At 38.9% G+C, this 288358-nt stretch overlaps 3 protein-coding genes and 1 long non-coding RNA gene across 6 annotated transcripts; 2 read left to right on the top strand and 2 right to left on the bottom strand.

Moving 5' to 3' along the window:
• Positions 1 to 794: 794 nt before the first annotated feature.
• On the bottom strand, positions 795 to 2951 carry LOC127652236 (uncharacterized). The gene is made up of 6 exons (XR_007971687.1): positions 2862 to 2951; positions 2628 to 2649; positions 2366 to 2390; positions 1922 to 1984; positions 1800 to 1824; positions 795 to 1284 (listed from the first exon to the last, which is right to left on the bottom strand). It is a non-coding gene; the product is annotated as an uncharacterized LOC127652236 (long non-coding RNA).
• A 23304-nt stretch (positions 2952 to 26255) lies between these two features.
• LOC127652033 (importin-5) lies at positions 26256 to 62379 on the top strand. Its single transcript, XM_052138093.1, has 26 exons — positions 26256 to 26385; positions 31382 to 31462; positions 34930 to 35122; positions 35203 to 35305; positions 35578 to 35674; positions 35749 to 35853; positions 35979 to 36101; positions 38007 to 38127; positions 38217 to 38304; positions 38453 to 38559; positions 38663 to 38787; positions 38891 to 38980; positions 41280 to 41453; positions 42025 to 42243; positions 45727 to 45810; positions 45906 to 46038; positions 47024 to 47145; positions 47242 to 47338; positions 48370 to 48542; positions 55395 to 55506; positions 55620 to 55675; positions 55889 to 56011; positions 56418 to 56637; positions 59829 to 60057; positions 60143 to 60284; positions 61607 to 62379. Exons 1-26 carry the CDS (start codon positions 26308 to 26310, stop codon positions 61691 to 61693), a joined length of 3282 nt encoding a protein of 1093 aa, XP_051994053.1. The 5' UTR covers positions 26256 to 26307; the 3' UTR covers positions 61694 to 62379.
• Positions 62380 to 66931: 4552 nt separating this feature from the next.
• On the top strand, positions 66932 to 212367 carry LOC127651412 (FERM, ARHGEF and pleckstrin domain-containing protein 1-like). 3 transcript variants are annotated; one of them, XM_052137218.1, is made up of 27 exons: positions 66932 to 67089; positions 101967 to 102156; positions 160053 to 160157; positions 160241 to 160283; positions 160368 to 160446; positions 172134 to 172231; positions 173123 to 173237; positions 173552 to 173699; positions 174293 to 174388; positions 174533 to 174696; positions 174939 to 175007; positions 176109 to 176184; positions 176614 to 176812; positions 182687 to 182874; positions 184718 to 184807; positions 187252 to 187385; positions 190146 to 190227; positions 195310 to 195547; positions 195662 to 195792; positions 195923 to 195991; positions 196969 to 197058; positions 197383 to 197465; positions 198787 to 198899; positions 201110 to 201273; positions 204565 to 204672; positions 209827 to 209978; positions 210303 to 212367. In XM_052137218.1, the coding sequence occupies exons 2-27, from the start codon at positions 101983 to 101985 to the stop codon at positions 210376 to 210378; spliced, it is 3084 nt and encodes a 1027-aa protein (XP_051993178.1). In that variant the 5' UTR covers positions 66932 to 67089; positions 101967 to 101982; the 3' UTR covers positions 210379 to 212367. The 3 variants fall into 3 exon arrangements, with proteins under 3 accessions (XP_051993178.1, XP_051993179.1, XP_051993177.1); XM_052137219.1 differs by having other exon boundaries at positions 174530 to 174696; positions 182687 to 182862; XM_052137217.1 differs by having other exon boundaries at positions 174530 to 174696.
• A 9636-nt stretch (positions 212368 to 222003) lies between these two features.
• LOC127651413 (gamma-glutamylaminecyclotransferase B-like) lies at positions 222004 to 224906 on the bottom strand. The gene is made up of 2 exons (XM_052137220.1): positions 224753 to 224906; positions 222004 to 224019 (listed from the first exon to the last, which is right to left on the bottom strand). The coding sequence occupies exon 2, from the start codon at positions 223985 to 223987 to the stop codon at positions 223511 to 223513; it is 477 nt and encodes a 158-aa protein (XP_051993180.1). The 5' UTR covers positions 223988 to 224019; positions 224753 to 224906; the 3' UTR covers positions 222004 to 223510.
• Positions 224907 to 288358: the final 63452 nt, after the last annotated feature.

Here is a 288358-nt window from a genome sequence, read left to right as displayed (position 1 = left end):
GACACTAGTGTAAACTGCATCGCCTTTCTGTAAAATGCGGTCTAAATCGAAACCGAGAAGCTCATTACGTTCATTATGGAAAGCTAGGAACATTAAGGCATTGCAAGTACACTGATGGCCTCTGGAGTAAATGTTGTACCTAGAATCGCCTTGACAGTGGGATGCTGTAACAGACAGAACATACGGGTTTGCATCGATCATAATTGATACAGAGTTGGTACCGCTACTGGTGCCAAACGAAGCTTCTTGCTTTCTGCGCTGTTTCTGAGATTCCCTCCGTTTTCCTTTTCTTGGCATGATGTCAACACTGATAAATAAATGTAGTAAATATAATAATAATGTATTAAATTACTTATTGAATATATACTTAGAAATTAAATGGAACTCAAAGTTAATATATTTTTTCAAGTTTATGTAGTCGTCAAATTCTCCTTCAAGAATATGAAAACCGTGTAGAATTAAATGAATCTTTGTTTCTGAAGATGCAGCTAGTGAAAGAAAATGCTAGCAGTTTACGAAACACCAAATAAAAACACTTATGCAACAAATGACAGTTCTTATTCTTTGTATTATATCAGTTGGACATCAACTAAGTCAAATAAGAAACAATGTAATATAAATCTGCTGTCTGTAATGTAATTGCTAGATAATTATGTGATATAAAAGAATACAGAAACGTAACTAATGCAATGCTAAGTTTGTATGCAATAAAATTGTAACTTAGGTTAAATGTTATACATAAAATGAGATAAAGTTGTAAAATGCTAACCACCGATATCACCAAACAATATTAGACTGCTTTATAAAATGACACCCAAAAGATTGTGAAATCAACTATACAATATAGATGTTACAAGACTGAACTTACTGAACAGCAACTGCACTTTAAATAATAAGAGCTGATTCAAAGCAGTCAATTATACAAAAGCTAAATAAAGTTAAATATGTGATATACAAGACTATAGACAATGAACACTATGTAATGTAAAGCTAAACAGTTGGTTATCAAACAAATGACTGTGTGTGTGTGTGTGTTTGGATGTTGATTTTCCAACGTAGTCCTCAGATCATGAAGGCAGCAGGGCAGACTGGAGCTGGTCCCTCTTTCAGGCTTTCGGGCACTGTAAATCAAATATTTATTTTTGGGTGGTTATAGGGTTCAAAGTTTGGGTTTGGTTATTGGTTCCAAAGTTTGGGTTTGGTTATTGGTTCCAAAGTTTGGGTTTGGTTATTGGTTCCAAAGTTTTGGTTTTCTGGCTCATTTTTTTGAGGTGCGTTAGCAAGCTGCTTATGTGCATTTGGTATGTTTTGCATGGGCAGATTGCAGGGAGGTTGCGTTTGGGTGCAAGCAAGCAAGCAGCAAGCAGAGCAGCAGCGTTTTAAAATGCAAGGCCAGTTATTTTAGCAGTTTGTGAAGAGAAAGTACAGAATGGCAAAGGTTTAGGCAAATAAAAATGATAAAAGTTTGAGTGGAAATGGATATAAAGGTATTGATAGGACAGGACAGGATAGACAACACACACACAAACACAAGAAGAAGAAAAAAAACAAGTTAGTTCCATTCTTAACACAAACAAACATGGCTAGTACAAAAATAATTTAATCATTAAATGTAAATAAGAACTGAACTACATTGCCATCATATTAATCATTATCAAGTTAATTGTTGAAAACAGGACAGAGGAGGAAATTCTATATATATTTTTTTATCTTAGTAATCACCATTCCCTACTTTCCTTATAAAGATATTGCAAAAACCACCATGTATTACATCTGAAATGTTTAACAATGTAACTTACCTAGATGGACAAGATGTCCAATCTACTGTAGACGACCAAAAAAAAGACAAAATAGATTTGTTCATAGCTCGAACAAAGCCTGCATGATCATGGCCAACAAATTGCTGTATTCTAGCACTTACATGGTGAGCTTCACCAGAGAGAGCGAATTGGACCGGAACACAGCCTGGATTAACAGCTATGCACTTAAATAAAAAATAAAAAAACATTTTTTTACTGATTATATGTATTTATTTGTCAGTTAAACTGATGTAAAATGACAGAAAAAAAGATTAAACAATTTATGATCCTGTGGCCCCCCTCTGGTGGACAAAACTACTATTACAGCATTCAACTCTGCATCAGAAATCCATGAAACTAAGCATGTTTCCCAGAATGACTCTATAGATCAAACACTGCACATTTCCTATATTATCTATATGTTACACATAGTTTTGAGAAATTTGGATTTTGTATGCACAAATATGTATATACTTTCAGTGTTTAATAAACATACTGCAGATGCAAAAATTCCATTCAATAATAAAAAAAATTTAATTGTGTAATGTTTTGACAATGTTACTTACATAGATAGACGAGACATCCAATCTACTGGAAAACATAAATGAAGAAAAAAAAAAGACAAAATAACTTTAAACTCAAATCAATATTTTATGTTTTGTCAATTTTTCTATGCTGTGTAATAAGCAAATTATCATGTCATCATTTTTTGTTTGTTTTTACCACTCCACAAATATGTAATATTTATGTCTCAAAAACAGATGCTGATGGAGAGAACCGATTTCTGTATTGCATCTTTAAATCTGAATGTTTGACAGTGTTACTTACAAAGACGGAAAAGACGTCCTATCTGTTAGTGGGGGAAAAACAAGATTTACTATTAATAGATAAGTTATAGTGACAGCCCTAAACTATTCCTTTACCTTTAAACACACATTATTGGCTTCGGCCACCAAACAGGTACCAAATAACATACAAACAAAACATTTGAATGACTCTATATGACTCAAATAAAATCTAAAATGACAGCAAAAACAAAAACAAAAAAACTTATGTACACACCTGTCATGCAATGATGATGGCTCTTAAAAGAGCCTTTAGTTGCGCATATATGGCTTATGTTTTTTTTTCTTCTTCTCTGGATGTTGGCTGCTGTTCAGAGAAAAAAAAAAAGGAAGAAAAAGAAATGATCACCATAAAGATGAAATAAATCACCAAAAACATCTAAATTATATATTACACTGGTGTGTGAGAATTTGGTAAGTGTGAATCAAAAAGAATACTTACATAGCAAAGGAATCCAATGTAGGTGCAAATGAAAAGGTTGAAAATTACCTGTTTTCAGAAGTGTAAAAGAAAGAAGAAGAAAACAAAATCAATGTGCAGATGAATTATATACAATACAAAGATAAATTATTACTGACTTATGCTCATATAATGTCAGACAGTGAGTCAAATAGAATACTTACGGATGAAATTATCTGATTTCACAAGAGGAAGGTGGGGGGAGGGAAACAAAAGATAAGGCAAATATTACATAGGTCTGCATGGAAGCGTACTGATAAACTTTATACAGCTGCGCGCTATTTATGCGCCCCTAGCTACCACAACCGTAACCACCACAATGTTAACAGAAAGTAAATAAAGTTAAAGGGGTGGTTCAGGATTTTTGACATCGGACCTCATTTCCAAGTTAGTGTTATTTATCAGTGGAGATAGTTTTCAAAAAATGTCATCCAGTCGTTCCAGTTGCATAGTTCGCCTTTGCTAGGCTAGCGCGAGTCAACGGTAACTGCTAGCCTGTCATTAAAAACAGTTTTACCCACTCCACAGTACACCAAAAGCAAATAAATTATAACGCCAGACTATCGTTGTAAATGTCTGTTGAGAGAATAATGTTATAAATCAAACTACCCTTTCATCGCATTGCAATAGTTATCGTTCCCTGTATTAGCAGTCTACAGCTGCGGCGGAGCGATATTAAGTTACCTAGGCAACCGAGAGAGGTAGTGAGAGAGAGAGGTAGTACAGGTAGTCCCGACTGTAGTGCGCTTCGGTTCTGTGTTTACTTTTCGGCGCAGTACTACTAACCGGAGCAAAGTAAAATTCCGCCACTGCTGAGAAACTAGTTCCTGTAAATGTAATGCGATCATTGAGATGCAAGAGTACTTTGATTTCTAACATTATTCTCTCAACTGTTCTGGGTTTACTTTTCGGCGCAATACTATTAACCGGAGCAAAGTTGCGCGCACTGCTCGTTCTGTGTGCTGGCGCACTGAGTTTACGAGTGTGGTGTCTATCAAGTATGAACGGCCCTCCATCATTCATTAAAAATACGTAATGAGATCAGAAGAGTGTGTAACTGTTAGGTTGATTAGGTATTACATTTACATGAAATAAAGCTGCGTTTACGTTGGATTTAAGATTTAAAGCCTTTAAAATAAATACAAATTAATGTTCATACATGTAGGCCTAACGTCATCGACTTGTCGACATGTTTATCGACTTGGCTAACGTTAACGGCTCTGGGCCGGCCTTTATCATGGCTCGGCCATTAACGTTACATCTTTTCATAACCACAAATAAATAAAATTTACAACAAAATGAATGTAAATTAATTTCAGACAATACATTCATGTGCAAGTTTTAAAAGACAACAATTAATATATAATTAATAATTTACCTCAAGAGGATAAGGGTGACGCTAGTGGCTTTTTGGCCGTTACTTTAAACAGCAACGACTAATACTCGTAATCAGACTAAAATGGGTGTATTTTTAAAACAATTAATAAAATACATTAATTCACCACTATTTATTAAGAATTATTACGAATTTTAAGACGACTTTTGAGATATTTGTCAGAAATTTCAAATGCTTACCTGACGGAATCTAGCTGCTGTTGGGCATGAGAACCGGATGATTTCAGTTGAATGAATGACAGGTTATTCTTAGCGGCAAAGTTCCAGCAGTGTCATTGGTTATAATTAATCACGTGCTGAAGAGCTGATAACGGTCATCTAATTTTTTGAGTGGGTTTTAAAATTACATTACTGAGCATTTCTTTGTCCGTTAATATCCCTCCTCATTGTATAAACATTTAATGAGCTATAACATTACTAAATAATACTAACAATAATAATCAAATTAGTAAATTAATCAGTCAATTATTTAAAACAATAATTATTTTATTGGGAAAAAAAAAGTTAATTTCAATTCATCATTATAATAAATACACTTCATACCAGCATATAATGAATGCGTGTTATTTATGAATTCATATTCATTAACATAACTGGTTAATTAAAAACAAGTTCAAAACACAATAAATACAATTATTTTATTTAAATACATACAATATAATAAGTACAATTTATTATAAAAAAATTAATTCATTCGGTGCAACAAAAAAAAAAATCATTCCATTGGGCATCCAATGTAGCCTACAGTAGAAAAACAAATAGAACACCAAGACAAATTAGCTTTGTTAGCTGCATGATCACATTAATTAAGATTTACATAATGTACAATGAATTCTTCTACTCCTACCTCTTTTTCCACATGCTTTGTCTGTTTGGTACTCAAGATGCCTATACCACGTGTCCACAGACAGCTTTTTCACTATATTCATAGAAACTATAATTACCGTGATATAAAAGTCAAATGGAACTCTTATTACTTAACCTACCAAACATATGCAACAAACACCCATTTTAAGCCTTTTTAACCACTACAATGTCCTCACTAGTTGTTTGTCATAAAATTTCACTATATAAGGGACAGCATATATTTCTCTCTCTCTCCCTCTCTCTCTATCACACACACACACACACAAACAAACACACAAACAAACAAGCACTTAATTGGCCAAAAGTTATCTGCTTTGTCATCATGTGACATGGCGATATCTTTTGATTGGACTGCTGCCAAGTATAAGACACCCGACCCCCTTTATACTTCACCACTCGGCAACACGTTTCTAAGGTGAGTCACTTTTTACTTCTATATAAACTGTTTAAAAGTTGTACCTTCACAGCAAAAAAATGTATTCTTCCAAATAAAAAATGAAAATGACAAGACAGGCTGACAACAGAGGTTGTGACAGTCTATTTATTTTTTTATTTTTTTACCATTAATGAGGATTTAGTCTAAGGTGTGTTCCTGACAGGAAAGTGTTTTTTCTGAAGTATTTTTTAAACTTTTTTTTCTAATTACGAGTGTAATTTTAAATAAATTATGAAGAAATGACAGTAATAAAATATATTGTGACAGGATTTAGTCTAAGGTGTGTTCCTGACAGGAAAGTGTATTCTCTGAAGCATTTTGACAGTAGAAATGAAAAAATGACAGTAATAAAATAGCCTAGTTCACACCAGGCCCTTCTCAGTTGTAACTGAGAGTGGGGGAAGGTTCATTCACAGCCCATTGCCAAAGGGGCGTCACCAACGGATGTTGCTCAAATGCAATTGGATAGACCTAAAACCAATCAGAGCGATTGTCATCGTGTAAAACCCGCCTTAACATTTGTGATTGGTGCCCCGATTTGGAAAGAAGTTCATCTGGGTTTTCCCAGGCTAGTAATAAAATGCAGACAGGATTTAGTCTAAAGAGTGTTTCAGAAAATAAAATATAATATAATATATAATATAATATAAAATATAATTTAATATCAAATATAATATAATATAATATAATATAATATAAAATATACTATACTATAATATAATATAATGTAATATAAAATATAATATAATATAATATAATATAATATAATATAATATAATATAAAATATAATATAATATAATGTAATATAAAATATTATATAAAATAAAATAATATAATGTAATGTAAAATATAATATAATTTAATATAAAATATAATATAATATAAAATGAAATAATATAATGTAATATAAAATATAATATAAAATAAAATAATATAATGTAATATAAAATATAATATATTGTAATGTAAAATATAATATAATATAATATAATTTAATATAAAATATAATATAATATAATATAAAATGTAATGTAAAATGTAATAAATTATATCATAATGAAATATAAAATAAAATAATATAATATATAATATAATGTAATTTAAAATATAATATAAAATTTAATATAATATAATGTAATATTTTATTTAATATAATATAATATAATATTTATTTTTGCTGGGTATCATAAATACACTTTCCTGTCAGAAGTAATTTCTTTACCTTATCCCTCCTTACTCTCTGGAGTGTCAGCACAGCACATGTCTACCAATGAAGAACGTGCTAGCATCATGCTAACACATGCTAGCATCGCCTAGCGAAGTGCTAAAAAATGTTAAAAACGTGCTAGCATCATGCTAACACATGCTAGCATCGCCTAGCGAAGTGCTAAAACATGCTAAAAGCGTGCTAGCATCATGCTAACACATGCTAGCATCGCCTAGCGAGTGCTTAAAACATGCTAAAAGCGTGCTAGCATCATGCTAACACATGCTAGCATCGCTCTAGCGAGTGCTAAAACATGCTAAAAGCGTGCTAGCATCATGCTAACACATGCTAGCATCGCCTAGCCAAGTGCTAAAAATGCTAAAAGCGTTAAAACTACTTTAAACTTCAAACTACTTTAAACTATAAATTACTTTAAACTAATTTAAACTAATATAAAATTCAAACTTCTTTAAACTTCAAACTACTTTAAACTTCAAACTACTTTAAACTTCAAACTACTTTAAACTATAAACTACTTTAAACTAATTTAAACTAATATAAAATTCAAACTTCTTTAAACTTCAAACTACTTTAAACTTCAAACTACTTTAAACTTCAAACTACTTTAAATTTCAAACTACTTTAAACTATAAACTACTTTAAACTATAAACTACTTTAAACTAATTTAAACTAATTTAAACTTCAAACTACTTTAAACTATAAGCTTCTTCAAACTACTTTAAACTAATTTAAACTATAAACTACTTTAAACTATAAGCTACTTTAAACTAATTTAAACTAATATAAACTTCAAACTACTTTAAACTATAAACTACTTTAAAATCGAAACTACTTGAAACTAATTTAAACTAATTTAAACTTCTTCAAACTTTCTGGTCCAAACTTTCACAAGCCAACTTAAAGTTTGTACTCAAACTTTTTAATCTAGTTATTCTTCCGCTCCTTCTTAGCGGTGAAATTTCGGTATCTAACTCCTCCTAGAGCTTTTAAGCTACAGGCACCAAACTCGGCACAGACCTTCAGACTAATCCCGAATAGTGTGCTATATCTTTTCTAACTGATCGGACTTACGGTTTTCCTAAAAATGACGATCCATTTAAAAAAAAACTCCCATTCACTTAACATTGCGGAATGTTCAGAAATTTAAATCCCAACTGACATTTTCACACACACAGACAAAAAGGGCCTGTCAGCCCCAATAGCGTCTGGCTGCAGACTTGCACTCTCAGACTTGCACGCTCAGACACGAGCGCTTCCGCTGCAAGTGACGTCACTTGCACGCTCAGACACTAGCGCTTCCGCTTCAGCGTAAACTATTGACTTGTTAAAAGTTTAAATAATGTAAATCGCTGGTACAATTTTCTGAATTGGCTGCAAAATGACAATTATATTATTATTATTATTACTGAACAAAACGAGCTAATGCCTGTCAGTCTAACTCTGTTTACTTTAAACAAAGACTGGCTGTGTCGGATTGAGAACAGATCATTCAAAAGTCGTTTCAGTAAACATTATATATATATATATATATATATATATATATATATATATATATATATATATATATATATGCTTTTTAGTTACATGATAAGATTTTTACATTTCACCTTAATACACGCTATTTTTTATCTCTGATACAAATAAAAATAAATTAATGTTATGCCTAACAACCACTTACGGTATTAAATACATAAAGGAAACTATTTAATAGAGTGCTATTACATGGTTTGCACGTTGAACCCAGTGTAGTTCAATAGCGTTTGGACCGTCCCGTCCTGTTTTAATGTCTACATTTTTTGTAAAATACGTACTGTCAAATACATGCAATATTCAGTCATTCGACCTTGCATCTCAGTTCAGTTCAGCACAGCTCATTACATTAGCGGAAGCGCTTGTGTCTGAGCGTGCAAGTCTGAGCGTGCAAGTCTGAGAGTGCAAGTCTGCAGCCAGACCCTTCTCGTCAGCCCTGCAGCTCTCCCTCTCTCTCTCCCTCAGAGGATTTATTTTATCAAGCAGCCAAAAAGTAATGACCTAAAATCTTCATAGCCACACGCTAAAACATGCTAAAAACGTAATAGCATCATGCTAACACATGATAGCATTGACTAGTGAAGTGCTAAAACAAGCTAAAAATGTGCTAGCATCATGCTAAAATCGCCTAGCGAAGTGCTAAAAGGTGCTAGCATCATGTTAACACATGCTAGCATCGCCTAGCGAAGTGCTAAAACATGTTAAAAACGTGCTAGCATCGCCTAGCGAAGTGCCCAAAAATGTTGAAAACGTGCTAGCATCATGCTAACACATGCTAGCATCGCCTAGCGAAGTGCTAAAAATGCTAAAAACGTGGTAGCATCATGATAACACATGCTAGCATAGCCTAGCGAAGTGCTAAAAGATGCTAAAAACGTGCTAGCATCATGCTAGCATCGCCTAGCGAAGTGCTAAAAGATGCTAAAAACGTGCTAGCATCATGCTAACACATGCTAGCATCGCCTAGCGAAGTGCTAAACATGCTAAAAGCGTCATTAGCATCATGCTTAACACATGCTTAGCATCGCCTAGCGAAGTCGTTAAAACATGCTAAAAACGTGCTAGCATCATGCTAACACATGCTAGCATCGCCTAGCAAAGTGCTAAAACATGCTAAAAACGTGCTAGCATCATGCTAACACATGCTAGCGAAGTGCTAAAACATGCTAAAAACGTGCTATCATCATGTTAACACATGCTAGAATCGCCTAACGAAGTGCTAAAACATGCTAAAAACGTGCTAGTATCATGCTAACACATGCTAGCATCACATTTCACATTTTAGATTCAAAAGAACTGGCTCATTAGAGTCATTAATTTGGGAATCAGACTACACTGGTCACACTGTATGTTTCACACTGTAGATTCAAAAGAACCGGCTCATTAGAGTCATTAATGTTGTAATCAGATTACACTGGTCACACTGTATGTTTCACACTGTGGATTCAAAAGAACTGGCTCATTACAGTCATTAATGTTGTAATCCGATTACACTGGTCACACTGTATGTTTCACACTGTAGATTCAAAAGAACTGGCTCATTAGAGTCATTAATGTTGTAATCAGATTACACTGGTCATAGTGTATGTTTCACACTGTAGATTCAAAAGAACTGGCTCATTAGAGTCATTAATTTGGGAATCAGACTACACTGGTCACACTGTATGTTTCACACTGTAGATTCAAAAGAACTGGCTCATTAGAGTCATTAATGTTGTAATCAGATTACACTGGTCTCACTGTATGTTTCACACTGTAGATTCAAAAGAACCGGCTCATTAGAGTAATTTGTTTGGGAATCAGACTACACTGGTCACACTGTATGTTTCACACTGTGGATTCAAAAGAACTGGCTCATTAGAGTCATTAATTTGGGAATCAGACTACACTGGTCACACTGTATGTTTCACACTGTAGATTCAAAAGAACCGGCTCATTAGAGTCATTAATGTTGTAATCAGACTACACTGGTCACACTGTACGTTTCACACTGTAGATTCAAAAGAACTGGCTCATCAGAGTCATTCATTTGGGAATCAGACTACACTGGTCACACTGTATGTTTCACACTGTAGATTCAAAAGAACTGGCTCATTAGAGTCATTCATTTGGGAATCAGACTACACTGGTCACACTGTATGTTTCACACTGTAGATTCAAAAGAACCGGCTCATTAGAGTCATTAATGTTGTAATCAGACTACACTGGTCACACTGTATGTTTGAAGTTTAAGTGCTAAAACAAGCTAAAAATGTGCTAGCATCATGCTAAAATCGCCTAGCGAAGTGCTAAAACGTGCTAGCATCATGTTAACACATGTTAGCATCGCCTAGCGAAGTGCTAAAACATGCTAAAAACGTGCTAGCATCACCTAGCGAAGTGCAAAAAAAAAGCTGAAAACGGGCTAGCATCATGCTAACACATGCTAGCATCGCCTAGCGAAGTGCTAAAACATGCTAAAACGTGCTAGCTTCATGCTAACTCATGCTAACATCGCCTAGCGAAGTGCTAAAACGTGCTAAATACGTGCTAGCATCATGTTAACACATGCTAGAAAAATGTGCTAGCATCATAACACATGCTAGCATTGCCTAGCGAAGTGCTAAAACATGCTAAAAACGTGCTAGAATCACGCTAACACATGCTAGCATCGCCTAGCGAAGTGCTAAACCATGCTAAAAACGTGCTAGCATCACCTAGCGAAGTGCTAAAAAATGCTAAAAACGTGCTAAAATCATCCTAACACATGCTAGCATCGCCTAGCTTAGTGCTAAAACATGTTAAAAACGTGTTAGCATCATGCTAACACATGCTAGCATCACCTAGCGAAGTGCTAAAAATGCTAAAAACGTGCTAGCATCATGCTAACACATGCGAGCATCACCTAGCGAAGTGCTAAAACATGCTAAAATGTGCTAGCATCATGTTAACACATGCTAACATCGCCTAGCGAAGTGCTAAAACATGCTAAATACGTGCTAGCATCATGTTAACACACGCTAGAAAAATGTGCTAGCATCATGATAACACATGCTAGCATTGCCTAGCGAAGTGCTAAAACATGCTAAAAACGTGCTAGCATCATGCTAACACATGCTAGCATCGCCTAGCGAAGTGCTAAACCATGTTAAAAACGTGCTAGCATCACCTAGCGAAGTGCTAAAAAATGCTAAAAACGTGCTAAAATCATGCTAACACATGCTAGCATCGCCTAGCTTAGTGCTAAAACATGTTAAAATGTGTTAGCATCATGCTAACACATGCTAGCATCACCTAGCGAAGTGCTAAAAATGCTAAAAACGTGCTAGCATCATGCTAACACATGTGAGCATCGCCTAGCGAAGTGCTAAAACATGCTAAAAACGTGCTAGCATCATGCTAACACATGCTAGCATCGCCTAGCGAAGTGTTAAAACATGTTAAAAATGTGTTAGAATCATGCTAACACATGCTAGCATCACCTAGCGAAGTGCTAAAAAATGCTAAAAACATGCTAGCATCATGCTAACACATGCTAGCATCGCCTAGCAAAGTGCTAAAACGTGCTACAAATGTGCTAGCATCATGATAACACATGCTAGCATTGCCTAGCGAAGTGCTAAAACATGCTAAAAACGTGTCTATCTATCCATCTATCTATCTATCTATCTAGCAACTAAGTTAAACTTTAAACTAATTTAAACTACAAACTAATTTAAACTTTAAACTAATTTAAACTGTAAACTACTTTAATCTAATTTAAACTACTTTAAACTTTTTCAAACTTTGTGGTCCAAACTTTCACAAGCCAACTTAAAGTTTGTCTTGACAAACTTTTTTTCTAGTTGCTTAATATGGTCTTATCCAGATTGCTCTTTTTCAAGAGGGGCTTGACAACTGCAGTTTTCAGGGAGTTTGGAAAACTCCCAGAGAGACGTGAAGAGTTTATCACTTCTAGGAGATCTGCTTCTAAACAGTTGAACACACTTTTGAAAAAAGATGTGGGAAGTGCATCAAGGGCGCAGGTTGATGTTTTAAGGTGCTGTACGGTTTCTTCCAAAATTTTGCCATCAATTTCTTTGAAATCAGACATAGTAACTACTTTCTCAGGTTGTGGTTTGATTTGTCTGACCACAGCACAACTCAAGGATGTGCTGATCACCTTTCTGATATTATTCATTTTTTCAGAGAAGAAAGAAGCAAACTCATTGCACTTGCTGTCTGAGAGCATTTCACTGGGAATCTGGCTTGGGGGGGTTGTCAGTCTCTCTACAGTCGCAAAAAGAGTGTGTGTGTTGTTTAATTTGCTGTTTATAATATTCGAGAAGAAAGTCTGTCTAGCTTTGCCTAGTTCCATATTAAAAGCATGGATGCTGTTTTTGTAGATGTTATAATGGACTACAAGTTTTGTCTTCCGCCACATGCGCTCTGCTTTTCTGCATTGTCTTTTCATATTTTGCACTGCTGTTGAGTTTCTCCAAGGTGCTTTTTGTCTGCCACTCTTCTTCCTGACTTTCACAGGAGCAATATCATCAATTACACTTTTAACTTTTGAGTTAAAAGAATCAAGGAGAAAATCAACAGAGTCAGCAGATATACTTGGTGTTAAAGATATAGCCTTCATAAATAGTACACTAGTGTTCTCATTTAAGCATCTCTTCTTGACAGACACAGATCTAGCTTCAATGGCAGGAGAGATCAATATATCAAAGAAAACACAGAAATGATCAGACAGTGCTACATCCTTAATAACAATCGATGAAATGTTTAGACCCTTACTGATAAGTAAATCTAGAGCGTGTCCATGATTGTGTGTGGGTCCATGTACATGCTGAGTCAGATCAAAAGTTTTTAAAACAGTTATGATTTCTTTTGTCATATTGTTTTCTACATTATCTATGTGAATGTTAAAGTCTCCAGCAATGGCAAAACAGTCAAACTCTGAGGTAATTGTTGATAACAGTTCTGTAAAGTCCTCAGCGAAGGCTGGAGAGTATTTTGGAGGCCTGTAAATAATGATAAGTAAAATGCGTGGAGCACCTTTTAACACACTACCCAGATATTCGAAAGACGGGTAATTCCCAAATGATATTTGCTTACATTGATAGACATCTTTAAAAAGAGCAGCTAAACCCCCACCTCGTCTACCTTCTCTGCAGACACTCAAATGAGTAAAGTTAGGAGGGGATGTTTCATTAAGGACTGTTGCACTACAGCTGTCTTCTAGCCAAGTTTCATTTAGAAACATAAAATCCAGGTTGTATGTGCTTATTAAGTCATTGACTAGAAGTGATTTATTTTTAAGTGAGCGGATGTTTAAAAGTGCTAACTTAACAGTTTTTGTCCCCACAGCAATCTTAGTTTGGCGTGTAATAGGCACCAGATTAGATGGGTTTGCTGTACGGCTTTTGAAGGCCTTAGACTTTCTATGATGTAATCGAACAGCAATAGAGATTGATACAGGCACACTGGGTTCCCGCTTGTTTTGTAAACATTTGAGAAAGTTACTGTTATCATAGCGGGGACCCAACACATATCACTGAGAGCTGGTATCAGTTGTTTTTGGTTCACCTCAAGCAGATGGAGGAGGGTGTGAGCCCTGGCGTTGTGGCAGAGGTCGAAGAGCTCTCACAGGAGGAGGGGGAGGGCGAGCTGGGCCCGCAGGTGCTTGAGGGGCCTGACGTTTTTTGCTTGATATCTGGGGGCTTGCAGCAAAAGAGTGGGATAGTTTGGTTCCAGCATACACCAGTTCTTCCATTTTCTCTGAGAAACACAGATGTGGAGATGCTGGAGAGAGGGATAACGTGTCTGGTGAGAGGGGCTGTAATATGCTGTCCTGGTTTCCCTGGATGTTTTCCAGAAAGTTGTCCTTGGGTGCTGAATCTTGGAGCAGTTCTAATATGTCACAGTCTGTCTGTGGTGAACTTTGTGGGCAGGGCTCAGATGAGATTGTGTCCATGAGCAGAAATTGTTGTGGCTGAGTGGTGCAATCATTGTCCTTGTGTGATTTGTCAACTGCATGTCCATTCAGGTGCTGAAGTGAAGTCCTGTGGTCATTCATACTGTGTCCAGGTGTGTGTGTGCCATTCAGATTGAGTGGATTGGCACACACTGCAGAAGGATGATTGAGGGAGATGTAGATATTGTCCTTTAGCACTCTTGAACCAAGTTTGTTTGGGTGGTAGCCATCCTGTCGAAACAGTTGCCTCTGACTCCAGAAAAGATTGAAGTTGTCAATGAAGTTCACTCCTTTTATATTGCAGGTTTTTGCAGCCATGTATTAAGCCCAAGCAACCGTGAAAACCTGTTTGTTCCTCTTGCTGGAAGTGGTCCACTGATGAATGTTTGAAATTTCAGTCTTTTAAGTGTTTCAAAAGTTCATTGAAATCCTTTTAAGGAGTTCTGACTGCTCTTTATGAATATCATTCTTCCCCACATGAATGATGAGTCGATTTGCAGTCTTATGTTTCATCAGAATGTTCTGAAGTTCCCTGTTTACATCCGAGGTTGTTGCTTGTGGAAGGCAGCTTGTAGTTGTATCCCTGCTGCTAATGTTTCTGATTATGGAGTCACCCACTATCAGAGTCCTGGGCCCGGCTGCACTCTGAGCTGAATGCCACTGTCTGCTCGACCTTGAGCGCCAGTTCACATCAGTGTTAGCTACTGGCTGATTCAGTCTGTGTTCGATCACATTCATCACATTTGGGGATTCCTCATTCATTAATACTTCAAATCTGTTCTCAAGATGTATAGGCGGTGGTAGGAAACCAGTGTTTGCAATCCTTGTCAGAGCCGTATCTGGGGTAGAGGATGCTACTGCGGCAATATGAGATGCTCGTGACAATCTGATGTCTCGAGTGCCTTTTGGTCTCGCTCCCTGTTTTTGCCATCGATTTGTAAGTCGATCGGTTTGTTTCTCTACACTCAGTATGGCCTGTCGAGGAGCACTAGATTCATGGGACTCACCAGCTGTATGCTGAGGGCGTCCATGACAAAGCTCTGTTGTGTGTTCCGTCTGGTTTTGTGGTCCTGTAAATAACTTTGTTTCAAGAACTGCAATCCTTTGTAAAAGTCTGTGGCAGTTAGTGCAGCAAGTAGATTCCAGAAGAGGCATTTTCTCTTATCCTTTTGAATGTAGGCAGTTGTGTTTTCCCTTCCCTGGAATGAAAACTTTCAGTGGGAGGCTGGTCGTATAAAAGAATTCTGCTTTTTTTTTTTTGTAGTAGTCCAAGCTTTTGAGCACTGTGCTGATTTGTTTAAGTTAAAATTAGTTAAAATTAGTTGATAAAAGGAGATAAAATATGAAAATATAAAAGCGATAGAGCAAAAGCGCGGAGCAGTAAGCAAGAGCGTCCGAACAGAAGCTGAGCAGGAAGGAACAATTACTAGCGTCTTGGTGTACAAATCATGTTCTTGAGCGTTTTATTAAATCGTTCCTATAGGCCATCGGTCTGGGGATGGTAAACGCTAGTGCGGATTGACTTAATGCCCAAGAGCTCGTAAAGTTCGCGGAGTGTCCGTGACATAAACGCTGTGCCTTGGTCGGTGAGGATTTCCTTTGGAATCCCCACCCGGGAGATTATTTTGAAGAGTGCCCCTGCAACACTACGTGATGAGATGTTGCTCAGCGGCACTGCTTCAGGATATCGCGTCGCGTAATCCACAAGGACCAACACGAAGCGATGTCCGTGTGCTGACCGTTCTAATGGCCCGACGAGGTCCATACCAATTCTTTTGAAGGGGGCCTCGATTAAAGGTAGAGGGCGCAATGGCGCTTTTGTGGTGGCTGGAGGGTTTACCAGCTGGCATTCCTGGCACGCCGCACACCACCTGCGGACGTCGCCGCCAATGCCCGGCCAATAGAAACGGGCTATTAGACGGAGCAGTGTTTTCCGTTCCCCTAGGTGACCAGCCATGGGATTATAGTGAGCCGCCTGGAAAACCATTTCCCGGCGGCTCCGTGGAATCAATAACTGGGTCACTTCCTCTTTTGTTTGAGCGTCCTGCGTCACTCTATATAATCGATCTTTTATTATGGCAAAGTAGGGGTATGAAATGGCAATGCCCGGCCGGAGCTGTTGACCATCAATAACTCTCACTTGGTCGAGTGCGTGTTTAAGGGTTTCGTCCCATGACTGCTCTAGAGGGAAGTCCCCCTGAGAGGAGGGGCGGCAAACTCACCCCTTCCCTCGTCACTCGGAGCAGCCGAGGACGTCCCCGGCTCTGCCTCTCCAGCCAAAGCATCGCACACCGCACACATCTTTATGCAGGACACATCCGTACAAATACCCTCTAAAATATTTCTAAAACCCAGCCAATCAGTGCCCAAGATTAGCGGATGAGTGAGGCGGGAACTAACCGCTTCCTCCACACTATATTTTCTTCCCCTGAATTTAATTACCAATGCACACACCTCACCTTCACCAATTTAGCTATACCCAAAGCCCCGGGTTGAACCAAGCATTGGTGGATGGTGGTTTGATTACAGCCGGTATCCAGCAAAGCTTGGTATATACCCCCCTGATCCTTACCGGAATCCGGTATGCTCCAGCCCGATTATGGGCAGCCTGCGGGACGTCGGAGACCCGTTCCACCGTCCCCAATTCCATCAACGGACACTGATCCCGGAGGTGGCCCGGGTCCCCGCACCTCCAATAGGCCGGCCCAGGCGTTATGCCCGCACTGGTGCTGGCGGGCAGAGCGGCTGAAGGAGGAGAGCAGCTGAAGGACGGGGAAGGAACATTCTCCCAAGGCCGGGAAGCTCTCCTCCTGGCCATCGCGATGATCACTCACTGCGGCATGCTCATGTCGGTCGGCGTCCCATAAGACTGCATGTTTCCTCTCTGGGAAGTTATGTCGTGTAGTGCAGCGTGATGGGATTCTGTTCCCCATATGCATTACTACGCAATGTCAAGTGGACTGAGTCATAAGGGAATGTCTCATTTATGTACGTAACCTCGGTTCCCTGAGACGAAGGCAACGAGACATTGCGAACGCTACCCGCACTACAAAACTCAGAGTTCTTGATGCATGAATGATGCGCTCCTGGTTCACATTCAGAAATTCTGAGGAAATGTTGTCTGTGCACCTGTTTTTATAGCGGTCAGTTTCGCGCCAAAACAGGTGGGGCTCAAACACCATAGCCAATATTAGAATAGTGGTGTTATTGTAGAGAGGTTTCCTAAGCATTCATAAATGCAATGTCTCGTTCCCTTCGTCTCAGGGAACCAAGGTTACGTACGTAACCGAGACGATATCTGAAATACAGTTTTGACTAGACACAATTTCATTTTCAAATATATACATTTCCCTTACCCCAGTCAGTCTGCTGTGTTGTGGCATGCAATGACACTTCACGAAGCTCTGTCTCCTTACTTCCTGTTGCTAACCGGTAGTGTAGTGCTAACCAAGGAGCTGTGAAACTATGTAGCCCACTGTTGCTATTATTGCTAATATGGAGAGAAGCTACTAGATTAAGATGATGCTTGACAGCTTTTTAAACAATATAGATGCATTTACATGTTAACATGCATCCAGTTTACCATGTATAGCAAAGTGTTTGCTATAAGTGAATATGTTTAATAAAGACAAACAGCCACAAAGTGGTCTTTTCAATTTATTATGCAATCTATAGATGTACACAAAATGTGAAATTGGACAAATAAATGCATGATAGAGATGTTTATTGCTTCAGAATTAAGGCACCCACGATTCCTAAGCCTTTACAATCTTTAAACGGTTAAATTACAATAAATTAAAAAGATAGATGTCTCATTCATTAATTTCTGAAATCGATGATAGCAATTAAGCTGTGAATTTCTTAGATATTAAAACTCATATACTGAATTAATACATATTTTAAATACAGTAAATTAATTCATAAATTATGCAGTTCATGCTTATGTATTATTTGCCAATATGGGTTTATCCATGGCATTAAGCTTATAGTCCAGTTGATGGCAGTGTGTAACAGCAAGAGTGATGCACTGCCGTGTTATGATGATACACAGTCCAATAAAATTAATATCTAATAATTACATGCCCTCTGTAAACATGCAAGGTGCAATTTACCAAATGTAGGGGTCTCTTCTAATTTTATTGAGTTTATTTGAGAATGAGGGCTGATACAAATCATTGTTACAGGCATTGTGAACATTGTTAATTTTTATTAAATTTGTATTCATTTTAATTCTGTTTAAAAAAACATGCTTGGCTAATATTCAATGATCAATTCTTTATCAAACAAAATGGCAGACGGCAACCATTTCCAGGGTAGTATTGTTTTTTTTGAAAATGTTAAGGCGGGACATGGCAAAGAGGCAATTTGCATTCACTTTTTTGATATCTGTAAAGCAATTTGCACTAGTAAGAATGTTGATTCAAGATATTGCTATTAAAATTCTTCCTATTCAATTGCAGATATCTCTAAAGAAAGATCTTCCTGGTCAGTAATCACATTGAGATATCCATAATTACATTATAGATATATTCATTGCTCAAATTGAATCAAGTCTTATGGGGGTTAGTCTCACAATATACAATTTATACAAAATATTTATTTGATCATAATATGCATAACTATGTAATGTTGATAAATAGTTTAAAAAAAATGTTGTCCATTGTTATATAACAAAGAGAGAAAAGCTACTATTCTTTTTTAAATGGCTTACTCCAAATAAAACTGGATTTAGAGGGTGACAAAGCAGCTGTCCCTCAAGAGCAACTGGCAAATATACCAGGGGACTACATATAAGGAACTTGAGGACCCATAAAAGCATGTGACTTCAAAATAGATTGAAATGTCTCAAAAAACAATAGAAAATAATCAGATGACTTCCAGACTCACTGGATGGTATCACTGTCAGATTCAGCAGTGGCACAGCAATAATTATTTCATAATGTTTGGAAAACAGCGATAAAGGAGCAGTCAGTAACTTCAAAAGGACCTGTTTAAGGACCTTTTTTTATTACTTAAACAGTAGCAAAAGGATGACAAATACGATCAGGCTGTAATGATACTATTGAGGAGATTAGGTAACCCAGCTTTATTCAAAGTGTGTAGGACAACTGGTCAAACAGGATACGGTCTTTAGAATAGTTCAAATAGGCATGTCCACAGGAGATTCTCAAAAGTCAACTCTGCACTCATCCATGACAGCTGTCAAGGTGATTTCAGCAACTAGTGGGTGAAGACATAAACCAAAACTCATGACAGGCAAGTATCACTGGTAAGCATCAAATTTCTTCAGAAGCAGGGATAACGAATATCTCAAATGAGGAATGAAACTCAAACAGAAATGCATACTCCGGCTAGGTATAAATTCAGTTTCTTTGCCCACAACTGAAATGGAGAACTGAACATAAATTGTTTCTCAATGCAGGCAGGAATTAACGTAGTAGTTCCAAAATATAACTTTGAAGTAGCTAAGTGAATATTCTAGGAAAATCGAGAAATAACTGTCAGGATTCAAACAAGGAAAGTGTCTTTCTCAATATAAACAGCACACGTAGAAAACACTTATCTGAATTCCAATCTGAGACACAAATAATATCTAGGAAAACGAATCCTTCCATGAGTGCACAAAGATTAAGTTTTACAACATTCGAGGCCAGACAAATACTGATTGTCACTGTAGTGTTTCTAAAGCAAACCAAACGCTCCACTAACGAGCATCTGGTGTAGTCCTTTAATGCTTTGGATAGCGCGAGCAGGCAAACGAGTTATGGTGCGTTCATATACAACACGAAGCGAGCGTTTCGCGAGGCGTGATTACATACAAAGTCAATGCAAAGAAGCGAATAGATGCAAATTTGTGCCGGGCGGCGTGAATAAAGCGAATGACGCAAATGATGCGATTCGAACAAGCTAAATCGCTTCATTTGCGTTGTTGCGAAAGCCTATCGGCATTGAGATTGTCCGGATTTCACTGACATACTGACGTAGTAGCAGAAGAAATATGGAAAATTTAATGCAAAAATTGTTGTAGTGGTGTGTGGGCACCTGGAATTGTATGACACAACATCATACATGTACAGAGACCGGACAAAAAAAAACATCGCTTGGAGGAAAGTGAGGGAGGAAATTAGACTACCTGGTAAGTTCTGAAAGCTGTTCCAGCTATTTGTTGCACTTTACTATGAACCAAGTCATAGAAGCCCCTCCTCCTGTTCTTTTCCAGAAGAGAAGGGGGAATACTCGCGGGTTCACATTACTCGTGCGAATGTGAGTTTAAACACAAATTTATAATTCAGAGGTCAAACTTGCACGAGCTATGCGAGGCGAATATTTTCTTTGCGTTGTATATGAACGCACCATTAGATGATGTTTCCAATTTATGCAAGGAATACAAAAGCCCCGACATGGAGTGGATAGATATAGTAGAAAGATATATAGAGAGAGAAAATTGCCCCTCAAAAAAGTCAGTAAGAAGCTTTCTCTTCCCAACTGTGAGTGGAGGTTTATTATTCTCCATTTTTAGCTAAAGTTAGCTTCACCGGAGCAGTGCAAAGCAAGCAGTATTGTCAACGATGTCATGGGCTTAGCGGTCTTTAGATGTGGGGCGGGGCATTTACATTTTAAAGAGACATGACAACTGGCCTATTAACAAACTTCATTTAAATTATTGTAAATAATTAATTCACGAAATTTACTGTATCAACTACATGAATTTAATCAGATTTGTCATTATTATTTTTACTAAAATATAAGTATCTTGGGTACCCTCCTAAGTATATTTTTTACTTCTTATGAGGGGTTCCGGATCCCTCCAGCCGACCCCAAATCGAGCACTGGATTTCTTTAAATGAGATTTGACTAGTAATAATTAAAATTAAAGATATCTCTTATTAAATATTGACTAGTCATAAATCCAATTCAAGATATCCACAATGGTATTTTGACTAATACTATCTTTTGGATATCTTTAATGAGAAGGAATGAAAGATATCTGATTTTTTTATTTTGATTAGTCAAAAACAAATTTGAGATTTTTAGAATTAGAAGTTTTCCTAGTGAGAATTCAATTAGATATATCTCTAATTATAAGGCCCCTAGGAATAATACAATTAGAGATATATTGAATTAGAAATCTACCTAGTATAAAATCAATTGTAGAAATCACTATCACAAATACCAATTTCCACTAGTAATAAATCAGAAAGGATTTTTCAATGTAAACCAATGGAAATATTTGACTAGTCAAAATAGCATTGTAGATATCTTCAATGTGTATTATGACTAGTCACAATTGCAATCCAGATATTTTGAATATCAAGTTTGACTTGTCAAATCTGAATTACGACATGCATGGGGCATTTCATGATAAATCGGCTTGCCATAATTTGAGAGATTAGAAACTGTCTGCCAGAGCTATATAATAAATTTGGTGCTGGCTGAGGGTTGATTCCATCTCTCTTCCTTGGTTGAGATCATCTGGGAAGTAGGAACCCAATTCAATAAATTTATATTGAAAGCTTTAATGCATCAGAAATCTTAATTTTACCATCACTACACCACTTTTCCTTGAAGGTATTCTAAAATGCATTTAACAAAGTTTATATGAATAAAAAAATCCATCAACTCCCACATATCTGAATAATAATTGATAATTTCCAGAGTTTTTTCTTTGTCTTTCATTCTTTCTTTCTTTTTTTATTTGCAATACAAAACGTCTAGGTTACGTATGTAACCTCCATTCCCCGATGGAGGGAACGAGACGTTGTGTCAGAGAAGCGACACTAGGGGTCTCTCTTGAGCGCCGATATCCACCTCTGATCTATGAAAAAAGGCCAATGAGAAGTTGGCAGCCAGTATTTGCATATCCCGCCCCCGGACATACGGGTATTTAAGCGGGGCAAATACGGGAGTTCATTCAGGATTTTTCTGAGGAGCCGGAAATGGTCCGGCCACAACAGTGGCTCGGCTCAGTGACGTGGCGGGGAAGACACAACGTCTCGTTCCCTCCATCGGGGAATGGAGGTTACATACGTAACCTAGACGTTCCCCTTCTGTCGCTCTCTCCACGTTGTGTCAGAGAAGCGACACTAGGGGTCCACTTATAAACGTGCCATGCGCTGAGCCGTGTACGTGAACTGCTGATACAGGAGCGAGCAGGTATTCTTACGTGCAAATACGACCAACTGTATCAGACTGCATGTACCCTTCCCCAATGCCCCATTCAAGCCATCAGAGTCCTTCTCGTTACCCTGGAAGAGGGAACAAGGTGATGGCCGCCAACCTGGGAACGGGCCAGCCTGGCTGGGCCTCTTTTCTCTCTATGTTTCTCACATAGAGCAAGATAGAATTTGTTTCTGGGTGAGCATTTTGAACAGGAGTTTGGACAAGGTCCGATTGAAAACTCGCAGGTCCAAGATCGGTCGTAAGCTGCCGCCTTTCTTGGGTACAACGAAGTAAGGGCTGTAGAAACCCTTCTTCGTTTTGGTTGGAGGGACAGGCTCTATCGCGTCCTTGGCTAAAAGGGAGGCAATTTCTTCGCGCAGGGTCTGGGCATGTTCGTCATGCACTGCGGAAAAATGAACGCCAACGAAGGGGGGCGGAGGCCTTGCAAACTGAATTGCGTAACCGAATCGAATGGTCCGGTGCAGCCAGCGTGACGGGCTGGGCAGTGAAGCCACGCCTCTAAACTCCTCGGAACGCTACGTTGCCTCTAACACGGCGTCAGGAGGCAACGTAGCGTCCCCGGGAGGCAACGTAGCGTCCCCTGAAGCCATGCCTCTAAACTCCTCGGGACGCTACGTTGCCTCTAACGCGCCGTTGGAAGGCAACGTAGCGTCCCGAGGCTCTGGTGCTGAGAATACACTCAAAGCACTTACCTTGCTCCGCGCACCCGGCAGGGGGCGGGTTCGTGACCGAGGAGGAGGTCTGGCGTCCTCTGGACTCGTCTGAACCGGCCGGCCGGGGAACAGTCGTGGGGCTGAGGGCGGGGACACCGTGTTCGGGAAGCCGGGACTGTTGAGGCCTGAAAGCAGAGTGCCGTGAGAACGGCATTTGCGGCCACATGACCCAGAGACAAAGGAAATAGCTCTTTTATTGAGAATTTGGGTACCGCAGCCCCTGTTGGGGGGTGCGGCAGATGAAAAAACACAGGATTCTCCTCCCGGCCCTACACCGGGGGGATGTGTGGAGAGGGGTGCTCTCCACGAAGACATCAGCTCATCATGCACCTCCGGGAAAAACGGGACCGGGGGGGGCGAGGCTGTGAGTGGCGCCCAGACCCCAGGAACCAGTCGTCCAGCCGTGATGGCTGTGGGGAGGATGGAGGGTTCCAATCCAAGCCCACGCTGTTGGCTGCCCGGGAAAGCATGTGGGTCATCTGTGCGTCGGCCTCAGCCTGGGCATGCAGGCCCGAAAGCAGCAGCCCAGGGGAGTCCTCAGCATCAGATACCACGGCCTCCGATGCCGCGGCGAGCTCATCTGCTTCGATCGCAGGAGGGTAGGCGGACTGGCTGTAAGGCGAGTCGCCGTTGCCTCGAGCACGGACGGGAGTCAACGAGGAATGACAGGAACTGGTGTGTAACTCGCAGCAATTGCAGACACGACCATCGGCTCGAAGAAATTTTCTGAATGAACTCCCGTATTTGCCCTGCTTAAATACCCCTATGTCCGGGGGCGGGATATGAAAATTCTGGCTGCCAACTTCTCATTGGCCTTTTTTCAAAGATCAGAGGTGGATATCGGCGCTCAAGAGAGACCCCTAGTGTCGCTTCTCTGACACAACGTGGAGAGAGCGACAGAAGGGGAACCTAAAATGTACAAACAAATAGCAATAAACAAACTTTTTGCTGTGAGTTTTACAGAAAACAAACAAACAAAAAGACAAAATGAAGCACCTTATATTATCCTATAAGTAGTAAACCATTAAAGAGTATAAATAGCTAAAACTTTTTCAGAGTTCTTTAAATAGTTTTTTTCTCCCACTTTTCTCCCCAATTTTTGGAATGCCCAATTCCCAATGCACTCTAGGTCCTCATGGTAGCATAGTGACTCGACTCAATCTGGGTGACAGAGTCCTTCAATCAGCACATCTTATCACGTGGCTTGTTGAGACATAGTGCGTGTGGAGACTTCACGCTATTCTCTGCGGCATCCATGCAAAACTCACCACGTGCCCCACCGAGAGTGAACCACATTATAGCGATCACGAGGAGGTTACCTCATGTGATTCTACCCTCCCTAGCAACCGGGCCAATTTGGTTGCTTAGGAGACCTGGCTGGAGTCACTCAACACGCGTTCTTTAAAGATAATTTTAAAGATTCAGGAAAAACTAAATAAAAATAATATATATATATATATATATATATATATATATATATATATATATATATATATATTATTTTGTGGTACAGTATCTATACATATTGAATACACACACACACAAATTTTTGTCTAAAACAGAAGTTTGTGGATATATTACATTTGACAAAATTTGAAAAGTCAGTCCAAAACACTGCAGTAAACACAATTCCAAAACAAGAGGTCAACTGTGTCTTCAAAGTTGGGATAGCATAAGGGACCTTTAAGACAAGACGTAGGTAGGCCTACTAATTTGACACAATCAGGAATTGCATCCAAAATTAGAAAAGAACATAAAGCATAAAGCGTTTTTAAGAAAACAAGACAACCCTATACTTCAAAAGCTAGCTTACTAAAAGTAGCAAAAAAATTGACTTGCTTTTATATCGTATATTCTTATTGTTTCAGATTAAATATATAATTTCCCGTGTTTACGGATGCACTTATTTTGCGATGACATCATTGCACTGAGCTTTGACCACTTGGAGTTTACCCACGTCCCTTTGTTTCAGAAAGAAATGGTCTCTATTCCAAATGTTATTTTTTATTGGAACCGATTTGTAAATGACATTGATTGGAAAAAAGTTTGGAAGATTCCTCACAGATATGTGATAATAAACAAGGTGAAGGAAGTGCCGTTCAGAATGATTCACAGATAATCATTACATGGTTAAATTTAATAGAGACATCAATACAAACTGTTCTTTTTGTGAAATCCACCCAGAAACTGTTTTGCACCTTTTTTTGGTATTGCTCACACACCAGGACATTTTGGCAAAACTTCAGCAGATTCATCATTGACCATATTTATAAAAACTTTGCCTTATTGTGGGAGAATGTTTCACTTTTATAGAAGGCAAATTAAAGAAAATATGTACTTCATTATAAATGTATTAATTCTGTTGGCAAAATTTCACATTCATAAATGTAAATTCAGCACTAAAAAACCTAATTTTGTACTTTTCTCCATGAAGTTGTACATTATATTAATTTGATTTCTAGCTCCAACAACAAAAAGGCAGTTAAAACTGTCAACATATGGTCCTCCTTTTCGTTATAATGACCCCTGGCACAACTCTAGTGTATTTTGTTTACATATTATGTTTGTATATTGTTATGTATATTTTGATAAGTCACTTGTGATTTGTATCCTTTTTTTTGGCAATAAAGATGACTTCAAAAAAAAAAAAAAAAAGATTTTATTCACGTCCCACGCGATGGGATGCGTATCACCCAATACGATGATCAGAAATGAAATAATTAACGCGTCACAATGATTGACATGTCCAAGTACCAAACATACTAATCATTTAATCTCATTCAGAGCCGCCAGCCAATCAGCGACAGTGAGGTACCACAATACGAGCCAATCGCATCTCTGAGTCCATGCACTACACCGGCTTTCATTCGCTCGGATCAGCGCTGCTGTTCTCTCTTTCTGAATCCAACAGCGATGGCGGAGCAACAGCAGTTCTACCTCTTACTGAGCAACCTGATGAGCCCTGACAACAACGTCAGGAAGCAATCGGAGGTATGAAATTAGGCTCGCTGTCATATTTGTGTAGATGTATTGCGGGGAATGAAACGAATCTATTTTTGTTTTAGTGCGGGGCGGTCAGCTGAGCTTCGGCCCTGCACATGTGTGAAGCGCGCGCTACTGCTTCTATGCGGATCCGATTCAAGCTAGCCAGGGAATCGTTTTGTTCGGACAGTTCATTCCAAAGGACTGGTTTACAACACTAAAACACTTGATTGCAGTTTTGCGGTGGTGTTAGAGTGTGTTCATTGGTTCAACAATATTGTTAATTATAACTATTTTTGTACAACTTTGTTCCCTCCAGCAATTTTCTATGTAGAGAATTACAAATATTTAGCCAATCGGTAAACAAGATTCGGCTCATAAAAGAGTCGTTAGCGCGCTCTGTGTATTAACGTGGCCTAACAAGCGAGCGCTGTGAACGCTATAAACATGACATATCTAGTGTGTTTTAGTTATGTGTCGGTTATTTTACGGCTTATTTGTTATTTCTTTCAATCATTTAATAATTCAACAGCAGTGTTACTGGTCTTATTTCCGTATTCGAGACAAGGTTGCCGTTGCGCTGCTGACCGGGTGCAGGTGTTGCTCAGCTTGGCTTGACTTTCAGACTGGTCTGTTAATAACCGTTTCTGTAACATGTTGAACAATTGTGTGGATTTAGAACTAAATGGGTCGTATTAGTGTCATATATTTCGTTAACGCTAGGTAACAACATAATCAAATCATAGTTTTGTTTTTTCACCTGAAAAGATTTGCTATATGTGAGGTGGCATTTCTGAAACAGACAAGAAACTGGACAAAACTACATTTCTTGGAATAATAATGAATATTTAATGCTCTTTATTGCCCGTTTTGTGCCATGTCTTGTATTTCATCATTAAACAGTAACTTTACACCCATCTTCACGATAAGAGATTCCCGTTTTTAATGTAATGCCATGGAAACACTTTGGATTTGTGCCAGGGATGTTTATTTACATCAAGGTGAGCACCATGCGACTTTCTCATTAAATTGTTAAAACCCCATTGTGCATCCCGGATTAAAAAAAAATTCCCTGGATATTTCGCGGGAAATTATAAAGTTCCCCCTAAGCTTGACTGCTCAGTGTCGCGTGTTATACAAGTCTTTTGTCTGCTCTAAAGCCGCGCAGGGTGTCCCGATTGGAGTCCATGTGGATCAGGATGGCTCATTGGGTCTTATCACGCTCATCTCTGACATCGGTCAGCACTTTCCTTTATTACAGACAATGCATGAACAGCACACTGCTAATGCTCAGCGGAATCTGACTCGCTCTAACAGCATGACCAGGGCCAACTGGACACTTTTTTTTTTTTCCAATTGTAAGAACCATCTTTAGAGTTCCTCTCTTTGATTACAGCTGTGTGCACTTCATGCCACTAGGCATTCCATACATGCTATACTACGAATTACCAAGTACCTTTTGTCACTTGCAAACTGACTCTTTGAATGACTCATGCAAATCTTAAGAGCATCACTATTTCCTCCTGGCAGATAAAACAGATGGAACTTATTTATTGGGTGTTGCTTTTAAATCTGCGCTCTCTCTGACAAATGTCTTTGCCCTAATAAAATGCAACTTGTTCTGGAAGAGGAAATACCATTCTTTTTTCCCCCATTGTTTAATTGACTTTTACTGAACATACCATGTACCAGGAGCTCTTGAGTTTGTTAATCAATGCTTCTGTTGACGTCATCAGTCCACATTATTTCCACATATTGTTGAAAAATCGTGATTAATACCGCAGTTCCTGGTGAACGACTACGTTTCTTTCTCAAACTACTTAATATATCGTAATTTTTCAGCGTAAAAGTAAACTATTGTTTTTATACTTGTATTCAGCAACCTTAAATGTATAGTTTTTTTATATTTCCATTGATAGATATACACTCACCTAAAGGATTATTAGGAACACCTGTTCAGTTTCTCATTAATGCAATTATCTAATCAACCAATCACATGGCAGTTGCTTCAATGCATTTAGGGGTGTGGTCCTGGTCAAGACAATCTCCTGAACTCCAAACTGAATGTCAGAATGGGAAAGAAAGGTGATTTAAGCAATTTTGAGTGTGGCATGGTTGTTGGTGCCAGACGGGCCGGTCTGAGTATTTCACAATCTGCTCAGTTACTGGGATTTTCACGCACAACCATTTCTAGGGTTTACAAAGAATGGTGTGAAAAGGGAAAAACATCCAGTATGCGGCAGTCCTGTGGCCGAAAATGCCTTGTTGATGCTAGAGGTCAGAGGCAGAATGGGCCGACTCAGGGCCGGCCCAAGCCTTTATGGTGCCCTAAGCAGAATTTGATTTGGGGGCCCCCTCGGTCCCGCCAATATGATAGAATATTGTCAATGCTTGATTATTTGCACACTATAAATCTAACACACCCCTTATCAATTTTATTAGTTGTAGCTGTGTTGCTTACAACATACCAATGTCTGCCTGGCATGATTTTACCCTTCTACGGTTTTAAATGTAACAGTAGCAAACCTATATTTACCCAATCCTGTTGATCCTCTGTTACCAGTTTTGTGTACTTCCTAGAGAACAATTTGCAGCAGAAGCTGTAGACAGTATCATTTCTTTTTGAATAAGTGAGTGGCTCCACTTACATTTTTTTCCCATTAATGAACTTTCTGTAGGTGGAGTGGAAGCTTCGGCCATCAGGTTTTTCAGGGAATGTAAAGTTTTCCTTTATAGGCAGTGGCCCTCTGCTTACCAGATCAGTCCTTTCTGAGACAGACAGGATAGATGACAACATCAGTGGATGCACGTGCTGGGAAGTGCTCCTCACATGCAGAGGATGGACCTGATGAAAGATGAAAATAATAATAAAAGCTAGCCATGTTAGATGTCATATTAGAAGGTAATGCAACTGTTTGTCAAAAACAAAGGCATATATTTGTCCATTATAAATATAATGATCTGGGATTGTTGAAAAATCATCAGCTGTAGCACTGGAACTTGGGGCAGGTGGCGTTGGTTGTGCCCCACATCCAAAATATTTCAACAGTGCTCCTAGGAAAGTTTCGTAAGAGTACATATTTGACAGAATATTTGACAAAATATGTTATTTTCTCAACACAAATTATTATACACAGCAGCAAGCCATCTGTACTCCTAAAACAACAACTCTTAATCTATAACTAGCTAATTGAGGCATAATGATATTTGAATATAATAGCAAAGACCCCAAAATGGTAGACTAATGTAAATAATGTTAAGTTGTCAGTTATCAGTACAACGTTTATGGAACAGAAGCTTGTTTTTATTACAAAAATATATACCCAGGAAAGATATTTTTACACAGAAGACAAACAATTTAATCTAAAACTTGCTAAGTAATATGTTGTACTAATAATATATTAAGATGTCAAGGCTATTTACGGATGATTAATCAAACTTTCCTAAAAAAGAAGATATGCTACATAGGCTATGTTAACTAACTAGCCAGCTAATGTTAGCTCATAACTTAGCCTAGCTACTTAACATACTTTTATCGTGCTGTTTATTCTCTTCCTCTTCTTCTTTTTCCTTTTCTTTGCACCAGAGGATATGTCCTCTTTTGTGACATTGCTGTTTTGCTGTCTGAATGTGCTTGTGTCCTGTAGCCCGTTAACATATTGCATTTAATATTGTGTTTTTGTATAATTAACATTGTCCATTGACAGTATAATCACAAAAAAAAAACCATTAATGTGCTCTTGGGGGCCACCGGGGCCCTAAGCAGCCGCTTGGTTCGCTTATGCCTTGGGCCGGCTCTGGGCCGACTGATTCAAGCTGATAGAAAAGCAACTTTGCCTGAAATAACCACTCGTTACAACCGAGGTACGCATCAAAAGCATTTGTGAAGCCACAACACGCACAATCTTAAGGCGGATGGGCTACAACAGCAGAAGACCCCACCGGGTACCACTCATCTCCACTACAAATAGGAAAAAGAGGCTACAATTTGCAAGAGCTCACCAAAATTGGACAGTTGAAGACTGGAAAAATGTTGCCTGGTCTGAGTCTCGATTTCTGTTGAGACATTCAGATGGTAGAGTCAGAATTTGGCGTAAACAGAATGAGAACATGGATCCATCATGCCTTGTTACCACTGTGCAGGCTGGTGGTGGTGTAATGGTGTGGGGGATGTTTTCTTGGCACACTTTAGGCCCCTTAGTGCCAATTGGGCATTGTTTAAATGCCACGGCCTACCTGAGCATTGTTTCTGACCATGTCCATCCCTTTATGGCCACCATGTACCCATCCTCTGATGGCTACTTCCAGCAGGATAATGCACCATGTCACAAAGCTCGAATCATTTCAAATTGGTTTCTTGAACATGACAATGAGTTCACTGTACTAAAATGGCCCCCCACAGTCACCAGATCTCAACCCAATAGAGCATCTTTGGGATGTGTTGGAACGGGAGCTTCGTGCCCTGGATGTGCATCCCACAAATCTCCATCAACTGCAAGATGCTATCCTAACAATATGGGCCAACATTTCTAAAGAATGCTTTCAGCACCTTGTTGAATCAATGCCACGTAGAATTAAGGCAGTTCTGAAGGCGAAAGGGGGTCAAACACAGTATTAGTATGGTGTTCCTAATAATCCTTTAGGTGAGTGTATATTTCAATTAAGCTATTCACAATGCTTCATGGTTGTGTAGTTCGTGCCCTTGTGAAAGTACACAGTCTTGTACCTTTTTGTCTGTTTTCAAATACTACTGTGCTTCAAAACAAAGTTTGTAATGATGTCAATCATTCACCATGGAGCTGGTTGGTTTGGTTTGGTTTGGTTTATTGCTTGGAACTCATTCATGAAGGATTTTATGACAAGCCTATGATAGAAATGAATGAGAAATACTTCTGGAACCCATGCTGCTAAAATGTGTACAGGTACTGTTGAGCTCTATTGCAAAGAATGGGTTTATTCTAAAATAAAACTAACATCTTGTGAATGTATGTCTCTGATTGTTTAGGAAACATATGACACCATTCCCGGCCAGACGAAAGTCACATTTTTACTGCAGGCCATCCGCGATGTTTCTGCTGCAGAGGAGGTACGTAAAAGTCTGTCTACCGCCATCTGTGCTCTAATTGTTGTTTTAGACATCCATGCTATTCTGATAACTTTAAAATAAACTGTTTGTCAAATTAAGTTGTTTTGTTATATAGTTCAGTATGTTTCCATACCATCGACCTTGAGGGTCAGATGCTGTGTGCTCTTGGCTTGTATTGTTTAAGATGCCGTAAGTAGTTAAGTAACTTTGTTTTCCTGACTACAATGAGATTGGAATGATGTTGTTTATGCTTGAATAGAATTTTATTCCTGGAACAACTGATTGCCCAAGTAAAACTCTATCTTGAGCTAGTGTTTTTCAGTAGTCTGTACCAATACCAGTGAAATTTCACGGTTCTCGTAACCAATTTCGGTACCACAGCATAACTAGGCTAATATGACAATTTGCTATTAAACAGCTGTTCAGCCTATTTAAAATGTTACTTTTCACTTTAAATAATAAATTAAAAGAAATCAATGTTTCCTTTATTTTTCTCAATCAAGGATGCATTGAGTACAGTTTAAGTAGCGCCCTGTTTTATTATTTGCCAAATCATGTTTACTTTTGTTGTTAATTATAATTTTGTTTTCCAGAACTAGTTTAATTTAATTTCATCATCAAAATAGTGTCTAACCAACATCAACCTGCTAGTTTTAAAGTTAGCAACAGTATAATTTGTTCACGTGACTTTTCAGTTGTAAAAAGAAATGGCTGTGCGCAAAACCATGCCGTGGTCAATAAACGAGGTACAGGCATTCCTCTCGTTTCACGTCGTTTTGTTCGTCGCTAATGAAAGTCTTTAAGGAAGTGTCTCAGCTGTTGGCCGCACATGGCTACCAACGGACCTACCAACAGTGTAGGGAAAAGTGTATATATATATATATAAAAAAAAAAAAAAGCAACTACAGAACCATCAAGGAGAAGTGGTTCGACCAAATGGATGCTGTCTAGGCCACCAAGCAATGGGAGGGAGAGTGCCCTGGCCACGGCTGGAGTCCACGATGGAGGATAGTATGTTAACTCTATACTATGCTTGAAAGCTTCACTTTTAGTTGACCAGCTACTGGAAAGTTGCTTCTAAAACAACCAGGCCAATTTAACCTAGTATAAAGATATTTTGAGTTTACTTGCATGCAGACATAAAAGCTAAATTATTAAAACTGAACCTATAGTGCACTACAATTTATGTCGTTTCTTAATTACTTTAGAGTCGCTGAGATCAGCGTGAGCCACATTGCAAAAATATGCTCTTCCGAAACTATCTACTTACTGCTGCTTCTGGGATGCATCTCCTTGCAACTCATGCTTGCTGTGAGAACTGTGTAATCTGTTAATATGGTCACCAAAAAGAAAACTCGCCGCTCACGCTTCACATATGGAGGATAATACAGTGATGTTCTTCAGTGAAAATAATAATTACAAAAAAATTGTTTTGGATTGAAGCTCTTCTAATAAAAAAAATATATATAATGGTATGATGTAATGTAATGGTTTTGTCATTTGATTACAATTCCATGAGTTAATTTTATTTTATTATAAAGTGTACTTAAATTTGAACCTGGAATTCAGAGAAAATAAAACTAAAATTGGAGAAAAATGTTTTGATTTCATAGGGCCCTACTTGTGGCTATACTTTTAAAACGGACGGTATTTCATCATTTATGTATTGGCCCCATTCATGTAAGTGCCTCGCTGGAACCCAGATATTTGCAATATAATGCCACAAATGCTGTCAATTGTGCTTAACTTGTATTGAACATGGAATATTCCTTTTAACTATTTTTCTGTCCTCCAATGTATTTTATTCCTTTTGCCTACTGTCTCTTAGGTGTCCTGTTTGGAGATATTTATAGAGCTGTGAAACTACAGTGGGACAGTATACCTAGAAAAGTGTTCCAAATGTTTTTTGTCCAAGTAGGCAACTATATTAAACTATATGTGATGCTATATGGGTCAAAGAAACCATCAGACCTGAATGTAAAGATAGCGGACAGTCCTTGTCTGTGTGCATCGTTGGAACATTTGCCTGTGGTTGACTGTTCTAAGAGTTTCACAAAGCAGTCATACTACCCATGTGCTTGTGATCCGGTGATTTTGGTATGCAGAAATCAAAGTTCCTAGTAAACCTGGGCCTCCAAGAAACTGGAAAGATGCCCCTGGTTGGATGGCCATGCCCCGCTTCGCTAGTCAGATGGTGAAATAAGAGAATCTATTGCCCACACTAAAGGTCAAATGCCACCCAAAAACAAGGATGCTAATTGGGCAAGCCAGGTTCATAGATAGATAGATCACTGAACAGCACCCAACAATTAACCTTAGGTAACATGTCAATGATGGCTTTCTAGTGGAAGGATGTAATTTCATGAGTTTTTATAAAATGTAAAAAAATAAATAAATAAATTGCAATCATTAATATTTTTAATAAAGGTTTAATCAATAGGTCGCTCCAGGCTATGCTGTATTGGGAATATGACCATCAAAGTAGCACTTTGTAAAGTTAAGTGGCTCAACTTAAAAACAAAAAAAAAAAAAGCTCAGAAAACATGGCTTTTGGTTCCGTTTGATTGTGTCTGGTCAATTTTAGGCTACAAGATGTTGTTTTTGAAAACATATTTTGTTTAACTGTAGATTGCTGCAGTGTTGATGGCTTTTCCTGCTGTGTGTGTTGTCTACATCTCCACCTGAATAGGAAGCTCAGGGTTTTTTCTTGGTCAAAAATGGTCTTTCGTGGTGGCTGACGTAAATGTTCATAACGTATTGTTTTTTTTAATACTTGCAGTTTATATTTAAGTTGTTGCATTTCGTGTTTTGTAATATTTATTTTCGATCATCTAAGCATCTAGAAACTTCTGAACTTGAGTTTTTTTTTTTTTTTTGTACTACATGGTGCTGTGGGAAAGCAAACTAACTTAATGCTTATAGGGCTTGTTAGAATATTCATGAGTTATGACTGTAGTGAGAGTACTGATATGGGACTGTGCTTCTACAGTAAATATGTATGTTTCCTACCTTATAATATATATTGGGTTCCTTTTTATCAGACTCTAATGATTTTGAATCGTGTTTCTAGGAATATCTGAAACAATGCCAGACCAGTTTGATTTACTTAATTCCTAATTTATATTTTACTCTGTAGCCTACTTGCACTTGTTTTTACCATAATTGCTCCTCAGTTGTTAGGTAGTCTTAAAAAAAATAAACAGTTAATTTGTTATGGGAAAAAATAAAAAAATAATTGCCTAAACGCATTTTAAATGAGTTGCAAATTGGTTCCATGAGGTTTATGTGCCATGATATCGAGGGAAGCCCAGTTTATATTTTTAACTAAAAACAAACCCAAAATACACACTGTACTCTCTTAAAGTGGAGACTTGTGAACCTTTTCTTGGAAATCACACCTCTAAATGTATTCCCTGTAAAACTATAAGGAATTGGTGTCCTGTGCTCAATGTATGCTCTTCACGCAGGTTAAGCAGATGGCAGCCGTGCTGTTGCGTCGATTACTGTCTTCGTCTTTCGAGGAGGTTTACCCCAGCATGACCATTGACATGCAGACGGCCGTGAAAACGGAGCTGCTTTCTGGAATCCAGTCGGAAGCTTCCATCAACATCCGCAAGAAGATCTGCGACATCGCTGCCGAGCTTGCACGCAATCTCATCGGTAAGCTAATGTTTCAATGTTGTGATATTACTTTGTTGCACACTGGAGTAGAAGTGAACAAATGTCTTGTGTTTCTCAAGATGATGATGGGAACAATCAGTGGCCAGAAATCCTTAAGTTCCTGTTTGATTCAGTTAACTCCCAGGATGTCAGCCTCAGAGAAGCAGCACTGCACGTTTTCTGGTACACAAGTTTGGAATGTCTAAGTTTTAATATTCTGCTTAAACCGGAATAATTATGCATTTAAAAACATAAAATTCTGGTTAACTCATATTGATATTCACAATATATTTGCAGTGTTGGTGGAATAAAATCAATGGATGGCCAAATTAAATAATTAAAAGCATTATAAAATGGTTAAGCTAAAATCCTTGAATTAACACTGAATTTTCATTTCAGTACTAGTTTGTCCATTTTCATTTTGTTTCTCTAATTGAGTGGTTTGTTGCATTCAGGAATTTCCCTGGTATCTTTGGCAATCAGCAGCAGCATTACCTGGAGGTGATCAAGCGCATGTTGGTGCAGTGCATGCAAGATCAGGACAACCCACAGGTCTGTCACTTGCACCGGTTTATAAACTTTATTAAAAAAAATTTTTAGTTTCCATTAATTCTCGTTTCTTTTAGATTCAAACCCTGGCTGCGCGTGCAGCTGCATCCTTCGTCCTGTCCAATGAGGGAAACACAGCGCTGTTGAAACACTTTTCAGACCTTCTTCCAGGCATCCTGCAGGTGAAAAGCTCTTCTAACTTCACCTGCGAAGAGTATCTAAACTCTTATACTTAAACACTGATTTAACAGTTGTCTACTCTTGATTGCTGCGTTCTAAAATAGCAGTTTGGAAATGTTCTCATCAGGCAGTGAATGAATCCTGTTACGGTGGTGATGACTCTGTGCTGAAGTCATTGGTGGAGATTGCAGACACTGCCCCTAAATATTTGAGGCCCAACCTGGAGGCCACACTCCAGCTCAGCCTAAAGGTAATATCTACTAGTTTACCTTTAGCTAATAAGATATTGTGTGTTTAGTTCTCTAAACCAGTGGTTCCCAAAAAGTTTTTAAACTGTGGCACCACTTTATAGCATTTTTTCCCTCACGGCACCTCAACCACTGAAAAATTTATATAAATATTAACAAATTAAATTAATGTAGCCATCAAGTTTTTTTTTCCTAAACATTGTTTAAAGTTTTTAAATTATTCTAGAGCTAGTAAGAAAATAATCAATTTTAGTAATGATAGAGAAACGAGTCAACACTTCTTTTTTTTTTCAAGTTTTATTTTTGGAACAGTAGCAATTAATAACAATAAATGTATATAAAAAAAATTAACTCTTTCATTGGAAAAGAGCATCTTAAATTTACTGTGATTTATTAGATATACTTTAATAAAAATTCAATACAGTCGGAGTTTGACTGAAAAGCAGACCTGTTATTGAAATTGATTAGGATTGAAGTTTCTGAAGTTAACCAGTTAAGAATGGTGAGTGCTTTTCTCTTTTTCTTGTCAATATTGTTGTTTGATTAATAATTATAATGATGGGCTATAACATCTGCAGCACTTTTATTTTATTATTACAAATCAGTTATTTTGATTAAGATTTGTGTCCTGTCTACATGTAATACATTGATGGTTTCCATTTAATATTTTGTTAAGACTGCTGATTTTTGTCCTGTCTATTTACACCTCCATATTATAGTAATGTCTGTTTACGTTCTTAGAGTGCCAATGAGTGCATTTTACATATTCACAAGCACTGCTGTATTCACCATGTCAAATGCACTCTATAGAGAGCATACGAGCGCTTAAACTTCCGGCTGTAGACAATCAATGCTTGGGTACGGAATAGATTCAGTACTGCTGGTACTTTTAATTGGTGGCTATTAGGGATCTCCATAACTGAGGCCAATGCGATGCGCATCTCGATGTATAGCCAATGAAACAATACATTAAAGATGCATATGAAGCAGCTACCGATACGATTCACCCCTATTATGCAGTGTGATCCAATTTCGATCCATCACAGTGCGATTCAATGCAATACGATGCAATGCGAAAAAATACTATGCTATGCAATTCAATATGGTAGGCTATAGATAGTTAGCTTTTATTTCTTTGGTTCAGACAGACAGCAAATCAAAAAGTAACTTGGTGCCTTCTGACTTAACGCATGGACCTTTCACAAAAAGTCCTTTTTGTAGTGCAAAAAAAAAAAAAAGATTATAACCTGATGTTCTTTTCCTGTTCTGTCTTGTTACACTTAACAGTTCACACATTTAACAGTGTAACAATTTAAGAATGCTCAAAGATGAACAACGAAGAAATATTCCGTAACTTGCCAGCAGACGAATGTGTTTTAGCGTCGGCACTTCAAGTGTGTTAAATTAGTCGTACTGCCTGTATATTTTATAGCGGCATGACATTTTACAAACTGCATGGTTTTATCAATCTCCATCTCTCTTATAAAACCCAAAGTGTTTCCAAACATTGGATTTGTAATTATTTGGTGGAAGATGCAGCTCTGCCATGTTAATCTATATTCTATGTCAGGGGTGCACACACGTTTTGTTTTTGGCGTGATCTACTTTTAAATTACCAACTCAATAAGATCTACCCAACTAAAAAAACAAAAGACTGTTTCATTTAAAAAAAAAAAAAAATGCTTGTTGGAACTACTGCATGTATCCCTACATGGAATTAATCTTTTAATTAAAACCACATAATCTTAAACGTTGATATCATTCAGTTTTAACACTAAACACAAAACATCTACAGCACAATAGATTACAATAGCCAGGGCATTTACCTTATTCTGATGACTTGCACTGAATGGAATCAGACAGTTGATTCGTAATGGTCGATTGAGTTTCTATACTGTTGACTGCAGTTGTGTGCCGACACAAACCTGACAAACATGCAGCGACAGCTGGCACTGGAGGTGATAGTCACACTGTCTGAAACAGCTGCTGCCATGCTCCGAAAACACACCAACATCGTTGCTCAGAGTGGTGAGAGAACAATTGAAACATCAGAACTACAAGCATTGCTAGTGAATCATTCGTTTGTTTGAACATGTTTTTTGTGAACGTTTGTTCAGTGCCGCAGATGTTGAGTATGATGGTTGACCTAGAGGAGGATGAGGACTGGGCCATGGCTGATGAACTTGAAGATGATGACTTTGACAGGTCTGTTCAACTATGGTTTTGGCTGTTTAAAGGAACGGTTTACCTAAGAATAAAATTCTATAAGGTTTGACATGGCGCCAAGGTCAATTTAACTCTGTAAAGGTGCATGCGAAAATCAACTTTTTTGTATGTTTTTTGTAATGCTCAGCAATTCAGTGGCAGGGGAGAGTGCGCTAGACAGAATTGCCTGTGGTCTCGGAGGAAAGATCGTCCTCCCAATGATCAAACAACATATCATGCAAATGTTACAGAACCGTAAGTACATGCATTCTTAATCTTTCTTGTATAACAAACAAGAACCCTTAAAGGTTTCTTTTTAAGAGAACTGTAAGCTGGAATTTGCCACATTTCCTTGCAGCTGATTGGAAGTACAGGCACGCTGGTCTCATGGCTCTGTCTGCTATCGGTGAGGGTTGCCATCAACAGATGGAGGCCATTCTAAATGAGATCGTCAGCTTTGTTTTGCTCTTCTGTCAAGATCAGGTGAGATGACCCAGTTTTGATGGCCCATAATTCACTTAAAATTTTCAATTGTGCTTTCATCATGCTAAACTTTGCATTTTTTTTTTTTTTTTTTACTTTTCAGCACCCCAGAGTTCGCTATGCTGCATGCAATGCAATTGGACAGATGGCCACAGATTTTGCACCGACTTTCCAGAAGAAGTTCCACGATAAGGTATTGCCTCAATTTACTGTGCAAGAATGGCATAGGAATAAAGCAAGCTTTAATAAAAAAATGTTTACCCTAATTTATGAAATTTGCCTTTCTAAATGTTGTCGATCATTAATGCATGGATGCTGAATAATAAAGATAATTTTTGGTTTTGTTTGAGAAAAGCCGTTGAAGATATTGTGTCAGATGAGTAAAGTATTGAATAAGCAAAGTATTATTTGTATTGTAAACCATATTACAAAAAGTCAACATTTTAAAACATGAACTTTTGTCAGGCATACTCTAAATGCATTCCAGTATCATTGCTTTTCATTGTTATGGTATTGACAATTGTTAAAAAAAGGGGTAGAAAACAAACCCCACCCTTTTCAAAATGTTGTTAAATTTAGATTCGGAAGGCAGTTTCTTAAATGTAATAGAACTGTGATTGATTTATTGTACTAATATTATTTTTATTATGGTGAATATTACATATCTATACAGTATGTATGTGTGTATATATATATATATATATATATATATATATATATATATATATATATATATATATATATATATATATATATATATATATATATATATATACACCCGTGCACTATATACACTAGGGCTGCAACGGTACACAATTCACGGTTCGGTATGGTTTTTGTACAGCAATGAAAGCAAATCTTGAAAACACTGTCTGATGGAGGACAATTCTAATTGTGAAGGCTCATTTGTACATGACTGCACTATCTTCAACGAAATTGCAATACAAAACTGAGCCTCTTATATGCACATTGTATACAAACATGAATAATAAAAGGAAAAAACATGAAATTATAATAATTGTAGCAAAGTTAAGACTTGAGCAGTGCAGATTAGTGTCTTGCCTTTTTTAGCTTATCACTCAATTTTAAGTTATTTTTCTTGAAAATCGGAATATCCACATTATCAGACGAGTCAATTACAGCACGTGCTTGTTTATATAGTGGGCATTACAGAATTGCTGTAGGAAGGAAACACCGAACATTTAATATATGCTACCGATTTAAAAAAAACTTGGCAGACTAACTGGCTTTCTTTCAATACATTATTAAATAAGCACAATTCATTATCAGTTGTCTTCTATTTGTTTTTATTTGTATTATGGTACTTAAAACCAATTTTTATGTGATAAGACATTCTCCACATATAAGTATTCTAAACATATATAGCCTACTCTGTTTTACTTATAAGTAATGTTAAGGCCATGTCGAATGTATGCCCCTGCCTGTTTTTAGAGTCTGTGATACAGGATTGATTTTGTTTGGGGCTACGGTATTACATTTTATTCAGGTTTTGAATATTGGTTTCACGCATGCGAAGATATGTAATCATTTGTGTGACTGCAAGTTCCATACCAAAGGCAGTCCTAATAAATGTATATATATTTTTTCCCATTTAAATGAACCTTTTACTTTGGAAGAAGAATTTATTTTGGAGTAAAGCCTTTTTCTGTTTCTGTTTTTTGCTGTAGTTTCTCACTTTAGGATAGCAGTTTGCTTCATGGCCTAGAGTGATTAAACTGCAAAAGTCTGCAATATAAATAAATCAGTGTGCTGTGTTCATTTAGAAGTGTGCAGCACATGCAGATTTTTTTTCATTAAATTGCAGCTTTTTGCAGTGCAGAACTTTATCTGATCTTCGTTTTGTGACCGTTTTTTGTTTATGTATTTTACTATTTTAAAGCGTTGACTGCCAAGAGATACTGGACTATATTTATCTTCAGACCTATAAAGATGTCTTTACATTCCTTCAGACTTGTGTTCTACAAACGCAGATATCTCTTGACCTCCTCAGACACGTGCTCTTGATGTGCACCTAGTGTTTCCACTTTTTTTACCGGCAGTCTTCTAGCACTTTGACCAACTTCTTAATTGTGAGTGTTGCCACCTTGTGGACCACCTGTGTGTTCTACACGTTCAGAGTATGTGCAATTAGAGAACTTGCTGCACTCTGCTGATGACAGTTTGCTCCACATGTCGTGTACCTACATGCCTATTGTTAGCGTCACAATTTTAATTTGATAAATTGTCCATTCAAACATTAATTTTATCCCAAATATATGGAATTCAGTGTTTTGTAGTTGATTAGATTTTTATGACTGGATTTCATCATTCCGTCTGTTGTGCATTCCAGAAATCATAAGACCGTAGTTTTCATTTGGGCAGTCTATCAATTCTAAGCTAATTGAAAATAATTAAGAAATTACTATATTTTACCATCTGTATTCCAAATGCATTCCAGTACCAGTCACATTTCTTATTGTGCTTTCATGTAGGTGATCTCTGCACTCCTTCAGACGATGGAAGATCAGTCGAATCCTCGTGTTCAGGCGCACGCAGCAGCTGCTCTTATTAACTTTACTGAGGACTGTCCCAAAACCCTCCTCATCCCCTACCTAGACAGCCTAGTCCAACATCTGCACATCATCATGGTCACCAAACTCCAAGAGGTAATGCAGTGCCAAAACCAAGGGTGACCAACCCTGCTCCTGGAGAGCTACCTTCCTGCAGAGTTTAGGTCCAACACACCTGCCTGTCATTTTCAAGTAATCCTAAAGACCTTGATAAGCTGGTTCAGGTGTGCAGGAAGGTAGATCTCCAGAAGCAGGGTTGGTCACCCCTGGCCTAAACCAATCCAATACATTTGGTTAAGTGGTTAAGGCAGTTTGTATTAGAAACAACTGCATTTACTCAGTTTTTTCTCCCTTCTGTTAGTTGAACAAAGTAAATGTGGTGAGATTGTTTTTTTATTTTTCTGGATTGGGGTCCATTTAACTTCAATTTTGAAATGAATTCACTTTCATTCTCTAAATTTAGCCAAGAATTGAAATTCAATTGCCCCTCAATTCAGTTATTTTTTTTTTTTTTTACTTTTTTTTTTGTCGGTTTCATTCTTAAAGTAGTTTCTAAAATAGTATCCTCGGTGTGACTACTTCACATGCATGCAGTGTTCAATATTGCTGGTGTCTATAGTGTGATAATGGATTGTGGTGACTGACTTTGATATTTGATTTCTTTTAGTTAATCCAGAAAGGAACCAAACTGGTGCTGGAACAGGTTGTGACCTCCATCGCCTCAGTGGCTGATACTGCAGAAGAGAAGTTTGTACCATACTACGACCTCTTCATGCCGTCCCTCAAACACATTGTAGAAAATGGTGTTCAAAAAGAGCTCCGCCTGCTTAGAGGAAAGACCATCGAATGCATAAGTCTGATTGGCTTGGCTGTGGGCAAAGAGAAGGTGGGTTTAAATGGGGAAAAACAGTACTTCCCAGTGTACCCAGACAAATTGCAACCCACAAACTGAAACGTACGATCTTCTACGTTTAACATCTGAAATTATGCAGTATTCTACAGCTTGGTGGTGGTGTTGCTCATTTCATATGCGCAAGAGGTTTACAAATCATAATGGGTTATTAACACAACCCTCATGTGATGTTGTCACACAGAGGACTCCAATATTGATGTTTTAAACTATTATGGAACGATAAAATTACATTACATAAATTTGTTAGGATTTGTAAACCTTTTTGCATGTTACTCATTTCATAAGAGATTTACAAAATGTAACTGGTCTTTTACATAAAGCTGGCTTTCTGCGACTCTATCAAGACTATTGTAAAATTCATAGGGGCTGGAAAATGTATTAATAAATTGACCCAAGCATCTATTGAGATTTTTTTTTTTTTTTCAACCCCAATTCTGAAAAAGTTGGTACAGTATGAAAAATGCAAATTAAAACAAAGGAGTGATTTGTAATTATGTTCACCTTTTGCTATATTGTAAGCACCACAACTACACAATGTTTTACTTTGTGAATTTCATTGTTTTTTGAAAATGTACAGAAATTTCAAATAAGATGATTGCAACATGCTCCAAAAAAGTTGGGACAGTCGAGTGTTTGCCACTATAAAACCATTTCTTCTAATAACACTTAAGCATTTGGGCTCTGAAGACACATGTTTGTTAACTTTAGAAAGTTGACTTTTCACCATTCATCCATTTATGAAGGTCTTTACCTTTACCTGGGGTCTTCGTTGCTGTTTGGTGTGCCACTATACAAGAACTGGATTGGCACAGTACAGTCCTTCATATCAAAATTAGGGTTACAACACCTGGAATTGTAAATGGGGGGGGGGAATATAGATATTAAAATGGAAATGTTTTTTTTAATGCGAGACACATTCTGAATTGGAGACAGGTCAGGACTGCAGGGAGGCCAATCTAGCAACCATACACTCCGTTAAAACAGCCATGCAATTGTAATCTGGGCAGTATGTGGTTTGAAGTTGTCCTGCTGGGAAATACAGGGACGTCCCTGGAAAAGAATGTTGGATGGCAGTATATGTTGCTCAAATTTGTACATCTGTCTGCTTTCATGGTGTTCTCACAGATGTTTGTTACTCGTGTCATGGGCACTGACCCACCCCTGGCCCATACATACACTGGACTTTGGGCCTGACACCAATAACCGCTTGGATGGCCCTTTTCCTCTTTGGCCCGGACCGCTTTGTTTTTCAAAAACTTTTTGGACCCTTCAGACCAAAAAACACAAGTTCCACTGTTCTACCTTCCATCTAGGATGAGACCGAGCCCAGAGAAGTTGGCGGCACTTCTGGACAGTGTTTATGTAGGGCTTCTGCTTTGCATAGTAAAGTCTTAACTTGCATCTGTGGGTGCAACGGCGAGTGATGTTGACTAACAAAGGTTTACTAAAGTTATACCAAGCCCATGTTCATGATATCCATTACAGATGAATGACGTTTTTTAGATAGTGATGTCTGAGGGACCTCTCATGCATTCAGAAGTGGGTTTTGTTCCACTGAACAAAAGAGATTTGACCAGATTGCTTGAATCTTTTTAATCTCTTTAAACTATATTGTGCACTGTAGAGCCTTCCAATTTGTCTTTTGGGGAACATTTGTTTTCAAAGTGCTGGATTATTTGCTGAAGCATCTGTTGGCAAATTGACGAGTCTTGAACGATCCTTGCTCTTGAAGGACTAGATTGTTTTGAGGCTCCTTATACAGTACGATGACATTATTGCCTCACCTTTTTAGCATTTCCTGTTTCACATTGCCTTGGTTCAACTCGTCAAATTGTTATTAATCTTAAACTGCCCCCATCTCAAATTTTTTGGAGCATGTTGCAGTCATCGGAGTGGTTATGAGTTACTGTAGACTTGGTCAGTTCGAACTACATAAGTCATTCTCTGTTGACCTCTTTCATCAACAAGGCATTTGCATCCGCAGAACTGCCGCTCACTGGATTTTTTTTGGCACATCCAAAATGTGGATGTTGTGTGAAATCTCATCAGGAGATCAGCAGTTACAGAAATACTCTCACCAGACCATCTGGCACTAATAATCATGCCACATTCCAAATCACATTTTATCACCATTCTGATGGTTGATATGAACATTAACTGAAGCTCCTTACCCATATCTGCGTGATTTTATGCACCGCACTTCTGCCACACGATTGGCTGATTAGATAATCGCATGGATAATTGGTGCTAGATGTGCTGGTTTGAGTATATCTAACTGCTGATCTCCTGGGAATTTCACACACAACAGTCTCTACAATTCTGAATGGTGCTAAAAACATGCATTGAGGGGCACTTCTGTGTTTGGAAATGCCTTGATGAGAGAGGACATCAGAGAATGGCCAGAGTGGTTCGAACTGACAAAGTCTACAGTAACTCCTCACCACAATTGTACAGTGGTTATCGAAGAATAAATTCTCAATGCTTTTCTGAGATGCGGGTTGGCGCTATTTTGGTGGCACGAGGGGGACCTACACAATACTAGGCAGGTGGTTTTAATATTTTGGCTGATCTGTGTAGATGGATATTTATTTATAATATACTGAACTAAGGGTCTACTGTGGCAAATATTTATATTAACAATTATGCATTTATATAAACATTTGATATATTTATAGCTTGTGAATTTAAAAATGTTTTTGGTGGCGTTTTAGGTTTCAAAATTTTAAATCAAAATAAGAATTTATTACAAGCTGTAAGGGGAAGATTGATTGTATAAAATTGAGGACCATTAACATTTTATTAGATAGGCCAATACAATGAAATGCATTTGTAATGTAGTATATTTAATATACCATGAACACCATAAAACAAAGAGTGGTTTTTTTTTTTTTTTTTTTTAAATTACAACACACTGTTGATAAACTTATTCCCATTTAAAAATGAATTTACTGAATAAGCTCTATTGTGTGAATATAGGAAAAAGTGACCTATTTGCAATTTTGCTATACTTGGAAAATTGTCTCCTAAATGAAAGTAAATATTTTGGCAGATGCAGCTGTTCGATAAGCAAATTGAGGGGGTGAAAAAAACTATTGCAGGTTAAATACTTGGAAAATTGCCAACTTCATTCCAAATGTGTTGCTATTGTCTACCTGCTTTGACTTTTAATATGCTAATTTCTTCAGACAAAATTTATGAAAAAGTACAGTGTCGAGTGCTGTCATGTATTTTATACATTAAATGTAACTGCTTTGTTCAAACATTGCATTTCTGTTATGTTGGTTCTCTAAGGGTTTAATTAAAAGGTCAAAGCTTGAAGTGTGGAATACATCCCATTCAAATCTCACTTGTATGTATGCCAACTTGTCACTGTTATGTTGACGAACATGTTTTGGTTCATATAAACTCGTTTGTTGTCTACATGACCCCTTAAGGTTTTTTTTTTTTCTTCTGTAGTTCATGCCAGATGCTTCGGCCGTGATGCAGCTGCTTTTGAAAACCCAAACGGATTTCAACGACCTGGAAGATGATGATCCACAGGTCAGCAAAACACAATGATTTAGGAGTCAGATTTGAAAACTAGCATCTTTTGTGGCATTTTGTTTTTTTTTTTTTTTTTTCTCTCATTCCTTCAGATCTCCTACATGATCTCGGCGTGGGCTCGCATGTGTAAGATTCTGGGCAAAGAGTTTCAGCAGTATCTTCCTGTGGTGATGGGTCCACTCATGAAGACGGCCTCCATCAAACCTGAAGTGGCTCTGCTTGACAGTAAGACACTTGCATCTCTAGCACTGCTTGATTTTTATGAGCCATATATAGGGTTTGTCCCAAAACCTAGTGAGTGTCATCTGAAGGCAATGTTAAGACATCATAGGCGCGCACTCCAGATGCAAAGGCTGTTCCAAAAACTAGTTTTGGCCAAATTCAAAGGTAACGTCATGTGTCCTTCCCTGGGTTTGCAATCCCAAAATGCAACTTTGTGCTTGGTGGAAAAATAAATCCAAGATGCCTGATGAAGTGCGAGACATTTAGATTATAAATATTAGAGCTGAAGCGATTGGTCTACGTTATCGACAACTTCGACAATAAAATAAATTGTTGTCATAGTCATTTGACCTCAATTAACATAACATCAGATCTCAAACTCTAACAATGATGCGTGAGAAGAGCACTGCAACTCAGTCCAGACGCACTCAACTTTCCAAAATGCTTATGGTGATATAGATTGCAAAGTATGAGGAAATTATACAAAAGTAAATGCAGAAGCACTCTAGTTGTTAAAGCAGAGCTGGAAAATTGGATATCAGAGCGTTTTAAAATGAAACACTCTGGCATGATCTCTTTAATGAATCCTTTATTAAAGTTAAAATAATAAGGAAGCAGTTCATGTAAATGAGTACAAACTCCGAAACTGGCTTGTATCTGTGCGATCAACACCGCTACTATGAGGCACATGAAGAAACACGATCTAAGGGGGAGGGATTGAAATTGCACGCTGCTGATGTGCGCCCTGGTGCAGGATCGCGTTGTTTCTCTAGCGCCATCTGTATCGAATCTGTTGCAAGTCGATTCTCGTGCACTCCATGATAGGTGGAGCTACCACCTTTCTACAGTGTTCCAAATCGCTCTTGAGTCATTATTTCAGTAAGGATGCTGTCATTTGAAGACAGCTGCATATGTAGACAGGAGACAGCTCACTAAGTTTTGGAACAGACCATTGTCTTGTTTGTTCTAATGATTTTGGTGTCTTCAGCTCAGGACATGGAGAACATGTCTGAAGATGATGGTTGGGAGTTTGTGAATCTCGGAGATCAGCAGAGTTTTGGCATCAAGACTGCAGGGCTGGAGGAGAAAGCCACAGCCTGCCAGATGCTGGTGAGAATTCCCAACAAACAGACTTTTCAATTAGTGGAACTGCAAATTCAATGATTTACTCAATTGAAATGCGTGTCTCTGGCTGTTTTTCCTCAGGTGTGTTATGCTAAAGAACTCAAGGAGGGTTTTGTTGATTACACAGAACAAGTTGTGAAGCTGATGGTTCCTCTGCTGAAATTCTATTTTCATGATGATATCCTTCAGAAACATTTAAAATAAAATTGTCTGCTGTGAATCCTTGTAGTCTTTTGGTTGATCAATATACATTTTTCAGATTCCAATACTGGCATTTATTTTGCACACAACTTACCATGTACATTTAAGGTTAATGTACTTTATCCATTGATAAGGCAGTTAAATTTGAGATCTCATCTCAAAATAAAAATAACTACATTGTTGTCATTGTGTTGGTTTGACGAAGCCAACATACTTTTATTTTTAAAATCCAAATTTATCAGTTGTAACTTCTAGAGCTTTCAATTGACATTCAAGCTTTGCACAGACCTTCAGACTGTTCCGACTCTAGTTGCTACATCTTTTCTAACTGATCGGGACTTTGTTTTTTTTTTTTTGCACACCAGACGATCAAATCTGCCAAAAAAACGATTGCATTGACGGAGTGGTCAAACTAGCCAAGATTATTCAAACTCTAAAATGTAAAAAAGTACACTAGTCTTATTTCAAATTAGAGCTCTCATTCAAGAATGTGACTGTATAGCTGTCCAAATACCACAGTTTAAATGATTATCAAAAATTCTGTGGTAAATGATTTCTGTAAAACATCAAAGACAAATGTCTCTTGCTCTGATCATTAGTTCTGTATGCCCCAAATAGCCACAAACACTATCAGCTCTTACCTTTTTTTTTTATTTTTATAAATGAGCAATTATTTACTTAAGCTTGGTTAATACAATTATATCTCAGATGTTCAGAAAACATTTAAAAATTCCAGCAGAAAAAGCATAAAACATTGGGAAAATTGTCAACTGTGGATGTTATATATCATCAAAAAGCTGAGGATCTCAGCTTTCCAACAACACCTAGATTGAACTTCTAGTCTATCTGACATTCTTTCTTCCTGTCTTTGTTCATTGGACCTGCAAACTTTTAGATTTTCAGGCAAGGTTCTGTTTAGCCAACAAATTGTCTTGACAAACTTTACCTGATTTTATAATTATGTAAATTATTAATATAATTATGGTTCCTTAACTTGATCTTCTCCACGTGTGCGAGTAGCAGCAGCTGAGTCCATGCCTCTGCTGTTGGAGTGTGCTCGTGTCCGAGGACCAGAATACCTCACTCAGATGTGGCACTTCATGTGTGACGCACTCATCAAAGCCATCGGAACTGAACCTGACTCAGATGTGCTGTCGGAAATCATGCACTCATTCGCCAAGGTAAAAGTGGGTTAAAATAGGGGTGTTTATATGGGGATTAATGCAAGTAAACTGATACATTTTGTAATAGATGTTAACCAATAACTAAGGTGGTGGTGGGAAAGGCTGATAACTGATTAATTAGCCGATATTTTTTTAAAGTGTGTATATAATGTATAACCATACTCTAAATAGACACCTTTTTTTTTTTACTTTCTTTCTTCAATCTATTTTAACCAAAATCCCAATAATAACTTATATCGCTAGGTTTCAGAGGAAAATACAGTTTAAAAAAATTAAGCTGAACAAGTCCTATGCCTTCTAAACCATGTATGCAGGCCAAGACGTTTTGAAGTGTTTGCAAAAAGTAGGGATGCTCCGATACCTGCATTAATATCGGCTCCGATACTGAAGCTTTTAGATGGAGTGGGTATCGGGCCGAGCCCGATACAAATCCGATACTGTGTGTTAGTCATGTTAGTTACTGTAGAGCTCAAAAAATGACATAAAAGAACCATAAGAACACAAAGTAGTTCATATGACTTGCATTTTTTTCAAAGCCACTTGAAGTGGGATAGCTCTGTGAATCACAAAAGTCTGTGATTTAATAAGTAACTCTATAAAATGCACGCACAGCTCTAGCACGTTAGTGAATGGCGCTGCTCTGTTTGCACACTCAGCTATTTTTAGCCTTCACAGCGATGTTCAATATTTTGAGCGCCTCTCACGAACAGCATCTCAGATGTAGATGCTCAGTAGTTCGGTTCACTTATAATATGCATTTAGAACTGCAACGGTTGTGCATTTTACCATTTCTTTTGAATAAGAATTTAATTGAACTACAGTGAACTTGCTTACAAACATACATATTCTGGACTCCGGGAGAGTTTAGAATGTCAAAATAAAAGTGTGAGGGTTTAAAAGTTAAAGGTGGATGATTTGAGATGTATTACTAATATTATCATTTGTTTACAAATTATAATATTTAAGTTGAATGGGTTCCAAAAAATAACTGTGAATGAAAAGTGAGCTGATAACTACATTGGAACAAAGAGATCTGAAGCCTTTGAAGTCCATATACAAGTTGAAAACATTTTGCCAAAAAAAAATGCCTTTTCTAGTCCAGTGGAGTCAAGTTCTACTCAAGACTTATACTGGAATTACTGTTAATTTTGCTGCAACATTATCCAGTATACTGGTTAATAATAGTGTTTCTTAATAAGCTAAACATTTATATAGAAATAATGTGTAGTTAGAGGTTTGTTTCTTTACATATTAAAGAGTACTCCCAATTAGTTCCACACAATAATGTAAAGATATTCTAAACTGATTTAGCAAAAAAAACACTTGGATTTCTGATATCGAATCAGAAGAGAAAGTGGTATCTGTGCATCCCTAGCAAAAAGGACGAGAATATATTTATTTTATATTGAATGTAATATAATTAATGAAATGACAATAATATTTTCGCCAAAAGTGCATCCCTAGGAAGGTTTGCCACACATTCTTACAGGCTATTTAACACATTGATCTTAAACGCTATAATAAAAAAAATTTGGTTGACTTTATTTGCCGCTTAAAATGTGAAATGAATAAAACTTTCATTCAACTTATAAAGCTATTGTACATTTTTGTTTAATCTAAAATAACTTGCACAGATATTTTAGCCTATTTTTATGATTTTCATTAGGAGTACTTGATTAGAGAAGAAAATAAAGAAAACGTATCAAATAACTGTTCCACGGTTGCCATATGTTGAATTGATTTACCGTTTTTCCATTTTCGCATATCCCAGCTAATCTGGGGTCAGAGCATAGGGTCAGCCAATATATTGTGCCCCTGGAGCAGATGGGGTCAAGGGCCTTGACCAACAGTGGCATCTTGGCAGTTTGAACCCCTGACCTTATGCTCAGTAACCTAGAGCCTTAACCGCTTAGCCACCACTGCCAAAGTGGTTATTACAATAAAATGTTGTTTTTATGACAATTATCTTGTTATGAGAAAAGTTGTAATTTTTATTAAATAATGGAGTAAAAAAAAATTGTGTGGCAGCTTTGCGCCTCGAAGTGTTACATTCAGAAAGTTTTCAGATCCCATAATTTTCACATTTTATGTTGTAGCCTTATTCTAAAATGCTTTAATTTTTCACATCAATCTATACACCATACTAGGATGTGCATCTCCATAACTGAGGCCGATGCGATACGCATCTCGATGCATTGCCAAAGATACGATACATTAAAGAAACATGAAACAGCTTATGATACGATTCAGTGCAGTGGGAAAAAAATATGATGCTATGCAATTCAATAAGGTAGGATACAGAGTTCACTTATTTCTTTGGTTCAGTTAGAGTAAATCATAAATTAACTTAATTGCCATCTGACTTCTAAGAAATAAAACTAGACGTTTAATTGTCAAGTGCAAGTCAGACAGGATTTATTTGTATTAATATTTAGCAAATGCGTTTAAATTTTGTGCGATCTAACAGCATTGCCTTTGTGGTTGACTTATTGGACACCGTGAATCTCAGGACACACCTCGGTCTCCATAGTGTTGTGATGCGTCATGTTCACGTAGCAGCAGTGGTGTTGAGAGAACGCACTGGAGAAACAGTTTAGAAAGGAGAAATCAATCTACATATATGGTCACAAATTATTGGTCTCTTAACAAATAATAAGTATAGCGCATCTACTAATTATTATATATAAATATTTTTTTACAGATGCAAATGTTAGAAATGATGCATCGTGATACAACTGCCCACTTTTATCCGATGCACACTTTTTTAAAATCGATGCAGCGTTAACTTTTATGCCGATGCAAATCGGTGAATCTTACTATGGAAGACACCCAGTGATGACAATGCAAAAAACTGATTTTTGATAACTTCATTTGATAATGTATTAAAGAAAAAAAACTGATGGCACATTGACATAAGTATTCAGTACTTTAACTCAGTGCTTAGTTGAAGCACCTTTTGGCAGCGATTACAGCCTCAAGTCTTTTTGGGTATTATGCAACAAGTTTTGCACACCTGGATTTGGGGATTTTCTGTCATTCTTTGCAGATCCCCTTATGCTCTCGGGTTGTATGAGGTCTGTCGGTGGACAGCCATTTTCAGGTATCTCCACAGTTGTGTGATTTGGGATGAAGTCCAGGCTCTGGCTGGGCCACTCAAGGACATTCACAGAGTTGTCCCTAAGCCACTCTTGCATTGTATTGGCTGTGTGTTGGAGTCATTGTCCTGTTGGAAGGCTAACCTTCTGCCCAGTCTGAGGTCCTGAGTACTATGGACCAGGTATTTATTATGGATATCTCTATATTTTGCTGCGTTCAGCTTTCCTGCAACCTCTCTATTTTGCTGCGTTCAGCTTTCCTGCAACCTAGACCAGTCCCTGCCGCTGAAAATACCACCACAGCATCGGGGGTGCTACCACCAACATGCTTCACCGTAGGGACGGTATTTTGCAGGTGATGAGCGGTTCCTGGATTCCTCCACATAATGCTTGGAATTGAGGCAGTTTAATCTTCATTTCATCAGACCAGAGAATCTTGTTTATCAGAGTCAGAATCCTTTAGGTGTTTTTTGCAAAATCCAAGCAGGCTTTCATGTGATTTGCACTGAGAGGCTTCCGTCTGGCCACTCTGCTATAAAGCCCAGATCTGTGGAGTGTAATAGAACGTTGTCCTGCAAGTTTCTCCCATCTCCACACATGATCTCTGGAGCTCAACCAGAGTGACAATCGGGTTCTTAGTCACCTCTCTTGCCAAGGCCCTTCTCCCCCGATTGCTCAGTTTTGCTGGTGGCCAGCTCTAGGAAGAGTCCTGGTTGTTCAAAACATTCATTTTAAGAATTATGGAGGGCACTTGCAGACAAAATTCTTTGTAGCCTTCCCCAGATTTTTGCCTTATCTGAGCTTCTGCAGGCAGTTACTTTGAACGCATGGTTTGGTTTTTGCTCTGAATTTTCAGATGTGAGATTGGTGTGTGCCTTTCCAAATCGTATCCAATCGATTTGAATTTGCCACAGGTGGACACCAATCAAAGTGTAGAAACATCTAAATGGTGATCCAGAGAAATTGATACGTTTTTAGTAGGCATCGAGGGTCTGAGTACTTATGTCAATGATATTTACATTTTTATTTTTAAGATATAGAAATCTGTTTTTGCTTTGTCATTATATGGAGTATGTAGTGTAGGCTTTACATTTATGCATTTGGCAGACTCTTTTATCCAAAGCGACATACAGAGCCCTTATTACAGGGACAATCCCCCCGGAGCAACCTGGAGTTCAGTGCCTTGCTCAAGGACACAATGGTGGTGGCTGTGGGGATCGAACCTGCGACCTTCTGTTTACCAGTTATGTGCTTTAGACCACTACACCACCACCACTCCTACTAAACTAACCACTCCCACTAAAACTTTTTTTTAAATTTCTTTAGCATAAAGCTGCAACATAAAATGTGAAATGAAGGGGTCTGAATACCGTGCGCGTGTTGCATATAATTGTTTTTTTTATATACATTATAAATGTGTACACCCCTATCAAATTCAGCTCTTTACGAATAACACATTTGGTGTTCATGTGTGATGTTCAAGGAACTCTAGTTTATCAGATACTAATGAAACATGTCAATAATAAACTAGAAAAAACGACTATCAAAACGATAAAAGGCCATGTTGCAAAAACTACTATACCCTCCTAAAAGTTACAATCTAAAACTTAAAATGTTTTCTGGTGCTAGTTGAGGGACATTGATCAGCAGATTTTTCTTTTGAACCATCACACTCATAGGCTTAGTTAAAGTGTATAAGTTTTACTTATCCCATTTAATCACGCTCAGACTCCATGCTGACAACAAATGGACCATGTGGGAGAGTATTGTCAATTTAAATGAAGAAAATGAATTGCACAAAAGGGGACAATGGTACAGGATTATTAGCTAGTCACATTATTGGGTCAAAACACAGTAGAAGTGATACAGAAATTCAAAACGGATAGACTTGTGACAAGCTTCCTGAAATGTTCAGACAATGCTGTAAGCTTTAACTTCATGAGCTGTAACTTCACGATGAACAATTTTTGCTACGAATCGCCAAGCACGTGCTTCAGAGTTGGCAAAATCTGTTGGAAGCCAAACTAGTGACTTTCATCTCACACAGTATGACACACTCTGCAAAGAAGTGTAATGTGTATGGTGTCATACTCAGGAAGGCATTGCCAAAGCATAGAAAAAGCTTGTTTAGCCTTTGCCAAGGCCCATGCTGATAAAGGTGCAAACATTTGAGAATCTATAAGCTGGTCTCATGAGCCCAGTCTTTTTTTTTTTTTTTCTGATAGAATCCGAAATGCTTGGTGACACGGGAGTACAGTGGGAAATGCATGGTACCAACAGTGGTTAAGTTCTTATATGGGGATTTATGTGTGCTGAAGGTGTGGGGGTATTGCACTTCATCAATGACATCACACACATTCAGGAAAATCTTTTTCATCCCCTTTTCTCCCTATTTGGAATGCCCAATTCCCACTGTTTAGTAGGTCCTTGTGGTGGCACGGTTACTCTCAATCCGGGTGGTGGAGAACAAGTCTCAGTTGCCTCCACTTCTGCGACCGTCAATCCACGCATCTAATCACTTGCCTCGTTGTGCATGACACCGCAGAGACTCAGCATGTGGAGGCTCATACTACTCTCTGCCTGGCTGGCTGGAGTCACTCGGCACACCCTGTATTCGAACTTGTGACTCAAGGGGTGGTAGTCAGCGTTAATGCTCACTGAGCTACCCAGGCCCCCTATGTTCAGCAAAATCTTAAAAGAGAAGATTGGATCTGGGCTGGTGGGTACTTTTTAACTTTGACATTGATCCTAAAAATTATTCCAAATCCACTGCTACATTCCTGTGGATGGACAAGATGGTATGCCTCCCAACCTCAACCCTTTTTGAGCACCTGTTGGGTGTAAGTCGAGCATCTCTCCCCATTAAACATCAAAGTACTCTTGGAGGTCATCCTCAAGAGTACAGGTGCTGGTCATATAATTAGAATATCATCAAAAAGTTGATTTATTTCGTTGATTCCCTTGATGTCAAGAAGGGTTGGAGCACTTGTTAAAAATTGAGGACTTTCGAAGTACTAAATTATTGTGCACTATTTGAATTTATTTCAATTTTGTCATCTTTGCATGAACCGTAATGTAATCATTTAGAAATAGAAATATAGCTTTGTTCAGAGGGGCTGTACTCATTTAGTGTGTGTGCGCGTGGTGTGAGATCTGCATATTTAGGTTTCATGAGGAATAAAGTGTATTCACAAAATATGAAGTTGGAGACACTATGCATGTGCTGACGGGGGACATTTCCTTTTTAATCAAATATTTTCTTTGCGTGCTCTCACTTCAATTTAGAACACTTACCTTATTCAAATAACAATATGCATAAAACTGAGGATACAGATGTCAACGCATTGTCAATAATGAAAAATTTAGAGGCCGCAAATACTCACATGATTGTTTATTTCACCTCTAGAGGCTGCTGTTATTTTAGGGGAACATGGAAAAATGAATAGTAAAAATTAACTGGTAGTTCCAAAAAGTGTCTAATCGGTAACCGATGTATTGTCTACCTCTGTTTTGAAAATGTTTCATCAGTGCTAATAGTAGGACAAATACAGGTAAATATGAAGGGGTTTTTTGTTTGTGAAATGAATCTACATGTTAACATGGATGTTCTATTTTCTGTTTGCAACCATGGTATATGAATATATAATGTAAAGTGTTGTGATTTATAATTGAAATGTCCATATATTTTATTTATTTTTTGAAAAGAGCGGAGATTGTAATTGTGTGTATTTTAATGAAATGTCATCACTGATAGTGTGTTGAACTGATGGGGGATGGCTGCCTGAATAACGAGCACTTTGAAGAGCTGTGTGGCATTCTGAAGAGCAAACTAGAGGAGCACTTCAAAAACCAGGAAGTCAGACAAGGTGAGTCACATAGACATCTGGGCAACACTTTTTTCTTTTTTTTTTTTTTTTCCCTCTTAATCCTTTTTTCATGAATCAAACAGTTTTGTAACATTACAATCTCTTTCCTGCAGCCAAACGACAAGATGAAGACTATGACGAGCAGGTTGAGGAAACATTACAAGATGAGGTGAGTAAATCAACTAACGCAAATTAGATGTTTTTTATAAGGCATTAACTGGTTTATTCACCCTATAATTAAAAGATACGAAATGCAAGAATCAATGCCTGTTGATGTCATTGACTTCAAACCTGTTTTTTCAGTGAACAGCAGCTTAAATTTTTTTCTGATTGAATAATGACAAATGAGTAATTGATCTAGTGTTTCTTGCCCATGTTTCAGGATGAGAATGACGTCTACATTCTGACCAAGGTGTCAGACATCTTGCACTCAATCTTCAGCAGTTACAGAGAGAAGGCTCTTCCATGGTTTGAACAGCTACTGCAGCTCATTGTTAACCTTGTTGTAAGTTTAAATGCTGCAACATCTTGCCTTAAAGTGGACATGACGTCAAAGTTGAGCCCATTTGCTTCATTGTGCACAACTCTGTTGTACATTTATTCCAGAGGAAAAAAATATTTTGTAATCTCATCAAAACTTGCTCCGAGCTGAAATGGAAATTTCATTTCAGAAGCAAAGCACTTTTTGATAATTTTTTTTATTTTTTTATAAATGGTCATATAGAGGTCATTTTTCACTAACCAATCAAATCCTGATGAAGTTTGGGAGACTTGATGTTTGTTTTTGCAAACTTCAGCCGGGCTTGGACCCCATAATATATACATAACAGTACATAGAATATTTTACATAGACTTAACATGAAACCGTATTAAACTAATAAATGGATTCTCTTTATTGTGTCTTCTGACAGTGCCCGCACAGACCCTGGGCAGACAGACAGTGGGGTTTGTGCATTTTTGATGACATTGTTGAACACTGCAGCCCGTCTTCCTTTAAATACGCAGAGTACTTCCTGCGGCCCATGATGCAGTCACTCTGTGACACCAGCCCAGAGGTCAGGCAAGCGGCCGCCTATGGTGTGGGAGTCATGGCACAGTTTGGAGGAGAGAACTACAGGCCTGCCTTCACAGGTATATAATTGTATTTGATGTGACTTGTGTGAATGCGCCCCTAGCACTTTTGGAGTTCGTTTGACATCGGCGTTCTTAATTTTATTTAAAGGGGTCTTAAATTTGGGGGAGGAAAGACCAGAATCGTGATATGACTCAAATTTTGAAAGAATACGATTTAATTAAATGCATGCGCTGCATCCTTCAAAGTGAAAACGTGGCACTTTTGTATGAGTGTGACGCTGTTTTCAGCTGTTGCAGAGCAGTTCACAATCATTAAGCCATATTGGAAATGTATGACAAGCTATCGATGATGATTAATTAGTTGAAATATGACCATGTTTACCTTTTTTAATTGTTTTATATATTGTAGGTAGGGCTGGGTGTGTTTTTTTTTTTTTTTTCCTCTTATTTTTCGAATTAATTTTGATTTTGTGTTTGACAATTGTTTTTTTAAATTGAGATTTTGCAAAAACAATATTGCAAATGCTATAGTTAAGTTGTAAATCCACCAAAGACTGAATAAGAGAAATAATTTGTAGTGCTTGTCTTAGTGCTGCTCCCGATCAGCTGCATGTGTGTGTTGTGCTCTAAATGAACGTGACATGTTAACAACAAGGAGACCGATATAAAACACAGTGGAAATATTCCCAATACGATTGTACACAGTGTCATTGTAGCTCAGCTTTGTCCATCGTGCAATTATACACCGGTTTAAGCCACTAATCTAGAATAATTTTGTTTCACTTCTGGTTAAGGTGTGGATTTGGCTTTGGAAAACTGACCAGCAGTTATGAGCCACTTTATGCCAAAGCAGAAATTGAAATCTGGTCGATAAAGTTAGAATTCCGCTATGAAATTGTCTATGCGAGAGCGGAAATCTTTAATCAAATGCTCAATTGTACAATAGAGGCATAAAAGCAGAATGCTGCACCTGCAAATTAGGACTCACTGATCTGCAAGATCATAAATGTTTATTGGTTTTGTGTGTGTGTGTGTGTGTGTGTGTGTGTGTGTGTAAGCTGGGATTCAAGGCAAAATGCTTTGCCAATATACAGTATTAAGCTTACATATTCAACTGCGTGTGATCTAACGTTCGCAACCCAGCAAAACCGTGCCTGTATCTAGCTGGCAGCTGTAACTAACATGATGGCAAAACAAGATACATTACTTGTCTATTAATTTATTATCAAATAGTAGTGTAGCTTACTAGCTTACCTTTATGCTGATCTACCATGTTCGTGTAGCACATCCTCGTGCTCTGGCAATGTGATGCATACAATTCCAAAAGGAATGTTTGCTAATTCTCACGATCTCCACACTCCCATTTTGAGTTCTTCGTTTTTAGCTTTAATACTCAGCATTTGAGCTTAGAGGTTTGTCACATCACAAACTATGTTAGAGCTCCATAACCTCAGGCCTATTGCTTATTTAGCAGATTCCTAAACCAGCATATCACGGAGCGCATTCTGGGTTGAGCGAGCGGCACTGAGCGGCCTGAGAGAGCGGAATCTTCAAAAAGGCGCGCTCTGCTCACATGCTCTTATTTCTGAACATCTGGTTTTGTTTAATTTATTTTACATTTACACTTTATTGACAACTTCACCCTGTGGTGCATTTTGTAAATTTTTCTTGCACACCTTTGTTTCCTATAATGAAAAGAACATTTAATTACAAAAATACTATTTTACATATCGCCCAGCCCTAGTTGTAGATTTTTGTATAAGTGCATATTTTATATCCATTTTTTTTGTTTAAATGAGCAGTTGGAAGCAGAGAAGCTCAAGCATTTCAAAATAATAGTCCCCGGTGTATTTCAAAGTTAGTGCATTTTAAAGTTTAAAAGTTCCATGCTATGAATCAAATCACTGACTTCCATTAAATAAAACCATTACATCGTACTGGGGGACTCTTAAGTGGTGGTATGTAAAACTGCCAGTATTCTGTTGACTAAATTAGAGAAGTGCAGGTACTGCGTACCTGTGTGTACCTGCCCACTTAAAGCACTGCGCACAATCCAATATCAGTCAACCTCTAATTTGTATGAATTTATATAATGGCACATAAACCAATTTTAATGTTATATACACTCACCTAAAGGATTATTAGGAACACCTGTTCAATTTCTCATTAATGCAATTATCTAATCAACCAATCACATGGCAGTTGCTTCAATGCATTTAGGGGTGTGGTCCTGGTCAAGACAATCTCCTGAACTCCAAACTGAATGTCAGAATGGAAAAGAAAGGTGATTTAAGCAATTTTGAGCGTGGCATGGTTGTTGGTGCCAGACGGGCCGGTCTGAGTATTTCACAATCTGCTCAGTTACTGGGATTTTCACGCACAACCATTTCTAGGGTTTACAAAGAATGGTGTGAAAAGGGGAAAAACATCCAGTATGTGGCAGTCCTGTGGGCGAAAATGCCTTGTTGATGCTAGAGGTCAGAGGAGAATGATTCAAGCTGATAGAAGAGCAACTTTGCCTGAAATAACCACTCGTTACAACCGAGCATTGTTTCTGACCATGTCCATCCATTTGTGGCCACCATGTACCCATCCTCTGATGGCTACTTCCAGCAGGATAATGCACCATGTCACAAAGCTCGAATCATTTCAAATTGGTTTCTTGAGCATGACAATGAGTTCACTGTACTAAAATGGCCCCCACAGTCACCAGATCTCAACCCAATAGAGCATCTTTGGGATGTGGTGGAACGGGAGCTTCGTGCCCTGGATGTGCATCCCACAAATCTATATCAACTGCAAGATGCTATCCGATCAATATGGGCCAACATTTCTAAAGAATGCTTTCAGCACCTTGTTGAATCAATGCCACGTAGAATTAAGGCAGTTCTGAAGGCGAAAGGGGGTCAAACACAGTATTAGTATGGTGTTCCTAATAATCCTTTAGGTGAGTGTATATGTATGGAAAACATGTCTTCTAGTATTTTAAACTTGCATATAGCCTACCCTGTTTACTGACCAGAAATGTTAAGGCCATGTTGTTTGAGCCTGTGTTGCATGATTTATTTTGAGATTATGTTGGTTTATTTTTGGTATGGGGATACAGTATTAATTTGATTTGTTCAGGTCTTGAAAAAGGTCTTTAAAAGTCTCTTAAATTGATTAAATTTGAACACTGCAGCAACCCTGTTTTCTGAATTTGAGGTTTGCTACAGTGAAGATTTACTGTTTAGTGTTATTTGTTTCAGAGGCTGTCCCTCTTCTTGTGGGCGTGATTCAGGCTGCAGACTCAAGAGCAAAAGAAAATGTCAACGCCACTGAGAACTGCATCTCTGCTGTTGGCAAAGTCATGAAGTACCGCCCAGAGTGTGTCAACAGCAATGAAGTCCTCCCTCATTGGCTATCCTGGCTTCCACTCAACGAGGACAAAGAGGAAGCTGTACACACATTTAATTACCTTTGTGACCTTATTGAAAGGTGAGCGTCCGTTGCCTTCTATGAACTTGTACTGTAGCCATTTTTGTATGTTAAACTATAAAATAAAGTTTGTTACCTTCAACAGCAACAATCCAATTGTTCTCGGACCCGACAATGCAAACCTTCCCAAGATTTTCATCATAATAGCTGATGGTGTCGCGAATGAATCGTTCAAAGGTGAAGACGGCTGCAGCACACGATTGGCCAACGTTATTCGTCAAGTGCAAGTAAGTTTGTTACTAATATGAATTAACTGGATTCTCACAATATGTTTGTGCTATCATAGTTTTATATCGCGATAAGCTTTGGTGTGCTTTTTCACCCAGTTATGTTTACTGTTAAATTGTGCCAGCAGGTTATTTTTACACCGTTTTTAGCACAGTTTGTTTACCTCTTAATGAGAGAACTTTTGTAATTTTAAGATAAACAACTATTATTGCAATTGTTTGAATTTTTTTGCAATTTGTGTATGTTTCCAAAAGTTTCTGTTGAAGATCTGGATGATTATATTGAATAACAATATTATGGCAAGGAGTTTATTTTTTTGTGAGTTAAAGATGGATTGAAGTGAACAAATGTTGAGAGTAGCCTTCGCCCCATTATACACTGCAACAATATACATTTATTACTTGTTTGGCTTGCTTTCCAATAAAAATATCAAACTCATTTAAAATGATTTACATTTACTTTAGGAAATATACTGCAGAAGAGAGAATTTTTTATCTGAGAATGTTGAATGTAATATTTAAAATCCAAATATTTAAAGATCCTTAAAAGTATGCATTCACCTGAGAAACAGCATATAAGATATTTATACTTTTAGAGAATAGAGCTTGAATATACGTATATTTTGTTTTTACTGCACTCACAGAAATATAACATGTTATATTTCTAAGAAAAATACACACGTATATACAAAAAACACTTCTATTTAAGATATATTTTCTTGAAGCAAGTCTAAATATTGTGTATGTTGCTTCTCAATTAAATGTATCTTTTTTTAAGAATTTAGACCATTTTAAATGGAAAACCAAAAAAACATTTGCAGTGAATTTCTTTACTGAATTAAACAAAGTATTTTTTCCCTTTTTAATTCAGTGAATGTCATTTAGAGGTATTTAAGGATGATTTTGTCCCCTATATTGTTAGTAAACACGTTTAATACAACCTTTTAAGTCGGGGCAGAAGCTGAATAATCTGTTAAGAGCTTATGATTAAACGTTGCAATAGTCAAATAATTGTTCTAATAACTGTTAGATTAATCTATAAAAATAATCATTAGATGCAGCCCTAATTTATATACAGAATTTATTTTCCTTCGATCCTAAATCGGACAGTCTTGCATTCAACTAATTTAGTAGAGCTCCACTCGGTTTAAATAATTTTGATTTATCTTATTTTTATTTATTTTTTTTCTTCTCCCTACATTAAGTAAATGTAAAGTATGTGGATTTCTGTTTGTGCCTACCTACAGTGAAAAATGGCCATTTGTATACATACAATTTTGATAAATAAAATAAAATGACTGACTCTGATGCATTGTCTTCAGGTTTCTGGTGGACTTTGGACACAGTGTGTATCAGCACTCAACGAGACGCAGCAGAAGGCCATCCAAGACCTTCTGAACACAGCCTGAGTGAAGCTTTAACCCTCTTAAATAGCCTATCTGCTGAGGACATCTCTGCACCTAGAATCACACATCTAGATTTTGGCCCTTCTCCTGTTTTTGAGCGAAGAACTGTCATGTGGCCTCTTAGTCTTAAAGTTTTCTCCAACCATCAGGCAGATTTCACCTCAAAGGGCCAATGACTTAAACCATCATCTTGAACAAACGTTGGGTGGGCTGGGGTGGGGCATAGGGATTTAAAACGAGACCAAGTCATCCTTCGTAGATCTTTAAGAATATCTGGTGTAGAAATTGTGCTTTTTCTCCCTTACCAGATCTCTTATCTCATAGTCGTTCTGTCACAACTTGTGTGTCTTTCGATCCTAGCGGTAACTGATTTAAGGGGTCGGTCCAACTCAAAGGTTGTTTCCTTTGATCCTGAGATGGATTGGACTGAAATGGATTTCAATTGAACTTGAATGCATTGGCAAGCATTGTCACATCTTCAACACCTTTTCTTTCATTTTGTTTGTTCAGTACCAGTCCCATGGGCTGGTTAAGATATTTTGGAGGAATAGTTGGGAATGGCATCTGTTTGCTCCACTTTGCCAATGATGTGTGATTGCTAACAGTCTGTTTCTCATTGGTTCACTCAATCCATGCAATGAAATAAACAGGAAAACTGTGACTATGAAGGAAATGTGTCCTTAACATTTGTATATGCATCCTGGTTAATTATTTTACAACACTTTCAGCATTAAAGCTGCAAGACATCATAAACTTGTTTCAGAATAACTTTTAATGTTGATGCAGATGAAGTGTGTAGCTGTGCTATCCAATTTCTGTATTTGCCTTCAAAGGGTACACCTATCATGATTTTTAAACTACAGTGGTTCCTCGACACACTTGAGCACATGCGCGCACACACATATAAGAAGCACTGCTTCTACATTAAACACCAATAAAAGCTGGCTTCTCCAGCAGAAGTCATCTGTGATAAAGCGTTTTCTCTTAACAGTCCCTTAAATGGCTGCATTTTTATTTACGTGATGTTTCAGAATGCCACTTTTTGCCCCGGAAGGCGTTTTCTTAAATGCATATACATTTTACAATGAAAGATACAGAAGCTTCAGTGAAGTCAAATGAAGTCCACACAGCAAACAAGGAGCTCTTCTAACCACAGGTAAAGAGCTATAGTTCAAACCACACAACTGTGTGATTTCAGTTTGTGAATGTTCATTTTAACTACGGTTTTGGGGAAACAACAAATTGTTGAACTATGTTTGTGGAACGCATGTGTTTGAGGCAGGACTATCTGTCTGTCTGACCAATGGCAGAGGAAGTGTTCTTCCTCAGTATTTTTTTCTTTTCCATTTAGTGACTCGAGTGGTGTAGAAAGTACACATGGCAACTTTAAAATCTGCTCTTTAGAACCCAACTGCAAATGATTAGCTGTACAGAGTCGTCATGATGTGTTGTGACAGCAGTACATATTCAGCCTCTGCACACTGTTCTCCAGCATTTCACATCACTTTCTCAGAGTCTGAATGTAGATTTGTAAGGAAACATTAGTAATTCATAAGAATCCAGCAGTTACATCCATATCTTCAGAAGTGAGAAACGGATCAAAATGGAAGTCCTTTTTTAATCTAAATCTACACTTTTTCATCTGAAAGTCACGTGGTGCATGTTTAGTTTCCCTTTCCAATCTGGAAGAGAAAGGAGAATTAAAGACTTAAATTTTGACATGTTTCTCACCCCACACCTATCACATTGCTGTGGATAAGTATTTGATCCCATTCAGATTTCTTCTGTTTTCCATGATAAATTGTTTTAGATCTTCCAACCAGATACAACGTAAAACAAAAGGAACCGGAGTAAACACAAAATACAGTTTTCATATACATCACTCATACTCGACAAAAAAGAAACATCCCTTTTTTCAGGACACTTTTAAAGATTATTTTGAAAAAAATCTAAATAACTTCACAGATCTTTATTTTAAAGGGTTTAAACAACGTTTTCCATGCCTGTTCAATGAACCATAATTAATGAACATGCACCTGTGGGACGGTCATTAAGACACTAACAGCTTACAGACGGTAGCAATTAAGGTCATAATTATAAAAACTTGTAAGGCAGGTCCTTACAAGACATCACCATAGGCAACAACATCGCCTATGGGCACAAACCCACCTTCGATGGACCAGACAGGACTGGCAAAAAGAAGAGCGAAGAGCCTGGATCTCAATCCCATTGAGCATGTTTGGGACCTGTTGGATCAGAGGGCTAGGGCCATTCCCCCCAGGAATGTCCGTGAACTTGCAAGTGTCTTGGTGGAAGAGTGGGGTAACATCTCACAGCAAGAACTGGCAAATCTGGTGCAGTCCATGAGGAGATGCACTGCAGTACTTAATGCAGCTGGTGGCCATACCAGACAGACAAGATGCCAGATAAACCCCACCCCAATCGGGTTCAAGTCGGAACTTTGACTAGACCATTCCAAAACCTTAATTTGGCTTCTTTTGAGCCATTCAGAGGCAGACTTACTCCTGTGCTTTGGATCATTGTCTTGCTGCATAATCCAGTTGTGCTAGAACTTCAATTTACGGAAAGATGATCAGACATTCTCCTTTAGGAATTTCTGGTAGAGAGTAGAATTTGTTGTCCATAATTATTGCAAGTAGCCCTGGTCCTGAAGCAGCAAAGCATCCCCGCATCCCCACACCATCACACTACCGCCGCCATGCTTGAAAAGGTATGATGATCTTTTAGTGGAATTTTTTGTTGGATGTACACCAGATGTAACTGGACCAGTGTCTTCCAAACCATTCCACTTTTGACTCATCAGTCCTCAGAACATTCTCCCCAAATTTTTAAGATAGTTTTTCACACAGGCCCAGCTAGTATTGATTAATTTTTTTTTGCTTCAATAAATACCATTACCATTTAAAAAAAAAAAAAGATTTTTGTGTGTTCAGATTGTCTTTATTTTAGGTTAGATTCTTATTGTCAAAACTGAAGGAAGCAAATTTTCTTCCTGGATAATCTTGTACGTGGCTTGATTTGTGCGTACTTCACAAAGACAAATCTGCCCGATTCAATCATGATCGATCCTCAACCTGGTCATCAAATGGTTAGCCAGAGTCCTTGAGTGGCCTTTTAAGTCCCTGTGTCTCACCCAGTAATTAAATTTGGTGGAGGATCAGTGATAATCTGGGGGGTGCTTCAGCAAGGCTGGAATCAGTTAGATTCGTCTTTGTGATGGATGCATGAATCAAGCCACGTGCAAAGTTATCCTGGAAGAAAACTTGCTTGCTTCTGCTCTGACAATGTTCTGCAACTCAGTCCTACTGGTAAAAAAAAAATCATCAATCAAGGTGTGGATGGAGGGCCACCGGATCAAGACCATTTCATGGCCAGCCCAATCTCCAGACCTGACAAAGTTTAATCTAATCTATATCGGTTCGTTCATACGCTTCATGTGAATGTATCGGTTAAAATTATCTATTCAGTTCAAAACTCTCGCAGACGTCACAGCAATTCCGTTATACACTCACCTAAAGGATTATTAGGAACACCATACTAATACTGTGTTTGACCCCCTTTCGCCTTCAGAAGTGCCTTAATTCTACGTGGCATTGATTCAACAAGGTGCTGAAAGCATTCTTTAGAAATGTTGGCCCATATTGATAGGATAGCATCTTGCAGTTGATGTAGATTTGTGGGATGCACATCCAGGGCACGAAGCTCCCGTTCCACCACATCCCAAAGATGCTCTATTGGGTTGAGATCTGGTGACTGTGGGGGCCATTTTAGTACAGTGAACTCATTGTCATGTTCAAGAATCCAATTTGAAATGATTCGAGCTTTGTGACATGGTGCATTATCCTGCTGGAAGTAGCCATCAGAGGATAGGTACATGGTGGCCATAAAGGGATGGACATGGTCAGAAACAATGCTCAGGTAGGCCGTGGCATTTAAACCATGCCCAATTGGCACTAAGGGGCCTAAAGTGTGCCAAGAAAACATCCCCCACACAGTGGTAACAAGGCATGATGGATCCATGTTCTCATTCTGTTTACGCCAAATTCTGACTCTACCATCTGAATGTCTCAACAGAAATCGAGACTCATCAGACCAGGCAACATTTTTCCAGTCTTCAACTGTCCAATTTTGGTGAGCTCTTGCAAATTGTAGCTTCTTTTTCCTATTTGTAGTGGAGATGAGTGGTACCCGGTGAGGTCTTCTGCTGTTGTAGCCCATCCGCCTCAAGGTTGTGCGTGTTGTGGCTTCACAAATGCTTTGCTGCATACCTCGGTTGTAACGAGTGGTTATTTCAGGCAAAGTTGCTCTTCTATCAGCTTGAATCAGTCGTCCCATTCTCTTCTGACCTCTAGCATCAACAAGGCATTTTCGCCCACAGGACTGCCGCATACTGGATGTTTTTCCCTTTTCACACCATTCTTTGTAAACCCTAGAAATGGTTGTGCGTGAAAATCCCAGTAACTGAGCAGATTGTGAAATACTCAGACCGGCCCGTCTGGCACCAACAACCATGCCACACTCAAAATTGCTTATCACCTTTCTTTCCCATTCTGACATTCAGTTTGGAGTTCAGGAGATTGTCTTGACCAGGACCACACCCCTAAATGCGTTGAAGCAACTGCCATGTGATTGGTTGATTAGATAATTGCATTAATGAGAGATTGAACAAGTGTTCCTAATAATCCTTTAGGTGAGTGTATAAATATGGTGTTTTTCTAGTTTTATTAGTTGTATTTATTAGGTATATGCCTACATTTGTCAGTTGTATTTATGTTCAGAGATATCATCCTAATTTAGATCTGAATTGTTTTTATGCCAGATGAATACTGCTATGATTTTAGAATTAAACAAATATTATCTAATTTTACTCTAATTTAAATCAAATAATTGTATTATTAATATCAAAATATATATATAAATATGTTATATTTAAAAAAATCAAATCTTTGTTAGGCTGCGTTGAAAAATACAAGAGAAAAGAATACCACGGAATCTTAAAAGAAAATTCCCGTTTCAGGATTGTTTCGAAATCCCAGTATGAATGCTTTAGGGTTATTTGACCAAACGAGGGGCAATATTAAATCTACGGCTAGGTGGCGCTATTTCTCATCAGTACTTCATAAGACTGTAATGCGTGCGCTGGAGTCTGGAGGCGGTGTTTCATTGAGGTCTATGAGCCTGCGGCTTCATACTCTGGGATCAATCGCTCAGTTATGGCGACCGGGAAGGCGGCTAGTTGCAGTGCTTCCCGCGAATAGACAGCGAAATATCGATTAACCGCGAGTTCAGCGCATGCATAGTGACTCATTCTTACAGAAAACGAGTTTTTAAACATACTTACGGACATATACACGTGGAATATTTATTCAGGATAAAAGGTAAGGACTTTATGGTTTATATGTTCAAACCGAAATAGACCGGTTGGTTTTACTAACTTACAGCGCGAATAAGAGTTACTATTAATTCTACGATCGCTCGATACGCTTTTACATAGTCGCAATCTCCATGTTTACACGTATACCGTATACCGCTTCCGTTGCCACGCGTCATATTGTATGTTAATGTACAGTATCTCCACTGCTCACCTTTGAAGACCACAGCTTTACTACAGTAATATTTCATCTGTTCTTTACTGTAGTTTTACTCAAGCTTAAAACAAAAAAACAATGACCGTGCTTTAGTGACATATTTTCATGGCAATACCATATTTATTTTCTGAACATAAACAATGATCTTAGTTGAAGTACTCTGGATTACATCTGATACCACTGTTTACTATATCACTGCTCCATAGTAAATATCTGCTAGGGTTACATTGCTTTTACATCAACATATATTTCACAAATGCAACCTCATAATTATTTGTGTATTTATGGAATTTCTTTTAGATCCCATTGCTATAGCCCATTGTATAGCCTAAAGTAACCCAATAAAGGAAGATAATTTATGTTATTGCATGTGTTTTCTACACTGATTTGCAATAGGGGTTCAATCTTCAGCTGGCTGGCAGGAGCCGCCACTGGCTGGCAGCTGCCAGTCTGAGCCTGGCATGTCACGTGACCGCTCTGGCAGGTCACGTGACCTGTCAGTGGCTGGCTGGCAGCTGCCAGTCTGAGCCTGGCATGTCACGTGACCTGTCAGTGGCTGGCTGGCAGCTGCCAGTCTGAGCCTGGCATGTCACGTGACCTGTCAGTGGCTGGCTAGTTGTCTGGCAGTCTGCCTTTGGCAAGTTTCAGAAACCATTGATTTTTGACAGTTTTTGTGTTTTGTGTTCCTCCCTTTCTAGCTCATTTATTATGCATCTGTTGATATGATTATGTTCTTTAGTATGATTGATGTTTTGGGGACTGTTATCCCAATATAACCAGTCAAATGGCCGTGATCAGACTGGCAGCTTACAGACGCTTGCTGGACGCTCATCCAGTCAGTCGCGGCTGATCAGCTTAGTATAACGCGTTGCCTGACACTCTCACTGCAAGGAAATAAATTGTTTTCTTATTATGAATATAATGTCATGCATCTTTTCTTGTGTATAATTGATGTTTTGGGGACTGTAATACCAATATAACCAGTCAAATGGCCGTGATCAGACTGGCAGCTTACAGACGCTTGCTGGACGCTGTATCCATCTATTCACAGAGTAGGCCTAACAGTGCGTGAATCTTTCTCTATTGTTCCCTAATGGTTAAACACTTTCACTAATTATATAATTATATTCAATAACTATATTGTGAACTACATACATATATATATTTTAATAATGAATTTAACTAAATATTTAGATAAACTTGTTTGTAACGCCACGTGTGTGCCGGGATCTGACTGTTTGAATCGCCTACCCACCCGACCCCACTAAACGGTGGTATCTTATGACTGAAAGAAAGAATTGTGAGGTGTATGGCATGTTGCCACTTCAGTAAATGGGATTAAAATAATTTAGCCTATAATTGACGTATGCTACGTAAACAATTGTAAACTATATCAGAATTTGACAGTTTCGAATAAACTACCCAGGGCAATAAAAATGGGATCTTACTGAAGTGGGAGGTAGGCTAAGTTTCGTCTTAATTGTAGCCTTGTATGTTGCCACTTCAAAAATAATGTATCGCAGACTTCCAGAACTTTACCGGAAACCTTAATTATAAATGATAACAATTATGATGACTTAAGATTATGTATTCATATTAATGATGTCAGCTTGTTTCAGATTGTTATAAGTATATGGAATGTATTTTTGTATCCTTATTTACTTTTGTTCAGTAGGTCTCTGAATTTACACATGATAATCCACAATCATGGCAGGCAAGTAAAGTACTTTTACATTTACATATTTTTTCTCCTGACTGCAACCCCTTTTGCCCTATGACCTAACCTCTGCGTTTCAGGGGTCGGGTTAGGTGCTTTAAAACATCTGCACAATGTAATGTTTACATATTAACCTTAAGACAAAACATTACATTATAATGTAACTAAATTATGGTGGCAGTTAAAAATGTATTATTTGTTGTGACCTTAACATTCTCATTCTCGTTTCGATCCAGCAAATTAGGTTTATATCCTTAGAATGAGAGGCAGGCAACAGTAACAGTAAGCAACCAGTCATGATCAGGGCCATTTGATTGGTTTAATTGGGATAAAATTCTCTAAAACATCAATCATACAAATAAATAAATGCATATTATGTTCATAATAAGAAAACAATTTATTTCCTTGCAGCGAGAGTGTCAGGCAACGCGTTATACTCGCTGATCAGCCGCGACTGACTGGATGACGCCAGCAGCGTCTGTAAACTGCCAGTCTGATCACGGCCATTTGACTGGTTATATTGGGATAACAGTCCCCAAAACATCAATCATACTAAAGAATAGATGCATGACATTATATTCATAATAAGAAAACAATTTATTTCCTTGCAGTGAGAGTGTCAGGCAACGCGTTATACTCGCTGATCAGCCGCGACTGACTGGATGAGCGTCCAGCAAGCGTCTGTAAGCTGCCAGTCTGATCACGGCCATTTGACTGGTTATATTGGGATAACAGTCCCCAAAACATCAATCATACTAAAGAACATAATCATATCAACAGATGCATAATAAATGAGCTAGAAAGGGAGGAACACAAAACACAAACACTGTCAAAAATCAATGGTTTCTGAAACTTGCCAAAGGCAGACTGCCAGACAACTAGCCAGCCACTGACAGGTCACGTGACATGCCAGGCTCAGACTGGCAGCTACCAGCCATCCACTGACAGGTCACGTGACCTGCCAGTGGCGGCTCCTGCCAGCCAGCTGAAGATTGAACCCCCACTCCTGATTTGCGAATGATTGTAATGATATTGTAATTAAAGTGGATGCGGGATGCAAGCAGGGCTGTAGCTAGTGGGGTGAAAGGTGGTGAGGATTCTTGGGATCCAAAGATCCAGGGGAACCCATGACAAATTCAGAACAGTATTATTTTAAGAGGGGTCATGACATGAGAAACCAAATTTGCCTTGATCTTTTGGTATATAAGAGGTCTTTGTATCATTAAAACGTCCTGCAAGTTTAATATTTTAAGACGTCCTCCCCATTCTAAACGAATCATTTATTTAATCAAGCTCAAAATACAGCTCGTTCTGGATTCGTGGTTAGAAGTGACGTACCAGCGTTTGCATATGACCGCCTCCAGCACAAGATAACTACGCTTTAAGCGCAAGACAACTACGCTCATTTCGTATCGCCGTGCGCCTAATAAGTGTTCAGTCGATGGACAGCGAGCTCTGACAGAGACTACTTGTGCACAGGAAAATTACGATGCCACACAGATCTGCTGTTCCTGGCTGTGGTCAAACAAAACCTCTGAATAAGCTGCCGAAAGATCCAGACGTCAGGGAAAAATGGATGCAGTTTATTTTTGCGGACGTCCCAGTCACGGCAGTGTTAACTTAAGCGTTTGTTCTGTACATTTTAAGGATGACTGTTTTGAGAACAAATCTCAATATGATGCTGGCTTTGCCAGAAAACTGTTGCTCAAAGATAAGTCCGTGCCGACTATTCTGGGAACAACGACGACGCAAACTGTAAGTAATCTATTTTAAACTTTAAACTACTTTTTAAAGCGCAATTTCATTCATTATGAATAATCACAGTGTTTTAACTTAGTTTACTTGCATATTGTTCTGGCTGGGAGCGTCAATAATTGATACATAGGCACTGACGTTAGCCAATCATAACAGTGGGCGTTAACACTGAAGTCTTAAATGGAAAACGCCCCCAAAACAGACTGTTTGAATCAGAGGATGAGAAACAGGGTGGGAAAAGGTCATAAATCACTAGATTTTAAAAGTTTTTCTTAAAAAAAAATATATTAATACTATAATTGCACCTAAGGGAACATAATAATACAATAAAAAAACCCATGTCATGACCCCTTTAATAGGTAAGGGGCCAGGACTTATTTGCTATGGCCCTGGGTGTAAGGGTGCTGCTGTTCATTTGCACCTTATGGACTCTCCCTGTCGCATGAATTCTTGATTCTAGTAACACACAGACAGTCACTGCAGCTTAACCTAGTAACATCTGAACCATAGGGATTACTCGACTAACCTACATCTGCTGTGCCACTGTAACAACATGGCTAAGAGTGGAATACTGCCAATCCTTTACCAGATTTAAAATGGTAATCATAGTTTGCCAATACACCACAAAAACTATGGCTTTGCTATATTTTTTTTTCCATCTTCAGATTTAAAAGCAGCATATTTTGTGCCATAACTATACCGTTAACAATCATGCCTTTTAAAGACATTTACCATTGTAATCATAGTTTTGCAGGCAAAATACCATAGTTACAATTTATTGATACTGCTGTTAAATCATAATATTGGATCTCTCTTTCAAACTTATTTTAGTACAGCTGTGGATAATACCAGATAATAACAATAAGTGTAGTAAATGTATTAATTTGGTGTCACTTTCAACAATATTTATCGTGTTAAATTTAAAAGCATAAAGACTAAAAAACTCATAGACGTTTGTAATAACGTAAATCAGGCAATTTAACTAGAATTCTAATTTAAATGTTTAAATGATTTTTGCCCATGCAAAATGTAATTAACATCGTGATGAAGGGATGTTCTTGATGGATGTGAGAGCATATCTAGGTGTTTGCTAGGATGTTTTGTGTGGTATCTAGGGCATTTCTAGGTGGTTGCTATGATGTTCTGGATTGTTATGAGAGCGTTGCTAGGATGTTCTGGATGGTTGCTAGGGCATTTCTAGGTAGTTGTGGGTGGTTGCCAGTGGGGCTGGGCGATATGTCTTGAACAGTTATATCTTGATATTTTTCAGCCTATTGACGATATATCTCGATTATTATGTATTTGCTCTAAAATAGCTCGTGTTTTTTTTTTTTTTAATCAGTTACCATCACCTCATCTAAACAGCTATTGTAGCCAAGTAGATGAAATATTTTAAAGACCACAACTCTGCAGCCTACGTCTGTGATTAAAACATAAAATAATATAAAAATGTGTTCACATCAAACCATGATTTATATTTCAGTGATTATTATCATCATTAAAATTATTATTTTTACATGTTTTTATGTCTTCATTTGTATAAGTAATTTTCCTCCTGCATGTTTAGACGGATACTCTTCTGACAGTAAGTGGAAAGGTTGTTGCATATATGTAAAAAGTTTTTAGCACTTTTTAAATGCTTTTTTGTTTCGTTTGGAGTACAGTTTGAATAGCTACACTATGTAACTTTTGGCCCTCTAACGATAATAAATAAAACTGCATGCGTCTTGCGGAAGGACATTGTTTTTGGTTGTGCTTCGGCTCTGCACCTCTAAGTGTATGAATGTGGTTCAAAGCACCGGTGTACACATAGATGTACGAATGGACAAAGCAAGAAACTTAAAGACAGATATCCGAAAACATGTCATCTGAGCAGGTACGTGCCATATCTTATGCCTTTGTTTTGAGTTATTTGAAACACTGATATTTTAAAATATATGACATTACAGAGTCACATGATGCCATGCGAGGAGCAGATGTGTGAACGGAAAGCTCTGCGCACTTTGCTAGTTTTATTATTATTTGTGTCATAAACCAGTGAGATTCAATGCACCCTGATTCTTAACTGTTCTATGAAGACAATATGCCAAAGAAATTCAAAATTCTTGGGCTCTGGAGATATTAAAAGACACTTGCGTGCTTAAGCTGATTCTCCTGAGAAACAGGGTGAAAGCCCCGGACTCAAATCGGATAATGAACTGAAAGAAATCCGGCATGAATTGATGAATGTGTTGGCAATGCTGATGAAGGTTGTTGCAGACTTGGAGGATCTTGCTGTAATACATTGTTCGATCACTTCCATGAGGCAATTCTCGGAGTTGGTTACACAAATGTTGGATGTTGTGAAATGGATCGATTATCTGGACTCATCGGAGAGGGAATTAGCTGTTAATCCACTAGCGACCAAGATAGATTTGGATTACATTTGGGAAAAACTGGAGAATTTGGAGAATCCTGATCGACGAATCGACATCCGAATTGTTGGAATTCCTGAGCATGAGGAAGGCAGAGATATGGTGAATTTTTTTATAAGGCTGGAGTCTTATAGTTTTATAGATTATCTTCTGTTGTGTAATTCTGTTTACAAATTTTTGTGTAGACACATTGGGTTTTAGCAATCCGACGGCAAAGTTGTCACGGGGGCTCTCGTAGGCATGGGGTTAATGTGCGTGTTTTTCTTTTTACCATTTTTTTTTTTAGATCTGGAGAAAGTTTGGGGGTTGGGTGTTCTTTATAAAAAAAAAAATTGACACAATTTATTTTTCCTTGTCAAAATGTAATTTTAATATCAATGGATTGTCTCTCTCCTCGTGGAATGTGAATGGGCTGGGGCACCCCCAAAAAAGAAGGAAGGTTATTACTTTGCATAAACATAAGAAATATGAAATTGTGTTTCTTCAAGAAACGCATCTTTCCCTGCAGAAAGCTAAAAATCTGGGAAGATATGGGGTGGACATGTTTTCTTTAGTGCTGGCTTAAGTAAGAGCGGGAGAGTCATTACTTTGATAAGTAAACATCTACAATTCAAATGTCTCAAACAGATTAAAGATAAATTAGGAAGGGTCATAATTGTTTTAGCAGAAATTTCGGGGCAAATGTTGATTTTGGCTAATATTTACGCACCAAACACTGATGATCAGGGCTGAGAGGAGACTTTAATATTTTGATGGACTCAGTCCTTGATCATAGTGAAGCAAAAGTGTGCAAGCCCCCTAGTGTAACCTTGATGCTTCACAGGATGTGTAAAAATCTTGGTCTTTCAGATATTTGGAGACTTTTGAACCCATCTGGTAGGGACTATAAATTGTTTTTGTCAGTCCATAAGATTTATTCTGAAATTGTTTATTTTTTTTTAATCTAAGTCCCTCATTTCATCTGTTGTTGATTGCTCACATACAGAGAAAAATATATCATATAGTTGGTGCTTTAATGTATCAACAAATGTTAAAGGCTGAAATCAATGTTTCTATGGAGACCAACTGGTCCTCAGTATCCTCTGTGGGCATGGCTTGGGAGGCACTTAAATTGGTTCTTAGGGGCCGGATCATACAGTATGCCTCATTCATCCAAAAATCCAAATCACAAAAACTTGTGGAGTTGACCCTCTAGATTGTATAGGCTCGGTCTTAAAGACACACACACCTGCTGGTGATGCCAATCAGAGGATGGCAACACGGCTAGAGGTCGACCGATTAGTTGGCCGATTTTTTTTACATAATCGGCATCGGCCAATATCCAAGTATATCAAGCCGATTATTAGGCAGGCGCATCTGTGGGCAGCCTAGTGTTGTTGTGGAACACGTGTTTGACGCACGCTGCCCCTAGAGTCATTTTCCAGCAGAGTGAGCAGACCTCATCCAGTGCCTAAGGAAGGAGCTAAGTTCCTTGGAGAAAACAGTAAGGATTACATTTGTATAACTTCTTTATATTTAATTAAATTGATATGTTACTGCCAACTTCAAGAAAAAACGCGACGTTCGGCTACTTTGGATATTGATAGCGTAGTTGAAGTTGCATTATCACAGCAGAAGGGTTGCTATCATGTCACAATAAGTAAGCAAGAATTTTGCAATTACAGACAGAGAATCTGAGACTTTTATTTGTTCTGTTTGTGTGTCTTATATTTGAGAGGGTTTTCACTCAATGCAGAGAAATAAGTAATAAAAAAGATACCACCGCACTATAGGCTATTGAAGGACTGGCTTTGGTAAGCTCGGACATTATCTGTTCTGCTGTCGGTACTGGAGAAATTATGAAAATACATTTATTATTGCTATAAAGAGAAAGTTATTTTATCTCGCCAGCCATTTCTATGTATAATAATATGAAACCATTCGTCTGTGATGCAATTTAGCTATTCGCAGTCAGAGAGAGAGAGAGAGAGAGAGAGAGAGAGATATCTCACGCGGTGCTACAGCGAGCACAACACGAGCCCTGCTAAATGAGTGACAGAATGAAACATTCAAACGTAGCCTGGTTTAGATCTGTGATTATTAGTCTGATTTTATTTTAGATTTCGCCTTCCAAAGATTATAAAAAGAATATTTATATATAAGCCGCATTCTGTCTAGCACAACTTCCTTCCCTTCACAGCGGTGCACTGACATTTCTCCCTAAAACTCAAACTTAACGTCAGAATCAACACGATCGGTGATTGTTGTAAAATGCAGTCTAGCTACTGTTGCTAAATTGCGGGACGTGTTTAATAATAAAAAGAGTGCAAGAGATACCGTTCCCAATGCGGCGCGCGCTCCGATACAGACTGCAACGAGACAAGCAAAGTATAGGCTACTTTGGGTTTCATGTGCGTCTAAACGATCAAATTTACACAAAAATGTCAAAACGACCGGCTTGGAGAGTCACTTAAACAGTTATGTCTTAAATGGATGTAGTTATGGAAATAGTTGGGAGAAAATATGGCGCATCAGGAGCCTATTATATCTGAACTCGGTCTTAAAGGGGAAGCTGTCTAATAAACATGCTGACGATTGAGCCATTACTGCAAACAACAAAAGAGAAAATCACTTACAGCTCTTGAATGTATAACTTCTGCATTAATAAGCATTAATCTATCTATGATAAACTATGCAGTGTTATTTTACAATTGATTACTTTATTGGATTTATTTTTAGACCACACCTGAACAGTAATGTTAGTAGACCTTCCTGAAATTAAATCACTGTGCCTACATAACGTTTATCTTTGTGTAATATATATATATATATAAAACAAAAAGAACCGTTAAGAATACCGTTAACGTACCGGATCGATAAGCAGTATCGGTAAGAGTAGTAATACCATTAAAACCTTAACGATACCCATCCCTAGTTATGCCTGTGCTTCTTTTGGATGCTCTGAATATTGGATTACGTGTCTGGATTGCCCCTTAATTAAAGCTGCATTTGGATCTCAACTTTCGTGTCTCAGAGCAGTTCGTAGCACCTGCTTTGTTTATTTAATATATTTGTTATACATTATTTATACAATATGTTTTTACATTATACATTTTTAATTTAAGTCTACAAGTGCAGATTGGTCAAGTGTTCAATAAATTTATTTGTTGAGAAATTTTTTCTATCTTAAGTAGGCTAATTATTTGTGTTACATTTTATCTTTCAAATAAAAGGTTCAAATAAGAGGTTAAAAACAAGCACATATTGGCCAAATATTGGCCAAAATAAATCGGCAGCATTAATCGGCCATCGGCCGACCCGGATTTCAAAAGATCGGCATCGGGCTGAAAAAAACAATATCGGTCGACCTCTAAACACGGCCCATGTTTTTTGGTGGTGTGTTGAGATCCAGGAGTTTTGGATGAAGGTACAGAGTATTGTGTGTGACATGTTGGGCACTCGGATTTCGTTTTTGCCCCAGACTCTGTGTTTTGGGTGATGGGGAGGTCAATGATGTGGGGAATAAACACATAAAGATCTGGGTCCTGACCAGTGTGATGGTTGCCAGACAGATTGTTTTGAGGGGATGGATGTTGGCTGTTGTGTGCCATTTTAAGAGTGAAGCACAGAGATGTGGAGGGTGGAGGCTTATGAGGAAATTATATTTAGTAGACTGGGTAAATTAGATTAGATTGGGAAGTGGGCAAGTGGTTGGCGTTCTTGGAGGGCTCTCGGGGAGAGGTAGTGGAGAGAGCGGTTTAGATGTAGATGTTTTTTGTGTGAATATGCTCATGTGACCACTGGAATGTTTGTTGGGGGTTGGAGATGGGGAGGGGTAGTGGTGGGGATTAAATGTTTAATGTTAATTCCATGCATATACCCTGCTGTTCAAAAGTTTGGGGTCACTTGACTGAAATGTTTCATGTAATATTAAAAACCTTTTGATGTGATGGCATGCTTAAATGTTTGAAATTATATTTGTAAACAAAAATACATTTGTGCCATCATATTAATTTAATGACAAAACTAAAATTTTATAAAAAATATATTTTTTTTTAATTGGATGACTTGGACCGAATAATAAAGAAAAGCAGCCAATAACTGCCCAGCATAGATGGGAACTCCTTTAATACAGTTTTAAAAGCATTCCAGTGTGATAGCTCAAGAAGTTGGTTGAGAAAATGCCAAGTGTACATGTCTGCAAATTCTAAGCAAAGGGTGGCTATTTTGAAGATGATAAAATTATTTATTTTTAGTCACAACATAATTCCCATAATTCAATTTCTGATATTCCAAAGTTTTGATGACTTCACTATTATTCTAAAATGTGAAGAAAAATAATAATAAAGAATAAGTAAGTGACCCTGAATATCAGCTTATGTTTTGTGTCTTCTGTGGGAATCAATAAAAATGTAAATCACAAAAGAAATTACATTACAGAAGTTAAACGACGTTCATTAACATTAGACGACTGATAGTCTGATAAGGTCATATTATGGAATATGCAGGATATTCTGGCCAAATAGACCACGGTAGTAACTCATTTATAGATTGTCATTGTTACCAACCAGTGGTCAAATAATTTCAAGACTCACATGTCCTTGGCAAGCCTAGGACTAAAGGATTTATTTCTATAAATGATTGCCGTTATAAAAAAAATACATGTGCTAGCAAGTGAAAAGTTCAGCACCGATTACAGTATAATTATTGTATTTTACAACACAAGTCTGTGTAGTAAATTACAATAATTATACTGTAAGCTGTACAGAAGTTTTCACCTGCTAGCATGTGTATTTTCTTTACAGAAAAACATTTTTTTTTTTTTTTTTTTGTGTATGTGTCTGATTACTCAATTATACATGAACCATATCAATAAAATATCTTACCTGTTGAGTACAAAAAAAGCCTGCGAAATCCGTCCTGACAGCTTTTAAATATGAATAATATATCATTATTATAGGTTTATCATAGTGTAATTGGGTAAAGTAAATACATGGTTTGGAAGATGGATTTTTGTTGCACTCTCATACATAGTGTAGCTTTGGTTTTTTAAATATAATTTTCAATGCAAAATCACTATAGCAAGAATATTCACTGATCCCTCATCCCATGGGTTGCAGATGTAATTGGATATTGCTATTTATATATACACTCACCTAAAGGATTATTAGGAACACCATACTAATACTGTGTTTGACCCCCTTTCGCCTTCAGAAGTGCCTTAATTCTACGTGGCATTGATTCAACAAGGTGCTGAAAGCATTCTTTAGAAATGTTGGCCCATATTGATAGGATAGCATCTTGCAGTTGATGTAGATTTGTGGGATGCACATCCAGGGCACGAAGCTCCCGTTCCACCACATCCCAAAGATGCTCTATTGGGTTGAGATCTGGTGACTGTGGGGGCCATTTTAGTACAGTGAACTCATTGTCATGTTCAGGAAACCAATTTGAAATGATTCGAGCTTTGTGACATGGTGCATTATCCTGCTGGAAGTAGCCATCAGAGGATGGGGACATGGTGGCCATAAAGGGATGGACATGGTCAGAAACAATGCTCAGGTAGGCCGTGGCATTTAAACGATGCCCAATTGGCACTAAGGGGCCTAAAGTGTGCCAAGAAAACATCCCCCACACCATTACACCACCACCAACAGCCTGCACAGTGGTAACAAGGCATGATGGATCCATGTTCTCATTCTGTTTACGCCAAATTCTGACTCTACCATCTGAATGTCTCAACAGAAATCGAGACTCATCAGACCAGGCAACATTTTTCCAGTCTTCAACTGTCCAATTTTTATGAACTCTTGCAAATTGTAGCCTCTTTTTCCTATTTGTAGTGGAGATGAGTGGTACCCGGTGGGGTCTTCTGCTGTTGTAGCCCATCCGCCTCAAGGTTGTGCGTGTTGTGGCTTCACAAATGCTTTGCTGCATACCTCGGTTGTAACGAGTGGTTATTTCAGGCAAAGTTGCTCTTCTATCAGCTTGAATCATTCGGCCCATTCTCCTCTGACCTCTAGCATCAACAAGGCATTTTCGCCCACAGGACTGCCGCATACTGGATGTTTTTCCCTTTTCACACCATTCTTTGTAAACCCTAGACATGGTTGTGCGTGAAAATCCCAGTAACTGAGCAGATTGTGAAATACTCAGACCGGCCCGTCTGGCACCAACAACCATGCCACGCTCAAAATTGCTTAAATCACCTTTCTTTCCCATTCTGACATTCAGTTTGGAGTTCAGGAGATTGTCTTGACCAGGACCACACCCCTAAATCCATTGAAGCAACTGCCATGTGATTGGTTGATTAGATAATTGCATTAATGAGAAATTGAACAGGTGTTCCTAATAATCCTTTAGGTGAGTGTATATATATAATATATATATACACATATACACACACATATATATATATATATATATATATATATATATATATATATATATATATATATATATAGATAGTTGACGTAGCTTTTTCACCGTCACAGAAGAAAAAAATAAATGATTTCACATTTTCATCATTTAGAATACTGTAAATGGTTAAACATTTTCTTGTTTTACATGAATTTGTTGTTTTAATATCAGAGTTATTTTTAATTTTTTATAACTTTGAGCCAAATCTCAAAATCGTCCTATGGTGTGACGGTAGACAAAATTATTTCATAAATATTAACTTTTATAAATAAAGAAAATAATGTTTAAAAATCTTAATGGACACTCCTGGCATAATTGTGCAAGTGTCTATTTCACTAAGTGGTCATCACTTTTCCTATACATACATTTTTTAAAGTGTAGGAATTTCATAAAGTTTGTCACAGAAAAAATGTCCTTTGGTGTTATGCAATAACCTGATATTAAGTTGGGCAATATCATGGACAACTACATTTATTTGAAAGAAACCATTCAAGGTCATGTGACTGAATACCCCTATGAAGCCCATGAGCAGTGCACATGGTAAGTATTTCTCTCAGAATTGTTCAAATATTTTACTATGTTTTCAGACCACTGAAGTTGTTAAGTTTTGTTGTCCTTTGGTGTGACACCCCTAAATTATTTTTTTTAATTAAAATGTGTATTTTTAAAAGCAGGACTATATAATATTATGCAAATGTATCATGCCAATTGCTAATGACAGTTCAGCTAGCATTAGCATGGTTTTTAACATGCCACAAAAGCTCAAATGTCCTTTGGTGTGACAGGAAATGTCCTTTGGTGTGACACTTTGGCCTGTCACACCATAGGACACAGATGTCACACAATAGGACAAGACCTCATTAAGAAGCTATTAAAACAAATAGATAAAGTTTGTTAACATACTTTTAATTCTTTTTTGACCAGTTTTGATGATTTTAAATTCAATAATGACTTACATTTGAATGTTTATTGCCATTTTTTGGAGACTACATAAAATTTTCTGAAGTGTTACTAAAACAACTATAATGTGTAATGTAACAACTATAAACAAATATAAAGTACATAAATACAGTGCTACTACTTATAATGCTACTTAACTTTTTTAGAACAGAAAGAACTGAGGGAGAGATGGGTGCAAAAGAGAGGACCAGACAGTATAGGGAGCGAATTAAAAAGGATCCACAGAGAAAGGATGCGATCCTAAGAGAACAATGGAGAAAGTAAATCAAACTGAAATGTTGCCATATACATCTTAAAATAATTCAGGGATCTTGCTGAGTGACTGAATGACTGCTTATTATTCAGTATCAGAATAGACCTGTGTGAGGTTCAGGTTCAACAATATTACATAATAAGCTTGTTATTACAGAATAATAAACTATATTGTGTTTTATAAGAAATTAATAAGTGGTTACATTTGTAGGGAAAACACAGTAGGTCATGAGTTCATAATTAAGTATACATTACATTAATTTCTCTGTTGATCCATTAATCAATATTCTATCATTATTTCAAACAGATAACATGCACTCACCTAAAGGATTATTAGGAACACCTGTTCAATCTCTCATTAATGCAATTATCTAATCAACCAATCACATGGCAGTTGCTTCAATGGATTTAGGGGTGTGGTCCTGGTCAAGACAATCTCCTGAACTCCAAACTGAATGTCAGAATGGGCAAGAAAGGTGATTTAAGCAATTTTGAGCGTGGCATGGTTGTTGGTGCCAGACGGGCCTGTCTGAGTATTTCACAATCTGCTCAGTTACTGGGATTTTCACGCACAACCATTTCTAGGGTTTACAAAGAATGGTGTGAAAAGGGAAAAACATCCAGTATGCGGCAGTCCTGTGGGCGAAAATGCCTTGTTGATGCTTGAGGTCAGAGGAGAATGGGCCGACTGATTCAAGCTGATAGAAGAGCAACTTTGCCTGAAATAACCACTCGTTACAACCGAGGTATGCAGCAAAGCATTTGTGAAGCCACAACACGCACAACCTTGAGGCGGATGGGCTACAACAGCAGAAGACCCCACCGGGTACCCTTCCAGCAGGATAATGCACCATGTCACAAAGCTCGAATCATTTCAAATTGGTTTCTTGAACATGACAATGAGTTCACTGTACTAAAATGGCCCCCACAGTCACCAGATCTCAACCCAATAGAGCATCTTTGGGATGTGGTGGAACGGGAGCTTCGTGCTCTGGATGTGCATCCCACAAATCTCCATCAACTGCAAGATGCTATCCTATCAATATGGGCCAACATTTCTAAAGAATGCTTTCAGCACCTTGTTGAATCAATGCCACGTAGAATTAAGGCAGTTCTGAAGGCGAAAGGGGGTCAAACACAGTATTAGTATGTGTTCCTAATAATCCTTTAGGTGAGTGTATGTTAAATCACTACTCAAAACAGCCGAACACACTCGTGCACGGAGACTGAGAGGAGAAATAAATTAGATATATGTTAAATCACTACCTATTATAAGCATCAATGCTTTCTTATTGATGGATCTATAAGTATCAAAGTTACTTTTGGTGTGATATGTTTTGCACAGTTTATATTGCTGAAAAATAAAAACAAATGTCTTCCTTTATAATTGTTACAATAAACGCTATATATGCTGACTCATTATGCAATGACTATCTTTGTCCTTTGGTGTGACGTTTTGTCCTATGGTGTGACAAACATAAAACAACAGAAAAATATACTTATTTTAAAATATCTTTTAAAAAAAGAGTCAAGTTTGGCATTAGGGGAGTTACAATAATATCTCCTCTTAGATGGGTACAATTTCAAACAGTTTTGTAAGGTTGGCGAAAAAGTTTTATTGACATTTGTAGGGAAAAGTTTATCAAGTTCATCTATTCATGGTGAAAATTATTCTAATTAGTACTTTCATGTAAAATAAATAGCACTTTAATAAAAAAATGTTTGAATAATGTGAACAATTCTCTCAAGTATTTTTTTTTATGTTATTGAATATAATTTCTTAGTTGTTTTTAAATGTCACACCATAGGACACATTTACAGTACTGTTGAGTGAAAACGTGAAAAAAATATGTGAAGTCATTGACAAAATGAGTGACCACTACTATTTTCTGAAACTACAGTTTTCATACTCCATAAATATATGTATTTTTTCTTAAAAAGTTATGTTTTCCAAAAAAAGTACTTTTTCTTGGCCATTTGTCAACTACCCATATATGTGTATATGTGTAGGCCTATATCTGTATATATATGTGTATATGTATATGTATATGTGTATATATAGGCCTATATATCTTGCGAAGGAGGGTACAAAACAAATGTATTTGCACATGATGTATTTTCCCCAGACAATGAAATACCCGACCGGTAGAGAATGTTCAGATGTAGTAGGTTCTTTACAACACACATTTTAATTGCACTTAATTTTGTCCAGTTTCATTTGAACTTTTAGTTAAAATAAATAAAATTAAGTTTGAAATCAAGTTATCTTGCTTTGTGTAGGCTTAACCATAACACTGCTTAACAAAAATTACCCCATAGTACCACCTAACATCCAACCAGCGGAAATACACTTGACAGTGTTCGTCTGTTTCCTGTGTTTGTTTGTTTTTCTGTGACCAACCGACCAATCAAAACCAAGACTGTTCTCACTGACTAATGTTGGGTCGACTATTAGGTAATTTAAATGACTTGAAATGCTATAATCTCCTCCTCTTCTGTTATTCTGTGCCGCTTTTGTAGATTTGTTTAATAACTTGTAACTGTTACTAATGTTTGGAATTGCATGAATGCTTGAACCTGCATTACTTTGATTTCACAATGCATGTGAACTGATCTGAGAGCGCTACCATGAGCATGTACACATATCAGTGCGTCACTGGTTTGTTCTGAATTACACACAGACGATGTTTATCTGTCTTTAAATCACAGCCTTTTGTGGATTAATAATTACATATGTCCAACTCGCCATGTTGATTTTATTTTGATTAATTGTGCAGCCCTGAAGGATCATGAAATTGGTCTACTGATGTGCTCTCTATGAAACTTAATTGCCAAATGAAAGCACATTAAAATCATCGTGATATTCATGGTATTGGTCAATTTTACATCGTCAGCAAAATTATCTTGATTATATCGTTAATATTCGATATGTCATCCAGCCCTAGTTGCCAGGGCATTACTAGGTGGTTGCTAGGATGTTCTGGATGGTTGCTATGGCATTTCTAAGTGGTTGCTAGGATGTTCTGGATGGTTGCTAGGGCATTTCTAAGTGGTTGCTAGGATGTTCTGGATGGTTGCTAGGCCACTGCTAGGTGGTTGCTAGGAAGTTCTGGTGGTTACTAGAGGTAAACCGATAGTGGATTTTGCCAATAACTATAATGTGGTAGGAAAGGCAGACAATCGATTAATTAGCTGATAGAAATACACTGGGGACTTAAATGATGAAACTATAAGACTCCAATGATATCGCCATATATTTTTTGTGATAACGATTAATGGTCGAATGATATATCGCAGAGGCTGATACATTTTCCCTTTTGGCCAATTGACTTCATAAGGCCACGAGTGCGCAGTGAATTGTCTGCTTGCATAAAAATAGTGTCTGAGACATGTAAACAACCAATCACAGTTTGTTTTGTTGTTACGTGCCATTGTGCTACTACAATAAAAGACTGGTGTGCAGCATAGTCTCATTTAAATGGTCCGCATATAAGAACCACATTGCGTAAAAGTGCTTGCCTGTTTCATTCTCCATCTCTCTCCTCAACTGTTCCCTGTATCTCTTAACTGTCTTGTCTAATGATTAAAATGCCACAAATCCATCCATTGTTGCTGGACTACTGTGTGTACTGTTATTCCCTTCTTTCTAATATATTAACAATTTCTTCATGCAGAAATAAATGACTACAATTTCATGACTAAACAGAAATCAGAAAAAAACTGCTATCTACCATTTAAAATAATCAAATCACTTTATTGTCACTCAACCATATACGCAAGTGCAACAGTGGGTGAAAGTCTTGGGTGCAGTTCCAAGCAGCATAGTCATGACAGTGATGAGACCTATACCAATTTATAATAAACATCAGATTTACACAAGACAATTCTAATATACAAATAATTACACACAACACAATATACAAATAATACACGCATTATAGAATACACATTCACACAAAATAGAATACACAGTATACACATAGTTAACATAAAACATAAACATAGTTTATATAAAATATAGAGTAGATTGTGTTCTGCTGTATTGATATTCAGGCGGTCGTTTGATAGTCAGTTGCCAGTGTGTTGTTAAGAGAGAATATAATTTATGACAGTCCAGGGTGAGATTAAAGATTAATAAAGTACAGTGCTCAGATCGTGAGCGATCAAGAGTTCCAAAGTCTGATTGCTTGGGGGAAGAAGCTGTCATGAAGTAGGCCGGTGCGGGTCCTGATGCTGCGATACCTCCTGCCTGATGGTAGCAGTGAGAGCAGCCCATGGCTTGGGTGGTTGAGTCTCTGATGATCCTCCAAACTTTTTTCACACACCAACTGTTATAGATGTCGTGGAGGGAGGGAAATCACCTCCAATGATGTGTCTGGCAGTTCGCACCACACTTTGCAGGGCTTTGCGGTTTAGGGCTGTGCTGTTGCCATACCAGGCGGTGATGCAGCCAGTCAGGATGCTCTCTACAATGCTGGTGTAGAACCGTGTGAGGATGTGGTGGTTCATTCAAAACTTCCTCAGCCGTCTCAGGAAGAAGAGGCACTGGTGAGCCTTCACAACGGCCTCCGTGTGGACAGACCATGCAAGTTCCTCTTTGATGTGGACACCGAGGAACTTGAAGCTAATGACTCCCCACCAGTGCTCCGTTGATGGTGATAGGGTGGTACTCTCTGTCCACCACAAGCTCCTTGGTCTTACTGATGTTGCGGGAGATGTTGTGCTCCTGACACCAGCGTGTCAGAGTGTGCACCTCCTCTCTGTAGGCTGTACAGAGAATACAGGAGTGGGCTGAGAACACAGCCAGTGTTGAGGGTCAGTGATGAGATGTTGCTTCCCATTCTAACCACCTGGTGTCTGCTTGAAAGGAAGTCCTGGATCCAGCTGCAAAGCGAGCTGTTTAAGCCCAGAGCCTGGAGTTTCACATCAATCTCGGAGGGCACTATGGTGTTGAATGCTGAGCTGTAGTCTACAAACAGCATTCTCACATATGTGTACCTTTTTTCCAGGTGGGAGAGAGCAGTGTGTAGTGTAGATGCAATGACATCATCAGTGGATTATGTATGCAAACTGCAGTGAGTCCAGTGAGGCAGGCAGCACAGAGCAGATGTAATCTCTGATTAGTCTCTCAAAGCATTTGCTGATGATTGGGGTAAGAGCAACAGGATGCCAGTCATTTAAGCAAGTGATTTTGGATTGCTTTGGTTCAGGCACAATGGTGGACATTTTAAAGCATGTGGGGAACACAGACAAGGAGAGGGAAAGGTTGAAAATGTCAGTAAAAAAAAAACAGCCAGTTGGTTCGCGCACGCTCTGATGACGTAGCCCGAAATGCCACCTGGACCCACGGCTTTACGGATATTCACCAGTCGGAAGGAATGGGTTACGTCTGCTACAGAGATGGAGAGTGAACTAACCTCTGTAGCTTCAGCCATGGGAGCTCTCTCTGCGGTCGCGGTGTTATTTCCCTTGAAACGAGCATAAAAATTTGTAAGCTCATCTGGGAGAGAAACAGTTCACGGTGTAGTTTTTATTACCCTTGAAGTCTGTGATGATATTAATTCCCTGCCACATGCTTCTAGAGTCGGTGGTGTTGATCTGTTCTTTAATCTTGTCCCTGTACTGGCTTTTGGCTGCTCTGATAGTTTTGTGGAGGGCATAACTGGCTTGTTTATGCTCCGCATTCCCGGAATTAAAAGCTGAGGTCCGTGCATTAAGTGCCACACGAACATAGCTATTAATCCACGGTTTTTGGTTAGGGTAGATCTGTATAGTTTTGATCGGTACTACATCTATGCACTTCCTGATGAAATCCGATACGGTATCAGCGCAGACCTCGATGTCGTCATCAGAGGCAGACCGGAATGTCTCCCAGTCCGCATGATCAAAACAGTCTTGTAGCATAGAATCTGATTGGTCCGACCAGCACTGGATCACTCTTGTGGCGACATGTACACAGCTGTGATAATGACCGCTGTGAATTCCCTCGGTAGCCAGAGTGGTCGACACAGAAACATGAGAAATTCCAGATCAGGAGAGCAGAAAGACTTGATAGAATGTACGTTCCTCTGATCACACCAGGATTTGTTGATCATAAATCATACACCACCACCTCTGATTTTACCTGAGAGGTCTTTCGCTCTGTGCGCGCAGAATCCCACAGTTCTCTCGTTGGAAAGATATCCGCGCTCTCAGCTCGCAGAGCTTGTTGTCCAGAGACTGAACATTTGCCAGTAGCATACTGGGTAGTGGGGGTCCATTTGCGTGACTTCTTAGTCTGATGAGAAAGGCGGCTCTCCTTCCCCTTTTCCAGCTGCATTTCTGCGGCCAGGCTGCCCAGACAAAGGGCTCTGCTGGGGTGTTTGAAAAGAGCGGGTCCGCATTGAGGTATTTAAAGTCCGGTTTTTGGTGTGCTATTACAGAACCAATGTCCAAAGGTGTTTGTCTATCGTAGACAATAAGGCAGACAGCATCCAATAGAAAAAACATAAGAATTGTAGACAAAACAAACAAAATACTACAATATTGGGATGGAGCTTGTAATGCAGCAGCCATACTCGGCGCCATCTTCAACTTGAATACAATCTTATTTAAAAAAACTTATAATATTTTGTTTTGTGTGAAATTGAGTAAATAATAGTGCTAGATATGATTTATGAATTAAGCAGTTTTTATGTTTGTTATTTATTATATTAAATTGTGTGATGTATCGACCTATCGGCCTCCCTGCTCTCTAGATATCTGCATCGGCCATTAAAACACACATATCGGCCGACCACTAATAATGCTAATAGTTCCACAAATTTCCAAAGAGGAACTTGCACTGATTAATCCATAAAACCGAGATATCGGTCTACCTCTAGTGGTGACTTAGGAATTTCTAGGTGGTTGCTAGGGCATTGCAAGGTGGTTCCTATGGTGTTGATGTGGGTTGCTCGGATGTTTTGGGTGTTTGTTAGGGCATTGCTAGGTGATTTCTAGGATGTTCTGGGTTGTTGCTGGGGCATTGCTAGGTGGTTGCTAGGGTGATGATGGGGTTTACTAGGATGTTCTGTGTGGTTGCTAGGGCATTGCTAGTTGGTTGCTAGGATGTTCTGATTGGTTGCTTACTGGTCAGTCAGATGTCTTTCTGTGCCACTACAGACTGCTCGCTGGCCCCTGCCAGGCCACCCCTGTGAAAAACTCCTGGCTCTGCCACGGCTCGTGGGTGATCTTGTTGAGCTATGATGGTTATTAAATTCCACCATACAAAAACATGTCCCATCCCGTGTGTGCACACACACGCTCAGATTCCGATCACACTTTTTTCCGACAAAGTTTATAAATTGGGTGACTATCAATGTTGATGATGTTTTGTGAGTCTTTTAAATAACCATTATATTTCCACACCGCGAACTTCAGCTGCTTAGCGGAGGGAAATAAATATTCAGGCTTTGACATTTCAGTGCGCTGCACTTATTCTGCAGTGCAGTTCACTCATGTGGCTTTTAAAATTAAGTGACAGTTCAGTGAAACGGAAGACGTACATCACAATTTAGAGATTTACTGTATAAAGTTACTATGACGCTGTGTAAATTTAGCTGATTATCTCTTAAATTAACTGATATTTACAATGTAAACTTTCATTCCATTACTTAGATTTAAGAAAAAAATGGTTGAGGATTTTTGAACAAACTTTTTACATTATTTTAGTTCTTGCATTAAACATTTTTAATCTACTGGCTACAATGGCTGTTTGATTGAAATGATGGTTCCACTCATTGTAAAAATTAACCTTGTTACATTTCAGAGCAACTACATACTGTAAATACGGAGATATAGCCTATATGTATATTGAATGCTATTAAAATGCTGAAAAATATCAAGATATCCATACATTCAAATGGCCCAGCTGTACTTTCTTTTATAATTTCTGCTCATTGCTGAGGAGCTGTTAAAAATGAGTGAACTAAAGATAGCACTGAAGTTATTAAATATATTGTCATAATATTTCTGTAAGTGGGTTTTAATGACTTGTTTCAGTGGATATCTAGTTTGGAAATCTCTATATAAGTACATCAGTTTATTCAGGCCTGCCATTTGTATTCCCATTGTTAGAATGGCACGCATTTGTGTAATTAAAGGGACGTTCTGGTAATGGATCATGACATCATCCAAAGGGAGCAACGCAAGGCATTGTGGGATTTTAGGACATGGAAGCTACGTTAGAGACCGAGTAGTAGTTGAAGTAGACACTGCGGTTGGGTGTATATTATCCAACTTAAAAAAACACAGTGGAATGGTGAACTCTTGCTGTATTATCAACTGCCATAACCGTTCTCATGACCGGTGTGGAAAACGTATTTGCAAATGTAGTTTGATTTTACAGCTTTCCAACTTGGAAGCAAAACAGTGGAACTCAGGTTGCTGAGTTAACAAAGAGGCATCGTGTGGCATGGGTAGCAGCTGTAAGACGAACAAAGATCACCTTCAACAACATTTCCCGACACTTGTTTGTGTGTTCACTGCTTTTTCACACAGGTAAGTTATAATCAAAACAAATTTTACAATGCAAACATTGCGTAGGGTTGTCGCTACACAGCTAGCTTTGCACAACTAGTTGGCTGCATATCTACATAATTGATCATATCTACTTAACTAATCTTTTTTTTCTTTTTTTCAGGCAAACCAGCATATGAAAGGCTAGAGTGTCATACTGACTGGGTACCGTCAGTACAACTCGGGCACACAGAAGACAAAGGAACACACTCTGGGCAGTTTAACGAGACGAAAAAGAGACCGCAATCTCTCACAGGGAATAACACTGCACCTGCGACACCACTGGATCTAGCTGGCCAGAGATCAGAGATGGATGAATCTGCACCACCAGATGTAGCTGCACAGAGGTCACAGATGGATGGAGCTGCACCAAAAGGACAACACTGGAGAACAGCAGGAATGCAGTTTTTGTGGCCACAGGCATGCTGAAATTAACTGCTTGTTGGAGGAGAACAGGATACTGAAGGAAGAGCTCTCCCAAAATAAGATGGATTAGCATTTCTTGAAAGATGATGACGTGAAGGTCAAGTACTACACTGGGTTTCCATGTTTTGCTGTTGTGACGGTGTGCTGATGCAGCTTCTTCCCTTCTTACCGCAGACATGCCGAAAACATTCATCTTTTCAGATGCTCCTCTTAACTCTGCATATTGCACTCCTCTTCTGCATAGAGCGAAAGACTGTGTCGACCATGTTCAGAAACACCATAAGTGCAATGTTTACACACCTCAGCCCTTTGGTGCACTGGCCAGAGAGACATGTGAGAGAGATGCCAGAGAGATGTGTTCGCACTAATACACCAAACTTAGTGAGCCCATACCAGTGACCATGGTGCTCCCATGTGAAGGCGAGGACATGATATTCCTTGACAAGATTGTGACTGTGAGCTGTGCCTTGACCAATATTTGCCCCAGTGTTATGAAACCATAAACCTTGACATAAACCATGTGAACTGAATATGAACTGCATATGCTGCATTAACAGCGGTATTCATAAGTTGCATACCACTTGTTACCAAAATAAATGATGGAAAAGTAGTTAAATTCTGAATCTCTTTATTTGTGTAACATAATATGCTGAAGTAAATATGTGTACAGTTCACAGTAACATTGTAGTGCAAAGTAAAGTGGCAGTGTAATCTTCAAGTACTAACAATTGAGATAAAAAGGCAGTAAACAAGTAAAATACAAAAGGTAAAATGAAAACCTTACACTGAAAGTTACATTTACATTTACATTTACATTTATGCATTTGGCAGACGCTTTTATCCAAAGCGACTTACAGTGCACTTATTACAGGGACAATCCCCCTGGAGCAACCTGGAGTTAAGTGCCTTACTCAAGGACACAATGGTGGTGGCTGTGGGGTTAGAACCTGTGACCTTCTGATTAACAGCCCTGCGCTTTAGCCACTACGCCACCACCACTCCGTTCACAGTATCAAGTGTGAAGTGACAGTGTAACCTTCAAGTACTGACATGTCAATTAAATTAAAAAAGGCAAATATAAAAAAATATTTATATTTCTTCTCTCGGTAAGGAATCTTGAACTTCATCTTCGCTTGGTCCATTCGTGTTTTATCTCAGTTGATTTGTGGTTGTTGTTGCTGTGTGCTTCTACAGTCTATATGGGTGTATCCTAAAATATGGCAACCACTAACTAGAATGCAATGCACCATGATGTAGATGCCCATTCTCTATAGTGAAGGTTGGTAACAGAGAAGAAGACATTAAGTAGTTATAAAGTAAATTAAAGCACTCCTTTTCTACAGAAGGCACTGTCCTGAAAAGGTCTGTTTTCTGCAGGCAATGAAACTGCCAGCTGGGGGGATTAAAGGTCCCTGAGGAGCCACTTCTCAATTACTCATTCAGTTTAAATATGTGTAACCAGTAACTTCAGCTAAGGAAAGGAAACAATGGGCTCCTTTTTTGCACTGTTTGTGTTAGTGGAAAGGCCCCTGAAGACCGCCTGTTGGCCTCTAGAACTAGCAACCTTATTCTCCTGTTTTCCATGTTCTTTCTGATTTCTATTTCTTTTTTAAAGTCTATTTTGTATTTCTTTATTATTTTCTATAGTTATTGACCAATGTATTGGTCATGCCAGTTTATTGTCCGACTTATCTTTGATTAATTGAAATTATTAGCATTTTCCGATAATTGTACCCACTTTACAGATTAACTGAAGTCTTAGTGATTGAATTTTGGCCAGGCTAATAAATTGGCCACTGTTGGGCTATTTTGAGATTATTGGCTGATAACTATACCATTCATGTCAGAAAAACAGAATTAATATTATTACATTTTCCCCCAAAAAGTCTCTTTATTTTGCTTTTTTCTGTCTTTATGTAAAGTTATAGACCGATTAATTGGCTGTCCTATATTTGGCCATATTAAAATTAAAGACTGAAGACAGTGTATACTTAAGTGTCATTTATAGACCGATATATCGGCCAGGCTGATTAATTGGCCGATATTTGGTCATTTTGAAGTTATCAAACTCTGCCAACAGTTTTAGGGATTGACCAATCATTTTGGCCAGGCTGATAAATTGGTTAAATCAGCGTTTTGAGATTATCTGCATCCATTGTCGGCTGATAACTGTACCCTTCATGGCCGAAAAATAGATGTTTATTTCAATATTTTTTTTTTTTCAATGGATAATGAAGTTTGTCTGCCTTCAAATATGTTTTAGTAAATTAAATTGAGTGTTCATTTAATTGAATAACTATAATTAAATTGTATTTTGTGTACATACACTGTTGAAAAATTGGCCCATTTTGGTCAGGCATACCTCTGAGTAAAATGCAGCATTGTTTTTGGCTTGTTTTTTTAACAGTTTCTCTCTCACCTTCTCCTTCATTGCACAAAATGTCAAACAGCACAAGAAAATCAATATCAAAATGACATTTTCATCATCATCCATCCATCACAAGAAAGCACAAGTCACCGTGTTATTTCAGTACTGTGTTCTGATGTCTTGTGTGTAGCAACACAACAACGTTCCCTTGATGATCAAAGCGTTACTGATTGCTGATAAGCCTTCTTATAAGATTCAGTGGACATACTGTCAGGACTCGCATAACGCCACAGAAAAGTCTCACAAGAGTACTTGGGTTATTCTTTACACCATTACACTAACATGGCTCTCTTTGGGCATCTTTAAGAATAGTTCACCCAAAATGCAAATTCTGTCATCATTTACTCATCCTCATGTGTCACAAACTTTTTTTTTCTTCTGTAGAACATAGAAGGTGAATTTTTTTGAGGAATATCCTGGCCCGCTAATTTCCATTTAATGAAAGTGAATAAGAACAGAGGCAGTCAAGCTATACAATTTTAAAAAATACCATAAAGCATCAAAAAGCAGTCCAAGTGACTTGTTTGCTATACTCTCAAGCTATACAACAGTTTTGTGTAAGGAACATATAGATTTTTTTTTTTTTACTGAAATGTTGTTTATTGAAAATGTTTCCCCTCCAGTGACCTGTTAACCACTGCAACCGAATCTATCAATCTGATTCCTGAATGAGTCCATCAGATTTGTTTTTTTGAAGCTTGAAACCCCAATCTGCCAAGATATTCTTCAAAAATTCACCTTTTGTATAATGCACACTGCAAAATTTTGTAGTATTTTTGTCTTATTTTCTGGTAAAAACATCTATTTAAACAAGAAAAAAAAACAAGTAGAATGACAAAAGACACATAGATCTAACAAAATTGGTGGGGTTTATGCTTAAAACAAGAAAAAACTATTTTCCAACTGGGTAAGAAAAATATACCTGTTTTCCATTTGAATCCAGTTTTAATTACTTACCTCATTGGAAAGTATATATTTTTTCTTCTTAGAAGCATACATGTAACAAAATGTGAGTTTGGAACAACCAAAAGGGTGAGTAAATAATGACAATTATAATTTTTGGATAAACTATTCCTTTAAATTTAGCAAATTCACTCATCTATTATGTATGATAATCCTATTTATTGTCTCTGGTATTGAGTTTGTTGTAAAATTAGTGAAGGCTGGCTGGATTTCTGTGTTGTTTTGAGGGTTTATCTGAGTGCAGAGATGCAGAAACCCCCTCATGCATGTGTTAACCTGTTGTGACTTGGATTTCTAGCATGTCTGAGAGCCTGTGATGAATGAAATCCTTTCAGAATGCTCATATGACCGTTCACACTCGGTGTGATATTCAATCAGTGTGGAGTAACGTGCGTCGTGTGGTATTGTTTCATTAGTGCTCTTTGCCAAGTCAAGCATCACTATTACTATTGCTCATACTTAAGCGATTTAAAAAAATCCCCTAATCCTAAGTATTAAACTTAATGCACAATTCCACAGATGTGAATGATACCTCAAGCCTCATGATTTGAGATATCATTCACGTTTTTGAGGTAATTGGACTTCACCAAGTGAAGGGGGTGGTTGCTCTTTTAATATTAATATTAAGTCTTGAATTTGCAAATATATATATATATATATATATATATATATATATATATATATATATATATATATATATATAGCTAAAACAGTACTGTCTCTTTATGAATAGCGGCAGCTAAGTGAGCATCTCACAGAAGTGTTTTGGTTTCTTAACGAGAGTGGAGTCGCACAGCTTCTTTACGGCATCCGTGCTGTGTGTTGTTAGCAGGGCACCAGACTGCAACCAAAGATAAATGACAGTAATTTAAAATCTAGTTGCCATTGGCACGACTGTTGGGTTGTGTGCGTTTATATGCGCTTTTGTCAGATATCATCTTTATAGTGCACACCAGTGTGTCTCGCACCACTTTCACCCTGTCTGTTCAGATGCAACAAACACGGCACAAACAATGATGTCAGATTTGAACAAATGACTCTTTTGAACAGGGTCTTTTTAATTAATCTCCTGAAAAGAACTCAGGGTGTGCTTTGCATTTCTGAACTTTTGCATCCTTGTCATCCAGATCAGGTTCTGAGGAGTAAGGGGAGAGTTTTCAAAAGGGAGATGTGGAGTGTTGGATGAATGTGATATTGAGGTGGAAGTTGGAGTAGGTATGTGACTGGGTTTATTGGTCTTGTGATAGTGAAGGGACCAATGTAACAGGGACGTAGCTTTTTGTATGGGAGGTGCAACCTGATGTCCCTCGTGGAGAGCCACACCTGCCTGGGCTGGTAAACTGTAGTTGAAGATCTCCGGGCATCAGTGTGGTTCTGGCGGCGCACTGCCTGTTTCGGATGGTGCTGAGCTAAGTCCTGGACCCTCTCGCTCTCTCTAAACCAATGGTTGACTGATGGGACATCGAACTGCTCTCCAGACCATGGAAAGAGAGGAGGTTGGTAGTTGTATACACACCAAAATTGAGTGAGATTTATGGAAGCCTGACGCAGGGAGTTCTGTGTGTACGCTGCCCAGGACAGGAAGCGAACAGTTCTGGCAGCGATGCCAGAAGGTTCTGAGGAATCGGCCTATCTCCTGGATTTTTCTTTCCATTTGCCCTTTACTTGAGGATGTATCCAGAGGAGAGGCTGATGGTCACACCCATGATAGAAAATAATGGATTCCAGATTCTCGAAATGAACTGGGGAACTCTGTCGGAGACTATGTCTTCGGGAATTCCATAATTACTGAATGCATGGTTAAATAGTGTTAAGCTGGTAGGAAGACCTTTGAGGGTAACCAGCTTACAGGCCTTGGAGAATTGATCCACTGTCACTAGTATGCAGGTGAATTCTTCAGAGGACTGTAAGTCAGTAATAAAGTCTACTCCAGGTGTGACCAAGGGTGACGTAGTACGGGTAGTGGAAGGAATTTGCCTGCTGGTAGTTGTCGTGGGGTCCTTGACATGGCACAATCCGGATATCCCTGGACAAACCTTCTGACATCTCTGTCCATATGCGGCCATCAGAACCGGTCCTGGATGAGCGAGTGTCCTATTGGTCCCGGGGTGGTTTAAAAGTGCAGGTGATTATTGTTAAGGAGTGAGGGAAGGTTGTGTGTGTGTGGTGAGAGAGTCTGGTGAATCTGTGACATCAACATGATCTTTGGCCTGTCCGCTAATGTCTCCGACACTCTACACGACTTTCAAAGATGTCGGATCGTGGTACCATTCATATTACACAACTGTCTGTCTTGTCGTGTAAGTCGTAGCATTTTCAAATTACACAAGGAATTGGCGATAGGAGTGAACACATTACAAAACATTTCACTATTGACGAATCCCCGACAAATCTGCCTGGACTCCAAATTAAGTTTCACAACGTACACATGAGAAGTGATACGAGATACGAAAACAAATGCATGATCATATGTTATGCATTTTAGAATATGATGTGTATGCTTTTAATCGCCCAAGGCATTCAATATTTTATTGGTTATAATATGAAAAAGTACCTTTTACTGAAAAATCTACCTGTTTGCTTACTTGACTGTCCAAGAGAATTGGCAATTTCTCTCCAACTCTTCTCTTTCTCCACCCAGTTGTGGTACAGTTCAGATGAAACATCAGGCACTGGTGCTCCTGCCAATGTTCCACTAATTATTCCTCCATTTCTTCAGTCCAATGAGACTTTCTTAATATCGCAGCCATGCTAGTTGATGTTCTATTGCAGGTATCGTCGATCGTCACTCACGGGGCTCATTTTTACTTCGGCGAGCGAAAATCGGGCTCAAAATCATGTAGTGTAAACTTGACATAACTTTCTTTGCCTTGAAATCTGGATAAACTCTTCCCAGATTCACTAAATTTAACTAATTTACTAAGTGCTCTTACATAAAAGTACCATGGGTTTACCATTGAGAAAAATATACCATGTTTTTGGGACACTACCATACCGGTAATACCATGGTATTCTTTGAAGTTACTTACAGTACTATTAAAGCACTATGGAATAACAAAACAGTATCCTGTACATAACAGTATTGGCATATTGGAAAGGCAAATGTTCATATATGGTGGCTTTGTGTTTCAGTTTTACCTCTATATACTTAACAAACCACTAATTACACTGTAGCCGGACCAATGTTTGTACATTATGGCTTGAGAGTAATTCACATTTGCATTTGAAACAAGATCCTTTGTAGCCTGTTTTGTTTCTATATCTAATTCCTTTTAGCTGTGTATGTTTTGAGTATACAGATTGAAACACAACTGTATGTTTTCTTTTTATGTACTGTACTGTACTTTTGAGGTCTCCATTGAAGAATTGAAAATGTTATCTCCATGGCAACCACTTGATGTTTTTAAAGGAGCTGTCTGTAGCGGATAATTGGTCTGAAAATCTGAAAGTGTTCTCTTTCATCTCTCTTTGAAATGCAGAGTTTTGAATAGGAATGTTTGATTACGCTGTGTGCTTTTTTGCCAGATTGGGAGGAGAAGAGTTTAGGTCTGTCATCAGCTTCAGTATCTCTGAACACTGTGTTTTTTTCCCATTTTTCTGTCTTGGTCCCCAAGCAAGAAGTGATAATCTAAGGATAGCCGAATATCACAAATTTTTAATATTCTGAATCCTGTATTGAGGAAACAAGACTAGACAACATGGAGCGCAATAGTGCCCGCCCACTTTTTCAACAGCATGGATTCTTTAAGTATTTTGCCCATTAATTAGTTCCATTGACTTTTCAAAAAATCCTCCATTTAAAGAATTGTAATCCATGAATAGGGTTCAAACGATTAGTCGACGTTATCGACAACATCGACGATAAAAAATTCTCATTGTCGAATAGTTGTTTGATGTCATTTAGCGTAACATGAGATCACATTAATCTGTAATGACGCATGAGAGCATAACTACAGCTCATGCTTGACTGAGGAGCGGAAGAATTTACAGCTCACAGTCCAGATGCACTCTAAACTTTACAAACAGCTTCAGGTGATGTAGCAAAGTATGAGGGAAAAATATAAAAATACAAAATAATAAAATTACAGAAGAACTCTCGTTGTGTAATAACCGGAGCCGGAGCTGCTGCTCCGTTTAAACAAAACTTGCATATCAGAGCATCTTTAAATGAAACACCAAAGCGTTACATCTTTAATGGTGTTATATTTAATGCTTTATTAAAGTTTAAATAATAAAGAAGTAGGTCATGTAAATAACTACAAACTCCAAAACTGGCATATATCTGTGCGGTCAGCGTCTCTTCTATGAGTGGCATGAAGTGTCCCGATCTAAGTGGGAGAGAGATTGAAACGGCACCCGGCTGATGCGCACATGTGCGTGCACGCTTGCTGTAGCTAAATTATAATGTGATGGCTTGCGACTTATTGGATCATAATACATGTGTCGCTGTGCATTTCTTATCGGGAAAATTTTTTTTGTGAGTTAAAGATGGATTGAAGTGAACAGAAAGGTGAGAAACAGTCTTCGCCCCATTATACACTGCAACAAAATATGGTTTTAATCTTTAAGTCTCCTTAAAGCCTTTTAAGAACCATTAAAATGTTTACAATTTGACATAATTTTCTTGACAATTAAGGACATTTTACCCAAATTCTTAGCATTGTATTGGAACAAAAAAATATGATTTGAGAAGTCAATATTGTGGTACTGTTTGTCACATCTTTCATGTGTATAGTATAATATTTAAAAAAGATTGTATAAAAATATATTGTATATATAAAAATAAACTCAACATCCGGACAAATTACAGTAATGAGAATTTTGGGGGTGGGGGGGTGCTTAAAGGAATATATATAAGACAAATCAATCCACAGCATTTGTTTTTGCTTTTGCTTTTTTTCCAAAAATAATGTCTAAATACATTTAAAACAACGTACATTTACTTTATCAGCTATACTGCAGAATAAAAATTTTTTTATCTGAGAATTTTTTATCTGAGATACATTCTCTTAAAGCAAGACAATTTTAGACAATTTAAATGAAAAAGAAGACAAAAGCACTTGATGACTATCACATTTTTTATAGTGATTTTTTTTTAAACTGAATTAAACATAATAAAAAGTTTTTTTCCAAGTAATTCAGTGAGTGTCATTTAGAGTTATTTTTAAAAGATGAAGCATAACCTTTTAAGATGTGCCCCAACCTTTTAAGTCGGGGCACAAACTGAATATTAGGTTAAGAGCTAATGATTAATCGTTGCAATAATCACAGAATAATCGTTCTACTAATCATTAGATTAGTCAATTATCAAAATAATTGTTTGTTGCAGCCCTATCCATGAACAAAAACAACCAGCTCCAAGGTGAATCGCAACATTACAGACTTTGTTTTAAGGTTAAAGAGTATTTGAAAATCTGACAATATTGCAAGTCTGTCTTTCATGAGGGTATGGACTACAATCCCATGAAGCATTGCGAATGATGATGATGTCATAGAATATAAGACTATAAAAATATATAAAACTAGTGATTTTAGGTAATTGATTTTGAGTATAGAAACAATTTAGTTTGTTTATTGAACATTCTGATAAACATATATAAGAAGTTTGAGAGTGAAGGGAGATCGACTTTCTGTCATTCACAGTGCATCATGGGAGTGGGCGGTTGTTTCCGGTCTTATTTTTTTTACCACGGTTGATGGATTGATGGATCTTTCTCTGCTGTATCATGGGCAATGTAGTTGTTTATCTTGAATTCTGCTATCAAACACAATTTTTAAACGATGAAGTTGAAATAACGCAGACGGATTGTTTCAATGGAAGCATGTATTATCGATGAACAACCTTGTAGCTCACGGTAGGTCTGTCTTTAAAGGATTGTTATCGTTGAAAATCAATTTGTCTGTGGGATAAATGAATGGGACTTTTACTTCCAGAACCAGACTTTTGCAATTTATTGTCAATATCAAAAGCTTTGCTTCTTTAATGTTTTTTATTATTCTAGAGTTCTGTATAATTTAGATATTTCAAATGCCATATATAGCGGTTTTGGCCATAATGCATGTGTTCTTGACTAACATATGAAATATAATAATATTATAAACAAATAAAAATGTATTGATGTACATTTTTACACTCATTTGTGTCATAATGTTGATTACCACAAACATAACACGTCCCTCGTTTATATAAAAAAAGACCAAAATCTGGATTAATTTGTTGCACTTATAATGGAAGGGAATGGGGCCAAATCGTAAATGTAAAAATAGTCACCGTTTCAAAATTATAGACACAAGACATAAACAATATGTGTGTTAACATGATTTTTGTGAAATCATGTTAATTATTTAGGCACTAACCTTTACTGTGTAAAGTTATATCCAATTTGACAACTTTGACATGACGTAATGGTGGTAAACCGTGTAAGTGATTTGTATCATGCTAAAATCATTTTAACATACGATGTTTATGTTTTGGGGCTATACTTTTGAAAAAGTGATCATTTTATGTTATGTTCATGGACTGGCCCTATTCACTTCTCAAGTGCCTTAATGTAAGTGCATTTTTTTTTTTTTTTTTTTTTTATAAACAGCATGTTAAAATGATGTTCTTTAGTAATCAACAATATGATATTAATGCTGTCGATTGAGCTTAACTTTATTTAAGCTTTAAAACTTTCTTGAATATTGAACATGGAATGCACATTTAAGTGTTAAGGGAATTGTCCTAAAAGTCTTAAAATATGCTCCATTTTCTTCATGCAAAATATAATTTCCTTTTTTCTTCAGCTATTTGTTTCCTCTGTGGACTTGGTTAAAGTGGTCATATATACAAGCTTGATAATCCATCTATTAATCATATTAATTGTCAAGTTGTACATCTGATGGATTTAGGGTTACATTATCCCTGCATTTAATGCTTTATAAACCCGTATGTAATGAGTTCCTAAATCCATAAACCCTGTATTTTTCTGATGCTGCAAAACTGTGAGTGATTTTAGGCCTATTGTTTGTTTTAAAGCCCTCATAACAGGATTATGGGCATTGTGGAGTTCAGGAGATTTGATGCGGTTTAAAGCAGCATTTCATAATGAATGAATATGTTTCCTGTATAGGAGACACTGCTCTGACTCATTGCAACACTTGAGCGCCACCCCATCTGTACAAATCTTCGCTAAAGGAATCGGTGTCCTTTTTATTCACTTGTTCAAAACAGAATATTTAATCTGTGGTCGCATGCATCAACAAGAAATCTTCATAATTGTGTTAATATAAGGAGCTGTGTACCACTTTTAGTAGTGTTTGCTTAAAGCATTACTGTTATTATTATTAGACGGCTCTCTGGATTCTGATCGATCAGTCACTGCATTCAGTGGCCAAGTATTTTTGGTCGAATTCCCGCTAAACTGTATAATTGACCATTGTCCAAGGCAACCGATTTTCCTGCATAGCTGTGCTATTTTCGTATCTCATATCACTTGCCGGTTTCATTCTTCTCACATAATAAAATAATTTAAACTCAGATTATAACTAAAATGTTCAAATTTCATGTTTCAATAAATTCCATTTATTCCTTTTATTTGATAATTAGTTTTGAGATGAGCATTGAAAAAGCATTGTTTATGGAAACAGATTAGAAGAAGAATATGTTTGTCACGCCCCCATTGGACTCCCAAACCACCACTATCTTCCACAACTCACCCGCATTCTAATCCCTTCATAAGATTCACCTGCCACTAATCTCACTGCAATCAAGGACTCTATTTTAATCTCCCATGTTCTCTCAGTCATTGTCTAGTCTCGTTGCTTGTCGTATAGACCTCTACCATCGTTGTTATTTAATTAAGTACTTTGCATTGTTATCTTTCATCCTTTGTTTGCTCCACTTCTATTTACTGAGCTTGGTTTTGTTATATTGCGAATATAAATTCTGCCTTTTGAGTGTAAACCACCTCCGTGTTTGTCTTCCTCATGAATAAATTATATTAGGCTAATATATTGGAATACTATAATAACATTTAGAGTCTGATCATTCCAAATTGTAATTATTCTAAACAAAGTTAATTTAAAACAGGCTAATCATTTTCAGTTTTCGGCCCAATGCGACTGTTTCGGCCAAAAAAAACATATTTTGATGCATCAATTGTGTTTTTTTTTATGTGATTTATTTCTAGTTATTTTGCTATTCTCATCTAGTTTCATTCGCTTTAGGCTATAGCTTTTAATATATGTTTTTCTTTTTGGTTTTATCCAGCTATAACGGTTTGTAATTAACAGGTTTTTTTTTTGTCTCAGTTTCATTTATTTGTCTCACGCATTTACTAGTAAAATCTTGTGTTTGTTTAGAGCTTGCCATTGCTAACAGCTGTGTTTGTTTGGATAGTTTGCAGTTAGACAGAAAGAGAGTTAACATGCAGGGCTGGCATGTGAGAGATTGTCATAGGAGCACAATTTGTTTAGTGCAAAATACATTTCAAGAATCCTAAATATTGCTCAAAGGCATTTTCCAGGGCAGTGCGGGTTTGGAATTCCAGTTACAAACAAGGCAAAGAATGTCACAGACCAATGTGTTCACCTGACCTTGCAAGAATGTACTTTAGTGGTACAGCTACAGTTGTATCAGATGGAAATACCATGGCACTTGATGTATATTATAGTACTTAATGCTTGCCACATTCCTATATCATGGTGGTTAAAGGTGCGTAATGTATACCATGGTGCTATCATGACAGTGTCCAAAACTATGGTGTAACCATGGTAAATTTTTGTATGTGCTAAACATTATTAACTCAGATTAAATTTTGAAATCTGTTCTCAGGTGGGTTTGCAGAAGTATGGTGGAGCCAGAGGAGCGGCCCTCGGTGGCAGGCCAGCGACTCGGGGCCCCTGAGAGCATGGGCATCAGCACACTGGAGCCCGGCCAGCGGCCCCCCAGCATGCCCCCTGGCAGGCAGATCTCAATTCACGTCCAAATGCTTGATGACACTCAGGAAGTCTTTGAAGTCTCGGTAAGTCATGATGTTGCACTGTTGCCTTTTAGACTTTTTTAGGTTTTTTTTTGTTTGGTTTGTTTTTTGGGTTGTGTTTTTTATTTTTGTTTTGTTTGAGATGTTTTTAGAAATCAGGAGTTTGTTCACTTGAAACGTGAATTTTATTTGTTTGTTGTTGTGTTGTTTTTTTTTTTTTTTTTAAGAAATCAGGGATTTGTTTTTTTTTTTGTTTGTTTTGGGTTTCTTTTTTTGTAAAATTTTTATTGTTAATATTAATTATATATATTTATTTTTATAAATTATGGGTTTTTGTTTGAAATGGCATACCCATACTTCTAAATCTATTTTGGCGGTATGCAGTATGTATATTATGCATTGTATGCAAGTGTCCTGTATTTAAAGAATACCTGGATCACCTACTATATTTGCAAAAATGTGCAGTATTAAGCTGAGCGCACTGTGCAGAATATTGTATCCCACAATTAATTGTGCTTGACATTGACTTCCATTTAATGAATGAAAGGAACAATCTATGATTTTTAATGTCTCTTTCTTGACTCATTATTAGAGATTACTTATTTATATTTGTTCCCAAAAAAAAACTAAATGCAATTTTTTATCTATGAAACGTTAACTTGCTAAATTAAACAAACAACATAGTGAGGTCATCTGACAATAATATAGTATACTACTGTTTGGAACATTTATTGTTGCATTATGCATACTGTTTCACATACTATTTAAAATAGTAGGGACTGTAGTTTATACTGTGCAGTAAGCAGTATCCTAGTATTACATTTTGAACACATCCCATGTTCAATTGCATGGAAAAACCCATTGCCTAGCAAACAAGTACATACTAAAACCTGCTGCTTTCCCCTCAGGTTTAGACTCACCCTCTCTTTTAATCACCTCAGTTCCTTAGGGAATAACAATGATGTTGAAAAGCTTCAGCCTTGTTCACTAATGAGAAAATGCCCTCATTGATTGCCACCAAAGGAGACATAAGCTCCTCAGGCATGTTGAGTAACTGAAAAACCCTCAGAATCCATGCTGTTTTGTAAGAGCTCATCTAAATTACCTACCAGCCACTCGAAAAGCTATGATACAAGCTGAAGTCCTCGTTTTTGAAAACCAGGCGACATATTGATGGTGTGAGGGAACTGCTCTTTCATGTTATCTCAGTCTTTGTATCTGTTTTTAAAATGTATACAGGCCATCAGAGGCACACCCTGTGCTCTGGCGATGCCCAAGGGTGGGTTGTTAAGTCAGTCACCACCCACCGAAATTGTAGCTGTTTTTAATGAAAAAATAAGGCTTATAAAAGCATTGTTCTGTGTTCTGTGGCAGTCCATGTTATAAAATACCAGCAAGTGTCCCAGAAAACACTGTCAGTTTTGCTTAAATTGACTCTTGGTTTCCTGAGGGGATCAATAATCATTCTCCATCCAGGCGTGACATCGGAGTTGTGGAAAATGGATCACCTACAATTTTGTTTTAGTTGTTTTGATGGTGGCACATGGTGGTTGGCAGTTCTTTGTTTCGTTTGGCTTACATGCTTACCTGTTAAAATCAATCAATGACTTAGAGATAGTTCACTTAAAACTAAATATTCTGTCATCATTCAATCATCCATTTAGTTCCAAACCTGTATGACTTTTGTTCAAAAAAGAACACAAAAGCATGTTTAGCAGAATATCTTTATATTTATAAATATATATTTTTTTTTTTTAATAATGAGGAGTGGAGCTGCCAAGGTCCAAAAGTGACAAAAGATTAAACATTTTTAAAAAAAATCACAAAATAAAACCTGACAGGGTGATTAGGGGTTTACTTTTCGATAAAGACCAGCTGACTGTACAGTATTCTATTAATTATATACATGAAATCAGAGGGTGTCTTTAGAAATAGCTGAATTCAACATCTGGTATGCTTTGAAATTCTGTTTGTATGTCTATTTTCCGAAAATGACATTGTGACTGATCAGTGTGACAGGATAGCATTATCCTGCCTATTACACAGCTACTTGCCAAATAAATAAATAAACATGAAACTTGTAAAAAAAATGTATTATTATGTGAGAAGAAAAAATTAGCTGTGTCTCCAGAAACAGCTGAATTCAACTTTTAGCAAAAGTTCTTCTGGTGTTTAAATTGCAAGAATGACCATCTGAATGCTCATCGTGCTTTTTAAAAGACTATTTGCTATGCTAAATAAATGAACATGATAAATTGATTAACTGTGAAATATTTTGTTATTATATTGGAAGAAAGATACCACTGAGTCTCTAGAAACAGTCACCTCAGTTTTTTGTCAAAGTTCTGTAATGTGTTTATATTGCAAAAACGACTATCTGACTGCTCATTATCCAGCTTATTACATGATTGCTTACCAAATAAATATATAAATGGACATGAAACATTGATTTGAGTTACCCTTGTGGGTAACACTTTATTTTACGTAGTCCTTGATACAGAGTAATTACTTAGTTAATTACTTAGTAATAAACGTTGTAATTACATGTACCAAAATGTAATTAACATGTAACTAAGTTATGGTACAGCCTGTACTTACAGATTGTAATTACACACATGTAATAGGCAGCTACTGTTACACATATGTAACAAGCCGAGTCTGTTACATACGTGTTACAAACTTGGTACACTGTAATTATGTAAGAAAGTACTTAGTACCACACAATGTAACAAGAAGTACTTAAATATATTAGGCTACTAAGGTCTGCAGTTACACATGGCAAATGTGTACGTTTTGTAGCATTACATGTATGTAACATAAAATAAAGTGTATCAAGATTGTACTTGAGTGCAATTCATGTGTATCTACATACCTTATCCATCTTAAATAACCCACTAGTTCACTGCTAAAATACATGCATTAGCTTCTTTATTACATTAAAATTACAGAAAATTACACAGGTATAAGCTACGTAAATAAAGTGTATCAAGACTGTACTTAAGTGGACTTCATGTGTATCTACATACCTTGTCCATATGTACCTTAGTTTGAATTAACTCACTAGTTTACAGCTTAAATACATGCATTAGCTTTAGGGCTGTGACAACGCGATGACGTCGACGCAAAAAATACGTCGACGCAAAATATGCGCGTCGATTCGTCAGACTCAAAACAAAGATGGCGGCGCCGGAGCGTAGTAGCTACACTGACTATCAGAAGTGCAAGGCGGCACGCACTCGCTCCTCAAAAGTATGGGAATTCTTTCATTTAAAAGTAAACAATTCCGTGATATGTCGTCTTTGCAAAATGGAGATGGCCTTCCATTCTAGCACCACCAGCACCTGAAGAGGCGCCACCCGGCGCACGCACGCACGCACGCACACACACACACTATTCTTAAGGTGAAAGGAAAGTGTAAGTTGTTATTTGCATGTGATGCTTTTTTTCAGTAAGCTAGGCCCATAAATGTTGAATTCTGAATGTTTATTTTCATTATTTATTTTTTGTTGGAAAAGCACTTTCTGTATTAGCTTAAAGCCCTCAAGTTTACATTGGTTACTGTATTCTTTCAGTTGCTCTAAACAAGTATTTTGGGTGACCTTTATTTTTTTATTGAATGCTAGACATTAAGTTGTTATTTTAATCTGAAAGAAGAATTACAAGATGCACTTTTTCAGTAAGCTAGGCCTATGTGTTTTCAAGGCTTCAAGGTTTTATTGAATGCTAACTCTGACTAAGAATGCATTACTTTGCACTTGTATAGTCTTTTATTTTGGCATTTTAAGAGCAATAAACATATATTGCAATGTTAAGGAATTAATGTTTTTTTCATTCAGATATGTAAATCAACATGTATAAATTGCTATTAGTCAATTCATGGGTAGATAATCGAATCGAAATCGAATCGGACTGGAAAAATGAATCGTTAGATTAATCGATGCATCGGAAAAATAATCGCTAGATTAATCGTTTAAAAAATAATCGTTTATCCCAGCCCTAATTAGCTTCTTTATTACATTAAAATTACAGAAAATTACACAGGTATAAGCTACGTAAAATAAAGTGTATCAAGACTGTACTTAAGTGGACTTCATGTGTATCTACATACCTTGTCCATATGTACCTTAGTTTGAATTAACTCACTAGTTCACAGCTTAAATACATGCATTAGCTTCTTTATTACATTACAATTACAGAAAATTACACAGGTATAAGCTACAGTAAAATAAAGTGTATCAAGACTGTACTTAAGTGGACTTCATGTGTATCTACATACCTTGTCCATATGTACCTTAGTTTGAATTAACTCTGTAGTTCACAGCTTAAATACATGCATTAGCTTCCTAATTACATTGCTAATTATATGTTGTATTTGAAGGGGAAAAATAAATTTACAATTTGACTTGTCATTTTGATAATGTCACCTTTTGTGTGCAGGCAGGTGGATGGAAAGGGTAACCACATCAATTCAACTCTACACTATTGAGTTAAAATACAGTATTCTGTAATTGTAATGTAGTTGGGAAGCTACTGCTTGTATTTATGCTGTGAACTAGTGAGTTTACCCAAACTAAGGTACATATGGACAAGGTATGTAGATACACATGAAGTCCACTTAAGTACAGTCTTGATACACTTTATTTTACGTAGCTTATACCTGTGTAATATTCTGTAGTTGCAATGTAATTAGGAAGCTAATGCATGTATTTAAGTTGTGAACTAGAGAGTTAATTCAAACTAAGGTACATATGGACAAGGTATGTAGATACACATGAAGTCCACTTAAGTACAGTCTTGATACACTTTATTTTACGTAGCTTATACCTGTGTAATATTCTGTAGTTGCAATGTAATTAAGAAGCTAATGCATGTATTTATGCTGTGAACTAGTGAGTTTACCCAAACTAAGGCACATATGAATAAGGTAAGATAGAAATGAAGTCCACTTAAGTACAGTCTTGATACACTTTATTTTACGTAGCTTATACCTGTGTAATATTCTGTAGTTGCAGTGTAATTAGGAAGCTAATGCATGTATTTAAGCTGTGAACTAGAGAGTTAATTCAAACTAAGGTACATATGGACAAGGTATGTAGATACACATGAAGTCCACTTAAGTACAGTCTTGATACACTTTATTTTACGTAGCTTATACCTGTGTAATATTCTGTAGTTGCAATGTAATTAGGAAGCTATTGCATGTATTTAAGCTGTAAACTAGTGAGTTAATTCAAACTAAGGTACATATGGACAAGGTATGTAGATACACATGAAGTCCACTTAAGTACAGTCTTGATACACTTTATTTACGTAGCTTATACCTGTGTAATTTTCTGTAATTTTAATGTAATAAAGAAGCTAATGCATGTATTTTAGCGGTGAACTAGTGGGTTATTTAAGATGGATAAGGTATGTAGATACACATGAAGTCCACTTAAGTACAATCTTGATTCACTTTATTTTATGTTACATACATGTAATGCTACAAAGCGTACACATTTGCCATATGTAACTGCAGACCTTAGTAGCCTAATATATTTAAGTACTTCTTGTTACATTGTGTGGTACTAAGTACTTTCTTACATAATTACAGTGTACCAAGTTTGTAACACGTTATGTAACAGACTCGGCTTGTTACATATTTGTAACAGGTATGTAACAGACTCGGCTTGTTACATATGTGTAACAGTAGCTGCCTATTACATGTGTGTAATTACAATCTGTAAGTACAGGCTGTACCATAACTTAGTTACATGTTAATTACATTTTGGTACATGTAATTACAACGTTTATTACTAAGTAATTAACTAAGTAATTACTCTGTATCAAGGACTACGTAAAATAAAGTGTTACCCTTGTGGTATTAGCTTAATTGTAGAGAACGCACAGAGATACTAGAAGTAGGAAAGAGGACACTCAGTACCCAGATGACCTGTGAAATATCCAATCAGAATAGAGTATTGCAGAAAGCTGTGTAATAATCAGTAACATTAGCAATTTTGTTACTATGCTCTGCTATAAACCACTGCCAACCACTAAACTGAATCTCTTGAATTGGAAATGTGTATTCACATAAAAGGTGATTATAACTCTTTTCTTCCTGTTCCCAGAACAAAAAAAACACTGCTTTCCAGGTAAGCTTTAGAATATCACACCAATCCATCCAGATATCTCTAATCACAATCTGACAGTCATAGTAACCCTCAGTCATCTGCAATACTGCGGTTGCACTTTTGACAAGAAGTTTGTGGAATTGGGCTCTGTGTGAAAGTGGGGTTAGTATTTCACACCAATTGAGGTCCATGAAATCCATATTTTAAAGATGGTATTGAATGGATGGTGAGTTGGGTCAGGGGGTGGGGAAAGACTCTGGACAGACCTGGGAAGCCCAAGCGAGTAGTGCGGGTGAACTGGGAACGTTTGGAGGAGATCCCTGTCCGCGAGATCTTCAACTCACACCTCCGGCGGAGCTTTTCAGACATCCCTGCGGAGGTTGGGGACATTGAACCGGAGTGGGCAATGTTCAAAGCTTCCATTGCCGAAGCCGTGGTGGAAAGCTGCGGCCTCAAGGTTTTAGGTGCCGCAAAGGGTGGTAATCCTCGAACACCGTGGTGGACACTGGTGGTCAGGGAAGCCGTCCGACTGAAGAAAAAGGCCTTCCGGGATTTGTTGTCCCGGAGGTCTCCGGAGGCAGTTGCAAGGTACCGACAGGCCCGAAGGGCTGCGGCCTCGGCCGTGAGGGAGGCAAAGCAGTGGGTGTGGGAAAAGTTCGGAGAAGCCATGGAGAAGGACTTTCGGTCCGCACCAAAGTGCTTCTGGAAAACCGTCCGCCACCTTAGGAGGGGAAACGGGGAACCATTCAAGCTGTATACAGCAAAGATGGGACGCTGTTGACCTCAACTGAGGAGGTTATTGGGCGGAGGAAGGAACACTTTGAAGAACTCCTAAATCCCAACACGCCCTCTATGGTAGAGGCAGAGCCGGAGGATGATGGGGGATCAGATTCTATTTCCCTGGGGAGGTCACTGAGGTAGTCAAACAACTCCGCAGTGGCAAAGCCCCGGGATTGATGAGATCCGACCAGAAATGCTGAAAGCTTTGGATGTGGAGGGGGTGTCATGGATGACACGCCTCTTCAACATTGCGTGGAAATCTGGGACAGTGCCTAAGGAGTGGCAGAACAGGGTGGTGGTTCCCCTTTTCAAAAAGTGGGATCAGAGAGTGTGTGCCAACTACAGGGGTATCACACTTCTCAGCCTCCCTGGTAAAGTTTACTCCAAGGTGCTGGAGAGGAGGGTTCGGCCGATTGTCGAACCTCGGATTGAAGAGGAACAATGCGGTTTTCGGTCCTGGCCGTGGAACGCACGGACCAGATCTTTACTCTTGCAAGGATCCTGGAGGGGCCTGGGAGTATGCCCATCCGGTCTACATGTGTTTTGTGGATCTGGAGAAGGCGTATGACCGGGTCCCCGGGAGATACTGTGGGAGGTGCTGCGGGAGTACGGGGTGGGGGATCCTTCTTAGTGCGATCCAATCCCTGTACGTCCAAAGCGAGAGCTGTGTCCGGGTCCTCGCACGAAGTCGAGTTCATTCCATGTGGGGTTGGTCTCCGCCAAGGCTGCGCTTTGTCACCAATCCTGTTTGTGATATTCATGGACAGGATATCGAGGCGTAGTCGGGGTGGGGAAGGTGTGCGGTTCGGTGGGCTGGGGATCTCATCGCTGCTTTTTGCAGATGATGTTGTCTTCATGTCATCATCGGTCCTTGACCTTCAGCTCTCACTGGATCAGCTTGGCAGTCGAGTGTGAAGCAGCTGGGATGAGGATTAGCACCTCTAAATCTGAGGCCATGGTTCTCAGCAGGAAACCGATGGAGTGCGTACTCCAGGTAGGGAATGAGGTTTTGCCCCAAGTGAAGGAGATCAAGTACCTCAGGGTCTTGTTCACGAGTGAGGGACAATGGAGCGGGAGGTTGGCCGGAGAATCGGGGCAGCGGGGCGGTATTGCACTCGCTCTATCGCACCGTTATCACGAAAAGAGAGCTGAGCCTAAAGGCAAAGCTCTCGATCTACCGGTCAATTTTTGTTCCTACCCTCACCTATGGTCATGAAGGTTGGGTCATGACCGAAAGAACTAGGTCGCGAGTACAAGCGGCCGAAATGGGCTTCCTCAGAAGGGTGGCGGGCTTCTCCCTTAGAGATAGGGTGAGGAGCTCAGTCATCCGTGAGGAGCTCGGAGTAGAGCCGCTGCTCCTTTGCATTGAAAGGAGTCAGTTGAGGTGGTTTGGGCATCTGGTAAGGATGCCCCTGGCCGCGTCCCTAGGGAGGTGTTTCAGGCACGTCCAGCTGGGAGGAGGCCTCGGGGAAGACCCAGGACTAGGTGGAGAGATTACATCTCCACACTGGCCTGGGAACGCCTCGGGGTCCCCCAGTCAGAGTTGGTTAATGTGGCTCGGGATAGGGAAGTTTGGGGCCCCCTGCTGGAGCAGCTGCCCCCGCGACCCGACTTCGGATAAGCGGTTGAAGATGGATGGATGGATGGATGGTATTGAATGGATTGATTTGCACAGTTTTTGTATTTCCTATTGAAACAGGAAGTTGGGGTGCATGGTGATATAAAGTCTACTTTTCACCATCAAATAGATTCCTGATGGATTATAAAAATATATATTTTTCACTCTTAAATATGCCATATTTATGTTGACTTAGTTTAAAGAAAACAGCATAAATGTGCCAGTACTTCTGGTATTTCTTTTCATCTGAAAACACTGTTTACAACCGTGTATGTTTGGAGAACGTAGGTTTCAAGATTGAATTAGACAGCTGCTCTGGAGAACAAGTGAAAGACTGTATCTTATCTTCTCATGTCAGCGTACTGGCATTCAACATGCATAGATCAGCAGTTGGAGTAAAAGCAAAGACAGCTTAAAGAATCATTTTGATTAAGAGGGTTTGATGTTTCTGATGTTTGATGTGTGTTTTGAAGACGTTGTTGGCTGAACTTCTGTAGTCACTCTGACAGGCACATACTGGGATGGGAAAGGGCTCATATCCTGTGGGACTAGAGTGTTCCCAGTGGACAGAAATCTCCAGAAGACATGGGTTGTGAAAATTAGATGTGACTGAAGACCTTAAGGCTGTACATCCCATTAAATATATTGCATCAGGTACAGCTCAGTTTAAATACCAAAAATGAGGTGTAAAATTAAATGTGCTGTCTGCCCTATGAATATAGATTTGCTAAATCAATAATTATTAATGAAGATTGAAACAGCAACAAAAATGGTAGCCAAATTACCATGGTACATGAATAGTATCAAGTACCATGGTATTACAATTTGACGGCATCTCTTTAACATTTTAGTATTACCACAGAACTTTTTTAGAAAGAATTGAAATAAAGTTAGAAAGAGAAAATTCTAAAGAGGTTGAAAGACATTTTGAAAGAAAGTTCAAAAGAAATAAAAATAAAAATTTTGAATAAGTTTAAAAGTGTAAACTTTTCTAAACGTTTAGAAAAAACAGTTCAAGAGAAAGGAAAAAAGAAAAAAGTTTCAAAGATCATTTGAAAGAAAGAAAAAAGTTTGTAAAAAAAGTTCAAAAGATGGTTTGAAAAACTTCTAATGAAAGAAAGAAATTTGAAAAAAGAAACGTTTAAAAAAGACGGTTCGAGAGAAAGTTTAAAAGAAGAAAGTTTGCAAGATTGTTCGAAAGAAAGGAAAGTTCAAATGATAATTTGAAAGAAAGAAAAAAGTTTGAAAGATAATTTGAAAGAGGAAAACATTTCAAAAGAAAAAAGTTCAAAATATGGTTCGAAAGACAGTTTGAAAGTTTTAAAATAATTTGTTTAAAAAAGACTGGTGGAGAGAAAGCTCAAAAGAAAATAGTAAGTTCATAAGGAAGAAAAAAGTTTTAAAGATGATTTGAAAGTAAAGCAAAGTTCGAAAGAAAAAAGTTTTGTAAAAAATTTGAAATATGGTTCGAAAGAAAGTTTAAAGGATGAAAGTTCAAAAGGAAGAAAATTAAAATGGAAAGGAGTTCAAAACAGAAAATTCAAAATAGTATAAAAAGAAAAGTTTGAAAGACAGTTTGAAAGAAAGAAAAAAAAAGAAAGAAAAAAGTTAAAAAAGTTTGTACGTCAGAAAGCACAAAACGTGTTCGAAAGGTCAAAAAAGTTCAAAAGAAAGTTTGAATAATAAAAAAAACCAACGGACAATTGTTACAAGCTCTGACTGCAAATAAACCCAGAGTAGAATAAGCACCTCATTTCCAAATGTATCTAAACCAACAGATTTACTCCCATATAGACTTTTTAGCCATAGACATTTTTGCAGGAGAGAGAGCCAAGCACAATTTCTGGTTATAAATACATTCTTCTAAAAGTCCCTCAGAGTGACTGTATTGGGGATTTCATTGAAATGGATACGTAGATCTGCCCTTGAACAGCACTTAATTTAATTGCTTTCTCAAAAGACAGACAGAAAAAATTAAGTGACCAAAAACTGCCCTACGTTTTAATAGTTTGGCTAATATGTAAGTATATTACTCAAACTTTGTGTGTAAATTATGGTATGTTTTTATTTTAATGGCTAGCCTATTGCTACTTTTGCTCTGGTCAGGGTCATTGTTGTTTTGAGGGGAATGTTGTCTTCATTGTGGCTGATCCTGCATTCGGGCTATCCTATATGAGATCTCAGTGAGGAAATCCTGATAGACCTGCTATTTAAATTTGGGCAATGTATCATGATGATACCTGATTTGTTTGGACATATTCCATTGAGTAATCGTTCTAAATGATTTTTGGAGATGGAACTTTATTCATGGACCATGATGGTCATTCAGTATCATGGCATTTCAAAGTACCTTTGTATTACCATCTTATACCACAACTGTACCATGATACTGCCTTAGTACTTTTTTTGTAAGCATTCCCTTGAGTCTCAAACTACAAAATCGACAATGATTAAAGTAGAAGTATTTATGTCTTGCATAGAATTACTTGGATTTACCAAGTTATTTTCATTGGAGTAATTACTCAGCCTTTTATACCGCTGTTATGGAATTGCTCTCATTTAATTGTCTATTTTTGTGCTTTCTGGCAGTTACAAGCCCACCACACAGCAACTGCTTATTTCTAAATTGGTTTAATGAGGGTGTACAACAAAACTGTAGTCTTGCAGCAAACATTTGATGATTCAAAGACCTAAACATTTCGTCTGTGTGCTTCTAATTTAGCATTCAAGTTGTGTAAGTATATGATTTTAAACCTGACCATGTCTGACTTTGTCTTCACTACTGGAGTTCAGTATTGCAGATATTTTCTTAGTTGCACATTGAATTTGTGTTGTTGTATACTGCTTTCTGGTGAAACTTGCTTAATTGGGATGCAAATAATGTCAGACTGCCAAAAGTAAATATTTATAATCCTAAAAAAGCTTACATATTTTTTATTCAAAGGATAATACAATATAATTGTATTAAATTTGTTATTTATTCTTGCTGATTTAGGGGTTCAATATGATGGACATTTCTTGTTGAAATTCACCCATGTTGTGTGAAAAATCTAGAATCAGCCAAGGAATAGTCAGACAAAGTAAAGGTGAATTTTTGCTTGGTGCACAAAAATAAGCTGCATGTTTTCTCTAATATTCCTGGTGAAGACCGGCCCTGCCTCTCTTCAGACTGTCTCTTGTCTCTTCTGTCCAACAGGAAGAGACATGGCCCACAGAGAAAACACAGCCCATAGACAACACTGCCAAGGGCTTTTGCTCACGTTGTTCGTCCCAAATTAGTTCTTGGCTATTTGCATTTCCCGATTGTCATGCTATCTGAACATGTTGTTGTGCCACCATTATCTATGTGCACTGAGTGAAGCATATGTTTTACTTCACTGATTTCAATTTGAGTTTTTGGATCAAGCATCTATTCAAGAGCTCTGAAGCTTCACTCTGGTTTTGGTCTTTTGTCAATATTTATTTCTTATTAAGAGGATTCACCTTTTATTTAAAGAATAACCTAACAGTTGGGTCTGCAATACAACTGAAAGAATTTCATGGCCGGCCAATGGTGTGGCATTTTTCTATTAGCTGTGTGCTTTTGGACTTTTATAATTGGCCTTGGACATTTTTGCTTTATATTTTCTCTTTAAGCTTTTATTTTCAGTAATATAACTCTAGAGGTCTAATTACCATGCTGTTAGATGATCAATGCCATTATGTAGTAAGCAGTATCATCAATGGCCGTTACAATGGCGATATATGCACAAAAATATACACAAAATTGCAAAATATTCACCAAAATGTTTATTTAATTTGTGTTTCCATCTGCAAGATTATTTTTGAATGTTTGCTGTCTTGGTGAATGTTAAAATAACTCTATGAACATCGTTAAGATTAAAAATAAATTTGCTCAATGTTAAATAAGGCTATGTCTGCATTAATCCAGATACATTTGAAAATACATTTTCGAAACGCTCTGTCCACACTGCCGTTTTCAAGCATTTTCCAAAAGCTGCTTGTGCGCACGGAAACGTATGAAAATGCTTAAATCCCCTTGCTGCGCATGCGGACAAAATGCTGTTGTATGTATGGTCTGAAACACAATTGTCCTTGTGTCTCCAGACACCAATTCAGAGTAATCTTCCTGTCGCCTTTTGAAGGAATGCAATGTGAGTGGTTGTACAAAGTAACATTTATCTTTAACAACGCCATCAGGCACAACAGTGCCACTGTAACACAGGGCGCCATCTTGATTGTTTGAGTCGAGTGGATCACATGACAACATGCATCCTTTTCAGATATATCCATTTTCCCAGTCCACACAACAACGCAATGGCATTTTGAAATTGATCCACTTGGGAGAACTTTTTCAAAGAGCTCAGTTTTGCTGACACAAACGGCGTCTCAGTTTGGACGGAAGATCAAAACTTAGAGAAAAGATGTGTTTTCGTGCGGACCATCTCAGAAAATATCACTTTCACGGGATTACACAATTATTATTAATATCAGTTACAATGACCCTTAAAGGAGTGCAAACAGAAGTGGTTTTTTTGTTGTTTAACAAACACTTTATTATAATTGAAACTTGAAACCATTTTTTAAGGGAAATATATGTAAAAAAAAAAAAAGCAAGCTAACAGAATTATAATAATAAACCGAATTATAAACATGATAAAAAATAGCATGTAACTATAACATGTTATATAACTAAAGCATGTTAGTTTACATGTTAGCATAGCATGTTAAATTACTAAATGAAAAATAACATCAGTTGTGTGTTCTATGAATGTTAACAGTTAAAATATACTGTAGGTGCGTGCCAGCTCAGCCAGACTGCTCCTGTCTGTACCATTAACTCAACTGGTTTTGCTTCAGGACTCAGATTTTACATTAGAAATAAGTGGCAGCCCCCCCCCCCCCCCATAGTAAATCCTGGGTCACATTTCCTTTTATGTTGCATAGTTTTGTTCATGGTTTTCAAGTATAAGGACATGCATCAAGTGATATTATTTTTGTTGTTGTCATCAACACTGATGAGACCCATTTCAATTCTAGTGAGACTTTTCTAGTTTAAAGCGTTACAGAGGAAGTCAAGACGAACCTCTCAAACAGTAGGCAGCTCTGACATGCCAAACAGCAGACCTCAAAACTGATGAGGCATGTTGTTTGGCATGTAAGGGTTGCCTACTGTTTGAGAGGTTCGTCTTGACTTCCTCCGTAACGCTTTAAACTAGAAAAGTCTCACTAGAATTGAAATGGGTCTCATCAGTTTTGAGGTCTGCGCTCCGCAGTATCGAGGGAAGCCCGGTTGTTGCACGTGTGTGCCAGAGAGAAGAGCAGATTATGATCGCAAGCTGTTTCCGTTACACTTGTGCGAAAGTGCAGATGAGAACCCTTTAGCTGATTGCGAGATTATCATTAAATCTGCCTCGGCAGTCCTAAATAGGCTATCACTTGAACAGCCGCTGAAATATCTTCAGTGGGAGAACCATGGCATTGTTCTTTCCCTGCTGTCCGCGACCCAGTCCGAATAGACCTGCGACCCACTTTTGGGTCGCGACCCACCAGTTCACCAGAAACACTGGTTTAATACACACACGCACACACACTCAATTATGTCAGAACCCCTCGCCTCGCTTCTCTCTGAAATTTTCTCAGCTGTATGTGTGTGTGTGTGGGGCGCATGTTGACGAGTCTGACAGGTAGTCGAGGAGGAAAGGAGATGCGCATGTGAGAATCTCCATCCGTTTGCATTTTTTTTGTCAATACCGTAGATAAGCAAATGTATATGAACCATCAATTTTCATACCGTGGTATACCGTGAAACAAGTATACTGCTGCAACCCTAGTTTGGACATGGCTTAAATTATCGTTGTTTTTCAAACGTTTGTATACGATCACCAATTGGGTATCGCTAATTACCTCTCAATATGATATACATTGTCAAATATGTCACAATTCAAAACCTTTGCAATGTATCCTGAGACAATAATTGGATTGTGACCATGCGAAGTGCTCAAAATCTTCAGGGTATTTTTCAATTTCGGAAGTTTTGCTTTACTTTTGTCCAGTATGGCACCTTTATTGAAGCGGCTCTAAACGCACTTAGAAGTAACTTTTTTTTTATTTTTTTATTTTTTTTTTAGAGTTTTTATTTTTTTTTTTAGCTTACCTGCTGCTTCATTTATTATTTTGTAAAAAATGCACATAGAAATGCAGACACAAGGATCTAAACTATCGATACTATATTATGAGAAAAAGAATTATGAAGTGTAGATTGCATTAACACATCCCTAATACACAAATATCTAAAATAGAATGAAATACTTACCAGAAAATGCACTATTTCATAGACGTTTGGGAATATATGTGCATGCCTACCCATATATTGTTCACCTTTTTCAACTTTCTCAACAGTGCAAAATCGATTCTCTCTGATTGTATCTGTCCAGGGCTGCTACCTGATCATCTGTGTGTGTTAGTGGTTATGTAGACAGCAGTTCCTCTGAGAGAGAGAGAGAGAGAGAGAGAGAAACACTAGTGTACTGGCAGCATCATACACTCTAAATAATTAAAATGGACAAAGGTGCATCTGATGTTATGCGGTCACAGTGATGGGTCACATCCTGTTGGACAAGGAAATTACACTAAATAACTGAGGCTTTGAGTGTTACTCAAACATAACATGTGTAAAAAAAATACGACAAAATCTATAAAGTACTACTCTATAATGTATAAGCTCAGATATTTTTCTAACCTAAAGCCCCGTTCACACTGCCGGTGGCATTGTACTTCAAAGTGACACAATCCCATTCATTTTCAATGAGAGCAGAGTGAGTTCTGGTGACATGAGCTTGAGTGACATTTGGAGATAGAGAACACCTGCCGAGCGATGAGAAAAAGTTGAGAAAATGTAAACATTTTGCACATGACAAGCGGCATTTGTGAGGAACTACCAATGAGAGTGAAGACAGAGCTCACGTCATCCGTCTCCAGGCAGAGTGAGATACTATATACGAGTGCAGGCAAGTACAGGCAAGATGGAGAAGTTAAATGTTTCTGTGACCGATTTCACTGTTCTATATCCTAGTTCTATATCCCCAGACATGCAGTCCACCAATAACATTAAAGCTACAGCAGTAGGAACACCAACCAGTTACACGCATCGCAGAGTCAAGCACCAACAAGCGACAATGTCATTTGCGGTGTGAAGGGAGTTAACAAGGAAAGTTGGTTTCTTAAAATTCTTTAAATAAATGAATTTCATAGCTTTTCAAGTAAAAGGTTTTTACCTCATTCTTTTAAATTTTTGTAATCCAAATGTACCATTGCAGTACCACCTTAACATAATAACGGTGCGGTTACTTTAACATTTGCATGGCGAAATTCCAAGGGCAAAGAAGGTGTGGTCGTATGAGAAGCGCATGTAAAACCAGCTAAACTAATTTTCACTCTGGGAGCGTGAAGTAAAAAAGAAATTCACGGCTAAAATTATATTCTTGTCCATTGTGAATGTTCAGTGTAACTGTGCACAAAGCTCCACCCACACAGAGGTCACTGCCAAACCAAGCAACTTCCTGTTGGTGGTCAATGCATTGAATTCACATGTCACACCAAACTTGAACTCCACAATATATCTTTGAGGGGAAATTATTCGCCATGGAAATTGCAATCATGCGGATTTCCATTGAAATGACTATTTCACCGTGCAAAAGTAAATGTGACCAAACCTTAACTGGCTTTCCTTTTTACAATCAAAAACCTGATGGATAAAATCTACTTTTTTAATTTAATATTGTGTTTTCTTGTAAATACATCAAATGATGAATTAAAATGGATTGCAGTTTTTGTTGACTTTAGAAGATTAAAAACAAATTATGCATGAATAAATTAGATACTTGTGCATATAGAAAAGTATAAATTGTATACTTGGCATTTTATTCTCTTTTTGTGTTATTGACTGGTTGCAAGGTTTTTCACCCCTAACACTTCTTTCCAAAACCATGACCGACCCTGTTGATCTTGAGATGGATAAGAATCTCGTCATGCTCCCACTTGCCCCCTCTCAATGCGTTTCAGCTTTGGTATTGGGATTCTCCATCTGGTTGCATTTTTTTCTCAATACCGTAGATAAGCAAATGTATATGAACCATCAATTTTCGTACCGTGGTATACCGTGAAACCAGTATACTGCTGCAGTATATATCCAATAGCACCAATTGGGTATTGCTAACTACCTCTCAATATGATATGCATTGTCAAATATGTCACGATTCAAAACCTTTGCAATGTATCCCGTATCTGAACGGGGGCTGCTAACCCTGAATTAGTTATCTTAGACCCCAGCTGTGACCCACCCCTTATCTAAAGAAATAGATAAGGAACATGACCAAATGGTATGTGTGACATCTCCACCACCTCATTCTAAATCCTCTCGAAAAGATATCTGAAAATAGCTCCTGCCTGTTGAGTCGCAAGCGCGAGTTATGGCCTTGTGAGCTTTGAATTGCGTTAAAAATGACTCTGGATAGATGGGTTGCCACCAGGGCTGTTACTAGGGCATTTTGATCTTTAGTGTGGGCAAGTGCTTGTCTCTTTGTCGGACCGGGGAAGGGTGCCCCCTTGTTCCATAGTTTCACCATCCAACCGAAGGTGTATTGAAAATCTTGGAGGGCATTGGCCCCACCCCCTTAGACCAAGGCATGGTTATCGCTTGGTCATCATTTATTCCCAACCTTAGCTGATATTTTGAGGAATCATCTAGCCGAATGGGTGTTAGATACTTTTGTGTTTTAATCATCAAAAGTTAGAACCTCATCAGTAATCTAATTTAGATCAAAAGGATATTTCACCAAGATATGAAAATTCATTGCATCTTTTTTTTTTTTTTTTTTCAATACAATGAAAGTGAATTGAATTAATGCTAAGTCTGATTGCTTAGAAAAGTATATTGCTATTCAACAAGTGATGTCCAGTTGTCAAATTGATTGATGCATATGTGCTGACCGCTAAGCTAAATCTCCAATGCTCTTTGTATTTGCATGAAAATATGAAATGTTTTTGTTTAAATAGTTTTAGCCTCTCATGGATCATTGTAATAGCTAGGTAGCACTGACATGGCTTATGTTTCCAGCTCATCCACGATCATCTTCCCTTTCCCACTGGCAAAATTTTACCAATGCCCAACCTGCTTCCTCATTATGCCAAAGCTTGCATAATACATGCTGCTTAACGATTGCTAATGATGGAAAAGCCTGTTTTAGGTAAATCTTTGATGCATAATGCAGCTGCACTGTGTTTTGAATCCACTAATCATCTCGGAAAGGGAAGGGAAGCCTGAAGCCTTGGCCACCACATGCTAATCCCACAATCCCATCTGCTTCCTCCCTTTATATGGCGCCTCTGTGCATTGAATACATGGAATATGTTTTTTGCACCTCTGCATGAAAAAATATTTAGATTGATTTGAGATGAATATTATGGTAAACGCTAAAATGTTTCCATTTGATTATTAGAGCAACTTTCAGCAAATGTTTTCTCAACGTTCGTGATTTAGAATTAGGCCTTGGTAAAGATTTAGCTTTTTAGGGGGCCTGGGTAGCTTAGCAAGTAAAGACGCTGACTACCATACGTGGAGTCGCAAGTTCGAATCCAGGGCATGCTGAGTTACTCCTAAGAAACCAATTGGCGGGAAAGAGGAAGCTGGGACCGACTTGACAAACACATAGAAATTTAATGACACTTCAGTGTACAAAGAAACAAAAAATGCACTATTCATTGTACAAAGGAACAAAAACACACACTGCTTTTCAACCAGCTGAGTCAAATCATAAAAACACTCAGACCCGCTTCGTACAGCTCTCTTCCTTCTGCGGCTGTCTCTTCTCCATAAATATTCCCGCCTCTTCTCATTGGAACTCAAGGCTGGTGTGGCACACAGGTGGAAGTCTTTCACGATTTATCTACCCGGCCCCCTGCTCACCACATATATTTAACAGCTGATAAATATATTGAACTGCATAGTTTAGGCCCTATTGTAAAAATGTAATAAATATTTTTGTTATGTACCAAGTTATAAGGCATTAGCTGAGAGATTTTATTTTATGTGTAAGCCAAATTTACATTATAACTGAAATATACCCTAACCAATCTGAATCAAATCAAATAGTATCAAAATCGAATCAATGCTGGTGAATCATGTCAAATTGTGAAATCAGTATCAGTACATCTACCATTTATGTAAACATGCTCTCTTTTTAATTTTTATTAGACGATTCTACACATATGATCCTTAAAATACAATTCCTTACAAATTATGCATTTTGTTTCATGCAAATTTGTCTGTGTTTACTGGTTATGTATCCTCTAAAGTAGTCATCTTTGGATATTTCATTAGCATTATCTTGTATTTTGATCTTTTCACAATCGTGATAGGGCTGGATAAATCGTTTGAGTTTATTTTATTATATTTAAAAAAGTAAATTATCTGTTGTGGGATTTTAAGTATGGATATTAGAATTGTTCAAATGCAGATTCATTGGAAAATCAATATTTTTTACTCAGCCCTATACGGACAAGAAGGAGCGGGGAGCAGTTCAGGTACTATAGCTTTTTAATGAAAGTTCAGCTTCACAAACAAAATTCAGGCTTTCCAGCTACATTAATCAATCTCAGGCTTTTCAGCCAGATAAGAGGTTCACTGGGACACGGCAATCACTGCTTTCTTGTGTCGTTCTCTCCTTTTTCTCACTGGTGTTCTCGGCTGCTTTTCAAGCCTGTCTCTGCCATCACTGTAACGAGATACAGGTGTTATGTATCATTATATCACCAGGTGATGACCCTTACGGCTTCCTCTCTCCCCATCATCAGACACATGACCATGTCCCGCTCCACATAATACAATTACTAAACAATTCTGAAAGCTTTATACACTGTGAAGGAGATCCCAGGTTATTATGATTTTACAAAAGTAAAACAAACTGTACCCTTATTGCACACAAACATCACCCAGACGTCTGATTGCTTCTGCAGTAGGCCTATAAGACATTTGTCAATAAGTCTGTTTCGGATGTCAATAAGACATTCAGCAGATGTCTTTGAGGTTGATTTAGATTGTTTGTTTGTAAATCAGATATTTTGAAGATGTTTAGCAGATGTTAATTATAATAGATGTTTTCCAGATGAAAATTTCAGAGATGTACGTGTGCCATCTGGGTTGTAATTATGGTAAAAAAAAATAAAAAACAATGTCCACTGGTTTTTTGTATTTTTTTTGGAATTGTGTGCCGCTTTCATTTTGGAATGTGAAATAAAGATTGAAAGCACAGATGAACACAATTAATTAGCACAACCAAGGATATGTTTTGATGTCCAAGAGAACAATAAAGGGGTTTGTAGCCAATGTTTATGTAACCCTTATTAACAATTTTCTTTTGGTTATATATCAGCGCCTGCCTAGCAGAGTCACTCCACATTCCTGTAGATGTAGATCATGATATGTACACTTTAAAAGCGGTTTAAGCATTGGTGTCTGTGAGCAGTGCTGATCATAGCATGCTTTTGAACATGAAGTGGTAGTAATGGGTGTTTTCCTGTGGTAATCATGCAACATCGTGCCTACTCTTAATTTTTTCATCTTTGATTAAACTCCACATGAACATGCTACAGTGTTTTGGGTTGTTCCTTACTGGTAAGAAGAGCCATAGAGTCTGTATGCTATTCTGGTTCGAGATCGACCGATATTGAATTTTGCTGATAAGGAGAAGTAGAATGTTGGATAATAGCTGACAACAGATTAATACCCAGATAGCACACATTTACAAAATGTCTGTTTAAGATTGTTTCATCTTGAAAGCAATGTATTTTAATTAACATCTGCTAAACATCTTAAAAATATACGATTTACAAACATTCTAATTCATAAATGTCTCAAAGACATCTGCTTAATGTCTTATTGACATCCAAGAGGAAACATCTTAAAGACGTATTGCAGATGAACAAACAACCTAAAAAAATTCTTATTCCAGATGTAAATACACACAACAAATAGACGTCTTTGTGATGTCCAGCCATGGCCAAAAGTATTGGCAGTGACATACATTTTGTGTTTTGCAAAGGTTTCTGCTTCAGTTGTTGTGGTGTTGATTTACATTGTTTATAGATTATTGTGCAGGGTGATCAGATGCATTTTAAATAATTGCAAAAAGCTTCATTGGCCAAAAAAAAAAAAAAAAAAGAACTTTATTACAAAAACCTAAATTTCACTATTTTTTGGCCCTGGCACAAAATGACCACCTAACATCATATTCACTAATCATATCAGCAGCACCTCGGAAAGTGTTGAATGAGTACTAGTCAGGTGAAATCACTCTATCATTCTGATTGGACTATAAGAGCAGACTGATTGCTATAAAAGGAGGGAAGAAGTGCTTCCAATCATTGTGTTCTTGTTAGCAATGTTTACCTCTAAAGAAAGACATGCAGACATCAACGCTTTGCAACAAAATGGCACCCGAAAGAACCATTTACCGGATCATCAAGAACTTCAAGGAGAGAAGTTCAACTGCAGTGAAGAAAGGCTTCAGGATGTCCCAGAGTGTCCAGCAAGCACCAGGACCACCTCCTCCTGAAGAGTCAGCTACGGAATCATGTCACCACCAGTGCAGAGCTTGCTCAATATTAGCTGCAGGTTGGTGTGAGTGCATCTGCATGCACAGTGAGGCGAAGACTTTTGTACAATGGCCTGGTGTCAAGAAGGGCAGCAAAGAAGCCACTTCTCTCCAAGAAAAACATCAAGGACAGACTGAAATTCTGCAAGAGCAACTTCTCCCAACAATCCAGGAGCAATTTGGTGATCCGTGCATTTTCCAGCATGATGGAGCACCATGTCACATGGCAAGAGTAATAATGAAGTGGCTCGGAGATCATTACATTGAAATTTTGGATCCGTGGCCAGGCAAATCCCCGGATCTTAATCCCATAGAGAACCTGTGGTCAAAGGTGAGTGGACAAGCAGAAGCCCACAAATTGTAATCAACTCTGTGCACTTATAAGGCAAAAATGGATTGTCATCAGTCAGGATTTGGCCCAGAAGCTGATATCCAGCATGCCAGAGCAAATTGCAGAGGTTATGAAGAACAAGGGTCAACACTGTAAATATTGACTCTGCATATATTGAATGTTTTTGCCAATAAAAGCCTTTAAAACTTATGAAATGCTTATCATTGTTTAACAGTATACCATAGAAACGTGTACTGAAGCAGCAAGCTTTGCAAAACACAAAATTTATGTCACTGCCAATACTTTTGGCATCAGCTGTATGTGTGCTATCAGGGTAACTGGCTGAAAGTTTTAGTATCGATGTATTGATATTCTATTTTAACGTATGTGTTGAAATGTTCGTACTCCGCTAGCACATGTCCATCACCAAGACATCTAATTGATGTGTGTTTACATCTGGACAATGGATTTTTTTAAAGTTATATTCTTCGATGGCTTTGAGATGTTTATTATTTAGAATGTTTTATGATGGTTATCAAAAGTTAATTATATTGTGATGCTTTCCTGATGAAAAGATCTAAAACAGACTTCTCAGAGATGTAGGTGTGCCATTATCTGGGTAGTCTTTCGTACTCTAGCAAGCTATCTGCATGGATTTTTGTTGATTAATGGTAGTGTCAGAAGCAACTATTAGCAACTTGCTCCACCTCTGAAATGACTTTCCTTTTTGAATGACATCACCAAGCCCTCCCCACCCTTATACTGTATAGAGACAAGTACATTTTTAGGAGTACACTACTAGCAATTGACCTCAAAGCCAACTGACTTGGAATAAAACCACAAAACATTTCAAGTACTTTAATGAACTTTTATATTCCCCAGTATGCCATATTGAAAATGAGGTTTATTTTCCCCTAGATTTATTTTGACACTTTTATATATGCTTTCTCTAAAGTGATTTTCTCAGACTTTACTTGATTATATGAGTCCATTTTTTCCCGTAGTGAACCACATGTCATGTTCCTTTCCATTTTGCAAATAGTATCTCTTGCTTTTGTCACATATTATTGGTTTAAATGTTGAGTTTCTATGTTTTGCACCATTAGATTAATTGCAGCTCATTTCTTGACTATGTAAAGATGCCATACACCCTTAAACATGACCTGTGGGATACGGGACGGCCATAAAACTCCATTTACAGAATGTTGTATGGAGTCATCAGGGCCAAATGAATTTCTATAAAGATGCATTGGCCTTTTGTGAATGCCAAATTATTAAAGTCTTTGAAAAGCACCAGTATAGAGATCACAATCAAACCTTGTGCAAAATCTGTCCATTTAGTTCAAATTCAGGTCTGTCTGCATTTGCTATTATTGTTAATATTACATTAATGCTAACCAACGTTAACTACTGGCAATATTTCAGAAAAGCTGCATTATCAATACCAACGGGGCTGCACGAATATTACAGAAATCGTAGTTATTGATTATTTCCCTTGATATTGTAATTGGGATTAATTTAGATTTATACAATGTATATTAAAATACTTTGTGTTGATCAACTGCATGCCATATCTTTTTGTGTAGGCTACGCATCCAAAATAATTTAAACTGTTTCTTAACTACTTTAAAGCTGTTTATCCGTAAATGAACACTAATCTATCAAATTCACATTAGCTCTCATGGTAGCATAAAAAAAAAGAAATATATATATATATACAGTATACAAAAGAAAGCAACTTGTTACAATGCTCAAACACTGCAAAAGCAATTTTCAAATAAAAAATAAACCCAAAAATCATGACTCAACATGGCAACCTATATGGACTCCTGTAATTGACGTTTTTCATGATGAGTTCATTGATGCTGCTGTAATTGTAATCTCGATTATTTGTTTGATTAATTGTGCAGCCCTATTTACCAATAATTCAAAAATAACTATTGGCAAGGACTAAGTGATGTCAAACGAAAAGGAATAGCAATTTATTACATTTATTATTATTTTTGGAATAACATGCATAGGTGAACCGTGCCTAATAAGAACAGTAAATTGTATTAATAAAGTAAATTTTAATTTCCTGTTGACTTTAAATTGGGAGTTAACTGATCTACAATGTGTTGCATATTAATTTGTACTATATTAAAACAAATGCAACTCATTTGTCAAACCCAATGCCCTCACTCAGCTGCTCAGACACTCAACCTAGCTGTTCCTATGGAAACTGAAGCGATTTCTCCTGTTGTCTGATGAGAGAGTAGCTCAGACTTGTTGCTATTGGAGAAAGTGCAAATTTATGCATTGTGCTAGACTACCTGTGTGCATGCGACCCAGCAGAAAGGTTATAATATTCATATTTAGGGCACATGTCTGGAGGAGAAGTCTGGGTGTTTCCAAGATAGTTTTTCCCTCGAGGGGTCTCGTCTTTTTCAAGTGGACCTGTTTCTGGCTTTGAAATCAGGTACACTAATGAGCAAATCAAATTGTTTCCATGTATTAGACTGTTCGTTTTAGTGGTGTGTTTCCGAAATGCAATAAAACCATGTTTACGTGAGGTTTGAAATCATCAGGTTATTCTCTGCATTTGAAGTCAAAACTTAAACAGTCAAGCGCACAGCACATGAGCAAATGTGATAAGCTGTTAAGAATGCCGGTAAATGTTTTTACATGCAACCGGAATTCAGAGTATTGTGCAAAAATCAGCATGCTCTGATTGGTTTATGCTTAACTCCGTAAATGGTTTTCTTTAGGTTTACATGACCACACACATTGTCAGCTTACCAAGCATAAATAATATGGTTCAACAGTGCTTCCCACAGGGATTTTTCTTTCTCATTTTCTTATATTTGTTTGATTATTATAATGACACACTAGACAGCAGCAGGTCAATTAGCTTACATGTATACTTAAAAGTCCGACATTTGAATACAAATCCGTTTCGTTCACTTTAGACATCACTCTTTGTTTACATGAATACCTCACCAAGACGGGCATTTTGGTGGAATTTTGAAGTGTTTTTGAGGTGAGGATTAGCACAAACATTTTTGGAACACATGTGCATGTTCAGCACACACACCGCCTGTCATTGAAACAGGGCTCAGCTGTTACTAGATCGCTAGTGAATGATAAAATTCGTGCTCTGGATATGAACTTTCTAATAAGTGACACAGGCCTGAAGGCTATCACAAATATAGCTGGTTGTTTTTTCGCTATTGACATTTTAATCAGTCTGATTGTCCAGTTGGGCAAGTAAAATTCTCTCTCACTTGCCCCTTCAAAAAATCCACTTGTTGCAGACAAGCATTAATTTCAAGCCCTGTGAGCCATCAAATAAATTAAGCAAAAGTGTTTACCTGTGTTGAACTTGCTCCTCAGATGCTGAAAATAGTTACGTTGTCAGAGCATCTGGTAATAACATTAACATTAGATAATTAGCTAACGTTAGCTAGCTAGATATAAAGTTACATACGTTATACGTTTTTTTTCACTACAAGCAGCCAGATACGAGACTGACAGCTAACGTTGCCTATCTTAGCTAACGTTAGATTAACATTAATTATCAATGATTACTTTTGCAGTAATGGTATCTGTTTGCTGTTGTACATTGACAATGATACAATTTTGTTTGGAATAGTGGATAACTGCAGTGGAACATCAAATGATGTTGTGTCCAAGTGCATGTGTGTGTGAGCATGCGCATGTGTGGGCTGACTGACTGGGAGTGAGAGATGCTTTGCCGAAGCAAAACGCAATGTTAGAGATCTTGTTATTATGAGAATTGTAAAAATATTTTTGGTTCATTATGAAACTGGCAGAACAAATAGGTAATTAATTCAGATCTGGTTCATCAAAAAGGAAAGCTGGTTCATCAAATAGATCCAACTCAAAAAAACAATTCTTTGAATTAGACATTGCTACATCTCTCCCCAGGGCAGGTGACAAAGTTTGTAGTAAATAATGACTTCAGTTTGGGTATATTTCTCAAACAAAACATTTATATTCTGAGCTAGCAAAGTTTTAGAAGACTTGAAATGTAGTGGTGGCGTAGTGACTCTCCTCAATCCAGGTGGCGGAGGATGAATCTCAGTTGCCTCTGAGGCTGTCAATCCACAATCCACAAGTGCGTTACCGCAGAGACGTAGCATTTGTGGAGGCTTCACGCTATTCTCAGGAGCATTCATGCACAACTCGCCACACACCCTACCAAGAGCGAGAACCACACGTTATAGCAACCATGAGGAGGTTAACCCAACGTGACTCAACCCTCCCTAGCAATGGGGCCTTTTTGGTTGCTTAGGATACCAGGCTGGAGTCACTCAGCACGCCCTGGATTCGAACTTGCGACTCCAGGGGTGGTAGTCAGCATCAATACTCGCTGAGCTGCCCAGGCCCCATGGACCACTTTTTTATGTTATTAGCTTCCTTTTACATCTATTTTGAAGCTTGACAGATTCAGTCCCTATTCATTCAGGGTATAGTGTGTCTGCGGATACTTAAAATGTATCCAAAAGTTTTAAATTAATCAAACTTTAAGGCAGTAAAAAGTCTTAAATATCATAACATAGAACATGTCTTAAATGTTTTTTAATTCGTCCAATCCTAATCAACTTTAAGTTTAACTTACCATATTGACATCACTATTTAATGACTGAAAATTTTGTTTTGTTCTATAAATTATTTTAAAATTGGAATTAAAAAGCTTTGAAATATCTTACATTTCATACCTCTGTAGATACCCCGTCAGTGTAATTGCATGGACTAGAATATTTTCAAAATTCATTTTGTGTTCCACTGAAGAAAGAAAGTCGTGTTTGGAATGACATGAGAGGGTGAGTAAACAATTTTATTATCACACTGAAAAAAAATAATTCTCTGAAGTATTTTTGCCTTCTTTTCCTTTTATAAATATCTAAACTTGATCTAAATCGAAACAAAATGTAATAAGGTTTCTGCTTAAAACAAGAAAACACTTGGAGTAAGAAAACAAAAAGCTTGATTCAAAGCAAAAGCTAATTAATTTTTCTTACCCATTGGCAAATCGTTTTTCTTGTTTTAAGCATAAACCCACTACATTTTGTTCTAAAACAAGACTTTAATATCTTATGCCATTCTGCTTCCTTGTTTTAAGGGTGTTCAGATATTTTCACTGGTAAATAAGACAAAATTACTCAGACAATTATAGATTCAGACAATTATTTATTTATTTTTTGCAGTGAAATGGTTTCTTTCAGATCTTAAGGGTAGATTAAGGTTAGGTCAGTTGTTGTCTATGCAGGACAAACAAAAGATGTTGATGCAGAAACATGTCTTGACAAAATCACAATGAATGCGTTACAGTTGTTCTAAAAACAGGTCTTCAGTGTTCCCTGTTGGACCAACAGGGAACCTCTGTCAGCTGCAACATTGAACATACTGCATTTAATATTCTTCACATAATTAATTCCCCATGAATTCTGAATGAATGCCACTCTGAGGTCATTCATGAATCGGAAATGAGCTTAGTAAATCAATAATGACTTTATGTAGTTTATACACCTTCTTGTCGTTCCAAACCCATATGACTTTCCATTAAAGACCTATTCACACAAACGTCTTTTGATAAACAACAGGCATTGCTTAGTTTTGGCCTGGAGTAAATACGGCTGGTGTTTCTTAAAGGAATGTGTTCAGGCTTTAGATGCCAGTCGAGCCATCTGTTAAGCGTCCGTGCGAAGGGTCTTGCCCATTACCATCAGGCCAAATACTTCCTAAACTAAACATTCTAGCGTGAAAGCTGAGCTGATGGCTGCACAAATGGTCTTTTCATAAACAGAAGGATTTGGTGGCCAACCTCTCACACATTCAACACCTCAATGTGTTTGCTTATGCAGGCTGCCATTTGCTTCCATTGTTTGTATTGTTGATGATGCATGAATTATTAACATCTTTTATGAACTCAATATCTGAAAATTTTATGTTGATGTTTATTTTTATATTTATTAATGCAAAGGGTTATGTTAAAAATGTCATATACTATACTACTCTTTTTCATACTACTTTTACAGCATGTATACCGTGTTCATTATGAACATTTTCTGTGTAATTGGAATGACCCACTATATTAACCAATCAGGCAATGTTCAATAGGCTTTATTAGACATGATTTAAAAATGAATTTAAAATAACACAGATTGATGGCTTAAACAGAAGCATACCATCGATTAATGACCTTGGAGCTCACTATTTTAAAATATAATTAGCAATCAATACACCTTTGGAGAAAATGAAAGGGATTATCAACTTCTTATAAAGGTCTTTCAAAATGTGAACATCTAGTGGTTGCAAACTGTGTTGCAAACATACTATTTTTAAAGATATTAGGCATTTTGCTGTAAACTCTACTCTAGAATTGCATTTTGAATAGGAAATTATAGTATTACATAATACTATAAAGGGGAATGACACAGATAAATCTAATTTGGCTCTTGCTCTAGTGGGTCTGCCAAATCAGTGTGTTTTTCCTCAATGAATCACCCTGTGATGGATCATTTGTGTTTGGGGTGAAGGGAACAGGCCTTCCTGTCCCTTACATAGACAGCATCTGTGTGCCTCAGGCCTGCAGGGCTCCAGACGATCTGGAAAATGTTGTAGTTACGTAACCTCTTCATTAACGTTTGCTATGTTCCCCCAAAGGGGAATTTCAGCCTTATATTAGTTCTTGTTTTTGGAAGTAAATGAGAAACTGGTCTGTTAAAATGTTAAACTAATAATCCTAATGAAATTCAGGCAGCTAGTAACTAGTAATGTTACTTGACCATTAACCCCTCGAAGACATAAGAACTCCAAATATTTGGTTGATATAAAAACAGTCTAAGATTTTAGGTGCACTTTTTGCTACTCTTTCAATTTGGGTTATTTAAAAAGTACTGAGGTGGTACATTGGTAAAATTATGGTATTATATGGTAATACCATGGCACTTTGAGATATAACATGGTCCGGAATGATGCAAAATGGCATTACATTTGATTTCATCTCCATGAAAAATTATTTTTATTTGTTTTGTTTTCACTTCTTGCATTAAACATTTTGAATCTAACCAATAATGAGCTGTAACAGTATTTCTGCTATTGTTTGATAGGATGCTGATTTCTCTGATGTCTGATATCATAAATTGCCTACAGTACATACAGTTCCTCATGTGCCTGACTAGGCCTTTGTTTTTGTCAATCATGTTAGTTCGGGCTTTAAACAGATAATGCGTCTTTCAGTTTGATCTTCTATTATGGTTTCCAGCTCAAGTCTTAGTCTCCACCCAAATGCAAATGGCCACAAGTATTTCAATCCAAATTCACTGTAAACTTTAAAATGTACATGAATGACTGGGCCAAACTGGGATATGAGAAGCCCTGATTCTTCCGTGTAGTTTGGCAGTGATTCAGAGCTTCACATCTAGCAGGGCCTTTGCTTATCACATGACCCAAACAAAGTGAATGACTGCTCTCTACTGAGCTCCTGGCTTTATATGGGTCAAATCAATGAGAATGAAAACAATTAAAGAATATTTTGGAGAGTGAATGTTTTGGAAGGTTTTCAGGGCATTTTGAAGTTAAATTTTTATTAATTTTTATTAATCTTTTTTATTAATATTAACACTATACTATTGACAAATTACAAAAATATTGCCTTTGTATTGCCATGATTTTTGGGATGTGGTACGATGGTATTGAATAATGTACAGATTTTGATCTTGTGGAAAGAAATTGGTACTTTTATTCACCAAATTTGCATTCAACTGATCACAATGTAGAGTCAGGACATTAATAATATGAAAAACTACTATTACAATTTGAAAAAACTTCTTAAACTACTTCAAAGAGATCTCATCAAAAAAATCCTCTATGTGCAGCAATAATAGCTTTGCAGATCCTTGGCATTCTAACTGTCAGTTTGTCCAGATACTCGGGTGACGTTTCACCCCACATTTACTGTAGCACTTGCCATAGATGTGGCTGTCTTGTCGGGCACTTCTCAGGCACCTTACAGTCTAGCTGATCCCACAAAAGCTCAATGGGGTTAAGATCCATAACACACATTTCCAATTATCTGTTGTCCAATGTCTGTTTCTTTGCCCACTCTAACCTTTTCTTTTTGATTTCTGCTTCAAAAGTGGCTTTTTCTTTGCCATTCTTCCCATAAGACCTGCACCCCTGAGTCTTCTCTTTACTGTTGTACATGAAACTGGTGTTGAGCGGGTAGAAATCAATGAAGCTGTCCGCTGAGGACATGTGAGGAATCTACATATTTCTCAAACTAGAGACTCTGATGTATGTATCCTCTTGTTTAGTTGTACATCTGGCCTTCCACATCTCTTTCTGTCCTTGTTAGAGCCAGTTGTCCTTTGTCTTTGAAGACCGTAGTGTACACTTTTGTATAAAATCTTCAGAGTTTTGGCTATTTCTAGCATTGTATTGCCAACAATGATTGAGTGAAGAGTTTCTAGAGAAAGCTGTTTCTTTATTGCCATTTTTGACCTAATATTGACATGCCAGTTGGCATACTGTGCCAACTCAAAAACAAACACATAGACAATGTTAAACTTCATTTAACGACCCATATAGCTTTCAACTTTGTTTGATATAATTGCAAATTATTTTCTAGTACCAAATTAGCAATTTAGCATGATTATTCAAGGATAAGGTGTTCGAGTGATGTTCTAGATTTGATGAAAAATTACTTTTTTCAAATAGTAATGGTGCTGTTTTCTTCTTCAGTAATGTCCTCACTATACTTTGTGATCAGTTGAATGCCACTTTGGTGAATTAAAGTACCAATTTCCTTCCGAAACATCAAAATCTGTACATTATTCCAAACGTTGGAATTTTTTCTTAAATGAGCTTAGAAATTATTATTTTTTGCCATTAATTTTTACAAATGTAACCTTAAATCTTGATGTTGATTTAAGTACAAGGACATGTTATGCATCAACTACCCAAATACCTTTTATTTTTAAGACCAAAATTTACCAATTTTTCATCTATAAATTAGACCATGTTAATGTAAAATATCATATGACATCAATATGGTAGCTCACTATTATGTCTGTATTAGGATTCAGAATCATTCTGTTAGGTTGTTCAGTTTATTCCAGCAATTTATAATATTCCTGATGTCAAAGAAATGGGATTGGATTGAATGAAAAACTACTAGTAGATATTTTTCAGTAGTTTGTAAATGCTCTGCTCTCTTAAGTATAGTGATATATCCTTCCGCAGCTAAGCAGATTAAGTTGTAGGTCAGGTGCGAGGTTGCGTTTCCTCCTCCGTTTGATTTCTAAACAGGGATTGAGGGAACTAGAAAGAGCAGGTGTGCTTAACTTTAATCTCTTGCTTTTACCAGTGTAATGACCTCGAGGACAGCAGGTGCTGTGAGATCATAGCATGTCACGACCTCCCATGCCCTCGGATTAAAAGATTCTTGAGAGCATACATGAGAATTCACTTGGCAGAAAATCACAAACATTGAATTGATTAACTTTGATGTAATAATTGATTTCAGTCATTTAAAGTATTTATCTGCTGGATTCTGTAGATATTTTTTTTGCTTAAATGTATCTGTAAATATAGTATTTGGTGAATCACATGAAAACTTTCAAGAAATGTCTGGGTCATGTTTAACAAAACAAAATCCTAAATTAAAAGTTACAAATTTTCTTTGGCATATAAGCATATAAATGTTTTTTTTGTGTCAGGACAATTCTATATTGTGTAACCTACTATAATACAAAAGTCTCATTCATTATCAATGTAATAAGGACATAGCTATGATATGATATGATTTTAATAGTTTTTGAGTACATTTGTATAATACAATTTTAACCAAGTATTTGTTATACTGAAAATAATTTGTTGATTTTAATGAAATAAAAGTAAAGCCTCAGTGACTGCTTTACAGAAACAAGATTTTGTTCTACATTATTGATGATCTGGGGTTTAGCTGTCATAAATAAACATTTCATAATAAAAAACCATAATGGTCCTAAAATAGGCTTCATGCTCTTATAATTATAATATAATTTCTTATTTTTCCTTTTGGTTTTGGGTTATCATTTATGTGATATTCTACACAAAATCAGTCTGCGACACTGATTTAATAATTGATTTCAGTCATTTAAAACCTTTAACTATTTTGTTGGGTCTATGTAGAAAGAATTCCAGTGAATCACATAAAAGTCATTTTTGACCCCAAATTCAAAAGAAAAAAAATAGTAATTGTATTTTGCATAAATGAAAAGAATCCTATTTTTGGACCATTAAGTGGTTTTGCTTTGAAAATCTCCTTTTCAACCCTGTAGTATGAAAATAACTGATATAGCCTAATATTGAAGTAGTTGTAAATTACATTTTTAAAATACAGTTGTAACTATCCATCATGTTCACATTTGTTTTACTAAATTTAATTTGTGCTGATTTTCATAAATAAAAAGCTTTGTCTCTGTACAAAACATCTTTCTCATTACAGTCATGAGAATCTGATTTAAATGTTTAGTTGTCAGGCTTCATTTTCTTTTGCAAAACTTAATTTTCGCTTTTGATTTTGGGGTGAAATATGACCCAGACATGACTCCATGAGATTTAGCCATTCAGAATACTATGCATTTTTGCAAATGATCAGTGACTGAGGGTTGAAATATTATTTAATGTTAATCTTTACTTTTTAATCCATCTTTATAGATTTATTTAATCTCAGTTACTGGGATGACTGATCGTAAAATTATCTTTAATTTCCCTTTCCTCAGATATCGTCCACTGTAGAAAATCAAATTATTCTAGGAATCTGCTTTTGCATTCCTTAACATCTTCCTGTTTACCTCCTCCGACTCTTATTTTATACTCTGCACAGTTGCACTAACATAGCTCTTTGTCTTGCTGGCTGTCAGTTTGATTTCAGTCACCCAGCACCAAAATTAATGTCCCATCTGTGTCTTGATAGCTGAGAATAATCTGTGTTCCTTGAGGGTCCATAGAGGCATATGTTCCCTGCAAAAATTGATTGGACCGTAACTGGATTTGTTGTGCAGTGGGTTAAGATGTTTAACTTGATCCTTATAGGGGTAAATTGACAGCTCTCTAGAGAGAGGTGATTTTTTTTTTTTTCAAATTTCTCCAGGCTTTTGAAAGTGAACCGAGTCTGGGATAGATTAGAGGGCATAACTCTCTCCACCCTGATTTCGTAGCGTGATGTGTGGTCAGTTGTAAGTGATCTCAGATGTCATCAACATACAAAAACTGACCTTTGATTAGTTTGTTATCTGTAAAATGTTTGTTTAGAAAATTACTGGACATCAGGACTCTTAAATTGGTACTTGGGCCAGCAATGACCTGCATCTCACCCCAAAGGCTTGGCCAAGAGAACAGCTGTGTCAATATGAGCAACCATTAATGTGCAAGGAAGGAAAAATGCAACGTTTCAACTTTGCTGCAACACAATCCATCCAGTGCTTTCGGAAAATCCAATATACTGTATTCCCTATGCTGTATTTCAATCTGACACAGCTCTTTCAACACCTTCAAGACGCATCATTTCTTAAGGATAGGGGTATCCACTAACTCCACTTTAGAAGTGTGACGTGCATCATTTCTCTGTTGCTCTGCTCTGTTTTTCATTAGCATAGCCTCTGAGGTGTGATGTAACGGCTGCATTTTGATGATCTGAACGTGGCTTTTAATAACGTCTGGGCTTAAAATCTAATCAAACTCCGCTCACCCGTATGTACACCCACCCCTATGGTTGAGTGCATAAACGGTTTGTCAGATCTTATTAGGGGGTTCCACATCACCTAGGTAGTGAGACTTTATTTAACTAGTACTGCATTGTGCAAGCTGCTGTGCAGTCTTAGGAAGTTACTAAACTGAGTCACATCACAAACTTGTCAGCATTTATTGCACAGTTGTAGTTCAGCTGTTTTAAAAATTGTGTAGATTTTCTAGTTCTTAGCTACTTTTTAGAGTGAGTAGCGTTGTGGCATAACATCACCATTTCTAATTTGGCTTTGTATTGTTCTATTCGAAGGGTTGATTTGAGTTTGTTCAGATGCTCCTTGTAATTTAAATCAGAACTAGGTAAAAATTTCCTGATGCATTGCAATCTTCATTTGAATAGTGTCCTTATTGATTCTTAAATCCCCATATTGATCTTTTACTATATGTGCAACTCGTGCTCATCATCCTTGTACTGCGTGTTGAGAGTAAAATTTTTATTTTACTCATTCTATGTAATGTTTGTCCAAAGATGGGATTGAGAGGTAGAGAAGCCGTTCGAATCCTCTCTCGTTAATATGCTCTCTCAATTACAGATACTCTTACAGAAATGCTGGTTTTCTTAAATAGACAGTACTGATGTTTAACACGTGTTCTGATTATATGATAAATTAATTCATCTAAATAGTAATGTGTTTAAAAATGTATTGCCCTGTAAAATAGCTTCAGTGTTTTTGGCTAAGTTTGGTAAAATCTTGTCGTGTAGATAACTAAATCGTTTTAAATATTAGCTTGACTTTTTGTTTTTTTTTTACAATTTTTTATAATAGCTTTACAAACTACAGAGTAGCTTCAAAACATTGTGTTGCTTGTCCATCTGGATCTTATCTGAACTGATGTGAAGGTTGTTGACAGAGCGTCGCTGAGAGGTTTGCGGTCTAAGAGCTTCCATTTCACTGAGGGTGTTTCCTCTCAAATTGTGGTCAAATCAGTAATCTTATTGCTGGTTAAATACTATATGGGACATTTGATCTATTGTGATTTTAGCCAATATTAAGTCAACCTTAATATGACCCAATTTACTGTACTTTCTTGATGTACATTTCTGATCTTATAGTGAACGATTCATTGGTGCATGTTATTCCAAAGAACAAAAGTTTGTCTTTGTAATCTTTCAACAATATATTATTTGTTCCACCTCTTAAAATGGTCATTTAAATGGTCATTTATGTCAAATGTATGTCTTCTTTTGTGTTCCATTTGAAGAGTACTCATTTGTGTTTATTTATTAGATGTATTTGGCTTTATTTGCCATTCTTGCATGTTAAAATTCATGCTTGCTTTTTAATTAAGATGCAATAGTCTTTTTAGCTCAAAATAAACACCCTCTTTCAGTAAAGTCTCCTACATTTTTGCAATACTTTTCACAAGATAGAGTGCTCTTGTCCTTGTGAGGGAGCAGCAGCAGTTTTCAGATCCTGTGCATCCTGTCAGATATGAAAAATTATCTAATAAAACGCGTCCCGCAGGAGAAAAGCTCTTTCAGCGTGCTGTATGAATGGCGCATTGTGAAGCTGTCTGTACCGAGCACAGTCTTTGCAGCTTTGGAAGGTTTGGCAGCAGATGGCAAAGGCTGCACTGTTTCCAAGGGATGGTAATCAGATCTTTATAAAGGGCGTTTAGTGTGGGCGAGTTTATCCTCTCTCTACAGGATATACTTTGGCTGGTGGGCCACTTGAAGAGGTGGCAGATATTTATGTGATAACTGAAAGCCGATGAATGCAGCTCTGTGAGCACTGTCATTATTTGCCATCATCAGCCAATCAGAGATAATCTCATGAGAATAGACATTGCAATCACACATTGCCAACTCCCTCTTTGAACTGTTGCCCTCTGGCCGGAGCTGCAGAGCACTGAGCGCCAGGACATCCAGGCACAAGAACAGTTTCGACACTACGCCATTTTCCACATGAACAATTAAACTGCCTCAGGACTCCCCCATAGTGCAATGATGTAAATAAATATTGCATGTACATATGTAAATTCACTCAGATTGAATTCAATAACTACATACCCCTACCTTGCACATACATTACCACATACATAGCACATGTACATACGCCATTCTTTTATATGTCCTATTATTTGTTCCTATATGTTATGTGTTATTCCTATTTATCCGTGTCTCACTGTAATGTTCTGTGTGCACTTGTTTCCCCTATCAAAAAAATTATAATTCCTTGTGTACGTGAGAACACTTGGCAATAAAGCTCATTCTGATTCTGATTCAAACTACTTTTTACTTTCAACATAGCATATCTGTTCTTTCCAAGGGATAGAGGTAGTTTGAATGTAGTTTGAATACTTTTACAGTTTAAAGAGAGATTTCTGAGTGGTTGGTAGGCAGTTGCTAGGGTATTCTGGTTACTTGCTAGGGTGTTGCTACGTGGCTGCTAGAATGCTGAACAGAAATGTTAGGAGACAGATTAACAGTTATTTGGTTGTGGTCAGTTATTTGGTTGTGGTCATAAGTTAATTGATGAGTCAGTTAATCAGTCAGTTAGTTAAGTTAGTCAGTAATATATTTGGTGAGTCAGTCAGTTGGACAGTCAGTTAGTCTATTAGTCAGTTTTTCAGTTTAGTTAGTCTTTTAGTTGATCAGTCAGTCAGATAGATAGTCAGTCAGTTAGTTGGTCAGTTAGTCTGTTTGTTAGTTAATCGGTCAGTCAGTAAGTCAACAGTCAGTTGAGTCAGTCAGTGTAGTTAGTTAAGTTAGTCGGTTTGTTAGTTGGTCAGTCATTCTGTTAGTTTAGTTAGTCAGTAAGCTGGTGAGTCAGTCGGTCAGTCAGTTTATAAGTCAGTCTGGTTAGTTAGTCATTCAGCTGGTCAGTTTAGTATTTCTGGAAGGAAGTTGTCCGTCAGTTAGTCAGTAAGTCGTCAGTCAGTTAGTTGGTCAGTCTTTCAGTTAGTTTAGTTAGTCTTAGGTCAGTTGGTTTGACGGTCAGTCAGTTGGTCACTAGTCAGTTAGCTTATTTAGTTTAGTCAGTCAGTGAGTCAAACAGTTATTCAGTCACTTAGTTAGTCAGTCCGTCAGTCATTCGTTTTAATTAAGGCCTGAGTATACTTTGGTTGTCCGTGCTGCTGATCGCTCCACACACAGTACACATGATGCGAATTTCATCATTATTAAAATGTGGCCTTTACTTCCTTTGTCAAGGAAACACAGTTGTTGTTGAGGCGTACCTACGTACATCCATTCATTCATTTGTTCTCTCTCTCTCTCTCTCTCTCTCTCTCTCTCTCTGAGCGTGTTGCAAACCAACGTGTTTAAGTGCATACCGCCACCTAGTGTGCAACTTTAAGGCTTTATGTACTTCAGTTTACCAAAAAACGAAACACTATATCTTATGTTCTAATCCTGTATCTTTAAGAAACATAAAGAGAGCCTTACAACATTCCCTAATTTTCTCACCCATCCCTAAAATCCCTTGTAAATTCTCGTTCCAGCTCATACATCTTGTCACGTAAAATGTGTCTCTCTGAATTAAATTTATTACACCTCATTATGACATGCTCAACATTTTCAGGAACATTACAAACATCACATTTATCTGATATACACTTTGCCATTTAAATGAAGGGTTTGTCCGTGCATGTCCGAGTGTTAAACTGGAAAAAACGTTTTTATTCTCTTCTAATAATAGTGTCTCCCTTTGCTATCTGTGTCCCACTTCTGCCACGATTCCCTCACTGCCGTTCTTATTAACGATTTGGCCTCACCTTTTCAAAAGTGAACATTCATTATTTCATCTTCCTTTTAATTTCAGCACTCTCTTTGCAATCCCATCTACTACCTCATTGCTCTCCACACCAACATTAGCAGGAACTCAACAAAATTAGACATTAATTCCAACTCTTTGTATTCTCAGCATTATCATAAATATTTCCATCAATAAATCATCTATTAATGTTTCATTTGAATTCAGACTATTAAGGGCTGCAATAGTCCGAACAAATGGCATATTCTCTCAGGCCTTAATTCTATCCATTGCAACCCTAATATTATAGCTACTATTTCTGCTGTAAATACAGTTAATCTCTCATTAATTATTTTGTAGCATATGCCTACATCAAACTCGGGTATGTACACTCCTACTCCTACATATTCTCTCTCTGGATCTTTAGAGCCATCAGTAAATATTGGCATATAGTTATAATAATTCCTCTTTACATAATCTTGAACCAAATATCCAGTGTTATCTGCATTCCATTCAATCCATTCTCTCCTCTGCTCTACGAGTTGCAAGTCCTCATTGGGTACTGTAAATATCCATGGATGAATGTTACACCACACTCAGACTTCACCAGAGTCCATACTCTAACCTATTTAAACCATATTCTTCCTCTACTCTATTAATACTCCAACCAAATCCTTTACCTTTTCGTTTTTGTGAGTACTTCCAACAATCACACAGCACCTTTGTTGTAGGTTGTTCCTCTCTGGATCCATTTAACTTAACCCAATATGTCATCTTAAGGATAATGGTAATTCATCAGCTTCCACCAGCAACGCATTAGTAGGCATTTTTTTAATAGCACTAATACTAAGTTTAATGGGGCTTTTCCACAGCACGGTACAACTCGACTCTGCTCGCTTTTTTGGGGTTTTCCACTGTGGATAGTACCTGGTACCTGATACTTTTTTAGTACCACCGTGGTCAAGGTTCCAAGCGAGCCAAGCCGATACTAAATGTGACGTCAAAATCCCGCAGATCACAGAGACTCATCACTACCAGCGTCACTGGATTTCCGAAACGCGACATCAACCCACTAGTTTTAAAGTTAGTAACAGCGATAGCAGTATAATTTGTTCTCGCGTCTTTCAAATTGTGAAATAGAAATGGCTGTGCACAAAACAAAGCCGTGGTTAATAAACGAGGTTCAGACGGTCCACTCGTTAGCGATGAGTGAAACAATAAAGTCTCTCAGGAAGTGTATCAGCTGTTGGCAGCACACTGCTACCACCGGACCTACCAACAGTGTAGGGAAAAGTAAAAAAAAAACTTAAAAGTGACTACTGAACTATCAAGGAAGAGTGGAAGTGGTTCGACCAAATGGACGCTATCTAAACAGGCGAGCATGGGAGGGAAAGTGACCTGGACTGGTGTTGATCCACAATGGTGGATGGTATGTTTTGTTATGTTAACTCTACACTCTGCTTGAAAGCTTCACTTTATTTAGTTGACCAGCTACTGGAAGCTCGCTTCTAAAACAACCAGACAATTTAAACTGTTACACTTGTGTAAAATCACCATGCAACAACTTTATGCAGCACTATGAGCTAGTAGCTAACAGCTAGCGGTTGTGTTGTTGTTTTGGTCAGTTTGTGTTGTGTTTAAGATGATGTCACGGCAGTAGAGGCAGCGCAACTATGACTATCAGCCTATAATCCCACCCACGTTAAGGTGGCACTAAACTGCAATAGAAATGCAAGCTCAGAAAAGTAATGTTAGTAGAGTTAAGGCGAGTCGAACCGTAACGTGCAGTGGAAAAGTGCCATAAGAGCTCTGAACTGTATTCTGTCTAATTTTTCCAGAACACTCGGCTGCTGCTCCATATACCATACACCCATAGTCAATATGTGATTGTATTAAGGCCCTATAGATGTCCAGTAGTGACTGTTTATCTTCTCCCCATTCATAACTAGAAAGTGATCTCAAGAGGTTCAGTACTTTTTTAACATTTTGTTTCAATGTGTTTAACATGATTACTCCATATACATTTCTCATCAAACCATAACCCTAAATATTTTAACTCCGTTACCCTTTCCATACTTTGACCATACAATTTAAGCTGCATATTATCTAACCTTCTCTTTCTGTTAAAGAACATGTAATATAACTTTACAACTGACATCTTAAACCCCCAGTCATATGACCATCTTTCAACCTTCATTATAGCACTCTGAATACTATTAGTCACATGTCTAATATTTTTCCCTTTTCCATCATCTGCATAAAGTGATGACCCAATATCACTACCAACATTCATAAAAATATAATTTATCATAATGTTAAACAGAATTGGGCTAATAGCACTACCTTGCGGTATACCATTTACAATATCAAAATGTTGGAATTTTGAGGAGAGGGTGTCTGATTTTGCGATGACATGCATCAGTCACTATGTCACTGTGTTACTGAGCAATAATAAACTGCAAAACAGTCATAAAACCAGCACGCTGTTTCTCCTAGATGCAGATTTAATCTAAACACAAATGCAACATTTCAAGCAAAATTATCTGTTGTTTTAGTGGAGTACCTGTGTTAGATTAGCTTCAAATGTGTGTGCTTGTCATATTGTCACCCTATTATGTTGATATCAGACAGACACTGAGAAAGAGCCTTGAAGTTCTCTTGCTTGGGTATGTAATAATATTTTCATGTTGTTCGATCAAACTGTTATTTCCTTTCAAATCCATACGTAAATGTAAACTTTTTGTTTGGTTGGTGATTGACAAGTGAGAGGTGGTTCTTCGCTGCGGTCTGGGACACATCAGGACTGCGATTAAACCTCAAATGTTATGTGGCACCATGCTATTTGACTACCTCTGTATGTGTTTTGTGATCCAATCTCAAAAATGTTACACACCGTTTACGAATGTATTGGCACTGACCATTTGCGATCAGATCATTCTGAAACGTGGCTTAACACCAGCTGTTTGTGTGCAATAAAACATACATGCAATGCCAACTACTTTGATCGTGAAACATCAGTATTTGGTGTGTAATTTGTTGCTCTTTAGTACTGACCTGTGAAAGTGTCATAGTCTAGGTATCTGAGGATAATTTAAGGGACATTTAAATCAAAGAACTTCCATGCTCCTGTGTTATCAGAATGAGCTTAATTGGCAAGTATGCTTACACATCCAAGGAATTGTTTTTGAGACAGAAGCTTCTAGTGCACAAACAATACAATAGAGATAATAAAAAAATAGAATAAATATAAAAAGTGAACAGAAAGTATAAGTATATATAGAAATACACATTAAGACAAAAGTATATATATATATATATATATATACACATACACAGTGGGTACGGAAAGTATTCAGACCCCCTTACATTTTTCACTCTTTGTTATATTGCAGCCATTTGCTAAAATCATTTAAGTTCATTTTTTTCCTCATTATTGTACACACAGCACCCCATATTGACAGAAAAACACAGAATTGTTGACATTTTTGCACATTTATTAAAAAAGAAAAACTGAAATATCACATGGTGATTCAGACCCTTTGCTGTGACATATTTAACTCAGGTGCTGTCCATTTCTTCTGATCATCCTTGAGATGGTTCTACACCTTCAATTGAGTCCAGCTGTGTTTGATTATACTGATTGGACTTGATTAGGAAAGCCACACACCTGTCTATATAAGACCTTACAGCTCACAGTGCATGTCAGAGCAAATGAGAATCATGAGGTCAAAGGAACTGCCTGAAGAGCTCAGAGACAGAATTGTGGCAAGGCACAGATATGGCCAAGGTTACAAAAAAATTTCTGCTGCCCTTAAGGTTCATAAGAGCACAGTGGCCGCCATAATCCTTAAATGGAAGACGTTTGGGACGACCAGAACCCTTCCTAGAGCTGGCCGTCTGGCCAAACTGAGCTATCGGGGGAGAAGAGCCTTGGTGAGAGAGGTAAAGAAGAACCCAAAGAGCACTGTGGCTGAGCTCCAGAGATGCAGTCGGGAGATGGGAGAAAGTTGTAGTAAGTCAACCATCACTGCAGCCATCCACCAGTCGGGGCTTTATGGCAGAGTGGCCCGACGGAAGCCTCTCCTCAGTGCAAGACACATGAAAGCCTGCATGGAGTTCGTTAAAAAACACCTGAAGGACTCCAAGATGGTGATAAATAAGATTCTCTGGTCTGATGAGACCAACATAGAACTTTTTGGCTTAATTCTAAGCGGTATGTGTGGAGAAAACCAGGCACTGCTCATCACCTGTCCAATACAGTCTCAACAGTGAAGCATGGTGGTGGCAGCATCATGCTGTGGGGGTGTTTTTCAGCTGCAGGGACAGGACGACTGGTTGCAATCGAGGGAAAGATGAATGCGGCCAAGTACAGGGATATCCTGGACGAAAACCTTCTCCAGAGTGCTCTAGACCTCAGAGTGGGCCGAAGGTTCACCTTCCAACAAGACAATGACCATAAGCACACCGCTAAAATAACGAAGGAGTGGCTTCACAACAACTCCGTGACTGTTCTTGAATGGCCCAGCCAGAGCCCTGACTTAAACCCAATTGAGCATCTCTGGAGAGACCTGAAAATGGCTGTCCACCAATGTTTACCATCCAACCTGACAGAACTGGAGAGGATCTGCAAGGAGGAATGGCAGAGGATACCCAAATCCAGATGTGAAAAACTTGTTGCATCTTTCCCAAAAAGACTCATGGCTGTATTAGATCAAAAGGGTGCTTCTACTAAATACTGAACAAAGGGTCTGAATACTTAGGACCATGTGATATTTCAGTTTTTCTTTTTTAATAAATGTGCAAAAATGTCAATCCTTTTCTGTCAATATGGGGTGCTGTGTGTACAATAATGAGGAAAAAAAATGAACCTAAATGATTTTAGCAAATGGCTGCAATATAACAAAGAGTGAAAAATTTAAGGGGGTCTGAATACTTTCCGTACCCACTGTATATATATATAAATATATATATGCACAAGTACAAATATGTTATATACAGATGGACAGAAGAGGTAGGATATGTTAGATAAATATTTATAGACTAAGCTGCGTATTGCACATAATTATTGCTCATTGGTACAGTTTTTAACAGTTCATGAGATGGATAGCCACTGTTCGTGTGCCTGACGGTTCTGGTGCTCAGTTATCTGTAGTGCCAGCCAGAAGGCTACAGTTCACAGAGATAGTGGGCTGGGTGAGTGTGGTCCAGAGGGATTTTTACAGCAATTTTCCTCACTCTGGAACTGTACAGTTCTTGAAGTCCAGCAGTCCAAACTGTCCTTTGTAGTCTTCTGATGTCTGATTTTGAAGTCAGTTATTGAAGTGCAGAGGAAAGACTCAATGACTGCTAAGTAGAACTGTATCAGCAGTGCCTGTGGCAGGTTGAACTTCCTGCTGAAGATGGCAGGTTGAACTTCAACTGCTGAAGGAAATTCATCCTCTGCTGGGCCTTTTTCAGTCAATGTGGGTCTCCCACTTCAGGTTCTGTGATATGGCAGAGCTCAGGAACCTGAATGACTGCACTGCTGCCACAGTGCTGTTCAGAATGGTGAGTGGAGAATATGTAGCTGCCTTTTAAAGGGAAACGATTTGACAAAATTCTGAACTGAATGTTATAAATTCTGCTCACATTATATATGAATACGTTCATTGTCGAAACTTGCTATGCAAAGCTTTGAAGAATTGTGTGTCCTTTCACTGATTTCTCCTGGTGAATATGGGAGCATTGTGAGTCTGTTGCTGTAGTTTGATCTTCTTGTTCAAGCTGAGCTGAATTTCAATGAGATCTCATAGGACTCCTGCTGACTGGAATTCTGCTCTGCCAAGATTAATCGTTGGATTGCGATTTACATTCATGTAGAGCTTTATTTGTATTTTTTTGTAAAGAAAGACATTGTTTACATTTTGTGTTCATTTTTGTTGCTAGATGGTGTGTGGGTAAATATCTTTGAGGCCTTTTTTTTTGTGCCATTTTTATTTGCAGCAATGAGATCTGGAAGTGTTGCGAGCAGGGGCGTAGATTCAAGAGGGGACGGGAGGGAGGTAACCCCCTAAATAAACAAGCAAATAAACCTCCCCTCCCCTCCATTATTTATACCATGATGGAAACATGGGTAAATGTTTCATGCTGCAACCCCCACCCCCCATGTTCAAGCCAAATGTACGCCCTTGGTTGTGAGCCAGATTGTGACCATGACACAAGGATTTGCATTGAAAAGACAGAAAAGAGCAAAAGTTTGTTTGATAATATAGTGGGTATACTGTATAGTAATATAGTAAAATATTACTATAAATATAGATGTTAAGGTGAGGTTTAGTTAAGGATCAGTGTAGGAGCCATTTGTGACATTTATGTTGAAGTTAATTTAATGACCCCTGCTGGTGAATCATGATCTTGCGGCCTTGGAAGGCCTTGGAACAGGAGGAGTTAAATTTGCACACCTGTGCCAATTAGTGGCATAAAGGTAGACAAAGGAGGAATCCATGTGTTGAACAGTTTTTTGGAATTGAACGTTGGAAATGCATGGACGCCAGCAGGCATATGGTTTTCAATTTATTTACTTGTCGGTTTATTTATCGAGATAATCAAATGCTATACTGGAATAAAACCAACAATCTATTGAAACCCCTGAGGCGTCCGAAGTGACTTACTGGAAGACACTACATAGTTGAAAACCGCTGCATTGGAACATTTGGAAGTCACCTGCGTTTGGAAAGTTTGATTTACGGATTTCCCATAGGACACTTGGAAGAATGGGAGCTGCATTCTCTAAAGTATGTGGATCATACATGTTTCCCGCTGGAAATATGTGAGGATTTAACCTTTATCTCCTTGGACGTTCGTGAGTAAAACGCTGAATTGGAGCGAGCCGCTGCGCTCATACAATGACTTTGAACATGAGCCACCGTGCTTACACCACAAACTGATTTCATTTTTCGTTTCGTTTCATTTTGTGTGTTGAACTTTTGAGTTAATCTTTGAAAAATGGCAGACGAAGAGCCTGAAGAGCAGGAGGAAAAAGAACTGTTTAAGTTAATTGCAACACGTAGGGGGAAGCTTGGTGTTTTAACACGCAAACGAAATGAAATCAATAGTCTTATTGAAGCTGGACAGGACAAAGAAACTGTTAGGAAACAAGTTAACTCGTTTGACTGATTTTTTGCCGAGTTTATTAGTTTACAAGCCACCGTACAAAAATTGACGAAAGATGCATACGAAAAGGAGGCCGATAACTTAGACTGGTACCAACCCAAGTACCAACTTTTCAAACGCTTCTTAGGTGTCATGAACTGGCTCGAGGTTGATCAAGATGGTGAAAAAGAAGAGGAGGAGCAGGACGATATTGGTTCGGTTCAGCCCCAAGATAGCGCATCTCAAGTAGCGCACAGTGTCACGCATAGCTGCAAAGCAACAAGCGCTCTCAGTTGCGCATCACGAGAATCTTTCACTCATTTAAAGGCCGAAGCAGAATGCGCGGCTATTAGAGCAAAGGCACAGGCTTTGAATGAAAAAATTTATCTTGATATCGAAGAAGCAAATATCATTGCAAAATTAAAAGCAAAAAAAGAAAAATTGGTCATAAATTCTGAACTTGCTGCTGCAGAGGCAAAGGTTAGAGTATTCAGAGAAGCTGAAAAACAACGTTCAGTGTCGGGCATATACAAATACGGGACATCAAGGAAGTACGATGCCCCTGCAACAGTACAAAGACCAGTGAGAACCCAGAGAGAAGAATCAGCTCCTCGAACTGACCCTAGGTAAACTGTAGGTGCACAACAAAGTGCAAATCAAAGCGTCTCAGTGCCAATAGGAAGGGCGATTCACCCAAATGGCAACGATACAAGCGTCACTGACGTATTAAAAAGACAAACTGAAATCACTGAAATGTTAGTGAAACAGCAAACACTCTCTCTTCTGCCAGATAGAGAAATCCCCATATTTAATGGTGATGCTCTTCAATATAGGACGTTCATCAAAGCATTTGAGCAATGTATTGAGAATAAAACTACTAATATGGATGACCGGCTGTACTACTTACAACAGTATACAAGAGACCAACCCAGAAACCTCATCAGTAGCTTAATGCATATGGATTCCTCCACTGCGTATAAAGAAGCTAAAGGGCAACTAGAATACAACTTTGGAAACAGCTATAAAATAGCATCTGCTTACATGAACAAAGCCTTGAACTGGCCAGCCATCAAGCCAGAGGATGGCATTGGGTTGTGATCATATGCTCTCTTTTTACATACCTGCTACAATACAATGCAAGACATTTATGGCCTAAAAGAGCTTGAAAGTTCCACCAACTTAAGACTCATCATGTCTAAACTTCCATTCAGGCTGCGAGATAGATGGCGAGCAAATTTGTGTAGCATGCAAGATAACAAACACAAAGCAACATTCAAGGACTCGATAGACTTTATTGAAAGACAGTCCAGAGCAATGCTTGATCCAATTTTCGGTGACATACACAACTCAACAGAGAGCAATTTAACGAAAAGACCTAAACCACAAAAAACATTCACCAAACTTAGTGGGAGGACCAGCTTTGCCACTACAGTTGCTCAGGCACCTGAAATAAAAAAGAAAGAGTCACAATATGTACACAAACCGAATATAAATAAGTGTGCGCTTGGAAGGCCTTGCTTATTTTGTGAAAGAAATCACACATTCGAAAATTGTGAAAAGTTTAAGTCTAAACCAAATAGTGAGAAAATAGAATTTCTGAAACTAAACGGGATGTGTTTTGGATGTTTAACAAAGGGACATGTTAGCAAAACCTGCAAAAACAGAATGAAATGTGAAAAATGTTCTCTGTCTCATCCAACCATCCTTCACATTCTCACTGGCAAAGAAAAAGATGGAATTAAAGATGACTGCATCATAACTGGAAACAAACCATTGAGTAGTGCTATGGTTTCTGTAGAAGATGATGACCTAATGGGATTCAGTCAACCAAAACAGTGCACTCTTGCTATTGTGCCAGTCAAAGTAAAAATCTCAAATTCAGATAAAGTCATAAGTACCCATGCATTTTTGGATCCAGGTAGCTCAGCTACATTTTGCACGGACTCATTGAAAAGAAAGTTAAACATCACTGGTAAAAACACCACAACACACTTGTGCACAATGGGACAGGAGAAAAAGGTCCGCAGCAGTATAGTCTCTGGTCTTGAAGTCAGCAGTATGGAAGGCCTGCTGTATCATAAACTCCCAGAAGTCTATACTCAAACAAAATTACCAGTTTCAAAACGACACATACCAATACAAGTATCAATAGACAAATGGAAATACTTACGTGAGGTGAAAATTCCACAATTGGATGCTGACATTGAGTTGTTAATAGGCACAAATGCTGCAAAGCTTATGGAGCCTTGGAAGGTAATAAACAGTAGAGGTAATGGGCCATATGCTGTTAGAATACCCTTGGGATGGGTTGTCAACGGGCTCATGCAAGAAACAACATGTCAAATGCAAGGAAGTCACTCATGTACTGTAGTTAATCGCATATCTGTAGCAGATTTGAATGACTTGTTGATTAAACAGTATCATCAAGATTTTCCAGAACTGGCAGCTGAGGAGAAATCAGAGATGTCAGTCGAAGACAAACAGTTCATGTCTATGATGGAAAGTTCAAAGGAACTAAGAAATGGTCATTATTACTTACCGTTACCTTTTAAAGAAAATGATGTAATGATGCCAAACAATTACCAACAGGCACAACAACGTGTTATGTCTCAAAGAAAATTCGAAAGGAATGAACAATATCATAGAGAATATACTGAATTTCTAGAAGGAATGCTTGAAAAGGGCCACGCAGAATCTGTGCCATCTGATGAACTTGAAACACGAAGCGGAAAGGTGTGGTACATTCCACACCATGGAGTGCACCATCCAAAGAAGGGCTCCCTGAGAGTTGTATTCGATTGCTCCGCATCCTTTCGGGGGTTGTCCTTGAATAGCAAATTGATGCAAGGTCCAAATCTCACCAATAACTTGGTAGGCGTCCTGTTGCGCTTCCGCCAGGAGCCAATCGCCCTTATGGCAGACGTGGAAAGCATGTTTCACCAGGTGAGAATTATGGAGAAGCATGTAGATTTTTTGCGCTTTCTATGGTGGCCAAATGGTGACACAGGTCAACCACTGAAAGAACACAGAATGACAGTGCACTTATTTGGAGCAACGTCTTCACCAAGTTGTGCTAGTTTCGCCCTCAGACAAACTGCCCAAGACTTCAAAGATCTCCTTTTGCCGGAAACAGTGGAAACAATTAAGCAAAATTTCTATGTAGATGATTGCTTAAAATCGGTGGCCACTGAAGCTGATGCCGTGACGTTGTGCACAGAGCTTGAAAGAGCTTGCTCAGTGGGAGGCTTTCGTTTGCACAAATGGATAAGTAACAGCAGAACAGTCCTAATGTCCATCCCACAAGCAGCCAGAGCAAAGGAGGTCAAAGACCTTAACTTGGAATACAGTGATCTTCCTACAGAAAGAACTCTTGGCATACAATGGCACATAGAAAGAGACAAACTCAGCTTTGCAGTAAGTCTGAAACATCAGCCATGTACTCGAAGGGGAATACTGTCCATCATATCCTCAGTATACGATCCTCTTGGTTTCATCTCTCCATTCGTCCTTACTGTTAAGAACATTCTGCGAGATCTTTGCAAGCTGAATTATGCCTGGGACAAAGCCTTACCAGACCCCTACATACAGCTGTGGCATGAATGGACGGCAGGTCTAAGTTGCATTAGAGAGCTCAGTGTCAACAGATGTCTCAAGCCAAAGGGATTTGATCTGATAACATCGGCAGAACTACACCACTTTAGTGATGCGTCCGAAAGTGGTTATGGCTGTGTCACGTACCTTCATCTCACAAATTTAGAACATGAAGTGCACACCTCATTTATAATGGGGAAATCACGAGTTGCACCACTGAAACAAACTACAATGCCAAGAATGGAACTCACTGCAGCAGTACTCGCAGTACGAATGGATAGACTGATCAAAGCAGAGTTACAACTTGCTCTCGAGAACTCCATTTTCTGGACTGATAGTACATCAACGTTGAAGTACATTCAGAATGAGAACAAAAGATTTAAAACATTCGTGGCTAATAGGGTGAACACCATCAGAGAAATGAGCAAAGTAAAACAATGGAGATACATAAACACTAAACAAAATCCAGCAGATTAGCGATCTCGTGGTCTCAAAGCCAGAGCTCTTCTGAATTCAAAGGTTTGGCTGAATGGTCCAGAATTTCTCAAATGTCAGGAATCCGAATGGACAAATTCTGACATTGCCATACAAACACATGAAGAAGAAGATGATGATGATAATGTGGAAGTGAAGAAGGATGTTCTCATCACGAACTTAATTGTAAAGGAAGAACAAAATCCTACTCACACATTCATACACTATCACTCAAATTGGAATAATCTAACCAGAGCGGTAGCATGGCTACTTAAGCTAAAAGACGTTCTCTTGCAATTAAGTCTGAAAAGAAAGGAAATACTTACCAACATGAGTATTAAGAACTCCAATGCAGAGAAACAACGTCTGATGGAAAGAAAAATGCAAGCGGTCAAAAAATGCATGAACGTACAACAGATTACTTTAGAAGATGTGAAAAAGGCAGAAAATGCAATTGTACGCTTCACTCAAATGGAGGCATTTCCAGAAGAAATCGAAACCTTGCAAATAGAAAACGCTCATGTCAGTCATCAGAGCCACCTTTGTAGGCTTGATCCTATTCTGCAAAATGGATTACTTGGTATAGGAGGGAGATTAAGCAGAATGGCTATGCCAGAGGATCGAAAACATCCTATGATTCTTCCAAAACACCATCATGTGTCCAAACTGGTGTTGAAACACATTCATGAACAACTAGGTCACTGTGGAAGGAACCATATGTTGGCCAAACTACGACAGCAATACTGGATTCCAGCAGCAATTTCCCTTGCTAGAAAAATACGGCCTGAGTGTGTGTTCTGTAGACGCCTACATTCAAATTTAGGAGAACAAAAAATGGCAGACTTGCCAAAGGAAAGAATAACACCAGATTTACCACCATTTACCTTTGTTGGTGTAGACTTCTTCGGTCCAATTATAGTAAAAAGAGGACGCAGTGAAGCGAAAAGATATGGTGTCATTTTTACATGTTTCACAACTCGAGCTATACATTTGGAAATAGCCAATTCACTTGACACTGATTCCTGTATCAACGCTATCCGCAGATTTATAAGCAGACGAGGGCAAGTACGGCAAATAAGATCCGACAATGGAACTAACCTGATTTCAGCTGATCGTGAACTAAAGAATGCCTTAAAGGAATGGAACCAAAGCAACAAACTCCAAGTTGCTCTGCAACAAAAGGGCATAGAATGGACTTACAACCCACCTGCCGCTTCACACTTTGGAGGAGTATGGGAGAGGTTAATAAAACAGATCAAACTAATACTTCTATCACTAACAAAAGATCAAATAGTAGACGACGAATCCCTTCACACTTTTATCTGTGAGGTAGAAGCCATAATGAATAGTCGTCCACTTACCTCAAACCCAGATAGTCCAAATGACCTCGAACCTTTAACACCCAACCACCTTTTACTTTTCAAAGGACAACCCACATTACCGCCCGGCTTATTTCAGAAATCAGATGTGTATAGTAGACGCAGATGGAAGCAAGTACAATACTTAGCTGATACGTTTTGGAAAAGATGGGTTAGAGAGAATCTTCCAAACCTACAAGAAAGACAAAAATGGCTTAAAGAGAAAAGAAACTATGCAAATGGTGACATTGTGTTAATTGCAGACCCTACTGCCCCTAGGGGATCTTGGATGTTGGGTAGAGTTGTTGACACAAAGAAAGATTCAAAGGGGATCGTTCGTAGCTTGACCTTAAAAACAAAGACAAGTGTTGTAGACAGACCGATTACAAAGGTTTGCTTATTGTTGGAAAATGACATGTGGATGTGAATGTCCAATGTATATGTAATGTTTACTTTACCTTGTAGGAACTGACATGTATACCGATCTTTACACGCGCACAATGGACTATGGACTATTCGAGCAAGGAATTTCTTGCAACGCGCACACATGCGTACATGCACATAAATACTCACATACACACTGAAATGAACCTTTTGAACACATAATGCCTCTTGTGGCATAATGAACCGTTTACGTTATACACTGGACAAGAAGGACTAGACTCTAACAAAGGAGCATTGATTGCATTGCTATTGCATTGAGGGACTTTTAACGTGAATCGAAATTAATACTGTCACGAATGAACTGAAAGAAACTTGACATGCTTCAAATGAAATATTCACATTTGTATGTGTGAACAATTCTGATTATTGATGATTTGACAGACTTATATCTTTACTGTATATTGTGATATGGCTCCATATTTTTGTTTTTGTTAGTTTATTATTGTACCTATTTAGCCGGTACCAATAAGAGGGCCGGTGTGTAGGAGCCATTTGTGACATTTATGTTGAAGTTAATTTAATGACCCCTGCTGGTGAATCATGATCTTGCGGCCTTGGAAGGCCTTGGAACAGAAGGAGTTAAATTTGCACACCTGTGCCAATTAGTGGCATAAAGGTAGACAAAGGAGGAATCCATGTGTTGAACAGTTTTTTGGAATTGAACGTTGGAAATGCATGGACGCCAGCAGGCATATGGTTTTCAATTTATTTACTTGTCGGTTTATTTATCGAGATAATCAAATGCTATACTGGAATAAAACGAACAATCTATTGAAACCCCTGAGGCGTCCGAAGTGACTTACTGGAAGACACTACATGGTCTACTCGAGAGCATGCTAGATGGTGTGTGGGTAAATATCTTTGAGGCCTTTTTTTGTGCCATTTTTATTTGCAGCAGTGAGATCTGGAAGTGTTGCGAGCAGGGGCGTAGATTCAAGAGGGGACGGGAGGGAGGTAACCCCCTAAATAAACAAGCAAATAAACCTCCCCTCCCCTCCATTATTTATACCATGATGGAAACATGGGTAAATGTTTCATGCTGCAACCCCCACCCCCCATGTTCAAGCCAAATGTACGCCCTTGGTTGTGAGCCAGATTGTGACCATGACACAAGGATTTGCATTGAAAAGACAGAAAAGAGCAAAAGTTTGTTTGATAATATAGTGGGTATACTGTATAGTAATATAGTAAAATATTACTATAAATATAGATGTTAAGGTGAGGTTTAGTTAAGGATCAGTTGTATTTTAAGTGAACATTCATGTAAATGTCTACCCCTCACCCACCCTAAACGCATTTTCCTTTTGTGTTGTCTGTTAAGGACGTATTCCAAACAATAGTAGTGTAGCTTAAAATATCTTCTATTGTTTTGTGATATAAATACTGAATTCAAAAGAGCCACATTAAACAAAGGAATCAGTTTTGGATGAAGCTCACAGCTGCTAAAATAAGCGGACATTCCTTTGTTGAACAATGCGGACGTTGGATTCTAAGACCACACTGTTTGAGTAAATTACAGTACTGGTGCATTCGATTGTGCAAAAAGAATATAAAGTGTTTGGCTGCTGGATTGAAACATGTGGATCTAATAACCAGAACATGTGGAAGTGCAGAAGGAGAGGGCCGCAGCTACTGCAGTGCATCTACCGCTGTGGAACAGAGCTGTGCGAAAGATGTTAAATTCACTTTAATGCCAGGAGTTTTTTTCTTAGTTCCTATTATGCCTTGCAATGAACTCTTGTTATACTGACATTGACTGACTATTTCTCAGACTTCAGGCTAGGATATAATTTTTGTATATTAAAAAAATGCATGATGTTCTTTTTTGCACATGGTAGAGCATTGAGACTTTCAATGGAGACTCTTTTGACCACGAGCCTGCACGGATTCAATCGCCACATGCACACTACAACTGTTTTGTGACACTCTTTTTGTACAGTCAAATTCAGCTGCATGCACGGGAAGACGCGGACTGTCCACATGTCTAGAAAACTAGACAGTCCTCATGAACTGTGCTGATGACAAAATTAGCATTGTTCTGGAACATGGAAACGCAATGTTTACTCTGTCCTGTAGGGTCAATGAGCAATGTTGGTGGAAGGTAAATGCAGTATATGGTAATTAATAATTTTGTCCAATTATTTTTAATTTAAACTTAGTCAACAAATGTAGAGCTTTACATCACTTTTTGCTGTTCGCTTTATGAAAAATTATTAATTTGTTAGATGTAATGCATCAATACTGTAAATCTTATACAGTATGTAGTTGAAGTGATGCAGGTGTATTTAGTAAAAGAGCATTTGCCATCATTCATTCTTAATTTTTGTTTTGGTTGCTTCAGTAGTTTGTTTCTGACTTAAATGCAAGGCAAATTGTAATAATGAATGCACATCTTGGACATATATAGGAGGTTCCCAGGTAAATTTGAAGTTAGAGTTTAAAAACTATTCACTGCACCAAATGTCTCCTCAGCTTAAATGAATTATGCCTTGGAATATTCCAAGTCAATTGTTTTCCACTTTATTGTTTGCTCTCAGTTTTTGAACCATACACGACAACAACCCTATGTCCCTTATCTGAGCTTGTGTTTCAAAGCAAACATGTCATTCTGTGAAGTGATTTCTTCACTCATACGAGTCCAACTGTTTACAGTAGGGGTCAGATTCTCAGTGACCCTTTAGTGACCTGGTCAGTTCTCTTTCCCACATCATATCACCAGCGGTTTGGTCATTGGTTTTGCCTGCCGCTTCAGCACTTCCTAACAAACATGGAACGCCTTGGCCAGTTGCCAGTGCCAGCGGTTGTTTTTGGCAACAGACAGAGGGTGCGAGATTTGGCAGCTCTCCCAGCTCCCCTGTGGCTGCAGGGCTCTTCTAGCCTTCTGCTTGTAGCACATGGAAACAGCTGGTACCCGGTGGGTTTGGAGACTGCGGTGGGCCACTGCTGCTATGGGAACTGGGGAAAAAGATGCTTTTGGGATAATCTGGAAAAATAGCCTCAATCTATACCTCAAAATTGTACTTTTGGTGACTGGTTTTATCGAGACTGGGTTTGTAGATTAGCGATTCTATTTCTACCTTTTTATAGCATGTCACATTTTGGCCAAAACTCCAAAAATAAGCAATTATATTTTGCATAAAGATAATCCATTGATTTTCATTGTGAAAATATTGTCATGACAATTAAGCATGCCCCCTAAATACATTTTTTGAATTTCTTTTGGCATCTCTCTTGTAAACGGCATATTTTTTGTTGTTGTGTTTATCTTTATCGCTGTACTTCATCGACAATACACAAAATCCATAGAAAATACACTGCACAGTCAACATTCACAATTAAAATGTAGCATTGATCAATCCTATTTAGATTTCACCACAATTCTGTAATTATCACACACCTCCAACTCTGAAAGTTGAGGGTTAAAGAAAATCCCACTTATTGTGTTGGTGATTATGTGCACTGATCTCGTAAATAAGTAATAAATACTTCATTTTGCATCATTTCAGTAGTCATGCATCTTTTGCATTTTTCTTTTTTCCACAAAGCACCATTCTCATTTAAATCAATGGAGTTGCAGCGTTCTATGATCCAACTTAAGCTTTAGTGTGTAGCCGCTGTTACCGCTTAATCATTTTATGAAGCGTTTTAGCACTACTGCAACAAATGGAGATCAAATTGCGTACATTATGTGGTCTAATTCATGTTGTTTGTTTCATGTGCTGATATTTAATAGTGCCCGACCGATTTATCTGTCATCTGATATTATCGGCTGATATTAGCATTTCACTGATATATCGGTATCGGCGTATATGTTTACTGATATGTGCAGATATGAAAACTTTTTTCCAGAACATATAATGCAGAAGAAAATGCTTGAATTGGTGTCATAACATAGCTTTCCCAGCAGAGTACGCTCCGACTCCATTGTTTACAGAGCTGAGCTCACGGTGGTTCTGCAGACAGGGCGGAGTTAAGTGGTGCGGACTTAAGCGGTGTCTTCTCGGTAAGTTGCTAATAGTGATGGGAAGATCAGATCATTTTAATGACTTGAAACTTTGAGTCTCGTTCAGCGAAATTAATGAATCTTTATTCAAGTAAGTTCATTCATTTGAGCAGAATTAAATTAAAATATTACATTTTCAATAGCCTACAACCAACCCCAACCCCATCACGTCTGCTTACGCAAACTTTGATTACAGTCACAATAAGGAAAAATGTATAATGCAGCCAAGGACAAATTATGAGAAACAGAAATTTTTAGTTCACCTCTAGAATCTGTGTATATGGCTGTCAGGTGACAAAAAAAAATTAACGACTCAGACCAAAAGACTTGAGAGGTGAACTTATAATTTCTGTTTCCTGTGTGAGCAATGCATAGTGTATACGGTTGTCACGTGACAAAAAAAAAGAATGTATCTGACTAAAAAAGTTGAAAGGCGAACTGATAATTTCTGTTACTTGTGGTTTTCACGTAACAAACGAATGGAGGTTGCGCAATGCACATGCGCGGCCAACACAAAATAAACGAATCACACTCTGAGACTACTCGTTCTTCTGAGTCATATAAAAGATTCGTTCATAATGAACAAATCATTCAAAATGAACAAATCGCTCATGAACGACCTATCACCAGTTGCTAAATAGTTTGTAAAATACATTCTGGTAAGTTAGTAAACATTGACCCCATAATTTTCCCTTTTCAATATAACTAATATAATGTTAACCCTGTCCCTGACAACCATGTCACTCATGTTTATCACATCTGTTTGCTGTTAGCCAGCTATAGTTTGTCATTTCAGTCAGTAATGTAGCAGATAGGTAAACATCAGAGCATCTTTTTGCAGCTCAGCAGACACCAGTGTAGTGGTGGATTGTGTCTGTTGAGTGTTGATTTCACGCTATGTTGTTACCTAGTTGGTGAGACACAATGTTGGAAAGTAAATAAAGTCCATCTTTTACTCTGTGACAACAAGCTTATAGCTAACTAGCTAATCACGTAGCTACTTTCATTTCTTGTCAGCTGATTGGAAGCTAATGTGTAAACATGTATTCACCAAACTGTTTTCAACTGTCAGGATTCACAGTTTGGTACCCCTTCAACCGAACCATTCCAGTCATTGCATTTATAAAATGTAATATTTAAAATTCTGGTTTTCCACCATTGAAAGTTTCCCCTGAACTTGTAATGCAGAATACGGTGTTACACCGCTTTACCTGGCGGGTGTAAATGCTTCTTGTTTTACAGCCTGCCCCAATTGACTGGCAGCATTAAAATAGTCAGCAATTGACTGATACTAAACAGTAATATTGATGATTATTTAGCTATTTATTTTTATTGAATATTTTAATGGTCAACATTTGACTGATACTAAACAGTAATACTGATGATTTTTTAGCTATTTATTTGTATTGAATATTTTAATGGTCAACAATTGACTGATACTTTTCTCAGTGTTCATTTCTATAATATGTTGAAAATGTAAAATAATAATGTCAAATATTCTTTGATAAAAATAGTTGTTTAAGAAAGCAGCCTTTCGAGTACCTTTGCATAGTCATATTGGTGCACAATCCATATAGAAAAGGTCTGTTTTCATTCCAGCTCAAAAATTAGTGTAAAAAAAAATAACTTGGTGGTCGTCTTTTGCGTTTTTCCTTTTTCCATGATGCACCATCTTCATTGAAATATTGAGATTTCAGTCTGATACTGATAATGATGGGAAATGTAGTTTTGTAATTTTGCTCAATCTTGTAAAAAATTTTAAGGTATATTTTCTGGAGAAGTTTATCACCATTCTTTATCATCAATATGAAAAATGGCTACAAACAGAATGTTATGATTCTTTAGTTGTCACGCACCCACACATTAGTAGTTCATGTGCGCTAATCTCATAAATACTACTTTAATGCTGCAAACCTTAGTTTTACTTTTTTTTTTTTTGCATTCCTTTCTTAGCTCTATGACCAACAGTAGTGCACAAGCGAATTGTGCAGGAACATTTACTAAAATGACCCTTTCATATAGTCCTGAGAGACTATTATGCACTGGGAGTGGCTAGCCTAGCATACTATAAACATGCACACAACTCTGTTATGCTTGAAGAGCCAAGGAACATAGATATATCGGCTCATTTATCTTAGAGGAGTACGTCTGTGGGAGATGTATAGTAACGGAAGTTCTCCATATGTTAAATGAATATCTGCTTCCCAAAATCCGCTCAAATACTGCTAGCTTTTACCTCAGGTCGCCCTCCATGTGCCAGATTGTACATTTATTTTTCTGGATGTGAGTTGACAGACGGTGGAAATTTTTGTTGGCAGCTAGGTTGTGATGAAGTCCAGATTAATATTAAAGTGCTGTGGAGAAGGCAACTGTTTGTTTTCTCAGGTTGGCTAAGGTTAACCTCTTCCTGTATTTTTCTTATTGTAAAAGAAGCAGACCACATCCATTTCCTGAATTTTGGAATTTTATTTATCCCACTATATCAAGGAAAATCTGTCTACATTGTGCTTATGACCTTAAATTAGTCTTCGAAAGGTTTTATGCTTTTATTTTGCATTCATTTTGCACATTGTTATTGTAGGTGGTGTACTGTCCCTTTAACACGTTACTCATTGTATTGTAAACTCATTGTCCTTTACCACGTTTCATCTACTACGCTGACGGACCTGTGAAGTTAGCTGTGCTGCATATGTTAACATCTTTTTTCCTATTGTGTTTGTGTTGGCTGCTTTTACAGTGAAGTCATAGATTGCCTGTGCTGAATGTCTCGCTAAAACTGGTGTGAAATTGATGGAAAATTAGGAGTATGTTTATTTGCAGATTAAATTTCTTGAATGACATGAATGTCTTGTTGCTTTTGCCTTTAGTGTTGCCAACGTCGTTTTTGGTAATTATATATTTCAATGAAGTCTTTCAACCCTACCGCAGTGTAAATAGGAACCAAGTAGCCTGGTGTTCAAGCATAAATCCACCACATGCAAAATACTGCTTTTGTTTTTGTGCAATTACTGCAATTAATTGAGGATATATGCTTTAGAAGCCACAAGTCATTGTGATTTCAAAGCTTAATGGCCGAATTTCCAGTGCAGACCTACATTACCCATTATCCTAAAGAGAGATCCACCAATCGTACCTGTTGCAGTTAACATGGAAACAAAATTCAGTGTCTGTATGTTACAAATGTCATATTGTATTGAAGTTTTTTAAATGATTACATCATTCACAATCAGTCATGGGATAAACGATTTTTACCTGATATAGTTAAAGTAAACAGTCTTTTTGTCTTTATCTGATTTATAAATAATCTTTTGCTTTAAATCAAAGTTTGTAACGTTGTGATTCATCTTGGATCTGTTTGCGTTGGTTTATGGCTTAGAACTCTTTGTTTATTTATTTATTTTATCCCCTTTTCTCCCAAATTTTGGAATGCCCAATTCCCACTACTTACTAGGTCCTTGTGGTGGTGCGGTTACTCACCTCAATCCTTGTGGCAGAGGACAAGTACCAGTTGCCTTTGTTTCTGACACAGTCAATCTGTGCATGACATCACAGAGGCTCAAAGCACGTGGAGATCCATGCTACTCTCCGCGAATCACGCACAACTTACCATGTGCCCATTGAGAGCGAGAACCATTAATGTGACCACGAGGACGTTACCCCATGTGAGACTACCCTCCCTAGCAACCGGGGCAATTTGGTTGCTTAGGAGACCTGGCTGGAGTCACTCAGCATGCCCTGGATTCGAACCCATGACTCCAGGGGTGGTAGTCAGCGTCAATATTCACTGAGCTTCCCAGGCCCCGCTTAGAACTCTGTATTGAAGAATTTATAGAACTCTATATGGAGTAAATAAATGAGAAAAATATTTCAAATACCAACATCACTGAAAGTAAAGAAAAATGTTGTTTCATGTCAAGTGGTCCTATTGAGCATTTTCTTCTTTTTCCACAGCAACGTGCTCCTGGTAAGGCTCTGTATGACCTTGTATGCGCTCACCTGAATCTCATCGAGGGTGATTACTTCGGCTTAGAGTTCCAAGACAACCACAAAATGACTGTAAGCAAAACTTCACTTTTAATGTTGATGTATCAGGCTTAACATTTAATTTTGTTTTTTGTTTCTTTTAATTCTCTTCTCAGGTCTGGTTGGATCTGCTGAAGCCCATTATAAAGCAAATCAGACGTATGTATTTGATTAGCATTTATATTAATTCATAAACTGCATATGACGATCTAACAGGATGTCAACATATTTTTATCTCGGCAGGGCCCAAGAATACAATCTTACGATTTGTGGTGAAGTTTTTCCTTCCTGATCACAGTCAGCTTTTAGAGGAGCTGACCAGGTATGTTTTTGTTATTGTAGTAAAGAGATATAATAGCTTCTTTGTAATATATTCATTATATCTTCTCTAACAGCAACATTTTGATTCCTGCCATGCCTTTCCATATTAATTCATCTGGACATTTTTGATGCATTTACTTGGTTTGGTTGTACTATAGTAATTTCTCACTCATTTTGATATAAATATAAAATGTCTCTTGTAGAAAATTTAATTAAATGACCTTTAAATCATTAAAATGCCTTCATTCACTTAAGTCAGGCTATAATGGTCCCCAATAGATTACATACAGTATTTATGACCAAAATCCTGTGGCTGTTCACATTAATTAGCATAATGCATTTCACCAAACCTTTATGCTGTCTTTCCTTTTAGATAGAAGGGGTTGGGTAGGGCTGGGCCATAAATGGAATATTTGTGATATATTTGTGACGGTTTTGCTGGTGATGGAAAAATTCCTTTTTTTTTAGTCTTGCTAAATTAATTTTGTGTGCTTTTTATTTGGACACTAAGTTTCCAGATCGTTGTCATTAGACAAATTTTTTCATGGTTTTCTTGTCAGTCTCATGGTTTCATGGTTCTTATCAGTTTCAACTTGCGAGTATGAGACTGATAAGAATATTTTAAAATCGTCTAATCGGTTAGTAACTGTTAGAATTGTTAAGTTCAATTCATTTCCGTGAATCAGTGTAAACTGTCAGTTTCACTGAATTGATTCAAAAATTATTAGTTTGCATCAAAATGTTCACAAAATCTGAACATTTCATTTGTTCAAATAAATGCATTTAAAAATGGCTGTTTTTTATGTGTTGTTATATTTGTGTGCATTCATTTAGTGAAAAACACTGAGGAAACAAGCCAAACAAAACATATATCTCTGATTCCATTTCCGTCTAAAAACATTGTGGCATTTAAAATTTTCAGAAAAACATAATATTTCACATTCATTGACATCCTCTATAGATCCTCTTGATAAAAAAAATATTGAATTAATTTTCATTAGTCAAAGCACTTCAAAGTTACAAACTTTTCGACTACTTCAATTTATTTAAAAATAAATAAATATATTTATATATTTTTTTTTAACTCAGGCTGTTTGTCTAATTTGCACAACATTTGGTATGTATCATTGTTATGAATACCCTGTCTTGTTTCACTGTTGCCCTTTTGTTTACCATTGTTGTCACTTTTGCACTTCTTAGTTTTCACTTTAGTCCCTTATGTAACTCCATAGTCCTTGTTTGCGTTCGTGTTCACTGTTCATTGTTTACACCTGCCCTTGTTAATTTGCCTTTGGTTTCTTTTAATCACCTTGTTATCTTGTTTGAGTTCTGTTCTTTCATTGGCCACCTATCCCATGTTTATGTATTTATACCCCGTGTCTTTGTTCAGTCTTTGTCGATCGTCGTTTGATGTTAACCTGGTGTGTGCGCTTCTCTCCCCAGTTCCCTGTTTGTGTCTACCGTGGTTTCCTTAACTAGTTTATGTTTCTTTTCCCCATCGTGGGTTGTTACTTTGTGTTTCTTGACTAAATAAAGTTCAAACTGCGTTTGGATCCGCATCTCTTCGTCAGCCTCGTTACTCAAGCATAACAGAACGATCGACCGCCCATGGATCCAGCAGTCCAAAGAGCGAATTATGAACTGCTCTGCCTGAAGCAAGGGGACCGACCGATAGAAGACCACATCCACGACTTTCTTGTCCTGGCAAACGTTTCAGACTTCCCTAATTCCTCCCTTGTGGTCTTCTTCCGAGGCAACCTGAGTGACGGGCTGAAGGAGCGGTTGCCACCGCCAACGCGCGACTGGACGCTCCACGCGTTCGTAGAGGAGACCCTACAGGCCTGCGGTTCTCCTCTAACAGTGGACATCATCGAGGAGAACCCCGTAGCGCCTCCCACAGTATTGACCCTCCATTCGCCCGTGGTTCGTCCTTTCACGCCTGTAAACGAGCCAGCGCGGCCCTCTTCGTCTGCCCGGAGGAGGAGGAGAAGACAGGCTTCCGCCTCCCGGCCCTCGCCTGCCCCGGTCTGCTAGCCAGAGCCCACGCCTGCCCCGGTGAGCGAGCCAGCTGCCACGCATGTCACAGTGAGCGAGCCAATGGCCACGCATGTCACAGTGAGCGAACCAGCGCCTACGGCCTCTACCGTCAGCAAGCCTGAGCCCTCGTCAACCGCGGTCAGCGAGCCTGAGCCCTTGCCAGCCACGGTCAGCGAACCTGAAGCCACGCTGACCAGGAACAACATCCCAGCTTCGCCAGTCGCATCAGCCGGAGGAAGAGGAGAAAGGAGAGGTCTCTGCACTCCAGCCACCGCCTGCCACAGCCCCATGCTCTGAACCCCCTTGGCTCTGCCCTCAGCCCAGCGAACCCAAGCCGGCGCTTACCACGGCAACCCAGCCAGAGCCCGTAGCCTCAGGCGTCCAGTGAGCCAGTGCCAATAGCCTCAAGCGTCAGTGAGCCAGTGCTTGTAGCCTCGGACGTCAGTGAGCCAGCGCCTGTAGCCTCAAGCGTCAGTGAGCCAGCGCCTGTAGCCTCAAGCGTCAGTGAGCCAGTGCTTGTAGCCTCGGACGTCAGTGAGCCAGCCTGTAGCCTCAAGCGTCAGTGAGCCAGCGCCTGCGCCTCGACCGTCCCTGAGCCAGCGCCTGCGGCCTCGACCGTCCCTGAGCCAGCGCCGCGGCCTCGACCGTCCCTGAGCCAGCGCCGCTGCTCGGCCGTCCTGAGCCAGCGCCGCGTCGACCGTCCCTGAGCCAGCGCCCGCGCTCGGCCGTCCCTGAGCCAGCGCCCGCGCTCGGCCGTCCCTGAGCCAGCGCCCGCGGCCTCGACCGTCCCTGAGCCAGCGCCCGCGGCCTCGACCGTCCCTGAGCCAGCGCCCGCGGCCTCGACCGTCCCTGAGCCAGCGCCCGCGGCCTCGACCGTCCCTGAGCCAGCGCCAGTAGCCTCGACCGTCCCTGAGCCAGTGCCAGTAGCCTCCGATCGTCCAAGAGCCAGTGCCAGTAGCCATGACCGTCAAAGAGCCAGCGCCAGTGGTCGTGCCCATCCTAGAGTCAGCACCTCCCGAGCCTTCCAGGGCTCCCCCTCTCGAGCCTACCAGGGCTCCTCCTCCCGAGCTTTCCAGAGCTCCGCCATCCGAGTTTCCCGAGCTTTCCAGAGCTCCGCCATCCGAGCTTTCCAGAGCTCCGCCCTCCGAGCTTCCCAGAGCTCCACCTCTCAAGCCTCTCGAGACTTCTAGGGCTCCGCCTCCCAAGTTCCCCGAGCTTTCCAGAGCTCCTGCCATCCGAGTTTCCCGAGCTTTCCAGAGCTCCGCCCTCCGAGCTTCCCAGAGCTCCACCTCTCAAGCCCCTCGAGCCTTCCAGGGCTCCGCCTCTCAAGCCCCTCGAGCCTTCCAGGGCTCCGTCTCTCAAGTCTCTCGAGTCTTCCAGGGCACCGTCTCTCAAGCCTCCCAAGCTTTCCAGAGCTCCGCCCTCTGAGCTTCCCAGAGCTCCGCCTCTCAAGCCTCTCGAGTCTGCCAGGGCTCCGCCTCTCGAGCCTGCCAGGGCTCCGCCCCTCAAGCCTCTCGAGCCTACCAGGGCTCCGCCCCTCAAGCCTCTCGAGCTTTCCAGGGCTCCGTCTCTCAAGCCTCCCGAGCTTTCCAGAGCTCCTCCTCCCGAGCCTCCTGGGGCTCCGCCACTCAAGCCTCCCGAGCCTCCCGGGTCTCCGCCTCTCCAACCTCTCGAGCCTTCCAGGGCTCCGCCTTCCAGGCCTCTCGAGCCACCCAGGGCTCCGCCTCTCGAGCCTCCCAGGGCTCCGTCCCCCGAGCCTCCTACGGCTCTGCCCCCAGAGCCTCTTGAGCCTCCTACGGCTCCGCCCCCAGAGCCTCTCAAGCCTCCTGCGGCTCCGCCCCCGGGGCCTCCTACGGTTCCGCATCCAGAGCCTCCTATGGCTCCGCCTCTCGAGCCACTCAAGCCTTCGACGGCACCGCCCTCAGAGCCTCCCGAGCCTCCTACGGCTCCGCCTCTCGAGCCACTCAAGCCATCAACGGCTCCGCCCTCAGAGCCTCCCGAGCCTCCTACGGCTCCGCCTCCCGAGCCTCCTACGGCTCCGCCTCCCGAGCCTCCTACGGCTCCGCCTCTCGAGCCACTCAAGCCTTCGACGGCTCCACCCTCAGAGCCTCCTACGTCTCTGCCCCCAGAGACTCCAGAGCCTTCCTGGTCTACATTCCTAAAGCCTCCCACGGCGCCGCCTACCTCGGCTCCGCCTCCTGAGCCTCCTTCAGCTCCGCCTCCAGAGCCTCCCTCAGCTCCGCCTCCTGAGCCTCTTTCAGCTGCACCTCCTGAGCCTCCCTCAGCCCCGCCTTCAGAGCCTTCATCGCCCTCACCTCCTTCGGCTCCGCCTCCTGAACCTCCTTCAATTCCGCCTCTGAAGCCTCCATTGGCTCCATCTTCAGAGCCATCTTCGCCCTCGCCACCTTCAGCTCCACCTCCAGTGGCTCCGCCTTCTGAGCCTTCTACACCATCGCCTCCCTTGGCTCCGCCCAACACTGTTCCGCCTCCTGACCTGCCCAAGGCCTTACCGCTTGAGTCTGCCACGGCCCTGCCTAAGCCACCTTTGGCGCCGCCTCCCAAGTCTTCTACGGCTCCGCCTCCGAAGTCCTCCTTGGCTCCGCCTCACACGGCTCTGCCAGCCTCTGTCCTGTGGCCTCTTCCCAGACCTCCTGACCCAGTCCCAGTCCCGTGGCCTCTTCCCAGGCCCCCTGACCCAGTCCCTGTCCGGTGGCCTCCACCCAGGCCTCCTGACCCTGTTCCCGTCCTGAGGCCTCCCCCCAGGCCTCCCGACCCAGTCCCTGTCCAGTGGCCTGCTCCCAGGTCCCCCAAACCTGTCCTTGCCCTGTGGCCAGCTCCCAGGCCTCCTGCACCTACCCTTCCCCGGTGGCCAGCTCCCAGACCATCGAAACCTGTCCCTGCCCGGTCGATACCACCCCGGTCTCCTAAACCTCTCCCTTTGTGCCCCCATGGACTGCTTAATTGTCCCTTGTGCCCCCGTGGACTGTCCCATCTCCCTTTGTGCCCCCCGTGGACTGTCTCATCTCCCTTTGTGCCCCCGTGGACTGTCTCATTTCCCCTCGTGGCCCCCCCGGACTTCCTGCCTGCCCTCTGTGCCCCTTGGACTGCCTCCTTGTTCTTGTGCCCCCCTGGTCTGCCTGTCTGCCCCCGCTGCCATCATTTTGTTCTCTGTGGGTTTTTTGTCTTTTGTCTTTTAGGATCATCTGGAAGCCGATCCTTTGAGGGGGGGCTCTGTTATGAATACCCTGTCTTGTTTCACTGTTGCCCTTTTGTTTACCATTGTTGTCACTTGCACTTCTTAGTTTTCACTTTAGTCCCTTATGTAACTCCATAGTCCTTGTTAGCGTTCGTGTTCACTGTTCATTGTTTACACCTGCCCTTGTTAATTTGCCTTTGGTTTCTGTTAATCACCTTGTTATCTTGTTTGAGTTCTGTTCTTTCATTGGCCACCTATCCCATGTTTGTGTATTTATACACCGTGTCTTTGTTCAGTTTTTGTCGATCGTCGTTTGATGTTAACCTGGTGTGTGCTTCTCTCCCCAGTTCCCTGTTTGTGTCTACCGTGGTTTCCTTAACTAGTTTATGTTTCTTTTCCCCATCGTGGGTTGTTACTTTGTGTTTCTTGACTAAATAAAGTTCAAACTGCGTTTGGATCCGCATCTCTTCGTCAGCCTCGTTACTCAAGCATAACAATCATCTAGGTGACCTTTTTTTAGATGAGGCCCATGTCAAATTGGCATGCTTCTTTGAGTGCAATATTCAAACTTACAACAGAACATTCAGAATTTACATGACACATCTCATCAGTTTCCAATGATAGGCAGAACTGTAGCTGTACAACTTTGATAAATAGAGTTAAAATTTTGTTTTTTTCAGGTTGACTGAAAGTGGATTTTGCAGATATGATAACTAAGGTGTTGAAAAATGCAGATAACTGATTAATAGGCTTAGTTTTTAAAATTGAGTTGAATAATAATAATAATTATAATAATAATAAAAGAGTTTTTAGTCTATACTTACATTAAAGGGCACAGACATTGAGGCAACAAGAGTCCAAAATTAATAAAATCTCAAAAGCAGTTTATTGTGCAAAAAAATCCCCCAAAATAACCAGAAAAATGATGATTTTGTGCATAATGTATGACTTTTAACCATAAACATGGCTAAATTACACTGGAACTCTTATTTTGAAATGACAGAATTTGGCTCTTTTACAATGCACTGTATGCAAGTATTTACCAAATTATGTTTTTTAAGCCTATATATTCACCAGATGAAGTGTTCCACAAAGCCACTATCGGCATGATTAATCAGTAAAACTGAATTATTGGTTGACCTCTTGTTGAAATATTACTCTAAAACAACTGTCCGGTGCATCCACAGAATCTATTATTTCAGATTGGGCTATATTTGGTCATCTTCTCTTCACATGAGACATAGATAATTGCTCTTTACTTTATATTTGTACTTTTCTTTTTTATTTTATGCATTAAACATTTAGCATCTGCTTTGTAACAATGGCTGATTGGTTAAAAATATGGTTCCTCTTTTCTTTTTTCTTTTTTTTATCTCACACCCATAAACCATTTCAGAGTAAATACATAAATATTGTCAAATATATTGAATATCGTCAAATGACTGAAAAATAGCTATATCTCCCAGCCCTAGTTGTAATGTACCTTTTGCTCACACAATTTAATATAACGAGTGCCTCCCCAGTTGAAAATAATCGTCTTAGACCTTTAAATCATGAAACTGCCATTCATTCTAGATGCGCTGCAACGGCCCCCTAACAGATCCCATATTTATAACCAAACTGCATTTTAATATTCTTGCCTGACACAAACATAATGAATATTACAACACACACGCATTCCTGAAAGAATGGATTGTGTGGCAAACCACATTTTCCTGACTGTTTAATCAAGTCCGGAATTATTCTAGAGAACTAAAAACAAAGAAAGAAGTCGGACACCTTCCTTTGTTTAGGGCTGCAGGTCTCTTGGAAGACTTGTGAATTCTCTCCATCAGGGCGACACAGTATTCTGGTGCAACTTTCAGTAGCTGTTGGCAAGAGCGAAATAATTTTTTATTTTGCCTCAGATGGCCATGTATTATATTACTGCCAAACCAAAAATGCTTTGTCCAGAAAATTCTTTATGTTTCTACAAATCTCTTTGACAGAATATGTAAATACAGCTGTTATCATGCTCAGTGCAACATTTTGAAAATCAGCTCATACAGTGTGTTTTGACATACTTGGCTAGTAGTAGAACCAGGGCTTTTGACTGTTTTTTTGTTTTTGTAAAGAAAGAAGAAAACCCTTGAATAAACCCACTGCGTGAAGTGAATGATGATTATTCTGGTTGAGTAAATGTGTCTGCCAGTAGAACAGATAACAGATGGACATTGAGAGCAATGCTGCCAAACTCCATTAGAACATCCTTGTATCACCTCCGTGAAGTTGGTACCCCATCAAATCATTATCAAATCTATACAGTTTGTTTGTTCTGTGTTTATGCTGATTTGTGCTGCAAAAATGAACGTTTGTGTTGGTTTGGTGTTTGAGATATTAGACATAATCCTTTTGGCTTTGTGACTTTCCACGCAGGTGGTCCAAATCACTCCAAACCAATGATATTTGTTTGTGCTCGATTTGTGCCATTAAAGAAAACACAAATTATTTCCCTTCCTTAGATATAGAAATAAACATTTTGGGAGCTGTGTCGTCACTCCGAACCGGTGTCGATCGTTTGTGCTAGATTTGTGCTGTTAAAAGAAACATCATAATGTATTCCTTTCTTTGTATTTAACAAGATAGCTTTTGGGAGCCATGAAATCGCATTACACCCCATGTAAATCACTCTCACCTGTCTTCATGGTTTGTGCTCGCTTCAGGTTTGTGTCATGTTTGGTATCATTAAAGCATTAATTTGACAAAGATTTAATCTTTCACCCCATCAAACTCAAGCACATCTCTCTTTGATGTGTGTCAGATTTGGTCTGATATTCAAACCAGGGATGAAAACTTCTCACCTTTCAGCTGAAGTCACCTTTTCTGAAGCTAATTTGCCCAAATTGTTTGGTAAAATTACTAAATTGTCCTTAATAAAAAAAAACTTGAAATGGTTACATTAAGCTTAAAAACTTAAACTAAAACCTTGAAATACAAAACCTGTACACAACCAGTCCAAATGACACTGACTAAGTTTGTGTCTTATAAGCTTAAAACCTTTTGATCTAAAGGTTTTGATCAAACGACTGTACTCAAAAAATAAACTGAGCCTAATTATAGATATCTATACAAACCTTTTATTTATTTATTTTTAAAGGAAAGCAGCCAACAAGTGTCCAGCATATTAAATAATTCAATACTGTTTAAAAAGTATCCCATGATGCACCTTATGAAATGGCTTGAGAAAATGGAGAGTTTGGAGAGTGGACAAAAGGCTTCAAATATAAAATGTCATGATTTGGATGACAGTTTTGATGACTTTATACTCAGTAATGTGCAGTAACAAATAATGAAGTATTGGCAATTGTGATCAAACTTTTCTAAAGAGTTCTTGTCTTACACTATGGGGGGCCGTTCACATTAAGTATGTTTTTGTTTCCGTCCACGCTGTTTTTTAATTGATTTCAATGTAAACGTGCACTAGATGGACGTCTTTTGACGGCTTGGTTGCATTTTTAGATGCCATCAAGTTATAAAGAACCTAAACTATTAAACGTGCATCTCGAGTCGAGACACATATATTTTGCTCTTTTGTGGCGCTGCATGTAATTTTAGTGCAAAAACGACACATTCCAGCATGTGAACAGCACCTAACATTTTCAAATATTGCGCTGAAATTGCAAACAAATATTTTGAATATTAGCTACCATGTAGGCCTCTGCAATTACACAAACACCATCAATGCATGAACGCCAGCTTCTAGCAAAATTAAAACTAATAAAAGCTACTTCTAATATTGTGGCTGTATACTTGCGAAAATAAATCAGAATAATTAGCCTATATAAACATCATGTACAGCTTTGCTCAGCAATGTCACATATAGCCTATAAACAAATTACAATTTGCAGCACAAACACAGACAATTTTTGTATTTGCATTGGAGTTTGATGGGGTGAAAGATTAAATCTTTGCTAAAAGTGCTTTTTTAACAGCACAAATCGAACACAAGCGAACATCACCGGTTTGGAGCGATTTGGACAACATGAGGTGGAAAGTGACGTCACAAAGGCAAAAAATATCTCAAACACCGAACCATGAACCATTCATTTTTGCATCACAAATAAGCACAAACGCAGTTCAAACGAATGGAATAGATTTGGTCATGACTTAATTATATGAGGTGCCAACTTCACAGAGGCCATCTCTTGATAGTTCAATGATGCTGTTAGCATCAGGAGAAGATAAAAACACAACTCAAGTTTGTTACAGGCTAGTTTTGGTCTGCACAACCTCTGTGGAAATATCGTCTGTCCACAGAATGGTCACAGAAAATTATTTTGTGCAAAGTAATTACTAACTTAATTTTCTGTGCTAATAACATTTTAAGCATAATAAATACACACTTTAGATCAGTGTTTGGTAACGTTAATTTTAAAAGTAACTTGATAGAATGTTCTGTTACTCCTTTAAAAAGTAATTTAATTAAAAAGTATTTTTTATAGAAAATTAAGCATTACATTACTTTTGCATTATTTTCACGTTACTTTTTTCTCACAGCCACTTTCTCATTCTGCTATACTATGCATTCCATACAAATAAGCCATGAATTGCATACAAGAGTTATTCCAGATCATGCTAGCTACTATATAACACTCATATCTAAACAACATAGTAAACAAACAGGTATTTAGAAAGTAAGACTTCACGTCATATTTATTATAAAGAATTAATAACATGAATATGTATGATTTGTTTTTCCATCAACATGGCAGCCAATATGAATAATGAAGAATAACCACTGTCTCACCTAAAGCAGCAAAGTCAACACTTGAACCAGCATCATATCTGTCATCATGTGCTGTGCGCATCGATAATGTCAGAGTCAACTTAAGATGTTCTTTAAAATTCAGGCTAAAATTCAGTGGGGAATGCCAGCTAACATGTTCAAGGAGTGTGTCTGATAATAAAATTATATTTTTCACTTAAGTCATCTCAGTGCACACTTGTTTTGAGTTGATCCAAGGTGCGTACAGATGCCACTGGTTGATCACATACAACTTTAAACGTGCATGTTGATACAACTTTAATGGAATAGTTTTTAATGCTACCAAAATGTCATAAAAACGGTTTGTTTCATGAATCAAACTTCTTGTTTATTATATATAAAAAAGGAGAATCTTTTTAGAAACTAAAACATTTTCTCTGTGTACACATGATGTGCTCGGAACCACTGATCCAGAGTCAGCTTTTCTCATCCCATTCTCCCAGTTACGGGGAGCTGTAATGCTGCATAAGTCAGTGAATTTTACATTGTGCATCATGTCTTCTAATCCTGCCTAAATGTGTTAACTGATTTTTTTTGTGCACTGTGTAACACATGAATCAATTGCATTTCACTCAACCACATGTTGACCTCATATTACACTAAAACACACAATTTTCCCGTCTTGTAAAGCTAATGCGCAGGTGCGTTAGCGAGTTGATTGACAGGCGATGTCTGTATCTAAAAGGTGATTGCATCTTTTGCATGCAAGGCAGGACATTGTTTCTACATCCATTGACTGTTGGGTGCTAGAGCTTATTGGTTGGGCAGTCCAGTTTCTCTCATTCATTTAAATAGGAGTGACTCATCTCTTCCAAATTGTCTCTGGCCTCACACTCTGTTGAACTGCTGTGTACAAAAGCAACGTGTTACTTCAAAAAAATGTAAATTACAAAAATGTAATATTGTTAAATATTTATTATTAAATCGAATTTGGGTAATTATTAAATACAATTTATAATTCAATATTTATTATTAAATTATACATTTATTATTTATCACACTTTTTGAATAATTTGGTAAAATTACAGCTTGTCTGGAAATGACGAACATAAACCATTTCAGTATTTATTGTGTGAATGATAATCTTAAAGAGTGAAATAAATATAAATGATGATTACTTCACTCTTTGTTTACATTATTATACTTTTAAACATGTAATAATTTATATTTTTACAAGACATATTCATTGTTAAAATATTAAAAGTCTGGGTCTGGCACAAGGCTAAAACAGTAAAATCTATACATAATAGGCAATTAAAAGTACCAAAAATAAACGATGAAGGCCTGGTAAAAAGTTTCCAAGTGAGTTTTAATGTGACCTTCATATTACAAAGAAAAAAGATTAAATTATGTATATTTTATTTATTTATTTTGTAATGTATATCAAGTATCTGCCCTAACAATCACTATCAAATTATTTAACAATATTTATTTATCATAAACAACTTGAAAAGTCATGGAGCTTCATTGGCCAAAAGGTATAGGAACTCTGGTGTTTAATGAAGGGAAAAAGTCTTATTGTTTCTGTGCTCTAATGTTCTGTGGTTAATAGACTTTGTGCTAGTAATTCAGTCAATTAGAGTCTGCCGCTTTACAATGATTTACTGTCTCTTCTTAATTGCACTAATGATGTCCCACTCTCTGTCGACAGGTACCTGTTTGCCTTGCAGATAAAACAGGACCTCGCTTGTGGGCGCTTGACTTGCAATGACAGTAGCGCTGCTCTGCTAGTGTCACATATAGTGCAGTGTAAGAGCAAATGGATTTACATCACACAAACACAAACCATCCAGCAAATATTTGCTCTGACAAAAGTTTAGTTCAATTCTTGGCTAAATGTTGTGATTTAATTGTGAAATTTTAAATTCGATCACGATTTGAATATTTAGGAACAATTCATAATTATTTTCAAAAATATGCTGTGAATCAAATGTGTTCACGTCGATAGTTCATTGGTGATTTTGGTGGATTTTTTGTGATTTGAAGAGATTCAACTAATTAAAGACATGCTATCACTAAATAATTTGTTTGCTTTGATTTAAAAAAATCCCTTTCACAAATGCAATATGTTTTGGTTCAGTATGCTAATCTTGCGATGGACGTCTCATTGTCAAGATGATTCTAATACAATTCCTAAAGACTAATTTAAAAGACATGCATGTTAAACAGCATATTGAGTGGACTGAGCGGATTATCAGTGTCCTCACTTATATGAAACATGCTCAGATAATGTCAAACAAGCTTTTATTCCATGTCACTAAATCACCGGCTGGTTAGTTGCCATGGAAACCACTCGTGCTGAGGAAGATGCGGACTAGTGTAGAATCAGTAATAGAATCAAGAAACTCAAACCAAAGGGAGATGGCAACTAATTACAAGAACATAAACTTTCTGTTAAGCTGTTATAAGAGACATCCATATAATACACATGTGTTCAATATTATGTATTGTAAAAAGGATAGTTACGATTTAATGAGCCATGATTAAAGCCAACATAAAACAGCTGAATTGCTTCAAGAAAATGTATTGTGATTATTATTAGTAGTAATTCACTGTAAGACATTGCCTCTATTGGCTTATTGCTGTATTCAATATTATGTACATGTGCATACATAATTGTGTGTGTTTCTGTGGTTACAGCTGAGATTGGAGATTTTGAAGAGGTGCAGTGCAAACAACATCTACTCAACAACAAATACATTCCTGATCAGGACACACTGATGGACAAGATCATGGAATATCATCGCAAACATGGGTGAGATTAAAGGTCTAGTCTCAGTCATTAGATTTAAAGTAAGCTTTGAATACAGATTTCTATTTAAAGATGAGCTAAAAGCAAATATAATATCTTGTTTTCTCAGCTTCTTAAGCGCACTGTGCCTACTAGTATGCATATTTTGTATTTATATTTTACTTTATTTTTTCAATGAAGTTTAATTTTCTTTTTTGAAAATAATAATTTCTGACTATTAGTTGTAGTTTAGTTTATAAATTTTTCTCGTATGAATTTAGTGTCATGTTAAACATCCAAAAAGGCTTTTGGCATAATTTTACCAAAATTTTCCACAGGGGTCAAACACCCGCTGAATCGGACTACCAGCTCTTGGAGATAGCCCGACGATTGGAAATGTATGGAGTGCGTCTTCACCCCGCTAAAGATCGAGAGGGAACTAAACTCAGCCTTGCTGTGGCCCATTCTGGTGTGCTGGTCTTTCAGGTGTGGTGGTCTTTCTGCCCAGCTTTAAAGCTCTTTAAGCATCAATTAAAAATAGAGTAGTCTACCGGTCAAAAGTTTTATAATTATAATAAATTCTTATACATTTTTTTCTTCACATTTTAGAATAATAGTAAAGTCATCAAAACTATGGAATAACATAAATGGAACTATGGTAATTATGTTGTGACTAAACAAAATCCAAAATAAATCAAAACAAAAACCAAAGTTATATTTTAGCATCTTCAAAGTAGTCACTCTTTGCCTAGAATTTGCAGACATGTACTCTTGACATTTTCTCAACCAGCTTCTTGAGGTATCACCCTAGGATTCTTTATAAACAGTATTGAAGGAGTTCCCATCTATGTTGGGCACTTATTGGCTGCTTTTCTTTATTATTTGGTCCAAGTCATCAATTTCAAAACAATTAATTTTTGTTTTATAATGAAATAAATTAAAATGGTGGCACATTTAAGCATATGCCTTAAGATCAGGAGAAACATTTCAGTCAAGTGTTTCAAAACTTTTGACCGGTAGTGTATATTGAATGCTCTTATAAATTGCCCTTAAATGCATTTTTATGTCTACCTTTAAAGGGACACACCAGAATAAATGCTTTTAATTGGTCTAAAGTCCGCAAGCTGAGTTTCAAGAGGAAACGCTTTCTCATAAAACTACGACCTGACTTAAACGTAAGTAATTTATTTTTTATGGTTCGAGTATTTGATAATGATAAACCCATTGGTTATTGGAGTCATAATTTTTGTTTAGATACCTAGCTATGTGTTCCATTTGTATATTGGAATATATCTTAAGAAAAAAACTGTTTCTAGCAGAGTAACTGTCAGGACACTCTCGAGTTCATGATGGGCAGCAGGAACTGCTGTAAGGTCTTCTGGAAGATCTGCGTGGAGTATCATGCCTTTTTCCGCCTCTTCGAAGAACCCAAACCCAAACCTAAACAGGTGCTCTTAACCAGGGGTTCTTCCTTCAGATTTAGGTAAGAAATTGGGCATGTGGTGCACTTTGTAGATTAGAACCCTTATGCTGACTTTTGCAAGGGCCCAAACATCTTGATCACTAGTGAAAATACTCTGTTTTACATTGTTTTCTAATTTACATTCAAAATTATATTCTCAGCATAACAATTTGTGTAAAAAGTTGAAAACAACATGTATTGCGGTATTTCTTCTGTTCCTCTTTGTTTCTAAACCTGTCATGTGTGATCTTGTGTCTCATTAGTGGCCGCACACAAAGACAGGTTATTGATTATGTAAAGGACTCTGAATTCAAAAAGGTTCCATTTGAAAGGTGAGATTCTTCAGTTGACCTTTATGTAAATGTCATTACCTTTCTGCACCAATTCGTTTCAATACACAGAAGTGACATTACACACAAACAAGTATTAAATTAGGTTATCTTTCCTAAGAACCCTTGTAGAGATAAATCACATTATCCTTTTTTAAACACTGCACCCCATTTACACTTTACCTCTTCATGATTCTCATATCTGAATGATAACCAGATACGATTTATGAACATTCCATTCATACCTGGCCACGTAAATATCGCTGCATCCTGTACTCCTTGCATTGCATGCAAATTTAGGGCATTACAGTTTTCCAATGTCACAGTCTTTTGGAAATGACAAATTAACGTGTATAAGGGTGCTTTCACACTTGGTTCGATTGCTTGGTTTGTACTAGAGTTGGATTCCTCCCCCTTCCCTCTGCCCCCGCTGGTCTCCGGACACATCATATTATTTGGGTCCAAACTGATAAACAATTTCGTCTTCAATGTGAGCACCATTGTGAGTACAAGCAGCAGCTGTTTACACTGTAACTAAGTAACGACTCAAAAGAAGATGCCAGTTATTGAATTATGTGCTGCTTTGGATTTACCACCAAAACTACACATGCACAGGACACCACTTGAGGATTTATCTGATGCTGCAACAGATGTGAAGAATGCAGGCATTTTTTTGCATTATACCATGCATGCAAATGCATTATACTATAATAATTGTGACAGAGCTTGCAAAGACTCAAATTATATGTCATCAATAGAAGTTCACTTCTGTGATTAAGAACGATTGTGTTCAAATCAGCAGTGAACCATACCAGAGTTCACATGAACCATTCCCGAGACCACTTTTTCAAGGTGCACAAATGGGTTCAGAAAACAGTTTTCACACCAACTAAACGAACCAGACTTCAAACAAGAAGTGCTAGTGTAAAAGCACCCATATTATTTTGTCATTGTTATGTTTTTTCTTTTTTCATTATTGGACAGCAATATGACCAGCCAAAATGCATGAAGTGGCTAAGTGGAAATAGTGCTACAGATTTTTACCTCATGAGAGTATCCCCGTAATTCCTTTGTACCCAATCTTTTCGCATCTTCCATCCTCAGAAAACACAGTAAAATCCAGTCCATCAGCGGTCTTTCTCCATTCCCAAACAAGCATTGTGCTGAGGGTCAAGGAGAGGTGAGTATAATCCAGCTATATATACTACAGAAATTCAAAGATACTCGTGGCATCATTTGGGGTCCCTCAGCTACCTCCAGACACCCTTTCAGTTCTCTGAGCAGGGGTGCATTAACGCATGGGCTTACACAGGCTGAAGCCCTTGGTCCATTCTCTAATGGGGCCTAGCTCGCAGTGTCTGCCACCCCTTTTTACATTATAATTTTTTGCAAGAATAACTTGTCTAAACGCTTTCAGCTGGAGATGCATTTATTGACACAGAGACTGTGTACAACCATTAAAGCCATCCATGTAGTGCATGTTCAAAGCAAAACAGACCCAACACAAGCTAATTTTCCAACATACACATGGTTTAAGACTGTGTCAGCATTGATAAAATAATCTTTCTCTTCCTTTTCCATTCTTCTTTGTGTGTTCTACATGTTGCAGAGGAATACCATTGCTTCAGGACACCAGATGGACTCGCCTCTTGGGCGCACCCAAGTGACTGTTGAAAACTCATCTCACCAGCGTTATACTGGGAGCCTAACCTCACACACCAACAGATGCCGAAACGGGACCCAGGATGAGGGTGATGCTCGAACAAAGTCATCGCCATCCAAGCAGCAGGCCGAGCATCTGAGCACAGGTCTAGCATCGCGTGCTACCAAGGGTAGCAGCTCCTCGATACCTTATATCGACTGCAGTGACATAGATAGCGAATATGATTTGGTCAAAGGCTGCATCACCAGGTCGCACTCGCACACTCATGACAGTGATGAGGTTGAGCCAGTTGGTCGTAAAATGGGCACTAGCAATGGTTATGGAAAAGGCCAACAAAATGGGCAAGGGGCAAGCAAGTCTAGATTTAGGGAGTCTCCTTTGAACATGCATCGGTTGGGTCAGAATTTCGGTACCTTCAGTGGTAGTCAGATGTCTGATGGGTCTTTTTGTGGTAACGGCTCACCACGTGCTCTTCCCTTAAGCAGTACCTTGGTGGATGAATTGTTTCAGGGTATGGACAGACGTGGCCCTGTGTCACAACCTAGTCATGTTGTGGGTTCCAGAAGTGCAAACTGTAGCCCAGTGTTGAGCAGCTTTCACAAAACAAGCTCCCTGAACAATGCAGAGCAGGTGGGCTATAGTTGGCGTCACAGGTGGGATGAAGGCAGTCATCACCGCACAAATGGCCGAACTGGGAGTGAGCCACAACATTATGGAAGCTACACCCCAATTGTCAGTCGGTCCCCACATTTGCAGAAACTCCAAAACGGCATGCGTAACCGCTCCGACACTGATCCGATGATTCTGAGCCAACTAAGTCCAACCCCTGCTTATGAATCACGACCGGTGGTTTCAAGGGCTGAACGTATGGCGGCCCTTGAGGGCCGCGTGGCTGCTAATGGGCTTGCAGTCCGAACCAACACAGTCCAGCGAATTTATGGAAGCAGACTAAGTGTTAATGACCACAGTAGCCCAATTCATTTGATTGATGGTTCCACTAATAGTGGAACCGAGTCTAGTGACAGTGAATCGGATGCGGGTAGCAACTCGTACAGTCAGCCCCTAGTCTACGGCAACCCTGGGGCAGATAATTCCTCACCTATGACACTGAGCAAGTTCTCGTTTGGCAGCCTCCAACTCGATGATGAGGGCCAAGGGGGAGAAGATGGCTATGGATATCCCATCAAAGATGAGGAAGGGCCGCATTTGTTTAACTGCTAGAGAGGATGATGTGTGCCTCTTGTTGGGTGGCTATATGCCGATTTTTGCCATTTGGATGGCCCAGTCAGGATGCTAAAAGGTCTGTGTAATTTCTGTGCAACTAGTGACACCAAACTGAATTGTTACCAGTTTATTACAGTGGATTGTCATAGCAACATTGGCTCAATCAATTGAGTGAGTCTCTTGGTGGGACTTCCTGTTTGAACCATGGCAAATGGGGGGAATGTTCGGAAAACCTGTTTGGAAACAATTTTTGTACAGTGAGTTGTTCAAAAATCAAACCATGCAACTTTAAACGCTAAAGATAACATTATGCAATTTTTTGTCAAATCTCAAGCGTTTAAGTAAACTATTAAGGGGCATTCATACTGGCAGCGTTGAAATAGCTGCAAATCGCTAAGTCACTGTACTGTTGTTTTCTAGTAGTCGTTCCCATATGACTAAGTGCATCATTATCAGACACTAGATCATGTGAGGTCCACTGTCCTGCTTCCATTGGCTGTCACTGAACTGGCTCGCATCATCTCTCATTGAAATGAATGACTTGGCTTTGTAGCTGAAAATCATTGTCGATATGAACACCCATTTAGAATGAGATTAACTATGATCTCCAAATTGATGAGGAATTGAAAGTCCTACTGCTATTTTTTGTTAATGTGATTGCTGGTAGGGAGTGAAAGCTTATTAGTATTGCTAAAATTTAAGATGACCTTTATTACTGCTGACCAGATGACTAGTCATTAAGTTTTGCCAAAAGTGTGATACTGTGCAATATACATTTTCTGTCATTCTTGTAGCAACAAAATATAGTGAAGATGCTATGTTTTTCTGTATGTAAATATCATAAGCATACATTTCTGTTTGCCATAGCATTGGCTAATGTTATGATTTTTGTAAAAGAAGTATTGATAAAATAGTGGTCATATGATCACTGAAATTCAAGATTTGACTGGTACTGTAGTGTTGCATTGCTTACACACATAGTTGCCCATGCTAAAGTGTAGTTTTTGAGGGTTTGGATAGGGGCTTACATGCTGTGACAACTAGGGTAGCTAGTTTACATTTGCAACTTGTTTTTGGTGATAAGTGGTTCTTCTAATGGCCAACTGTTGTCTAAACCTGAACTAAGTTTGTGTTGTAAAGTTTAATACTGAATGGCTGTGTGGTATAATGGGTAAATTAAGGTCTTCTCTTGCTTCATCATGAGAAGTTGTGGGAAAACGTTCGATAAAATTTACCTTAATGGGTTTTGTATTATTTCTTCTAGAGCTCCAAGTGTTAGCTTGGTGAATCCAATTTGACAAACAAGCTTAATGAGCTTAATTATTTTGGTGACCTGTCATGTGTCAAAGATTGTTTTTCAACCATGATGCATTCATGCAAGCTTTGTTGATATTTGATTGTTTTTTTTCACTTGTTGAAGTTCCTGCTTTTTTATCTTTGATGGTTTCACTTGGGTGCAGATTGAGTGGTATTGACATGTTTGCTTGTCCATTTCCCAGCATGCATCCCTCCTTCAAAAACATTACAGATGTTATTTTGTTTTGCTTCACTGCTCAATTTCCTTCTTCTAAATCTCTGGCACTCCTCATCAGTGTCATTTGTTGACAGTGCATTTGCAGTGCTTAATGTACACATGATAAAAAAAATACATTAGCCTGTGCTCAGGTTCCATTGCTTATAAGACCTTTTCTGCCCAATGTCAACACTGTTTTACCAGCATGCATTTCTGGAATGCCTCACCTTCTCTTTTTCTTCTCTCCTGGAAGCATGTCAACCTGTCCTTGTCTAGGCATTTTGCAGCCCTGTCTTTTTAAAATATGTTGAAGACTTTTGCATTGAGAAGGGACCCTTGAAATGCAGTGGTCTTGTAAGGTGGACATAGATGTTGATGCTTAGGACAGAATGTGAGAAGGAAACATGTTTGGAGTCTCCGCATGTGAAGTTTAGAAAAGATTAGAAATGTTTTCAAGAGCGGTCCTCAAAATGTCCTAGTGTTCGATTTGACATTTTATAACAATCTGAAATCTTTGCTCTCAAAATGATAGCCATAGCATCACCATAGCATTACGTTGTGTTTAATTTATGCCAGAAACTCTATGCCAGGAACCAAACTTTGACACAAATGCTTGGCTAACACACTGCAAGCATGTGGTCAAGATGAACTTACTTTAAATGCATGTTCTTGTGTAACTATAGCGGTCAAAAAGCTCTACTCAAGGGGGAAATAGAGTTACCTTCAAATTTCTGTGCCATTTAACCAAATGTGTTTTTATTCAGATAGCTAGCTATGAACATATCCTGGGTTTAACTAAGATGATGCTCATCAAGATTCTCTTCAAACTGTCTGCTATGAGTGCTTTACCTGTAAGATAAAATTAACCATAGAATACTTTTGCAACATGCTTCCATTGAGTTATGAAATGCATTATTTTGGAACATAATAACATGTAATATCAAGCTTTCATAGCTAGGAACATTTGCGTTCACATAATTGTCGAGTACCTTTTGGCCCTAAGTTTTGCAATATCAGTTTAAAAATCATATAGTGGTTTAATTAGTATTAATTATATAAAAAAACAAATTCAAGAAGTTCTCAGTTTTTGTTCTTTTTGTTGTTTTTATTATTCTGTTGAGAAATATTCAGTGAAAAGTTTTGGAAAGTGTTCGTAAAGCCATTCGCAAGACCACTGCAGATTTTTTTGGGTGCGTTACATAAGAAAGCCTTTATGAAATTAATTGGAAAGTGTTCACTTACGCCACTGTTTATATGAATGTATATAATTCTCACCAACCTTACATTCCCAATGATCTGTAATTTATGATTGTCAGTGACGAAGTAGAATTCTTACATTTTATATAATAGTGTTTTGTAATTTACACTAACATGTGATTAACATTTTTAACTCTAGATTTTATTATGAAAATAGTTGCCGTATTTAGTGATTCACTTTCAACCTGTTATCTAATTTTTTTTTCAGTATGTTGTATGTTTCTGAGGTATATGAAATGTTTCAGATATATTTGTGTAATATATTGTAACTGTACTTTTTTTTAAATACTCATAATTAGCAGTGTAATCACTGTGGCACATATGCAAAACAACTATCTTTAAGTGGATGTGTTTACAAACCATCTGAGTTAGTATTCTAGACTAAATAACCAGGTAAGCAATCAAAAGGTCACAACTGTTTTTTGAACAAACAACGGGAGCCTTAGTGTACATTTTAACTGTTCCTCCATGTTGAGTACTATTGCACTTATACACAGAGAAAATCTATCTAAAAATTGTTAATTCTTTGGACACCTATTTGCACCTTGTGTATAATGATTTTCTGTTGTTGTTTTTAATATTCAAAGCCCTATTCCTCAGTACTCCTCTCACATTTTTGGATACATTTTTAACATTGTAAATGACTGTGTATGAGTAGCAATAAAAATTGGTACTTATAAAGCAGGCCTCCAGATGTTTACTTAGATGGCTGACGTTGTCTTATGGTCACCCGTAGATGTTAGAGCCCCACTCCTGTCTTGTTTTGTGCTAGAGTAGCTGTAGTTGTTGTAGTTGTGTTGCATGTTTGATGAACGTTTGAAGATGTTCTTGCATGTTTTAATGAGTGCACCACCATGAGGCCTTTGCCACAAGCTTTGCGGCTCTTCCATCTTCCTCTATAATTGATGGACTGTGGACCTTCGGTACATTTGAAATGTTCCGGTTCATGTCACATCCAATTCGTGCCATGGCATGGGACTCGAAACTTTTTTGGGCAAGTATAAGACTGTACTTGTGAAGTGAATGTGACATAGATGTAGTCCTCTTTTGAACTAAAGATAAAACATGTTCATGACCTCATCAACCAGGGAATGTGCTAAATACATCTCGGCAGTGTCCTTGGGCTGAATTCCCAGACTGCGATGCAGTGACTAATTTATGTCTGGATTCTGATATTGTGCTGGCAGCCGTAGACCTTATCTGAGCATCATGTGTGTGACGTGCAGCTTTAGTCTTTGGCAATGTTCTTGATTAATTCAGAATCTCTCCAACTAGTATTAAAATTCAAGAACAATTTCAATACTACTTTGCTGAAAAGACCACCATACTGGTTAGTGATGGTTTGGTGCTGGTGGACCCTCATAGCCTTGGTTTCCGTCAGCAAAACTTAGCTTGTGAAGCTGGTTGAACAAGGAAATCTTCTAGTTAAGCTACATATGTAGTCTGGTGGGCACACAAGCATCCCATTGTGGGGATGCAAAATACAAAGTAGTCTTTGCAGTAGCTGGGGTAGTCTTACAATATTTACATTTTGTGCCTTAGCCTCCTGCTGGAAAAAAAGGTCTTAAACCAGACTAATGTGGTTTGCTCGTCTAAGCTAGTTTCAGGGCCATCATCAGAACATTGGCCCAGGTCCATTTGACCCAGCGGAAGTAGTGGCCCACCCATACAAATTTTAGTGATGACCTGGGCTGGTTTAAGCTGGTCTCTCAGTCTGGCCAAGTTCAGCTGGTTTAGCTGGTTGGCCAGCTGGTCCTCCAGTCTGACCAGCTGACAAGTGCCAAAACCCTTCTAAAATCATCAAACCAAACCATCTTGACAAGTGGATACCAGCTTGATGGACATCTAAGACCAGCAAACCACCTTAGGCTGGTTTGGGATGTTTTTCCATCTGGATATGGAAAAATATTTGCTGTTGAAGGTTGTATACTTGATTGCATTTAGAAAAGACAAGAAAATTCATTGTCATCCAATAAACTAACCCATATTACGGCTATTTAGCATAACGTGCCTTTTCTCCTTTAGGTCCAGATACCAGCAGCCCTCAACATGGTGAGTCTCCGCCTGTTGCCACTGTGATGGTAAATGGGCAGAAGCAGACTCTCAGCCTCAGCCAAAGTCCAGATGGTCGACAACCGTCTCCACTCACAAGCCCCTTACTGACCGACACCAGCTTCGTCCGCACAGACGACGAGGATGAGGTTCGGAGAAAGGTTTGTCTTTTGGGGTGGGAGGGAGGGACACTGATCTGCTTGCCAAAAGATGACTTTTGAATAGTCTTCTTAACTAGACCTTTGAGTGATTATTTTCATCATCAAAAGTGCTCATTGTTCAGTACATGTTCAATACGACTTTGTTTCCGGCGGTCTGATAAAAAAGACTTTGTGCCCTCACTTTCGGAAGTTGTGTCCAACCAACCAATCAGATCAGATCTTACAAGGGTGATTTTCTCTAAATTTGACAAGAACATATCCTTTATATTCTATTATATATATTTTACTCCAATATCAAAATAAACAAGTATTAATATTTAATTTAAATAAAGAGTTAAAGGGCCAGCACGATTTTTTTATATTGTGACATAATTTCCATGACAATTGTGCTAATTTTATCCCCCAAATCTCAGAATCTCCATTGAAATCAATGTGAATGGTAAAATAACCGGACGATGGTAATGAGAATTGGGGTAAAATGTGTCCTGATAATAATGTCAAAATGCAAGCCTTAATGGTCATAAATGAAGGCTTTATTTTCTTAACACAAAAAAATATTTAATTGTTTTAATGCAAAATACATTAGATGGTTAGTGAACGGACTGTGGCCAGTTCTTGGGCCAGCATTTGAAGAATGCTAATTGACCTACTGACAATGTCATGGAAATATTGGTTTGCTTGATTGGAAGTAGGAACGCAGGAACCAATTGAAATGTTGAGTTAAACACAACAAAGTTATTGATTACTTGCTAAAATGTTGAGAGGAAATTCTGAATGCAGTTAGAATGATTGCTTCGTCTATGGTAAGAAGTGTCGATTGTGCTGCCCATCAATTCAACTTCCTATTTTGAAGATTTCAAGAGCTCTCTACTAATTTATCTTTTGAACATATGCTGTACTTGTATTGAAGCCACACTAGGCAAAATAAGGCTACAATGAGGAGTGGAAAGGCTGCTTTTTACATGCAGATTTAATATCAGAAGTACCACTACAATTTGGATCAAGTGTCTCTGTGTACTTCTCAGAATAGGATTTTTTGTGCGTGTATGTGGGTGACTATCAACTTAAGTGATATCTAGAAGTTGAGTACTGGCCTTAAACATTAAGATTACAATTCCTACTTGTTTGACATTGCACAGCGTGGAATGTTGTAAATAAGCAAGAAGGTAATTTTGGGGTCAATTTGCCCTTTGTGCCTGAGAATTTCAGGAATTTTTATTTTTGTACAAGTAACCAATGCATGACATTTCTGTGCCAACTGTTACATTCAAAGAGGGCCTGAGTGAGATTTATGTCCAATTCAGAATTTTAAGTTTGCTTACAGCTATTAATCAATATATTTAATGTATAAATATATGATGTATAAAAATATGGAGTGTCACTGCTTGTCACACAATAGTCACCTCAAAGCAATATATATTTAAACATATGATAGTTTTTTTTTTAACCATCAGTGGCTTCCTAAAACAATTCAAGGAGTAAAAAATAAAATATATAATCAATCTCTATGCTTGAGTCTCTGAAAGTATAAAATGAAATATTGATAAAGACTATATATATATACAGTATATAGATATAAAATAAAATTGTTATACTTCAAAATTAAGTTCAGTATTATGTTAATGATATCAGTAGTCAGTCTTGGGAACACAAATGGGGTACAAAATTTCAATTTCCTGATAATGACCCACAAGTTTGAACACTAAACCTGCTAAACATCTCAAAGATTTTCTGATTTAAACTTGTTTAACAAATTATAAATCTCTTATTCTTTCATACATTTTATTGTTCCAATTTCTCTCTAATTCCTTCACTTCCGCCTCCCCTTTTTTTCTGGTTTCAGCGGTTCCCGACTGACAAAGCTTACTTCATCGCCAAAGAGCTCTTGACTACAGAGAGGACGTATTTGAAAGATCTGGAGGTCATCACTGTGGTAAGACTCGGAATGTGTAAATACTCACTCATGTAGTCAGTATGTCAGATCTGAGTATTTGCGGTCTTTAGCTGTCTCAGTTTTAGATTTACAGTAAATACTGTCTGGGACATTACAGCTATGAATTATGCTGTTATTTACTTTAGTTTTAAATTTAAATAGTAATAATAATAATCCATCATAAAATAAAAAAATTATATTGTAAATGTAAATATAAAAGGTAAATTGCACAATTTTATGTTAAAATAATTTTGTTTGAAAACGTATTTGAGAAGTTCTGCTCGGTGCCGCAAATGCTGCAGAAATTACCTTCACCTTTTATAACTATTAAATAGCATGTTGAAAATTTATTTTTGAGTTGTTAATTTATTGCTGAATGATTGAATACTCGCTTTAAATGTATTCGTAAGATGCATATTTTTCGCTTGATGTTAAAAAAATAAAATGTTTTCAGTCTTGGGTAAGTTACTCCAAAAAAGTAGTCTACTTTAAATTACATTTGACCTCTCTAAAAATTATAATCAGATAACTTCACCAATTACTTAATTGAAAATTAATCGCATTACTATTTAAGTTACTTTCTAAAAAAAAAAGACTTTCCACCGAAATTTTTTTGTTTTACACTAGATGGATAGTCATAGGGTGCATGGAAATGCAAACAGATATACATATTTATTTACATTTATAAGTATAGTATTATTATAGTAATGTACTTAAAAGTAATTTATTAATTAATTGTTAATTGACCATAAATTAACTACAATCTCTGATTACAAAACTGTTTAATGCAATTTTTAATTGAAAAGTAAGTAGATTACAGTAATTAATTAATTCATAATCAGATTACACCAAACACTGAAAGATATCATTAATTCATCAGAACATTTTGAATTACTTATTTTTTTTAAGTTTAACTAAAGCATATCTTTCACTCTTTCTGTTCTCTGTTTCTTGTTTTCTCCTGTCTACCTGTCGGCGGTGTAATTCATGTCTTTGATGTTTTACAGGGAAGTGTACAAAAGCTGCAGGTTATTGCCTTTGCACGTCTCATAAATATATTTTTTTTACTTCTGGATGTGAGGTTGATGTTTGAGATCAGACCATCACACCCATCAGCTTGCATTAGTACAGCTGCATCTGTTCAACAGCTCCTGAAACTACAAGAACTCAATATTTGAACAAAACATCACTCCCATTATAACCAGTGAAGTTGCCTACACTGCAAGCACATGACTTTAAGTGTATACTGCAAAAAAAAAAAAAGAAAATTCAAACAAGTTAAATTAACTAAGAATCTACATTCCCATTTTTTTATATATATATATATATATATATATATATATATATATATATATATATATATATATATATATATATTTATTAGGGCTGTCGATTTAACGCGTTAATAACGTGCGATTCATTTTAATAATAATGTCATTTAATAATTTCATGATTTACATGTAATGTTTACTGTGAAATGAGAAAATAGATGATGTTGTTGTGGAATTTTATTGAAGTGTGTGTAAAGAGCTCAAGGGGCTGCATCTGTAACTGTTGGCAGGCTTCTGGGGTTGGAGAGGGGCGTGTGTCGCGGTTCAGGAACCATGATACAGGATCGTAGATGTTTGTATCGCTATTTCGGTTGTGGTTCACATATTGTTATAGCCATATATACAATGCTTGAATCTGCCAAAAAACTGACATGTCCTCAGCTGACAGCTTCATTGAATTCTACCTGCTCAACACCAGTTTCATGTACAGAAGGGGTGCAGGCCTTATGGGAAGAATTGCAATGAAAAAGCAACTTTTTAAACAGAAATTCAAAAAGAAAATGTTAGAGTGGGCAAAGAAAAACAAACATTGGACAACAGATAATTGGAAAGTATTGTTATGGATCTTAACCCCACTGAGATTTTGTGGGATCAGCTAGACTGTAAGGTGCCTGAGAAGTGCCCGACAAGACAGATACATCAATGGCAAGTGCTACAGGAAGCATGAGGTGAAATGTCACCTGAGTATCTGGGCAAACTGGCTGCTAGAATACCAAGGATCTGCAAAGCTGCCATTTCTGCACGTGAAGGAAATAACTCTTAATAGTAGTTTAAAAAGTTTCTTCAAATTGTAATAGTAATTTTTCACGTTATTAATGTCCTGACTATACATTGTGTATACTTAAGTTGAATGCCACTTTGGCCACCTGTGTGTGTAATATATATATATATATATTATTATGTTACACAGGGCCTCTGTAAAGAAAATATACACGCCTTCTAATTCTTTATTATTACTGTTATACACATTCAAAAAAATAACCAAGTCATCGAAAGTATTAAATGGCACAAATGGGAAGTGTTTGAAATGCGTATGCAGTAGATTTATTTAAGTAAAATTATGGTAAAATATCAGTATTATAAAGCTTCTCTTTTCTGTCTTTTTAATTTCAGTGCTTTCAGAAGTATGTGGGGAAAGATGAAGTCATGCCAGATTCATTGAGCAATCTCATATTTGCCAATTTTGAACCAGTGTACAAATTCCATGAGAGTTTTCTGAAGGATGTGGAGCAGCGATTGGCTCAATGGTGCGTACTTCACGTGTGTGTGTGTATGCTGAAGGCAAGATTTAATTGTGTTAAGAGTGTATGCAGTAACTGTCCCAACCAGAACAGACATGCTTAAATTATTGATTTATCTTTTTAATACACTGATGATGAAATAACACCCTTTCATCTTCTAGTCAAAACGCCAGTTATGCTGCATCAAATTTACTTCTTCATAACTTGTTTACCATCACATGACTGAAAAATCATTACATCAAAATGCTCAACTTGTTGAATCTCTCAACTTTGTAAGAAGTAAATAAAGCATATTTAAAATCAAATATTTTTTTTCACATCAATCTACATTCCATACCCCATAATGTCAAAGCAAAAACCAGATATTTTTTAACTTTTCAAATTTATTAAAAAGAAAAAAACTGAAATATCACATTGACATAAGTATTCAGACACATTGCCATGACACTTGAGGTCTCAAATATTTCGAGACACAGATCTGGGGAAGGCTACAAAGAAATGTCGGCTGCATTGAAGGTTTCCAAGAGCACAGTGGCTTCCATAATTCTTTAAATGGAAGAAGTTTGGAACAACCAGGACTCTTCCTAGCGCTGGCTGCCAGAAAATCTGAGCAATCGGGGGAGAAGGGTCTTGGCAAGAGAGGTGAGCAAGAACCTGATGGTCACTCTGGTTGAGCTCCAGAGATCATGTGTGGAAATGGGAGAAACAACTTTCACTATTACACTCCACTGATCTGGGCTTTATGGCAGAGTGGTCAGACAGAAGCCTATCAGTTCAAGACACATTAAATCCCACTTGGAATTTGCAAATAACTCCTAAAGGACTCTCAGACGGTGAGGAAACGAAGATTCTCTGGTCTGATGAAACGAAGATTAAACTGCCTCAATTCCAAGCATCATGTCTGGAGGACACCAGGTACCTCTCATCACCTGCGCAATACTATCCCAACGGTGAAGCATGGTGGTGGTAGCATCATACTGTGAGGATGTTTTTCAGCAGCAGGGACTTGGGGCTGGTCAGGGTTGAAAGAAAGCCTTATCCTTAATGAAAACCTGGTCCAGGACCTCAGACTGGGCTGAAGGTTCACCTTCCAACAGGACAATGACCCTAAACACACAGCCAAGACAACACAAGAGTAGCTTATGGACAACTCTGTTAATGTCCTTGAGTGGCCCAGCCAGAGCCCGGACTTGAACCCAATAAAAGATCTCTGGAGAGATCTGAAAATGGCTGTCCACCGACAGTCCCCATCCAGAGGACGGTCCCCATCTAGAGGATCTGTATAGAAGAATGGCAGGAAAATCCCCAAATCCTGGTGTGCAAAGCTTGTCGCATCATACCCAAAAATACTTGAGGCTGTAATCGCTGCCAAAGGTGCTTCAACTAAGTACTGAGTTAAGGGTGTGAGTACTTATGTCAATGTGATATTTAAGTTTTTTCTTTTTAGTAACTTTGTAAAGTCAAAAAAAATCTGTTCTTTTCTTTGTCGTTATGGGGTGTGGTGTAGATTGATGTGAAAAAAAAATAAAATAATTTAAAGCATTTTAGCATGAGGCTGCAACATATAAAGGCATCTATTTAGGTGTCTAAATTATTTTTGAACACACTGCAATTAAAAAAAAAAATGTCAGTGGAAATATTGCTAGGACAAGTCTCATGATTTTAAATGTAAGATATAAAAAAATGAACTAATTGTTATTTCTTTTTCAGAAAATAAGACCAAAATAGTAGTTAAAAAGAAATTTATTATTTTATAATTAATTTTTCATGATTCTAAGCCTGCACAGAAACAACACATTAAAAAAAAAAAAAATACAATTATTGTTGAGCCTTGACTACAGTATCAGACCTGTGATCACACCTTTTTAATGGGAGAAATTCTGAATGACTACAGTACCAGACCTGTGATCACACCTTTTTAATGGGAGAAATTCTGAATGATAACCTCTTCTGAATGTTCAGAACTCGTGTCTCGTGTGTTCTGTCACAAAGCCTGTCTTCTATTTCCAGCATGACTAGTATTTAAACTCAGTGTGGCCTGTGAGGAGCCGGTTTGGACCTGTGTCAGGAAGATTAATCAAGCTTTTTGTGTTCAGTGGATGGTGTGACAGCTTTATGTGTTGAGGGAACAGGGAACGCTCAACTGTGTAATAGATGATGTTGAGTTCATTATTGTTGAGGTGTTCAGTAAGGTGTAGAGATTCAACTGCGACATCTACTGGATAACATGAGAACTTCAGTCAAGGACTTGAAGGAAGATTTCAACTGAATATAAAAATTCTGTTATCATTTAATCACCATCATGGTCTTCTAAACCTGTATGACTTTCTTTCCTTCGTGGAACATAAAATATTTTTTGAAGAATATTTTTATTCCATACTGTAATAGTGAATGTGGAAGGTGGCTGTCGAGCTACATAAAGCATATGAAAAACATACTATAAAATATTTCTTATGACTTCTGCACTTTATTCCAAGTCTTCTTATGACATATGATAGGTTACTATATGTCAGCAATTGACTGATTTGTATCTATTCTTATTTCTCCTAAAGAATTTTAGAAGAAACACCTGAAACAGTGTTGACGCTTATAGTAAATAAAACAATCATAACATAAACAAAACATAATCTCCATAAAATGTTCTTCTGGGTGAGCCTAACAGAAATTCCCACTAACATTAACAGAATTATTCATTCAATCACATTATAAAAACATGGGCATATAAAACATTTCATTAATAAAGTGAATTCTGTTTTTTGTTCTCAGGGAAGGCCGATCAAATGCTCACATCAAAGGAGACTATCAGCGTGTTGGAGACATCATGCTGAAGAACATCCAGGGTTTGAAGGTCAGAACATCTACTGTACATATTTTTCTGTGTCGAGATCCTCTGTGATATCTCTAATGATGCTGTGAGATATTAATTTTGGATGTCCTGGATCTAATCCCGTCTTTTATTTGTGAAGCTCTGTGAGTGCCTTGGATAAAGAAGATACTGTGCTATCCTTATGTTGTCGACACTATGTAAAATGTCTTCACTTTGTTCTCTTTACTTTTCTCATGAATAAGGAAGCTGTTTTGTTTTGGTTAATGAAATTGACTCTTCACAAAGTCCCACTTTAAATGTCACTCTTGTGAAATGTGTCATGTATTGGGGGCAGATTGCTGCCATATGGTGATAAATAGGTATGTGCACGGATACCGTTTTTAACATTCGGTTAACCGTGAGGTTTAATAAAGAATGTTTATTACAATGGAATTTCCTTCAACACTACTCTAAATATTAGCAAATAAAGTGCACAGTGAGCTATGAGCCTAAATAGTACACTACATAGATCTTCAAATGATAAAATCACATTAAACTCAATCAAAAAATAATCAAATTGCCACTGCCTGTATATGCGTTCTGCCCGGACAGGTTCACATTTCTGTGAGGCTGTGAATACAAGTATTGTCATTTACCATGGAGTTACATTGCTGCAGTCAAACAGCCTCTTCTGGGTGCTTCAGATGTTAAGTGGTTTAAAATCAAATGGCATTGAAATTATACATAAATACATTTATTGTACATAAATATGCACACCAGAGCAAAAGGGAAAAAACCTACCATTTATAAAGCACCAAAACTTTCCTTGGTGAAAAACAACCAGGAATCATGTTTAGCCACATGAAGTCCTCTTTGCAACCTAAATCGCAGCTCAGTTGATAAAACCCAACACTGGTGTGTCGTGACACGGTTGTAAAATGAAAGTTGTTTTTAACTTTACTCTTGCACGAGATGCTGAATTAAAAAAACTGTGAGATTCAGTGCATCAGTCAAAGATGCCCATCCAGCATGTCTTAATAATATATAAAAAAAAATTGCAGAAGCACACAAAAGCATGTTTAAACAGCCCCTCATTCCTGTTCTTGAAAAACTGACCCAAACCCGAAGGTTTGTCAGAACGGGTCGGGTTGAAGACCTCTATTGCACAAGCAGAATAACTGAATAGTGATTTTGGTATTCGAATGGTGGCGTGTTGAACGGATAACTGAATGTCGACTATTGTACACATTCCTACTGAAATAAAAGAGAAATAAAATGACTTGCAAATCATGTTAAGACAATAATGGCCTGTAGATGGCTGCAGTGTTCTGTGCAGCATTTACTGTGTAGTAATTCTAAATTTTATCAAAAGTGTGTCACTTTTTTTCTCATGACCACTTAGACTTATCGAATCAAGTCCAGTTTTTTTTATTTGTTCAGATGGCAAGTGGTGGAAAGGTTACTAAGTTTTTTTTATGGCTCAGATAAATGAAACCATTTTTATTACATTGGAATCATTGATTTTGCTCAAAAATGACCAAACAGAGTAGAAAGATTAGGGGCGGCTGTGGCTCAGGTGGTAGAGCGGGTCGGCTGCTAATCGCAGGGTTGGTGGTTTGAATCCCGGCCCACACGACTCCACATGCCGAAGTGTCCTTGGGCAAGACACTGAACCCCATGTTGCTCCCAATGGTAGGTTAGCGCCTTGCATGGCAGCTCTGCCGCCATTGGTGTATGAATATGTGTATGAATGTGTGTGTGAATGGGTGATTGGGACACAGTGTTTTGGTAACCTCTGAGGTTAGAAAAAAGCGCTATATAAGTGCAGACCATTTACCATTAAAGGAACATTCTGGGTGTAATGCAAGTTAAGCTCGATCGACAGATTTGTGGCATAATGTTAATTACCAAACAATATATAATAAAAAAGTAATGGTTTCACTGAGGCACTTACAATTGAAGTGAATGGGGATAATATTTGGATGGTTTGATGTGCAGAAATGTGATGATTGCAATTTTAAAAAAGTACACATTAATTCTTCTGTTAAAACATGTGTATTTTTTTTACTTTAAAGTTGTTTAAATCATAATTTTAGGGTTTATGGTGTAATATTGTAATGGCAATGAAGTGACTTTAATAACAAAATTTGATATATCTTTACGCAGAAAAGGTTAGTAAGTGATTTTATCACACTAAAATCATGTTTAAAGACATACTGTTTAAGTCTTTTGGTTATACTTTTGAAACAGAGTATTTTAATGTTTATAGATTGACCCCATGCACTTTTATTGATAGTGCCTATATATATATATATATATATATATATATATATATATATATATATATATATTACACTCACCTAAAGGATTATTAGGAACACCATACTAATACTGTGTTTGACCCCCTTTCGCCTTCAGAACTGCCTTAATTCTACGTGGCATTGATTCAACAAGGTACTGAAAGCATTCTTTAGAAATGTTGGCCCATATTGATAGATAGCATCTTGCAGTTGATGGAGATTTGTGGGATGCACATCCAGGGCACGAAGCTCCCGTTCCACCACATCCCAAAGATGCTCTATTTTTTTTACTTTAAAGTTGTTTAAATCATAATTTTAGGGTTTATGGTGTAATATTGTAATGGCAATGAAGTGACTTTAATAACAAAATTTGATATATCTTTACGCAGAAAAGGTTAGTAAGTGATTTTATCACACTAAAATCATGTTTAAAGACATACTGTTTAAGTCTTTTGGTTATACTTTTGAAACAGAGTATTTTAATGTTTATAGATTGACCCCATGCACTTTTATTGATAGTGCCTATATATATATATATATATATATATATATATATATATATATATATATATATATATATATATATATATATATATATATATTACACTCACCTAAAGGATTATTAGGAACACCATACTAATACTGTGTTTGACCCCTTTCGCCTTCAGAACTGCCTTAATTCTACGTGGCATTGATTCAACAAGGTACTGAAAGCATTCTTTAGAAATGTTGGCCCATATTGATAGATAGCATCTTGCAGTTGATGGAGATTTGTGGGATGCACATCCAGGGCACTAAGCTCCGTTCCACCACATCCCAAAGATGCTCTATTTTTTTACTTTAAAGTTGTTTAAATCATAATTTTAGGGTTTATGGTGTAATATTGTAATGGCAATGAAGTGACTTTAATAACAAAATTTGATATATCTTTACATAGAAAAGGTTAGTAAGTGATTTTATCACACTAAAATCATGTTTAAAGACATACTGTTTAAGTCTTTTGGTTATACTTTTGAAACAGAGTATTTTAATGTTTATAGATTGACCCCATGCACTTTTATTGATAGTGCCTATATATATATATATATATATATATATATATATATATATATATATATATATATATATATATATATATATATATATATATTACACTCACCTAAAGGATTATTAGGAACACCATACTAATACTGTGTTTGACCCCTTTCAGCCTTCAGAACTGCCTTAATTCTACGTGGCATTGATTCAACAAGGTACTGAAAGCATTCTTTAGAAATGTTGGCCCATATTGATAGATAGCATCTTGCAGTTGATGGAGATTTGTGGGATGCACATCCAGGGCACGAAGCTCCCGTTCCACCACATCCCAAAGATGCTCTATTGGGTTGAGATCTGGTGACTGTGGGGGCCATTTTAGTACAGTGAACTCATTGTCATGTTCAAGAAACCAATTTGAAATGATTCGAGCTTTGTGACATGGTGCATTATCCTGCTGGAAGTAGCCATCAGAGGATGGGTACATGGTGGCCATAAAGGAATGGACATGGTCAGAAACAATGCTCAGGTAGGCCGTGGCATTTAAACGATGCCCAATTGGCACTAAGGGACCTAAAGTGTGCCAAGAAAACATCCCCCACACCATTACACCACCACCACCAGCCTGCACAGTGGTAACAAGGCATGATGGATCCATGTTCTCATTCTGTTTAAGCCAAATTCTGAGTCTACCATCTGAATGTCTCAACAGAAATCGAGACTCATCAGACCAGGCAACATTTTTCCAGTCTTCAACTGTCCAATTTTGGTGAGCTCTTGCAAATTGTAGCCTCTTTTTCCTATTTGTAGTGGAGATGAGTGGTACCCGGTGGGGTCTTCTGCTGTTGTAGCCCATCCGCCTCAAGGTTGTGCATGTTGTGGCTTCACAAATGCTTTGCTGCATACCTTGGTTGTAACTAGTGGTTATGTCAGGCAAAGTTGCTCTTCTATCAGCTTGAATCAGTCGGCCCATTCTCCTCTGACCTCTAGCATCAACAAGGCATTTTCGGCCACAGGACTGCCGCATACTGGATGTTTTTCCCTTTTCACACCATTCTTTGTAAACCCTAGAAATGGTTGTGCGTGAAAATCCCAGTAACTGAGCAGATTGTGAAATACTCAGACTGGCCCGTCTGGCACCAACAACCATGCCATGCTCAAAATTGCTTAAATCACCTTTCATTCCCATTATGACATTCAGTTTAGAGTTCAGGAGATTGTCTTGACCAGGGCCACACCCCTAAATGCATTGAAGCAACTGCCATGTGATTGGTTGATTAGATAATTGCATTAATTAGAAATTGAACAGGTGTTCCTAATAATCCTTTATGTGAGTGTATATATATATATATATATATATATATATATATATATATATAGATATATAAAATTATTTTTAAATATTTAAAGATAACATGTATAATTATTTAATCTTTATATATTGAATTATTGTTATATGAGGGGCTTTCTCAGCAAATATTTGTATATGCGATTAAACGCAATTAATTAATTGGGACACCATGTAATTAATTTGATTTAAAAATGTTAATCGATTGACAGCCCTTATATATATATATATATATATATATATATATATATATATATATATATATATATATATATATATAGGCACTTACAATGGAAGTGAATCACACTGTTTACGTAAATCTCTTAAACGTAAATTCATTCATATAAAATAATCTGTGAACCCTGATCTATCAACAGTAACCGAGATAGGCAGAGCATAGTAAAGGCTCAATTAATAAACAAATCAACTCTTTCCCCTCAGTTGCTAACTGCACATCTTCAGAAGCATTCTGAGGCGTTGCTGGAGCTCGAGAAAACATGTCGCTCTTCCAGGAAGCTTGAAGGACTCTGTCGGGACTTTGAGCTGCAGAAGGTCTGTTATCTGCCACTCAACATCTTTTTCCTGCGGCCGCTACATCGGCTTCTGCACTACAAACAGATCCTGGAGCGACTGTGCAAACATTACTCACCGACACATGATGACTTCAGAGATTCGCGAGGTACACGAATGGACCGTTTGTTCACCCAAACTTGAATTTGATTTTCTCTTGATTTTTCTGTCTTCAACTAGATTTCCTTCTAATTCATTTACGTATGTCTTTTGTCTATTCCAGCGGCACTTGCTGATATTTCTGAAATGGTCGTGCAGCTACAAGGCACCCTCATTAAGATGGAGAACTTCCAGAAACTTCTTGAACTTAAGAAAGATCTAATTGGCATTGACAATCTTGCTGTTCCAGGAAGGGTTAGTTTCATGGACTTTAACAACGCAATAGAAGATCCGTTGTAGTAGGCCCTAACTATTAGAAATGCTCGAGTATATACTGAAGACTTGTGTATCACCCTCATTGACCCAGTTTGGTTTGTTTTGGCAGGAGTTTATTAGGCTCGGTTGTCTCAGTAAGCTGTCTGGAAAAGGTCTACAGCAGAGAATGTTTTTTCTGGTAAGAGCCGCTTACTCTCACACAAGATTCAGCAGTGTTGGGTGTAACACATTACAAGTTTTTGGATTACATAATCAGATTACATTTTAGTAGTAAAGTAAAGCAACTTTTTGAATTTACATCATATTGTTCCGTTTACATCCAAGGCGTTTTTCGCTAGACAGACTTTTAAAACTATTGCACCTTGTCATGTCTTTCAAGCGTCTCTGCTTTATTTAAAAATAATAATTATCTTTTCTCTTTTTCATTTTTCCTTAAATGTTTTTCAGCTTCAGCTATCTTCTTTTTTGTTTTTCATTTTCTTTCAGCAACTCATCTTTTCGATTTTTCAGAATTTTTTTCAGTGTCTCTTATTGATCTTCAATTTTTTCCAGCATCATCTTTGTTTCTTTTTTTTTACTATTTTCAAATTTTTTAGCATCTTTTTTTTTTAATTTTCTTAGTTTTTTCCAGCATCATCTTTGTTTCTTTTTTTTTTTTTACTATTTTCAAATTTTTTAGCATCTTTTTTTCAAAATTTTCAGCATCTCATCTTTTCTTTTATCTTCTTTTTTGTTTTCATTTTTTCAACATCTCATCTTTTCTTTTTTCTTTCTATTTAATTTGTTTTTTTCATCATCTTGTCTTTTTTGTTTTTTTTTATCCTTTTCATTTTTTAAATTTTCCAGCATTTTTTCACATTTTTTTCCTTCTCTTTTCTTTTTTCCCTCTTATCTTAATTTTGTTTTTTCCCATTTTTTATTTTACAACAAAAAATTTGTATCTTGTCTTTTTTTTTTTTTTTTGCATCTCGTTTTTTACTTTTTTCTTTCTTTTTTCTATTTTTTATTTTTTTTCGGGGAATGTTCAGGAAATCTGTTTAAAAACAGTAATTATTTTTACAATTTTGTTTGGTGCCACTAGTAGTGCAGAAATTACATATGTCGTTATAGGAATTAAAGCAATCTAATGATTTTCTTTTCTTGATATGGTTGTAGTTTAATGACGTGTTGATGTACACAAGTCGAGGTATGATGCCATCCAATCAGTTCAAAGTGCACGGCCAACTTTCTCTCTATGGAATGACGGTGGGTCATTTTACCTAGGACTGAAACTGTAAACTTTCTTTCAAGTCCATACATTGTTACATAAACAGACATCGTTTGCATTTCATTGACAATAACTTTCCATATACAAATGTAATCAATGTCTCAGTGAATGTATGGACTTTGTTTTGGGCATGTGCCTGCTTGAGATCTCTAGTTACTAATTACAAATTAACACATACAAGTGCTCCATTGTTCTGTATAAATATAACCTAGATATGTTCTTAAAGAGATTAACTTTGTATAACTTTGGTCAGTAATTGTCTTGCTAACCGGTGGGTTAATCCATCATCTGTGTTTCTGTAGATTCATGAGAGTGAAGATGAGTGGGGCGTCCCTCATTCATTCACTCTGATTGGACTGCGCCAGTCTGTTGTCGTGGCCGCCAGGTAAACGGACCATTAAAACCAGAAAAACTGGATGTTTTTAGTTTTTGGCACCATTCTCAGTAAATTATAGAGACTGTTGTGCATGAAAATCTTAGGAGATCAACGGTTACAGAAGTACTCAAACCATCCCATCTGGCACCAACAATCATGCCACAGTCCAAATCATTGAGATCGCATTTTTTCCCCATACTGATGGTTGATGTGAACATTAACTGAAGCTCCTGACCCATATCTTCATGATTTTATGCACTGCACTGCTGCCACACGATTGGCTGCCAGATGGGCTGGTTTGAGTATTTCTGTAACTGCTGATCTCCTGGGAATTTAACACACAACAGTCTCTAGGTACTTATGGTACCAAAAACAAAAAACATCCAGTGAGAGGCAGTTCTACGGACTGAAATGCCATGTTGATGAGAGAGGTCAACAGAGAATGGCCAGACTAGTTCGAACTGACAAAGTCTACAGTAAATCACATAACCACTCTGTACAATTGTGGTGAGAAGAATATCATCTTGCAATGCTATTCTGAGATGCGGGTTGGAAAATTTTAGGTACTTTTGAAAAATGTTGCATAGTGAGGATCTCTTCAAAAATAATGCCATAAATAGTTTTCATATATCAGTTAACATCATACAAAGTCCAGTAAACATAAGAAAGCTAAATCAGTATTTGGTGTGACCACCTTTGTCTTTAAAACTGCCCCAATTCTCCTAGGTACACCTTACAAATTTTTTCTTGGTTGTTGGCAGATAGGACGTTCCAAGCTTCTGGGAGAAATTCACCACAGTATCTATTTCGACTGTCTCAGTTACTTCTGTCTCTTTATGCGGGGGTCTCTGTGGGGGCCATGACATCTGTTTGCAGGGCTCCCAATTTTTCTATTCTAATTTTTCTATTTGTAAAATAAATGTTTGGGAGTCTAAAATGTATATTTCCTATTGACACACTAAAGCTGAAGATATAAAATACCATCTTAAGACAAATATTTTTGTGAAACATCTTAAGTGCCTAAAACTTTTGCACAGTACTGTGTATATGTGTGTGTGTGTATGTATATATATATATATATATATATATATATATATATATATATATATATATATATATATATATATTTAAACTTATAGTCCTGGCTCTCAATTCTAAGCCAAGTTGAAAGCAGTAATATAGCCGATATACAGTATACACACCCCTTTGACTATTGTATTGTAATACTCTATGACAGGTGGTTGTAGATAAGAGGTATAAAAATGTCAAACTGTTCACATCTCCAAGTTTTAAGAAAGGAAATGGGGTAAATTTCTCATTTCCTCCACAGTTCAGCATCTGAGATGGAGAAATGGTTGGAGGATATCAAGATGGCGATTGAACTGGCAGACAAGTGCAACGATCCCTCATCTGAAATCCTGTCCAGTAGTTTCACTGACAGCAGTAAGTTTAACTGTTTTCTCATTTAAGAAAAATGCGCAAGATAGTACTGAATTAAGTTAAGCTTTTGAGTAAGCTTTGAGTAATCAAAAACAGGCCACTTTTTAAAAATACAAGTGAACTTTGTTTTGTTGCGGAGAAGTAGGGCTGGGTATTGATACAGATATTTAGCTTACAAATGAATGAAATTCTCTCCCCGATAAGGCTGTAAATTATACTTGTGACCTTCTAACTAAGTACAATCAAAAATACTAATTTTACAAATGTTGTTTTATTAGTTTTCTTTATCATTTTTGTCACATTAGCTTTTAAAAAATGAAAATAAATGTATGTATTCCATCAATAAAAACTATATATTGCACATATTATATATTTTTTCCATATTTATTGTTTACATGCATAATTTATAAACATTTACATGGACTTGAACACGTGCTAAAAACCAGTACTGTCCCTTTAAGTCAACCAGCAGTTTTGTAAAGAGCATCTTTAAATGAGTGCATATTAACGAGAGAGGACTTGAATGGCTTTACCTCATCCATGTTATGTTGGTATAAATAAATGTTTGATCATCAACTGATTGTAAAGAACTGAAAGGATATTAAAAGAGACATGGCCCAAAAATTACTTGGACAATTACAGTACGTCACACTTAAAAAAAAACATTATTTATGTAAAATAACATGTCTATACAATTTTTATAAAATGTCTTGCTTAAAATGTATGCTTGTGCTATTCTTTCAAATAAATGCCATTCGGTTTGCTGTTTTTTTTTTTTTTTTTATCTAATCAATGGCATTTATTCCTTTATAATTCTGACTTTAAAGTGTATAAATTTTGGGGGGGTTTACAGCTATGAACTTACATTATGGTTGATCAAACATATCTATATTCTCAGTTTGTATTGGGTCTCAGCATCACATTTCACAGGTTTCCAGTGTAACTGTATCTTTCAAATCATTTAACAGGTCTACTTTGCAGGTGTAGATGACAGTGAGATCTGCATGTATTCTTTTACTTAAATTACACTTCAATTAGATCTTAACCTCTTTTCTTTTACTATATTGTTTCTGTAGTCTAGATGTAATATAAGTAATTTTGATTAATTATTTACACACTGTTCACATATTGTGAGCCATTTGATGCATCTCATTTCAATTAGTTTTTAGTTTAGATTTGAATGTAATCTGGCAGTACCATGGTACATTAATGGTATCAGATGGTCATACCATGGTCCCTTGATATGTACCATGGCACTGAATGATTACCATATTTGTGTACCGTGGTCCATTGCGTACACATACTACTTCTAGACACTTCAAAAAATACCATGAATGTGATGTTACGTGTCCAAAAAATAGCATTTCTAAAAACCATGGTTTAGCATGGCATCATGTACAGAAGAAATTGTATTTCCATGGCAAATGTCCAAATTCCATAGTATTATCATGTCCAAAAGCCTTGCTATTTACATGAAACATGTCCAATAGCCATTACAATTGCCAAATTGTAATGGCCAAAAACCTTTGTAGTTCCATGATACGTTTGAAAAAAATCCACAGTTCTAAAGGGTACCATGTCCAGAAAACATTATATTTTCATGGCAAATGTTCAAAAACCATAGTATTATCATGGTAAATGTCCAATAAAACAGAGTATTATGTTGTTACATGTCCAAAACCCAAATTATTACAATGATACATGCATGAAAACATCTTAAGTGCCTAAAACTTTTGCACAGTACTGTACATTCCGAAAAAACATGGTATTTCCATGATACGTGTCAAAAATCCAAGTTTTAAAATGGTACCATGTCCAGAAAACATTATATTTTCATAGCAAACGTCCAAAACCCATACTATTATCATGGTAAATGACTAACAAAAAACAGTATTATCATGGTGCATGTTCGAAAGCCTTGGTTTTGCCATTGAACATGTCCAAATCCCAATGTATAACAATGGTACATGCCCAATAACCATAATATTGCCATGGTATACATCTAACAACCATAGTAATATCATGGTACAATGTCCAAAAGCCATGGCATTACCATGTTACAGTACATCTCCTAAAAACAATGTTACAACCATAGTATGTCAAAATGTATGTTAATACCAGGGTAGATGTCCAAACAAAATACACCATCCATGGAATTTTTTCCACCCCTTATTGTTTTCTTGTTAAATGGCTGTTCTTCCCAAATTTCCCAGAATGCCCTGATGAGTCTAGCGCAGACCAGGAATCAGAAGATGATTTGAGCGCCTCACAGACCTCGCTCGAGCGACAGGCACCTCACCGTGGAAATACCACTGTTCATGTGTGCTGGCATCGCAACACCAGCGTATCAATGGTGGATTTTAGCGTAGCTTTAGAGGTACCAGAGTGAAGTTATCGTTTTAGCACTCAGAGTGTTTTTTTGTATCTTACCTTAGTTTCTCCTCTGTGTTTGTATTTAACACCCTCTCTCATCCTCTGGTAACTTAAACTGTGTTTTCAAGACAAAAGTAGTCCTGCATGGAATCTATGCATATTTTTCTCCATATTTTCTGTGCTTATTTTGAGGAGAAATGTACAAAATTGATTTTAAATTGAGAGTACTACACTCTTATTTGGAAAAAGCTGCTGAAAAAAAACAAAACAAGTTAAACCTACCTGAACTAATTTGCTTGTCTTTGCTGGTCTTCTAGGCTGGTCTGGTTTTAGAGGGGTTTTGGGAGATTATATAGCTGACAAGCTAATCCAACTGAACACCAGCTTGGCAAGGCTAGGATACTTTTAAACCAGCTAAGACTACTGTTTTGTGCATTTCTGTGCAGATTCTGTGCAGGCCTACTCTTCGTTTAAACACTTCAACGCTTGTGTTTTCTTGGTTTTCAGAAGCTTGTTGACTTCCTGTTCCGTGCTGTCGCCTGGTTTCCTTTCACTGTTCTCCCTCCCTTCTTCAGATTGTTGAATCATGACTTCATCCTAATTCAAAATCTGTCTTTACTCCTTTTCAAACCCAGTTTCTTCTGTCTCGTTCATGTCTCCTGTGACTCTCTCTGTGTTTGTGTTCTTTTCTCTGTCTCTGTTTTAACTCCCTGCTGTGGTAGAGGTCTCAAGTCCAGTCAGAATCTCAGAGGTTCCTATTGCAGCCCCACTCAGGGCTCAGGGGCCTGTGGCCCTCTCTGTGGTGTGTTGGTATCGTGCCCAGAGCCTCTCCTTTAGCGAAACCCCCAGGAGTAGAGAGGTAAAACAGCAGTAAACTTGCACATACTGGCTTGTGATGATTAGTTTTAGGGAGTAGCATTATTTTACCCACAACTTTTGAGTTATTACTAAGTCTTCCACAATGTTAGTATCCAAAATTTCAGCCGATAAGATCTATTCATGAATACATCTCTAGGCAAATCCTTCAATGGACAACCTGTCTGCGAGGGCTTCATTAAAGGTGCTGCAAGTGATTTTAGGATTCTGAAGCTTTCATATGAAGAGCCGTTGATTCCTCATTTCAAAACTGCAACATGGTACAATAGCGCTGTCATCTGACAAACATTATGAATCACAAACTCAGTGGTCCCATTCAAATATAATACTATGAGAATGAGCAAAATGATTGACAGGTGAAAAGCCTCAATGTCTGTGGTTCGCAGACACATTTTTGTTTGCCGTTTACAAAGTCTACAGCTGTCACAGAGACAGGTGAGATATCTCAGGACACTTATTTCATTAATATCTTTAAGGTAGTAGGAAAATATTTTGCATACATTTCCATGAAAGAATTGCTTACAGCACCTTTAATGTTTTCTACTTTAGAAATAGACCATGCTGCATGATATTTACACTTATAAAATGGATAGTTTCCAAATGTAAAATCAGATTAGATACACCACTTTCTAAGCCATTGTAAACCAGCTGATTTGCTAAATGTTGCAGGAAATTGTTAAACATGCATCTTCATTGCAATGTCCAACCAGCAAATTACCGGTAATGTTGTGGTGGTGCTCTTGAGTTTGTTCCTCTTGTTCTTCTATTTTATGGAGGTTGGGAAAATAAGCTTAATGCGATTGTTCACTCAAAAATGAAAATTCGATCTTCATTTACTCACCCTCATACCATCCCAGATGTGCAAGACTTTTTCTTCGGCAGAACACAAACAAAGATTTTAAGAAGAAAATCTCAGCTCTGTAGTTCTCACAATGCAAGTGAATCAGACCTTTGTAGCTTCAAAATTGACAAAGGAAACATAGAAGTTTTCCATAAGACTCCAGTGGTTAAATCCATTCCTTCAGAAGCAATGTAATAGGTTTGGGTGAGAAACCGATCCAAATTTAAGTCCTTTTTTACTCTAAATCTCCACTTTTACATCTGAAAGTCACATGTGGTGCCTGTTTAGTTTTAATTTCAGATGTGAAAGTGGAGATTTAGAGAAGAAAATACTTATTTTATATTATTCTGTTTCTCAACCATACCTATTATATTGCTTCAGAAGGGATGGATTTGAGCCTTATGTATTACTTTTATGTTTCCTTCATGTGGATTTTGGAGCTACAAAGGTTTGATCATCATTTACATTGTATGAACTTACAGAGCTGAGATATTTTTTTTAAACGTTTTGTTTGTGTTCAGCTGAAGAAAGAAAGTCATACACATCTGGGATGGCATGAGGGTGATTAAATGGTGAATTTTAATTTTTGGGTGAACTATCCCTTAAATTAAATTATATAGTAATATTCCATGCTTTTATTTTGCTTGACAACCATCAACAGTGTACAGTTTGACTAATTAACTATATTATTTGGTGAATAATTGTTTATTCAGATTATTGTGAATGTAATTATTAAACATTGATCTTTTATCATATTGCTTCTGTTGCTGTTTTTATAAATGCAATAAGCCCCAAACTAATGTTAACATTCAGCACTGTAAATTGTTACATACTACATGCTACAGCTAAAGTACAGTAGCATAATTTATCCAGAGTTGGACTTTCTACATCTCTGCCCATTTATAACTGATCCAGTTGTAGTATTGGACAATCGTCATGCTATTCAACTGACAAACATTTCATCATACCCTCTGAATACTGACTGTACTTTGGGCTGTGGTGGTATCTGTTCATTTCAATGTATTTCCCTCTTTGTCGTTGAATGTTTTTTATTCTTAAGGTATGTATGTACTAACAGCACAAAGGACATCTGACATTGTCAAATGTTCCAACCTCTGAAAGCTAGTATAAGAGGACTTGGATGTTCTGTTCATAGTCTTGAAATTGACATGGTAGAACTTTGTGCTGTTAGTCATATCTTTGTTGAACCCTAGGGTTCAAATTTGACACTCACAAAGTGACATACAGTATGAGAGAAAAAATAGTTGTGTTGGGTAAATAAGAAATACGTTTTATGAATTGGTAAAAATAAAGAAAAAACTATTTTATGGAACATGATGCCAGATTAAATCGCAACGTAAGAACAATAGTTAGACTCTCACTGACTAATCAGTTTAAAGTTGTTTAGACATACAGTATGACTAAAGACAACTCAACAGAAGTGGCTAACCAGATGTTTAGCTAGATTTATTGTCATAATTCGAGGAGTTAATTTTGGACCTTGGTTGTATGTGTAGAATTCTCTCCGCTTTTATCTGTTGCAGTTTTTTGCCTATTGAATTCATCTTTATTTTTCAGAATCAGTTGTCTGGGAATCTGCTAAGAAAGTTTAAAAACAGCAATGGCTGGCAGAAGTTATGGGTTGTCTTCACCAACTTCAGTTTGTTCTTCTACAAAACACATCAGGTGAGACATTTCTTTCAAATTTTTTAGACAATAATTTTTTTAGGTTTGTCAGTTTAACACATTAATTTAGTGTGATTCATTTTATAGAAAAATTAAGCAATTAAAGAAAAACTACACTAAATGAATCATGCTCCCTAAACTGTGCATAAATTACACGTAACGTGTACAGACGACATAACGTGTGTACGTGTAATTATATTCAGGCGTCTGTATTTTAGCCAATGACGAGCCAGAAAACTTACGAATTTGCATAAAATTTATTAAACATATAACGGTGACCTAAACACCTACAAAATATGTAATTCATCAATAATACATGTAAAATCGACATGTTATCCAACGGATCCATACATCACGGATGAGTGAGGTCATGTGATGAAGACGCTGTATTACGACCAGGAAGATTTTCAAATACAGGCAGCAATGTGAACAACATGGCAATTTGGCCTTTTTTTATGCTGCTGCAAAACACAAGTATCCTCTCATGTGCAAGACAGAACAGAGTTCAGTCAATAACTTATACAGTGGTGTGAAAAATGATTTGCCCCTTTCCAGATTTCTTACATTTTTGTGTACTTTTCACACTAAATTGTTTTAGATCTTCAAACCAGATATAACATAAAACAACCTGAAGCAAAAAAGTTATCCGAACACTTCCGATAACTGGAGATCAGTCTTTCACAACACTGTGGTGGAATTTTGGCCCACTCTTCTTTGCAGAACTGCTTTAGTTCAGTCACATTGGATGGTTTTTGCACATGAACTGCCTGTTTAAGGTCCTGCCACAACATCTCAATTGGGTTCAGGTCAGGACATTTTCTAGGCCACATTAAAACTTTAATTCAGATGTGAACTTACTCCTATGCTTTAGATAATTGTCTTGCTTCATAATCCAGTTGCGTTTGAGCTTCAACTCCCGGACTGATGACCGGTCATTCGCCTTTAGGATTTTCTGGTAGAGAGCAGAATTCATGTGTAGAATTTAATATAACATACAAGTTCATCTTACCATTCAGAATAAACAAAAGTTGTGATGCAATATATTCTTATATTTGTGTTTTTTTACTTATATTTATTGCCCAAATGGGCCCAGAACAACACACCCCCAATATAGAATATAGGGGAGCACAAGGCTAATTGTAACACCTGTTCCCCTTCTGTCACTCACTCGATGTTGTGTCGAATGAAGTGACACAAGGGGTCTTCCTGGGACGCCAAACGTACCTCTGACCCTGAGAAAAGGCCAATGTCAAGTTGGCAGACAGAATATGCATGCCCCGCCCCGGACATACAGGTATAAAGGGAAGCGGGCCAGCGAGTGCCAGTCGGAATTTTTCTTTGGAGCCGAACGTTTGTGCAACAGCAAACAGAGTTCACCACTGTTTCACTCACCTATACTGGGGATAAGCACTGCTGTTGGATCTACAGCACATTTCCAGCTGGCATTCTCTCTATCTGCATGCTGTGCAGTTTACGCCCCTGGGCACTTCAACAGCGCTTTCATTGCCTGAAAGAGTGTTTCTCCTCCTAAAAAGAGTTTATTTCCTCTAAAAGAGTTTGAGTTCCCACTCATAAAAGAGCAATACACAGCAGGCTTTGAACATCCTTTTCAGGACACGTCTTTTTATAGATGTCTTTCCGCTTCTGTGTAGTTCCTGGATGCGGTTGATTTCTCTCCACTTCTGACGGTCATAAAAGCTGCCTCGCGTGCCTGGGCTGCGATCACACACAGGCAGCTTTTATGAATGGTTCATGTTCTCCGTGCGAGAACATAGCCATGGCAACATTGCGGTCAAGGCTTTCTTTTCTCATGAGAGAAAGCCACTTCAGCCGCCCCCACATCGTTTCTTTTTCCCACGGGATGGAGGATGACCCGGCTGGCGATGAAGGCGATTTGGGGATGACGACGGGCTCTGTTTCGCCGGGTAAATCCCCACGAACCACCCCCCCCCCGGCATGCTTGCTTGCTTCCGTCCGAGCTCGGGATGAGTGCGGCTCACCTCATCTGGATCACCTCATTCTCCCTTGAGCCCCCAGAATTGGATGACAATATCACCGCTGCGGAGAGTGTCACATCGGCGTCTGATGCTGATGACTCGTCTGGGCTGCCACCTTCGGGTCTGCTCGCCCAGACTGAGGCTGACACGTAGATGTCCGCTATGCTTTCCCGGGCCGCTGTGAGCACGAGGCTGGACTGGAAACCTCCGCCTCAATGACAGCGTGTCTCACCAACGAGTGTGCTTGGTCAGTGCTCAGGTGCCTCGCTCTCTTCAAGCCCGGCACAGCGGTCCCTCTAAAACAATTCCAGAGGCTCCTGGGTCATATGGCATCCTCAGTCGCGGCTGCACCGCTCTGTGCATACGAGACCGCTTCAGCACTGGCTACAGTCTTGTGTCCTGAGATGGGCATGGCACCACGGCACATACCATGTGACAATCACCTCTTCTTGCCGTCAGACCCACTTTACACCCTTGGACAGACCTCTGCTTTCTGCGGACCGGAGTCCCCTTGCAGCAGGTGTCCAGACGTGTCGTGGTGACCACAGACACCCCTTGACAGGGTTGGGGTGCTGTGTGCAATGGGCACACTGCCGCTGCCTCTGGACACGACCCCGGCAGCATTGGCACTTCTACTGCCTTAAGTTGTTAGCTGTATCTCTTGCCCTACGGAGGTTTCTCACACTAATCCAAGAGCAAGCATGTGTTGATCCGTTCAGACAGCACCACGACGGTAACGTACATAAATCGCCAAGGCGCCGTGGGCTCTCGTCATATGTCACAACTCACCCGCCACGACTCAGGTCGCTGCGCGCCACTCACATCCCTGGCAACCGTAACATGACGGCGGATGACAGGTTTTGCCCAGTGGAGAGTGGAGGCTCCACCCCAGATGGTCCAGCTGATATGGACCAATTTGGCATGGCACAGATAGATCTCTTTGCCTCCCAAGACAACTCCCACTGCCCGCTCTGGTACTCCCTTACAGGAGCTCCTCTTGGGATAGACGCGCTGGCAGACAGCTTGCCCCGGGGGCTGCGCAAGTACGCATTTCACCCAGTGAGCCTTCTTGCACCGGTGCTGTGCAAGATCAGGGAGGATGAGAAACAGGTCATCCTGGTGGCCCCTTACTGGTCCACCCGGGCCTGGTTCTTGGATCTTACGCTCCTCGTGACAGCACCTCTCAGGCACCTTCTCAGGGACGGGGATCCCTCTGGCACCCGCACCCAGACCTCTGGAACCTCCACGTCTGGCCCCTGAAGGGGATGCGAAAGATCTAGTGGATCTACCACCTGCAGTCATAGACACGATCAACCAAGCCAGAGCTCCCTCCACCAAGCAACTTTATGCCCTAAAGTGGCGCTTGTTCGGTAATTGGTGTTCTTCTCGAGCCGAAGACCTGCAGAGGTGTGCAGTTCGGTCAGTGCTTTCATTCCTGAAGGAGAGGCTGGGGGGGAGAGGCTGTCCCCCTCCACCTTGGAGGTGTATGTAGCTGCTATTGCAGCCCACCACGACGCAGTAGATGGCAAGTCCCTAGCTAAGCATGACTTGATTATCAGGTTCCTGAAAAGCGGCCAGAGACTGAACCCTCCCCGGCCTAGCCTGTTCCCCTCCTGGGATCTCTCTGTGGTCCTCTCGGGCCATCAGAGACCCCCCTTCGAGCTGCTTGATTCAGTTGAGCTCAAGGCCCTCTCCCTGAAGTTGGCCCTCCTGATCATGTTAGCCTCCATCAAGATGGTTGGGGACCTGCATGCGTTCTCCCACGTACAGCTTCACAACCCTCGTGGTTTACCACATTTTACCTCCCCCTAGACTGGGCAGGATGTGGCCTCCACAGGGTCTTTTCCCCCTGAAAGAATAGGACCGGGAAAGACCGTTTATCGGCAGTTCACATAACACGGTCAGTGCATGGCGTTTTTATATGGGACACCTTGTTTCACTTCATTCGACACAACGTTGAGTGAGTGACAGAAGGGGAACATCATGGTTACTGTTGTAACCTCCGTTCCCCAAGGGAAGGAACGAGACGTTGTGTCCTGCCACAGCACTAGACCTACCACTGTAAAGGGCCGTACCTTATTTTCGGCTCCTCATGGGAAAATCCTTACTGGCACTCGCTGCCCCGCTTCCCTTTATACCCGTATGTCTGGGGCGGGGCATGCAAATTCTGTCTGCCAACTTGACATTGGCCTTTTCTCAGGTTCAGAGGTACGTTTGGCATCCCAGGAAGACCCCTTGTGTCACTTCATTCGACACAACGTCTCGTTCCTTCCCTCGGGGAACGGAGGATACAAAGGTAACCGTGACGTTTTATGTTACTATTTAGATAATGTGACAACATGCCCCGTTCTCACCAACAAATTATTTGATTACACATTTACTGATAATTTACACCAATAAATACTCTATTAAATTAATAATATACATACACCCTTAAAGCAACTAAGTATAAACGTTTTAAGAGTTTTAGAGTTTTGTTAGATTTCCATGCTTGTGGTTGTGACTTATTTTGACAGTCAAATTCCCAGTAAATACGCATCAACACCACTGATCTTTATAACTCAGTGGTCTACACACAATTATGTGTCGACTTGACCTCGCCTGTACACGTAATTGTGTGTTTGCCCTTAATAACACGTACAGAAGTTTTGTTGTCTTTACACGTTATACCTTAAGACATTTTTAATCTTTTGGCCTTCCATACTGACAAAACGCAAGAACGCAGGCTGTGAGAAAAGGGCAGATTGACCAACGATTGTTGGGGACTGTAGGATTATGATCATTGACATGACAAAAAAATAAACAATGGTATAATGACTTCTAAAGCCACATTTTGTATAGTCTAATCAAAGCTTAGTCTGCCATAAGAATGCAGTATATTTCTATCTGAATTTTTGTATTATTTTAATAGGTATTTGAATTATGGGGTGGTGGGGGCTTTATAAGCAAATATTGATATGTGAATAATTTGATTAACCATTCTGCATGTCATGCAATTAATTTGATTTAAAAAAAAAAAATTATTATCATTTGACAATGACAGCCCTATAGTGTTTATTCATTAAGAAAAATTATAGGAGTTCTGGGCTTTGGTTTTACATTTTAAACTTTTAAGTCTTAATTTGAAAAGATTCATGGTTATATTATCTCTTTGAAGGATGAATATCCTCTTGCCAGTCTTCCGTTGTTGGGCTACTCCATTACTATTCCTTCAGAGTCGGAGAACATTCATAAAGACTATGTCTTCAAGCTCCATTTCAAGTCCCATGTGTACTATTTCAGATCCGAGAGCGAATACACGTTTGAGAGGTACGTGAGGGGTATCTCCATTTGTGCTCATCTGCTATGCTTCACTCATAAGTTTTTCTCTGAGCATGTTCATATACTGCCCGCCTTGTTTTTTTTAGGTAACAGAGGAAAATGCTTTGATCATGTCTTCAGAAAAGACTATGTTCGGCATGGAATACTAGAATAGCTCTCACTACATACTGCACAGTATATGCTGTTTATACTACCTAGTAAATTTTCAAAATAGTATGTCAAGCAGTATTCAACCATAAATGTTTCAAACCACAGTATACGCTACATTGTTGACACAATTCCCAGTTTCCACTAATATAATTTCTGTCATAGGTGGATGGAGGTGATTCGCAGTGCGACCTGTTCTTCTAGTCACATCCGCTCTTTTAGCCGAAAAGATGTCTACTGACCAAAGAGAGACCTTTCAATACCTGCCTTCACCAACAAGCACTGCCCCAAACACCCACATATTGGGCATTTACACCAGGTTCTAAATCAGGTTCTAAGGAGTATCTTATTGCAGCGTTTTATTTTTTGAGCGGGAAATGTCTTGAGTGCTATATCGTTTGTTCACTTTATTGAAATAAGCAAGTCAGAATACTTTGGGTTTGTTTGTAAAGTATTGTAATTAGAAGACAATGTCAAAGTCAGCGTTGAAACAAGAGTCCAGAATTTACGAACTTAAGTAGATGTATTATTGTAACTGTCGAAAGATGGACGCATAAATGCTAATCAGGACAAAGTGAAAAACTTCCAGTTTTCGCACTTGTTTAAAATGTACAGAAGACATGATATACATAAAGCTAGCTTTTACGCAATGGGCCTCGTTCATAAAACATGAGTAGAATGAAATTCTGTGTAAATCATTGTGTAAACAGTGCAATTTTCGTAAAGATGGCTTTATGAATGGTTATTGAATTGACTGTGACCATTGATTTTAAAATGGTTTTACTAATGGAGTTTGTGAATTGAATGTGAACATTTATGCAAGAACGTTTTTGTTGAATTGTGTGCAATAATTTAGGTAAGAATTGTTTCATGAAGGGTTTTATTGAATTGAAAGTGACAACTTATTTAAGAATGATTTTACAAAAATTTTAAAGATTTTAATGTGACGATTTACGCAAGAATGGACGTACGAATTGAATTATTGAATTGAATGCGACAATTTATGTAAGAATGTTACTGAATGTGTCATTTTATGGTATAAATAATGTTTTTACATTTTACACATCATTTTTTTCTGCTCGTTTCATGAATGAGGCCAATTGATTTTAAAAACTGGATTGACTGAATTTTGTTTTTGAAATTTCCAGAAGATTTTTAAATGTAGTAACACCACAGTTTTTTTTACTCCAGGTTTAATGTTAAAAAGAGTTGATGCCTTCTGTCTGTATATGGATGAATCTCTTGAAAACTGTCAAGAACATGTCCGGGTCATATTTCACCCTGAAATCGGAAGAAAAACAAAAATAGTTTCCTTTTAAGACCATTCATATATTTTACATTGTGAAAATAGATAATTGATAATAATGCAAGTAATAACATTCTCATAACTAAAAAATAAATAAATTGTAAAATACGTTTGTAAAGTTCAATTGTAATATACTTCATGATAGTAGTTGATGTTGTGCATTTATTTTATGCTTTAAAAAATATATCATCTGGACATTATTATTTCTATATATTTTTTGCAACACAGGCAAATCTTTTTCAGTAAAATATACTTCATTTTCTTTGATTCTAGGGTGAAATATGACCCAGACATCAATACATTTAGATCACACCAATAGATCAATGTCTATGCACAACCTGGGTTTGTAATATTTTAGTATAAACCATCTCTGCTGGCCTGAGACTTTGACAGAGGCTGCCTTCCTGTCATTTGTACCACACTCTGAATCGCTTTCTTTTGTAGGATGCCATTTTTATAACATTTTTGATACTAACTATGAACCACTCCACACAAGTTTTGTGCACTATGGGGGAATTGTACAGAAGTCCTCGAGCATTCATTCTGTCATTGCAACTCCAGAAAAAACAAACATTTTGCTGCCTTTTATCTAACTGCTTGAGTGCCAAACTCTTTCATAATTCTGTAATTCTCTTTAATCTTCTTTATATAATTGTTTATGTTGTTGATGTTTTGGACTCTGTTGATCTTTTCATCATATGATCAAGCATATGAAAAAAACATGGATATGTTGGCAGAAATGTATGTTAGATGGTGAGTGACTATGTTCAGAAAAAATAAATCCATATGTATGAGATGCAGTGCACTTACTGAAATCTAAAGCCATGAAACAAACTGAGTTTGTATTATTCTATTGTAAAATTCAATACTTGTGTTCAACACTGACTCGCATATATTCAGTACAGATATCCAAATATGGAGTGTTTCCTAAGCAGTTCAAATATTTTTTCAAGGTCTTGTCATTATTCAAGTATTTTAAATGAAAGCTATTGTTACCAATTTACTTGCTATAGTTCAATCACTTTTTTTTTTAATCTCCCAATTTTTGGAATGCCCAATTTCCACTACTTACTAGGTCCTCGTGGTGGCGCGATTACTCACCTCAATCCGGGTGGCGGAGGATAAGTCTCAGTTGCCTCCACTTCTGAGACCATCAATCCGCACATCTTATCACATGGCTTGCTGTGCATGACACCGCAGAGACTCACAACATGTGGAGGCTCATGCTGCTCTCCGTGGAGTCACTCCGCTCACCTTGGAATCGAACTCGTGGCTCCTGGGGTGGTAGTCAGCGTCAATACTCGCTAAGCTACCCAGGCCCCACTTGCAACTCTTTTAATGTACAGTGGTGGCCAAAAATATTGGCATCCTTGGTAAATATGAGAAAAGAAGGCTGTGAAAAATACGTATATCCTTATTGTTTATCCTGTTGGTCTTTCACTCAAAATCTATCCTCAAATAGATATCAAACAATTCCAAACACAACACAAGTTTTATTAAAAAACGAATGTTTTTGTCGAATGTATGTGTGGCACAATTATTGTCACCCTTTAATTCAATACTCCCTTTGCCAAGTTAACAGCTCCGAGTCTTCTCCTTTAAAGCATACTGAGTTTGGATAACACATGCAAGGGATCTGAGACCATTCCTCCATACAGAATCGCTACATATCCTTCAAATTCCGAGGTCCACACTGGTGGACTCTCCTCTTCAGTTCACCCCACAGGTTTTCTTTTGGGTTAAGGTCAGGGGACAGGGATGGACATGGCAGGACCTTGATTTTGTGGTCCGTGAACCCTTTTTGTGTTGATTTTGATGTGTGTTTTGGATCATTGTCCTGCTGGAAGATCCAACCACAGCCCATTTTAAGCTTTCTGGCAGAGGCAATTAGGTTTTGATTTTTTTTTATCAGTTTGTATTTGATAGAGTCCATGATGCCATGTATCCAAACAAGATGTCCAGGACCTTTGGCATAAATACAGCCCAACAACGTTAAAGATCCACCACTATATTTAACCATGGCCATGATGTACTTTTCCATATGGCTCCCTCTTTGTGTGTGCCAAACCCATCTCTGGTGTTTGCTGCCAAAAAGCAAAAATTTTTTTAATCTGACCATAGAATCCAGTCGCATTTGAAGTTCCAGTAGTGTCTGGCAAACTGAAGACACTTGAATTCGTTGTTGGATGAGAGCAGAGATTTTTTTCTTGAAACCCTCCTAAAAAACTGCCAAAAACTAAAAAAGATATGAGCGCGAAGCGACTCCGCAACTGCTTTCGGGTCCTTGAATAACGTGTGAGTAAGGGCAGCTGGTGGACTTTCTGGTGCCCTCATAGGATAAGATGTGACCCCCTAGGGAGTTGGTGCCCAATTCACTGGTACTGGTAGTTTTGGAGACTTTCTGATCCCAAGACCCAACACATTTTTTTAATTCTCCAGCTGTGATCCTTGGAGAATTTTTGGCCACTTGAACCATCCTCCTCACCGTGTTTGGAGACAATATATACATCTTACAGGTTTTTTTTGGTTTGTTTGTTTGTTTGTTTAACTGCTAACACAAAGCTACACTGTAACCATAAAGTTTAACCCAAACCCTAAACATAAATCATGATTTTAATTGGAAAATGACTATAGTGTATACTAAAGAAGAAAGGAAACATTGGGGTTTGTAACAAGACGAGGGAAGCCTATTACAGTTTATTGAAATACATCAGTAATTTATTGCATAAATAACTAGATAGGTAAAGTTTGTCAAAATAAAATTTGATGTTTGCAAGTTTGATGATTATAGAAATTATCAACCTGATCTCATGAAATTTACATGACAATTGCAACATTTTTGCAAACCAAAATTACATGCTGAATTTATAAATTTGGCAACAGTTTCCCAGTGGCGGGGGCAAAAACAAGTGAAATGTTGTAAGCCGACAAGGTTTGTAAGGTGAATTTTAGATGGAGGTTTTAATGTGTAAAACATACTTCCCTAACCTAAAACTTTAGCCTAAACCTAACCAATAGTGTCCTAAAAGATAAATGAGAGGTGAATAAAACAGACATCCTTATCCTTAAACAACACCTAAACCTAACCTATAGTTTTTTAAAAGCAAATTCACTTCACAATTCATCTTGGTTGGGCTTGAACCACAATTTTCCTAGTTCAGTGTCCAACACTCAATCAGGTGAGCTACTGCAGAAGTTAATCACAACGGAATAAGTGTGTAAATGTTGGTGGGTCTATAATACAAGTGTTAAAATGTATTGTTTATCAAATAATGCTTTAAAATGTTTTTAAACCATAACATATAAGTGTGTGAGTAATAGAGCTAACCATTGTCTTAACCATTGTACCCGTGATTTGTGTGACAGCGAATAAAACGCAGTTGTTGTAGCACTTGTTAATTTCACCAGGAAAATGCAACAAAACGTAGAACATGGCACGTAAAAGTCAGTTTGCTTTTGTTAACGCAACGTTCATTCTCTGAGACTAGGTTGGAAATTCCAGTAAAACATACAGCTAGCTAGCAAGATAGGCAGATAGACCTAAGGCAGATCAAATGTTTGTTTTTGATTTTTTTTGACAGATGGAATTTGAATTATCAAACATTCCATCGGCCAATTTCAACATTCCGTCAATGTAAAACAATAGGATTTTTCTGATAACTGATCATCCACTGTGACAACCGCAAGTGAAAAATATGTTAGAACAAACATAGTACACTATTCCATAACAGTCTGAAGGTCTGTGCCAAATCTTGTGGTTCCTTTTCGAGAGGTCTCTCCTATTGCGTAAGTAGCTTACGCTATGGGAAAACTCAGTTTCTTGAGAAATATTGAAGTCTTTATGTAAAACGCATTGCAGCTGCACAGCAGACAGCAATGAGCGAGGCAGCTCGGTCATTAGCTGTGCTGCGGCAACTTGCTCGAACCAATGACGGGGCGACTCTGAACGCGCGACCGATGAGTGCGCTTCGCGCCCGCGCGCTCAGAGCCCGCCAAGATGGGCGTGGCTAAGGCTATATATTAGGCGCCCCGTCATGAGAGTTCTTTAGATTTAATCTCCTTCAGCAAAGACCTTCTCTTTGCTGGATCCTCCGGATTATTGGAGTCTTTTCACCCGCCGTCGACAAGCCTACAGCAGGACTGAAACGAGGACGCCAGCGCCTTCAGCCGCCTTTTAAAGCCTTCTGCTACGCCATCAGGCATGCATCACCTTGATATCCTTTTACTAAAAGCAATAACTTTGCAAGTGTTCGCCTCGGCGACGCTTTTTGTCCTTTAGTAAAAGAGCAAATTAGAGGCGTTGTTTCAAATGCCTTCGACCTGCGCCTCGTGCAGAGGCTCTCTTCCTGACGGGGACCGTCACATTCTCTGCGCTCGCTGCCTGGGACCTGACCACGCAGAAGCTGCTCTCACTCGAGGCTGATGCCGCCTTCGCCGCGAACGAGCCTGCTACCACCGTGCTGCCATCCCCTCTGTTCGAGCCGCGCAAGAAAAAGCAGCGCTCATGGAGGCCGCCAGAGCACGCGGGGACTGGCCCGGCGTGACGTCACTGAAGTCCGCGTGCTCTGGCGGCCTCTGTGAGCGGCGCTTTTTCTTGCGCGGCTCGAACAGAGGGGATGGCAGCACGGTGGTAGCAGGCTTCACCACCACCTGAGGACTCCCTGCCGCCAGTTCAATTCACGCAGGCAGACCAGCACCCCTCCAGAGCGGTGGGTCTCGTCTCGTTCGGCGCGTCAGGGGACGACGGTGAAAAGGATGACAGCCTTTCCATTGACGCTGCATCCGACGACTGGCCGGGCTCGGCCTTCGACCCCGCGCCGTCGACATTAGCGGACACGAGCAGGGGCACCAGCATGGACTCAGAGATCGTCCGCATCCTGTCTAAAGCCGTGGAAGACTTCGGGCTCGACTGGTCTTCTCCGGAAGAACCCGCCCGCAGCCGGCTGGACGAGTGGTTCCTGCAAGGCGCCGGCAGGCCCTCGACAGAGACCCTCCCCTTTCTTCCCGAAGTTCACGACCGAACTCACAAAGTCGTGGAAAGCCCCGCACTCTGCTCGCCTGAAGCCTTCTTTCTCTTCCTCGCTCTCCTCGGTGGACGGCGCGAGAGAAAGAGGCTACGAGGGAACCCCGCCCCTCGAGGAGGCTATGGCCAACCATCTGTGCCCACCCTCCACCGCTGGATGGAAAGCCAAAGCTTCTCATCCCTCGAAGCCCTGCTGATCTACCTCAGCTCTCGCCTGTCGCACATATGCCACCGCCGGCCAAGCTGCGTCAGCGCTTCATTCCATGGCTGTTCTGCAGGTCTATCAGGCCAAACTTCTCCGCACCATGGACGAGTCTGGACCTGAACCTGAGGCTTGCAAGGACCTGCGCAGCGCCACTGATGTAGCCCTGCAAGCCACAAAAGCCACCGCCCAATCCATCGGCCGGGCCATGGCTAACCTGACTGTCCTTGAGTGCCATCTGTGGCTGACACTAACAGAAATGAAGGACGCGGATAAGGCGCCATTCCTCCGCGCCTATCGCCCCAAGCGGCCTGTTCGGACCGGCAGTAAGAGAGTTCGCTGAACGCTTCACTGAAGCCCAGAAGAATTTGCAGGCTATGCGTCACTTCCTGCCCAAGCGCTCCAGCTCGTCACAGAGCTGCCAGAGACCGCCTCAGCTGCAGCAGCGAGCCAGGGCGGCGCCTCCCGTCTCCCAGCCCAGACCTGAAACGGACGCTCGACGCCGCTCGCGTTCCGCTAACCGAAAGCAGCCGCCTGAGCGACGGGGACCTCGGCCCAAGATCGTGCTGAACCCGGAGCCTCGTAAGTCTTCCTAGCCATAGGAAGAAAGAGAGAGAGTGCGTGTCTCGCAAAAGCCGGACCACTCTCTCCAAAACGTGTAAAACATTACCCAGTCCCCTTACAAGCGGCTGGAAATGTCTGTACAGCAGTCAATGGGCCAGTCACAGAACTCGCTCACCTGCAATCAAACGCCGTTTTAACGGCAACACACAGAAATCACAAAAGAGTCATTTTCTGCCTGTGTCACTAAGGGGTCACGTGTCCACACTAAAGTACGCATTCCCACATATCAATACTGTCCAAACAGTGCCGAATACTTCCCCAGCTCAAGCTGGACGCCCCATAAATGTGGATCGTGTGCCTATTGTCATGTATGCACCACTACACACAAGCACTGTTCCCACAGTTATAAACACTTCCCCAGTAAAAGCGGGAAATACTATAAAGGTAGCGCGCGTGCCTGCAGTCATGCATGCACCCCTACACACAAACACTGTATGCATGCCCAAAACCCCCGCCGTAGCGGAGGCTTTATGAAAATGGCGCGCGTGCCTACTACGGTATATGCACCCCCACCCATAAGCGCTGCCCATACAGTTTCAAACAGTTCTCTGGCTCATGCCGCGAAACTCCCCGCTAAGAACGGGAACCTTTATGAAAGTGCCGCGCGTGCCTATTACAATGTATGCACCCCCACCCGTAAACACTGTCTATACAGTTTCAAACATTTCTCCAGCTCATGCTGCGAGCATTACGGAGATAGCGCGCGTGCCTGTAATCTCACACGCACCCCTGCACTCGGCACTCAACAAAGCTGCTCAGCGCGCTCCCGCGCCTCTGAGAGCTGTAAGCTCAGTGTTAGCACAAGGAAATTCGCCGGCAGGGCCCATACATCACTGCGACACGCCCCCAGCCAGCATTCAGCCCATATCTGTGCGAGAAAAATCCCCGACATGCCGAAATGTGTTTTGAACATAATAAAACACGGTTACTCGCTTCAATTCACTCGCAGACCACCCCGCTTTTCAGCGGTGATCGAGAGGAAAGATGTTTCACATGTTCTACGCACCGAGGTGCTCAAACTGATAGAGAAGAGCACTATAGAAACTGTTCCTCCCTCTATGAGCGAGGCAGGTTTTTACAGCCGCTACTTTCTCGTCCCGAAAAAGGACGGTGGCCTCTGCCCCATCCTAGATCCCAGACATCTGAACAAAGCTTTAATGATTCGCTCGTTCAGAATGTTAACGACCAAACATATCCTCGCGCAAGTTCGCCCCGGGGATTGGTTTCTATCAGTGGATTTGAAAGACGCTTACATTCACATTCCGATAGCGCCTCATCACATTCCATTTCTGAGATTCGCTTTCGAGGGACAGTCATACCAGTACGCAGGCCTATCATTGGCCCCCTGTACATTCACGAAATGTATGGATGCAGCACTTTCCCCCCTGAGACAGCGGGGAGTGCGAATACTGAATTACCTCGACGATTGGCTAATCCTAGCACAATCAGAGTCAGTTAACGACGCACAGATCTTGGATTATCAGCCATCTAGAATGTCTGGGTCTGAGAATCAATTTTGCAAAGAGCGTGCTATCCCCCAGCCAGAATATCTCTTTTCTGGGAATAGTGCTAGACTCAGTGCAGATGACGGCGCCTCTCATCAGAGCCTGCCGCTATTCGGCGCCTTGCAACATCATTCAGAGCGGGCGCACGCGCCCCCGTCAAACGATTTCAAAGGATGCTCGGTCTCATGGCCTCGGCATCAGCTGTACTCCAGCTAGGATTGTTGCACATGCGTCCTCTCCAATGCTGGCTCAAGAGCCGTGTCCCCACTCACGCGTGGCGCTCAGGCCACTTTTTAATCAGAGCGAATCATGGCTGTATAAAAGCCCTGACGCCCTGGAAGGCCGTCGACTGGTATCAAACCGGCGTGAGTCTGGGCGTGAACACACGGAGAAAAATGATCACGACAGATGCCTCCAAAATAGGATGGGGGGCCCTTTACGAGGGCAGGCCTGTCTCCGGTTTTTGGTCAAACCTGGAAAAGCGCCTACATATAAACTGTCTGGAAATGAAAGCGGTCGCCTTGGCTCTCAGAGCCCTGCTTCCGTACCTGAAAAACGAACACGTCCTGGTCCGAACGGACAACATGACGGTAGTATCATATATAAATCACCAGGGTGGACTCAGGTCGAGCTCCCTGCACTCTATGGCCAGGGAGCTCATCTTATGGTCACAGCACAACCTGCGCTCGCTGAGAGCAGCGCATGTGCCAGGCATCCTGAACCAGGGAGCGGACATGCTGTCCAGAGACAAAGTTCTCCCAGGAGAATGCTCTCTCCACCCCCTGACGGTTCAGTGGTTATGGCAAACCTTGGGCGAAGCAGAGGTCGACCTCTTCGCCTCCAGGGAAAATGCGCACTGCCCTCTTTTCTTCTCAAAGAGCACGGATGCGCTCGCCCAAGTCTTGCCGAGCCGCCCCTTGTATGCTTTTCCCCCGATCGCGATGCTAGCTCAGGTCATCAGTCAGATCAGGGAGGTGAAATGTGCAGTGCTCCTGGTAACCCCACTCTGGAAGAACCAGACGTGGTTTCCAGAACTGATGCAGATGATGCAATCTGCCCCATGGCCGATTCCGTTGAGGCTGGACCTCCTCAGGCAGGCCAACGGGATGATTCTTCATCCCCGCCCCGATCTGTGGGCCCTTCATGCATGGCCCCTCAACGGGTTCCAGAGAACCTCCCCAGCGGAGTGTTGAGAACCATCACTGAGGCGCGAGCGCCCTCTACGAGTCACTTATATGCCCAAAAGTGGAAAGTGTTCAGTGACTGGTGTGATACCAAGAGCTTGAACCCCAAATCGTGCGAGATACCAAGTGTACTCACCTTTTTGCAAGAGCTGCTGGAGGCGGGCCGCACACCCTCCACGCTCAAAGTCTATGTGGCTGCCATAGCGGCGTCACACAATCCTGATAAAGGACGCTCATTAGGGAAAAACAACCTAATCATTCGTTTCCTAAGAGGCGCTAGGAGGATGAACCCTCCTCGCCCCCCCTTGGTACCGATCTGGGACCTGGCCACGGTCCTGAACGCACTCAAGAGTGCCCCGTTCGAACCTCTCCGAACCGTGCACCTTAAACAGCTCTCGCTCAAAACTGCGCTCTTGCTGGCACTCGCCTCAGTCAAGAGAGTGGGCGACCTGCACGCGCTGTCATCAAGCGCTGCTTGCCTGTAATTTGGACCGAACGACTGCAGAGTTGTCCTTAGGCCAAAGCACGGGTATATTCCTAAAGTGCTCTCCACACCCTTCAGAGTACAGGTGATATCTCTGGCAGCGCTATCGTCTTCAGCAGACGAAAGCGACGCTAATTTACTCTACCCGGTCAGGGTGCTCAGAGTATACTTGGAACGTTCTGCCTCGTTCAGACAGACGGAACAATTATTTGTATGCTTTGGCGGCCGCACTAAAGGTCTCGCAGTTTCAAAGCAAAGAATATCGCGCTGGATAGTAGATGCTATAGCGCTGGCTTATGAAGCCAAGGGCCTTCAATGCCCCTTAGGCATCAGAGCTCACTCTACGAGGAGCATGGCCTCCTCGTGGGCGTGGTCGAGTGGGATACCCATTGAGGATATTTGTGCGGCGGCAGGCTGGGCCTCGCCTTCGACATTTATCAGGTTTTATAACCTACAGGTCCCCTCATTGCATTCCAACATTCTATCAGCCTGACTGTAGTATGGACTGGAGTACGTATATGCTGAGCATTATCTCCTCCCTTATAAGGTCCGTCTCTGACTGACTTAGAGAGTTTTTTATGCATATCAGTAAATAGAAAAATCAGTACATAAGATATGAGCGTGTGTTTTTACAATGAGCGCCCCAACATGGGCCAACTTGGGGCAAAGGCGCTCTGTATTATCCCATTATATAGCTCGCCGTTGGCCGGCTCGTTGAATAATCACTGTGCTTTAAGGCTCTGGCATCTGCCTCTGGCTTTATAGAGCGAAGTCAGCACGCACGGCGTTTTGCATGGTGTTCCCATAGCGTAAGCTACTTACGCAATAGGAGACACCTCTCGAAAGGGAACGGCTCGGTTACTAACGTAACCTCGGTTCCCTGAGAGGAGGGAACGAGTATTGCGTAAGCTGCCGTGCTTGTGCTTGTTCAGTCGCTTCAGTCGATTGAACCTAAAGAACTCTCATGACGGGGCGCCTAATATATAGCCTTAGCCACGCCCATCTTGGCGGGCTCTGAGCGCGCGGGCGCGAAGCACGCTCATTGGTCGCGCGTTCAGTCGCCCCGTCATTGGTTCGAGCAAGTTGCCGCAGCACAGCCAATGACCGAGCTGCCTCGCTCATTGCTGTCTGCTGTGCAGCTGCAATGCGTTTTACATAAAGACTTCAATATTTCTCGAGAAACGGAGTTTTCCCATAGCGTAAGCTACTTACGCAATACTCATTCCCTCCTCTCACGGAACCAAGGTTACGTTAGCAACCGAGTCGATATGGCTTAAAAGCTCTTGTAGCAGTTAGCGTTAGAAATTCGGTTATTCTCTGTTTAGGGATTTTTTAAAAAGTTTAATAGAATAACATGTTGGCTTCATCAGGTAACATAAATATAGAATAAGTAAGTACATTTGTTCACAGAAATTACAGTGTTTCCCACAGGATTTTGTGAGACTGTGGTGGGTGGACCTCGGGCCCTCAAGATTGGTTGTATAGATATGAATGATGATGACACAGCAAAATAGTCACACCACCAAAGCATAAACGAGACAGAGTTTAATGTAGTTTACAAATGGTCAAAAAATTTTATCGACAAGAGCATACATTTGAGCCAGGGCTCGACATTATGCATTGTCATGTGCTTGTCCTTCGTACAAGTAAATTGGTCATACACTTGTCTGAGTAAAAGTTACTTGTCAGGAGAGAAAAAAGGACATTTAAATTGCATGCTCAAGTAACATGTCAAAACCATGTTGAATATTTTTCTAAAACTATGACTGATGACTCAAGTGTAGCTTCAAAACCACAACAAATAATAACACTAACTAATATATTAATTATGGAAGAATGGTTTCAATTTCTGAAGTAATTATTCAAGACTAGTAAACAGTCAGTAATAAAAAAACAATAAAAAACTGATTCGAAATAATAGAACAAAAAATACAAATTCAGAAAATTCAGTGCTTTTTAACAGCTTTAAAAGTGTTTAACAGCAGTAGGCTATCAAGCATTCATGTACAAATTCTAAATGAAATACAGCATAAAACTACTACTTTAAAACTACTGTCTTTACTGTATGATTATACATTAATACTTTTTAGAGCTACCCAGTCAAAAGTAGTGACTGCTTTCTCATTTTCTTATGTTTGTTTGATTATTATAATGACACATTAGACAGCAGCAGGTCTATTAACTTACATTTACACTTACAAGTCCGATATTTGAATACAAATCTGCTTTTTTCTCAGCTGTTTACGTTCACTTTTGACATCACTCTCTTGTATACTTCACCAAGACTGTAATTTTGGCAGATTTTTTTATAAGTATTTAACCGTCCATGTGCGCATTAGCGCAAGCATTTTCGAAACATGCATGTTCAGCACACACATACACCACCTGTCAATCAAAAAGGGTGCAGCTGTTACTAGATCGCTAGCTAATTATAAAATTAAGTGCTCTGGATTACTTTCAACAGCAGAATAAGAATATGAACTTTCTAATAAGTGACACAGGCCTGTAGGCTATCACAAATATAGCTGGTTATTTTTTTGTTATTGATGTTTTAATCAGTCTGCTTGTCCGGTCAGGCAAGTAAAAATTCCCCATCAAAAATCCACTTGCCCCAGACAAGAATTAAGCCACTGGTGATAACGTTAATGTTAGATATTTGGTTCCAGTAATGTTACAGAGCATGCGCGAGCAGGGGGTCAGTCAGTCAGTGCTGACTGACTGGGAGTGAGAGATGCTTTGCTGAAGCAACGCCGCAAAACACAACTTTAGAGATCTTTTATGTTATTATGAGAAGTGTAAAAAAATATTTTTGTTTAATTATAAAACTGTGGCAGGACAAATTAGATTGTGGTGGGTAATTAATGGGAAACACTGCATTACTTAAAGTGTTGGATATTAGGCCAACTAAAATGTGATGCCTGTAGCTATTGTATTGATTAGAAATTCTGTTTATTGATTGATCATTCTCTATGGGAATAAAAGTTGTACCCTTTTGTATGAGAAAAGGCCATCTCATAAGAATTATCAAGAGTTTACATGGATTGCTTAATCTAATTCGGGGCATCTATCTTCTTGATATGCATATTCCAGTCCGTGGTCACCATAAGAATCGTAGTTCTCATATGTTGGGTTCTGGAGCCACTCTGGCTTGTAAGTAGTTGTGCTGTACACAAACGTCTCGACGATGCTTCCAGACTTTGGGTTGTTTTCACCTTCACCGACCCATTCCTCCACCTCCAGTTTGACCAGTGTCCGCTGGTACATGTGTGGACAACCTTCAAACCAGTCCAAAAACTTCAGCATCTTCTCATCTACACTATAAATCTCCCCTCGGACATGGTGACCTTTCCCAGGGACGTTTAGCAAAAAGGGGATGTTGTATTGAGTGGCGATCACTAATGGGTATGAGTCCACTGTGCGAGCTTGTGCGAGGAATTCCACTTTACCATTGGCAGCATCGAGCATCCTGTGGTAGTTGGGTTGGCCACTCTTCAGTGTGCCGTACACAAAGACTTGAGTCATCTTAATCGTTATAACAGAACACCAACAATGGCCTGTTGATAAAATATATGACAATCTCCAATATACAGTATATAACTGTCAGGTTGAAGTCTTAAATTGACCCTGTCCCAACTTCTTTGGAGCATGTTGCAATCATTTGATTTGAAATGTGGGTGTATAAATAAATACATTTGCAAGGTTAAAAACCAATATACGTTGTGCTAAAGTGCTTTCAATATAGCACAGGGTGAATTTAATATACAAGTCACTACTTTTTGTTTTGATTAGCGAGGTAAAGTTGGTTGTAAGTTCGATATTCGTTTGATTTTCGCCTATGGTGTTTAAGGGACCGTCTGAAAACTCAATACTGTGCTAAAACGTCACAGGCGCCTGATCATTCATTCAATTGCCTTGCATGCTCTAGCATGCACTGTCTGACTGACTTAAACTACAGGTGAAATGATTACAGTATTATCATACGAGTACAGTTTTCAATTATTTTTATAAATAAAATCATAAAAATACAACAAAATTATATTTTCACATTCCAACTATTCAAGACCATTCAAGACTATTTTCATAATATCGTTTAATTTTGATCAAAGGAATGAGTAGTTTCTATATACGTATATAGTGTAGCTATATAGAGTGCCCACATTAATAATAATAACCAAATGATGATCGAAAATAACGAGCACGTGTACCAAAACTAACCTGCTCTTCCAAATATTAAATTACAGAAATGAAAATATAAACAGAATGTAAATAGAGCAGTAATTCTCTTACCGATCTTATGAGAAGTTTCTTAATCGACAGTACAACACGAAGGACTTTTGACCTTCGGACTGCGAGTTTGATGGTTTGACGTTTCAGAGACGCGGGTTTGACATTTGGACTTTTGGTCGAACATTCATCTTCATCACAGTCAGAAATAATAATATATAACTGGACTGCATACAGTACTTCCGTGTTCCAAATAAGGAACGCAAGGAAATTACGTCTCTGTAATGACCATGTCATAGGGCACATGAGGCTGTAGGGGTAGTGTGGTTTCAGATCGAGAGACAAATATCTATTTATTTTGTATTTCATTTTATTTTATCATATTGCATCATACATATATCATAAAACAAAATACAAGTAAAAAAAAAAAAGACAAGGAATTAATTGCCAAAGAACACTTTTAATTACAGAATTAATTATTGTTTCATTAATTTGTTAGTAATACATCATTTAATTATTTAATAATACATTCAATATTATTTTATTAATTAATAACATTGACAATAATAATTACTATTAATAATTTTCAGTACGTTTAATTAATAGTAATATACTGTATATATAAACAACTAATAATATGAATATTGTCAAAATTGAATTTTAGGGTAACAATACAAAGTTTAGCTAAACAAAATGTTTAACTTTAAACAAGAAAATATAAATTAATACGTATCCCCATAGTAATTTCAGACCTATCAAACTACTGTGTTAAAAGGCATAACTTTCAAGGTCTGATTGTGATTGACTTTTTAGGCTGGATGAATCTAACCGCTCAAACAAAAGTGAAATGGCGCCATCTAGTGAGAGATAGGTCAATTTTTTTTAGACATTTACTGTTACAAGCCAGCTAAGAAGATGTGTTTAATTTAATGTTAATACACGTGACAGCAGTAAATCATCATTCTACTTTAATTTTACAGTAATAACTAATGATTTGTTTTAAATCATGACCTCACAATAGTTCTGTGGGGTTATCGTAGGTCAAAACACAAAAGACCAGGTTGAAGATTCAACTAACTTACTTTGTATTGAAGATTAGTAATGTGATGCACAAAGCTTTTTGAAACCTCTACAAACATGAACTACTTCAAAAGCTGTCTTATTTTTAAATATAAACAATCTATTGGGTTTCAATGCAGGCACTGCTATGGACAAAACAACAACAACAACAACAACAATCTAGTCAATAGCGCATACTGCTTGATCAGTTCAGACAGATACTTTGGTGCAAGACCATTAAGAGATTTGAAAACAAACATCAAAATCTTAAAATTAATCCTAAAATGGACAGGCAACCAGTGAAGAGAGGAGAGAATAGGGGTAATGTGTTCCCGCTTTAGTGTACCCGTCAACAGGCTGAGCTGCTGCATTCTGGACCCTCTGCAGTCTGGAGAGAGAGCCTGACTAATACCTACATAGAGGCCATTACAATAGTCCAGACGCGAAAAGATAAAAATATGAAGCAGTCTTTGAAAGTCTATAAAAGACAGGAAAGATTTAACCTTGGTGAGCTGTCTCAATTGGAAAAAACTAGACTTAACTACTAAGTTAATCTGTTTATCCAATTTAAATTCACAGTCCATAATCACACCCAAATTCTTAACATATGGTTTCACTAGTGGATTCAATTCCCCAAGAACCACCTGTAAGGATTCATAAGTGCCACCCGGCGTGAACAGCATGACTTCTGTTTTTCTTTCATTAAAATTTAGGAAATTCAGTGCCATCCAGGCCTTAATTTCCTCAAGACACTGTAATAGAGGCTTAACGTATGAGTGTCTCTCCTTTTCAAAGGCAGATAAATTTATGTATCATCTGCATAAAAATGAAAAGAGATGCCAGACTTCCTGAAAATGTGTCCCAGGGGAGCAAATACAAGGCAAACAAAATAGGCCCCAAAATGGAGCCCTGGGGGACCCCACACGTAAAAGAAGCCGTTGAGGATGCAAATTCTCCTAGGCGAACTAAGATAGTTCTTTCAGTCAAATATGATTTAAACCATGCCAACGCAGTACCCTCAATACCAGCACATTTTTCTAAGCGTGTAACCAAGATCTTATGGTCTATGGTATCAAATGCAGCGGACAGATCCAGTAAAATTAGAATTGCACAGTTCCCCGAGTCAGTAGTAAGTGACAAATCGTTAGAAACCTTCAACAGTGAAGTTTCCGTACTATGCTGGGACTTAAAACCAGACTGAAACACTTCATGGATACCATGTAGATCTAGGAAAGCATTCAATTGTCCAAATACAACCTTCTCCAGTAATTTCGACAGAAATGAAAGTTTCAAGATAGGTCTAAAATTAGCAAAGACTGTGGGATCCAGGTTAGATTTCTTGATTACTGGTTCCACTGATGCATGTTTAAAAGACTTAGGTACGACTCCCGAGGCCAGGCTGCTATTAATAATCACAAGTACAATAGGACCAATAGCATCCAGTGAGTCTTTTAGAAGACATGGAGGAACAATATCCAAACAACATGAGGATAATTTCATTTCAACAAAAAACTCCCTCAGAGAGACAAGAGACACCGGCACAAACTGATCAAAAACAGCAGTGCACTCAGAGGAAACGGATAAAAAAGTCAAAGGGGGGGATATATTAGATCTAATAGCCTCAATCTTATCAATAAAAAAGTGTAAAAAATGTTCACACAACTCGGCAGAAGGCTGTAAACAAATAGCTTGGGGAGTGTTCAGAATAGCATTAATAGTACTGAACAGCACAGCTGGCTTATGGGAATTGTTACAGATAACATTAGAGAGATACTTTGATTTCTCTAATCTAACAGTTTTTTGATATTTAGACAAATTGTACTGTAAAATATCAAATGAGATCTGTAATTTATCCTTCTTCCAGCGGCGTTCCGCCCTTCTGCATTCCAGCCTTATGGCTCGAGTAGCAGCATTCAGCCACGGTTGAACTCTAATTTTTTCACGAATCGTCTTGAAAGGGGCAACTGTATCCAAAATATTTTGACAAGTTAAAAAGAACGATGTAGTTAGTTCTTCGGTATTAAGCCCACATGCGGGCATTGAATAATCAACTTCATTTGCATTAAAAGCTTCAGAAAATAATTGAGCAGTTGAAGGGTTAATTGCCCGACAGCGACGTTGTGGAACAGTCACTTTGGAATCACGAGAAATACATATTTCAAATAAAACAGGCAAATGATCAGAAAAAGTGGCATCACAGACTTCGATGTTACTAATAGGCAAGCCATATGTCAAAACCAAATCTAGTGTGTGACCACATGTATGTGTGGGACTAACAACAAACTGAGTTAAGTTAAAAAACTCAACAAGATTTAAAAAAGCTGTGGCCAAAGGCCTGGCGGGACAGCACACATGGATATTAAAGTCCCCCACAATTAAAACCCGGTCATATTTGGTCATGATTCCAGCTTAAAAATCCGAAAAATCATCAATAAAGTCCTTGTTATATTTGGGTGGACGATAAACAACAGTGCATAACACAGGATAACTCAGACTTAATTCAAAAACACTCAGTTCAAAACTGGAGTAGGAGGATTTAATTTAAATGTTCTTTAAAAATAGTTGCTACTCCGCCTCCTCGTCCCGTGAGCCGTGGAGAGTTAAAATAGGTACAGTTCAGAGGTAAAACTTCAGAAAAAACACTTGACTCACCAACACCGATCCAGGTCTCAGTCACACACAACATGTCCAAGTCCTTGGATGTAAAAAAGTTATTCAAAATGAAGGATTTGTTAGCTAGTGATCTAAAATTCACCAAGGCTAACCTCACTGGAGTTGAGTCTTTCAATGACTGCAATTCATGGGCCAAAGACCGATGGAGAGTTGCGTCCACACCTCTTTTAAAGCGGGATGCCCGATAAATTCTGACCGGAGGCTCTTTATCCACATCCACATCAGTCGCAGGAACCAACCACCTGGTTGAGAAGCAGATCAATATTTAAAGTATTAGTTCACCCAAACATTTTAATTCTCTCATAATTTACTTATCCTCATACCATACCAGATGTGTATGACTGCCTTTCTTCTTCAGAACACAAATGAAGATTTTTAGAAGATTATTTCAGCTCTGTAGGTCCATTCCATTCAAGTGAATGGGTGACAACTTTTTCAAGCTCCAAAAAGCACATATAGCAATCATTAATTAATTAATAATTAATGCCTTCTGAAGCTAAATGCTAGGTGTGTTTAAGAAATAGATCAACATTTCAAACATTTTTACAAACAATTCATGATGGTCAAGGTCAAGCGCGTTGGCAAGTTCACACGAGAACTGGCACGTGGAATACAAAAAAAAACAAAAAACAAAAATGGATGCGCAGTGTTGTTTACAAAAATGGAGCATAGATAATCATACATAGATGTCTCAGTTGGCTGGTTTGGATACATCATCTGCAGCACCATCTTAGAACAGTGAAAAAGGAGAGCTATTTGAATCGGTTGGAATACAAGTGAATGGAGGAGATGCCTCAGACCAAGCTCCTTACATAGACCGCTGCATTAGCTGCTTTTGTGTGTAAACAGTATCGTGGTCCATAGAAACAGCTGCTAATAAGGTATCTAAGATTAATGTCTATGCAGAGGAAGCTTCCGCGCTTACAGGCAGTTCGAACTTCACCATCGTTAACGTACAAACCTCAAGCTGGCCAGAAGCAAACATTTTACTAAAAAAAGTTTTATATTTTGATCTATTTCTTACACACACACACACACACACACACACACACACACACACACACACACACACACACACACACACACACACACACACACACACACACACAGCGTTTTGCTTCAGAAGACATTAATTATACCACTGGAATATTGATTAGTTTTATAATAGCTACTTTTGGAGCTTCAAAAAGTTGGCAAGATTCACTTGCATTGTATGGACCTACAGAGTTTAAATATTCTTCTAATAATCTTAATTTGTGTTCTGCTGAGTAAAGACAGTCTTGCACATCTGGGATGCCATGAGGGTGAGTAAATTTTGAGAGAATTACAATTTTTGGGTAAACTGTTTCTTTAAGTCCTTTTTTCTTCACGTTTTTGATTATTCATATTCCTCATACATATCTACACCTACTGGGCAGGGAGGAAAATGTATGATAAAAAATTACTTAAATTGTGATCTGTTTCTCACCAACACCTATTATACTTTGTCTAAACACATGGATTTAACCACTCGAGTCTTGTGGATTACTTTCATGCACACTTTATGTGGATTTTGGAATTGTGAAGACCTACAGTGCTGAAATACTCATCTAAAAAAAATCTTAATTTGTGTTCTGTAGAAGAAAGAAAGTCATACACATCTGGGATGCCAGGAGGCTGAGTAAATGATGGAAGAATTTTCATTTTTGGGTGAACTATCCCTTTAACGTCAGATGCAGCTTTGCAGTTTCAGATGAAACATTTTTTAAATATAGCCACAGATTTAGCACTGCAGTGTGTATTCTTATCTTGGTTATGGGCGGGTGGTGTAGAGAATTGGTTTGAGTTGCAGTTTGTTGGACATGACCAGCAACAACACAATATGTGCTAATGTGACATTTTTATGATGAGCAAGGGGCATGTTGAAGAAGCAATAAGAGCAGATGTGGAATTTAGTGTTTTATCCAAACAGACAGATGCATTATTGTCCTAGGCGTTCCAAGAGCAAACAAAATATCTGGGTATTCCAGAGACACAGGTGCTTCAATATTCCAACAGCCAGCAACTTTGGCGTGCAAGAGCCTATTGACCCATTTAGCAAGACATTTTAATAATCTATGGCAATTGACGTCTGTGTAGTAATAAATGTCCATTGAGTAACATTACAAACCAATACGCGACTACAATGCAACTGCACCATGAAATCTCTGAATGCGATCCAGAAAAGACAACAGAATTTTTGAGAAGGGCCTGGCTGCAGCCCTCCATGCTTAGGTTCACCTGCACTTTCAGCTTTGTGTGGCATCTATGGCAAGCACGTGTATTAACTGTAAATACATAGATGAAAAAACATGTTTTATCATTTTTGAAAGGGAAATGGTACTTTATATTGAGTCAGGCTTGCCCTAAAAAAATAACAAAGAGCTATTCAAATCGTGAAGGCATGCAATCTCTTTAAAGTATTCATGTAATAAGTTTTATTTCCCCCTAGCACTTCTGGGAACTCTGCGTGGTTGACGAAGACATTGCTGAGGCCGTGGACAATTTAGTCAGTGCAGAGTATGTGTGGCAGCTGAACTGATCCAAGAAGAACATCTGAGTTTTCTACACTTCCAGTCTTAAGGTCCACTATAACACATTCTTGTTAAATACCACAAGACAAATGAGGACAATAAAGTTATAAAATTATTATTAGCATAAAATAATAATGGGAATTTATCATGCATTGTTTAAAGCAGGACAATGGCAACAACATATTCTTTTGTCTGTAGAAAATAAAGCATATTGGGCATGCCAGAAAAAAAAAATTATAATCCATTAATTATACAAAAGCCAGATGATGACATTAGGTCATTCTCAAGCTATTGAATTCTAAGGATCTTTTAATGCTCCTTACAAGGTCAACAAACCACCCCATGATACAGTGGGATAAGGTAATGATTGAACCTACCTTTAAAAATGATTGCCTTTTTCAAATGGACTTCCCAGTGTTGCTGTATTTTTCTGTGTGTGTGGTTGGCTTCAGGGCAGGGGATAAAGGACAATGGAAAAGCCTGCATCATGATGTGCACTGTGGTAGCACAGGGTTTTTATCCGTTGATAAAATTGAATGGTGCATCTGTAAAAATGGATAGATGAGACGAGTGAAAACTGTTAAATGTACAAAATCTCACCATTGTCTGGACTAATATATGAATAACGTCTTATGACTTTTCATGTGTGGTAGTTAAGACTTGTTCTCAGAGTTACATGGTAAATGGTCTGCACTTAAATATAACTTTAAAAGCACTTTAGTCTCATTCTAAAGTCTCATTCACCCATTCACACACACCAATGACTGTAGAGCTGCCATGCAAGGCACTAGCCTGCCATTGGGAGCAACTTGGGGTTCAGTGTCTTGCCCAAGGACACTTCAGCATGTGGAGTCATGTGGGCCGGGAATCGAACCACCAACCCACTCTTCCACCTGAGCCACAGCCACCCCATATTTTACTGTAATATGGGGCGACTTAATGTATTTTACGTACATTAAGTTTCATATAAAAAAAACACATCAAATGTTTAAGATTTTTAAAATGCTTTATTCCAAAAATAACAGTAGGTATTTTAATGTTAATGATATCATGTTGACACTGTAAGCAAGCAGCACTGCATTGATTTCATTATAATATCAGTAAACTGATTAATAATTCAACAAGCTTGCAGTGAATACACAGTTGGCAAGTTACAACTCAATGCTTTCACTGTATTAACAATATAATTAAAATACGACAGTACATTTCACTCGTAGTTTAACAATTTTGTTTGATGTGGTCCAGCCAGTTAGCAACAAAGCGATACAACACCATACCTACATTAACAGACGCTCTACAAGAAATACAAAGAAAGAGCAAACATTAAAAGATTAATAGACCATACAATTATCCTTTCTCTCCTTGTATATCAAAGATTAAACCTTCTAAACCTTGTACAATTGAGTATCAACAAATTCATACATACAGCCATGCTTGCAATTGCAAATAAAGGTCAAATTTCTTATGCGTGCTTGCCATTGACTTCACAGAAAGTTGAGAGGGCAGGTGAGCCTGAGAGCGGAGGGCTGCAGTTTGAGAGTGCTGCTGCCTGGGTGTGGAGGTCTGCAGCCAGACCCTATTGGAATTTTTGTTTTGGTTGAACTATCCCTTTAAAATGCTATTGAAGTAGGCGGATCAATAGGTTTTAGAACTGAAGAGAAGTTTATCTCTACTAAAGCATGAAGTAAAAAACAACTACGTTTGTGTTATCATCATGTACACTTGATGATTATTGGTGTTCATAATCTCCAACATTAACTCAAATCTTTATGCCGAAAAGGGTATAAGACATATTCATACTAGAAGGAAAATCGCAAATAGAGCAAAATCAAAAAAGCTCATATTCTGCCATCTGGTGATATTGTCATTTGGGTGTATCGAGTGTGAGATGGTCTTTGTGTCATGATGTAAAACTCATTATTACAGACACACAGCCAGATGTTTGGGAGTCAAACCCACAAGGACTCAGTGGTAGAATCAGGGACATTGACCGCCACATAATCACTCTCATTTATTCATTTTGTCCCCTCTGTGATAAGATAATTTCCCTGCAATGAAACACATCAAACTAGATTTTATCATATTCTGAAGAAAATGTGTATGGTGCCACAATGCAAGGGTGTTTGTTTGCTAGGGTGTCCTGCATAGTTGCCACTATGGTGTTGCATACTGTATGTGGTTGCTAAGGTGTTCTATGTGTTTTTTCTTTAGCACCTTGCTATGTGGTTACTGGGGTTTTTTAGTTTCCAGGGTGTTGCTATGCAGTTGATCAGGTGTTTTGAGTGGTTGTTAATGTGTTGAAATGTAGCTGCAATTGTATTGAGTGGTACCCATTAATAAACACTCAGAACATGTTAGCAACCCCATAGTAATTGCATAGTAACTCCCTGGCAACCTTGTAAAACACCATAGCTTAGTGGCATCGAGTTTTACAGATGTTACGTTCCATGTGTGTTTTGGTGTTTTTGTTTTTGTTTCTCCCATTCTATTTCTCTTCACTCTGCTATCTCGCTCTCAGGCATCTGCTTATTGGATACATCACCTGCCAATCATCATCAGGGCATTGTGACCTCACCCAATCCACTGCTGCCCTGCCCGTTTAAAAAGCCATCTGGCATTGTTTGAAATGTGCAGTGTGTACGTGTTCTTTTTGGTTTGAGATATTTTATCTTGTTTAATTATTGGTTTCTTTGAAACCTACTTGTTGTTACGTGTTACTTTGATAAGTGTGCCTTTTGACGCTGTTCAATGGAACTTGATGTTCTTTTGTTTTGGGGAAAAGAGAATAGGTATGCAGGTTGTGCGATATACATGGTACACGTAGTGATTTGATTGTTAGACACATTAGGTAAGGAGTGTGCGTCACCCCTTGTTTTTCTGTGTGTTTTCTTTAGAGTAGGTCATTTAGAGTTCAGAAGTAGATGCAGAAGTAGATGCATATTTTAGTATGTTTGAGCGTATCGCTTCTGCTCTTAATTGGTCCAGGAATGTATGGCCTCTGTTACTGCAGTGTAAATTAACTGGTAAGTCTCAGGAGGTTTGCGCTACTTTATCCTTAGAGGATAGTTTTAATTATGATGTGGTGAAAACTACAATTTTGCGCACTTAGGAGTTGGTACCAGAAGCTTATAGACAGAGTTTTAGGGCTCACAAAAAAGGCTCCAGCCAAACTTCTGTTGAATTTAATAGAGAGAAGAGCATACTATTTGACAAGTTGTGCATGTCGAATAAGGTAACAGATTTTCAGACATTACGAAAACTAATTTTGTTGGAGGAATTTATGAACTGCATACCTGACCGTGCTGTTGTTTATTTAAATTAACAGAAAGTGAAGTCATTGTCTCAAGCTTCTGTTTTTGCTGATGAATTTGCACTGATGCACAAGATTGTATTTACTTCTCTCCTTTCCAAATTCTAAAATCAAAAGAGGACAGAGAATTTTTCTATTGTCATAGGTCTGGACATTTAATTGCTGATTGTTTTGCGCTGAAATGTAAACAGCAGGGTTCTGAAACTAAAAGTGTTGGGTTTGTGAAAACTGTTAATGCTGTTAACCTTGAGTATGGTGGCAAGCCAGATTCTAGTTATACACCTTTTCTGATGGAGGGATTAATCTCTGTTACTGGTAACTCCACTGAGCAGGTAAGGGTTAAAATGCTCTGTGATACTGGTGCAACACAATCTTTTATTGTGGCTGATGTAGCCTACTGCCACTCTCGGAGCAGACTTTCTGTGGTAGTAATGTGTCTGTGCAGGGAATAGAGATGGGCATTGTCAAAGTTCTGCTACACCAAATACATTTGGAGTCAGAATTGTGTACAGGATTTGTGAAAGTAGGAATTTGTGAGCGTTTGCCTGTGAATGGGATACAATTTATTCTAGGGAATGAGTTGGCCAGGGGGAAAGTTTTGGCCTTGTTGGAAGTTCTTGACAAACCAGTTTTGTTGGATCATCCCACTGAATTGTCAGAGCTTTATCCTGAAATTTTCCTGTCTGTGCTGATACGCGGGCTCAGGCTCGTAATATAGATGATGCTGATGACTTGTCCACATCCTTTATGGCACCTACATTAGATAATTAAGTTTTGTTATCGGATGATAATAAGGCAGTTGAGAACCTGTCTGTGTTAAATTCGAATTAATTAAAGCTTTGCATGACACTTGAAAAAATAATTTCTGCTCAGAAAGAAGATTCAACTCTGCGGATGTATTTATCTGTTGCTTCCTCAGATGTAGTACAAAATTATAAATCTGCCCATTTTGTTGAAAAGGGTTTACTGATGCTTAAGTGGTGGCCTGATGTTGCAGATGATTCTGAATAGAGTGTGGTGTACCAGATTGTTATTCCTTCATGTTACCGACAACACATGGTCAAACCTATAACAACAGCATAGCAACACATTAATAACCACTCAGAACAAGCAACATCATAGTAACTGCAAAATACCACACTTAAAACCTCTCTGAAAACTATAGCAAACCCATAGCAACCACACAGAAACCCACTAATAACCATTTAGAACATGTTAGCAACCACCACACTTATAACCTCTCAGAACACTAAATCAACCGAATAACAACACACTAATAACCACTTATTCCAATACCTTAGCAATCACATAGCAACCACAAAGCACCACATCAATTACCTCTCAGAACACTATAGCAACCCCATAGCAACTGCACAACAACACACTAATAAACACTCAGGCCAATACAGTAGCAAAAACATAGTAATACCCTGGCAACATCCTAAAACACCCCAGCTTAGTGGCGTCAAAATTTTACCAGTCAAACACCACATTTATTCAGAAAAGGCAAAGTCTATTTACTTTTATTCAATTATATCTGCAGGTCCTTTTAAACACAGTATTGTGTGCTTATGTGGCTTATTTACAAGAGCAAGAACTCAAATGACTAGTTATGAAAATGTATTTTCTTGTTGCTCTTTAATGAATGCTGAATACAATCTTTTTGTCTCATTTTATAAGATCACAAGTTAATTTGATTTTGTTTACTAGAAGAGCGAAGGCTTCGTTGTTATCTGCTCCACCTCCAAACAATCGAACACATGCTTCAATCAGGCCCTGAAGATCTTTAATGCATGTTAGATTGCACATTATTTCAGTTAATCAGTTCTCCACGGAACATCAGAATAATAGATTCAGACAGAGCTGAATTAAGTTTTCTTACCCCGCTTAAAATGAGGCAAAATTAGGACAAATTTTTCTCTATAAAAGCAATTAGTCTTTCTTTGCTAATACAGTATTCTGATCACAAGGGAACATGTGTATGAAGAGCTCAACATGGCTCATGTAATTTGTATAAAATCATATAAAATCCATGTTGGTTCCATACATTTTTGAAAAACATTAATAGCATTTCCTACAAAAAAAACAAAAACAATATATAACAAGATATTACATTTCTGTCATCATTTCGTGCAAACTCTACCTTTAAGACTAACTTTAAATATATATATATATATATATATATATATATATATATATATATATATATATATATATATATATATATATATATCTTGTATTGTTCCATGACAAAAAATTATGCTAGATTTATTAAGTGCACAATATGTTCTTTCTCAATAATGCAAATATAATCAAAATAAATATTTAATTTAATTATTTAGATATACATTTTATTTAAATATAAATAAAGTGAAAATATAATAATCACTCTTAAAAGGTATATTCCATGTTCAGTACATGTTAAGTTCAACTGACAGCATTTATGGCATAATGTTGATTACCACAAAAAATTATTTCAACTCATCCCTACTTTTCTTTTAAAAATGCATAAATCGAGGTTACAGTGACGCTCTTACAATTGAACTTAATGGGGCCAAAGGTTTGAGGGTTTAAAAGGTAGAAATGTGAAACTTAGAATTTTATAAAAGCACTTGCATGAATTCTTCTGTTAAAATGCATAGATTATTTCAGATGTAAAGTTGTTTAAATCGTAATTTTTACAGTCATTTTAGGGATTGTTGAAAATGTTGTAAAACTGGCTATAACTTTACACAGAAAAAGTTAGTAAGTTATTACACTAAAATTATGTTAACATGCATATTGTTTATGTCTTGTGGCTACACTTTTGTAAAAGGGAGTATTTTACCATAAAAACTAATTGGCCCCCATTCACTTCCATTGTAAGTGCCTCACTGTAACCTTGATTTTTGCTGTTTTTAAAGGAAAGGAGGGACGAGTCAAAATACATTTTTGTGGTAATCAACATTATGCCTAAAATGCTGTCGATTGAGCTTAACTTGTAATGAACCTAGAATATTCCATTAAATGTAGACAAACTTTTGTCTACGTTTATTACACAGCAAATAACATTGTTCATATCACAACTATTAATCTACACTATAACAAACCTATCAAGAGTATATAATACTGTACACTGGTTGAGCAAGCAAATATATTCAAAGCACACTGTCTAAATCTGTTCATGTCTAGAAACAACAAGAAATTAATTGCACCCTGAATCAAAGTGGCAAGACATTTCAAACTACATAACACACATTATTTTGCATTATGTGCCGCCATCTGAGAAAGAAGCGGAAAGCACACATCACAGACACTGTAAATGTAATTTGTTTGCTTATGCTTTCTGGAGTTGTTGCTCCGCCTTGTTTTGAATTTCTATGAATATCTAAACAGCACACCAGCAAAAACACTGCATACATTAATTCCAGGATGGCTAAATGAAGCACTAGATGGAGCTAAACATCTTTGCGTTAGTAAATGATGGAGTGCAAGAGAAGGGTTTCTCTCTCACAAATCTGACCAAATTATTAATTAAAGTGAATGCCTTCCCCTGGGCATTCAACAAACAAATAAGTCTAACAATCTGGTGGAGCATTTGTGAGGGGCGTTTGGGGCTTGTGGAGCCATGCAGATAACATCTTTATCAACAGCTGTCATAACAACAATAGATATTTGTACAGTCTGACACAGCATACATTTAATTTAGATTGGCGTAAGGGCCACATGATTTGTGCAGCATGAAATTAATAGAAGTTTTGAATAGGGCCAGACTACAGAGAGGTCATGATTAATATATTAAAGGCTGCTGAAATCAATAGCAATTTAGCAAAATGTGTTTAATATGAAATGCTAGTTTTAAATGCTCATGTTTTTATTTAAAACCATTATTCATTGCACAGGAACTGCTGACATAAACACTAAATAATTGTATGATAGATTAAAAGCTATATAAAGTGGTCAGAACCATTGTATAATAACTGAGTTTTGCAAACCTGTGAATCAGTTATCAAATTTGATCAAAACTAGGTCAAAACTTGGCAGCCGTTAAAAGCACAGAGTTAGGCTAATGAACAATATCAGTTGTGGAATAATTGTTTATTATTGATAATAGCTATTTTTTAAATGCAATATAATTGCATTTTAAAAAATAGCTATTATCAATAATGGCTTGACAAAGCAACATACTGTTATTCAAAAATGTTTTTGGTTTTTTATCCCTAAACCGAGACCAACATTTCTAACACTAACTCCTCCTAGAGCTTTCAAGCTACATCCACCAAATAGTGTCTGATTGATGGTTTTCACACAGAACAAGATCAAATATTGGAAAAGTCCCATAGACTTACATTGACTGAATTTTCAAATGGGGAAATGTAATGTTTGTAATACAAAATCCCTCTTTCAAAAAGTAGTTTTTAAATCTTTAAATCTAGTTCTTATAAATGTTTAGGCTTTGTCAAGCCAACATTAAAGTTTGTCTTGTTAAACTTTCCCTACCTAGTTAAATATTGGTGTCTTTATTAATTTCTTTATTAATTTATCTTATTGTTGTTGGAGCTGTTGACAGCTTTTCTTCAAGTTGTAGCTTATTGGTTTCATACATCGTATTGGTTTGAACAGGAGGGTGAGTAAATTAAGTTTAATTTTAGGCTTTATTTGTAGTACAATGGTAGAAACCAAACAATTTTCTGTATGAGCTCATCACTGTTTTAAAATTATTTTATTGAGGAAAAAAATAGAGAAAAGTACAAAACCACACCCTAGATTAATTTTCTCCATTCATCAACACTATTCAACAAGCCAAGTTCTCCTTGGTCAAGAATTTCAGGGATGTGTATGAACACCTATATTTGTAATGATCTACGGAATATAATTTTGCAAAAATGTCACCGCAGTCACACAATTTTCATGATCGTTCACCCTATTTTATATGTAGTGGTTGAATAGGCTTCTATTAGTTCGCCTAAAAATGATGATGAAATGTGCAGAAAAAAATTCTGAACTGTCATTTGTAGTCTTCTGATATCTGATTTCATAGCTGCACCAAATCAGACAGTTATTGTAGTGCAGAGGACAGACTCAATGACTGCTGAGTTGCTGTATCATCAGCGCCTGTGGCTAGTTGAACTTCCTCAACTGGCGAAGGAAGTACAACCTCTGCTGGGCCTTTTCACAATGGAGTCAATATGGGTCTCCCACTACAGGTCCTGTGAGATGGCAGTGCCCAGGAGCCTGAATGACTCCACTGCTGCCACAGTGCTGTTCAGATTGGTGAGAGGGTTCAGTGTTGGGGTGTTCCTCCTAAAATCCACAATCATCTCCACCGTTTTGAGTATGTACAGATCCATGTTGATTTGACTACACCAGTGAACCAGCTGTTCAACCTCCCTTCTGTATGCAGACTCATCATCATATTGGATGAGGCTGATGACAGTAGTGTCATCTGCAAACTTCAGGAGCTTGACAGAGGGGTCCTTGGGGTGCAGTCATTTTTATACAGGAAGAAGAGTAGTGGGGCGATAACACATACCTGTGGGGCACCAGTGCTGATTGTACATGTTGATTTCCAACTTTCTCCATTTCCCATTGAAGTGAATTTCCCCTGTCTCACTAGCTGCTGCCTGTCCATCAGAAAGCTGCTGATCCACTGACAGATAGACGTGGGAACAGAGAGTTGGTGTAATTTAATCTGGAGAATAGCTGGGATGATGATGTCGAAAGCCGAACTGAAATCCACAAAAAGGATCCTTCCAAATGTCGCTGGTCTGTCCAGATGTTGCAGGATATGATGCAATCCCATGTTGACTGCATCATCCACAGACCAGTTTGCTCGATAAGCAAATTGAAGGGGATTTAGAAAGGGTTCAGCGATGTCCTTCAGGTGGGCCAACACCAGTCTCTCAAATTATTTTATGACCACAGACATCAGAAAGACAGGTCTGTAGTCATTAAGTCCTGTGAATTTATAAAAAAAAATGTGGGGACAGGAATGATGATTGAGCATTTGAAGCAGCATAGATCTTCACACTGCTCCAGTGATGTATTGAAGATCAGTGTGAAGATGGGGGCCAGCTGGTTAGCACAGGATTTTAGACAAGTGGGTGAAATACAGTCTAGGCCAGTCTAGGTTTGTGTGATGTGAAGGTCAGAGCGGGTGTGAGATGTGAGATTGGGCCTTTCAAATCTAAAGTAGAACACATTCATGTTGTCAGCCAGTTGTTGGTCCAGTACAGTGTTGGGGTAGGATTCTTGTAGTTAGTAAGTTGTATCAGGCCACTCCACACTGATTCAGGGTCTACATTAGCTGAAAACTCTTTATTAGCTGAAAACTTGTTTTTCAGCTTATGAGAATAGTTTATTTTAGCCACTCTAATTTAATTATTCAGTGTGTTTCTGGTATGATTGTACAAGATTTAATCCCCACCTCTGTGAGCATCCTCTTTTGCCTGATGAAGCTGCCTGAGCTCTGCTGTAAACCATGGATTGTTGTTGTTGTATGTTAAATAAGTCCTAGTAGGAATGCACATATCCTGACAGAAACTGATATATGATGTCACAGTATATATGAGCTCATCCAGATTGATGTCTGCAGCGTCAAAAACACTCCAATCAGTGCAGTCAAAGCAGGCTTGTAGTACCAGCTCTGATGCATTGGTCCACTCTTTACAGCTTTATACAGGTTTAGCTAATTTTAGTGTCTGCCTGTAGGTTGGAAGAAGATGAACCAGATAGTGATCAGAGAGTCCCAAAGCTACCCTAGGAATAGAGCGATATGCATCTTTTATTGTTGTATAGCAATGATCCAGTACATTTCTGTCTCTGGTTGGGCATGTAATGTGCTGTTTGTATTTGGACAGTTCAAGTGTGAGGTTTGCTTTGTTAAAATCATCCAAAAATAATAATAACTGAGTCTGGGTATTGTTGTTCTGTGTCTGTGATTTGATTAGCCAGCTGTTACAGTGCTGCGTACACACACGTGTGTGGAGGGATATAAACACTCACCAGAAGAAACTCCTGTGGTGAGTAGAAAGGCTTACAGTTAATAAAGAGCACTGACCAGCACTGCGGCTCGTTTCCCTCGCCAGCTTCTCTTAAACAACACAGCTGCACCTCCAACTAAAATGTCCAGCAAGATGTCAGAATAGACAAAAACTGGGAAAAGATTGTTTGCTATGTGCTGCCAAATGTTCAGCAGTTTGTCCCTGATAGAACTGATTGGAAAAAGACTACTAAACACAGGACAAACAAACAAAAACAACGCGCAGCCATCTTGATCAAACAAGGACAAACAAGTCTCAACAGTAGGGCTGAAACAATTAGTTGACATTATCAAAAACTTTGACAATAAAAATTTGTTGACAACATTTTTTATTGTCGAATTGTCATTTGATCTCATTTAACCTAACATGAGATCACATTAAACTCCAATGATGACGCGTGAGAGGAGCACTTGAGCTTGTGCCTGATTGAAGATATCTTATCATAAAGAAAATCGGCAATACGCAGCTATATTAAGAAGAGATTTTTTTGTGTGTGTGAGTTAAAAATGTATAATGGTGAACAAAATGGTGAGAGAGGGTAGTCTTCGCCCATTTTACACAGCAACAACATTTGTTTTTATTTTGGCTTGTTTTCCAATATAAATATCTAAACCTCCTTTAAAACAATGTACATTTACTTTGGGAGCTTTACTGCAGAAGAAAAATATGGGAATGTTGAATATAATATAAAAAAATCGAATATTTTTAAATATCTAAAAATTCTTATAAGATATTTAGACTTGCTTTAAAATAATATATCTTGAATATATGTTGCTTCTAAAGTAAATGTATCATGTTATAAGAATTTGTAGATATTTTTAAATGTAAAATATGACAAAACACTTGATAACAAACAATATTAGTTTTTTTCTGTGAATTTTTACTGATTTAAACTTGATGAAAAATATTTATTTCCCTTTAATTCATTAAATGTCATTTAGAGGTGTTTTTAAAATATTATTTGTCCTCTTTATTGTTAGTAAGTACGTTTAATACAACTTTTTAACTTGGGGCACAAACTGAATAATCGGTTAAAAGCTAATGATTAGATGTGTCAATAATTGCCCGAATAGTCAAATAATCATTCTAATAATCGTTAGTTTCAGCCCTACTCGACAGCACTGATTCTTGAAATAAATTCACATGATTTGATACTTACTCTGCCTTGAGGCAGGAAGCATTTGCTGCGGTACAGCTTTACAGACAGGGCATGCCACCAGAGCTTCTACTATCCCTCGGGACAACCAGAGGAGGGATACGTGTACTAACACAAAAGGTATCGCTAATTGATGTAAACAAAGTAATGCTGAGTCAGCTGTTTTTAGCATAAGGGTCTCATGATGCTGTGCATGTAATGAGGTGTTTGAGTTTGTGTGTGTTTTGTTCTTGAATCCCATGGGCAGGTTTCTTGAATTAATGTCAGCTCTTTCCTCAACCTCTATTTTTACATTTGCTAATGAGACATAAGACTGGAGAAATGTAATTGGAATATTCAGATCAATTACACGACGTTACTTCTATCACATCAAAGCCCTATACAGATTTTAATTATTTTATAACATATGTAGTGCATGAATGCCACCCCTCCTTCCTTTTATATTTCTAAATCACATTTTCCTTAATGAGTGTAGCACATAAAATGTTACGACCACTCATATTATCTTTACAGCAGCTTTAATATTCTTCAATGTGTTGTGAAGTGAGTTTAGTTTGAGGCACTTGGGAGCAGTTAAAGGGATAGTTCACCCAAAAATGAAAATTCTCTCATCATTTACTCACCCTCATGCCATCCCAGATGTGTATGACTTTCTTCTGCTGAATACAAAGATTTTTAGAGTAAAAAAGGACTTAAATAGGACTTGTTCTGTTTCTCACCTACACCTATTATATCACTTTTGAAGACATGGATTTAAACACTGGTGTCATATGGATTACCTTTATGTTCCCTCTATGTGATTTTTGGAAATACAAAGGTCCCAAATCACCATTTACTGGCATTGTATGGACCTACAGAGCAGAGGTATTCTTCTAAAAATCTTAATTTGTGTTCTGCTGAAGAAAGTCATACACATCTGGGGTGGCCTGAGAGGGTGAGTAAATGATGAGATAATTTCCATTTTTGGATGAATGAGATATCAATGAGCAGAACTTTTAACATTGTAACAATTTAAAAAATATGACTTGGCTTGTACGAAAAGGTACTACTTTAATTTGCATATAGACTGACCAATCAACAAGGAGAATTTCAAATTGAAACAATACAGGTGTCATGTTTATTCTGTTGGTTCCTGTTTTCCATGTCTTTTATTTTGAAAAGTCAAGTTCCTGTTTCCTAGTCATGTGATGTCCTGTTTTACCTCCATGTTCATGTGTCTTTTTTCATTGGTTTATTGTTTAATTATCTTGTTTAGAGTTCTGTTTGTTCATTGGTTTATGTTTCCCCATGTCATGTATTTAAGCCCTCATATTTGCTATTGTCCTTGGTCGAGTATTGTTGGTGTAATGTTGTTTCATGGATGTTTCAAGTCATAGTCAAGTCTAGTTTATGTTTTTAATTAGGGTTTTTGGTTATTCACCATTGTAAATAAACTGCACTTGGGTTCTCCTGTGTCATTGCCGGCCAGCAACATTACAGAATACTCTACCAAGAACAATGGCAAACATGAGGGCTTAAATACATGACATGGGGGAACATAAACCAATGAACAAACAGAACTCTAAACAAGATATTTAAACAATTAACCAATGAAAACAAGACACATGAACATGGAGGGAAAACAGGACATCACATGACTAGGAAACAGGAAAATAAAAGACATGGAAAATAGGAACCAACAGAATAAACATGATATATTGACATGGAAAACAGGAACCAACAGAATAAACATGACAACAGGCATCAGATTTCCGCTAGCCTTCTATCCAGCACTTTATTTTAAGGAAGGAAATGTCTGTGAACAAATGTGGTTTCTCATTATTTATTTTTTTTGTGCAATACAAATGACTGATGTATGTCAATATCTTGTAATACACTTGAACGCTTCCCTCATCTTGTCCAAATCCTGATGTTTTTTATTTTATTTCTGTAATACACAGAAAATATTTTCCTATTAAATTCATAGTTAGGCTTAGGTTACGGGCTAGGTTAGGTTAATAATAGTGTGTGTGTGTGTATATATATATATATATATATATATATATATATATATATATATATAATGCACGTCCTGAATTTGCCAAGTGGTTGTTGTCCTGAGACCAACATTTTAATATGCACACACATATCTCTTTTGTCGTGCTTTGTTTGCCGTGATTCTCTGATTGGTAAAATGTTTCCCTTCAGGATCATGGGTAGTGTAGTTTAAACTAGAAATTCTGCAATTAAATAACGTGGACTGATGACTTCAACAGAAGCATATGCCACCCATTAACATCCTCAGAGCTCACGGTATGTCTGTCTTTAAAGGTTTATAAGTTATCATTAATTTTTAATTTGCATATGGAGAAAAGGTATGTGATTATTATTTTCACAACCAGACTTTTGCGCTCTAATGGCATGTTAAAACAACATGAATAGGTTGTGATTGGCTGCCGTTCTTTCCTATGTTGGTGGTTCCTGGCCAAAATAAGCTGCAAACTGGAGCAGACTTTCTGGCGATAGACAAAGTCTGGCTAAAGTCAAGAAAACGTTAAAGTCGAGAAAACTTTAAAACTATCCAAACACTGCTCCTGCTAACAACTAGGACTCACTTCTTTCTGTAGTATAAATTTGGTACACATGCACCTCACTTACACATGCATTGGAGATCAATGCTGTTATATTCTCAAATCTAAAGGGAGGGACTTTGGATAATTGGTCTGGGAATAACAGGGAAACAGCCTCCACACCTTCTCCTTGACTGTGACAGGGCTGTCAATGAGTGCTGGTAGGATTCACTGCCTGTTTGACAGCAAACATGAAAGGTTTTATTCTAAGAGCTGGTGTCATTGGCAAATACTGCAAGGCTTGGACTACAGCGAACTACATTAAACAGCTTGTCGAAAGGCTTATGCTTATACCAACAAGTGTTCAGCTTACATACAAATCCCTTCAATACTGTTTAGAAAGCATCTCATGATGCACCTCTTGGAGATGCTTGAGCTCTGATGTACCTTTATAAGTGTGCATGTGCATGCTTATACAAACTAGTGTTAAGGTCTTTGCAAGCTTTGCTGACACAACCGAAGAGTTACTGATGACCTTGCACAGAGTATGGTGATACATTACCTCTATTTGTGCTAAGATATCTCAAGAAGACTTCAAGTGATTCTTCCATCTCGACAGTTGTGCTTCCTGCAGTGTTGGTTCTGCATGACTGCCAAGATAACACATATTAGCAGAGAGAACTGCTTGGATTGATTTTCCAGATGAAATTTATCATCAAACTCCATTTGTTCAGATTCAGCACTGTACAGATAAAATAAATGCTGCCAGGTCAGCATATTTTAGCACACTCATAGAAAATAACCACAACAATCCTAGGTATTTATTCAGTACTGTGGCTAAATTGGTTATGAATAAAGCATCGACTGAACTGGATATTCCATTGCAGCACAATAGTAAGGATTTCATGAATTTCTTTACTGATAAAATTGAAATAATCAGAAATAAAATTGGAACTATGCAATCAACTGTCACAGCACCTCAGAAAACAGTGTCTCATAATTTTGCTCACAAGCAAAAATCAAAAGCCACAACATGTATGTTAGATCCAATACCAACTAAGCTCTTAAAAGAGGTATTCCCAGTAATCTCAGAACTTTAAAATATTATTAACTCCTCGATATCCTTAAGACATGTCCCAAGAAACTTTAAAATTACTGTTATCAAACTGCTTATTAAGAAGCCACAGCTTGATCCTAGAGAGTTGCCTAATTACAGACTGATTTCAAATCTACCATTTATGTGGAAAATACTGGAAATCTAGTGTCCTCCCAACTATGTTAATTTATACTGAGAAATGGAATATATGAACAATTTTTGTCAGGATTTAGGCCCCATCACAGTCCAGAGGCTGCACTTATCAGAGTTACAAATACTTATGATCTGATCAGCTGCATTTATCTTCTAGTGCTTTTAGATCTTAGTGCTGCCTTTGACACTATAAATGACATTCTCTTGAATAGGCTGGAGAATTATGTTGGTATTAGTGTACTTGCATTAGCATGGTTTAGGTCCTATTTATCAGACCACTACCACTTTGTATGTGTAAATGAGGAATTGTCAAATCAAACAAAATTTAAGTATGGAGTGCCACAGGGATCACTTTTAGGACCTCTGCTTTTCTCCTTATACATGCTTCTCCTGGGAGATATTATCAAGTTTCCACTGTTTATTTCTTCTAAACCTAACAGAATTTACAATTCTCAGAGTGTATCAATGAAATCCAAAATTGGATGTCCAGAAATGTCCTTTTACTCAATTCCGAAAAAACAGAGGTACTAATGATTGGACCAAAAACCTAAAAATAAGCCGGTAAAATATAATTTGACTCTCGATGGATGTACTGTTATGTTGACTTCTTCTGCAAACAACTTAGGTGTTATATTTGATACCAATATGCCCACCTGCTAAATTACGACACATGCTCTCTCTTGCTGATGCCGAAAAATGTATTAATGTGTTCATGACCTCAAGACTAGATTAATGCATTACTGGGAGCAGTGGCGGCTGGTGATAATTATTTGGGGGGCTTTTTTGAGGGCGAAAATAAATACAAAGCAGTACCAAAAAGCATGTTGACTACTTGAACAAATTTTGCTCTCATTTCTTTCTGGCCAGCAAATTTCTCAATGACTCTCTGATTAAAGTCAGTCATCTCAGTAACAAGTCTCTTTTCCATGGAGAGCAATGCCAGTGCATTCAGCCTCTCCTGGGTCATGGTATTTCAGAGAAAAGTTTTTATTCTTTTCAAGGTTGAGAAGCACCTCTCAGCTTCAGCCATGGTCATGGGTGTGGTAATGAGAACTTTTAGGAGAGTCACAGTTTCGAAAAAGACTTCTTCGAGATTATTCTCCATAAACAGCTGGAATAGGTCCACAGCACCACGGCAGGCTTTGAATTCTTCCTTGCTGTAGATGAGACTGAGCTCTGTCTTCAGCTTGCTTCCACTGAGCATCGGGTACACTTTCATGGTGCTGCTCAATGCATCTTAAGGAAAGGTATCCTTGTACTCATCAAACCTGTTCCCCTGCAACAAGGTGGCACAGACAAGGTGGTCTGTGAAGGAGAAACGCTCCCTAGTGTGTCCCAGGATCACATACCTATAGAGATAATTAATATATATATATATATATATATATATATATATATATATATATATATATATATATATATGTAAATGTAAGGTAGTAACCTGGAGTAGGCCACTAGTTGTCACAGTTGCAATGACATTCAAAATAAAAATAGAGCCATTTGAGTTTTTGTCCCATACAAGACAGTAGTTTTTGGTGGCTTCATATTTCATTTGATCATTTATTTTTATGTTGCCAATATATTATTTTTGGGATGCTGTTGTATAATATAAAAATTATGATTTTTGTAAGGATTTATACCAAACAAAAAATGTTTTCTTGAGTCTGTAGAATATGATATGTGGGCAGGACATCTCTGTAGCACAACGGTATTTTGACTCATTTCTATAACAAACTCACCTCTGCTGCAATCCTTTCACGCTTTTCTGGTCTGAGCACCCGGCGCGTCTTTATTGGCCGAGAAAAACTGCTTTGCTCACCAATGGAATAGAGAGAGTTTTTTTTTTTTTTTTTTCAGCGAACACCTTGTGAAAGGGTTTTTTTGTAAATCAATGACAGAGTTTGGTTTAACTGCTGCCATTATCTCTGCGAAAGTGATCAGCCTAGCAAAGTTTTGGCGGAGTCGCATGCGCACTTGCAGTAGCGGCCAAGAGCGTAAAGTTGAATGACAGATGACGAGAACAATCAGATTGGATAAAATAACATGTATCCAATTCTGATTCGCCAGGGACGCAGCGACCTGCGCCCAGAGGAGAATCTTTAAGAAACCAATTAGAGACCAGCTTCAGATCACATGCTGCTCGAAAATTTAAGGACTCAGATAGACATCCATTTGTCCGGCGTCCCTCGCCCATTAAACCACATGAAACATATTGAAAAACATAGAAAATAGTTAACCGATTAAAGACAGTTTTTATTAAATGCTGAGGCTCTTACTACCAGCCTGCACATCGTATGAGTAAACTATTTAATTTTTTTAATTTTTATTTCATTTTTATATAATTTTTGTATTCATGTATATTTCTGTAATTTTGATGGGGGCGGCGCCCCAGCGCCCTCTATTGACAAGCCGCCACTGACTGGGAGGATGTCCAGCAATTTCAATAAATGAACCACAATTATTTCAAAATGCAGCTGCCGGAGTGCTGACTAGAACCAAGAAATTTGATCATATTAGCCCAATTTTATTGTCATTACATTGGCTAAATGTTAAACTTTGTTTAAATTAAAATTCTGTTAACTTGATACAAAGCTTTGAATGGTCTAGCTCCACAGTACTTAAGTGACCTTCTGACATGCTAAATTCTATCACGATCATTACGATCACAAAATTCTGGCTTGTTAATAATTCCAAGAATATCATAATCCACAAAAGGAAATAGATCATTTTCATTTCTGGCTCCTAAACTATGGAATAGTCTCCCTTACATTGTTTGGAATTTAAGTCTACACTAAAGACTCATCTATTTATCCAGGCATACACCTAATTTATCCATCAACTCACAATTAGGCTGCTTTAGTTAGGTCTGCCGGAACCAGAAACATCCATCATGACTCTGCATAAAATTAATGGCATCTACACTAATTATATTCTATTTGTTTCCATGTTAATTCATATCCTGAGGTTACTAGAGCCTGCCAGATCCAGTTCTGTTCCTGCTTGGTGTCTGACTTCACTGCTACGTGTCACTGAGATGACGACAAACTACAGCCGGTGCTAGCCAGACATCACTTCCATTTTTTGATTTCAGAGGATGAACTGATGCCAACTCCAATTGTAATACATCAGATACTTCATATGCCACTGCATGAACCTTGGATTTAGGATGGACCCCACCGATCCTCACCAAAATGCCCTGCAGGTTGAACTGCGATGCACCTCATCATTTATATCTGCCTGAATAACCTTTGTCTATTGATAGACTACACTCTTGAAATGGAATACATAGATTATAATTTCATTGCCAACAAAAGCCTTCATCAGACAACTAACAAAGGAAAATGCATCTATGTGAATTTCTACAGTTAATCCAGGATGGATTTCAAAGACATTAGTCATTAATCATAAAGTTCATACAAATATATATATTTTATTTTATTTCTAAAACACTGAACATCAACTCAACTTAATTTACAAATTTAAAACCAGTACTTGCACTGCACACAAATAACTAATATTGCATTATATTCATGTTGTTTAGCCAGAGGGGAACTGGCCCCCACAGTGAGCCTGGTTTCTTCCAATGTTATTTTTCTCCATTAACCAACATCTTATGGAGGTTTTTTGTTCCTTGCCACAGTCGCCTTCAGATTGCTCACATGGGTTCTAAATACAATTATTATTTAATTTCTATACACATTTTACAATCATATTTAATCGAACTACACAATGTTCACTGTAAGACATTATAGATATTACAATTTTATTTTTTGTTAATGCATGGTTTTCTGTAAAGCTGCTTTGAAAATGACTTGACTTACAGATAATATTAAGAGTGCAATCGCTTCTACAATTTCTCAAACGGACCCTCGGAAGGCCAGTTTCCCAAATGCCTAGTTTTGTCATTTTGAATAGTAAAATAATTTATTTGCTCATATATATATGGACAAGTACTGTATATAATTTTAGCTGTGACTTTTTAACTCAACTCTTTTTAACTTAATCTCAGTGAGTATAAAGTGCAATTTGACAATTTTATTTTTGCTGGTTTCAAGCACACTCAACGTTTGTTCACACCAGCTTTGCCAACGGAATTTCATCATAATGTATGTGTGGCTGTGCCTTTAACATGAATTTGCAATGGACAGTACTTTTACAACATTTATTAAACTTTATTGTAAAGTGTTACTATTATTTTTGTTAACATTATTTACCATTATTTTGTGCTAGCTCAAGTTAGTTCCTAATGCATTAACGTCATGGTTACTGTTGTAACCTCCATTCCCCGAGGGAAGGAACGAAACGTTGTGTCAAATGATGTGACACAAGGGGTCTTCCTGGGATGCCAAACGTACCTCTGAACCTGAGAAAAGGCCAATGTCAAGTTGGCAGACAGAATTTGCATGCCCCGCCCTGGACATACGAGTATAAAGGGAAGCGGGGCAGAAAGTGCCAGTCAGGATTTTGCACTGAGGAGCCGAAAATAGGGTACGGCCTTTTACAGTGGTAGGTCTAGTGCTGTAGCAAGAGGGACACAATGTCTCGTTCCTTCCCTCGGGGAACGGAGGTTACAACAGTAACCATGACGTTCCCTTTCTGTCACTCACTCGACGTTGTGTCAAATGAAGTGACACAAGGGGTCCCATATAAAAACGCCACGCACCGTGTTACGTGAACTGTCGAGACAGGTGCAAGCAGGCTACTGCGTGATAGAGGCACCTGTGTCGGCTGCACGTAGCCCTCCCCAATGCCCCCAAAGAGATGTCACATACAGACCTTAGGTTCCCCGCACCCCCGAGGGGGGGAACAGGTGCTACATGACTAGCATGGGAGCAAGCCCAGCAGCCGCAGCCTTCTCTCTCACTATGTCTCTCACACAGGACGTGAAGCGGCTGGGGATGCTTACGTCAGTAACCGAGACGTTCCCTATCTGTCACTTACTCGAAGTTGTGTTGGTGAGTTGACACTAGGGGTCCCAATGGAAAACGCCACAAGAGCTGAACCGAGTTACGCAGACTGGTGGTGCGAGACACGCAGACCCCTGTGTGCCTCGTAGCCAGCTCAGCAAGCCATCGCATAACTTCCCCTACACACTGGCAGACATGAAGTGATCCCCTGCACCTAGTGGAACGGTTAACTGCTCAGAAGTATAAGGACTGGCGGCCCAGCCGGGGCCTTCTCTCTATTGTTCTCCCCAAAAACCGAACAAAACCGTTCGGCTTGGAGGCCAAATTTATAGTCCAAGCTGGGGGGTGTCCCTCCAAAGAGGAGGACACTGGGGAGACCACACCCGGTCCCGGGGGGGGGGGTTAGGTGGAATACAACACACAGTCTTACCAGTTAGGAGCGGAAGCACATTGTGTGGAGCAGCGTCGTGGTAGATCCTACACATGGGGGAGGAGTTACTGCAAACATGGCAACCAAGGACAGAGGCCCTCTGTCCAAGGAAGACGCGGTTTACCAGCAGGGAAACCATTTTGCGGAATATACATCACATGGGGTTGCCTAGGGGGACAACCATCACATGTGGAGCACTTCAGTACGTTGGCTGTTGACACCTGTACTGGGGCGGCAGTGAGTCTCTTCGAAGACTCGACGGCCGCTAGGCTAGGGAGGAAGAATGTCCAGGGTTCACACTTCTTGCGATCGCAACTGGGGAAAGAGTGCACGTCTTTGCTTCAAAGGAGGGGAAATGCGCTATGCACAAGCGATACACCCGGCAAGCTGACCCGAACTTACCTGTTTGTGTCACCAGATAACACACGGGACAAAACTGGTTCAACCCTGAGGTTATAGAACCTTGCAAAGGTGTTAGGTGTTGCCCTGCCCGGCTCTACATATGTCTTCTAGAGAGGTGCCGTGGGACAAGGCCCAAGAGGCCACAACACCCTTGGTAGAGTGGCTTCGCAGGCCATCAGGGGGCGGTACGTGCTGGGCGTGGTATGCCATAGTGATATATATATATATATATATGTATATTTATATAGGGATATATATATATATATATATATATATAAACAAAGTTATTCACTCCGTGGATTTTTCGCTGCGTCTGAAGCGCCCAGGGGTGTGTGCTCAGCACAACGTATTGTGCGAGGGGGAGAACAGCTGGAAAGCGCCGTAGATCCAACAGCTTGAAAGAAGAGATGAATAGAGGCGGTAGAGGAATTCAGCTCTGTGACTTTCTCTCTCTTGGCTCCGAAGAATATATCTGATGTGTGTTTGCAGCGTCACTCCTTTTATACCCATTAGTCCGGGAGAGTGGCTTGCAAATTCCACAAGCCAATTTTCATTGGCCTTTTCTCAAGATCAGAGATGTCTGGGCTCCGCAGGAGTGACCCCTAGTGTCAACTCACCGACACAACGTTGAGTGAGTGACAGATAGGAAACTGTTTACATTATTTAGTAGTATATGTTGAAATTAACATTAACCACGATTATGCTAGACTATGTTGTGTTATTATATTAGATGAATAAGTGCTGTAAAAGTATTGCCCATTATTAGTTCTTGTTAAAATTTTACCATGAATTGAATAGCAAATCTACAGATTATATCAAAACTATGACCAGTGTTGGTTAATATACTCAAAAAACTATTCCACAACATTTTATTCCAAAAAAACTACTTCACTACAATTATTTACCAAAAATTGCATTCAGAACTCTTTATTTGTTACTTAATTGGAAAAGTAATCAGATTTCTAATTACTTTACCTTTACCAAAGTTACTTTCTAAAACACTTTTTACAGAAAGTTTTTACATGCTAAACTAATTTAAAATAATATCACAGAAACTCAAACAGAGGTACATTTAAGAATATTAATTCATATTATAAATGTATTGCAATTATTTTAGAGATACTGTAAAAGTTATTACCTTAAATGAAAGCCAGTAACTGCAATCTGATTACAATAATATACAATGTAATTTGTGACTACTTTTAACTTAAAAGTAATTCAATTACACTTTTTATACTTTGTAATCAGGTTACACCCAACACTAACTATGACAGTGTTGATAATGATTTTAATAGTTGGACTGACTGGAGAAGTCAAGACTTCTGAGGTGGGACATGCCAAAACCCCCATGTAAAAGATCTCCTCCAAGGGATGACACTTGAAGCAGTGGCTCTGAGGTGAAGTTCTTTATTTTCTCAATCTGGACGTGCACACAGCACTTTTACAAAGATAACTCTTATTCTCTCTCTCACACACACACACACACACACACACACACACAGTAATTCTCCAGTCAGTCTCTGTCTCCCCATGGAGGCCCTCTGGCTGCCTTTTATGCCACTCTCCCCGTGCTCACTGAAATTAGAGACAGGTGTTAGACATAATTTAGCTCAGGTGTAAGTGCCCTTACCGCTTTTCTCTCCCGGCCGGGCGCTTGACTACGCCCCCGCTGCCACATACCCCCACCGCCCGACTCAGGCCGGGAAGTCATCTGGCCTGTCTACCACCCCCCCCCCCATTTCTGGAGAGGAAGTCGCCGACAGCCATCTGCACCCCCGGTCTGTGGACCACCTTGAATTTAAAGGGCTGGAAGGCCAGATACCAACGGGTGATCCGGGCGTTAGTATCTTTCATGCGGTGGAGCCACTGCAGTGGGGCGTGATCCAAGCAGAGGGTGAAGGCCCACCCCAGCAGGTAGTAACGGAGGGTGAGGACCGCCCACTTGATGGCCAAACACTTCTTCTCCACGGTGCTGTACTTAGTCTCCCTTAAGGAGAGTTTACGTCTAATGTACAGCACCGGGCGCTCCTCCCCCTCCACCACCTGCGAGAGTACGGCCCCCAGCCCTCTGTCTGAAGCGTCCGTCTGCAATACAAAAGGGAGAGAGAAGTCAGGTGCATGAAGAAGCGGCCCCCAACAAAGTGCGGCTTTAATCTGCATAAACGCCTTTTGGCACTGCTCCGACCATTGGAATGGATCTGGAGCCCCCTTTTTAGTGAGGTCAGTCAGCGGGCTGGTGACATCCGAATAATTAAGCACAAACCTCCTTTAATAGCCAGCCAGCCCCAGGAACTGCCTCACCCCCTTTTTGGTCTTGGGTCTAGGGCAAGTCCCAATCGCCGCGGTTTTGTCAATTTGGGGACGCACCTGGCCATGACCCAAGTGGAATCCCAGATACCGTACCTCCACACGCCCAATCGTGCACTTCTTAGGATTTGCTGTGAGCCCCGCCCGCCGCAGCGATCTCAGGACGGCCCTCAGATGTTGCATGTGCCGATGCCAGTCATTGCTATAAATGATGATATCATCTAAATAGGCAGCGGCGTAAGCGGTGTGAGGTCTGAGGATCCAATCCATACGACGCTGAAACGTGGCTGGTGCCCCAAACAAACCGAAAGGAAGTGTCACAAATTGGTGTAATCCAAACGGCGTAGTGAAGGCTGTTTTCTCATGGGACATTGGTGTCAAGGGGATCTGCCAATAACCTTTCGTTAAATCCAAGGTCGAATAAAAACGAGCAGTACCTAACCGATCGAGCAGTTCATCAACACGGGGCATTGGGTATACGTCAAATTTAGACACCACGCTGACTTTTCTGTAATCCACACAGAATCGAACAGACCCATCGCTCTTGGGAACAAGAACAACCGGGCTGGACCAATCACTGTGGGATTCTTCTATTACCCCCATCTCAACCATCGCATCCAATTCCTCCCACACTATTTTCTTTTTATGGTAAGCGATAGGGGCGGCAACGTACCACCACGCCCGGCTCGGTCTCGATGTGTTGCTGTATGATGTTTGTACGGCCCGGTAGAGGGGAAAACACATCTGCAAATTCCTTTTGTAAATCGGAAACCTCTGTGAGTTGACGCGGTGAGAGGTGGTCTCCACAAGTAACCGGAGTGTTGAGACTGTGGGCTTTGTTTACCTCCGGTCCGAGCTCCGCCCTCTCCGGATCTACCGTGGCCAACGTCACAGAGGCCGCCTCTTCCCTCCACAATTTCAGGAGGTTGAGGTGATATATTTGCCGTGCACCCCCCTTTAACCTCATAATCGAGATCCCCTACTCGTCGTGTGACCTCAAAGGGTCCTTGCCACTTGGCGAGTAATTGAGAGCTCGATGTTGGGAGTAACACAAGCACCTTATCTCCCGGTGCAAATTCCCGTAGCCGAGCACCCTGTCATACAGCCGGCGTTGGCGTTCTTGAGCCTGGAGCAAATTCTCCTGTGTTAGTCGCCCCAGTGTGTGGAGTTTTGCTCTAAGATCGAGAACGTACTGAATTTCATTTTTGCAATTAGAAGGTCCCTCCTCCCAAGCTTTGCGGATGACGTCGAGGACCCCGTGTGGGTGTCGCCAATACAGCAACTCGGGGAGAACCCTGTGGAGGCTTGCGGGACCTCTCGTACTGCAAACAACAGGGGGTCCAGCCACTTATCCCAATTTCTAGCATCACCGTGTACGAATTTCCGAATCATAATCGCAAAAAAACGGCAATCCTGGTCCTGCCGGAGCTCAAGCAGGGATTGTTGGTGGCTCTGATGTAGTGTCGCGAGGGACAGGAGGACCTCCGCTAGCTGGGAGGACTCTACGGGGCGACCCATCTCCATACTTGGACGAACTTTTCCCGGGTTTCGGCACCAGTGTAAAATATCTCCTCCAAGGGATGACACTTGACGCAGTGGCTCGGAGGTGAGGTTCTTTATTTTCTCAATCTGGACGTGCACACAGCACTTTTACAAAGATAACTCTTATTCTCACACACACACACACACAGTAATTCTCCAGTCAGTCTCTCTCTCCCCATGGAGGCGCTTTGGCTGCCTTTTATGCCGCTCTCCCCATGCTCACTGAAATTAGAGACAGGTGTTAGACATAATATAGCTCAGGTGTAAGCCCCCTTACCGCTTTTCTCTCCCGGACCGGCGCTTGACCACGCCCCCGCTGCCACACCCCATTTTAACCAACACTTGATATGCTTAAAACTATTTACTTTTTATAGGTTCATTTTATGCTTGTTAATTTAAACTTTAATTTAAAAAGAATAGGGATGCATGTGGAAAATATCACATATAGTTATCTAGTTTTATTAGACTTTCGAGGCAGACTTTCTCTGTCCTCACCACCGAACCTCATGGTTCATTTAACACTGCAAGTCTTATTTTGCCTGTAGCTATTATAGACAGTGATGTCTATATACTCAGAACTAAATGACAGATTGCCAGTTTGGACTTCATAATTTATGCTCCATTGTTCAAATTCTTAATTCTAACAATGATGCTGTGGTTGATTATCAATTGATGCTCATCTTTAGTCTGTGGTGCACAAATGTTAGTCTGATGCTAATATCATTGCTCAGAGATAAAGAGCCGCTTGAACAAGCAAGTCACACATTTCACATCCAATGCAGAATAAAATAACATTTTAACATTAATTGATGGCAGAGAATAAAGCATATAAAAATGGTATCATTCATTTTCTAGTCATTGTAAGCTGGTGAAGTGGGAGAAGGAAAATTTGCTACATTAAGATTCCCAAATATGCCTCAGGGACATTGAAGGCCCCTTTAGTGATATTTAACATTAAAAAAGTTTTATCCTGAAAAAAATTAGTAGTTAAAGTCTGGTTCAGTGTAAAAGTTGACATTAAATCAAAATAGTCCCTTTTGACTTTCATAATACACATTTGTGTTTTTATTGTGCTCAATTTATCATTGCACATTATCCTAATGAAAACGAAACAAAACACACATCTATTATGTAGAGACCACTTTTAATGATTCAAATGAAATTTATTCCCACAGTACATTTCTTGTTGAATACTATTTTTCACTTCCAACATCAATGTCGTATAAGCTGGTGAAACATGAACAAAAAATATAATTTCAGTATAGTGAGGTAAGGGCATAGCCAGGAAATTACTTTTGGGTGGGACACAATAAAAATGGATGGGCCAAAATTTTGTCCCAATTTGTAATTTTATTTTACCAATTTTTTCTTAACAGAGAAGTTGCATTTTTAAACAGTTGACTTTTTTACTAGTTTATAAATAAATATTTCAAAGGATGATCTCAAATATTCTGGATGGGCCTGGGTCTAATTTAGGTGGGCCCAGGCCCACCTCTGGCTACATCACTGATTTAAGGTAACACAGGGGGGTATGGCCGGGACGTGAGGATGGATATAATAATAAATTTTTTCATTAATATTAACTGTATTAACTTTAAGAAGTTCATATATAAACAGTTTGATGTTTATTTCATACATTTCAAACAAGTTGTATAGAAGTGTTTATAAGAACATTAAGTAGGAAAAAAATCTATAACTAATATATTTTGTATACATTTACATATGTAATGAAACTAATTAATACTTAATCAATCTGTTAACAACTGTCTTAGGAAAACTAACTATTAAAACTATTAAAAGTGTGATAAAGGTACTGTAAGTATTTTGCGTGATCTAATCTAATGTTAAAACTATGTATATGCCTTATTAACCATTTATTAATGATCTATTACTCTAAAAAGTTGGTCATGAATTAAAGTTGTTTACTAAGAATGAAAAAAAAACCTTATCAAACAATAAAAAACTGTTTGCTTCAGTGAATATAAATAAGAAACATACTATTTGTATGTTTCCTATTAATGCATTAATAATGTAGGAACAATAATAAATAAATTACCAATTAACTACAAACTAATTATTTATTAATACATTAAAGGAGCAATATATAACATTGACATCAAGCATTTAAAATGGTTACTGCAGTCCAAATTCAAAATATTATAGAGTCAGCAAATGCTAATTTTAAGATGAATTGTTTTAAGCAATAGATACATTTTAGCCTTTTACAATGTGTTACAAAATAAGCATTTCATTCTAAATTGCAAAGTTGTATTGATATAGTGCCTGTACATCCACTAAAGTCTTGGTTCATTTTAATTTCTTCAGATAACTGACAATCAAACTATGAAGACGGAGCTTTAGTAAGAGTTTATATGACAAGTGATGGATGATTTAAGACAGCTGCCCTTCCTCAATATTGTATTATCATCTTGGCAAGGTCAAGCTCTGTACCACTGATTACACAGCCAGAACTCATATCCACAGGAAGATGTTTTGTGTGTAGAGAATATATATATACACCGATCAGCCACAACATTAGAACCACCTGCCTAATATTTTGTAGATCCTGTTGTGCCACCAAAACAGTGCCAACCCGCATCTCAGAATAGCATTACGTAATGATATTCTTCTCACCACAATTGTACAGAGTGATTATCTGAGTAACCGTAGACTTCGTGAGTTCAAACCAGTCTGGTCCTTCTCTGTTGACTTCTCTCATCAACAAGGCATTTCCTTCCACCGAACTGCCCCTGACTGGATGTTTTTAGTTTTTGGTACCATTCTGAGTAAATTCTAGAGACTATTGTGTGTGAAAATCCCAGGAGATCAGCAGTTACAGAAATACTCAATCCAAGAGATCAAAATTTTTTCCCCATTCTGATGTTTGATGTGAACATTAACTGAAGCTCCTGACCCGTATCTGCATGATTTTATGTACTGCTGCCACAAGATTGGCTGATTAGATAATCGCATGGATGATTGTTGGTGCCGGATGCTGGTTTGAGTATTTCTGTAACTGCTGATCTAGTGGATTTTTATGCACAAAAGTCTATAGAATTTACTCAGAATGGTGCCAAAAACAAAAAATGAAAAGAAAACTTAAATGAAAAGACACAAACATAAACACAGGCACAGCAGCTGCGTGTGGCTCTCTCTCTCCCGAACTGCTGCATTCGGATCGTCTTTATCCCTCTCCTCAGCTGATTAGCCCGATTGGGGCCCGGATGGGTGCAAATATCTGGACACTTACATATATGGCCCCAAATGTATTCAGACTCTATAAAGGTCATTAACAAAATATTAAAGCAAGTACATCCAAAAAACATCACATCACAAAAATGGCTTAGAAAAATTTAATTAATTCAGTTGAAATTGTGGTGTGCAATATTATGTGGTCATTATGGTTTTACTTCAAAATATGTTCTGCATATGCTATACATTACCTGTATATAACTGCATGAGTGTCATTTGAACTGATCATTTGAAAACGAAAGCTGAAAGGATGTGTGTGGCAGGGCGGAGGGCGGGGCCGGGTCGTGATCCTACACACCCGGTCCCGTATTAGGCTAATTATGCCTCCGTGAGGTTTAAAGGCTGACTGCAGAGGGCCGTGCGGGAGAGAGAGATCGTTAGCGGACATGTCCGTTATGTGTGTTTGTGTTTGCCTTTTCCCTCGCCTATTTTGTTGTTGTTTTTCCCCTCCTGTCTCCTCCCAGGGCGAGGAAGGCGGGGATGACCACGCGGGACGCAAGATACACCCCGCCCAAGGGATGGGGGGGGTGTACGTCATGCCGGTGGCACCCCGGCCTGAGATAACGCCGGGAGGAATGTGGATGGGCAAGGAGGAGGCAAGAACCGGCTTGACGATATAAATCATAGTTTAATGGAAAACTTAAAAGACAACACAAACACACATGACGGACATGTCCGCTAACGATCTCTCTCTCCCGCACGGCCCTCTGCAGTCAGCCTTTAAACCTCACAGAGGCATAATTAGCCTAATACGGGACCGGGTGTGTAGGATCACGACCCGGCCCCGCCCTCCGCCCTGCCACATTGTGATACAAGAGTTTTATTAGAATTATGTGGAATTAGTGCCACATTAATTCATTTAATAAACTAAAAAAAACATGTAAATGAATGAATTCATTATCAGAGCATATGTTTTGAAAATGAAAGCTGAAAGGGTGTCCACAATACAAGACTGCTTTTTTTATTAGAATTATGTGGAATTTGTGCTACAATAATTAATAAAAAAAAAACTGAAAAACAAATAGATTAATTAATTCATTATCAGAGCAAATGTTGTTGCATTTAATGCACTTAATTTGGTCTTAATTTCTGCTTTTTTATATTACTTGGTTTTCTTATATCACAATATCACATGAGGGTCAGTTTTAAATAATTTGACTACTTTTGCCATTTTTGGACTTTGTCCAGTTCAGTAAAATATGTGGCATGATGTTGACCTTCGTCCCTCATTTATTTAACAATACCATTAAAAATTCAACATTAACTATAATGTGATAAAATTGCTCATTTACTAACCTTATCTGTGTTTTATCCAATATTGGGATTACAGTTTTTTTTGTAAATTATTTTTCGACAATTTTTGTGGTAATCAACATTTTGCTATAATGCTGTCAATTGAGCTTAACCTGAAACATTCATCAAAGAAATATTCCAGATAATTTGTAATATTTTTTCCATTCTAATTGAATATTTCAAAGAATTTTGTTTATAGTTCTTCTTTTTGAATCTTGTTACATAACCAAAAAAACATGGGCTATGTCACATCCTCCAACTGGCATCATTGGCAGGTTGATGTGCCTTTAAATCCAAGCCTATACAATCTAGCGGGAGTCCAATAAAAACAATGCAGAATCTTAAACTGAATGAGGCGCACCCTTGCATCCCTCGAATTTTTAAAAATCCTACCCCATTCCTCATCCTCCAGCACTGTGCTACAAAGTAGATGGCACAGCTGTAATTACCTAAAATATTGAGAACTGCTATATAATATTTTCAAAAGATCTCAACGCTCCATTTTCATACAGGTCACCCAGCATAGTACACACTTCTTAATTAACTCAGTCCAGCAGAAAGGGGACTCGTTAATGCACAATTTAGGGTTTAACCAAATACTTGCAGCAATGTTCAGGTAAATGTCCGAACTGAACATGTGGAAACTTTTGGTCACACTAAATGCATGTGCGAGATAATGAAATGTGTCTTTACTTCTCCGGGCAGCTTGGTAGAAAGACTTGCAATAGAGTGCCGAAGTTATGACGTCACTTTGTAGGCCAAAACGCGGAAGTGAGTTAGCATTTTAGCACTTCCGGTTCCCTCGCCCTAAAGTCTATGGGTTTTTTGAATGGGTTTTTGCTAAATCGCCTGAAATAAGGTCTGTGGTTAACAAAGCCTCTAAATATTTTCACGTTTTGATCTATGAAATAAAACACACCAGTTATAACCTGCTTGTGGTTTTTTTAAACTTTATTGTGTCTTAAAAACGGTGCTTGCTAACAAGTTGCTAAAAGGGACTACATCCTTTGGCGGGGACTTTAGACGTGATCATGACAAACAGCCTCACGTTCTTAGAAGTTTACCTTTCAGTTAATATACATAACGTTATATATTTAGTCTTTTCAAATTGTAGTTTTTCCAAATATTTTTGTACACAGGATTCTGAGATTTATAGTGGTTCTCTCCTCGATCTATGGTTTTTCAATCGTCTAAGAAAAAGGACATAAGATTGGAAATTGATACGGCCATAGCTAACGTTAGTGCTTATGAGATGGTAAAATCGCATTTTTTTTTTCTGGCGAATTAGCAAATGGTATGCAAACATACAATCAAACATAATACAGTGAAAGATAATCTTTAAAGTTTATTTGGGGCACAATGATCAAGGCATAATAATCTTAATCACAAAGAAAATAATATTAAGGTTTATATAAACTAACAAAATAATAAACGAATAAATAAAACATTAACAAAAGATTTAAAAAAATCTCAGAGAGGCACGCATAAACAAAATTAGTTTCTAACATTTTTGGAAAAAACGAATGGGCAATATTTCTCATGAAAAAGTGGATAAGTGTTCATACACAGCGCAGATCATAATGAGCGAGCGTGTTTTTTAAATAAAGTTTGAGGAAGCTTGATGATGAAGTTGATCCGCGACCATGGTGTGCTGTAGTCCGTTTATAGCCTACCGTTAGCATTTTATATCTGACGGCTTATTTAGGCTTCAAAATGTATACATTTTGGATTAACTTGTAAATATTATCTTGATAGACAAAACGTGTAAGGGTCACAACTCTTTGTTGAACACAGATCTTATTTTTTGCGATTTTCCAAAAGTCTATGGGGAAAATGCATAGCTTTTCGATCGAGGGAACCCGTGCGCCGCTAACTTCCGTTTTGGCCTACAAAGTGACATCATAACTTCGGCACTCTATTAGGGCTGGGACAACGCGTCGAAGTCATCAATGACGTCGACGCAAAAAATACGTTGACGCAAAATATGCGCGTCGATTCGTCAGACCCAAAACAAAGATGGCGGCGCCGGAGAGTAGTAGCAACACGAGTGTCTCCTCAGACTATCAGAAGTGCAAGGCACTCGTTGCCCTAAAGTATGGGAATTCTTTTAAATGAAAGGAAACAATTCCGTGATATGTCGTCTTTGCAAAATATGGCCTTCCATTCTAGCACCACGGCAATGCACCAGCACGCGCGCGCACACACACACACACACACAGTATTCTTAAGGTGAAAGGAAAGTGTCAGAGTGTAAGTTGTTATTTGCATGTGAATGCTTTTTGTTGAATTCTGTATGTTTATTTTCATTATTTATTTTTTGTTGGAAAAGCACTCTCTGTATTAGCTTAAAGCCCTCAAGTTTACATTGGTTACTGTATTCTTTCAATTGCTCTAAAGTATTTTGGGTGACCTTTTTATTTTTTTATTGAATGCTAGATATCAAGTTGTTGTTATTTTATTCTGAAAGAAGAATTACAAGATGCACTTTTTTCAGTAAGCTAGGCCTATGTGTTTTCAAGGTTTTATTGAACGCTACCTCTGACTAAGAATGCATTACTTTGCACTTGTATAGTCTTTTATTTTGGAATTTTAAGAGCAATAAACATATATTGCAATTTTAAGGAATTCATTTTTTTTCCATTCAGATATGTAAATCAACATGTATAAATCAATTAATGGGGAGATAATCGAATCGAAATCGAATCGGACTGGGAAAATGAATCGTTAGATTAATCGATGCATCGAAAAAATAATCGCTAGATTAATCGTTTAAAAAAATAATCATTTATCCCAGCCCGACTTGCAATGTCAAGATAGGAGCAATGACCTCTTGTTCAATAAAGAGCCAGGCAAGGGCTCTCTCAGGTGGAAATGACCAATGCACCAAATGTCTGAGACCAAAAGCATAATAGTAAAACAAAATCTTGGAGAGACCTAACCCACCTTTGTCAAATGGCCTGTGTAACTTATTAAAATGCATCCAAGGATGTTTACCATTCCAGTTAAAGGATTTAGCTATACTATCAAATTGTTTAAAATAAAAGAGGGGAACTTCAATGGGGAGAGACTGTAGCTGGTATTTGAATTTTTTAATACAACACATTTTTATAACATTAACTTTACCAGTTATAGATAAATGTAGTGATGCTCACCTATCAACATTGCTCGAAAACCTTTTTACTAAAGGGTCAAATTTAACTCACTAAATCACATAAATTTGCTAGGAATAAAATACCCAAATACTTAATTCCCTGTTTGGGCCACTGAAAAGGGCCCGGCTGAAAAGCTGTTACTGGACAGTATGCTGTCAGAGCCAAAGCTTTTGAATTAGACTAATTAACTCTGTATCCAGAGAACTTAGAAAAGGAATTAATAATTCTGTGGAGGCAAGGCATAGCTCTAGTAGGGTCAAAGACGAATAATAAAATATAATCTTTAAAGCAAAAGCTTATGCGCCACCCCTCCTGCCATCACCCCTGGTAAATTATCTTCCTTTCTTATCGCAGCTGCTAATGGTTTCAGGGCAGGACAGAACAATAATGGGGAAAGTGGGCTCTATCCAGTGTGCCCCCTATACAGAGTAAAAACCTGTATATGTTCAAAATCTTAAAAAGATAATCCCACTCTTCCATATCAAACGCCTTTTCTGCATCAAGTGAGATGGCAGCAACCGGAGTCTGATCATTTGCCACTGACCACATGATACTGATGAAATGCTTGATGTTATCAGAAGAGCTACGGCTCTGAATAAATGCCACCTGATCTGTAAATATCATAACTTAATCGATTAGCCAACATTTTGACAACATTTTAACATCTAGATAGATCAGTAAAATTGGACGGTTACTCTTACACTTGCTTGGATCTTTATCCTTTTTAAGAGTCAGACTGATCCATGCTTGTGTCATGGTTGGCGAAGCTTTGCATTCTTTAATGACTCCATATAAACGTCTAACGCAAGTGGAGCCAGTTCTGTAGCATAATATCTAAAAACTCAGCGGCAAAGCCATCTGGCCCCGGAGCCTTGCCTGTAGGCAAGGCCTTAAAAACCTTGTCAAGCTCATCCAAGGTTATCTCAGAATCAAGATAATTTTTTTGCTCAGGCGTCAGTTTAGGTAGTTCTAATGGTTCCACAAAATTTCTAAAACTTCATCAGTAGATGAAGACGTGGAACTGTAGAGATCAAGATAGAATTCTTTTAAAGCATAATTCATTTTGCCACCAGCAGATTTCACAGGGAATGGTAGAAAAAGACTCTCTCTGCTTTATATATTAGCCAAAAGCCTCCCTGCTTTGTCCCCCGACTGAAAGTATGACTATATTGCCCTAAATATCTAAAACTACACCTTTTGCGACAAAATAATATTATATCAGTATTTCAATTGGGTCAATTCTCTAAGGCCATTAGACGACATTCGGCACTTCAGCTCTGCCTCTGCACTTTTGATTCCCTTCCAACTCCACGAGTATTCGTGCTTTGGATTTTTTGATGAATCAGTCATACTATATGATGTCAATATTATATCATGAGGGGTGCCAGCGGCTTGCAACATCCCTTCAAGAGCTATAAAAAATGCCCTGATCATCAGTGTTAGGTGTGTAAATATTAGCCAAAATCAACCTTTGCCCCTGAATTTCTGCTAAAACAATAATGACTCTTCCAAATGTATCTTTACCCTGTTTGAGACATTTCAGTTGTAGATGTTTATTTATCAATGTAATGACTCTCCTGCTCTTACTTGGGCTAGCACTACAGAAAACATGCCCACCAAATATCTTCGCAAAATGTTCAGCATCCTGTGGGGAATGATGCATTTCTTGAAGAAACACTATATCATATTTTCTACTTTTAAGAAAATATATAATCTCCCTTCTTTTTATGGGGTGCCCCAACCCATTCTCATTCCATGTGGAGAGAGACATATTATATTATCATATTAACATCTGACATTTTGACACGTAAGAAAACATTAATTTTGTGTCAATAAGCCTGTTTCTCAGGGGCATCAGCTTGAGCACGTAAGAGTCCTTGAACAGTTAAGAATCAGGGTGTATCGAATCTCACCAGTTTATGACAACAAATAGTAATAACTAGCAAAGTGTGCAGAGCTCATCGTTCACATGTCCGTTCCTCGCAGGGCATCACGTGACTTCACATTTTTAATTGTTAAAAGTCCTCAAGATCACTTTCCATTATGTTAAGTCTTTTGTAATATTCCTTATCTTAACTAAAAAAAGTTAAGATTTTCTTTATCTTTCTTAAATTACAACACAAGTTTATTCATTTTTAAAAGTTACAGTGTTCAAAGATACTGCATTGTAACGCAGTTCAATGGAAAGGAGGAGGCGAGGACCGGCCTGGTGATATAAACAATAATCCCCTTCTGTCACTCTCTCCACGTTGTGTCAGAGAAGCGACACTAGGGGTCTCTCTTGAGTGCCGATATATACCTCTGTTCTTTGAAAAAAGGCCAATGAGAAGTTGGCAGACGGTATTTGCATACCCCCCCCCCCCGGACATACTGGCATTTAAGCGGGGTGAATACGGGAGTCGCGGGCGATGAAAGACGTTCTGGGGAGAATAACGGGACGCTTTCGCTGGGTAAATCCTCTCGAAACCTCCCGCCTCCCCGGCACGCTTGCCTGCTTCCCCCGACCTCTGGATTAGTGCGGTCCGTTTAACGGCCTACCGTCTGGTCCCTCGAGCTCCCCGGCATTGGATGATGACATCACCGCAGCATTGGAGAGCGTAACAGCGGCGTCGGATGCGTATAACTTGCCTGAGCCGCCACCTTCTGCTGCCCAGTCTGAGCCTGACGCACGGAGGTCCGCTATGCTTCCCCGGGCTTAATTGGTTCTGCAGGCATGTGCGTCGCTCACAGCCGCGCCCCGGTTCCTTCCCGGAAGTGCATGACGAGCTGAGCAAGCCCAGCTTCCTTGCTCCTCCGCTCTTGCTACCCTCGGTTGTAGAACGGTCCCAGACCGCTCCCCCCTGCACGCCATGGCCCCCGTCCTGCAAGTCCACTGGGCCAAGGCACTTCAAAATCTGCACTTGGGTATTCCTGTTCTTGACGTGCCGCAGGAACTGCACTCAAACAGGCGATGGCCACCCCCCGTGGTCCAGAAACGCAACGCATGGACAGGTCCTGGTCGCAGTACATGAGGCAGACAAAGCACGCTTTCTCAAAACGCCCCCGTCTCCCAGCTCCGTCCATTCGGCGACACAACTTAACGACTCCGCCCAGCAGTCCTCAGTGGTGAAGAAACAGACGGAGGCTATATCACACATCTTGCCATGCCGCAAACCTGCTGCCAGGGGCCATGCCCTGTCTGCTCGCCGAGAGCGTCCTCCTGCGGCTTTCAAGAAAGAAAGAAAGTGGTGCTCTGCCTCAACTAACAAAAGAGAGTGGCCCCAGCCACGGCACTTTGCTTCCAGGTGGCCCCAGCCATGGCACTTTGCTTCCAGGTCTCAACAGTCCCGGCATGCTGGACGTGGCCACAGTCCGCCTTCAGCCCCACGACTGTTCCCCGGCCGGTTCAGACGAGTCCAGAGGACGGCAACATCAGACCACCTCCCCTGCCGGGTGCGCGGAGCAAGGTAAGTGCTTCGAGTCTGTTCTCAGCAACAGAGTCTGCCTCCACCCCCCTTCGTGGGCATCCATTTTTCCGCAGTATACGGCGAACATGCCAAGTCCCTGCACGAAGAAATCGCCTCTCTGCTAATCAAAAACGCGATCCCTTGCTGTCCCTCCAACCGAAACAAAGAAGGGTTTCTACAGCCCTTACATCGTTGTACCCAAGAAATGCGGCAGCTTACGACTGGACCTGCGAGTTTTCAACCGGGCTCTGTCCAAACTCCCGTTCAAAATGCTTACCCAGAAATAAAATTCTGTCTGGCATCCGGCATCTAGATTGGTTCGCAGCGGTAGACCTGAAGGACGCGTACTTTCACGTCTCGATCCTGCCACGACACCGACCCGTTCTACGGTTCGCGTTCCATGGTCGGGCATATCAGTACGAAAGTCCTCCCCTTCGGCCTGTCTCTGTCCCTTCGCGTCTTCATGAAAGTCGCAGAGGCAGCCCTTGCCCCGCTCCAAGAAACTGGCATACGCATACTCAATTACCTTGACGATTGGCTCATCCTGGCCCCCTCATGAGAGTTACTATGCGCGCACAGAGACCAGCTGCTTAGGCACCTCTTTTGGGGCTTCAGGTCAACTGGGAAAAGAGTGAGCTCGCCACGGTTCAGAGCATCTCTTTTCTCATCATGGAGTTAGACTCAGTCTCAATGTCAGCACGTCTCTCCAACGAGCGTGCACAGTCGGTGCTGAAATTCCTCGCTTCCCTCAAGCCAGGCACTGTGGTCCCTTTTACATTTCCAAAGGCTCCAGGGGCATATGGCATCCTCCGCGGCGGCTGCGCCGCTGGGGTAGATGCATATGAGACCACCTCAGCACTGGCCTCAGACTCGAGTCCCGAGACGAGCATGGCGCCGTGGCACGCACTGTGTGAGAATCACCACCGCCTGCCGCCAAACCTTCAAACCCTGGACAGACCTCTGCTTTCTACGGGCAGGAGTACCCTTGCAGCAGGTGTCCCGATGCATCCTGGTCACAACCGACGCCTCCAAACTAGGTTAGGGCGCCGTGTGCAATGGGCACGCAGCAGCAGGCTGTTGGAACTGGGCCCCGCTGCGTTGGCACATCAACTGACTAGAGCTGCTGGCTGTTTTCTTTGCCCTGAGGAAGTTTCTCCCGTTAATTCGAGACAAACATGTCCTAGTCAGGTCAGACAGCACCACAGTGGTAGCCTACATAAATCGCCAAGGCGGAGTACACTCCCACCACATGTCACAGCTCGCCAGTCGTCTCCTCCTTTGGAGCCAGCAGTGACTCAAGTCACTGTGCACCACTCACATCCCCGGCAACCTCAATGTGATAGCAGACGTGCTGTCATGACAACGCATGCCCAGCGGGGAGTGGAGGCTCCACCCCCAGTCGGTCCAGCTGACCTGGGACCAGTTCGGCAAGGCCCAGGTAGACCTGTTTGCCTCCCAAGGAACCTCCCACTGCCCGCTCTGGTATGCCCGGACAGAGGCTCCCCTCGGGGCAGACGCTTTGGCACACAGCTGGCCTGCGGGGCCGAGTAAGTACGCATTTCCCCCAGTGAGTCTTCTTGCACAGGTGCTGTGCAAGTTCAGGGAGGACGAGGAGCAAGTCACCTTGGTGGCCCTCTGTTGTCCTACTCGGACCTCACGCTTCTCGCGACAGCCCCTCCCTGTCGAATCCCCCTGAGGAAGGACCTTCTTTCTCAGGGACAGGGTACACTCTGGCACCCGCACCCGCACCCAGACCTCTGGAACCTCCACTTGTGGCCCTTGGACGGAATGCGGAAGATCTAGCCGGTCTACCATCAACCGTCGTAGATACTTTCAACCAAGCCAGAGCCCCCTCTACCAGGCATCTTTACGCCCTAAAGTGCCGCTTGTTCGCAAATTGGTGTTCTTCCTGGGCTGAAGACCCACAGAGGTGCGTGGTTAGGTCAGTGCTCGTGTTTCTACAGGAGAGGCTGGAGGGGAGGCTGTCCCCCTCCACCGTCAAGGTGTATGTCGCCGCCATCGCGGCTCACCACGACACGATAGACGGCAAGTCTCTAGGTAAGCACGACTTAATTATCAGGTTCCTAAAAGGTGCCCAGAGGCTAACTCCCTCCCGACCAAACCTGTTTCCCTCCTGGGATCTCTTGATTGTCCTCACGGGCCTCCAGAGACCCCCCTTCGAGCCGCTAGATTCAGCTGGACTCAGGGCCCTTTCAAAACGGCCCTGCTGATCGCGCTCGCCTCCATCAAGAGGGTCGGGTACCTTCAAGCGTTCTCTGTCAGCGACACTTGCCTGGAGTTCGGTCCGGCAGACACATACGTGATCCTAAGACCGCGATCGGGCTACGTGCCCAAGGTTCCTACCACACCCTTCAGAGATCAGGTAGTGAACCTGCAAGCGCTGCCCCAGGAGCTCTAGACATTCTGAGCAGCTCTTTGTCTGCTTCGGGGTACAGCAGAAAGGGAACGCTGTCTCCAAACAGAGGCTCGCCCACTGGGTTGTCGACGCCATTTCACTGGCTTATCACACCCAGGCCGTGCCCCCCCCCTTGCGGGTCCGAGCTCACTCAACCAGGAGTGTTGCGTCCTCATGGGCACTGGCCAGGGGCACCTCCCTAGCAGACATCTGCAGAGCAGCAGGGTGGGCAACACATAACACTTTCGCGAGATTCTACAATCTCCGAATTGAGTCAGTATCGTCCCGTGTTCTCTCAGGTCCGAGCCCGTAGAACTCGGTAACACGCTGATGATCTGGCCGGGTGAATCGTTTGCGCCTAGTGCCCTTTCCCTCAGCCGAGGTAAAATAGTGCGCCTTTGTTCCCAGAAGACCCCATCTTCGGATCCCTGGTTGATTCCTCCCTAGCACTTTTGGGTCTGCAGTTCAGCGGAGGAACTCGCCGACCCAAGCCACTACGGGTACTCAATCTACCCTGCACTGGAATAGGTGCTCCACAGGTTAAGGCTTCCTGTTCTGACTCCCCCCTCTATGTAATTCCGCGGTACTGTCCCCTCACGAGCGGACTCCCGTGTCTCCCTTAGGCAGTTCCAGCTGCCTCGGTCGCCATGCTGTAAGCCTCCCCCCTCTACGAGGCTGGATCTACCACCGCGCCAACTTTCCCATATAGGTCCTAAGCCATGTGATGTATTCCATTCCAAGGCCATGTGATGTATTCGCCACTCTTTGCCTCCCCTGCAGGGTAGGAGTGGTCTCCGCAGGGTCTTCTCCCCCTGAAAGAATAGGAAACGGGGTTAAACCCCCTTCCCTTAATGCATGTAAGGGGGTAGTTGCTCTATGCGAGAAACATAGAGAGAAAAGTGGCCCAGCCAGGCTTGGCCCGTTCCCAGTTTGGCAAGCATCACCTTGTTCCCCTCTCCAGGGTAACCAGAAGGATTCTGATGGCTTTAATGGGGCAGTGGGGAAGGGTACGTGCAGCCTGATACAGCTGGTCGACTTTGCACGTAAGAAATACCTGCCCGCTCCTGTATCAGCAGTTCACGTACACGGCTCAGCACATGGCATGTTTAAAGGTGGACCCAGAGTGTCGCTTCTCTGACACAACGTGGAGAGAGCGACAGAAGGGGAACGTCTAGATTACGTATGTAACCTCCGTTCCCTGATGGAGGGAATGAGACGTTGTGTCTTTCCCACCACGTCACTGAGCCGAGCCACTGTTGTGGCCAGACCATTTCTGGCTACTCAGAAAAATCCTGAATGAACTCCCGTATTTGCCCCGCTTAAATGCCCGTATGTCCGGGGGCGGGATATGAAAATACCATCTGCCAACTTCTCATTGGCCTTTTTTCATAGATTAGAGGTATATATCGGTGCTCAAGAGAGACCCCTAGTGTCACTTCTGACACATCGTCTCATTCCCTCCATCGGGGAACGGAGGTTACATACGTAACCTAGACGTTTTAATGATTAACTTAAACAAAAGACAAACAAACACACATGATGGAAATGTCCATAACCGATCTCTCTCTCGTTGTACCACTGTCCGCAATCAGCCTTTATCCCTCTCGGAGGCTTAATATAGCCTGATAAGGGACCGGGTGTGTATAATCACGACCCGACCCCACCCTCCCACATGCATATAACAGGAAACTATTATAATATATTATTATCTGCGTTATTCAAACTGCACTGTAAGCGCAGTAGAGACTTTAATCAGGCTAAATGATTGAAAGCCTTTAACAGCGATGGTGCATTTTGAAAAGCTGAAGTCAATCAATGAGTAAAGAACAGGGCAGAAGAGAATGCAGAAGAAGTAATCACTCTCTTATAGCACTCAGAAGTTCTTTCAGAGCTGATAGTTGACTGAACCAGAGGAATGAAATAAAATCAAGAGGTTGCAGGAATTTAGATATAATTAGCTGAGAATTTCAGTCCATCAAGAATATTCTAAAGCACTGATCTACATCTGAATATGCACTTGTCAGGCACCAAAGCTTGAGAAAGACCTCAATTAGATCTGTCGATGGTACTGATGTTCTTCAAGGAGACAATAATCCATTAATTACAGAGGCAGAATGGATGGTTTTCCTCCTAATTATTCATCAGAAATATCTGAAGACAGGACTTTGAGTATTTATCAACATAATGAGGTGGCTTTGGGGGTAACATTGGGTAATGAGAGTAAATTTCTGTATAAATGTATAATACACATATTTGAAAATGAATGGGTTTTAATGGCTCCATGCATCTTCTAATATTTACTTTGCCATGATACTAACCTACCAAAGCATAAGATAACAAAGTGCATCCATTTGTCTTAATTGTTTATTTAATTCCCTGCATTTAAATAGTGTAGAGAAATACTTCATACAAAACTTTTTATTCTGTCTTAATTTAATCACCCTCATTGTCATTTCGATTTCTTTATGCATCTTTACACAGCTTTTATGGTGCTATTATAAATTATTTTCAACACAGTTTCATGTTTATACAAGATGGTGAAATCGTAAGATATAGTACGATTTGGTTTGTGCAAAAGGTATGACATTTATTCCCATGGAGACCAACCATTCAACAAATACAATTTATGCATAACATTTTAGCTAGCCTCCCATCCAACACTTTATTTATAAAAAATGTACATCAATGAACAAATTTTGTTCCTGGTTATGCTTTCTTTTGTGGTACACTAGTTATTTTTTCCATTATAGTCATGGTAAACCATAGGTTTTTATGGTTTGGGTAAGAGTTTAGGTTCATGTTTGGTGTTAATCAATATAACATTGTTTGTAGGGTGGATTATTTTTCTCTATGAGTGCTAAAATCTTAAGTGTTTCGTTTTTTGGATTTTTTGGATGAATGATTCCTTCCTGCCATACTCAAGCACATAGTAGTATTCGTATAAGGAGTGAGAACTTTGAAAACAGAAATCTTTCTTGACTTTGACTTTTGAGGCTTCCCTTACTGCTCTTGGCGAAATTCAGACCTAACGAACTACTATAATCCCCCAAAATACAGTGAAAGCTATCTAGTTTACTACCGTTAAAAAGCAATGATAGATAAAGCCACTGTAATACCAACCATTCTTCTGCCTCGGGTGGAAAAACCGAAGTCGACTGGATTAGATTAGGTGTCTCACCTCCAGACTACCGCAGGCGGTGGGAGCTAAGACTCAGTTAGCGCGACTGATCCCCCCAGTGAGATCTTTGATTCTCTCTGTGTCACTATACTATTGCCTCATGCCTTCCATGGGGACCGGCAGCGCTGTATGATGGGGGAATAAATGGATCAGACTTTCTCTGATTAGATAAATGATTGAACTAGCAGACAACTTGAGAGCAGATTATGAAATGCAATGAGCTTCCTGGGTACCTTGTTACATATGCTAGAGGAGTGTATGTATGCTTGAAGAAATTGGTATTGGTCTGTGTAGGAGTGAGAGAGTGATGGATGGAGGGAGAGAGAGAGCTTAGCTACGAGTAATGAATGGCTTTGCTAGCACATGGGTGGAATGCTAAGTGCTGCAGGTTAGTGCTAATGCAGTTTTCTGCAGATTTATATGACAGAGTTTTGGGATGAAAGGATGATATCTTTCGCTCTACCCCTCATCTTCTGTTGGTCTGACAAACAGGTAATTCCACCCCAATTTCACACCATTGGTTAAGCTAGATGTTTACAATCAGAATATTCCGGGTTCAAAACAAGTTAAGATTAATCAACAATATTTGTGGCATGACACTAATTACCACAAAACTTAATTTCAATTCATTCATACTTTTCAACTCGTTTACTTTTAAAAAAAGTAAAAATTAAGGTTACAAAGAGGCACTTACAATGGAAGTGAATGGGGCCAATTTTAGGAGGGTTTAAAGGCAGAAATGTGAAGCTTACATTTTCACTTACATTAATTCTTCTGTTAAAACTTGTGTATTATTTGAACTGTACATTTGTTTTAATAACCTTCTTTAAGTTCATTTTCAGGTTAAGGGTGTTATCTCGTCATGGCAACTTAACACAGAGTGAATTCATCACACTAAAATAATTTTACATGCATATTGTTTATGTCTTGTGGCTGTACTTTTTAAACAGTGACTATTTTAAAGTTTATGAATTGGCCCCATTCACTTCAATTGTAAGTGTGGAGTGGTGGTGGCGTAGTGGCTAAAGTGCAGGGCTGTTAATCAGAAGGTCACAGGTTCTAACCCCACAGCCACCACCATTGTGTCCTTGAGCAAGGCACTTAACTCCAGGTTGTTCCAGGGGGATTGTCCCTGTAATAATTGCACTGTAAGTCGCTTTGGATAAAAGCGTCTGCCAAATGCATAAATGTAAATGTAGTGTTTTTGATTAATTTAATGAATCCAAGGTGAAGAAAAGCATCAATATCTTTCAAGAACAAAAATATCTTAGTGTTTTCAAACTTTTGAGGTGAAGTGTTCAAGACTTCATGAGCTACTTTTTAACATACTCTTGGGTCATTGTTTTAAACTTAAAAGTGATTTCTTGAGAACAAAATGTAAAACAAATCACACAGATGAGATCTGAAGGATATACTTTTATACTATTGTACTTTTGCAAAGTAAAATGTCTCTATTGGCATCATCTTTTTCTTTGAGGACTGGCAAAACATATTACCAGAAGAGCCCTTGAGCCATTGCAGCTGAGTTTGTTCTTGCCAAACACCAATAATCCATCGTTGTACTGACTAGTGTCTATCAACATGGATTGTTGAAGCCATTTGCAAAGACTTGCATGGGCTGTTCAATGTCTGACTGCAGCCTCCATTCCAAACCAAACTTACAGATAAACCTTCAGGTATTTAAAGAGACAAGATAATAAAATGTTTGTCCTGTCTCACAAGACCTTACCTGCATTTCACAACACTTCAATCAGTGTCGTACATACACAGCGTGAAGGTATTAATATAGAGCCACAGATTCTCTCCAACCGGGCGCAAGCTGTGTCGTATTCATCCAAAGCAAATCTCAATTAAATTAGTTTGAATAAGCTCACACGGCCATGAAAGAATGACAATTCAGTTTCCTGTCTTTTATTTGGAGGAGTATGTCGGCTGTGTCATTACGGATTGGGCTCCTGGAGGTGCGGCGTTTGCATGGTGCTTTAGGGAATTTTGACACCCAAATATAATAAAGTAGAATCACATTTAATTTACACCTACACAAGTGAATTAAGGCCAAGCAGCATATGCACAAAAGAGGAACATGATAATGGTAGTGCAGGAAAAAAAAGAATTTAATGAGATGATTGTCCGAGTAATTCGTTTCATAAACTTTATCAGAGCATACAGGCCGACACCATAAAATTGTTGGACAATTATGGACACAGACCTATTTTTAAAGCTTAATAAAGCACATACAAATGAAACAAATTCACAAAAAGCTTCACAAATTGCCATAGAAAGGGAGAGCAACTTTTAAAAAAATTATAACATAATATATATATATATATATAAAGATTTGGCCAGTGACAAAAGTGGAAAAGTTCAATAATTTGCAAGAAACTGTGATGTCACATGTAGAGCATTAAATTGAAGTGGTACCAGACTGATGACTATTGCCATTAATGTCTACTGACCCAGACTGGACAATGTCATGGTTTACTGATGTAACTTGATGAGACATTGTGTTGATGAGTTGACACAAGGGGACTCCAGACATCTCTGATCTTTGAGAAAAGAACAATGAGAATTGGTGTGTGGAATTTACATGCCACTCCCCCGGACATACGGGTATAAAAGGAGTGCCGCTTGCAATCACACACTCAGGTTTCGCACTGAGGAGCAGAGCCAAAGACAAGGCCATTTCAGCAGTTGGTTCAGTGTTGTGGCAAGAGGGACACAACGTCTCATACCCTCCATCAGGGAATGTAGGTTACATCAGTAACCATGACTTTCCCTATCTGTCACTCACTCAACGTTGTGTCGAAGAGTTGACACTAGGGGTCCAAATGGAAAACGCCACAAGAGCTGAACCGGGTTACGCAGACTGGCGGTGCGAGATGGGCAGAACTCTGTGTGCCTTGTAGCCAGTGCGGCAAGCTTTCACGTAACTACCCCAACACACTGGCAGGCATGAAGCGATCCCCTACACCTTGGGGTGCTAACTGCTCAGAAGTTTAAGGACTGGCTGGCCCAGCCATAGCCTTCTTTCTATTGTTCTCCCCAGAAAAAGGAATGAAATCGTTCAGCTGGGGACCATATAGGGTCCATGTTAGGGGGTGTCTCTCCTAAGAGGAGGACACCGCGGAGACCACAACTGGCCCCGGTTGGGGGGGCTTCTAAGTGGAACATAACACAGTCTTAACGGGTCAGAGTGGAAGCACTTCGTGTGGAGTGGCACCGGGTAGGTCCTACCCAAGGAGGGTAGGAGTTACTACAAACACGGTGACCAAGGACAGAGTGTCTTCTGCCCAAGGAAGACACGGTTTACAAGCGGAGAAACCATTTGGCGGAATATAAACACATTCAAGTTGGAGGGGGACAGCCGTCCGTCCAACCTCTCCTGCAGAAAAGAAAACACTGATCCGACTGCGCATTTCTGGGGGTCTTCGCATTGGGAAGAACACCACTTAGCGAACAGATGCCACTTCAGGTCAACAGGCACCTCATTAACCCTCTGGGGTCTGAGGGTGTTTTGGGCCCTGGAGAAGTTTTGACATGCCTTGACATTTGTGCTTTTTTCAGTTGCTTAAAAACATATTAATGGCTAAAGTCTGATAACACTGTATTCAGCACAAACTGGGCTACAAAATATCTGAGCAACATGTGTGTACATGTTTGTATTTGTGAAAAAATTAAAATTTTAAGTCACTGAAATAAGGCCATATAACACATACAAAACATTTGTCCACAAGACTTTTGAGAACTGGATCTTGTAGCCTAGAGTTTTTGCTACAAAATAATGTGAAAACCATCCTGATCACTCATTCATACATAACAATATAGTAATTGAACTTTTGTAAGACAATTTTAGCGTTGAAAGGAAATATGCGAGGAGGCGTGAACTATCCCGAAAATTTATGTGATTCACACCTGAGGACACAAAGACCCCCTCCTCTGGGCCCATCAATGAGGAATGTTACAAAGAGAATGAATGTGAGGAGACTTAATGATCAAAATAAGTAATCTGACTGTAAATTTCTTTACATAAAGACTTTACTTAATTTTAGACCTACACTACCGTTAAAAGAAGTCTCTTCTGCTCACCAAGACTGCATTTATTTGATCCAAAATACAGTAAAAACATTGTGTGAACTCTTTTTACAATTTAAAAGAACAGTTTTCTATTTGAATATATTGTAAAATGCAATTTGGGATCAAAGCTGAATTTTCAGCATCATTACTGCAGATTTCAGTGTCACATGATCCTTCAGAAATCATTATAATATGCTGATTTTCTAATAAGGGCATATTTAAAGTGCATTTTACTAATTTAACCTGAACACATATTTGCAAGCACAAGCTTAGTTGCTGATGACGAGGCAGCATAGACATTTTAAAATATAATCTAGACATTCATATTATTTTTATATCATATTACATATCATACAGCATACAATTTAAATGCCTGCTTTAGCCAAAACAGCATTTCAACTAAAACTTGCCTATTAGGACATATTTCAAATGTCAATACTTTGAATCCTGTCTGGAAACAGTCCCACTAGTAAAATATGTACGTTTACATAAAATAGCATGTCAGCTAATGAAAAATAAATTACTTACTCGTTTGAAATTGTATCCTCTGCTGGATCAAGTCTCTCTTCAAAATACAAATGTTCATCGGAGTCCCGCTCTTCTTCTGAGGAAAATGTTAACTCATCCTTACATCCAGGAGTTTACAAACACGCAGAAAAGTTTAGTTGTGTTGTGTTTACATCAAATTTCGCAGTCGGGGGCATGAACCATTTCCCTCGTCTCATCGTCTCAGCACATTAGCGTATGAATGGCGCGCTCTGTTGGTAGGTGGGATCACATTACCTATAATAAAGCTGAGCCAGGAAAACCGTACATCGCTTTGTTTAATGCAGATTATATTGCAGGAGAATATTTGTTTTAAATTTTAATTGTTTTATTTAAAAGTAGACATTTTAAGCTTTCTTTAGACATATTTTTCATGTTTGTATGAAAAGTATTCGGTGGAGTTTAAGTAAATTTTAGTGATGTGTTTCTGAAATATGCTCGTGAACACATAGACTGCTGAAAGCTCACCCTTTTTATTTTCTTTATTTTACAAAAGCACAAGATTTTGTTGTTATTGTGAGTGTACACAAATAAAAGTAGCCCCTTTATAGTCTCTAATGAAGTTGTACACTTATCTGTATACCCAAAAATGACAGAGTATTTTAAGTTGTTTCTGCTTTAATGAGGAAAATATCCAGCAGGACGCACCGGCGCATCCGTCGACCCCAGAGGGTTAAGGGGGCACTGGCCTGAGTGACCATGTCTACCACCGTGGGTGGTAGGCCACTTAAGTCTTCCGTGTCCCATCCAAGGGCCAGACATGGAGATTCCAGAGGTCCGGTCACAGGGGCCAGATGGTGCCCCGTCCCTGAGAAAGAAGATCCTTCCTCAGGAGAATTCATCAGGTGGGGGGGCTGTCGCGAGGAGCATGAGGTCCATGAACCAAGTCCAGGGGGGCCATTAAGGGGCCACTAGAAGGATCTGCTCCTTGTCCTCCCTGACATTGCACAACGTCTGTGAAAGTAGGCTCACTGGGAGAAAATGCACACTTGCGTAGTCCCAGGGGCCATCTGTGCGCCAGGGCATCAAGCACATCATGTGAAGCGGCACCGGGTAGGTCCTACCCAAGGAGGGGAGGAATTACTACAAACACAGTGACCAAGGACAGAGGGCCCTCTGCCCAAGGAAGACATGGTTTACCAGCGGGGAAACCATTTTGCAGAATATACATCACATGGGGTTACCTAAAGAGACAAACAGCACATGTGGAGCACTTATCTCAGTATGGGGCCTAAGTGATGCATGTACTGGGGTGGCAGCGAGCCTCTCCGAAGACTCGTCGGCCGCTGGGCTAAGGAGGAAGAACGTCCAGGGTTCACACTTTTTAACTTTTTAACCTCTCAGGAACCTGAGGATCAAGTCATGCTTCCCCAAATACTTACCATCTACTGCATCATGATGTGCCGATGTAGCGGCTACACACATTCAAGTTGGAGGGGGACAGCCATCCTTCCAACCTCTCCTGCAGAAAAGAAAGCACTGATCCGACTACGGGTCTCTGCATCGGGAAGAACACCACTTAGGGAACAGATGCCACTTCAGGTCAACAGGCACCTCATTAAGGGGGCCCTGGCCTGAGTGACCATGTCTACCACTGTGGGTGGTAGGCCACTTAAGTCTTCCACACCTCATCAAAGGGCCAGCCATGGAGATTCCAAAGGTCCGGTCACAGGGGCCAGATTGTGCCCTGTCCCTGAGAAAGAAGGTCCTTCCTTAGTTGAGAATGCGGACGCCCACTTCCCTTAACGGGGGAAGGGCTGCCTCTGCGCCCTTGGCGACAAACAGACGGGAGTGCGAGACATTGTGTCGTGCCAGGGCAGGATGTGTTGTATGGTCCCCGTCTGCATTTTAACCAGGCCCTGAACGGGAGATTCACCAACCTGGGCAGTCGCCGGGCACTCCCTGGCAGACACACCGTCGAGGGTAGTGAGAGAGGATGAGCCTGCGAACCGGGTCCGGGCTGTAAAAGGTGCCGTAAGCCGCGATCGGAGCCCCGGGACCAATCATCGGGCCGTGAGGGTTCAGTGGGGAGTGGAGGATTCCACTCCATTCCGACGCTCACAGCCGTCCGGGCAATCATGGACGTTAGCTGCGCATGGCGACAGACTGAAACAACCCACTCTCCGATGCTGTAATCAAAGGTTTATTTGTGTGTATATATATATATATATATATATATATATATATATATATATATATATATATATATATATATATATATACACACAGGTGAAACTCGAAAAATTTGAATATCGTGCAAAAGTTCATTGATTTCAGTAATTCAACTTAAAAGGTGAAACTAATATATTATATAGACTCATTACAAGCAAAGTAAGATATTTCAAGCCTTTATTTGATATAATTTTTATGATTATGGCTTACAGCTTATGAAAACCCCAAATTCAGAATCTCAGAAAATTAGAATATTGTGAAAAGGTTCAGTATTGTAGGCTCAAAGTGTCACACTCTAATCAGCTAATTAATCCAAAACACCTGCAAAGAGTTCCTGAGCCTTTAAATGGTCTCTCAGTCTGGTTCAGTTGAATTCACAATCATGGGGAAGACTGCTGACCTGACAGTTGTGCAGAAAACCATCATTGACACCCTCCACAAGGAGGGAAAGCCTCAAAAGGTAATTGCAAAAGAAGTTGGATGTTCTCAAAGTGCTGTATCAAAGCACATTAATAGAAAGTTAAGTGGAAGGGAAAAGTGTGGAAGAAAAAGGTGCACATAAAGCAGCAGGGATGACCGTAGTCTGGAGAGGATTGTCAGGAAAAGGCCATTCAAATGTGTGGGGGAGCTTCACAAGGAGTGGACTGAGGCTGGAGTTACTGCATCAAGAGCCACCACACACAGACGGGTCCTGGACATGGGCTTCAAATGTCGTATTCCTCTTGTCAAGCCGCTCCTGAACAACAAACAACGTCAGAAGCGTCTTACCTGGGCTAAAGAAAAAAAGAACTTGTCTGTTGCTCAGTGGTCCAAAGTCCTCTTTTCTGATGAGAGCAAATTTTGCATCTCATTTGGAAACCAAGGTCCCAGAGTCTGGAGGAAGAATGGAGAGGCACACAATCCAAGATATTTGAAGTCCAGTGTGAAGTTTCCACAGTCTGTGTTGGTTTGGGGAGCCATGTCATTGGCTGGTGTTGGTCCACTGTGCTTTATTAAGTCCAGAGTCAACACAGCCGTCTACCGGGACATTTTAGAGCGCTTCATGCTTCCTTCAGCAGACAAGCTTTATGGAGATGCTGACTTCATTTTCCAGCAGGACTTGGCACCTGCCCACACTGCCAAAAGTACCAAAACCTGGTTCAATGACCATGGTATTACTGTGCTTGATTGGCCAGCAAACTCACCTGACCTGAACCCCATAGAGAATCTATGGGGCATTGCCAAGAGAAAGATGAGAGACATGAGACCAAACAATGCAGAAGAGCTGAAGGCCGCTATTGAAGCATCTTGGTCTTCCATAACACCTCAGCAGTGCCACAGGCTGATAGCATCCATGCCATGCCGCATTGAGGCAGTAATTAATGCAAAAGGGGCCCAAACCAATAAATGAGTACATATGCATGATTATACTTTTCAGAGGGCCGACATTTCTGTATTTAAAATCCTTTTTTTTTATTGATTTCATGTAATATTCTAATTTTCGGAGAAGCTGTAAGCCATAATCATAAAAATTATATCAAATAAAGGCTTGAAATATCTTACTTTGCTTGTAATGAGTCTATATAATATATTAGTTTCACCTTTTAAGTTGAATTACTGAAATTAATGAACTTTTGCACGATATTCTAATTTTTCGAGTTTCACCTGTATATATGTATATCTGTGTGCGTATGTATAAGAAGCTCTGCTCAGCTGTTGAAGCGCCCAGGGGTGTTTACTCAGTGTGTGTTAGTGGGAGAACCGCTGTAATGCGCCATAGATCCAACAGCCTTTCAGAGAGAGAGAGAGAGAGAGAGAGAGAGAGAGATGAATGAAACAGCAGAAAGAATTCAGCTCTGTGAATACGTCCGCTCGTCTCCGAAGAAGAAAATCTGAGTGTGTGTTTGCAAGCGACACTCCTTTTATACCCATATGTCCGGGGGAGTGGCATGCAAATTCTACATGGCAACTCTCTTTGGCCTTTTCTCATAGATCAGAGATGTCTGGGCTCCCAAGTGTGACCCCTAGTGTCAACTCATAGACACAACATTTACATTTACATTTACATGTAAATGTTTTATCCAAAGCGACTTAGAGTGCACTTATTACAGGGACAATTCCCCCGGAGCAACCTGGAGTTAAGTGCTTGCTCAAGGACACAATGGTGGTGGCTGTGGGGATCGAACCAACAACCTTCTGATTAATAGTTTACCAGTACTGTTTTTTAGACCACTACACCACCACCACTCCGTAACATCGAGTTAGTGACAGATGGGCAACAAATTGCAACCCAACACTGCCGAAGTTGTTTATCATAAAAAATATCCTTCAAATTAGACATTGAAATGTATTAATATTACCTTGCACTGCATAGGCCCAACGTTATGCATAGTTATTAATATCACATAGGGTGAATATATGAAAATAGCTATATTTGATTGTTTCATGCTCTCTGCAAAAAAATAATTCATCACACAAAACACATTGTGGACAACACAAACTATTTTTTTTTTACCACTGTTGCAAGTGAACCCTTATTTAATGTACTCTATGCCATATTTTCTTTTCTTTTGCATTGTTTCATTCATGCTTTTTGAGAGTTAAAATGTTTTAATGGACGCACAACATTTGATGTCAACAACAAGAGATATGGGAAGCATTTTATCTCTTTGGTTCGGAAACACTTCATCACAGAACCTCCGCCAAATTCCTCCCCAACAGCAATGTCAAGGCAAAGGCAGGAAATCCTGGAGATCAGGGTTAGGACATCCAAGACAAATGACATGGGTTAGGAGGTACACGCAGCATCCTTCATTGTATCCAGTGTCCTTCTCTGAGGCAGGTGGCCGAGCCAGGCTCTTGTTGAAAGCAGAGATGAGAGAGAGAAGAGAAACTGAACGAATGGTTGGTGCACACAATACGTTTTCTTTAGACAGGAAAGCAATATGCACTTTTACATTTGATGAATGACTATGCTGTGACTTCTAATCCTGTTCCTCCATCACCTTTCTGGAAAAACAGATTAGCACAGGCTTATTTTAGAATCCAACATCTACCTAATCCACGCAAAAGGGATGGGAATTAATAGTACATTGCAGTGTTGGATTTTTTTTATAAAAGTATATTCTTTCATGTTAGCAAGACAAGCATCTTTTAAATAGATGAATTTGGTTGGCAAACTACACTACTTTTGCGATCTCAATCAAATTAAACTGACAAACTTAAGGCCTTCTTTAATTAGTACTTATGTTTAATTTGACAAAACAAAAAAAAATAAAAAATGACATAAAATATAAAAGCATTTTATATGCCCACCCCCCCTTTATACACATGACAAATATGGTTCTATAAGTATTATAAATCATTTTTATCTACTGACACAAAAATCATGGATAGCATTAACAGTGATCGTATCAGCACTCACTTCACTTCTTCAATGTTGATTTTGAAAAATGTTGTTAATGTACTGAAACACAAAATATTTCAAAATTCAAATTACACTTCAAACGAAACAAAAATATAATCAAAGTGGTCAAAAAAGTAATATATCAAAGCCAAACATTTAATCCTCTACAACTTCTTTCACCAGCACCATTTGCAGCGACTTCAAACTTACTATGACAACAGTTGAAAAAATACCAATACAAATTAGATAATAAATACAATTGTAAATACAAGCATAATATTAATAATTGAAATTATAAATAGTTTAACTAAAATCTCATACATTTTTGTTTCATATAATGGCTACAACTCTGATAGTAAGGGATGATTTAATGTTCTTTATTTAATGTTCCATAATATTTTCAGAGTTTGGACTTGAACTTTATCACCATCTGCTGGTGGAATTTCAAAACTGCAAATGTTTGAACTGAATTTAGACTTTGCACTGAAAACAAATGTGCTCCTGAAACATCTAAGCTATATGACATATTTCCCAGGAAAATATCAAATTTCGCTTTGCATATCTTAATTAACATACAATACACCCACAGTTTGACTGAATACACCACAGATAGTGCAAACACTCCCATCCAAGCCCTGACAATCAAGATGACAATCTTCCTCTCAACGCACTAATGAATGGTAGTCAAGATTTTCACTGAAGAATTACTTAAATTTCAGGTTGTTTTCAAAAAATGTATAGTTTGCTGTCAGAAGACTTGGAATATGATGCAAAAGTCGGATTGACTACTTTTATGATACTTTTGGGTTCTTTTTTGCGCTTGACAGTAAGTCACTGTGGCATGGGGGGCGTGGTCGTGTGTTGGCCTGCGGGGGAGAGAGAGAGCAGTAAGGCTTGTCACCTGGTTTGTAATTATCTCTAACACCTGTGTCTTGTTGTAGTGATACGGAGAGAGACATTTAAAGGGACGCCAAGTGTTGAGATGGAGAGAGAGAGTGCCCAGAAAGCCCGACAGCTGAGAGAGTGTGTCCCATTTAGAGTGCTCATTTAAATATACCTATAAAATAATATTGAATGGTTATCGACGGTTACCGTCGATTCGTTGTTAAAGAAAAAGGAATAATAAAAGGACTGACCTTGAACCTGCCTCGTTGTCTCCTGACTCCTCCATTGCTCCAATCAAACCTGTTCACAGTGGTGTCAAAACCCGGGTTTGGAGGAGAGCGCCGCTATGGAGTCTTCACCGCTGACCGAAGTTATCAATGCCCTCACCAACATCCAGCAGACACAACACCATGCCCTCTTGGAGGTTCGCCGGGAGCAAGAACAATGCTTTCAAGCCTTGCTCCAGGCACAAGTCGAGGACCGGCGGAGCCTGAAAGCCAGGGAGGGGGCTGATGCTGCGTCCTCCTTGAAGCCTGACCCACCCCTGGCCCTCGCGAAAATGGGACCAAGCGATGATCCGGAGGCCTTCATCGACCTGTTCGAGAGAACGGCGGAGATATGCACGTGGCCTCCCGATCAGTGGGCGGCGCGCCTATTGCCCCTGCTTTCCGGGGAGGCGCAGCTGGCGGCACAACAACTTCCCGCTGCCAGCCTCCTGGACTATAACCACCTTAAGAAGGCCATCCAGCAACGGGTCGGTCGGACCCCGGAGCAGAGTCGGCAGCTATTCCGTTCGTTGAGCTTCGGGAAGGACGGCCGCCCATTTGCGCAACAGCTCCGTGACGCCTGCTGGAAGTGGCTGTTGGTGGGGGGAACCTGCGAACCCCCCTGTCTCTCTCCGTTATTCTACCCAGGTTGGCGAGCCCGCCCCCACAAGTGCGGAAGGAAGACCTGGGCCGGTCTGCTGGAGTTGCGGGGAAGCCGGACATAGCTAGGAGTGGTGTCCAGTGATGGAGGTGGGCACACTGGTTCGGATCCCCGATGCTCCACAGGCTGCCCCCGATCGGGCAGGAATGTATCGCATACCGGTAAGGGTGAAGGGGGATACACATCAAGCTTTGGTGGGTACAGGTTGTTCTCAAACCTCGATCCACCAATGCTTGGTGCAAGGCAGGGCATTGGATAAAAATAAACTGGTGAGGGTGAGGTGTGTGCATGGGGACATTCACAAGTGTCCAGTGGTTACTGAAGATGAAGCAGACGAGGGTATTTCCGCCCTCAGGGGCTTCCCTGAGGGAGATTTCCCTCTGGTGCAGTCATGTGACGAGTCCCTTAGGCACGCCTTCGACCAAGTGAAAATAATTGATGGTCAACAGCTCCAGCTCGGTGTTGCGCTCACATTCCCATACTTTTCTATCATCAAGGAGCGGTTGTATCGAGTGACGCAGGACACTCAAACCAAAGAGGTTACAACTCAGCTGTTAATACCGAAGAGCCGTCAGGAAACACTCTTCAAGGCAGCTCACTATAATCCAATGGCCGACCAAAAGTCTTTGAACCATATAATGGCCCGTTTCTTTTGGCCGGGCATTCACGGGGACGTTCGCAAGTGGTGTGCGGCGTGCCGGGAATGTCAGTTGGTGAACCCACCGACCACCCCAAAAGCGCCCGCTGCCGTTGATCGAGATCCCCTTCGATAGAATTGGAATAGATCTCGTCAGGTCATTAGAAAAGACTGCACATGGACAGAGCTTTGTATTAGTTCTGGTGGACTATGCAACGTGATATCTGGAAACAGTGCCTCTACGCAACATCTCAGCACGCAGTGTTGCGGAGGCACTCTTCAAAATTATCTCCCGAGTGGGGATTCCCAAAAAAATCCTCACGGATCAAGGCACAACGTTCATGTCACGTACACTTCGTGAACTATATGAATTATTAGGCATTAAGTCGATTCGTACCAGCGTCTACCACCCGCAGACTGATGGACTGGTGGAACGATTTAATAAGACCTTGAAAAACATGATTTGTAAGTTCGTACACGAAGATGCTAAAAACTGGGATAAGTTGCTCGAACCCCTGCTGTTTGCAGTATGAGAGGTCCCGCAAGCCTCCACTGACTTTTCCCCCGTTTGAACTACTGTGTTGATGCCGGCCACAGGGCGTGCTTGACGTCATACGGGAAGCTTGGGAGGAAGAACCTTCGGATAGCAAAAATCTAATTCAATACGTTCTTGACCTTCGAGCAAATCTCCACACTTTGGGATGGGTAACACAGGAGAATTTGCACCAAGCGCAAGAACGGCAACGCGTTTATTATGAGGTTAAGCGAACGGATAGGAAAGGGTCACGTCAAACCTACTACCTCAACCTCCTCAAACCATGGAGGGAGGTGGTACCTGTAGCCTTGGCGACGGCGGTTCTGGAGAAGGCAGAGCTCGGCGTAAATTCATTTTCCCTGGTCCCTTGCGGAGACCACCTCTCACTGTCGCAACTGACAAATGTTGCGAGGCTGCAAGCGGAGTTCACAGATGTATTTTCTCTCCTGCCCGGTCACACTAACCTCGTAGAACACCATATCAAGACCACCCCGGGTGTGGTGGTTCGTAACCGGCCCTATCATCTCCCTGAGCACAAGAAAAAGGTCGTTAGGGAGGAATTAGAGGCATTGCTCGAAATGGGCGTAATAAAGGAGTTGCACAGTGATTGGGCCAGCCTGGTAGTTCTGGTACCAAAGAGCGACGGCTCGGTCCGTTTCTGTGTTGTCTATCGAAAGTGAACGCGGTGTCCAAATTTGCCGCGTATCCAATGCCATGAATTGATGAGTTACTCGTTTGGCGCGGCTCAATTTTACTCGATGCTGGACTTAACAAAGGGGTATTGGCAGATCCCTTTAACTCCAATGTCCCACGAAAAAAAGGCTTTTTCCACACCTTTCGGATTACACCAATTTGTAACACTTCCGTTCGGTTTGTTTGGAGCCCCGGCCACATTTCAGCGCCTTATTGATAAGATCATCAGACCGCATACAGCGTATGCCACCGCATATCTGGATGACATTATAATTTACAGTAATGTCTGGCGGCGGCATATGCAACTTCTGAGGGCTGTCCTGAGAGCACTGAGGCGGGCGGGACTTATGGCAAACCCGAAGAAGTGTGCAATTGGACGGGTGGAAGTTAGGAATCTGGGGTTCCACTTGGGTCACGGGCAGGTGCGTCCACAGGTTGACAAAATCGCAGCCTGCCCGTCACCCAAGACCAAAAAGGGGGTAAGGCGGTTTTTGGGGCTGGCTGGCTACTACCGAAGGTTTGTGCCCTAGTTATTCTGATGTCACCAGCCCGCTGACTGACCTTACTAAAAAGGGGGCTGCCGATCCGGTCCAGTGGACAGAGTCGTGCCAACAGGCCAACAGGCCTCTCTCGGCTGTCGTGTGTCCCATTTAGAGTGCTCATATAAATATACCTATAAAATAATACTGAAAGGTTATCGACGGTTGCCATCGATTTGTTGTTAAAGAAAAAGGAATAATAAAAGGACTGACCTTGAACCTGCCTCGTTGTCTCCTGACTCCTCCATTGCTCCAATCAAACCTGTTCAAAGTCATGTTCTACTGCCATTGCATTTAAAATATGGATCAAAATATTAATTAAAACATATTTGTCTGTATAAAACATCATTCTGTATAAAACAGCATTTCCTCATCCAAAAGTATGACTGAAAATTAGGAATTTCCAATCCAATTAGCAATACATCAAAGCATCACATCTATGTTAACATTTATTATGTCATAAATTAAGAGGATTTGGGATTCAAAGGTTGCTAGTTTGATTTGAAATTAATGTAATAAATAAAAGTTTTTTTTTGGCCATACTATTAAAAAAAAGAAATGATTGTTTATTATCGTAACACTGTACAAAGGATTAGACATGCATGGGATTATTAATTGATTAGCCAATATCAGGATTAGTAAAGCTGAAGCAATTGTAATGTATTGATTAAACAAAGCTGTTCAGGGTATTGTTCAGCATTTAGCTTTGTGTGATAAACAGATACAAATGTATAAATGTTTTCATCAAATTTGGCACAACATGATTTAGCTGTGGCTGCGGCAGAGGGCAAGGTTTTAAGTGAAAAAACAAATATATAGTGATACTTTGTATTGGGACAAATTTTGATGTTGCTTTGTGGCTTCGTAAGACTTGGAACATAGCATACAAGTCATATAAACCATATATATATATATATATATATATATATATATATATATATATATATATATATATATATATATATATATATATATATATATATATATAAAAGTATATATATATATATATATATATATATATATATATATATATATATATATATATATATATATATATATATATATATATATATATATATATATATATATATATATATATATATATATATATATATATATATTATACTTTTTTTATGGATTGGCATTACGTGTCCCCAGTCATTTTTCATTGCAAAAAAAAGAATAGTACACAAAAAAACCTAATTCTACTAAATATTTCTTCACTGTAAAAAATAAAGCAACTGGCTGCAAAGCATTTTTGAGTTTATTCAACTTCAGTGGTTGAAGTTGTGCCAAATCATACATGAAAGTTCACTAAAACTACTGGTTTAAGTTAAGTCTACCTTCCTCAATAAGTACATCTAAATATACACTATGAGTT

This window comes from Xyrauchen texanus, chromosome 11 (genome assembly GCF_025860055.1).
Source record: "Xyrauchen texanus isolate HMW12.3.18 chromosome 11, RBS_HiC_50CHRs, whole genome shotgun sequence".
NCBI classification, from domain to species: Eukaryota; Metazoa; Chordata; class Actinopteri; order Cypriniformes; family Catostomidae; genus Xyrauchen; species Xyrauchen texanus.
This window is presented reverse-complemented; position numbering and strand designations above follow the sequence as displayed.

Bases quoted from the DNA above. Each gene is read 5' to 3' on its own strand.
- LOC127652033 (XM_052138093.1), top strand. From the start codon at position 26,308: ATGGCGGAGCAACAGCAGTTCTACCTCTTACTGAGCAACCTGATGAGC. The intron at 36,102-38,006 runs GTAATATCTACT...TGTTGACTGCAG, and splicing joins CACTCCAGCTCAGCCTAAAG to TTGTGTGCCGACACAAACCT. The intron at 48,543-55,394 runs GTAAAAGTGGGT...CATCACTGATAG, and splicing joins TCATGCACTCATTCGCCAAG to TGTGTTGAACTGATGGGGGA.
- LOC127651412 (XM_052137217.1), top strand. From the start codon at position 101,983: ATGGTGGAGCCAGAGGAGCGGCCCTCGGTGGCAGGCCAGCGACTCGGG. The intron at 160,158-160,240 runs GTAAGCAAAACT...TTCTCTTCTCAG, and splicing joins AAGACAACCACAAAATGACT to GTCTGGTTGGATCTGCTGAA. The intron at 195,992-196,968 runs GTAAGAGCCGCT...ATATGGTTGTAG, and splicing joins AGCAGAGAATGTTTTTTCTG to TTTAATGACGTGTTGATGTA.
- LOC127651413 (XM_052137220.1), bottom strand. From the start codon at position 223,987: ATGACTCAAGTCTTTGTGTACGGCACACTGAAGAGTGGCCAACCCAAC.